The 256005-nt window shown below is 48.0% G+C and overlaps 8 protein-coding genes and 1 long non-coding RNA gene across 9 annotated transcripts; 3 read left to right on the forward strand and 6 right to left on the reverse strand.

The window, feature by feature from the left end:
* The first annotated feature begins 3892 nt into the window (after nucleotides 1-3892).
* Nucleotides 3893-8023, forward strand: LOC147646919 (uncharacterized). The gene is made up of 3 exons (XM_086872796.1): nucleotides 3893-4011; nucleotides 5360-5432; nucleotides 5619-8023. Exons 2-3 carry the CDS (start codon nucleotides 5387-5389, stop codon nucleotides 6623-6625), a joined length of 1053 nt encoding a protein of 350 aa, XP_086728922.1. The 5' UTR covers nucleotides 3893-4011; nucleotides 5360-5386; the 3' UTR covers nucleotides 6626-8023.
* A 13431-nt stretch (nucleotides 8024-21454) lies between these two features.
* On the reverse strand, nucleotides 21455-27587 carry LOC147646920 (uncharacterized). Its single transcript, XM_086872724.1, has 3 exons — nucleotides 27528-27587; nucleotides 25411-25634; nucleotides 21455-25346 (listed from the first exon to the last, which is right to left on the reverse strand). The coding sequence occupies exons 1-3, from the start codon at nucleotides 27585-27587 to the stop codon at nucleotides 23393-23395; spliced, it is 2238 nt and encodes a 745-aa protein (XP_086728850.1). The 3' UTR covers nucleotides 21455-23392.
* LOC147646921 (serine/threonine-protein kinase MARK2-like) lies at nucleotides 25627-72044 on the reverse strand. Its single transcript, XM_086872725.1, has 17 exons — nucleotides 71799-72044; nucleotides 71370-71441; nucleotides 71210-71281; nucleotides 69637-70605; nucleotides 68548-69549; nucleotides 67847-67924; nucleotides 66639-66804; nucleotides 65821-66109; nucleotides 61669-61801; nucleotides 29831-29944; nucleotides 29112-29411; nucleotides 28322-28498; nucleotides 27934-28087; nucleotides 27528-27696; nucleotides 27028-27187; nucleotides 26757-26847; nucleotides 25627-26317 (listed from the first exon to the last, which is right to left on the reverse strand). The coding sequence occupies exons 5-13, from the start codon at nucleotides 68603-68605 to the stop codon at nucleotides 27981-27983; spliced, it is 1422 nt and encodes a 473-aa protein (XP_086728851.1). The 5' UTR covers nucleotides 68606-69549; nucleotides 69637-70605; nucleotides 71210-71281; nucleotides 71370-71441; nucleotides 71799-72044; the 3' UTR covers nucleotides 25627-26317; nucleotides 26757-26847; nucleotides 27028-27187; nucleotides 27528-27696; nucleotides 27934-27980.
* Nucleotides 72045-76330: 4286 nt separating this feature from the next.
* LOC147646922 (uncharacterized) lies at nucleotides 76331-242952 on the forward strand. The gene is given in 6 exon segments (XM_086872734.1): nucleotides 76331-76406; nucleotides 76593-77624; nucleotides 145160-145968; nucleotides 213470-214028; nucleotides 214933-214937; nucleotides 241858-242952. Coding segments are annotated over 6 exon segments (3357 nt in total). The 5' UTR covers nucleotides 76331-76354; the 3' UTR covers nucleotides 242758-242952.
* On the reverse strand, nucleotides 98013-135801 carry LOC147646923 (serine/threonine-protein kinase pim-1-like). The gene is made up of 6 exons (XM_086872705.1): nucleotides 135747-135801; nucleotides 99910-100016; nucleotides 99755-99805; nucleotides 99184-99550; nucleotides 98394-98570; nucleotides 98013-98159 (listed from the first exon to the last, which is right to left on the reverse strand). Exons 1-6 carry the CDS (start codon nucleotides 135799-135801, stop codon nucleotides 98053-98055), a joined length of 864 nt encoding a protein of 287 aa, XP_086728831.1. The 3' UTR covers nucleotides 98013-98052.
* LOC147646924 (serine/threonine-protein kinase pim-1-like) lies at nucleotides 166224-168746 on the reverse strand. The gene is made up of 6 exons (XM_086872706.1): nucleotides 168650-168746; nucleotides 168126-168232; nucleotides 167971-168021; nucleotides 167400-167766; nucleotides 166610-166786; nucleotides 166224-166375 (listed from the first exon to the last, which is right to left on the reverse strand). Exons 1-6 carry the CDS (start codon nucleotides 168744-168746, stop codon nucleotides 166269-166271), a joined length of 906 nt encoding a protein of 301 aa, XP_086728832.1. The 3' UTR covers nucleotides 166224-166268.
* LOC147646925 (uncharacterized) lies at nucleotides 170804-180559 on the reverse strand. Its single transcript, XR_015281767.1, has 2 exons — nucleotides 180478-180559; nucleotides 170804-173863 (listed from the first exon to the last, which is right to left on the reverse strand). It is a non-coding gene; the product is annotated as an uncharacterized LOC147646925 (long non-coding RNA).
* On the reverse strand, nucleotides 202432-237094 carry LOC147646926 (uncharacterized). The gene is made up of 11 exons (XM_086872799.1): nucleotides 236872-237094; nucleotides 207818-208049; nucleotides 207664-207729; nucleotides 207106-207213; nucleotides 206405-206476; nucleotides 206245-206316; nucleotides 206059-206157; nucleotides 205500-205607; nucleotides 204442-204519; nucleotides 203234-203399; nucleotides 202432-202704 (listed from the first exon to the last, which is right to left on the reverse strand). The coding sequence occupies exons 3-11, from the start codon at nucleotides 207689-207691 to the stop codon at nucleotides 202506-202508; spliced, it is 930 nt and encodes a 309-aa protein (XP_086728925.1). The 5' UTR covers nucleotides 207692-207729; nucleotides 207818-208049; nucleotides 236872-237094; the 3' UTR covers nucleotides 202432-202505.
* On the forward strand, nucleotides 219564-226334 carry LOC147646927 (maestro heat-like repeat-containing protein family member 7). Its single transcript, XM_086872815.1, has 15 exons — nucleotides 219564-219913; nucleotides 220162-220226; nucleotides 220336-221151; nucleotides 221336-221484; nucleotides 221742-221889; nucleotides 222096-222286; nucleotides 222369-222506; nucleotides 222778-222892; nucleotides 223065-223202; nucleotides 223418-223594; nucleotides 223722-223877; nucleotides 224037-224138; nucleotides 225155-225257; nucleotides 225539-225595; nucleotides 225897-226334. Exons 1-14 carry the CDS (start codon nucleotides 219796-219798, stop codon nucleotides 225580-225582), a joined length of 2460 nt encoding a protein of 819 aa, XP_086728941.1. The 5' UTR covers nucleotides 219564-219795; the 3' UTR covers nucleotides 225583-225595; nucleotides 225897-226334.
* Nucleotides 242953-256005: the final 13053 nt, after the last annotated feature.

The raw sequence follows: 256005 nt of genomic DNA on the forward strand, positions 1-256005 counted from the left end.
CACTGTGCCAGGCACGGCATGTCCAGATGTGCAGAGAAAGCCCCCGGCTGCCGAGTCTCAGGAGAAGGCTGAAGGACATGGACCCACCATAGCGTCTATCCAGTTCACTCAGCATCTTGTCTTCTGTGGGTTTATTCCTCCCTCTCAGAGAACCTTAACAAAAAGTATTTCCATTTCAGATGAATGGATCCCACAGAACCAGGGCTCAAGCCTGTGGGATCTGCAAGGACACACCACTCACCCCCGTGATGGGAGCTGGGCTTGCGTGCAGCAACCAGAAAAGGAGCTTGAAATGTCCTTGATGCAGACACACCTGTAACTCAACAGCCACAGAAGCTTCTGTCACCTGGTTCGTGACAGGTTGTCAATGATTATTTCTTGTTGGGACAGTGAGAACATACCTGCATGGGGCTCCAGAGGCAGAAAATCTTCATGAAGCCAAGCTGCTGGAGAAGCCTTCCTACCACCCTCATCTGGAAGGGAGCACAGATCAGAACCATTCCATGGTGTGCTGGGACCCCCTTCTGCCTTAGGGAACTGGGCACTGCAAGGGGGTTGGGAAAGGCCGTGGGAGCCAGATGTCAATGGACATGGCCAAAGTTGCAGAGGGGCCTGGAGAGCTCTGGGCTGGCTCTGAACACTCTCCACCCTCTTTGCAGGCCCCATGCAACATCCCTGGTGGGGCAGCGGGACCAGCCCAGGGCCCCTGGGGACTCTCTCCCATCCATAGAGGAAACCCTCCCTGAAGCCCTGGGGAAAACCATCCCCAACGCTTCCCAGGGAGAAGGAAGTGCTGTCTCAGGAAAGGGAAGCCAGGCCCTGGGCTCACCTGCTCGCCTTGCTCGCCACGGAGCAGCCTGGGCAGCCCTGTCAGGCAGGGCCACTGCCAGGAGGAGCAGGAGGAAGAGGTGCAGAGCAAAGGCCATGGTGCCTTGTCCACTGCCAGTCCTGCAGCTCTTGCTGCCACCACTGTCCTGACACTGCTGTCCCAATGTCAGCACCGCTGCTGCCGCCGCCGCTGCTGCCACAACAGTCGTGGTCAAGGACTGACTGCTCGGTCCTTGTGGTGCTGTGCAACCACGGGGCTCTGGGACCTCTGTGACCTCAGAGCCTGCTGTCACCTCAGCCTGCTGTCACCCCAGAGACTGCTGTGACCTCATGGCCTTGGCTGTACCCCCCGAGTGTACTCCCATCTGTACTCCAAACTGTACGGGACTGATTGTAAATATTTGACTTCATCAAAGGGTCATTGCTAAACAAAACCTTGGTTTTGCCTGCTGACATTGCTGGTCATGTTCTGTCCCAGGAGATGCTCTTGATGGTTGCCTCTTTTCCTGGGCATGGCACTGGAGGAGGTCCAGGCCCAGGTGATGCCACTGAAGGAAATGTGCCCTCAGCCCAGGGACACTCAACACAGACTCCCCCAGCCCCTCGGGGCCCTGCCGCTGGTCACAGCAGCCCCTGCCTGGCTCCTGCCTGCCCACACCGTGGTCAGCCCTGCCTGCTCCTGGACATGGAGCTCAGCCAGGGCTGGTGCTGTGTGGGCTTTGCTGGTGGTACCAGCCAGACACTGGGGTGACAGCTCCATCTCTTTATTGGAACAGAAGAGCTGTGTCAGGCCCTGCCCTGGCAGGAGGGACCCACCTACAGTCCAGGCCACAGAGCAGGGCGGGTCCCTTCAGGGACACAGGGCCTTGCTTTGGGTGGTGGCAGCATCTGCACAGCAGCAAGCTGGTAATGCAGCTGTGACAGGGACATCACGTATGGGCATGGAGATGTGAAATGTGTGGTGCAGGTGTCCCTGAGGGAGGTGTTTGGCTTTTCCTGTGAAGCTGCAGAGGGGAACCTGTTGAGAGAGGAGATGGCTGAGGCCCCAGCTGCAGCTGGCACACAGGGACCCTCTTGCACACTGGGAGATTCTCACTGTGCTCAAAGTTTCCCTCTGAAGACTAAGAGGTGAATGTGGATGGGCTTAGCAACTGGTCTGCAGGCCAAACAATTGAGTTAGCAAAAGAAGAAATTGAGAAAATACAGGTTTATCCATAGCAAGGAAGAAAGCAAGGCCGTTAGCATGGAAACCAATAAAAAGGTGCATAAGGCGTATTTGCAGTGGTAATAAATGGAATTGGTTTGTGCTAACTAAATTGTAGCTGTTATTAAAGTTATTATTAGAAACAATCAAGAATCAGTGTTACAAAGCAGATGTGCCCCTTTGCAGATGTTACATGTCAAAATTAAGGTACAGGATGTAGTTTAGAAGATAAATGGTGTCTCAAGACCAAAATGGCCTTGAGATGGACCAAAATTAGAACAAATTTAAGCATTGGACGTAAGGATTAGTAAATATAAGGCTAATTAGTAGATTAATATAACACAAGGCTTAGTACGCACATACAAACCTGTAAGGTTATCCAAAGGACCATGAGGAAGAGGAGAAGCCTTTGCCAAAAGACCACCAAAAGAAGACTGAAGACCTCCTAACAACAAGCGAGGCATGTGCCATGAAGGAAAATGATGTAAAGTCAGAAAAATCAGAAATAGGAGGAAACTTACAGGAAACATTAATGAATATGTATAAGCATACAGTATATGAGTTTAGCTTGAAGTGCTTTGTTTTGAACGTGAAGCAGGGTGGGAAGCCTCCGTACCCTGGACGGTTTTGCTTATGCTTTAATCATACTTAATTGCTAGTAGATTATATATATAAATTTTAATTTTTTATTAAACTGTATAATTTTACTAAACTGTATTCTTTTATACCACATTACTATTCACTTTAGTAAATGGTATTCATTTTTAATTAAACTGCCATTAAGCCAAGGGACCTAGTTGTCAAAATTCTAATTTCATTTATAACAATATTTTAGCAAAGAAAGCTGGTACAACAACATTGGTATTTAACAAACATGACACAATATGAGCTATATTAACAAAGAAGGCACCTTACGGTGACAACATTCTACTGTTCAAACTGTAAAATATCTTTCTGTACTGATCAGGAGGTCATGATTTACTCTTTACAATCCTGATGTTGAATGTCTCCGTAGGCAGTCTGGTCACAGAGAAGAATGAATCCCTTGCAGGCTGCCCCTGTTTGGACAACCTGCTCCTCACCCCAAGCCTCAGCATGTCTGACATGGCCCACCTGGGACTGACATCCCAAAACATTGATAACATTTCTCTTTAGAATTTTTCTTTATAATTAAAATCTAATTAATTAAAAAAATAAAATGTTATTTTTTATAATAATATTGTTCTGTACTTATAGAACCTAATTTTTATATTTATATAAAAGAATTTATACAATTTTAGGAACAAAAAACATTATCGGTCCTTGGTTCAAAGTACCACCATTCCCTTCATTAATTAATTGACCACTATTTCTCCCTCTTTATGCTAATTTGTCCTACTTTTAGTCCTTTGATAATATTTTTTAATAATTTTCTCAGACAGGGTAAAAGGGACCACTTTGGGGTCCATGGAAACTTTTCTGGGGAACATTTGGGGCAGTTTTGTGTCTGGGGAGGGAATTTAGAGAGAACTTGGTGGTCTGGAGGACACTTGGGGGAGCCAGGTGGGCACTTAGGGATTCTGTGGGACAATTCGTGGTCTGGGGAAGCACTTGGGGGTCCAGGGGGGCGCTTGGAAGTCAGGGAGGAGAATCTGGGGGCCCTTCAGGGTCCGGGCGGGCACTTGGGGGGCTGTAACGGGGAATCTATGGGTCGCAGGGGATGATGGGAGTTGTAGGCGCCGATATAATACAGTTTAATGGGGCCGCGGAGCATCACGGGAGTTAAAGGCGCAGCTCCAGTGGATTCCGGTGAGGCGTGGGGCATGACGGGAGATGGAGTCATGGCTGCAATAGCACCATATGGGCGCCGCGGAGCATGATGGGAGATGTAGTTCCATAAGTGGCTCGGAAGGCGCGTTTGGTGTTGCAGGGAAGCACTCAGAGAGAACTTTTCCGTTCGAGCTGTGGTTGCAGGTCCTCGGGGCGAATGTATACAGCTCGTGAGCACTTGGGGGGAACCTGGGGAGCTGTAACTGGGCTCTTTGGGGCGTGGGGCACGGCAGGAGGTTTGGGCGCGGAACTGTGTTCTGGGATGATGGGAGATGAATTCCCAGCTGTGTCTGGAAGGGGCATCTGTGGTGTCGGGAGAACTCAGGGGTCCAGAGATGCTTTGGGGGATCCTGAACGAGCGCTGAGGGGGCACTCGGGGATCCTGAAGGGTTTGGGGGAGACTTACGAGACATATGGGGGGCGATGCCGGGGTTCTAGGGAGTGCAGGGCATATTCCCAGTTCCTCACAACCTGATCTCAATTGCCCCCTGCAGTCTCCTACTCACTGCCAGGACGATCCCAGTATGATATCCCAGTATGATGTCAGTACACAGCCAGTGCAATCTCAGCCACTGCCAGGACGATCCCAGTACAAACCAGTCCCTGCCAGTGCTGCCACTCCTGGGATCCCCCAGCCCTCTCTGTGTTCCCCCCTCCCACATCTCCCCAGAGGAGCCCCAAGGGCTGGCAGTCCCCAGCCAGGGTCCCCAGCCAGCCCCAGGTTGGATCTGCTGCCCCCAATTTTCCCAGTTTCCCTCTCCTTTTCCTCAGGCCGGGTTCCCCCCGTCCCCAGAGGGTGGGAGCAGTGGAGAGCCCCGCGCTGCCCATCCCGACCTGTCCCGGTTCCATCCCCGCTCCTGCTGTGGGCTGTGAGGGGCTCGGGAACAGGGCACTGAGGGTGTCACTGCTCCTGGGGGAGGAGGGGGAGGGATGAAAGAGGAGCAGGAGGAGGAGGAGGAGGGACAAATGAGGATCAGGGAAAGGAGAAGGAACTACAAGGTCGAGCACTCCCTGAATTTATAGTCCCCCACCTGTGCGATCATCACCCACCATCCCACAGGTGACTGGGGAGCGGGAGCTTTGCCCAGATATCCTGGGGGGGTCCCTGGGTTGGGTTTATTTGGGGGGGGATGTTTGGAGAATGTGGAACTCCAAAGCTGAGTGGAAAATCCTACTTGGGGGGATATTGGGGGGTCCCACCATCCTTAAGTGGGGAGATGGAAACAGGGGGAACTTTTCGGATTCCTGGCACTCTCAGCAGCCCGGGGAGGGCAGGGACCGAGCAGACAGGTGATCCCCAGTACAAGCGTGACTCCCAGCAGCTGGGACGGGGGGAACCCTTGAACCCCAAACAGGAGAGACCAGAGATGGGGAACTCCTGGGAGGCATTTTCAGGCTGAATTTTGGTGTTTTCTGAAGGTTTTATGGACCCCAGATGTCCGATGACTTCTAGAGATGAGCTTGGACAGAGGGACCTGCAAACTCAATGTCCTCATCCCTTGTATTTCCCCAAACCAGGATTTCCCATTGCCAAACCTTGGCTGGATGGAGAGGAAGGCTGCGAGGAAGATGCCTCGGGACACCCAGGCAGGTGAGGAGGAAGTCAGTGCCCCTTTCCCTCTCTCTCCTGCTCCATCTCCCAGCCCAGCATGGCCCCCAGCTGCAGGACAACCCTGTTGCCGAGGCCATCCTGCCGGGGACGCACTGGGGGGATCTCCTTCCCCTTCCCTCTGGCACCAAGGTAAATCCCATCCTCTCCTTGTCCTTCCTCCCTCAGACAAGGAGCTGAGGATGGAGACCAGGGAGGACAAATCCCTGCAGCAGAACCTTGTGGAAGAGGCTGATTTGAGCAGTTCCACAGTGCAGGAATCCAACGGGGAGGAAAAGCCCCGGAGATCCCGCAGGAGGAGAAGCTCCAAACCCATCCCAGGGTGCTCTGAGGAGGAAAGACCCACCCTGTGCCGGGAAGGCGGCCGGAGATCCAGCCAGGGCTCTGAGCTGGTGGTCCATGAGCAGCTTCAGGATGGGGAGAAGTGCTACAAGTGCTTGGAATGTGGGAAGAGCTTCAGCCAGAGCAACAGCCTGATCTGCCACCAGATGATCCACACTGGGGAATGGCCCTACAAGTGTGGGAAATGTGGGAAGGGTTTCAGCTTTAACTCCAAACTCATCATCCACCAGCGCAGCCACACTGGGGAGAGGCCCTACGAGTGTCCCGAGTGTGGGAAGAGTTTTCGGATCAGCTCCAGTCTCCTCGTGCACCAGAGGATTCACACAGAGGAGAGGCCCTTCTGCTGCCCTGACTGTGGGGAGGGCTTCAAGCACAGCTCCACCCTCGCCATTCACCGGCGCATCCACACTGGGGAGAGGCCCTTCAAGTGTGGGGAATGTGGGAAGAGCTTCAGCCGGAGGTCCCAACTGACCATCCATCAGATGATCCACACTGGGGAGAGGCCCTATGAGTGTCCAGAATGTGGGAAGAGGTTTCAGACCAGCTTCCAGTTCCTCAGGCACCAGCAGATTCACACGGATGAGAGGCCCTTCCGCTGCCCTGACTGTGGGGAGCGCTTCAAGCAAAACTCCCACCTCATCACCCACCGGCGCATCCACACTGGGGAGAGGCCTTATAAGTGTGGAGAATGTGGGAAGGGGTTCAGCCAGAGCTCCAGCCTCAGTACCCACAAACGCATCCACACTGGGGAGAGGCCCTATGAGTGTCCCCAGTGTGGGAAGAACTTCTCAGACAGCTCTCAACTGACCAGACATAAACGGAGGCACCACTAAGGGAAGCCCTGTGAGTGCTCCAAGTGCAGGAAGAGCTTCGTGCGCTGCTCCAACTCCATCCCCCATCAGTGGGCCCACGTTGGGCAGAGCCCTGATGGCCCATGTTCCCTGTGATCTGTGTTGGGAAGACACTGGGCTGGTGGTCGTTTTGGTTTCGTTCTAATTATCTTTAGATTCATCTTCATCCCTTTGGAACAGACTAAATTGGGGTAAAAATCAACAAATTAATGGCATCTAATTAATCAATGGCACCTAAAACCTCACATTTTACTAGTGCTTCAAGAGCAACTGGGAATCAGGGAGCTACTTGAGAGTATTTAGGGGTTGTGGGGTATTTGGAGTTGTCTCCATTTCTTGGCACTCAAAGAGATGAGGGGCTTCAATCTGTCACCTCAAGACCTCTCAGTGCCTCTGAATGCTAATCAGTCCCACCCCAAAATTATTCAATTCCACCCCCCCCTCCAGCTATGATGCCCTTAGTTTTAGCTTTCATATTTTTCATATTCTGCACTGCCTAGGTTTGTAGTTTTGAAGTTCATATTAATTGTTAGTGTCAGAAAAAATTAATCCACGAACACCAGAGGTTTATATGCAAAAAGGAGATAGAGGAGTGCTTTCAATTTTTTCAAATAAAGGGAGAGGCCATGGGGCATTCCCCTGGGATCTCTCTAATTTTTGGAGGGCGCAGCCTCCCTTTTATCCCAATTCCAGGCCGTACGTCCCTTCTCCCTTTCCCCATAGGCTGAGGGATTTGAGAGGTACAGACTTCCTGGTACTCATGATACCTGAGATACCATCCCCCCTCTCCCCAGTGTATAATCTCCTTCTTAGTTCTCAGCCCTGTTGGAATTTTATGGTGTTTCCCCAGTGTCTCGTTCATCTTTCAGTTGAATCCATCCCATTGTTTCTGTTATCTCTCAGTGATAGTTTCATTTTATCGGCAGACTCACAGCTTGTTTGTAAAGACAAGTGTCACTCTGATAGTATAAGGTTTTAAAATCTTAGAAAATTTGGGGACTTAGAAAGAAAGTTAGGTTTGGTGAGCCCGGGAAGAGTAGGTCCTGGCAAGTGTTAGGCCTTGTACTTGCTAAAGATCATGTCAAACTGCACCTGTGTAATTGGTATATGATGAATGATACAATTGTTAGATGTGATTAGATATAATTATTGTTTAAAGAACATGAGGAACAATATTAGGGGATTGAGGGGGATCACAAGAAATCCATGCTTGGGTAAAAACAATGCATACAATATAACAATGTAAGTTTAATAATTAATATGAAAGTTATATAATGATAGAGTATAAAAGCATGTTCAACTCAAAACGAAGTCAGGTTAGATTTGGGTATGTGTACCCCTGACACCCAGAGCTCTTAATAAAGCACCTTCATTTAATCATTCTGTGATTATGTGTGTTCCTGAACACTAACATTTTGGCGACCCCAGATGGGACCTTGTGAGTGCTGCTGAGCAAACTCACGACCCGATCACGCTCCAGCCAGCACCGAGGAATTCTTGGGGACCCCATCAGCTGCGACCGTCTCTGCTGCTCACAATTTCCCCAGGAGAGAAAGGTAAGGTGCTTTACTGTGGGGGTCAGGAAACCAGCTGATTCAGAGATCCTGGTTCTCCCTTGGAGGCAAGGCACTTTCTCTCAGAGAGAGAAAAGTGTTACTCCCAGAAATCTTTGAGTTAGTTGCGTAGGCGCCGTCTGTCAGACGACTGCAATAGCGTTGCAGATCCAGCATTTGTGGTTTATTATAGTTACAATATGGAGAAACTTAAAGGGATTTTGGGCAGCAATGCTCCCATACCGGATACTTCTCCTTTGGGTGCTTATTAGCACATTGGAAACGAGGTAACATTGGGGAAGAATTACATAAGACTAAGATAATTTTGGCCAAATCTTCCCACAGAAAAAGACCCCAGCAACCCCGTCTCTTCTGTTGGTAGCTATAACCCCCTCTTCTCTCTCTTTACTTTGTTTTCTTTATCTCACCCTCTCTTCCTCTCCTCTCTCGCATAACCCTTGTTGGCACTAAAATAAAGGTACATTATTGTTGTTGTGATTTAAACTGAAATCCCTTGTGTCCGTCTTGCACTCTGAGATCAAACGAACCTCTCACGAGTCCCACTCGCGTTAGCGAATCGTGGCATTTAAACTGGAGTCACGGACAGGATTTCTGACAGACAGAAGGGGCTGCAGGTTTGTTGTGCAGTCTGTATTAGGGGAAGGACGTTTTGCTCCAGTTGCACCCAGCCCGACACTCCCAAAGAGTGAGCGGTGTCTGGAAAGCAAGGGGGGCAACTTGAATTTCCCGCAAATTGCACACGCCGAGGTGAAAAGCACCCCACACTCACTTGAGGGCTCTGTCTGCAGAATTTTGCAAAAGATCTCTTAGTGCAAAAGGGCGGGACTGTTTTTGTTGTTGTGTGTATGAATTTTGACAGCTTGGTGTAGCAAAGAGACAACCAGAATTTTAAACTGAAGGAGTGCCTCCCAAGCAGATTTTTCCTTTTTACCCATACAGGGAAGCAAAAATCTGTGTGTGTGTGTGTATAATTTAAGTTTATACCTTCCTGTAGTGGTTTTTCCCTCTGTAAAAATGACCGAAAATGGCTGCAGAAGTTAAAGCTGCATTTTATGCATGTTATGCTTTGTTAGCAAAACACAGTGCCAGACCTCCAGGAGGGAAAAGTTGGTGCTTAATAATTGGTTTAATTTGGAAAATGTGATTGATAGACTATGTTTTATTTACAACATGAAAAAGAATTTAAACTGGGCAAAAATAAAACTATACTCTGCTCAGTTTTGGGAGCTTGTCTTACAGCAGCTATAGAAACTCGCTTTAAGTGAAGAAGTTAGGAAAGAACTATAATAGACTCCCTCCAAAACCTAGTTAAAATTTTGCAAAAACAATTGGATGAAGAAAGGAGTAATATCAATCTGTTGTGAGTAGCCCTCCATGATAAAAATTAAAAAAATGCTGACTTGCTAAAGGAAACGAGAGGGAAACCTCTCTCATTAATCAAATTTACCCTCAAAAGGAGCTAACTTGGATAAAATTGTGGGGAACACCGGTGTCTTAGTTTGAAACCTCTAATTAAAACAGAATTTAATATAATTATATCAATACTGAAAAGGATCTTGATCCGCATATAACCACTGAAAATAAAGAAAAATAAAAAAAAAATAAAAAAAAAAAAGGGAGTACGGGAGTCTGCCTCACGAGTCAGAGACAGAATATGTATTCTGAGTGTCTCTTACTGGAGGTGATTAAATTCGATTGAGAGAACAGGAAGCCAGTGGGTACTGGGGACATGGAGTCTTCGTAACAACAGGAGACAGACGTAACCCATGGTCCCTAAATCAGCATGCAGCTTATCAGGCAGAGGGGCTAAACCCCTTGGAAAGGGGGGACCCTATAGCTATAGTTGGTACCCCCAACCAACTACTGGAAAACATTCACAAAGCTGCCTGCTTGCAAATGATACACAAAAGAAAATTAATTGCTGGTTCTAAATCACCAGTGTTGTTACCTGTGAAAACTGAAATTATGACCTCTTTAATTCAAGGCCTTCCAGAATCACTTAAACCTACAGCAATTTTTCTCATAAAAAACCCCCAAAACCATAGCAGCTATAACCCCTGTGGATAGACTAGATAGATTTCTTGGGAACCCGACTGATTGACCTGGTTCCACTGATCCTGGGTTTACTCCCTTCACCACCCCCTCTCAGCCGACAGGTTCACAACTGCGTTCTCCTGCTAGGAACCATAAAATTTGGACATGGAGCAAAGTTGCAAAAGAGTTAATTAATTACAGTAGAAATTATGGACCTGTAAAAATCCCAGAAGAAAAATCAGAGAAAGCAAAGGGTGTTAGATACATTGGTTCTCTTAATGAAAACCCAGAAAAGAGAAAACAAATCTCTAACCACCAGTACTGGTGGTCACTAAGGATAAAGAAGAGGGTCCCCAGAAACATAATGGATGACTTATCACTTAAAAGTTGAGTAAAGTAGTTTCTAATTAACACTGTCCCAAGTTCATTGTATCGAATGCCCCATTGTATAACCTAGCACACCTCCACAGGCTCTGGGCTGTGAGCCAAAGCAGTCTCCTTCTCAGCTTCTGGGAGTGGAGTCCAAACAGCCTCAAACCCCAAATCAGGGAAACTGGGAACTCTGCCTCTCATGGGTGAGCAGAGAGGTGGAGGTTGGTTGTATTTAAAATGCTCACTAGGAATAACAAAACTGGAGACATACTGATTTTAGCAATGGTGGGTCCCAAATGTGCGCCTATTACTTCCAGTTAACGCTAGAGCCCAAATTTCTGTGTTAACCAATACAGACTAGTACAGGATTTGAGAGCAATAAATGCAATAACTAAAGATATTTACCCAGTGGTAGCTAATCCTTGCACATTGTTAACATCCATAAAAGAGAAATATAAATGGTTTACTGTAATTGATTTAAAAGATGCCTTTTTCTGCATACCCCTTGATAAATATATATGATAAAAATATATGAGATAAATATATGAGACAAATATATGAGATAACACACTTAATGTATCTCAATTTTTCTGCATACCCTTGACAAAGAAAGTAGGAAACTGTTTGCCTTTGAGTGGGAAAATCCAGAAAATGGAAGGAAAACTCAGCTCACCTGGACACACCTCCCACAAGGATACAAGAACAGTCCAACCCTATTTGGAAGCCAGCTGGCTAAGGAGCTGGAGATTTGGACTGAGAATGAGCAAGTACTGAGAGAACAATACCTGCTGTTCCAATATGTTGATGATACACTGACAATTACAGAAGAGAAAACAACCTGCATAAAGGTAACAATTGAAATTTTAAATCAGCTGGGAATGGGAGGATATAAGGTGTCTAAAGAGAAGGCACAAATTGCCCGGCAAACTGTGATTTACCTGAGATGTGTAATCTCACAAGGGCAACGTAAGCTGGGTACTGATCATATTCAAGCTATTTGTGCTATTCCAGAACCCCAGAACCTGCATGAGCTGCGAGTTTTCCTTGGGATGACAGGGTGGTGCCACCTGTGGATCATGGACTACGGACTAATTGCAAAAGCCCTGTATGAAGCCCAGAAGACGCAGCCGTTTACCTGGGGCAAACCACAGAAGGAGACCTTCCTCAAACTGAAGGAGGCATTGACAACAGCTCTGGCATTAGGATTGCCTGATTTACCCAAAGATATTCACCTGTTTGTGCATGAAAGACTACACCTAGCACTGGGAGTGCTGACCCAACCTTTGGGAGGCTGGAAAAGGCCGGTAGGCTACTTCTCCAAACAACTTGACAATGAGAGTGCCGGATGGCCTTCGTGCCTGTGGGCAGTCGCAGCCACTGTGATGCTGATACAAGAAGCCAGGAAACTCACAATGGGTAGAGACATAGATGTCTATGTGCCACACATGGTGACCACTGTTGTAGAACAAAAGGGGGGCCATTGGCTATCTCCAAGCAGGATGATGAAATTCCAGGTAATCCTGACTGAGCAGGATGATGTCACACTAAAGACAACTAACCTCTTGAATCCAGCTTTGTTCCCACGTACCACAACTGAAGAAGGCCCATTAGAGCACGACTATGTAGAAGTAATAGAGTACACCTATTTGGTAAGAGAAGACCTGAAAGACATCCCACTAGAGCAAGCAGAGTGAGAGCTATTCACAGATGGAAGCAGCTTGGTGGAGAACGGGACCAGATACGCTGGATATGCGGTAACAACAGTCAGTACAATAGTGGAGGCAAAAGCAAATACCAAATACAAATCACCAAATTCATCTGCCCAGAGGGCAGAACTGGTTGCCTTAAGCAGAGCACTAGAATTGAGTAAAGGGAAAAGGGTAAACATATGGACTGACTCAAAGTATGCTTTTGGAGTAGTACATGTACATGGAGCACTGTAGAAAGAAAGAAGACTACTGGCTTCTCAAGGTACACACGTTAAACATCAAGATGCAGTCCTGCAATTGATAAAAGCAATACAAAAACCTGAACAAGTATCAATTATACAGTGTAAAGCACACCAATCAAGAAACTCCAAAATTTGTGAGGAAAATCGAAAAGCAGACTGGACAGCTCGACAGATTGCTGGAGAAGTGCAAACAACAATGGCATGGATACCTTTAAAAGTTAATGTATCTCAATGTAATTTGCCTCCAAAACCAAAATATTCAGTAAAAGATGAGAAATTGGGACATTTGCTAAATGCACAAAATAATTCAGAAGAGTGGTATGTAACTGCACAAATAGTGTTAACCCCCTTGATAATGAGAGAAGTTCTACAAATGAAACATAACAAATGCCATTGGGGTGCAGAAACATTGGTGAAATTGCTAAAACAAAAATTAATCTTGGTATGGATGCTAACAATGGCAAAATCAACTCAGTGGCTAGACACAGGCAGAGCTAGGAAGGATTAAGATAGGAATAGAATCAAGATGACACTTGGTAAGAACCCTTTAGTAGAGCGAAATTTGGGTGGGCCCTAGAGTCTTTGCTCGGTCCTATAGCAAACTATCAGAATAAAGAAATGTTGTACAAACTTACAGGTCAGGTAGATAAATTAGCAAGAGTGACCTGAGAAAGATTTAAAGAACTAAACATACAATTACAATTTACTACTCCTGAAAGAGCATGGAGTGTGTGGGTTTTTTAAAGGGATGGATTGATCATTGCTGCATCCACATCCCAAATGTAACTGCAGATGTAGAATATGACATCAATCAGTTGCAACAAATAGAGCATGGAGCACAGGAAGAGCAAAAGGATTTGACTACAATTGGTTAGGCAGAATCTTCAAAGGGTTAGGGTGGAATGTGAGGTCGTGGAGTAAATCTATCATTGAGAGTGCCATAATCTTACTAATTGTATTCTTAGCAATTTGGTTAGTTTGCAGCATCTTCAAGGTAGAAATACAGAAGAAAATGTCCTGGAACCAGAAAATAATAAAGGCACTGATGTGAGATCCACCATCTTCTGGTTCTCTAGTTCCTGACAGCATCCAGGACAGCTCACCTGGATGAGGTTTACATCAATCAAGGATTCAAAGAACATCAAGTATAAACTCAGAAACAAAGAACTGTATCAAGTGAAAACATTTGCACTTATAGTGAAGTGAAAATGCTTTCATTTAGATATGTAATATCAAATATATAATACAAATATGTAATGATAGTAAAAGGTCTCAAAATCTTAGAAAATCCAGGGACTTAGAAAGTTAGGTTTGCCAAGCCTGGGAAAAGTTGGCCCTGGGAAATGTTAGGCCTTGTACTTGCTAAAAATCAGGTCAAAACTGCACCTGTGTAATCAGTAGATGATCATGATACAATTGTTAGATGTGATTAGCTGTAATTATTGTTTAAAGAACATGAGGAACAATGTTAGGGGGCTGGGGTGGATCAGGAGCAATCCATGCTTGGGTAAAAACAATGCATACAATAGAGCAATGTAAGTTTAATAATTAATATAGAAGTTATATAATAACAGAGTATAAAACATGTTCAACTCAAAACCAAGATGGGTCAGATTTGGGTATGTGAACCCCTGACACCCAGATCTCTTAATAAAGCCCCTGCATATAATCATTTGTGATTATGTGTGTTCCTGAACGCTAACAATTTCATCAGATTTTACTGGAATTTTGTGGGATTTTTCTGGAATTTTGTGGGATTTTCCTTGAGTTTTGTGGGATTTTTCTTGAATTTTGTGGGGTTTTGAGAAGATTTAGGGACTTGTGGGATTTTTCTGGAATTTTGTGGGATTTTTCTTGGATTTTTCTGGCTATTGAAGAGATTTTGTGGGATGCTTCTGGAATTTTGTGGGATTCTCATGGAATTTTGTGGGATATTGAGGAGACTTGAAAACTTTTGAGGGATTTTTTTTAGATTTTGTGGAAATTTGTGGAGATATTGTGGAATATTTCTGGAATTTGGTAGCATTTTGAGAAGATTTAGGGGATTTTGTGGGATTTTTTTTCAATTTTGTGGGATTTTTGTGGAAGTATGTGAGACTTTGAACAAATGAAAATAATTTTGTGGGATGTTTCTTGAATTTTGTGGGATTTTTGTGAATGTTCTAGAATTGCCTAAAATTTTGTAGGATTTTTAAAATTATTTTCGTGGGATTTTTCGGAAATTTTGTGGGACTTTTCTGGAATTTTGAAGGATTGTTCTTGAATTTTATGGGATATTCAGGCAATTTTGTGGGATTTTTCTGGAATTTTGTGGGATGTTTCTGGAATTTGGTAGGGTTTTGAGGAGATTTAGGGAATTTTTTGTGATTTTTCTGCAATTTACCAGGATATTGATGAGATTTTGTGGAATTTCTCTGGAATTACGTGGGATTTTTCAGGAATTTGGAAGTATTTTGAGGAGATTTAAGGAATTTTGTGGGATTTTTTTGAATATTAGTGGGATATTGAGATTTTTTGGGATGTTTCTGGAATTTTATGGGATTTTTCTTGAATTTTGTGAGGTTTTCCAAGGATTTTGTGAGATTTTTCTGGAATATTGTCAAAATTGACGGAGATATTGTGGGATTTTTCTGGATTTTTTTTTTATTTTCCAGGAGTTTTGTTGGAAGTGGAGGAGATTTTGTGGGATGTTTCTGGAATTTGGTGGGATTTTTCTGAAATTTTGTGGGATTTTCCTTGAATGATGTGGGATTTTTTTCTAGATTTTCTTGGAACTTGTGCAGATTTTGTGGGATGTTTTGTTATTTGGTGGGGTTTTGAGAAGATGTAGGGAATTTTGCGGGATTTTTCAGGAATTTGTGGGATTTTTCTTAAATTTTGTGGGATGTTTCTGGAATTTTGTAGGATTTTGAGGAGACTTGAAGAATTTTGAGGGATTTTTCTTAGAATTTGTGGAAATTTGTAAAGATCTTGTGGGATGTTTCTGGAATTTTGTGGATTTTTCTTCAATCTTGTGGGATTTTTCTGTAATCTTGTGAAATTTTTCAGGATTTTTTCAGAAATTTGTGGAGATTTAGTGAAATGTTTCTGGAATTTGGTAGGGTTTTCGGAAGATTTATGGAATTTTGTGGAATTTTTATTGAATTTGGTAGGATTTTTCTGGAATTGTGTGGGATTTTGAGGAAATGTTTTGGAATTTTGTGGGATGTACCTGGATTTTTTGTGGGATGTTTCTGGAATCTTCTCAGCTTTTTCTGGAATTTTGTAGGAAATTGGAGAAAATTTTGTGGGATGTTTCTGGAATTTGGTAGCGTTTTGAGAAGATTTAGGGAATTATGTGGGATTTTTCAGGAATTTAGTGGGATATTTCTGGAATTTTGTGGGAATTTCCCTGAATTTTGTGTGACATTTCCTGAATTTTGTGGAATTTTTTTGGCATGTTGTGGAATGTTTTGGCATTTTGTGGGATTTTAGGGAGACTTGAAGAATTTTGAGAGATTTTTCTTAGATTTTCTGGAAATTGGAGGAGATTTTGTGGAATGTTTCTGGAATTTGGTGGGGTTTTTGTGGCATTTTGAGGAGACTTGAAGAATTTTGAGGGATTTTTCTGAGATTTTGTGGAAATTTGTAAAGAATTTTGTGGGATGCTTCTGGAATTTCATAGCGTTTTGAAAAGATCTAGGGTATTTTGTGGGATTTTTCTTCAATCTTGTGGTATTTTTCTGCAATTTTGTGGAAATTGGAGGAGATTTTGTGGGATGTTTTTGGAATTTGGTAGGGTTTTGAGAAGATTTAAGGAATTTTGTGGCATTTTTGTGGAGTTTTGTTGGCCTTTTGTCCTTCTTTAAGGCAAATTTAGGAGGAAAACTCCAAGTGGGGGTTTCCCCAGGGAAATGACCCCTCCCCCCAAACTGTTCCGGGAAAGGAAAAGAATTTCCTTGGAGAGAAGTGGGAGAAGCTGTTTATTTAACAGAAATTGAATAATATTAAATAAGAAAACCTCTTGCTGTTGAATGGGATGGCAAATCTAGGAAGAAAAGTCCTTTTCATGTGCTGTAGCTCGGCTCGCTCAGGTTCTTATCAGTCCTTTCGGCGCTGGAAAGTGCCGAGGCCCAGGCCCCGGTGGGCCACAGGCGTGAGCTCCCGGGGTTTGGCTGCGTGTTCGGTCCAGAGCAGGCTTGCACAGATGCAGGTAAAAAGGGAAAAAACAAAGGTCCAGGGAACTCCTCTGCCTCAGCTAGCTAAAACTAACTAAAAGCCAGAGAGAAGCTGTGTCCTGCAGTGTGTCCGTGCTGCAGACACCACAGTCCAGGAGCGGGATGTGGGGGAGTGATGTTTTCTTTCAACACAAATTGCGCACTTCTTCTTCCGCCCCCTTCGCTCTCAGAGCCAGGCTTAAAGGTGCACAACTTAATATATAACATAAACCAGACAATTGGGGATACCAGGATCATAAAGTCACCCCAGGACAGCTCTATATATGACCTTTTTATTATTATTTTTTTTCCTACCAACTGGCCTCATTTTCAGACACCTTAAGTCTTTTTTTAGCAAGAAAATTAAGCAGCTTTACAGTAGCCTCTTCAACCACCTTTTGTCCCCCTGACAAAAGCAAATCATCCACATCCTGCAACATCCTAACTCCTGAGGCTGGAGTAAACTCTCTTAATATTTTCTGCAAAGCTTGCCCAAACAAAACCAGTGACGCTGGATATCCCTGTGGGAGGACTGTCCATGTCAAATGTTGTTGTACCATTTTCCTTTCTTTTGTTCCAGTCATTTTCCTTTTAAACATGATCCAGTTCAGTGGCAAGCAATGCCACTGCCTAAAGCCAATCACATTTTTTGTTTTAGTAACCAATTGCTCCCTGTCCCAATTTTTCGCATCAAGTCCATTTTAGGCGTAGGGAGGTGACTAACAAATTAACCAAGGAAAGATAATAAAATACTTTCCCCTAAAGTTTTCCTACAGCCCCCACAGAGGAAGCTGCATGAGAAATACCTGGGCCTGCATAGGGACAGCACCAGCCCCACAAGGCAGCAGCTGCAGAATCGGCCTCAGAACTGAATCCTGCCAATTCTGCCTTTTTACAACAAAACACACAAAAAGCAGAGGGGCATGGTGAGACACAAACTTTGAAGAATTTAAGATTCTAGAGAAGCTGAGGCCTTAATTAAAAAGAAGCCTTGCTAACTCTAATTAAAATCAATAGATGGGCCTCGCTAAAATTAAAGGTAGACAGAGAGGATGTTGCTCTATTAGGAACGGCGAGAAGAACGACACAGACTCTCTTGGGAGTCGATCAGGAGAATTTCTCTCTGGTTTATTACCTCAGGTCTTTTTTATAGACCGATACGTGAAAAGTACAGAAAAGAAACTCTTATTGGTTAGTAAACTAACACATCACTATCATTGGTCAGTGGGGTACACCACCCCTCGACCTTCTCTTGCAAGAAAACAAGGAACAGACAAACAGCACCTGCAAGGCTGTTTTCTGTCTCTGAGGATTGTTTTAATTCCTCCTCATGATTTCCCAGGCCACTTTCTCAGGCAAGACTGAGAAAGCTATGTGGCCTGCAATTTCCACAGGCACCGTGCTCTCTGTTTCACAGTTAGCATCCACAAGAGGCCTTGCTAAAATAGAGGTTAATCATTGGCTAATAACTAATTGTCAACGTTATGCTTGTTCAGTTGGGCTTAGAGTGAGAAATAAAGTATCTGGTAAAGAACTTCAAGAACATAAGACAGTTGCAAATCAGAAACTCATTGAAGAGATGAAACAAGGAGCCCAGCCAAGGGTCCATTTGTCACTTTGCATTGAAAAGGTAGAAAGGTCAGAATGAGGAAGAGCCATATCCCTTCCTCCCTTCTGTGACCCCTCCTCAGAAAAAGACCACCGACCCATTTCAAGGATCAAACTACGCATGCTTAACTGCTTTTTTTCCTAAGTAGCATAGGAAGTGAAAAGTTGGTGGGAACTGGGTCATGAATATGTATTTGTATTCAACACTTCTGTAAATAAAAAGCCTGTATTCACCTGTGCTTGGGGCCGTGTGTATTAAGGGGTGACCTGACATATCGGCCCAATGCTGTGAATAAACATACACTTTTTAATCCTAAAACAGTTAAAGAGTCTTTGTCTGTCTCAGTTGGATATTGATACCAGATCATATCCATGTTTTAGTAAATCAGCCTTAAAATGAATCCAAAAATTGCATGTGGAAAAAGGAAAAGAATTTGGGGGTTTGGGAAGAGTAGGATGGGTTTTGTTAACAGCAAATAGGAAAAAGCACCAACAGAAGGAACAATTGTTTTTGGAACACTCCCATGTGGAGTGACAGAAGAAGGTTATAGTCTTGAGCTCAGATTTGTTTGTGCAAGTGAAACAACAACAACAAGAACAATGATGATAATGATTATAATAATGATGATAATGATGATAATGATGATTATGATGATGATAATGATAATGATAATGATAATGATAATGATAATAATAATATAACACAATAATATATATTTATATACATAATTAAAAATTGATAATGTGAAATAATGTTGACAGTACTGATTTGTGAGCTTTGGCTGCTCACTTTAACACTAAGCACCCTACAAAAAAGGACTGGCTAAGACCCAAATGTCAGTGGTAAACTTTTGTGAATTGTATACATGGAATAAAGGAGGAAGGGGTGAAATTGGCTGTTTCTATAGGGTTTGGTGATGTTGTGATACAGAATGCTTTGTCTGTTCCTGTGAAAAGCACAGTGATTAAGACTGCTGGGTTTTTCATGTACCAGACTATCTACAAGCTGCGGGATTGGTTGAACAGGTGAAGGAGTTGTTAAGAGAGCAGTTGATAAAATGAGGAGATGGGAACCTGTCCTGGTGGAGAACCCATCTCCCAGATGTGTTCCATGCCCTTAACAATGGGCCCACTGGGGAAATGGAAAGCCCTGGGTGTGCAGGGCTGCACCCAATTTGCAAACACAACCATGGACAGTGAGACTTGGACTGCCTGGGAAATTGTTCTGGGTGTGATGGCCCCTGACAGGGCCACCCCAGAGGCTGCAGGGCTGGACCTTCCTGCACTGGAATTAATTAGGAAAAAGCCAAAGCAAATGAAAGTTAACAATACAAGAATAGGAATTCAGATTCCTCCAGGATGCTTTGGTTTGGTAACTGCTCACTTGAGCTTGGCCTTGCAAAGTGTTGATGTCATGGGAGGAGGAATTGATGCAGATTATCAAGGAGAAATTGAAGTAAGTCTGTTAAACAATAATGAACAAGATTTTGTTTTCCAACCCCATGGCAGGGTATTACAGTTATTAATACTGCAGTTTTAAAAACAATTGTGAAAGAAGGACATCCACCTCAAATCACCTCTGTTCATGGAGATCGAGAGTTTGGATGCACCAGTCCTAATAATTGGTCCAGAGGCCGAATGGGCCTCCAGAGGCAGCTGAAGGAACAGCTCTGGGGAAAGACAACACTGGTTGAATCCTGAGACCTGGGCAGGAACAATGGGAATATATCCCTGCAGCCAAGTGTTCTCTGCCACAACAAGCTGATGTTATGGGATATTGTTTTACAGATGCTGCCAGACCAGATCTCCCTGTTTGCCCCAATGACCCCTTTGGAAAATGCTCTGATGCACGGGGCTCCATGTGAAGGCTGATGTGACACTGAGGGACTTCCACACCAATTCCAGCCAGGAGCCTGGGTGCCCATCAGGGACTGGGACCTGGCACTTCTCCAGCCGAAGGGGAGAGGATCCAAATTTCCAGCTCCTGGCTGGAATTGGTGTACAAGTCCCTCAGTGTCACATCAACCTTCACATGGAGCCCCGTGGATCAGAGCATTTTCCAAAGGGGTCGTTGAGCCAAACAGGGAGATTTGCTCTGGCAGCATCTGTAAAACAATATTGACTTTTTCTGGCAGAGAACACTTGGCTGCAGGGATATATTCCCATTCTTCATGCTCAGGTTTCAGGATTCAAACAGTGTTGTCTTTCCCCAGAGCTGTTCCTTCAGCTGCCTCTGGAGGGCCATTTGGCCTCTGGACCCACACTCTGGACCAATTATTAGGACTGCTGCATCCAAACCTTTTATCTCCACAAACAGTGCTGATTGGAGGTGGATCTCCTTCTTTCACAATCGTTTTTAAACTGCAATATCAATATTTGTGATAACCTGTCATGGGGTTGAATCATCCAATCTTGTTCATTCATTTTTAACAGATTTTCTTTAATTTCTCCTTGATAATCTGCATCAATTCCTCCTCCCATGACATCAACACTTTGCAAGGCCAAGCTCAAGTGAGCAGTTACCAAACCAAAGCGTCCTGGAGGAATCTGAATTCCTGTTCTTGTATTGTTAACTTTCATTTGCTTTGGCTTTTTCCTAATTAATTCCAGTGCAGGAAGGTCCAGTCCTGCAGCCTCTGGGGTGGCCCTGTCAGGGGCCATCACACCCAGAACCATTTCCCAGGCAGTCCAAGTCTCACTGTCCATGGTTGTGTTTGCAAATTGGGTGCAGCCCTGCACACCCAGGGCTTTCCATTTCCCCAGTGGGCCCATTGTTAAGGGCATGGAACACATCTGGGAGATGGGTTCTCCACCAGGACAGGTTCCCATTTCCTCATTTTATCAACTGCTCTTTTAACAACTCCTTCACCTGTTCAACCAATCCTGCAGCTTGTAGAGAGTCTGGTACATGAAAAATCCAGCAGTCTTAATCAGTGTGTTTTTCACAGGAACAGACAAAGCATTCTGCATCATAGTATCAACAAACCCTATAAAAATAGCCAGTTTTATCCGTTCCTCCTTTATTCCTTGTATAAAATTCACAAAGTTTACCACTGACATTTGGGTCTTTGCCAGTTCTTTTTTGTAGGGTATTTAGTGTTACAGTGAGCAAATTGGTATTTTCAGCATTATTTCACATTATTGAGTTTTGGTTATATATATAAATATATATTATTGTGTTGTTATTGTTATTATGTTACTTGCACAAACAAACCTGAGCTCAAGACTAAAACCTTTTTCTGTACCTTCATGTGGGAGCATTCCAAAAAACAACTGTTCCTTCTGTTGGTGCTGTTAAGAAAATCCATCCTTGTCTTCCCAAACCCACAAGTTCTTTTCCTTTTTCCATATGCAATGTTTGGATGCATTTTAAGACATCCTGCGGTTCAGCCTCTTTTAACCGACTGCCCCACTGCTCGCACGGTGCTCCCACCTCAGCCCCACTCCAGAGCCAGTGAACTCTGGGGAGGGCTTCCCTTCTGGGAACTTCAGATGGGACTGATTCCTTACATTTACATTTAAAAAGTGATATTTTGTTGTGATCTGGCCAGACTTTGCCAATTTGGTTTCACAGTGGGCAGGGTCAGCACCAAAGGCACCAACACCACCTGAAGGAATCAGTGTCACTTACTGCAGCTCCAAGCAGCAAAGGATCACAAAAGGAGCAGCTCAGCAATGCACCCAATCATCACTGCCAAAGATTGCCCGCAGGCATTAACAAAGATCCAGTTCCCCTCAGACTTTGCCATCCCCAGATCCACCCATCAGCTGGGGAAGCTGTCACAGCCAAGGACTGGAGAGCCACTCCTGGACACTGGGAAATCCTGCAGGTGCCTCCAGCCACAGGTGAGGCTCAACCTCTGCTGTGAGAGAGGGCCCAGCTTTGACAGTGCTGAATAAACAAACTGACAGCACTTCTGCTGTGGGAACATCTGGTTTCATCCTCCTCTTGCGTCCCTACCAAAGCCTGGCCAGGCCTCAAGGAGGAACCAAGGGAATTGACTCTGTCCATACACCCCAAACAAGGCCAGATGTCAGATTGAATGGCCTTGTCTGGCTTCTAAACACAGAAAGGTCAATCCATGTTTCATTGATGAGTGGATCCATCTATCACAGTGCTAATGACCATGCATATTTCAGTAATGAGCAGACAGACAGATAACCTCTGGTTGGAAGGTTCATCCAGAGGTCACCTTTGGCTCAGGGCCTGTTGTTCAGGCCTCACTCAGGGCCTGTTGTTCAGACCTTGGCACTTCAGGGACGAGGTTTAGTGCTGGGCTTGACACTGCTGGGTGACTGGCTGGACTGGATGAGCTCAGAGGCCTTTTCCAGCAAAATGGATTCTATAATTGCAGGATTCTATCTGCTGCATTCAGCTAGGTCCATTACTTAGCAGCATTACTTTGGCCCAAAAGCCCCCCTCTTGCTCAGCTCTTGTGGCCTGAGGCTTCAGCTCCTTCAGCTCCTGGTGCTGAGCTGCTCACACTGAACGAGACGACTCAGAGAGAAGAATACAGTTCATCCAATTCCTTCTGGGACACAGAGAGGGGAGGTGTGAAAACAGGAGCATTGTTTGGTGTGGCCTCTTCTCTGCCCTTCACACCTTTCAGGGCTTTGAACCAGCCAAGAGCTTTCTCCAGGAGTTCAATGAAGCAGCTGTTCCTGCTCCCAGGTCTGGCTCTTCCCAGTCTCTGACCTTGACTGCTTTTGTCCCTCTTGCTGTGCCCTCTGCTCCCCCAGGGCTCTGTGGCTGCTGCCCAGGACTGTGGGACTGGCACAGATCAAGGGGTCGAGCCCCTCCTTTCTGTGCCCTTGGAGCTGCCTGGTCACAGCAGCCTTTTCCATCTGGAAGCTCCACATGGAGAGGAAGTCCCCAGCTCTGTTCCTGGCGTAACATGCAGGAGCCCAGGGCTGCCATCTCTAGTCCCTGCTGGCACTGAGGGCTCCCAGGTGCCTCAGGCTGCTGTGACACCGCTGCACAGGGAGGGAAGCATGGCAGAGGCTGCACTGAAAGTCAGCTCCATGTGCTGCTGTTGGTACTGCTGCGGGTGCTGGCACTGCTGGTGCTGGTGGTGCTGCTGGTGCTGCTGCTGCTGGTGCAGGTGCTGGTGGTGGTGCTGCTGGTCCTGCTGGTGCTGCCACTTATGCTGCTGGTGGTGCTGGTGGTGGTGCTGCTGATGCTATGGCTGGTGCTGCTGGTGCTGATCCTGCCCCTGGTGCTACTGCTGGTGCTGCTGGTGCTGGTGCAGGTACTGGTGATGCTGCTGCTGGCACTGCAGCTCCTGCTGCTGGTGCTGCTGGCACTGCTGGTGCTGCTGTTACTGGTGCTGGTGCTGGTCCTGCTTCTGGTGCTGGTGCTGCTGCTGCTCGTGCTGGTGGTGATGCTGGTGCTGGTGGTGGTGCTGCTGGCACTGCTGGTCCTGCTGCTGGTGCTGCTGATGCTGCTGCTGGCACTACTGGTGCTGCTTGTGCTGGTGTTGGTGCTGGTGACGATGGTGCTACTGGTGCTGCTGCCTCTGCTGCTGCTGGTACTGCTGGTGCTGCCACTGATGCTGCTGATGGTGCTGCTGGTGCTGCTTCTTCTGGTGCTGCTGCTGCTGGTGCTTGTCCAGCCCCTGGTGCTGCTGCTGATGCTATGGCTGGTGCTGCTGCTGGTGCTGCTGGTGCTGATCCTGCCCCTGGTGCTACTGCTGGTGCTGGCGGTGCTGGTGCTGCTGCTGCTCGCACTGGTGGCAGTGCTGCTGCTGGTTCTGCTGGTGCTGCTGGTGGCTGGTGCTGCCACTGATGCTGCAGGTGCTGCAGGTGCTGCTGCTGCTGCTGCTGTGCTGGTGATGCTGGTGCTGCTGGTGCTTCTGCTGGTGCTGCTGCTGGTGCTGCTGGTGCTGGTACTGCTGGTGCTGGTGCTGGTGCTGCTGGCACTGCTGGTTCTGGTGCTGCTGGTGCTGGTGCTGCTGGTTCTGGTGCTGCTGCTGGTGCTGGCACTGCTGGTGCTGCCACTGATGTTGCTGGTGCTGGTGCTGGTGCTGCTGGTGCTAGTGCTGCTGCTGCTGCTGCTGGTGCTGGTGCTGCTGATCCTGCCCCTGGTGCTACTGCTGGTGCTGGCGGTTCTGTTGCTGCTGTTGCTGCTGCTGGTGGTGCTGCTAGCACTGCTGGTGCTGGTGGTGGTGGTGCTGCTGCTGGTGCTGCTGGTACTGGTGCTGCTGGTGCTGCTGGTCCTGCTTCTGGTGCTGCTGCTGGTGCTGCTCTTGGTGGTGGTGGTGCTGTTGGTGGTGCTGCTGCTGGTGCTGCTGCTGCCACTGATGCTGCTTCTTCTGGTGCTGCTGGTGCTGGTCCAGCCCCTGGTGCTGCTGCTGATGCTATGGCTGGTGCTGCTGCTGGTGCTGCTGGTGCTGATCCTGACCCTGGTGCTACTGCTGGCGCTGGTGGTGCTGCTGCTGGCACTGGTGGTAGTGCTGCTGCTGGTTCTGCTGGTACTGCTGGTGCTGCTGGTCCTGGTGCTGCACGTGATGCTGCTGCTGGTGCTGCTGCTGGTGATGCTGGTGCTGCTGGTGCTTCTGCTGGTGCTGCTGCTGGTGCTGGTGGTGCTGCTGCTGGTGCTGGTACTGGTGCAGGTGCTGCTGGTGCTGCTGCTGGCACTGCTGCTGGTGCTGCTGGCACTACTGGTACTGCTGCTGGTGCTGCTGCTGTTGCTGCTGCTGGTGGTGCTGATGGTGCTGCTGGTGCTGATCTTGCCCCTGGTGCTACTGCTGGTGCTGGTGGTGCTGCTGGTGGTGCTGGTTCTGGTGCTGCTGGCACTGGTGGTGGTGGTGGTGCTGGTGCTGCTGGCACTGCTGCTGATGCTGCTGCTGGTGGTCGTGGTGCTGCTGCTGGCACTGCTGGTGAAGCTAGTGCTGGTCCTGTCCCTGGTGCTGCTGGTGCTGCTGGTTCTGCTGGTACTGCTGGTGCTGCTGGCACTGCTGCTGCTGTTGCTGCTGCTGCTGCTGCTGCTGTTGCTGCTGCTGCTACTGGTAGTGCTGCTGATGCTGATGCTACTGCTGCTGGTGCTGCTGCTGGTGATGCTGGTGCTGCTGGTGCTGGTACTGCTGGCACTGCTGGTGCTGTTGGTGCTGGTGCTGGTGCTGCTGGTGCTGCTGGTCCTGCTGCTGCTGCTTCAGCTGCTGGTCGTGCTGCTGCTGGTGCTGCTTTTGGTGCTGGTGCTGCTGCTGCTGCTGCTGCTGTTGGTGCTGCTGGAGCTGGTTCTGCTGGTACTGCTGGTGCTGCTGGTGCTGCTGGTGCTGCTGCTGGTGCTGATCCTGCCCCTGGTGCTGCTGCTCGTGCTGCTGCTGATCGTACTGCTGGTGGTGCTGCTGCTGGCGCTGCTGGTGAAGCTGCTGCTGGTGGTGCTGCTGCTGGTGCTGCTGGTGGTGGTGCTGCTGCTGCGTTCATATTTCCAGCACTGCCCCACACTGAGGGATCAGATCCAGGCACTGCTGCTGCTCCCTCAGGACCAGCCCCAGTTTGGTTGCTGCTGTCAGTGCCAGCACAAGCCGTGGCTGGAGCAGCAGGTGCTGACAGTGACCCAAGGCCAGGGGATGGAGGGGTCCCTGGGCTGGGGCTGGGAGGGAGCTGCCCCTTGTTCTCCCTGTGCCTCACGCAGAGCTGGGCCGGGCACAAGTGGGGCAGCAGAGCCAACAGGGAGCCTGCGAGTCTCTTCCAGCCGTGCCTGCTCAGAGTTTGGCCTTGGAGCTTCAGGTGGGCAAAGGCAGCTGCTCTGCTCCCTCTGCGTGTGCCCGTGTTCAGCAGTGCTGCTCCATCAGTCTGTGCCCAGCAACGGGGAAAAGCCTCAGCCCTGCAGGGCCAGGAGCTGCTGGGCTCTGCCTGAGCAGCTCAGCCAGCGGGAAGGGAGCTGCTCCACACAGGAACCAGGAGCAAAGGACACTTCTTTTTCATAGCATGATTTCTGTTTTAAGGGGAAAAATGCGGAAAAATAAAAGAAAAAAACTTCTATAAAATGTGAAAGATAAAAACAGAACCCAAGTGTGCAGTGAAAAATCTTCTCTAACTTTGAATTAAGGTGTAATTGGTCTTTTGAAACATAAAACTCAGTTATTTACTTTGTAAATGTGCTGATGGCATGATGCATCTTACCGGCCTCAGGAACCTTTTTGAAAAAGTTTGTGGGGTTGGATTCCAATATTGTTATTTTAAATTGTGGTGAAATTGGAGTGAAGCAAGAAGAAAGTGCTTTGCGCCTTGCCAGCTCCAAGCAGCACTGGGAATCTAAACTCTTTCAAACCCCAAATCCTTTAGAAGATGCCCTTCCTTCTCACCCTGTGAATGAGCTACACATTCCTTTTCAAACATTCAGGGGTTTCTTAAAGATGCAAAGTCCCACTTACAGCTTTTTGCTCTGGTTTGGAAGTGCAGAAGGGCGATTCTTCATCCATCAGCTCCAGACTGCACTGCCTCAGGAACACAGCAGTGGCACTTCTAGAGGAGGAAGAAAGTGCAATTGCACAATTGCAGCCAAAAAGAAAGGAAGAGTGGGACACAGAAAACATCCTGTGCAGATGCAGGCATTCAGCTGGGACTGTGGAGAGTTTGGGTCCTTGCCAATTGGATGTGTGTCCCTAACTGCAATCTCTTGGCCTGCAGGAGAGTTTCACTCACCTGCAAAAGCAGAAAGCTCAGGCGCTGTGCTGGGAACGGGCTCGTGTGATGCAAAGCTGTCAGAGCAATGGGAGGGCAGGGTGAGCCCAGCTGTGCCTGGGGCTGAGCCCAGCAGAGCCCTGGCAGAGCCCAGAGCAGCCTCAGCATCTGCAGAGCCCGGCTGCAAGGAGAGAAACCAGAAACTGCCCGTCAGCTGAAGGCTCCTGTCCCCTTGTCCCAGCCACCCGCAGTGCCCAGGCCATGCTGGCCATGCTCAGAGCTGGGCCCAAAGCTGCCCATCACTGCTGCCTTTGGGAGCAGAGCAGGAGGGCAGGCCATGTGCCCAGCCTGCAGCCAGCCACGGCAGACCCAGCCCCTCAGCAGCTGTCCAGAGACAAAAAGCAGCTTGGCAGCCAACTGAAGAATTGCTTGCATCCACCCCAGCCAAGGGGGGAACCTTTGGTGCCTGGCCAGGCTGTGCCATGCCCAGATCTGGGAGCATCCCCTGGCTGTGGACTCACCTGCAAATTGGGCGTGGAGCGAGTCTTTGAAGAAGACATGCCAGAATTGAAATCCATCATCTTCAGCTGGCCAGCTGGAGGAAGAGATTGCCATCCTCGAGGTTGCCCTTGGTGTCTCCAGCAGCAGCCCCAGCGGGTAACAGCTTCTCCAGGGGCTCCTTCTCCTTGCCTAGGGGCCAGACCAGGCTGTCAGTGCTCTGCCCAGGGTCCCAGCCATCAGTGAAGCAGACAAGCAAAAGCAGGGGGAATGGTGGCCACCAGTGCTTGCCACACCAGGTGTCCAGCTCAGCTCCAGCCCAAGAGCTGTGTGTTCCCTTCTGATGACCCCTGCTCAGAGCTACAGGCACGACAAAAACAGCCTGGTTTGCTTTGCCACTGATTGCCAAGAAATGTGTGGAGCTGTTACCTGCCAGGCCCCTGGATCCAACTGTGCATGTGGATCTCTCCCATCTCCTAGGGCAGATGAACAGCCTGCATGCAAGGATCGCGGAAAAGGTCTTCTAAGGATGGCCTGTCCGAGGGTTGCATGGACAAACACCTCTTAATAATATCTTGGCATTCTGAAGAGAGAAACCAGGAATCACCAGTCAGTTGGAGAAGTTGCCACCCCCTTCCAGTGCCCAGGCCATGCTGGGTGTGCCCAGAGCTGGGCCTAAACTTCCCCATGGATTCCCTGTTTGCAGGAGAGCAGGACATGTGCCACCTCCTCAGCAGCTGCCAGAGCAGGATGCCCATGAGCCCACAGCTGTCTCCCAAGCCTGGTGTTCCCCCTGTGTCCAGAGATGAGGATTCACCTTGGGAGAGCCGTCGTGGGAACAAGATCCGCCCCCAGATGATCTGCTGGCCCCTCATGAATGGGTGCTTCCCTATGACCAGCTGGTAGAGCAGGAGGCCCAGGGACCAGATTGTTGCTGCCTGGCCATGGTAGCGTTGCTGGCGGATCCACTCTGGTGGGCTGTAGGACAGGGTTCCTGTGGAACACAGATGGAGCTCATCAGGGGGATGCTGCTGCTCCCAGAGCCTGGCCCCAGCATCCCTGGGCATGTGGGGGCTGCCCCAGCGGCACACGGGGTGACCCACTGCCCTCTTGCCAGCACCTGGCACTTGGCTACAAACCCAGGGTTGGAAAAGAAGCCACTGCTGCTGCAAGAGGGCAGCAGAAGCACTGGGGAGGCCCAACCATGACAAGCAAATAAAAACCCACCCCGTGGTAGAGAAAACACACTCTCCTCCCTGCCTGCATGGCCTCCAAAACATTGTTAATAGGCCAAGGCAAACGTGGGGAGCAGAGGAGTTCAAGCCCTTCCTCGCTGACTCACTAAACTCTCTGGGGCATGGGGTCAGACCCCCGCCCTCTGCTACCCCCATGGGGGTTTTTGTCAGGCTGGCTGTCCCAGCCCCAGCCCAGGGCACAGTGGGTGCTGAAGGCTCTTGGCAGGGCTGGGAGCTGGCCCCCCTCACACCCCCATCCAAATCAATTTGCCTCAAGCATTGATCCCATCCTGGCAGCACCACGGGGAATCCCCGGTGCCACAGCCAGGCTGGGCCATGAGATGGCCAGGAGCATCCCCTGCGAGGGCTCACCTGCAAACTGGGTGTAGGCTGTGTCTTGCAGGAAGGCGCCACAGCCAAAGTCGATCAATTTCAGCTGCCCAGTGGCCAGGTCGAGCAGGATGTTCTCCGGTTTTATGTCCCTGTGCAGGACCCCGCAGCTGCTGCAGTGCTGCACGGCCTCCAGCACCTGGCGAAAGAGCCCCCGCGCCTCCTCCTCTGGCAGGAACCTCCGCTCCGCCAGCAAATGCGAGAGGTCCTGGCACCGCTGTGGACGCTCCAACACTAACACGAAGCTGTCGGGGAGCTCAAGCCACTCCAGCAGCTGAATGACTGCAGCACAGCCAGAGGACACCCTGTCCAGCAGCACAATCTCCAGGGGAGCACGGGTGCCGTCGGGCTGCGGGAGGAGCACGGTGCTGTCAGTGGGGCTGAGGCCGGGCCAGGGCTCTGGGACCCCTCAGCCAGCCCGGGATGCTCTGCACACCTCGCTCACCCCACGCCCGCTCTCCCCGCAGGGCTCTCGGCGGCTCCCACCCCGCCGGGCCCCGGCTCATCCCTGCCCGGCACGCCCCGGCTTCTGCCGCTGGCCCCGCACACTCACCAGCTCGCCCCAGAGCCGGACGCGATCCCGCGGCACACATTTGATGGCCACCTGCGAGCAAGGAGCAGCAGAGGCTTGAGCTCGCTGCCCGCCCCGCCGCGCCCCCGCCATCTCCTCCGCCCCCTCCTCCTCCTCCTCCTCTGCCCACCGCTCACCGGGGCGCCGTCCGAGAGTCGCGTGGCCGCGAAGACGCTGCCGAAGCCGCCGCGCCCCAGCAGCGGGCCCAGCTTGTAGCGCTGCTGCAGGGCCTCCTGCGCCTTCCCTGGGGGCGAGTCGCGGCCATCAGCGCTCGGCCCGGGGACAGGAACGGCCCCCGAGCGCTCCCCGAGCTCCCCGGGCCGGGCATCCGCAGGCGTTCCCTCATTGGAACGCGGCAGCGGCGGCTCGGGGCCAGCGGCCGCGCTGCTGAGCGGCGGAGCTCGGGCCGGGGAAGCCGCAGCGGAGGCGGCGGCAGCGGCCGCGCCGCCTGTGTCCTCCGCGGGCCCCGGGAGGAGCCGGCGCCGGGGTCGGGGCCGGGGCCGGGGCCGGGGTCGGGGCCGGGGCCGGAGCCTGCGTCGGGGCCGGGGCCGGGATCGGGCAAGGCGGAGCCAAAGGGCAGCGATTCCGCCCCAGCCCCAGGCAATGATGCCCGCCCAGCAGCGCCAGCGCCAGCACAGCCAGAGCCCGGCGAAGGCGAGACCACGGCGGGACGGCCGGGGACGGGGCCGGGACCGGGGCCGGGGCAACCCCGCCTGGGCCCGTGGGCGGGTCCGGGGGCGGGCCGGGGGCATGGCCCGGGCGGGTACGGGGAGAGGGAACCTGGAAGAGAGGGGGACACAGGAAAAGGGAGACCCGGAGGGAATGTGGGACAGTGGGAAAGGGAGAGGAGAGACAGAAAAGTGATAAATTTGATGCTTTCGCTGCTTCCACTGCTGCTGCTGCCGCCGCTGCTGCTGCTGCCGCTGCTGCCGCCGCTGCAACTGAAGCACCGGGACCGTTTGTCCCCGTGTCCGTTTGTCCGTTGCCCGCTCGGCCCCGGCCCGAGCCCCGCACTCCCCGGGCAGCCCCTGAGCCTGGCCAAACACGGGAACTTTGCCGTGTTGAGCCAAGAGCCAGAGTCTTGACTCCTGCACAGGGGCACAGGACGGCCCTTGGCTGCTGCTGTACCTTGTCCCTGCTGAGGGTCAGACACCGTCTGAGCACATTCCCTGAATGCAGAATTTGTACCCGACCCAAGCACTGCACTTGTGTCTCCAGCATTGCTTTCCAAGGAAAACAGGGCAAGGCAAACTGGGTATAGCTCATGGTATTTTACAGTGTCTAAAACTTGCCAAGTCTCAGATCTTAGAGGTGAGATCCATTTGGAATGAATGGGATGGAGAAAGTGCAAGATGGAAAAGGGGAACATAAAAATAAATAGAGAAAAATAGAGAAAAACATATTGGTTGTTTCTTTTGATTTGATTTTCATTTCATAAAAAAGTTGTTTCAATTTTCCCAGAATCTTCTCCACAGTCACGTCTGTTCTTTCCAAAAACCTGTCCTGGAGAACAAGGCGCAGCTCCTGTCACAAAATGTGCCCCCAGCTGCAGCTTCTCTTGGTTTCCCACACTGTAAGTGACTGCAGCACAACTCTTGCAGCAAAGCAGGACAAATATTTGAAGCACTTGACAATTTGTTCTTTCTTTTCCTTGTGGACAGGGGAGTTGTGCCATTGGTAAGGTTTTCACTGTTACTCTTCTACCCAAAGAAAACATGATGAGGTACCAGGAATTGTTAGGGAATACAAGCATGGCTGAATGTGGAGAAAGAATCTCCAGGGTGTGCAGCCAGAAGTGGAGAGCTGATAATTCCAAATCCCCCATGGACATCTTGAAAGTGATCTGGAACATGAAAATGGGCTGACAGAGAGAGTTTGTTTCTGTGTTCAGTTTAGATGATTCTCCATCTCTTGCACTGGGAGAAATCAAGAGCACAATCAGTTGATGATAAGCATCAGAACATGATAAGCTGGACCTCTCTGGATGACAGAAAGAATGTGAAAAGGAGAAATGCAGGGAATGACTTGGTGAACTTTGTATATAAGAAGGTACATTTTTTCCTAATAATTTCCAATTCATTCCCTTTGTTTTATCCTTTTAAAAAGGCCAATTGCATCTCAGATTCCCCATGAAATGAGAACCCTGAGCTTGTGGAACTGCCTGAAAGGTGCCCTGTTCCTTTTTCTTCTGCTGCTCGGTAGAAACAGTGAAGCGAGTTGGGGAGTTCTGTTTTTCCTTTCTCCTGGTCGATATTTTCATTTTATTTGCCACTGTAAAGGCAATTTCTGTGATGGCCTCTGTCAGTTGATTCTATTTCAGCAGCAGCAGCAGCAACAGGGCTGTGTTTGAACACTGCAAATGTGACCTGTGTGGCTTTAATTCTCTTTGATTTTGTGCTCAGGGCCTTGGGAGCATTTGGAGATCTACTACTCATGAGGCCTTTTTAACAAGCAGTCCGAGTTCCCTGTCAGAAAAGCACAGTGGGCCGCACTGATTGAAAGAGGAAATTGCAGCTGTACTGCTAAAATTCAAGTGGCAAGCAGAAGAGGGGCAAGATCAGCTGGGATCCACAATTGCCAAGGCCAAGGCACCAACAGCCTCCTGCTGTCTCCTCAGGGTGAGTAAAACAGCGCTGAAAACAGCGCTGGAACCCGATCCTTTCTTCCTCTGAGGGCTGGCTGAGGGCAGCAGAGGCGGGCCTGAGAAATCAGGGCTGTTTGTGGGGGATTGTTGCTGTAGTCCAGAATTGCCCTGGCAAAAGCCCTGGCAAGCCGAGGCAGGAGCAGGTGGGAAGGGCCGGCGCTGCTGCTGCTCGTGGCCGGGAGCCCCGGCCGGGCCGGGCCGGCGCCCGCTGCGCTGCGGCTGCTGCTGCTGCCAGAGCCGGGCGGGACTCGGGGACAGGGAATGGACACGGGGGGACAGCAAAGGCCTTGGGGGCTGCAGGGATGTTGGGCCAGCGCCAGCACAGAGCTTCAGCCTGCAATGAACCCCGAGGGAAACGCTGGGGAAAGGCTCCATTCAGCCTTTCTTTACTCATCGCTATGAAGGGACCGAAATAAAAGGAGAAAGAGCAGGGCCCGACCCCTTCTCCTTTGGGAGGAACCCCGCGCCTGGAGCTGAGAGGGGCCGTGAGGAAAAATGAGGGGCCATGAAGGGCTTTGAGAGGCCATGAGGGACCATGAGAGGCCATGAGAGGTTTTATGGGCCCATGAGAAGTTCTATGGGGCCATGAGGGGCTGTGAGGGGCCATGAGGAGCCTCAGCCCTGGCAGGAGGGGGTCCCACCATGTCCCCAGGGCAGGGCCGCCGTGAGGGGCCGCGAGTGCAGACGTGGCAGCAGTGCGGGCTTGGGGCACCTCTGGGAGGGGATGAGACCCTTCCCCAGCTCCAAACCACACCAAACCCCGCATTAACAGGATTTTCCGTCTTTAGAATCCACTGGCAACTTGGAGTTGAGTGTCCAGTTTAATTCTGGTGGGAAAAACAAGGGAATTTTCCCAGTGTGTGACATCCAGCCATTGTTATTTATGTCTAAGATTTAAAAGTCTTGACAATGAAAAGTAATACTAATAAATAATAATAACAACAACAAGAACAAGAAATAAAGCCCCGAATCCCAACAATTAGCTCAGAAACATATTTTTGTTTGTAGTAATAGAGTAGTACTAAAGAAATAAATGAAAGCGATTTAATTTGTAATTCAGACAAAAGATGTTTCATCTTTTTCCAAGGTTCTGGTCCCCTTCCTCCAGGGTCATTTCCTTTACTCAGCCACTTTCTAATAGGTAGAAGGGAGTTAAGGCCATTGGAAAAGACAACAGCTCCTGTTTCCAAGATTAGCAGCCACCACTCCAGAGACCCTGAATTGCCCCCAGGCGTGTGTGTGCACTTGAAGGGTGAGCGGGTGTTGGGGACAGAGATCTCAAACTCCTTCTAAGGCTGTGAGAAACCCACAAGTGGCAAAGTATCATTGTGGGTCAGCTCCTGCTGAAATTCCATTCCCCCACACCCTCCAAATGGGCAGGCAGGGCTGGGCTCTGGCAGGGCTCAGTTTTGAGTGCCTTGTGCTCCCTGGCAAGGAAGTGATCCTATGAACTCTGGTATTGATGGATTGTGGTATGGCTGCTGAAAGAGGAGGGGGAATCTCAGGAGACAGGAACGTCTCTTGTTCTCCCTTCTCCCTGCAGAACCCCCTCTCCAAAGAGAAATGCCTGTGCCGGGTTTCCATGAGACCCCTTCCCTCAGGCCAGTGTCTGAGCCACTGTCCTGGGTTGCAGTATATTCTATCACCATCCTCATGTACTGTTGAAACCAGGTGAGGCAGTGCTCCCTGCCTCCCCCCCCCCCCCCGGGCTACCTTCTGTTAATGGGCCCATCAATGCCCTGCCCCATGACTCATAGATAACTTCCCCCTGTATTGTCCCCTGTTAATGGGCCCACCACTGCCTTGCTGCATGACTCAGAGATAACTTCCTCCTGGACTGTTCTCTGTTAATGGCTCATCAAGGCCTTATCTCATGACTCACCATCCCATTGTGAGATGCTCCTCCCCGAGGGAGGAGCCAAGCATTCCATACTGGATATAAGCTGAGAATTCGAACACCACAGCAGCCCTTACCTACGGGACTTCCAGAGGACAGGAGCTACTGCTGGACTTTCAGCTGAAGACCAGACCCCCTTTCTTCCAGAGGATCACGCTTCAACAAGACCACCTCATCTGGACGACTACCATCACCCTAACAGGGTTCCAGGCTGTATTCTGACTCTGTCAGTGTTTTTGATATTATTGCATTTATTCTTTTTATCATTTTCCTATTAAATTATAATTCTGACTTGCGATCTCTCACTGGTTTGATTTCAAACTAGTACAGCCACTGTGTGGTCTGCAGGAGCCAAAGCCAGAGAAGTCCCAATATCAGTCACCCCACGGTCCCCACACAGCAGGAGAAAGCACTGCTTGCAGTGGGGCTGCTGATCTGTGACCTGTCCTGGTTCCATCCACCCTACTCCTCTCAGCCACAGGCACCAGAAGGATCCCAGGAAAGCCACAGTGCTGTACCAGATGTCAGGAGCACTCCCTGCTGTGGCCTCAGGGATGCTGGGTGACCTCGTGGATGAGGATCTGTGGCTGGTGATGGAATGTGTGGATGGAGGCCCTTGTCAGGAGGTTGTTGGACGCACGCATGGGGCTGAAGGAGAGATGGCAGTTGTTAGTCGGGAGGGCAGGGACCCCGCTTGTGAGTCCATTGCCTTGGACACCCTCGCCACAAGATGTCCAAGAAGTCACACAAGACTTCTTTTCCCCAAGTTCCAGCTTTAGGTACAGTTACAGCAGAGAATGTTGCTTGTTTCTAGAACAAAGATCCCAGATGGAACAAGCCTTGCTGGTTATAGTCAGAAGCATCAGTGACCAAAAGTTGTATTTCCTTTGGTTTGGTCACTTCTTTGTTCCTTCTCAGTGTTCAGGCTGGGCTGTGGGGTGTCCTCATTTGCTGCATTTTCTGAGCTCCTCTTGGATCCTTTGAGCAATAGGTTGTGCCCTCTGAGGATCCTTTGTGCTCCTTGGTGACCCAGGAGAACCTTGCAAACAATTTTTGGGGGAGCTGCTGCTGTGATGTCACAGGAACGTTGCCGTGTCCTTGTGGTGTTCCCGTTGCTGTGGGGCACAGAGGCCTCAGTGTCAGAGCGGCTCTGGGCACCTGCTCATTGCCTGAGGATCGTCCTGCCCGAGGCATTCTCAGCAGCCAGCCCAGCCCCTGATGGGTGTCCTTCTGTCCTTGCAGGGGGACAGAGAGTCTGCAGACATGTGCAGCACAGCCAAAATGATCCAGCAAGTGGTTGTTGCAGTTTTGCACTCTGCACTCTGTGGCTTCTTATGGGTATTTTTTAACCCACTGGGCCCTGAAGTTGAGGATTTCCCCAGGTGCACCATATGTGCCTTTGGGATTGCTGTGGGCTTTCTGTTCATCCTTTGGAACGGAGGTGATTTTGAATGAAAATTGCCATTAAGATGCCATTTATTTGGGAGAGCTCCTGCCAACAACTTCTTAAAAACGGGGTTGTTTGTAGCCAGCAGGGTGTGCACAGCATTGGAATGGAGCCTTGGGGGGTTCTGTTCCCCAAGAGGAGAGTCTGTGGCAACGGACCCTGGCGCTCCCTCTGTTTGCTCACCCAGCCAAAAACTGGACACAGCCTTATATTTTGTGCTGTTCTCTTGCTTGCTGTGTGATTCAAAAGGACTATGACTCCAGGAGGGAAGTTGTGAAAGTAAAATGCTCTCTCTTGGCATTGACTTGTTGTGTGGGATTTGCCAGCAGAGGCAGCTTTTTCTCCTAACAGCATCTGGTTCAGGTGAAGGTCCCCTCACACATGGACACTGGGAAGCTCCTTCTTCAGTGGGCAGGAAAAAAACCTTTGGTGTTCAGAGATCCCAGCTGTTCCCTTTCAACACCAGTATGAGTCCAGTAAGCTCCAGTATGATCCTTGTCACATGGCAGCACTCCCAGGATGGTCCCATTTGCCTCTGACTAGATCAACCCAGTCAGTCCCAGTATGATGCCTTTGGCTCCCAGCATGCTCCCAGTTGCTCCCAGTCACCCCCAGTATGGGGGATGATGTGCATGGTATGTTCCCAGTCATTCTCAGATACTCCCCGTATGAGTCCAGTCACTCCCAGTATGATCCAAAACTGGATTGCTGGGAGGCTTCATGGAATCTTGGAGACCATTGTGACACTCTAGGGCCCCATGGAACCGTGGTGACACCAGCTTGGCTGGGAGTGTTGATGTGCTGCAGGGTAGAAGGGCTCTGCACAGGCAGCTGGACAGGCTGGATCCAGGGCCCAAACCCAACAAGGTGAGGTTTAACAAGTCCAAGTGTCGGGTCGTGCACTTTGGCCCCAACAACCCCTGCAGTGCTACAGGCTGGGGACAGAGTGTCTGGACAGCAGCCAGGCAGAAAGGGAGCTGGGACACTGATGGACAGCAGGCTGGGCATGAGCCAGCAGTGTGCCCAGGTGGCCAAGAAGGCCAATGGCTCCTGGCCTGGATCAGGAACAGTGTGGCCAGCAGGGGCAGGGCAGGGATTCCTCCCCTCTACTCTGCACTGGTTGGGCAGCACCTCGAGTGCTGTGTCCAGTTCTGGGCCCCCAATTTATTTAGGAAGGTCATGGATGGGCTGGAGCGTGTCCAGAGAAGGGCAACAAGGCTGGTGAGGGCTCTGGAGCACACAAGTCCTGTAAGTGATAGTAAAAGGTCTCAAAATGTTAGAAAATTTGGGGACTTATAAAGTTAGTTAGGTTTGGAAAGGCCTTGGAAAAGTTGGCCCTGGGAAATGTTAGGCCTTGTACTTGCTAAAAATCAGGTCAAAATTGCACCTGTGTAATCAGTAGATGATCATGATACAATTGTTAGATGTGATTAGCTGTAATTATTGTTTAAAGAACGTGAGGAACAATGTTAGGGGGCTGGGGTGGATCAGGAGAAATCCATGCTTGGGTAAAAACAATGCATACAATAGAACAATGTAAGTTTAATAATTAATATGTGAGTTATATAATGCTAGACTATGAAAATATGTTCAACCCAAAACCAAGATGAGAGAGATTTGGGTATGTGTACCCCTGACACCCAGATCTCTTAATAAAGCACCCGCATATAATCATTTGTGGTTATGTGTGTTCCTGAACGCTAACAATTTAATCAGATTTTACTGGAATTTTCGGAGATATTTGTGGAATTTTGTGTAATAATTGTGGAATTCTGTGGGATGTTTCTGGAATTTTGTGGGATTTTTGTGGAATTTTGTGGGATACTGAGGAGACTTGAAAAATTCTGAGGGATTTTTCTTCGATTTTGTGGAAATCCGTAAAGATTTTGTGGGATGGTTTTGGAAAATGGTAGGGTTTTGAGAAGATTTACAGATTTTGTTGGGATGTTTGTGGAATTTTGTGGGATTTTTCTGGAATTTTCTGGGATGTTCCTGGAATTTTGAGGAATTTTGACTAGACTTGAAGCATTTTGAAATATTTTTCTTAGATTGTATGGAAATTTCTGGAGATTTTGTGGGATGTTTCTGGAATTTGGTGGAGTTTTGTGAAAACGTAAAGAATTTTGTAGGAGGTTTCTGGAATGTGCAGTTTTTTTGAAATGTTGTGGAATGTTCTGGAATTTGGTGAGATTTTGAGAAGACTTGAAAAATTTTGAGGGATTTTTCTAGGATGTGTGGAAATTTCTAAAGTTTTTGTGGGAAGTTTCTGGAATTTGATGGGGTTTTGAGAAGATTTAAGGAGTTTGTTGGGATGTTCATGGAATTTTGTGGGATTTTTCTAGAATTTTGAAGGACTTTGAGGAGACATGAAGAATTTTGAGGGATTTTTCTTAGATTGTGTGGTAATTTGTAAAGATTTAGTGGGATATTTCTGGAATTCGGTGGGGTTTTGAGAAGACTTAGGGAGTTTGTTAGGATGTTTGTGGAATTTTGTGGGATTTTTCTGGAATTTGGTGGAGTGTTTGTGGAATTTTGTGGAAATTGGAAAAGTTTTTGTGGGATGTTCCTGGAATTTGGTAGGGTTTTGAGAAGGTTTAGGGAATTGTGTGGGATGTTTGTGGAATTTCGAAGGACTTTGAGGAGACATGAAGAATTTTGAGGGATTTTTCTTAGATTATGTGGAAATTTGTGGAGATTTTGTGGTATGTTTCTGCAATTTGGTGGAGTTTTGTGAAAATGTAAAGAATTTTGTGGGAGGTTTCTGGAATGTTGTGCGATTTTTTTGAAATGTTGTGGAATGTTCTGGAATTTGGTGAGATTTTGAGAAGACTTGAAGAATTTTGAGGGATTTTTCAAGGATGTGTGGAAATTTGTCAAGATTTTGTGGGATGTTTCTGGAATTTGAGAAAGTTTTGCAAAATTGTAAAGGATTTTGTGGAAGGTTTCTGGAATTTGGTAGGGTTTTGAGAAGACATGAAGAATTTTGAGGTATTTTTCTTAGATTGTGTGGTAAATTGTAAAGATTTTGTGGGATATTTCTGGAATTTGGTAGGGTTTTGAGAAGAATTAGGGAGTTTGTTGGGATGTATGTGGAATTTTGTGGGATTTTTCTGGAATTTTGTGGAATGTTTGTGGAATTTTGTGGAAATTGGAAAAGTTTTTGTTGGATGTTTCTGGAATTTGGTAGGGTTTTGAGAAGATTTAGGGAGTGTGTTGGGATGTTTGTGGAATTCCGTGGAATGTTTTTGGGATTTGGTGGGATTTTTGAGGGATTTTGCAAGATGTTTCTGGAATTTGGTAGGGTTGTGAAAAGATTTTTCTGGAATTTTGTGCGATGTTTGTGGAATTTTGTTGAAATTGGAAGAGTTTTTGTTGGATGTTTCTGGAATTTGGAAGGGTTTTGAAAAGATTTATGGAATTGTGTCGGATGTTTGTGGAATTCCGAAAGACTTTGAGGAGACATGAAGAATTTTGAGGTATTTTGCTTATATTGTGTGGAAATTTGTGGAGATTTTGTGGGATGTTTCTGGAATTTGGTGGAGTTTTGTGAAAATGTAAAGAATTTTGTGGGAGGTTTCTGGAATGTTGTGCGATTTCTTTGAAATGTCGTGGAATGTTCTGGAATTTGGTGAGATTTTGAGAAGGCTTGAAGAATTTTGAGGGTTTTTCTAAGATATGTGGAAATTTGTAAAGATTTTGTGGGGAGTTTCTAGAATTTCGTAGGGTTTTGAGAAGACATGAAGAATTTTGAGGTATTTTTCTTAGATTGTATGGTAATTTATAAAGTTTTTGTGGGATATTTCTGGAATTTGGTGGGGTTTTGATAAGACTTAGGGCGTTTGTGGGGATGTTTGTGGAATTTTGTGGGATTTTTCTGGAATTTTGTGGTATGTTTGTGGAATTTTGTGGAAATTGGAAAAGTTTTTGTGGAATGTTTCTGGAATTTGGTAGGGTTTTGAGAAGATTTAGGGTGTTTGTTGGGGTGTTTGTGGAATTTTGTGGGATGTTTGTGGAATTTTGTGGAAATTTTTGTAGATTTGGTGGGATGTTTCTGGAATTTGGAAGGTTTTGAGAAGATTTAGGGAGTTGGTTGGGATGTTTCTGGAATTTTAAAGGACTTTGAGGAGACATGAAGCATTTTGAGGGTTTTTTTTAGATTTTGTGGAAATTTGTCAAGTTTTTGTGGGATATTTCTGGAATTTGGTAGGGTTTTGAGAAGATTTTTCTGGAATTTTGTGCAATTTTCGTAGAATTTTGTGGAAATTTTTGGAGATTTTTGTGGGATGTTTCTGGAATTTTGAAGGACTTTGAGGGGACATGAAGAAGTTTGAGGGTATTTCTTAGTATGTGTGGAAAGTTGTCAAGATTTTGTGGGATATTTCTGGAAATTGGTGGGGATTTGCGAAGATTTTTCTGTAATTTTGTGGGATGTTTGTGGAATTTTGTGGGAAGTGGAAGAGATTTTGTGGGATGTTTCTGGAATTTGGTAGGGTTTTGAGAAGATTTAGGGAGTTTGTTGGGATGTTTGTGGAATTCCGTGGAATGTTTTTGGGATTTGGTGGGATTTTTGAGGGATTTTGCAATATGTTTCTGCAATTTGGTAGGGTGGTGAAAAGATTTTTCTTGAATTTTGTGGGATGTTTGTGGAATTTTGTGGAAATTTTGGAGATTGTTGTGGGATGTTTCTGGAATTTGGTAGGGTTTTGAGAAGATTTATGGAGTTGGTTGGGATGTTTTTGGAATTCCATGGAATGTTCTGGAATTCGGTGGGATTTTTGACGGATTTTGCAGGATATTTCTGGAATTTGGTAGGGTTTTGAGAAGATTTTTCTGGAATTTTGTGGGATGTGTGTGGAATTTTGTGGAAATTGGAAGAGATTTTGTGGGATGTTTCTGGAATTTGGTAGGGTTTTGAGAAGATTTATGGAGTTTGTTGGGATGTTTGTGGAATTTTGTGGGATGTTTGTGGAATTTCGAAAGACTTTGAGTAGACATGAAGAATTTTGAGGTATTTTTCTTAGATTGTGTGGAAATTTGTGGAGATTTTGTGGGATGTTTCTGGAATTTGATGGAGTTTTGCGAAAATGTAAAGAATTTTGTGGGAGGTTTCTGGAATGTTGTGCGATTTTTTTGAAAAGTTGTGGAATGTTCTGGAATTTGGTGAGATTTTGAGAAGGCTTGAAGAATTTTGAGGGATTTTTCTAGGCTGTGTGGAAATTTGTAACGATTTTGTGGGGTGTTTCTGGAATTTGGTAGGATTTTAAGAGGATTTTTCTGGAATTTTGTGGGATGTTTGTGGACCTTTGTGGAAATTTTTGTAGATTTTGTGGGATGTTTCTGGAATTTGGAAGGTTTTGAGAAGATTTAGGGAATGTGTTGAAATGTTTGTGGAATTCCGTGGAATGCTTTTGGAATTTGGTGGGATTTTTGAAGGATTTTACAAGATGTTTCTGGAATTTGGTAGGGTTGTGAAAAGATTTTTCTGGAATTTTGTGGGATGTTTGTAGAATTTTGTGGAAATTTTTGGAGATTTTTGTGGGATGTTTCTGGAATTTGGTAAGGTTTTGATAAGATTTAGTCAGTTTTTTTGGATGTTTGTGGAATTCTGTGGGATGTTTTTGGAATTTGGTAGGGTTTGGAGAAGATTTTTCTGGAATTTTGTGGGATGTTTGTGGAATTCTGTGGGATGTTTTTGGAATTTGGAAGGGTTTTGAGAAGATTTAGTGAATTGTGTGGGATGTTTGTGGAATTTCGAAAGACTTTGAGGAGATATGAGGAATTTTGAGGCATTTTTCTTAGATTGTGTGGAAATTTGTGGAGATTTTGTGGGATGTTTCTGGAATTTGGTAGACTGAAGAGACGTGAAACATTTTGAGGTATTTTTCTTAGCTGGTGTGCAAATTGGAGGCGGTTTTGTGGGAAGTTTCTGGAATTTGGTAGGGTTTTGTGAAAATGTAAAGAATTTTGTGTGAGGTTTGTGGAAGGTTGTGCGATTTTTTTGGAATGTCGTGGAATGTTCTGGAATTTGGTAAGATTTTCAAGAGACTTGAAGAATTTTGAGGGATTTTTCTAGGATGTGTGGAAATTGGAAAAATTTTTGTGGGAAGTTTCTAGAAATTGGTAGGGTTTTGAGAAGGTTTAGGGAGTTTGTTGGGATGTTTGTGGAATTCTGTGGGATGTTTTTGGAATCTGTTGAAATTTTTGTGGAATTTTTTGGGTTGTTTCTGCAATTTTATGGACTCAGTAGACATGAAGCATTTTGAGGTATTTTTTTTAGATTGTGTGGAAATTTTTGAAGATTTTGTGGGATGTTTCTGGAATGTGGTAGGGTTTTGAGAAGATTTAGGGTGTTTGTTGGGATGTTTCTGGAAATTTGAGGGATTATGTCTAGACTTTAAGAATTTTGAAAGAGTTTTCTTAGATTGTGTGGAAGTTTGTCGAGATTTTTTGGGATGTTTCTGGAATTTGATAGGGTTTTGAAAAGATTTTTCTGTAATTTTCTGGGATGTTTGTGGAATTTTGTGGAAATTGAATGAGATTTTGTAGGATGTTTCTGGAATTTGGAAGGGTTTTGAGAAGATTTAGGGAATTGTGTGGGATGTTTGTAGAATTTCGAAAGACTTTGAAGAGACATGAAGAATTTTGAGGTATTTTTCTTAGATTGTGTGGAAATATGTGGAGATTTTGTGGGATGTTTCTGGAATTTGATGGGGTTTTGCGAAAATGTAAAGAATTTTGTGGGAGGTTTCTGGAATGTTGTGCGATTTCTTTGAAATGTTGTGGAATGTTCTGGAATTTGGTGAGATTTTGAGGAGACTTGAAGAATTTGGGGGACTTTTCTAGGATGTGTGGAAATTTGTAAAGATTTTGTGAGATGTTTCTGGAATTTGGTAGGGCTTTGAGAAGGTTTAAGGAGTTTGTTGGGATGTTTGTGGAATTGTGTGGGATGTTTGTGGAATTTCGAAAGACTTTGAGGAGACATGAAGAATTTTGAGGGTTTTTTTTAGATTGTGTGGAAATTTGTCAAGATTTTGTGGGATATTTCTGGAATTTGGTATAGTTTTGAGAAGATTTTTCTGTAATTTTGTGGGATGATTTTGGAATTTTGTGGGATTTTTGTGGGATTTTGCAGGATATTGCTGGAGTTTGGTAGGGTTTTGAAAAGATTTTTCTGGATATTTGTGGGATGTTTGCGGAATTTTTGGAAATTGGAAGAGTTTTTGTGGGATGTTACTGGAATTTGGTAGGGCTTTGAGAAGATTTAGGGAATTGTGTGGGATGTTTGTGGAATTTCGAAAGTCTTTGAGGAGACATGAAGGATTTTGAGGTTTTTTTCTTAGATTGTGTGGTAATTTGTGGAGATTTTTGTGGGATGTTTCTGGAATTTGGTAGGGTTTTGAGAAGATTTAGTGAGTTTGTTGGATGTTTGTGGAATTCTGTGGGGCATTTTTGGAATCTTGAAATTTTTGTGGAATTTTGTGGGATGTTTCTGGAATTTGGTAGTGTTTTGAGAAGATTTAGTCAATTGTGTGGGATGTATGGGGAATTTTAATACTTTGAGGAGACATGAAGTATTTTGAGGTATTTTTCTTAGATTGTGTGGAAATTTGTGGAGATTTTGTGGGATGTTTTTGAAATTTGGTGGAGTTTTGCGAAAATATAAAGAATTTTGTGGGAGGTTTCTGGAATGTTGTGCAATTTTTTTGAAATGTTGTGGAATGTTCTGGAATGTAGTGAGATTTTTGAGGAGACTTGATGAATTTTGAGTGATTTTTCTAGGATGTGAGGAAATTTGTAAGCTTTTTGTGGGAAGTTTCTGGAATTTGGTGGGGTTTTGACAAGATTTTTCTAGAATTTTGTGAGATGTTACTGAAATTTGGTGTTGTTTTGAGAAGGTTTAAGGAGTGTGTTGGGATGTTCGTGGAATTTTGTGGGATATTTCTGTAATTTTGAAGGACTTTGAGGAGACATGAAGGATTTTGAGGTATTTTTCTTAGATTGCGTGCAAATTGGAGGAGATTTTGTTGGAAATTTCTGGAATTTGGTGGAGTTTTGCAAAAATGTAAAGAATTTTCTGGGAGGTTTCTGGAATGTTGTGCGATTTTTTTGGAATGTTGTGGAATGTTCTGGAATTTAGTGAGATTTTGAGAAGACTTGAAGAATTTTGAGGGATTTTTCTAGGATGTGTGGAAATTTGTAAAGTTTTTGTGGGATGTTTCTGGAATGTGGTAGGATTTTGAGAAGATTTAGGGAGTTTGTTGGGATGTTTCTGGAATTTTGTTGGATTTTGACTAGACTTGAATCATTTTGAAAGATTTTTCATAGTTTGTGTACAAATCTGTGGAGATTTTGTGGAATGTTTCTGGAATTTGAAAGACTTTGAAGAGACGTCGTGGTTTTAAACCAATAACTGAGAAAATTACTTATTTCTTGCTGTGAGATATGGATTAGAACAAGAGCAAAACAGGCCTAAAACTTTAAAGGAAAAAGGAAAGTTTATTGACAAACTACAATAATAAGAACACCAGAATAAACTTCCAGAAAACCTTTTCGTCCCCTATCTACTCACTATTTCCTTGTTCACATGACAACAGAGACAAAAACTTTGGAACTTTGATGGTTAAAACAATCCCAATTCTTGCTACAGTCTTTTCACCAGTCTTTGTAGAGAAACAGAAGTTTCTTCCTGTTAATTTATGGAGTTTCTCAGAAGAAAACTATTTTTGTTATAGTTTTCCATTGCCCTAATGTTAGCTGCCCAGAGCTGCTATTATTCGAGCCCACTCCTCCCATTTTCACATCACTCTGAGGTTTGTATGGGCCATGAGTCTAGGGGTAGCATTTTTAAGGATAAGTTATTCAAAGGCAAAAAGTCTTCTTCATCTGTTTCTGTGAGCTTCACTAGAAAACAGTTTTCTCATTGCCTCTCAAGGCTTCAAATCTCCCAGCACTTCACTATACCACAATTACTCTACTTTTTACTCAAATTTACAATTTGAACACTTTATTCCTCTCTAGATTCTGTATCATGAATTAAAGGAGTTCTTTTCAGAACTGTCCATCTCCATAGTTTTAACAGAAAGATATTTCAGCTTAATTAAAGCATCTTCTTAATTCTCTACCTTTTCTGAAGCTTCTTTTCTTTCCTGTCACTGGTAGTTTATAAAGTCTCTCTCTCTCTCTGGATAAAAAGATTAATCCGCAAGTCTCATCTGGGTAATGAAAGAGTTAAAATCTTGCCCAGGCTTTTGTAGGTGGTTCGGAGATCTCTGCCAAACAGGAGCTGGAGCCGTCTGCGACAGAAAGTTCCTCATGGCTGCTCTGGAGAGTGTAGTCGCCGCTCCAGCCCGCTGCAAGTCCAGGGCCTCTCTCTTTCTTCACTCGGCATTTTCCAGTGAATTTAGTTACAGCAAAACCTGCAGCTGAGCCAGAGATCGGCTCGGCCCGGCCCGGGCCCGAGGAAAACCTTCCGCAGGCCCCCCGCCATCTGCCAGCCGGGACACGCGGCTGGCCCCGGCCCCGGCCCCGCCCGGCCGCATGGCCTGGGCAGGGAACGGGAGGCCTGGAGCTCTGCCACCCTTCACAGCCAGGAAACAAAGAGAACCAAGAGAGCTCTGGTTTTACACTTTAAGGTAGGGTTCACAAGTTGATCCCACTTTTCAATGGCGTAAACTGCTGTCAATTCTCAGCAATGACCGATAATTGGTCAGGAGAAAAGACTCCAGGCAGTTCCCAGCAACTCCAACTCCCTTAAAGGTAAAGTTAACTCCATGACAATATGATTATATTGTTTTAATTAAAGGTTTCAAGCTAGGTGTCGTGGTTTTAAACCAGTAACTAAAAAAACTACTTATTTTTTGTTGTGAGATATGGATTAGAACAAGAGCAAAACAGGCTTAAGACTTAAAAGAAATAAAGACAGTTTATTAACAAACTACAAGAATAAGAATACCAGAATAAACTTTCAGAAAACCTCCTTATCTTCTACATCTTAACTATTTCTCTGTACACATGACAACATAGAGACAAATAACTTTAGGATTCTGGTGGTTAAAAACAGTCTTAATTCTTGCTACAGTCTTTCATCAGTCTTTGTAGAGAAACAGAAGTCTCTTTCTGTTAGCTTACGGAGTTTCTCACGAGAAAACTATTTTTCATCATAGTTTTCTATTTCTCTAATTCCAGCTGCCCGGAAATCTGTCATTAGATCTTCTCCTCTCATTTCACATCTCCGAGGTGTGTATGAGTCACAGAGTTTAGGAACCTTATTTTTAAAGATAAGTTATTCAAAGGCAAAAGTCTTTTTCATTTGTCTCTGTGAGCCTTCCTAGAAAACAGTTTTCTCTTTACCCCCCAAAGCTTCAAAATCTTCACTCAACTCAATTCCAGCAACTCACAGTATCACAAGTACTCTCTCTCTCTTCTGCTCAAAAGTTACACTTTGAATATCTCATTCCTCCTAATACTCTTATCATAAATTAAAAGAGTCTTTTAATACTATTATTGTCCATCTCCATAGCTTTAACAGAAAAATATTTCAGCTGTAAAGCATCTCCTTATTCTCTCTTTCTTATTTAAACTTAACTCTTTTCTTCACTGTTTTTAGTAGTTCTATGATGTCTCCTCTATGTTGATTGTCTCTCTCTCTGTCTTTCTGAGAAAAAGAGTAATCTGTATGTTTATCCAGGTAGTAAAAGAATTAAAAGCTTTAAGAAAACTGCAAGAGTTCATGGTGTTAAGTTTCAGTCTGGCAGCAAAAACTGAAAACCAAGCTCGGCTGACCAGCGCTGCTTCTCTTCCCCCTCCCCCCCTCCACCCCGCGGCCTTGTCGGCCTGGAGAGGTGGGGGGAAGGCCAAGACAGAGCCTGCTACCTTGTCCGAAGCCGGAAACCAAAGAGGGCAAGAGAATTCTGTCTGTACTTCTTAAGGGGGTGTTTAGAAGTTGAATTCACTTTTTAATGGTCAGATCTGCTGTCAATTCTTGGAAATGACCGATAATTGGTCAGGAAGAAAAACTCCCATCAGCCACCAGCAGCTTCAACTTCCTCTCCCTCCAAGCTGTCTTAAAGGTAAAGCTACCCCATGACACTAGGACAGCAGTGCTTCCCACAATTTTTCATCATTTAGTTCTTTTTGAGGCTAAATTTGATTAATGAGAGGGGTTTCCCTCTCCATTGTTTCTTTGGTGAGTAAGCATTCTTTGAATTTTTAACCCATTCCTCTCTTCGGGCCACTGGCAAGAGATGGGTCTCATTCCTTTCTTCATCTAATAGTTTCTGCAAAATTTTAACTAGGTTTTGAAAGGAGATGTCATGGTTTTAAACCAGTAACTAAAAAATTACTTATTTCTTGCTGTGAGATATGGATTAGAGCAAGAGCAAAACAGGCTTAAAACTTAAAAAGGGATAAAGAAAGTTTATTAACAAAACTACAAGAATAAGAACACCAGAATAAACTTCCAGAAAACTCTTCTGTCTCTCACTACTTGACCATTTCTTTGTATACATGACAACATAGAGACAAAAAAAATTTTGAACTTTGGTGGTTAAAAACAGTCCCAATTCTTGTTACAGTCTTTTCATCAGTCTTTGTAGAGAAACAGAAGTCTCTTTCTGAGAACCTATGGAGTTTCTCACAAGAAAACTACTTCTGTTACAGTTCTCTGTTGCTCTGATGCCAGCTGCCCGGAAATCTGTCATCAGTTCTTCTCCTCTCATTTCACATCACTCTGAGGTGTGTATGGGCCATGAGTCTAGGGATGTCATTTTAAGGATGAGTCATTCAAAGGCAAAAGTCTTCTTCATCTGTCTCTGTGAGCTTTCCTAGAAAACAGTTTTCTCATTGCCCCCAAGGCTTCAAAATCTTTGCTTTACTCAGTTCCAGCAACTCACTGTATCACAATTACTCTCTCTTTTGCTCAAAAATCCACACTTTGAACACTCCAAGCTTCCCAATACTCTGTCATGAATTAAAGGAGTCTTTTTAAGCTACTATTGCCCATCTCCATAGCTTTAACAGAAAGGTATTTCAGCTTGTAAAGCATCTCCTTATTCTCTCTTCCCCATTTAAAACTTAACTCTTTTCCTCACTGGTTTTAGTGGTTTTATGATGTCTTCTTCATGTTGATTGTCTCTCTCTTTCTCTGTCTTTCTGGGAAAAAGGAGTAATCTGTACGTTTTATTCAGGTAGTAAAAGAATTAAAAGCTTTAGAAAAGCTGCAAGAGTTCATGGTGTTAGGTTTCAGTCCAGCAGCAGAAACTGAAAACTAAACCAGGTTGGCCGGCTCTGCTTTCTTTTCCTCCGCGCTCCCCCCGCCCCCGTCCCCCCCCCTTAGTCCTCTGCGGCCTTGTCCGGCTTGGGGGGGGAGGGGGCAGGGGAGAAGGAGGAGGCCACGACAGAGCCTTGTTACCTTTTCAGAAGCCAGAAACAAAAGAGCGGACCAGAGTGCTCTGACTTTACATATTAGGGTGGTGTTCACAGTTTGAATTCACTTTTTAATGGTCAAAACTGCTGTCAATTGTTCTTAAAAATGACTGATAATTGGTCAGGAGGAAAGTCTCCCATCAGCCACCAGCACCTTCAACTTCCTTAGCTCCTAAAATCACTATAAAGGTAAAGCCACCCCATGACATCAATTAAAGACAGGAATGGGAGCGTGGTGGGGAAAAAGGGTGTCGTGGTTTTAAACCAATAACTAAGAAAATTACTTACTTCTTGCTGTGAGATATGGATTAGAATAAGAGCAAAACAGGCATACAACTTAAAAGGGAAAAAAAAAAAGAAGGTTTATTGACAAACCACAATAATAAGAACACCAGAATAAACTTCCAGAAAAACCCTTCCATCCCCTATCTACCTACTATTCCCTTGTTCACATGACAACAGAGACAAAAACTCTGGAACTCTGATGGTTAAAACAGTCCCAATTCTTGCTAGTCTTTTTACCAATCTTTATAGAGAAACAGAAGTTTCTTCTTGTTAATTTATGGAGTTTCTCACAAGAAAACTATTTTTGTTATAGTTTTCTATTGCCCTAATGTTAGCTGTCCAGAGCTGCTATTATTAGAGTTCACTCCTCCCATTTTCACATCACTCTGAAGTGTGTATGGGCCATGCGTCTAGAGATAGCATTTTTAAGGATAAGTTATTCAAAGGCAAAAAAAAGTCTTCTTCATCTGTTTCTGTGAGCTTCACTAGAAAACAGTTTTCTCATGGCCTCTCAAGGCTTTTAATCTCCCAGTACTTCACTATACTATAATTACTCTTTACTCAAATTTACACTTTGAACACTATTCCTCTCTAGATCTTATATCATGAATTAAAGGAGTTCTTTTCAAGACTTCATTGTCCATCTCCATAGTTTTAACAGGGAGATATTTCAGCTTAATTAAAGCATCTTCTTAATTCTCTACTTTTCTTGAAGCTTCTTTTTTTTCCTGTCACTGGTAGTTTATAAAGTCTCTTTTCATGTTGATCTCTCTCTCTCTCTCTCTCTCTGGATAAAAAGATTAATCCGCAAGTCTCATCTGGGTAATGAAAGAGTTAACATCTTGCCCAGGCTTTTGTAGATGGTTCGAGGATCTCTGCCGAACAGGAGCTGGAGCCGTCTGCGACGGAAAGTTCCTCATGGCTGCTCTGGAGAGTGTAGTCTCTGCTCTAACCCGCTGCAAGTCCAGGGCCTCCCTCTTTCTTCACTGGGCAGTTTCTAGTGAATGTAGTTACAGCAAAACCTGCAGCCGAGCCAGAGATCGGCTCGGCCCGGCCTGGCCCGAGGAAAACCTTCCCCAGGCCCCCCCATCTCCCGGCCGGGAGACCGGGCAGGCTCGGCCCCATCCCCGCCCGGCCGCATGGCCTGGGCAGGGACGGGAGGCCTGGAGCTCCGCCACCCTCCACAGCCAGAAAACAAAGAGAACCCAGAGAGCTCTGCTTTTACATTTTAAGGTAGGGTTCACAAGTTGATCCCACTTTTCAATGGCCTAAACTGCTGTCAATTTCCAGCAATGACCGATAATTAGTCAGGAGAAAAGACTCCAAGCACTTCCCAGCAACTCCAACTCCCTTAAAGGTAAAGTTAACTCCATGACAAAGGGTTTCTGGAAGTTTTATTCTGCATTCTTAACCTTGTAGTTTGGTTAATAAACTTACTCATTCCTTTAAGTTTTAAGCTTCTTTTGCCCTTCTCATCATCCACATCTCACAGCAAGAAATGAGTAAGTTTTACAGTGATTTTCTAACTAATGCTTTAAAACCACGACAGGCGTAACAGAGAGTGGAACACTGGGGCTGTGCCTGCTGTGGTGTCACAGAGAGGAGAACACTGGGGCTGTCCCTGCTGTCGTGTCACAGAGAGGGGGAAATTGGGACAGTCACAGCAGTGGTGTCACAAAGAGGAGGACATGGTAGCTATCACTGCTGTGGTGTCACAGAGAGGAGAACACTGGGGCTGTCCCTGCTGTGGTGTCACAGAGAGGGGAACACTGGGGCTGTCACTTGTGCTAGTGTGTGTTAGATTGACATTTATGAAAAAAAGAGAAACAGCTAAGGAAGTTAAGGTTGCTGGAAACTGATTGGAGATTTTTGTCCTGGCCAATACCTGGCCATTTCTGGAATTGACAGTAGTTTTGCCCATTGAAAAGTGACATGAACCTGTGAACACCACCCTTTCAATTTTAAGCCTGGGAATTTCTCTTTCTCTTTGCTTTCTGGCTTTTGAAGAGGTAACAGGGCTCTGGTTCAGCCTCCGCCGCTCCACGTCAGACAAGGCCGCGGCGGGGAGCGGGGCTGGCTGGAGTTCTGTGGTTCCTGGTGCTGGATGGCGACTGTGAAGTGACAGGAGCCCCTTCCCAGAGGGGCTGAAGCCCTTGCAGGGCTCGCTGCGCCTTGTGCAGCGGGGCTGCCGGGTCAGGCCGCTTCCTGGCTCGGCTGCAGTTTCTGACACTGCTGGCTTTCAGCAGAGACTGCCGAGGAAGGGGAGGGAAAGCTCTTGAGCTGCGGCGTGCTGAGACAGTGGCCACACTCCTCCAGAGCAGCTACCAAAAATCTTCCCTGGCAAACTGCTCCAGCCGCTGCCTCGGCAGAGATCAAGGCCTGGGCAAGAGTTTAACCCTTTCACTAGGCAGATGAGACTTGCAGATTAATCCTTTTTCCAGAGACAGGGGAAGAGAGAGGGATCACCATGGAAAGAGACAGCATCAAGGATCAAAGGCAGCAAGGGAAGGAATTAACCCTCAGATGGAAAGACAATAAGGAGATGCCTGAATAAGCTGAAGTTTTCTTTTGTTCAAGCTATGGAGAGGGACAATAATGTCCTGAAAAAACTCCTTTCATTCCTGAAAGAGTATTTGGGGGGGAATGGAGTATTTCAAAGTGTAGATCTGAGCAAAAGTAATTCATTGATAAAGCTGAGTCAAGGGTGAAGTGGTTGTAATCCTAGGAGATGCTGGAAGAGAAAAGGAGAAGTGAGAGTTGTTGAAGATTTGTGGCTCTTAAGAGACAAAGCAAAAATTTCTGTTTCCAGAGATGGTCACAGAGATAAATGAAGAGAACTTTTGCCTTGGAAGATCTCATCCTTCAAAGGACGCCCCTTGAATCATGGCCCAAGAACACAGCTCAGAGTGGTGTGAAATGGGAGGAAAGGACTGATGGCAGAGTTTTCTGGGCCACTGGCATCAGAGCAATAGGAAGCCACGAGAAAATGGTTTTCTTATGAAAAACTCCATAGATTGACAAAAAAGAACTTCTTTTTCTCCACAGAGACTGCTGAAAAGACTATAGCAAAGTTTGGACTGTTTTAACCACCAGGGTTTTTTTTTTTCCTCTATGTTGTCAATTAAAGACAGGAATGGCAGCGTGGTGGGGAAAAAGGGTTTCTGGAAGTTTTATTCTGCTTTCTTAACCTTGTAGTTTGGTTAATAAACTTACTCATTCCTTTAGGTTTTAAGCTTCTTTTGCCCTTCTCATCATCCACATCTCACAGCAAGAAATGAGTAAGTTTTACAGTGATTTTCTAACTAATGCTTTAAAACCACGACAGGCGTAACAGAGAGTGGAACACTGGGGCTGTCCCTGCTGTCGTGTCACAGAGAGGAGAACACTGGGGCTGTCCCTGCTGTCGTGTCATAGAGAGTGGAACACTGGGGCTGTGCCTGCTGTGGTGTCACAAAGAGGAGGACATGGTAGCTATCACTGCTGTGGTGTCACAGAGAGGAGAACACTGGGGCTGTCCCTGCTGTGGTGTCACAGAGAGGGGAACACTGGGGCTGTCACTTGTGCTAGTGTGTGTTAGATTGACATTTATGAAAAAAAGAGAAACAGCTAAGGAAGTTAAGGTTGCTGGAAACTGATTGGAGATTTTTGTCCTGGCCAATACCTGGCCATTTCTGGAATTGACAGTAGTTTTGCCCATTGAAAAGTGACATGAACCTGTGAACACCACCCTTTCAATTTTAAGCCTGGGAATTTCTCTTTCTCTTTGCTTTCTGGCTTTTGAAGAAGTAACAGGGCTCTGGTTCAGCCTCCGCCGCTCCACGTCAGACAAGGCCGCGGCGGGGAGCGGGGCTGGCTGGAGTTCTGCGGTTCCTGGTGCTGGATGGCGACTGTGAAGTGACAGGAGCCCCTTCCCAGAGGGGCTGAAGCCCTTGCAGGGCTCGCTGCGCCTTGTGCAGCGGGGCTGCCAGGTCAGGCCACTTCCTGGCTCGGCTGCAGTTTCTGACGCTGCTGGCTTTCAGCAGAGACTGCCGAGGAAGGGGAGGGAAAGCTCTTGAGCTGCGGCGTGCTGAGACAGTGGCCACACTCCTCCAGAGCAGCTACCAAAAATCTTCCCTGGCAAACGGCTCCAGCCGCTGCCTCGGCAGAGATCAAGGCCTGGGCAAGAGTTTAACCCTTTCACTAGGCAGATGAGACTTGCAGATTAATCCTTTTTCCAGAGACAGGGGAAGAGAGAGGGATCACCATGGAAAGAGACAGCATCAAGGATCAAAGGCAGCAAGGGAAGGAATTAACCCTCAGATGGAAAGACAAAAAGGAGATGCCTGAATAAGCTGAAGTTTTCTTTTGTTCAAGCTATGGAGAGGGACAATAATGTCCTGAAAAAACTCCTTTCATTCCTGAAAGAGTATTTGGGGGGGAATGGAGTATTTCAAAGTGTAGATCTGAGCAAAAGTAATTCATTGATAAAGCTGAGTCAAGGGTGAAGTGGTTGTAATCCTAGGAGATGCTGGAAGAGAAAAGGAGAAGTGAGAGTTGTTGAAGATTTGTGCCTCTTAAGAGACAAAGCAAAAATTTCTGTTTCCAGAGATGGTCACAGAGATAAATGAAGAGAACTTTTGCCTTGGAAGATCTCATCCTTCAAAGGACGCCCCTTGAATCATGGCCCAAGAACACAGCTCAGAGTGGTGTGAAATGGGAGGAAAGGACTGATGGCAGAGTTTTCTGGGCCACTGGCATCAGAGCAATAGGAAGCCACGAGAAAATGGTTTTCTTATGAAAAACTCCATAGATTGACAAAAAAGAACTTCTTTTTCTCCACAAAGACTGCTGAAAAGACTATAGCAAAGTTTGGACTGTTTTAACCACCAGGGTTTGTTTTTTTTCCTCTATGTTGTCAATTAAAGACGGGAATGGCAGCGTGGTGGGGAAAAAGGGTTTCTGGAAGTTTTATTCTGCTTTCTTAACCTTGTAGTTTGGTTAATAAACTTACTCATTCCTTTAGGTTTTAAGCTTCTTTTGCCCTTCTCATCATCCACATCTCACAGCAAGAAATGAGTAAGTTTTACAGTGATTTTCTAACTAATGCTTTAAAACCACGACAGGCGTAACAGAGAGTGGAACACTGGGGCTGTCCCTGCTGTCGTGTCACAGAGAGGAGAACACTGGGGCTGTCCCTGCTGTCGTGTCACAGAGAGGAGAACACTGGGGCTGTCCCTGCTGTCGTGTCACAGAGAGTGGAACACTGGGGCTGTCCCTGCTGTCGTGTCACAGAGAGTGGAACACTGGGGCTGTGCCTGCTGTGGTGTCACAAAGAGGAGGACATGGTAGCTATCACTGCTGTGGTGTCACAGAGAGGAGAACACTGGGGCTGTCCCTGCTGTGGTGTCACAGAGAGGGGAACACTGAGGCTGTCACTTGTGCTAGTGTGTGTTAGATTGACATTTATGAAAAAAAGAGAAACAGCTAAGGAAGTTAAGGTTGCTGGAAACTGATTGGAGATTTTTGTCCTGGCCAATACCTGGCCATTTCTGGAATTGACAGTAGTTTTGCCCATTGAAAAGTGACATGAACCTGTGAACACCACCCTTTCAATTTTAAGCCTGGGAATTTCTCTTTCTCTTTGCTTTCTGGCTTTTGAAGAGGTAACAGGGCTCTGGTTCAGCCTCCGCCGCTCCACGTCAGACAAGGCCGCGGCGGGGAGCGGGGCTGGCTGGAGTTCTGCGGTTCCTGGTGCTGGATGGCGACTGTGAAGTGACAGGAGCCCCTTCCCAGAGGGGCTGAAGCCCTTGCAGGGCTCGCTGCGCCTTGTGCAGCGGGGCTGCCGGGTCAGGCCACTTCCTGGCTCGGCTGCAGTTTCTGACGCTGCTGGCTTTCAGCAGAGACTGCCGAGGAAGGGGAGGGAAAGCTCTTGAGCTGCGGCGTGCTGAGACAGTGGCCACACTCCTCCAGAGCAGCTACCAAAAATCTTCCCTGGCAAACGGCTCCAGACGCTGCCTCGGCAGAGATCAAGGCCTGGGCAAGAGTTTAACCCTTTCACTAGGCAGATGAGACTAGCAGATTAATCCTTTTTCCAGAGAGAGGGGAAGAGAGAGGGATCGCCATGGAAAGAGACAGCATCAAGGATCAAAGGCAGCAAGGGAAGGAATTAACCCTCAGATGGAAAGACAATAAGGAGATGCCTGAATAAGCTGAAGTTTTCTTTTGTTCTTTTGTTTGTATGGAGAGGGACATTAATGTCCTGAAAAAACTCCTTTCATTCCTGAAAGAGTATTTTGGGGGGAATGGAGTATTTCAAAGTGTAGATCTGAGCAAAAGTAATTCATTGATAAAGCTGAGTCAAGGGTGAAGTGGTTGTAATCCTAGGAGATGCTGGAAGAGAAAAGGAGAAGTGAGAGTTGTTGAAGATTTGTGGCTCTTAAGAGACAAAGCAAAAATTTCTGTTTCCAGAGATGGTCACAGAGACAAATGAAGAGAACTTTTGCCTTGGAAGATCTCATCCTTCAAAGGACACCCCTTGAATCATGGCCCAAGAACACAGCTCAGAGTGGTGTGAAATGGGAGGAAAGGACTGATGGCAGAGTTTCCTGGGCCACTGGCATCAGAGCAATAGGAAGCCACGAGAAAATGGTTTTCTTATGAAAAACTCCATAGACTGACAAAAAAGAACTTCTTTTTCTCGACAAAGACTGCTGAAAAGACTATAGCAAAGTTTGGACTGTTTTAACCACCAGGGTTTGTTTTTTTTCCTCTATGTTGTCAATTAAAGACAGGAATGGCAGCGTGGTGGGGAAAAAGGGTTTCTGGAAGTTTTATTCTGCTTTCTTAACCTTGTAGTTTGGTTAATAAACTTACTCATTCCTTTAGGTTTTAAGCTTCTTTTGCCCTTCTCATCATCCACATCTCACAGCAAGAAATGAGTAAGTTTTACAGTGATTTTCTAACTAATGCTTTAAAACCACGACAGGCGTAACAGAGAGTGGAACACTGGGGCTGTGCCTGCTGTGGTGTCACAGAGAGGAGAACACTGGGGCTGTCCCTGCTGTGGTGTCACAGAGAGGAGAACACTGGGGCTGTGCCTGCTGTGGTGTCACAGAGAGGTGGAAACTGGGACATTCACAGCGGTTGTGTCACAGTGTCATGGGTGGTTTTACCTTTATGGTAGTTTTGAGAGCTAAGGAAGTTGAAGGTGCTGGTGACTGATGGCAGTCTTTCCTCCAGACCAGTTATCAGTCATTTCTAACAATTAGCAGCAGTTTTGACCATTAAAACGTAGAGTCACCCTGTGAACACCTCCTTAAGATGTAAAGTCAGAGCACTCTTGTCCTCTTTTGTTTCTGGCTTCTGAAAAGGTAACAAGGCTCTGTCTTGGCCTCCTCCTCTCCCCCCCCGCCCTCCAGGCCAGACAAGGCCTCGGAGGATGAAGGTGGGGGCGCGGAGGAAAAGAAAGCAGAGCCGGCCAACCTGGTTTAGTTTTCAGTTTCTGCTGTTGGACTGAAACCTGACACCATGAACTCCTGCAGCTTTTCTAAAGCTTTTAATTCTTTTACTACCTGAATAAAACGTACAGATTACTCCTTTTTACCAGAAAGACAGAAAAAGAGAGAGACAATCAACATGAAGAAGACATCATAAAACCACTAAAACCAGTGAGGAAAAGAGTTAAGTTTTAAATGGGGAAGAGAGAATAAGGAGATGCTTTACAAGCTGAAATACCTTTCTGTTAAAGCTATGGAGATGGACAATAGTAGCTTAAAAAGACTCCTTTAATTCATGACTGAGTACTGGATCCCACACTGAGCCTGTACACAGTCAAGTCGCCGGATCTCGTGGCCAGGTTAAATCTTGTGAAACTTGGAATCAAGATTGTTGGCTGAATTTAACAGCTGTACAATTGTCCTCCAAAGTTGTGTGTGGCAAAAACAATACCAAATATTGGGGAGAGCTTAATGTTCCTGTTGTAATACCTACCACACAGCCACCAATTAGACTGACTCCAAAAATTTCTGAAACTGGACCCTATGTAATCAGGAAAACTGGCCAACAACAAATGCTATTTAATCCAGCATGGTCTATCAAACTGTGATGGATTGGCATTTAAGAAAACAAAGAGAAACACCTAAGGAAGTTCACACCGCTGGAGCCTGATGGGAGTTTGTCTCCTAGCCAACAGCTGGTCATTTCTAAGAATTGACAGCAGTTCTTAACCATTGAAAAGTGAGACACCACCTTAAGACCCAAGCCTGGGAATTTCTTGGTCTCTTTGTTTCCTGTCTGTGAAAGGTAACTGAGCTTTAGCTGGCTTCCCGTCCCCGGCCCAGCCCATGCGGCCCGGGCAGGGGCTGGGCTGGGCCTGCCGCGGCTCCCGGCCGGGAGATGGGGCCTGCGGGGCTTGCCCCGGGCTCTGGCCGAGCCAGGCCGGTCCCTGGCTTGGCTGCAGTTTTTGCTGTGACTGAATTCACCAGAGACTGCCAAGTAAGGAAAGAAAAGAAGCTCTTGACCTGCGGCGGGCTGAGACAGTGACCACACTCTCCAGAGCAGCCATGAACAATCTTCCATCGCAGACAACTCCAGCTGCTGCTCCGGCAGAGATCACAGAACCATCTACAAAGCCTGGGCAAGATTTTAAGTCTTTCATCACCCAGATGAGACTTTCAGATTAATCCTTTTTTTCCAGAAAAAGAAAAATATAGTAATCAACATGTAAAGAGACTTTATACAGAGACAGAAAAGAGTTAAGCTTCAGAAGAGGTAGAGAATAAGGAGATGCTTTAATTAAGCTGAAATATTTTTCTGTTAAAGTTATGGAGATGGACAATAGTGTCCTGAAAAAACTCCTTTAATTCATGACAGAGTATATAGGGAGGAATGGAGTGTTCAAAGTGTAGATTTTGAGCAAAAGGTGGAGGAATTGTGATACAGTGAAGTGCTGGAACAGAGTGGGGAGAAGTAATAGTTGAAGATTTGAAGACTTGAGAGGCAAAGAGAAAATTTCTTTTTTCCAGGGAAGCTCACAAAGACAAATGAAGAGAACTTTTGCCTTTGAATAACTCATCCTTAAAAATGACATCCCTAGACTCATGGCCCATAACACACCTCAGAGTGATGTGAAATGGGAGGAGAAAATATGATGACAGATTTCTGGACATCAGAGAAATAGAAAGCTATAACAAAAATAGTTTTCTTGTGAGAAACTCCATAGATTAGCAGAAGAAGACTTCTGTTTCTCTACAAAGCCTGATGAAAAGACTCTATCAGGGATTGGGACTGTTTTAAACACCTGAGTTCCAAACTTTTTTGTCTCTATGTTGTCATTTGAACGAGGGAATGGTTAAGTAGTGGGGGATAAAAAGGTTTTTCTGGAGGTTTATTCTGGTGTTCTTAATCTTGTAGTTTTGTTAATGAATTTACTTTATTCCTTTTAAGTTTTAAGCCTGTTTTGCTCTTGTTCTAATCCACATCTCATAGCAAGAAATAAGTAAATTTTCTAGTAATTTTTTAGTTACTGCTTTAAAACCATGACACTTTTGTAGTCTAAAAAAAATTGCTCCTTTGAAAAAGAAGCCAAATTTTAAATTATAATTTACTTTTTTTCTCTCCTTTTTTAAACTACTCAGGGCTTCATATAATTCTATTTTATAGCAAAAAGAACATTTGCCAAACAAAGCTTTAAAACAAATAGCCAAGCACTGATACATGGTAAAATGCTGATCTTTTTATCTTTTTTTTTACCATTTCTTATCAGTGTTTTTTCTTCTTCTTTTCACTGCAATAGCATCACAAGTAAGGAGAAAGAAAAAAGGCCACAGTCCATCATCATTTTCATCATTTTACAGAAATTTCTAAAAAATTTTGGGAATGAGGATGGGCAAAATCAGAACTACAAGAACAGGAGGCAACTGCAAGTCCCATCAGAAAGAAACCGGGATTTTCCTGGAAAAAACCAAAATTCAATAACATTGATAAACACAAAAGAAATTCCCAAATAAAATGAAAAATTTGGGCCCTCCCAAGCCTTGGTAACCTGTTGTGTTGGAATTTCTCCTATTCCACCTCCAAGTTATTCTTTTCTCTCGCACTGTATTAGGAACGGCGAGGAGTATGACACTGACTCCCTTGGCTGCATTGTCCAAGAGAGCAAAGTTTATTATTCTTAATCTACTTTTATACACATGTTTGAGAAGGTCTGAGAGGTAAAACTCCCATTGCTCATTAAAGGTACACATCACCTTCATTGCTTAAGTGGAACACCAGCCCTTGACTAACACCTGCAAATTGGTGTCCTTTACCAAGAACTGTTGGGATTCCTTCTTATGCTTTCCCAGGCCAGAGAGAGAAGCCTGTGTGACTTAGTTTCACACAGGCTCTGTGCTCCCTGCCTGCTTTCAGCATCCATACACATCCAGTGCATTTGGTTGGAATGTTATCCTTTTTTTCCCTTCTTAAAAATGCTTTTTTTCCCAGTTCCTTTGTGCTTGTTTCTACTGCGATTTCCCCATTCCCTGCACTATCCAGTATTTTTCTGGATCTGGATTCTCTCCTGCCTCACTCCCCGCTGTCTCAGACACCTGAAATCCCGCCCCCAAAAAAATCCCCAAAACTCTCAGAAGACTGAATCAGCACAACTTGTATCAGCACCATCACCAGAGTGTTCCTCGACAAACAGGCAGATTATTTGGGATGAGAACCCATCATCCAGCAGATCCATGAGTTCCTCCAATGTGGAGCTGGAAAAAGCTGCTAAAATCAGGATTTTGCCATTCTGGGAGTGTTTTGGAGCCCAGGTTTAGTCCCATGGGGAATAAAATCCTTCCTGGTTTGAACCAATCCCTCTGGAATGCTGCACATGGCTCACCTGGGCTGGGAAAAAGCAGAAAAAGTCCTGGATCACACACCTGAGGGAGGGGTCTGTTAATCCTGGCTCATCCCACAAACTTCCATTCCTCAATCAGGGAAGGATGGATTAGGGAAATCCCCTGTCCAGGAGCACCTATGGCACCTCCCAAATAAACATTTCCTTCTTTTTCCAGTTCCAGGAACTGAAATCCTGGATTATTTCCCATCAGGAAATGGGGTTCATTAAAGATCAGGTTTTTTCCCAGCATTCCGGTCTTAAGCACTCCAGCGATTCTGCTATTCTCTATCCCAGGTGTGATTCAGAGGGTTGGGATCTCCTGGAAAAGGGGATTGATGGTTTCTTCCTTGGAAACCCGAGGGCTCTGGTCCTGGCACATCCTGCCATTCTCACCCCCCTCAGATAAACCTGCTCCAATCTGGAGCTCCGGGAAAGCTCCAGAGCAGCCGGCTGTCAGGAACAAGGCAAATCAAGCCGGGGGGCTGCTCATGGAGCTGGATCAAGACGCACCTGGGAGCCCTCAGCAATCCAGCCAGCACCACATGGGCAGGAGGACACAGATGGTGCTGTCAGGCTGGGACAGGGCTTGTGCCTTCAGCAGAACCACCAAAGGCCAAGGGGCTTCTGGCCATTTTCCCTGCACCACTGCACACCTGGGCAGCTTGCTGAGCACAAAGACCCTTTTCCCCCTCTTCCCCTATGCCCTGCAGACCCTGGGCAGCAAAAGAACAGTCTTGCAGTCTGTTTATTAGAACACATCTTTTATTTATACACTACAGAAAAATGATAAAAGAACAGTCTTGAAATAAATGGAGAATGCCTGCTGGATCAGGTGGCCACAGCAGAAAGAGCCTCCCAGATCACGTCTCAGTGGAGCTCCAGCAGCACAGCCAGGCACAGCCCCATGGACGAGGCCGTGTTCTTTTCCCAGCTGTGCATCTCTTTAAATACCTTCATGCACTCTTTGTCTATTTCACTAATGGTGTGGGTGGGATTCTTATTTTTCTTTTTGAGAATTTCTTGGAAGGCTTCCTGATACAAAATGAAGGTGCCATCACTGATCTTTGATGGGATATTATCTTCCTAGTGTTTTTTCAACTGCTTTATTGTGGTTTCTTTACGCTTTGATGGCTTTTGAATTTTTTCCTGTGGCTGCTCTTCTGTTTTTCTGTTAGTTTGTAATCCAATTGTGTCTTGTTGTTTTAACATCAGACAGCATCTCTTGTCACTGATTTGTTTTGCAGTTTTGGATGGGATGTGTTCAGCAATCAGTTTATTAATGTTTTTATTACCCTCATATTGTTTTATTAGTTGGATTAGCAGATTTTCCTCCTCTTCACTCCAGCATTTCTTGTGGGCTCCTCTTGCTGATGTTTCTTTTGGTCTCATGGCTTCTAGCCTCTCCTGGTTTCTGACTGCTGGATGTGCAATTCTTTTATGTGGTCCCAGTCCAATTTTAGTTTGAAAACTCATCTGGCATACATTGCAGGGCCATTTTCCTGGGGATGGTTTTTTTATTTTACCTTTGCATTTTGGATAGTGGCAGGCAATGCTGTGAAAATTTGTATTTTCCAAATCACATTTGGTGCATTTAAATTTGCATTCTCTAATTCCATGTGCTCTGAGTAAATGTTCAATTAATCCAGGCATTTTATTCGTTTTAATACCGCAGCACGGCCAGGGTGGATTCTCATCTGGAACTGATATGACAGGGCAGTCTTCTGATTCCCCATTGTTTGGTGGTTGAATAGTGGTTTCCTCTGGCTCTGATAAAACTGCTGCTTCTTCCTGGGTGGGTGGGGGTGTGGCAGTCTTTTCCTGGCTCTTATCAATCCCGTTATCATCTAGAGATAAGCAAGTCATTGTATCATCACAGTACACATCAGGGTATTCCTCCAGCCCCTCCCGCCCCACACAATGGGCATTACATTCTTCGGCACAATGCATCGAGTTGTAGAACTCCAGTTTTAAACTTTTCCAAACCTCCCTTTCCAATTCTGAGGGTTTAAAATTTGGGTTTTGTGGCGATTTTATATGCCAGTCTTTAAAATTAGTTTGAGTCGCCGTGGACACACGGAGTAGCTTTAAAGCCTTTACCGTGGTGCCGTTTCAAAGTAAAACTAAGTCCAGTTGAGGGAATATTGACTAACAGCACCCCCTCAAGCGCTGTCAGCTTTGCCCAACTTGACCGCGGGCTCGGTTTCAGGCAGGGAGCTTTTAAGGAGCTTCTGCCGATAACTTTTCGACGCAAAATCGTGAAACTGCACTTTGGGTGGCGAGTCCAAAGGCAGGGAGGCAGTGAAAAACACAACCTCACTCACACTGGGGCAGAAATCAGCTAGTTACCCTTGCGGGTATCCAGCGGGACCACGAGGAGGTCTGATTTCAGCGGCTAAGCCCAGTTAGGAATGCAAACTTACCTCTGTTAAGAGTCATAGTGACTCGACTCGAGTCGCCGGCAGAGGCGGCGAGCGGGCGGCCGCTTGCACAGGCCGGCAACGGGGCGTCCCCACCCCGCGGGGAGCAGACACGGCACCAGCCAGCAAGCGGCACCTCGGGGCGGACAGCGGGGAAAAGGAAGCAGGCGGAAGCGGGCGGTGGGACGCGGCTGGAAGCCGCCGGCCCCCGGCGTGACTCGACTCGAATCCCCGGCAGAGGCGGCGAGCGGGCGGCCGCTTGCACAGGCCGGCTCTTCGGCGCTCCGCGCAGGTCTTTGGCCCCGGGCCCGCCTCCGGGGGCTCGCCGGGCGGCCCCGCCCTCTGACGTCACCCTGCCTTGGCACCGCCTTCCGGGCTTTCCCCGCCCCCCTGCGGCTTGGGTTCGGGCCGCCGCCGTCGGCCCCTCCCCGCCCACGGCCCAGGCGGCTCCTCAAGCGGCCGGCCGCTCGGCACCGCGACAACGCCTGCGGGGGCTGAGGAGCGGGCCGACGGGGCCGCCGGCGGCTTGAGGCTCGGTCTCCTCCCTTTCCGAGGAAGCTTTCTCGCCGGCGCTCTCTCGGAGGCTTTCGCTCCGACGGCGGCTTCCTTCCCGCTCGCCCCCGGCCGGCCCCACCGAAACCTGCAGGCGGACGGCAGCCCCGCTGACCGAGCCAGCCGGGCAGAAACCGAGGCGGGAGCAGGGCCGCCATCTGCTCGGGCCCAGACGCGGGAGGGAGCGCCGCCGGCTTCTGAGGGTTCCCTCCTTCCCTCTCAGGGAGACGCGAAGGCGGCGAGGCGCTCAGGCCGATAGGGGAGAGCCGCTCGACGCGTCCCACGGCGGCCCGCCGGCCGACAGCAGGTCTACCCAGCCGCCGGCCGACAGCAGGTCTACCCAGCCGCCGGCCGACAGCAGCCACCAAAGGCCGCTCGCGTGCCACTGGGCTCCACCCCAAAGGCCGCCAACTGCCGAGGGCCGCTGTCCTGGTTTAGGGCAAATTTGGGAGAAAACCTCCAATGGGCCTCCCCCCGGGAAGCAAACCCAGGTGGCCCTTTTCTCCCACCCCTCAACCGGTTCGGAAGAGATTTCTCTGAGAGAAGTGGAAAAATCCTGTTTATTTCACAGGCACAGCACTACCCAGCACAAGAATGAATGATATCAAATTACAAAACCTCTCGCCATTCAGAAGAGATGACGAACTTCAGAGGGTCTCTTTCCTGGGGGTGTTCGCTCTGTTATCAGTCCCTCTGGTGCTGGAAAATGCCGCTGCCCAAGCTGGGCTCCCGGTAGTCCACGGGTGCAAGCTCCCGGTGCTCCCCCGAGTCCCCAGTCCAGAGCAGGTTTGATTCGTTTCAGAAAAAGGGAAAGAAAACAGTCCAGGAAGACCTCTCTGCTCCGGCTAGTTGGAAAGCCAAGGCGATCTGTGTCTTGTGTCTGTCTGTGCTGTAGTCAAAACTCCCGATGCGGGGGGAGCAAGTACAGTCTGATAACAGACTTGGTGCTTCTTTTCCACTCACTTTTACTCTTAGATGGAATTTTTAGAATACAAAATCTGTGTCTGGGTTAGGTGGACGAATGGGGATACAATTTAACATCATAATCAACCCAGGACACGGGGGGTCCCTCAATTTTTTTTTTCTGGAGGTTCACCCCCTCCCCCAATATTTCCTCCATCCCCCTCCCCCCAAACTGAGGTGAGAAAATATTTTTTTTAATTTTTTTCTGGCTTTTTTTTTTTTTATTTCCCCCCCCCCCTTTTTTTTTTTCCCTTTTTTCATCTTTTTATTTATTTACACTTAATTTGGGGGGCCAAGGGGCAGGAATTTTGGGGTGGGGTCACCTGGGGGGACAGGAAACAGGGAGACCCCCCTCCCCAAAAAAACGGGAAAAATCCTGAGATTTCTGGTGTTTCTCCCCCCACCCAAGGTATGAAAAAATTTATGTTCTCAGATTTTTGGTGATTTTTGGGGAGAGAGTTGCAATTTTGGTGGAGGTTTTGGGAAGGCTTGCTGGTTTTTGGGGAGTTCTCCCAGGATTTGGGGTGGAATTGGAGAAATTTGGGGGTTCAGGGGGAAATTTGGGGTTTTGGGGTGAAACTCTGAAGGTCCTCGGGGGAATTTTGGGGTTTTAGGGCAAGAATTTAAGGATTTTTTTCTAACATTTGGGTGTTTGGGGAGGAAGTTTGGGGCTTTGGGGAGAACTTTGGGGTTTTTAGGGAGAGGATTTGGGATTTGGGGAAAAAAATTGGGGATTTGGGAGGGAAAATTTGGTGGTTTTGGGGGGAAATTCAGGGGTCCTGGTGGAGTTCTGATTTTGGGAAGGGGATTTGGGGAGGATTTTTTGTCTTTTGGGGGAATTTTCCATTGATGGGGAGAAGTCCTAATCCCAGTGAGGAGGGGCATTTTGGGGAGGCCTGAATTTGGGGAGGGGTCTCAGGGAGGATTCCCAATTTTGGAGTGAGATTTGGGGGATTTTCCAGCGATGGGGAGGTGTCTTGGGGGTGGGATTTGGGGAGGGGTCTCATTGGGGCACCATCCTGAGCTGGAAGCGGGGGAGATGTTGGGAGTGGAATTTGGGGAGCGTAATAAATGGAAATGATTTGTGCTAACTAAATTGTAACTATTTGGAAAGTTATTATTAGAAGCAATCAAGGGAATTGGTGATACAAGGCAGATGTACCCCTTTGCAGATGTTACGTGTTGAAATTAAGGTACAGGATGTAGTTTTGAGGTAAGTGGTGTCCCAAGAAGAAATCAACCTTGAGATGGATAAAGTTGGAACAACTTTAGGCATAGGCCTGAAGATTATGAAGTGTAAGACTAATTAGTGGAACACAATGCTTATTTACATAACACTTAGTACCCATGCAAAACCTGTAAGGTTATCCAGAGGACAATGAGGATGAGTGTAAGCCTTCATCCAAAATACCATCGAAAGGAGACTGAAGACCCCCTAGCAACAAGTGAGGCTTGCGCCATGAAGAATAGTGATGTAAAATTAAAGAATCAAAAACAGGAGGAGACTTAGGGGAAACATGAATGAATATGTATAAGCATACAGTATATAAGTTTAGTTTGAATTGCTTTGTTTTGGTACGTGAGGCAGGGTGAGAAGCCCTGCCCATACCCCAGACAGTTTTGCTCATGCTTTAATCATACTCAATTACTAGCAAATTATATTCACATATATATATATATATATATATATATGAAGATATTCACTACATTGTACTCTTTTACTGAATTGTTTTCCTTTTATACCAAATATCTATTCAATCCACTAAATAGTATTATTTTATTATATTGCATCCTTGTATTCAATTCACTAAGTTGTATAATTTTTTCCCTTGTTATTTAATTGCTGCTAATTCAATAGATCTAGTTGTCTGATTTTAATTTCATTTACAACAGCACCAAGAAGAAAAGGGGCTTACTGAGAGCAAGCAAACTTAATCCTCTGCCAGGACACAAATTTAGAGGGCAAAAAATTAAAAAACCCCACAGCATCAGCCCAGCTTCCCAGTGAGAAGGGTTGGAACTCTCTGCCCTCAACACTTCCCCAGTAGGTTTACAAAGGGAACTGGGATCTAAGCTGTGCCCTCTGAACCAACAGAGCCAGCCTCCCTTCAAGCTGAAAAGCCACGGCCCCAGTTATAGCCCTGGGTGCCTCCTGTGCCCCAGAGAATGGCCCGGCTCACCCGGCCCAGCCTGGCCCGAGCAGCCCGGACTGGCCTCAAGGGATGGGCTCCACCTGCCCGCTGTGCCCACAGGCCGGGCCCAAGGGCTCACAAGAGGCTTCCTCCCAGCTCTGCAAAACCTCGGCCAAGACTGTCCCCTTTGCTGTGCTGAGAAGAGTAAAAACCCCTCTCAGTTTAACCCCACTGCACTCCTCCTGGGGAATCCCTGCACACCTCAGGAGAGAGCCCAAATTTGCCCAGTGTGCCTCATGAGGTGCAGGCCCAAGTGATGCCACTGAAGGAAATGTGCCCTCACAGCCCAGGGACGCTCAGCACGGGTTCCCCCAGCCCCTCAGGGCCCCACCGCTGGTCACGGCAGCCCCTGCCTGGCTCCTGCCTGCCCACACCGTGGGCACCCCCGGCTGCTCCTGGACATGGAGCTCAGCCAAGGCTGGTGCCGTGTGGGCTTTGCTGGTGGTACCAGCCAGACACTGGGGTGAGAGCTCCATCTCTTTATTTGAACAAAAAACATGGGCCAACCCTTGCTCTGGTGGACAGGGGCTGCCCAGTTTCTGTCCTGGCCAGGGAACAGGGCCAGGGGACTCAGGGGCAGAGGGTCTCGCTTGGGAGGTGTGCGTCTTGGGATGCCCTGAAGACGGGGTTGCAGCCGCAGCACAGCAGATGGGGAGAGATGTGAAGAGCGAGGATAACAGGTCAGCTTCTCAGAGACTAAAATCTTTGGCTGCTCTTCTGAAGCTGCAGAGGTGCTCCTGTGGAGAGGGGAGGTGGCTGAGGCCCCCAGCTACCGCTGGCACTCAGGGACCCTCCTGCACAGCAGGGCCCAGAGCGGCCAAGGCTCCCCAGCAGGGCTGGAGCTGCTGGCACAGCTTGGCCCAGCTGGACAGCTGCCCCTCAAGGCCCCAGCGAGCAGGGGATGGCTCTGGGCAGGGTCCCTGGCCAGGAGTGGGCCCCAGAGCACCTCTGCCTTTCAGGGGCAATCTCGTCCCCGCTCTTTCTCCTGCCCACCTTGCTTTGCCTCTGCCTGCTGCTCCTGGGGCTGCTCTTGGCCAGGCAGCCTCAGTGGGAGCCAGCACTGGCTGCAGCCCCAGCGGGCTCCCCAGGACATGGCCCAGCAATTAAGAGGCCAATGAAAGGCCTGGGCAGCAACATAACTCTCAGCAGAGTTATTTGGGCAACCACTGATTACCCACAAGTGCACAGCAGCCTCACTGGGAATGTTTCCTGACCATGAGCAGCCTTTCAAGAAGCTGTTTGAGGCCGAGATTGCAAAACACTCACCGTTTTCCCTTCCGGCAATACCAGATTCCGGCACAGCACATCATCAGGAAAACTGCTCCGCCAGCCACAATGGCCATTAACTTAATCAAACCATCTGTTCCCTGGTAGAAAACTCTTCTCATGCTTTCCCAGATCTTCTGAGCATGTGCTGTGGTGCCAGCTGCATCTGTGGGAGCAATGGGCAGCGTGAGCCTGTGCTTTGCTCCACTGCTGAGCTGGCAGCACGCTGGATACAGCCAGGACGTTCTCTGTTTCCCCCAGAGCTGGGGCCTGCAGGCACCTTGCCGCCCCTTGGCACAAGACTGCTCAACCCCCTGAGCTCGAATGACCCGATTTCTCTGTGCTGTGCTGGTCTTCTCCAGGCAATTCTTGTCAAAGACATGGATAAGGATCAGGAAAATGCCCACGGTTTTGGAAATGCTCCAGGGCCACCCCTCTTCCAAACAGACCCTAAACCTGAACTAGCCTGAGACTGGAAATTTTCAGGGGATCTCAAGGTGTGCGTGGCCCATGGTGCAGTTTGGGCTCCCTGTCAGCTGATGCCAAATGCCTTCCTGCAGGGACTGGGGAGAAGCTGCAGCCAGGCCAGGCTGGGAAACAGCCCTGCAGGCCATGAAAGCAGCAGTGGGGCAGTGAGGCTACCATGGATTCCTTCCTGCTGTGCCGGGCACACGGCGTGTCCAGATGTGCAGAGAAAGCCCCTGGCTGCTGAGTCACAGGAGAAGGCTGAGGGACATGAACCCACCATGGCATCCCTCCAGATCATTCAGGATTATGTCCAGGTATTTGAGTTCCCCCATTGCTACATTACTATCTCCTATAGGTTTGTTCTTCTTTCTCAGGGGACCATTATATAAAGTATTTGCATTTCCCAGGAATGGATCCCACAGAATCAGTGCTCAGCCTGTGGGATCAGCAGGGATGCACCACACACCCCAGTGATGGGAGCTGGGCTTGCTTGCAGAATTTAGCTCAGGAGCTGGGAAAGTCCTTGCTGCAGACAAACCTGTAACTCAACAGCCACAGAAGCTTCAGTCATGTCTGCTGATCTGCACAGGCAGCACTGAGCCACAGGAGCAGTGAGAGGATCACGTAGGACAAGGGCACACACGTGCACGGCTCTGTCCTGGCACCTGCAGCAATGCCACCCTGGCCGACCCTTGGGCTCTGAGCTGGCGGCTCTCCCAGGGGGAAAGGCCTTGACCTACCCTCAGAATCTTCCTCATCATCAGGCTCAGTAACTGATACGGACAGGGAATCCAGATCATCTTCATCATCAGGTTCATCTGCAAAGAAAGTCAGGACAGAACAACTCCCGTGACACTGCTGAAGATTCTTCTTCAGGCTGGAGTGGCAGTGAGTGCACCCAGGTGACTGCTGCCCTCCAAGACACTCCCTCCTCTCTGCCTTCCACTCAGGAGCAAGGACAGGGGGACCACGTGCCTGCAGTGGGCCCACAGTGGGATGGAAGGAGCCCCTTGCACGGCAGTCAGGGGAGAAAGGACTCCCTGGAGCTGCCAGCAGCTCTGAACTGAGCCTCAAGCAGGGCCAGGGCTTGGCAGCTGGAGCAGGAGCATCTCAGGTTCCCTGGGGCCAGAAAGGAGCCACACAAGGCAGAGCCCCAGGGCACAGCCCTGAGCCCAGCCCTTCCCTCTCTGCTCTTCTCTGTGGCTGCACAGAGCACACGGAAGGAGACACTGGCATTACACACAGGAAGAGGATCGACAGCTAAATGCTCCTTCCTCCCACTGACATCAATGCTGTGGGATCACTCAGGGCTCCAGAAGGGAGCAGGGCAAGGTTTCCAGAATCCGTCAACCTTCAGATTCTTGAGGGAAATGGCACATGAGTGAGCTTTTGCCACCTTGACACGGATTGTTCTGTGCGGAAAGGGACATTGAGAACTTGCCTCCAGCATCTGGCAAGGTCTTCAAACCGCCATTTACCAGCACTTCCAGATGCTCCATGTCACCATCCCAATCTAGAAGGGAGCACAGATCAGAACCATTCCATGGTGTGCTGGGATCCCCTTCTGCCTTAGGGAACTGGGCACTGCAAGGAGGTCACGTAAGGCCATGGGAGCCAGATGTCAATGGACATGGCCAAAGCTGCAGAGGGGCCTGAGGAAAGCTCTGGACTGGCTCTGTACATTCTCAACACCTTTTCCATGCTCTGTGCAAAATCCCTGAAAGGCAGGCACTGCCAAGGAGCAGAGATTTACAGCTCAAGCCTCAGCAGGGCTCAGGCCCAGAGGCACAGCAATTACCTCCTGGGACTGTGCCTGGCATGGCCTCCCTTCCTGCAGCAGAGGCTGCCCATGAGCCACTGCTTCCTCCGGGAAATGGCACCTTCAGCACAGCCTTTGGGTTCATCTCTGGAGGAAGTAAGAGCCACAGCTGGATCAGATAGAACCATTCCCCATTGAGGAGGTGGCATGTTCAAGTGGCAATATTTGTTAAAGTCATGGTTAAGGATCAGGAGAAAGGCCAGGTTATTTGGGCTGGCCAGGGCCCTCCCTCCTCCAAACAGCCCCTACACCTGATCTAGCCCAAGACCGGGAAATTGCAAGGGATCTCTGGCTGTGCATGGCCTGTGCTGCAGTTTGGGCTCCCTGTCAGCTGATGCCAAATGCCTTCCTGCAGGGACTGGGGAGAAGCTGCAGCCAGGCCAGGCTGGGAAACAGCCCTGTTGGCCATGAAAGCAGCAGTGGGACAGCGAGGCTGACATGGATCCCTTCCTGCTGTGCCAGCCATAGCATGTCCAGATGTGAAGAGAAAGCCCCCAGCTGCTGAGTCACAGGAGAAGGCTGAGGGACATGGACTCTCCAGTTCACTCAACATCTTATCCATGTGTTTGGATGTCTCCAGCGACTTACTATCCTCTGTAGGTTTGTTCCTCCCTCTCGGAGAACCTTAACAGAAAGTATTTCCATTTCAGATGAATGGATCCCATAGAACCAGGGCTCAGCCTGGGGGATCAGCAGGGACAAACCACTCACCCCTGTGATGGGAGCTGGGCTTGCGTGCAGCAACCAGAAAAGGAGCTTGAAATGTCTTTGATGCAGACACACCTGTAACTCAACAGCCACAGAAGCTTCTGTCACCTGGTTTGTGACAGGTTGTCAATGATTATTTCTTGTTGGGACAGTGAGAACATACCTGCATGGGGCTCCAGAGGCTTAAAATCTTCATGCAGCCAAGCTGCTGGAGGAGCCTTCCTATCACCCTTGTCTAGAAAGGAGCACAGATCAGAACCATTCCATGGTGTGCTGGGACCCCCTTCTGCCTTAGGAAACTGGGCACTGCAAGGGGGTCGGGGGATGGCCAAGGGAGCCAGATGTCAGTGGACATGGCCAAAGCTGCAGAGGGGCCTGGGGAGCTCTGGACTGGCTCTGGACACTCTCCACCTTCTTTGCAGGCCCTGTGCAATATCCCTGGTGGGGTAGCGGCACCAGCCCAGGGCCCAGGGGCTCTCCCTGCCACAGAGGAAACCATTAAGCCCTGGGCCAAACTGCAGCATTCAGTGCCACAGACATCCCTACCTCCGTCCTGCCCTCTCTCCTGCCCTCCGTCCTTCAGCTGGGACAGCTCCCCCAGCCCAAGGGGACAGAGCCAGGCCCTCTCAGGGCACACTGGAGCTTTACCCTCCCCTCAGCCCTTTCCCCACCATGGGCATTCCTTGAAGCCGCTGCCAGGTTTTGGGATGTGTCTCCCATGGAGGGACCTCAGCAGAACTGCTCAGTAGCCGAGTGCCCTGAGCCTGCTCAGGATAATTCCTCTGCACTGTGCTCACACAGCCAAGCAACAGAGATGGCAGCTCAAGCCTCAGCAGGGCTCAGGCCCAGGGGCACAGCAATTACCTCCTGGGACTGTGCCTGGCATGGCCTCCCTTCCTGCAGCAGAGGCTGCCCATGAGCCACTGCTTCCTCCGGGAAACGCTGCCTTCAGCACAGCCTTTGGGTTCATCTCTGGAGAAAAGAAGAGCCACAGCTGGATCAGGTGGGGCTGTTCCCCAACAGGAAGGTGGCATCTTCAAAAGGCAATACTTGTCCAAGTCATGAATAAGGTTCAGGAAGCCATCAAAACTTCGGAGCCAGGACAGGGCCCTCCCTCCTCCAAAGAGCTGCCATTCCACATCTACCCCAAGACTGGGAAATTGCAAGGGATCTCTGGCTGTGTATGGCCTGTGCTGCAGTTTGGGCTCCCTGTCAGCTGATGCCAAATGCCTTCCTGCAGAGGCTGGGGAGAAGCTGTAGCCAGGCCAGGCTGGGAAACAGCCCTGCAGGCCATGAAAGCAGCAGGGGGCAGTGAAGCTGCCATGGATCCCTTCCTGCTGGGCCAGGAATGACGTGTCCAGATGTGCAGAGAAAGCCCCTGGCTGCTGAGTCTCAGGAGAAGGCTGAGGGACTTGGACCCACCATAGTGTCTATCCAGTTCACTAAGCATCTTGTCTTCTGTGGGTTTATTCCTCCCTCTCGGAGAACCTTAACAGAAAGTATTTCCATTTCAGATGAATGGATCCCACAGAACCAGGGCTCAAGCCTGTGGGATCAGCAAGGACACACCACTCACCCCTGTGATGGGAGCTGGGCTTGCGTGCAGCAACCAGAAAAGGAGCTTGAAATGTCCTTGATGCAGACACACCTGTAACTCAACAGCCACAGAAGCTTCTGTCACCTGGTTCATGACAGGTGGTCAATGATTATTTCTTGCTGGGACAGTGAGAATATACCTGCATGGGGCTCCAGAGGCAGAAAATCTTCATGAAGCCAAGCTGCTGGAGGAGCCTTCCTACCACCCTCATCTGGAAGGAAGCACAGATCAGAACCATTCCATGGTGTGCTGGGACCCCCTTCTGCATTAGGGAACTGGGCACTGCAAGGGGGTTGGGAAAGGCCGTGGCAGCCAGATGTCAGTGGACATGGCCAAAGCTGCAGAGGGGCCTGGAGAGCTCTGGGCTGGCTCTGGTCACTCTCCACCTTCTTTGCAGGCCCCATGCAACATCCCTGGTGGGGCAGCGGGACCAGCCCAGGGGCTCTGGGGACTCTCTCCCACGCACAGAGGAAGCCCTCCCTTAAGCCCTGGGGGAAAACCATCCCCAATGCTTCCCAGGGAGAAGGAAGTGCTGTCTCAGGAAAGGGAAGCCAGGCCCTGGGCTCACCTGCTCCCTGTGCTTGCCACGGAGCAGCCTGGGCAGCCCTGTCAGGCAGGGCCACTGCCAGGAGGAGCAGGAGGAGGAGGCGCAGAGCAAAGGCCATGGTGCCTTGCCCACTGCCAGTCCTGCAGCTCTTGCTGCCACCACTGTCCTGACACCGCTGTCCCAATGTCAGCACCACTGCTGCCGCCGCCGCTGCTGCCACAACAGTCGTGGTCAGGGACTGACTGCTTGGTCCTTGTGGTGCTGTGCAACCACGGGGCTCTGGGACCTCTGTGACCTCAGAGCCTGCTGTCACCTCAGCCTGCTGTCACCCCAGAGACTGCTGTGACCTCATGGCCTTGGCTGTACCCCCTGAGTGTTCTCCCATCTGTACTCCAATCTGTACTGGACTGATTGTAAATCTTTGACTTCATCAAAGGGTCATTGCTAAACAAAACCTTGGTTTTGCCTGCTGACATTGCTGGTCATGTTCTGTCCCATGAGATGCTCTTGATGGTTGCCTCTTTTCCTGGGCATGGCACTGGAGGAGGTGCAGGCCCAGGTGATGCCACTGAAGGAAATGTGCCCTCAGCCCAGGGACACTCAACACAGACTCCCCCAGCCCCTCGGGGCCCCGCTGCTGGTCACAGCAGCCCCTGCCTGGCTCCTGCCTGCCCACACCGTGGTCAGCCCTGCCTGCTCCTGGACATGGAGCTCAGCCAGGGCTGGTGCTGTGTGGGCTTTGCTGGTGGTACCAGCCAGACACTGGGGTGACAGCTCCATCTCTTTATTGGAACAGAAGAGCTGTGTCAGGCCCTGCCCTGGCAGGAGGGACCCACCTTCAGTCCAGGCCACAGAGCAGGGCGGGTTCCCTCAGGGACACAGGGCCTTGCTTTGGGTGGTGGCAGCATCTGCACAGCAGCAAGCTGGTAATGCAGCTGTGACAGGGACATCACGTATGGGCATGGAGATGTGAAATGTGTGGTGCAGGTGTCCCTGAGGGAGGTGTTTGGCCTTTCCTGTGAAGCTGCAGAGGGGAACCTGTTGAGAGAGGAGATGGCTGAGGCCCCAGCTGCAGCTGGCACACAGGGACCCTCTTGCACACTGGGAGATTCTCACTGTGCTCAAAGTTTCCCTCTGAAGACTAAGAGCTGAATGTGGATGGGCTTAGCAACTGGTCTGCAGGCCAAACAATTGAGGTAGCAAAAGAAGAAATAGAGAAAATACAAGTTTATCCATAGCAAGGAAGAAAGCAAGGCCGTTAGCATGGAAACCAATAAAAAGGTGCATAAGGCATATTTACAGTTGTAATAAATGGAATTGGTTCGTGCTAACTAAATTGTAACTGTTATTAAAGTTATTATTAGAAACAATCAAGAATCAGTGTTACAAAGCAGATGTACCCCTTTGCAGATGTTACATGTCAAAATTAAGGTACAGGATGTAGTTTAGAAGATAAATGGTGTCTCAAGACCAAAATGGCCTTGAGATGGACCAAAATTAGAAGAAATTTAGGCATTGGGCGTAAGGATTAGTAAATATAAGGCTAATTAGTAGACTAACATAACACAAGGCTTAGTACGCACATGCAAACCTGTAAGGTTATCCAAAGGACAATGAGGAAGAAGAGAAGCCTTCACCAAAAGACCACCAAATAAAGACTGAAGACCTCCTAACAACAAGTGAGGCATGTGCCGTGAAGAAAAGTGATGTTAAGTCAGAAAAATTTGCAATAGGAGGAAACTTACAGGAAACATTAATGAATATGTATAAGCATACAGTATATGAGTTTAGCTTGAAGTGCTTTGTTTTGAAGGTGAGGCAGGGTAGCCTCCATACCCTGGTGGGTTTTGCTTATGCTTTAATCATACTTAATTACTAGTAGATTATATATATAAATTTTATTTTTTTATTAAACTGTATTATTTTACTAAACTGCATTCTTTTACACCACACTATTATTCAGTTTAGTAAATTGTATTCATTTTTAATTAAACTGCCATTAAGCCAAGGGACCTAGTTGTCAAAATTCTAATTTCATTTATAACAATATTTTAGCAAAGAAAGCTTGTACAACAACATTGGTATTTAAAAAACATGACACAATATGAGCTATATTAACAAAGAAGGCACCTTACAGTGACAACATTCTACTGTTCAAACTGTAAAACATCTTTGTGTACTGATCAGAAGGTCGTGATTTACTCTTTATCATCCTGATGCTGAATGTCTCTGTAGGCAGTCTGGTCACAGGGAAGAATGAATCCCTTGCAGGCTGCCCCTGTTTGGACAACCTGCTCCTCACCCCGAGCCTCAGCATGTCTGACATGGCCCACCTGGGACTGACATCCCAAAACATTGATAACATTTCTCTTTAGAATTTTTCTTTATCATTAAAATCTAATTACTTAATAAAAATAAAATTTTATTTTTTTATAATAATATTGTTCTGTACTTTTAGAACCTAATTTTTATATTTACATAAAAGAATTGATACATTTTTAGCAACTAAAAACCTTATCATTCCTTGGTCAAAGTACCACAATTCCCTTCATTAATTAATTGATCACTATTTCTCCCTCTTTATGCTAATTACAACTACTTTTAGTCCTTTGATCATATTTTTTAATCATTTTCTCAGACAGGGTAAAAGAGACCACTTTGGGGTCCATAGAAACTTTTCTGGGGAACATTTGGGGCAGTTTTGTGTCTGGGGAGGGAATTTAGAGAGAACTTGGTGGTCTGGAGGACACCTGGGGGAGCCAGGTGGGCACTTAGGGATTCTGTGGGACAATTCATGGTTTGGGGGAGCACTTGAGCGTCCAGGGGGGCGCTTGGAAGTCAGGGAGGGGAATCTGGGGATACTTCGGGGACCGGGCGGGCACTTGCGAGACTGTAACGGGGAATCTATGGGGCGCGGGGGATGATGGGAGTTGTAGGCGCCGATATAATACAGTTTAACGGGGCCGCGGAGCATCACGGGAGTTATAGGCGCATCTCCAGTGGGTTCCGGTGGGGCGTGGGGCATGACGGGAGATGGAGTCATGACTGGAATGGCACTCTATGGGCGCCGCGGAGCATGACGGGAGCTGTAGTCCCGAAAGTGGCTCGGAAGGCGCGTTTGGCGGTGCAGGGAAGCACTCCGAGAGAACTTTTCCGTCCGAGTTGTGATTGCAGGTCCTCGGGGCGAATGTATACGGCTCGGGAGCACTTGGGGGGAACCTGGGGAGCTGTAACCGGGCTCTTTGGGGCGTGGGGCACGGCAGGAGGTTTGGGCGCGGAACTGTGTTCTGGGATGATGGGAGATGAATTCCCAGCCGTGTCTGGAAGGGGCATCTGTGGTGTCGGGAGAACTCAGGGGTCCAGAGATGCTTTGGGGGGTCCTGAACGGGCGCTGAGGGGGCACTCGGGGATCCTGGAGGGTTTGGGGCACACTTATGGGACATATGGGGGGCGATGCCGGGGTTCTGGGGAGTGCAGGGCATGTTCCCAGTTCCTCACAACCTGGTCTCAATTGCCCCCTGCAGGCTCCTACTCACTGCCAGGACGATCCCAGTATGATATCCCAGTGTGATGTCACTACACAGCCAGTGCAATCTCAGCCACTGCCAGGATGATCCCAGTACAAACCAGTCCCTGCCATTGCTGCCACTCCTGGGATCCCCCAGCCCTCTCTGTGTTCCCCCCTCCTGCATCTCCCCAGAGGAGCCCCAAGGGCTGGCAGTCCCCAGCCAGGGTCTCCAGCCAGCCCCAGGTTGGATCTGCAGCCCCCAGTTTTCCCAGTTTCCCTCTCCTTTTCCTCAGGCCAGGTTCCCCCTGTCCCCAGAGGGTGGGAGCAGCGGAGAGCCCCGCGCTGCCCATCCCGACCTGTCCCGGCTCCATCCCCGCTCCTGCTGTGGGCTGTGAGGGGCTCGGGAACAGGGCACTGAGGGTGTCACTGCTCCTGGGGGAGGAGGAGGAGGAGGGATGAAAGAGGAGCAGGAGGAGGAGGAGGGACAAATGAGGATCAGGGAAAGGAGAAGGAACTACAAGGTCCAGCACTCCCTGAATTTATAGTCCCCCACCTGTGCGATCATCACCCACCATCCCACAGGTGACTGGGGAGCGGGAGCTTTGCCCAGATATCCTGGGCGGGTCCCTGGGTTGGGTTCATTTGGGGGGGGGATGTTTGGAGAATGTGGAACTTCAAAGCTGAGTGGAAAATCCTACTTGGGGGGATATTGGGGGGTCCCACCGTCCTTAAGTGGGGAGATGGAAACAGGGGGAACTTTTCAGATTCCTGGCACTCTCAGCAGCCCGGGGAGGGCAGGGATCGAGCAGACAGGTGATCCCCAGTACAAGCGTGACTCCCAGCAGCTGGGACAGGGGGGAACCCTTGAACCCCAAACAGGAGAGACCAGAGATGGGGAACTCCTGGGAGGCATTTTCAGGCTGAATTTTGGTGTTTTCTGGAGGTTTTATGGACCCCAGATGTCCGATGACTTCTAGAGATGAACGCGGGCAGAGGGACCTGCAAACTCAATGTCCTCATCCCTTGTATTTCCCCAAACCAGGATTTCCCATTGCCAAACCTTGGCTGGATGGAGAGGAAGGCTGCGAGGAAGAGGAAGATGCCTCGGGACACCCAGGCAGGTGAGGAGGAAGTCAGTGCCCCTTTCCCTCTCTCTCCTGCTCCATCTCCCAGCCCAGCATGGCCCCCAGCTGCAGGACAACCCTGTTGCCGAGGCTGTCCTGCCGGGGATGCACTGGGGGGATCTCCTTCCCCTTCCCTCTGTCACAGAGGCAAATCCCATCCTCTCCTTGTCCTTCCTCCCTCAGACAAGGAGCTGAGGATGGAGACCAGGGAGGAAAAATCCCTGCAGCAGAACCTTGTGGAAGAGGCTGATTTGAGCAGTTCCACAGTGCAGGAATCCAATGGGGAGGAAAAGCCCCGGAGATCCCGCAGGAGGAGAAGCTCCAAACCCATCCCAGGGTGCTCTGAGGAGGAAAGACCCACCCTGTGCCGGGAAGGCGGCCGGAGATCCAGCCGGGGCTCTGAGCTGGTAGTCCATGAGCAGCTTCACAAAGGGCAGAAGCGCTACAAGTGCTTGGAGTGTGGGAAGAGCTTCAGCCAGAGCAACAGCCTGATCTGCCACCAGATGATCCACACTGGGGAATGGCCCTACAAGTGTGGGAAATGTGGGAAGGGCTTCAGCTTTAACTCCAAACTCATCATCCACCAGCGCAGCCACACTGGGGAGAGGCCCTATGAGTGTCCCAAGTGTGGGAAGAGTTTTCGGATCAGCTCCAGTCTCCTCGTGCACCAGAGGATTCACACAGAGGAGAGGCCCTTTCGCTGCCCCGACTGTGGGGAGGGCTTCAAGCACAGCTCCACCCTCACCATTCACCGGCGCATCCACACTGGGGAGAGGCCCTTCAAGTGTGGGGAATGTGGGAAGAGCTTCAGCCGGAGGTCCCACCTGATCCGCCACCAGAGGACCCACTCCGGGGAATGTCCCTATGAATGTGAGGAATGTGGGAAGAGCTTCAGCCGGAGGTCCCAACTGACCATCCATCAGATGATCCACACTGGGGAGAGGCCCTACGAGTGTCCAGAATGTGGGAAGAGGTTTCAGACCAGCTTCCAGTTCCTCAGGCACCAGCAGATTCACACGGATGAGAGGCCCTTCCGCTGCCGTGACTGTGGGGAGTGCTTCAAGCAAAACTCCCACCTCATCACCCACCCGCGCATCCACACTGGGGAGAGGCCTTATAAGTGTGACGAATGTGGGAAGGGGTTCAGCCAGAGCTCCAGCCTCAGTACCCACAAACGCATCCACACCGGGGAGAGGCCCTATGAGTGTCCCCACTGTGGGAAGAACTTCTCAGACAGCTCTCAATTGACCAGACACAAACGGAGGCACCACTAAGGGAAGCCCTGCGAGTGCTCCAAGTGCAGGAAGAGCTTCGTGCGCTGCTCCAACTCCATCCCCCATCAGTGGACCCACGTTGGGCAGAGCCCTGATGGCCCATGTTCCCTGTGATCTGTGTTGGGAAGACACTGGGCTGGTGGTCGTTTTGGTTTTGTTCGAATTATCTTTAGATTCATCTTCATCCCTTTGGAACAGACTAAATTGGGGTAAAAATCAACAAATTAATGGCATCTAATTAATCAATGGCACCTAAAACCTCACATTTTACTAGTGCTTCAAGAGCAACTGGGAATCAGGGAGCTACTTGAGAGTATTTAGGGGTTGTGGGGTATTTGGAGTTGTCTCCATTTCTTGGCACTCAAAGAGATGAGGGGCTTCAATCTGTCACCTCAAGACCTCTCAGTGCCTCTGAATGCTAATCAGTCCCACCCCAAAATTATTCAATTCCACCCCCCCCCCAGCTATGATGCCCTTAGTTTTAGCTTTCATATTTTTCATATTCTGCACTGCCTAGGTTTGTAGTTTTGAACTTCGTATTAATTGTTAGTGTCAGAAAAAATTAATCCACAAACACCAGAGGTTTATATCCAAAAAGGAGACAGAGGAGTGCTTTCAATTTATTCAAATAAAGGGAGAGACCATGGGGCATTCCCCTGGGATCTCTCTAATTTTTGGAGGGCGCAGCCTCCCTTTTATCCCAATTCCAGGCCATACGTCCCTTCTCCCTTTCCCCATAGGCTGAGGGATTTGAGAGGTACAGACTTCCTGGTACTCATGATACCTGAGATACCATCCCCCCTCCCCCCAGTGCATAATCTCCTTCTTAGTTCTTAGCCCTTGTGGAATTTTGTGGTGCTTCCCCAGTGTCTCTTTCATCTTTCAGTTGAATCCATCCCATTGTTTCTGTTATCTCTCAGTGATAGTTTCATTTTATCGGCAGACTCACAGCTTGTTTGTAAAGACAAGTGTCACTCTGATAGTATAAGGTTTTAAAATCTTAGAAAATTTGGGGACTTAGAAAGAAAGTTAGGTTTGGTGAGCCCGGGAAGAGTAGGTCCTGGGAAGTGTTAGGCCTTGTACTTGCTAAAGATCATGTCAAACTGCACCTGTGTAATTGGTATATGATGAATGATACAATTGTTAGATGTGATTAGCTATAATTATTGTTTAAAGAACATGAGGAACAATGTTAGGGGGTTGAGGGGGATCAGGAGAAATCCATGCTTGGGTAAAAACAATGCATACAATAGAACAATGTAAGTTTAATAATTAATATGAAAGTTATATAATGATAGAGTATAAAAGTATGTTCAACTCAAAACGAAGTCAGGTTAGATTTGGGTATGTGTAACCCTGACACCCAGAGCTCTTAATAAAGCACCTTAATTTAATCATTCTGTGATTATGTGTGTTCCTGAACACTAACATTTTGGCGACCCCAGATGGGACCTTGTGAGTGCTGCTGAGCAAACTCACGACCCGATCACGCTCCAGCCGGCACCGAGGGATTCTTGGGGACCCTATCAGGTGCGACCGTCTCTGCTGCTCACAATTTCCCCAGGAGAGAAAGGTAAGATGCTTTACTGTGGGGGTCAGGAAACCAGCTGATTCAGAGATCCTGGCTCTCCCTTGGAGGCAAGGCACTTTCTCTCAGAGATAGAAAAGTATTACTCCCAGAAATCTTTGAGTTAGTTGCCTAGGCGCCGTCTGTCAGACGACTGCAATAGCGTTGCAGATCCAGCATTTGTGGTATATTGTAGTTATAATATGGAGAAACTTAAAGGGATTTTGGGCAGCAATGCTCCCATACCGGATACTTCTCCTTTGGGTGCTTATTAGCACATTGGAAACAAGGTAACATTGGGGAAGAATTACATAAGACTAAGATAATTTTGGCCAAATCTTCCCACAGAAAAAGACCCCAGCAACCCCGTCTCTTCTGTTGGTAGCTATAACCCCCTCTTCTCTCTCTTTACTTTGTTTTCTTTATCTCACCCTCTCTTCCTCTCCTCTCTCGCATAACCCTTGTTGTTGGTACTAAAATAAAGGTACATTATTGTTGTTGTAATTTAAACTGAAATCCCTTGTGTCCGTCTTGCACTCTGAGATCAAACGAACCTCTCACGAGTCCCACTCGCGTTAGCGAATCGTGGCATTTAAACTGGAGTCACGGACAGGATTTCTGACAGACAGAAGGGGCTGCAGGTTTGTTGTGCAGTCTGTATTAGGGGAAGGACGTTTTGCTCCAGTTGCACCCAGCCCGACACTCCCAAAGAGTGAGTGGTGTCTAGAAAGCAAGGGGGGCAACTTGAATTTCCCGCAAACTGCACACGCCGAGGTGAAAAGCACCCCACACTCACTTGAGGGCTCTGTCTGCAGAATTTCACAAAAGATCTCTTAGTGCAAAAGGGCGGGACTGTTTTTGTTGTTGTGTGTATGAATTTTGACAGCTTGGTGTAGCAAAGAGACAACCAGAATTTTAAACTGAAGGAGTGCCTCCCAAGCAGATTTTTCCTTTTTACCCATACAGGGAAGCAAAAATCTGTGTGTGTGTGTGTATAATTTAAGTTTATACCTTCCTGTAGTGGTTTTTCCCTCTGTAAAAATGACCGAAAATGTCTGCAGAAGTTAAAGCTGCATTTTATGCATGTTATGCTTTGTTAGCAAAACACAGTGCCAGACCTCCAGGAGGGAAAAGTTGGTGCTTAATAATTGGTTTAATTTGGAAAATGTGATTGATAGACTATGTTTTATTTACAACATGAAAAAGAATTTAAACTGGGCAAAAATAAAACTATACTCTGCTCAGTTTTGGGAGCTTGTCTTACAGCAGCTATAGAAACTCGCTTTAAGTGAAGAAGTTAGGAAAGAACTATAATAGACTCCCTCCAAAACCTTGTTAAAATTTTGCAAAAACAATTGGATGAAGAAAGGAGTAAGATCAATCTGTTGTGAGTAGCCCTCCATGATAAAAATTCAAAAAATGCTGACTTGCTAAAGGAAACGAGAGGGAAACCTCTCTCATTAATCAAATTTACCCTCAAAAGGAGCTAACTTGGATAAAATTGTGGGGAACACCGGTGTCTTAGTTTGAAACCTCTAATTAAAAGACAATATAATATAATTATATCAATAATGAAAAGGATCCGCATATAATGACTGAAAATAAAGAAAAAGAAAAAAAAAAAAAAAAAAGGGAGTACGGGAGTCTGCCTCATGAATCAGAGACAGAATATGTATTCTGAGTGTCTCTTACTGGAGGTGATTAAATTCGATTGAGAGAACAGGAAGCCAGTGGGTACTGGGGACATGGAGTCTTCGTAACAACAGGAGACAGACATAACCCATGGGCTCTAAATCAGCATGCAGCTTATCAGGCAGAAGGGCTTAACCCCTTGGAGAGGGGGGACCCTATAGCTATAGTTGGTACCCCCAACCAACTACTGGAAAACATTCACAAAGCTGCCTGCTTGCAAATGATACACAAAAGAAAATTAATTGCTGGTTCTAAATCACCAGTGTTGTTACCTGTGAAAACTGAAATTATGATCTCTTTAATTCAAGGCCTTCCAGAATCACTTAAACCTACAGCAATTTTTCTCATAAAAAACCCCCAAAACCATAGCAGCTATAACCCCTGTGGATAGACTAGATAGATTTCTTGGGAACCCGACTGATTGACCTGGTTCCGCTGATCCTGGGTTTACTCCCTTCACCACCCCCTCTCAGCCGACAGGTTCACAACTGCGTTCTCCTGCTAGGAACCATAAAATTTGGACATGGAGCAAAGTTGCAAAAGAGTTAATTAATTACAGTAGAAATTATGGACCTGTAAAAATCCCAGAAGAAAAATCAGAGAAAGCAAAGGGTGTTAGATACATTGGTTCTCTTAATGAAAACCCAGAAAAGAGAAAACAAATCTCTAACCACCAGTACTGGTGGTCACTAAGGATAAAGAAGAGGGTCCCCAGAAACATAATGGATGACTTATCACTTAAAAGTTGAGTAAAGTAGTTTCTAATTAACACTGTCCCAGGTTCATTGTATCGAATGCCCCACTGTATAACCCAGCACGCCTCCACAGGCTCTGGGCTGTGAGCCAAAGCAGTCTCCTTCTCAGCTTCTGGGAGTGGAGTCCAAACAGCCTCAGAATCAGGGAAACTGGTAACTCTGCCTCTCATGGGTGAGCAGAGAGGTGGAGGTTGGTTGTATTTAAAATGCTCACTAGAAATAACAAAACTGGAGACATACTGATTTTAGCAATGGTGGGTCCCAAATGTGCGCCTATTACTTCTGTAGTTAATGCTAGAGCCCAAATTTCTGTGTTGACCAATACAGACTAGTACAGGATTTGAGAGCAATAAATGCAATAACTAAAGATATTTACCCAGTGGTAGCTAATCCTTGCACATTGTTAACATCCATAAAAGAGAAATATAAATGGTTTACTGTAATTGATTTAAAAGATGCCTTTTTCTGCATACCCCTTGACAAATATATATGATAAAAATATATGAGATAAATATATGAGACAAATATATGAGATAACACACTTAATGTATCTCAATTTTTCTGCATACCCTTGACAAAGAAAGTAGGAAACTACTTGCCTTTGAGTGGGAAAATCCAGAAAATGGAAGGAAAACTCAGCTCACCTGGACACACCTCCCACAAGGATACAAGAACAGTCCAACCCTATTTGGAAGCCAGGTATTTAAGGAGCTGGAGATTTGGACTGAGAATGAGCAAGTACTGAGAGAACAATACCTGCTGTTACAGTATGTTGATGATACACTGACAATTACAGAAGAGAAAACAACCTGCATAAAGGTAACAATTGAAATTTTAAATCAGCTGGGAATGGAAGGATATAAGGTGTCTAAAGAGAAGGCACAAATTGCCTGGCAAACTGTGATTTACATGGGATGTGAAATCTCACAAGGGCAACATAAGCTGGGTACTGATCATATTCAAGCTATTTGTGCTATTCCAGAACCCCAGAACCTGCATGAGCTGCGAGTTTTCCTTGGGATGACAGGGTGGTGCCACCTGTGGATCATGGATTATGGACTAATTGCAAAACCCCTGTATGAAGCCCAGAAGACACAACCATTTACCTGGGGCAAACCACAGAAGGAGACCTTCCTCAAACTGAAGGAGGCATTGACAATGGCTCCGGCATTAGGATTGCCTGATTTACCCAAAGATATTCACCTGTTTGTGCATGAAAGACTACACCTAACACTGGGAGTGCTGACCCAACCTTTGGGAGGCTGGAAAAGGCCGGTAGGCTACTTCTCCAAACAACTTGACAACGAGAGTGCCAGATGGCCTTCATGCCTGTGGGCAGTCGCAGCCACTGTGATGCTGATACAAGAAGCCAGGAAACTCACAATGGGTAGAGACATAGATGTCTACGTGCCACACATGGTGACCACTGTTTTAGAACAAAAGGGGGGCCATTGGCTATCTCCAAGCAGGATGATGCCAGGTAATCCTGACTGAGCAGGATGATGTCACACAAAAGACAACTAACCTCTTGAATCCAGCTTTGTTCCTGGCTACCACAACTGAAGAAGGCCCATTAGAGCACAACTGTGTAGAAGTAATAGAGTACACCTATTTGGCAAGAGAAGACCTGAAAGACATCCCACTAGAGCAAGCAGAGTGAGAGCTATTCACAGATGGAAGCAGCTTGGTGGAGAACGGGAGCAGATACGCTGGATATGCGGTAACAACAGTCAGTACAATAGTGGAGGCAAAAGCATTATCACCAAATCCATCTGCCCAGAGGGCAGAACTGGCTGCCTTAAGCAGAGCACTAGAATTGAGTAAAGGGAAAAGGGTAAACATATGGACTGACTCAAAGTATGCTTTTGGAGTAGTACATGTACATGGAGCACTGTAGAAAGAAAGAAGACTACTGGCTTCTCAAGGTACACACGTTAAACATCAAGATACAGTCCTGCAATTGATAAAAGCAATACAAAAACCTGAACAAGTATCAATTATACAGTGTAAAGCACACCAATCAAGAAACTCCAAAATTTGTGAGGAAAATCGAAAAGCAGACTGGACAGCTCGACAGATTGCTTTAGAAGTGCAAACAACAATGGCATTGATACCTTTAAATGTTAATGTATCTCAATGTAATTTGCCTCCAAAACCAAAATATTCAGTAGAAGATGAGAAATTGGGACATTAGCTAAATGCACAAAATAATTCAGAAGAGTGGTATGTTACTGCACAAAGACAAATAGTGTTAACCCCCTTGATAATGAGAGAAGTTCTACAAATTAAACATAACAAATGCCATTGGGGTGCAGAAACATTGGTAAAATTGCTAAAACAAAAATTAATCTTGGTATGGATGCTAACAATGGCAAAATCAACTCAGTGGCTAGACACAGGCAGAGCTAGGAAGGATTAAGATAGGAATAGAATCAAGATGACACTTGGCAAGAACCCTTTAGTAGAGTGAAATTTGGGTGGGCCCTAGAGTCTTTGCTCGGTCCTATAGCAAGCTATCAGAATAAAGAAATGTTGTACAAACTTACAGGTCAGGTAGATAAATTAGCAAGAGTGACCTGAGAAAGATTTAAAGAACTAAACGTACAATTACAATTTACTACTCCTGAAAGAGCATGGAGTGTGTGGGTTTTTTAAAGGGATGGATTGATCATTGCTGCATCCACATCCCAAATGTAACTGCAGATGTAGAATATGACATCAATCAGTTGCAACAAATAGAGCATGGAGCACAGGAAGAACAAAAGGATTTGACTACAATTGGTTAGGCAGAATCTTCAAAGGGTTAGGGTGGAATGTGAGGTCATGGAGTAAATCTATCATTGAGAGTGCCATAATCTTACTAATTGTATTCTTAGCAATTTGGTTAGTTTGCAGCATCTTCAAGGTAGAAATACAGAAGAAAATGTCCTGGAACCAGAAAATAATAAAGGCACTGATGTGAGATCCACCATCTTCTGGTTCTCCAGTTCCTGACAGCATCCAGGACAGCTCACCTGGATGAGGTTTACATCAATCAAGGATTCAAAGAACATCAAGTATAAACTCAGAAACAAAGAACTGTATCAAGTGAAAACATTTGCACTTATAGTGAAGTGAAAATGCTTTCATTTAGATATGTAATATCAAATATATAATACAAATATGTAATGATAGTAAAAGGTCTCAAAATGTTAGAAAATCCAGGGACTTAGAAAGTTAGGTTTGCCAAGCCTGGGAAAAGTTGGCCCTGGGAAATGTTAGGCCTTGTACTTGCTAAAAATCAGGTCAAAACTGCACCTGTGTAATCAGTAGATGATCATGATACAATTGTTAGATGTGATTAGCTATAATTATTGTTTAAAGAACATGAGGAACAATGTTAGGGGGCTGGGGGGGATCAGGAGAAATCCATGCTTGGGTAAAAACAATGCATACAATAGAACAATGTAAGTTTAATAATTAATATATAAGTTATATAATAACAGAGTATAAAACATGTTCAACTCAAAACCAAGATGGGTCAGATTTGGGTATGTGAACCCCTGACACCCAGATCTCTTAATAAAGCCCCCGCATACAATCATTTGTGATTATGTGTGTTCCTGAACGCTAACAATTTCATCAGATTTTACTGGAATTTTGTGGGATTTTTCTGGAATTTTGTGGGATTTTTCTGGAATTTTGTGGGATTTTTCTGGAATTTTGTGGGATTCTCATGGAATTTTGTGGGATTTTGAGGAGACTTGAAGAATTCTAAGGGATTTTCCTTAGATTTTGTGGAAATTTGTGGAGATATTGTGGAATATTTCTGGAATGTGGTAGCATTTTGAGAAGATTTAGGGAATTTTGTGGGATTTTTTTTCAATTTTGTGGGATTTTTGTGGAAGTATGTGAGACTTTGAACAAATGAAAATAATTTTGTGGGATGTTTCTTGAATTTTGTGGGATTTTTGTGAATGTTCTAGAATTGCCTAAAATTTTGTAGGATTTTTTAAAATTATTTTTGTGGGATTTTTCGGAAATTTTGTGGGACTTTTCTGGAATTTTGAAGGATTGTTCTTGAATTTTATGGGATATTCAGGCAATTTTGTGGGATTTTTCTGGAATTTTGTGGGATGTTTCTGGAATTTGGTAGGGTTTTGAGGAGATTTAGGAAATTTTTTGTGATTTTTCTGCAATTTACCAGGATATTGATGAGATTTTGTGGGATTTCTCTGGAATTAAGTGGGATTTTTCTGGAATTTGGAAATATTTTGAGGAGATTTAGGGAATTTTGTGGGATTTTTTTGAATATTAGTGGGATATTGAGATTTTTTGGGATGTTTCTGGAATTTTATGGGATTTTTCTTGAATTTTGTGAGGTTTTCCAAGGATTTTGTGAGGTTTTTCTGGAATATTGTCAAAATTGGCAGAGATATTGTGGGATTTTTCTGGAATTTTGTAGGAAATTGGAGAAAATTTTGTGGGATGTTTCTGGAATTTGGTAGCGTTTTGAGAAGATTTAGGGAATTATGTTGGATTTTTCAGGAATTTAGTGGGATATTTCTGGAATTTTGTGGGATTTTTCTTGAATTTTGTGTGACATTTCTTGAATTTTGTGGAATTTTTTTGGCATGTTGTGGAATGTTTTGGCATTCTGTGGGATTTTGGGGAGACTTGAAGAATTTTGAGAGATTTTTCTTAGATTTTCTGGAAATTGGAGGAGATTTTGTGGAATGTTTCTGGAATTTGGTGGGGTTTTTGTGGCATTTTGTGGCATTTTGAGGAGACTTGAAGAATTTTGAGGGATTTTTCTGAGATTTTGTGGAAATTTGTAAAGAATTTTTTGGGATGTTTCTGGAATTTCATAGCGTTTTGGAAAGATTTAGGGTATTTTGTGGGATTTTTCTTCAATCTTGTGGTATTTTTCTGCAATTGTGTGGAAATTGGAGGAGATTTTGTGGGATTTTTTGGAATTTGGTAGGGTTTTGAGAAGATTTAAGGAATTTTGTGGCATTTTTGTGGAGTTTTGTTGGCCTTTTGTCCTTCTTTAAGGCCAATTTAGGAGGAAATCTCCAAGTGGGGGTTTCCCCAGGGAAATGACCCCTCCCCCCCCAACTGTTCCGGGAAAGGAAAAAAAATTTCCTTGGAGAGAAGTGGAAAAAGCTGTTTATTTAACAGAAATTGAATAATATTAAATAAGAAAACCTCTCGCTGTTGAATGGGATGGCAAATCTAGGAAGAAAAGTCCTTTTCATGTGCTGTAGCTCGGCTCGCTCAGGTTCTTATCAGTCGTTTCGGCGCTGGAAAGTGCCGAGGCCCAGGCCCCGGTGGGCCACAGGCGTGAGCTCCCGGGGTTTGGCTGCGTGTTCGGTCCAGAGCAGGCTTGCACAGATGCAGGTAAAAAGGGAAAAAACAAAGGTCCAGGGAACTCCTCTGCCTCAGCTAGCTAAAACTAACTAAAAGCCAGAGAGAAGCTGTGTCCTGCAGTGTGTCCGTGCTGCAGACACCACAGTCCAGGAGCGGGATGTGGGGGAGTGATGTTTTCTTTCAACACAAATTGCGCACTTCTTCTTCCGCCCCCTTCGCTCTCAGAGCCAGGCTTAAAGGTGCACAACTTAATATATAACATAAACCAGACGATTGGGGATACCAGGATCATAAAGTCACCCCAGGACAGCTCTATATATGACCTTTTTATTATTATTTTTTTTCCTACCAACTGGCCTCCTTTTCAGACACCTTAAGTCTTTTTAGCAAGAAAATTAAGCAGCTTTACAGTAGCCTCTTCAACCACCTTTTGTCCCCCTGACAAAAGCAAATCATCCACATCCTGCAACATCCTAACTCCTGAGGCTGGAGTAAACTCTCTTAATATTTTCTGCAAAGCTTGCCCAAACAAAACCAGTGACGCTGGATATCCCTGTGGGAGGACTGTCCATGCCAAATGTTGTTGTACCATTTTCCTTCCTTTTGTTCCAGTCATTTTCCTTTTAAACATGATCCAGTTCAGTGGCAAGCAATGCCACTGCCTAAAGCCAATCACATTTTTTGTTTTAGTAACCAATTGCTCCCTGTCCCAATTTTTCGCATCAAGTCCATCTTAGGCGTAGGGAGGTGACTAAAAAATTAACCAAGGAAAGATAATAAAATACTTTCCCCTAAAGTTTTCCTACAGCCCCCACAGAGGAAGCTGCATGAGAAATACCTGGGCCTGCATAGGGACAGCACCAGCCCCACAAGGCAGCAGCTGCAGAATCGGCCTCAGAACTGAATCCTGCCAATTCTGCCTTTTTACAACAAAACACACAAAAAGCAGAGGGGCATGGTGAGACACAAACTTTGAAGAATTTAAGATTCTAGAGAAGGTGAGGCCTTAATTAAAAAGAAGCCTTGCTAACTCTAATTAAAATCAATAGATGGGCCTTGCTAAAATTAAAGGTAGATAGAGAGGATGTTGCTCTATCAGGAACAGCGAGAAGAACGACACAGACTCTCTTGGGAGTCGATCAGGAGAATTTCTCTCTGGTTTATTACCTCAGGTCTTTTTTATAGACCGATACGTGAAAAGTACAGAAAAGAAACTCTTATTGGTTAGTAAACTAACACATCACTATCATTGGTCAGTGGGGTACACCACCCCTCGACCTTCTCTTGCAAGAAAACAAGGAACAGACAAACAGCACCTGCAAGGCTGTTTTCTGTCTCTGAGGATTGTTTTAATTCCTCCTCATGATTTCCTAGGCCACTTTCTCAGGCAAGACTGAGAAAGCTATGTGGCCTGCAATTTCCACAGGCACCGTGCTCTCTGTTTCAGTTAGCATCCACAAGAGGCCTTGCTAAAATAGAGGTTAAGCATTGGCTAATAACTAATTATCAACTTTATGCTTGTTCAGTTGGGCTTATAGTGAGAAATAAAGTATCTGGTAAAGAACTTCAAGAACATAAGACAGTTGCAAATCAGAAACTCATTGAAGATATGAAACAAGGAGCCCAGCCAAGGGTCCATTTGTCACTTTGCATTGAAAAGGTAGAAAGGGCAGAACGAGGAAGAGCCATATCCCTTCCTCCCTTCTGTGACCCCTCCTCAGAAAAAGACCACCGACCCATTTCAAGGATCATGCTTAACTGCTTTTTTTCCTAAGTAGCATAGGAAGTGAAAAGTTGGTGGGAACTGGGTCATGAATATGTATTTGTATTCAATACTTCTGTAAATAAAAAGCCTGTATTCACCTGTGCTTGGGGCCGTGTGTATTAAGGGGTGACCTGACACATCAGCCCAGTGCTGTGAATAAACATACACTTTTTAATCCTAAAACAGTTAAGGAGTCTTTGTCTTTCTCAGTTGGATATTGATACCAGATCATATCCATGTTTTAGTAAATCAGCCTTAAAATGAATCCAAAAATTGCATGTGGAAAAAGGAAAAGAATTTGGGGGTTTGGGAAGAGTAGGATGGGTTTTGTTAACAGCAAATAGGAAAAAGCACCAACAGAAGGAACAATTGTTTTTGGAACACTCCCATGTGGAGTGACAGAAGAAGGTTATAGTCTTGAGCTCAGATTTGTTTGTGCAAGTGAAACAACAACAACAAGAACAATGATGATAATGATTATAATAATGATGATAATGATAATGATAATGATAATGATGATAATGATGATAATAATATAACACAAAAATATATATTTATATACATAAATAAAAATTGATAATTTGAAATAATGTTGACAGTACTGATTTGTGAGCTTTGGCTGCTCACTGTAACACTAAGCACCCTACAAAAAAGGACTGGCAAAGACCCAAATGTCAGTGGTAAACTTTTGTGAATTGTATACATGGAATAAAGGAGGAAGGGGTGAAATTGGCTGTTTCTATAGGGTTTGGTGATACTATGATGCAGAATGCTTTGTCTGTTCCTGTGAAAAACACACTGATTAAGACTGCTGGGTTTTTCATGTACCAGACTCTCTACAAGCTGCAGGATTGGTTGAACAGGTGAAGGAGTTGTTAAAAGAGCAGTTGATAAAATGAGGAGATGGGAACCTGTCCTGGTGGAGAACCCATCTCCCAGATGTGTTCCATGCCCTTAACAATGGGCCCACTGGGGAAATGGAAACCCGTGGGTGTGCAGGGCTGCACCCAATTTGCAAACACAACCATGGACAGTGAGACTTGGACTGCCTGGGAAATTGTTCTGGGTGTGATGGCCCCTGACAGGGCCACCCCAGAGGCTGCAGGGCTGGACCTTCATGCACTGGAATTAATTAGGAAAAAGCCAAAGCAAATGAAAGTTAACAATATAAGAATAGGAATTCAGATTCCTCCAGGATGCTTTGGTTTGGTAACTGCTCACTTGAGCTTGGCCTTGCAAAGTGTTGATGTCATGGGAGGAGGAATTGATGCAGATTATCAAGGAAAAATTGATGTAAGTCTGTTAAACAATAATGAACAAGATTTTGTTTTCCAACCCCATGGCAGGGTATTACAGTTATTAATACTGCAGTTTTAAAAACAATTGTGAAAGAAGGACATCTACCTCAAATCACCTCTGTTCATGGAGATCAAGAGTTTGGATGCACCAGTCCTAATAATTGGTCCAGAGGCCAAATGGCCCTCCAGAGGCAGCTGAAGGAACAGCTCTGGGGAAAGACAACAGTGTTTGAATCCTGAGACCTGGGCAGGAACAATGGGAATATGTCCCTGCAGCCAAGTGTTCTCTGCCACAACAAGCTGATGTTATGGGATATTGTTTTAGAGATGCTGCCAGAGTAAATCTCCCTGTTTGGCCCAACGACCCCTTTGGAAAATGCTCTGATCCACGGGGCTCCATGTGAAGGCTGATGTGACACTGAGGGACTTGCACACCAATTCCAGCCAGGAGCCTGGGTGCCCGTCAGGGACTGGGACCTGGCACTTCTCCAGCCGAAGGGGAGAGGATCCCAGTTTCCAGCTCCTGGCTGGAATTGGTGTGCAAGTCCCTCAGTGTCACATCAGCCTTCACATGGAGCCCCGTGGATCAGAGCATTTTCCAAAGGGGTCGTTGGGCCAAACAGGGAGATTTGCTCTGGCAGCATCTGTAAAACAATATTGACTTTTTCTGGCAGAGAACACTTGGCTGCAGGGACATATTCCCATTCTTCATGCTCAGGTTTCAGGATTCAAACAGTGTTGTCTTTCCCCAGAGCTGTTCCTTCAGCTGCCTCTGGAGGGCCATTTGGCCTCTGGACCCACACTCTGGACCAATTATTAGGACTGCTGCATCCAAACCTTTTATCTCCACAAACAGTGCTGATTGGAGGTGGATCTCCTTCTTTCACAATCCTTTTTAAACTGCAATATCAATATTTGTGATAACCTGTCATGGGGTTGAATAATCCAATCTTGTTCATTCATTTTTAACAGAATTTCTTTAATTTCTCCTTCATAATCTGCATCAATTCCTCCTCCCATGACATCAACACTTTGCAAGGCCAAACTCAAGTGAGCAGTTACCAAACCAAAACGTCCTGGAGGAATCTGAATTCCTATTCTTGTATTGTTAACTTTCATTTGCTTTGGCTTTTTCCTAATTAATTCCAGTGCAGGAAGGTCCAGCCCTGCAGCCTCTGGGGTGGCCCTGTCAGGGGCCATCACACCCAGAACCATTTCCCAGGCAGTCCAAGTCTCACTGTCCATGGTTGTGTTTGCAAATTGGGTGCAGCCCTGCACACCCACGGGTTTCCATTTCCCCAGTGGGCCCATTGTTAAGGGCATGGAACACATCTGGGAGATGGGTTCTCCACCAGGACAGGTTCCCATCTCCTCATTTTATCAACTGCTCTTTTAACAACTCCTTCACCTGTTCAACCAATCCTGCAGCTTGTAGAGAGTCTGGTACATGAAAAACCCAGCAGTCTTAATCAGTGTGTTTTTCACAGGAACAGACAAAGCATTCTGCATCATAGTATCAACAAACCCTATAAAAACAGCCAGTTTTATCCGTTCCTCCTTTATTCCTTGTATAAAATTCACAAAGTTTACCATTGACATTTGGGTCTTTGCCAGTTCTTTTTTGTAGGCTATTTAGTGTTACAGTGAGCAGCCAAAGCTCACAAATTGGTATTTTCAGCATTATTTCACATTATTGAGTTTTGGTTATATATATAAATATATATTATTGTGTTGTTATTGTTATTGTTATTATGTTACTTGCACAAACAAACCTGAGCTCAAGACTAAAACCTTTTTCTGTACCTTCATGTGGGAGCATTCCAAAAAACAACTGTTCCTTCTGTTGGTGCTGTTAAGAAAATCCATCCTTGTCTTTCCAAACCCACAAGTTCTTTTCCTTTTTCCATATGCAATGTTTGGATGCATTTTAAGACATCCTGCGGTTCAGCCTCTTTTAACCGACTGCCCCACTGCTCGCACAGTGCTCCCACCTCAGCCCCACTCCAGAGCCAGTGAACTCTGGGGAGGGCTTCCCTTCTGGGAATTTCAGATGGGACTGATTCCTTACATTTACATTTAAAAAGTGATATTTTGTTGTGATCTGGCCAGACTTTGCCAATTTTGTTTCACCAGTGGGCAGGGTCAGCACCAAAGGCACCAACACCACCTAAAGGAATCAGTGTCACTTACTGCAGCTCCAAGCAGCAAAGGATCACAAAAGGAGCAGCTCAGCAATGCACCCAATCATCACTGCCAAAGATTGCCTGCAGGCATTAACAAAGATCCAGTTCCCCTCAGACTTTGCCATCCTCAGATCCACCCATCAGCTGGGGAAGCTGTCACAGCCAAGGACTGGAGAGCCACTCCCAGACACTGGGAAATCCTGCAGGTGCCTCCAGCCACAGGTGAGGCTCAACCCCGGCTGTGAGAGAGGGCCCAGGTTTGATAGTGCTGAATGAACAAACTGACAGCACTTCTGCTGTGGGAACATCTGGTTTCATCCTCCTCTTGCGTCCCTACCAAAGCCTGGCCAGGCCTCAAGGAGGAACCAAGGGAGTTGACTCTGTCCATACACCCCAAACAAGGCCAGATGTCCGATTGAATGGCCTTGTCTGGCTTCTAAACACAGAAAGGTCAATCCATGTTTCATTGATGAGTGGATCCATCTATCACAGTGCTAATGACCATGCATATTTCAGTAATGAGCAGACAGACAGATAACCTCTGGTTGGAAGGTTCATCCAGAGGTCACCTTTGGCTCAGGGCCTGTTGTTCAGGCCTCACTCAGGGCCTGTTGTTCAGACCTTGGCACTTCAGGGACGAGGTTTAGTGCTGGGCTTGACACTGCTGGGTGACTGGCTGGACTGGATGAGCTCAGAGGCCTTTTCCAGCAAAATGGATTCTATAATTGCAGGATTCTATCTGCTGCATTCAGCTAGGTCCATTACTTAGCAGCATTACTTTGGCCCAAAAGCCCCCTCTTACTCAGCTCTTGTGGCCTGAGGCTTCAGCTCCTTCAGCTCCTGGTGCTGAGCTGCTCACACTGAACGAGACAACTCAGAGAGAAGAATACAGTTCATCCAATTCCTTCTGGGACACAGAGAGGGGAGGTGTGAAAACAGGAGCATTGTTTGGTGTGGCCTCTTCTCTGCCCTTCACACCTTTCAGGGCTTTGAACCAGCCAAGAGCTTCCTCCAGGAGTTCAATGAAGCAGCTGTTCCTGCTCCCAGGTCTGGCTCTTCCCAGTCTCTGACCTTGACTGCTTTTGTCCCTCTTGCTGTGCCCTCTGCTCCCCCAGGGCTCGGTGGCTGCTGCCCAGGACTGTGGGACTGGCACAGATCAAGGGGTTGAGCCCCTCCTTTCTGTGCCCTTGGAGCTGCCTGGTCACAGCAGCCTTTTCCATCTGGAAGCTCCACATGGGGAGGGAGTCCCCAGCTCTGTTCCTGGCGTAACATGCAGGAGCCCAGGGCTGCCATCTCAAGTACCTGCTGGCACTGAGGGCTCCCAGGTGCCTCAGGCTGCTGTGACACCGCTGCACAGGGAGGGAAGCATGGCAGAGGCTGCACTGAAAGTCAGCTCCATGTGCTGGTGTTGGTACTGCTGCGGGTGCTGGCACTGCTGGTGCTGGTGCTGCTGGTGCTGGTGGTGCTGGTGCTGGTGGTGCTGGTGCTGCTGCTGGTGCTGGTGCTGCTGCTGCTGCTGGTGGTGCAGGTGCTGGTGGTGGTGCTGCTGGTCCTGCTGGTTCTGGTGCTGCCACTGATGCTGCTGGTGGTGATGCTGGTGCTGCAGGTGCTGCTGCTGCTGTGCTGGTGATGCTGGTGCTGGTGCTGCTGGTGCTGGTGCTAGTGCTGGTGCTGGTGCTGGTGCTGCTGCTGCTGGTGCTGCTGCTGCTGATCCTGCCCCTGGTGATACTGCTGGTGCTGCTGGTGCTGGTGATGCTGCTGCTGGTACTGGTGCAGGTGCTGGTGCTGGTGCTGCTGCTGCTTGCACTGGTGGCAGTGCTGCTGCTGGTTCTGCTGGTGCTGCTGGTGCTGCTGGTGCTGCCACTGATGCTGCTGGTGGTGATGCTGGTGCTGCAAATGCTGCTGCTGCTGCTGCTGCTCCTTCTGTGCTGGTGATGCTGCTGCTGCTGGTGCTTCTGCTGGTGCTGCTGCTGGTGCTGCTGGTGCTGGTCCAGCCCCTGGTGCTGCTGCTGGTGCTGCTGGTGCTGGCAGTGCTCGTGCTGCTGTTGCTGGTGCTGCTGGTGCTGGTGCTGCTGCTGCTGCTGGTGCTGGCACTGCTGGTGCTGCCACTGATGTTGCTGCTGGTGCTGCTGGTGCTGGTCCAGCCCCTGGTGCTGCTGCTGGTGCTGCTGGTGCTGGCAGTGCTCGTGCTGCTGTTGCTGGTGCTGGTGCTGGTGCTGCTGGTGCTGCTGCTGGTGCTGCTGGTGCTGATCCTGCCCCTGGTGCTACTGCTGGCGCTGGCGGTTCTGTTGCTGCTGTTGCTGCTGCTGGTGCTGCTGCTAGCACTGCTGGTGCTGGTGCTGCTGCTGGTGCTGCTGGTACTGGTGCTGCTGGTGCTGCTCTTGGTGGTGGTGGTGCTGTTGGTGGTGCTGCTGCAGGTGCTGCTGGTGCTGCTGCTGTTGCTGCTATTGTTGCTGCTGTTGTTGCTGCTGGCACTGATGCTGCTGCTGATGCTGCTTCTTCTGGTGCTGCTGCTGCTGCTGGTGCTGGTCCAGCCCCTGGTGCTGCTGCTGATGCTATGGCTGGTGCTGCTGCTGGTGCTGCTGGTGCTGATCCTGCCCCTGGTGCTACTGCTGGTGCTGGTGGTGCTGCTGCTGGCACTGGTGGTAGTGCTGCTGCTGGTTCTGCTGGTACTGCTGGTGCTGCTGGTCCTGGTGCTGCAGGTGATGCTGCTGCTGCTGCTGGTGATGCTGGTGCTGCTGGTGCTTCTGCTGGTGCTGCTGCTGGTGCTGGTGGTGCTGCTGCTGCTGCTGGTACTGGTGCAGGTGCTGCTGGTGCTGCTGCTGGCACTGCCGCTGGTGCTGCTGGCACTACTGGTACTGCTGCTGTTGCTGCTGCTGTTGCTGCTGCTGGTGGTGCTGCTGGTGCTGATCTTGCCCCTGGTACTACTGCTGGTGCTGGTGGTGCTGCTGGTGGTGGTGCTTCTGGTGCTGCTGGCACTGGTGGTGCTGCTGGTGCTGGTGCTGCTGGTGCTGGTGCTGCTCGTGCTGGTGGTGGTGCTGCTGCTGGCACTGCTGGTGAAGCTAGTGCTGGTCCTGTCCCTGGTGCTGCTACCGCTGCTGGTTCTGCTGGTACTGCTGGTGCTGCTGGTGCTGCTGCTGCTGGTGCTGCTGCTAGTGCTGCTGGTGCTGGTACTGCTGGCACTGCTGGTGCTGTTGGTGTTGGTGCTGCTGGTGCTGCTGGTCCTGCTGCTGCTGCTTCGGCTGCTGGTCGTGCTGCTGCTGGTGCTGCTTTTGGTGCTGCTGCTGCTGTTGGTGCTTCTGGAGCTGGTTCTGCTGGTGCTGCTGCTGGTGCTGATCCTGCCCCTGGTGCTGCTGCTCGTGCTGCTGCTGATCGTGCTGCTGGTGGTGCTGCTGCTGGCGCTGCTGGTGAAGCTGGTGCTGGTGGTGGTGCTGGTACTGCTGCTGCTGCTGCTGCTGCTGCTGCTGCTGCTGCTGCTGGTGCTGCTGCTGATGCTACTGCTGGTGCTGCTGGCGCTGGTGCTGCTGGTGCTGCTGGTGCTGCTGGTGCTGCTGGTGCTGCTGGTGCTGCTGCTGCAATCATATTTCCAGCACTGCCCCACACTGAGGGATCAGATCCAGGCACTGCTGCTGCTCCCTCGGGACCAGCCCCACTTTGGTTGTTGCTGTCAGTGCCAGCACAAGCCGTGGCTGGAGCAGCAGGTGCTGACAGTGCCCCAAGGCCCAGGGCTGGAGGGGTCCCTGGGCTGGGGCTGGGAGGGAGCTGCCCCTTCTTCTCCCTGTGCCTCACACAGAGCTGGGCCGGGCACAAGTGGGGCAGCAGAGCCAACAGGGAGCCTGCGAGTCTCTTCCAGCCGTGCCTGCTCAGAGTTTGGCCTTGGAGCTTCAGGTGGGCAAAGGCAGCTGCTCTGCTCCCTCTGCGTGTCCCTGTGTTCAGCAGTGCTGCTCCATCAGTCTGTGCCCAGCAATGGGGAAAAGCCTCAGCCCTGCAGGGCCAGGAGCTGCCGGGCTCTGCCTGAGCAGCTCAGCCAGCAGGAAGGGAGCTGCTCCACACAGGAACCAGGAGCAAAGGACACTTCTTTTTCATAGCATGATTTCTGTTTTAAGGGGAAAAATGCGGAAAAATAAAAGAAAAAAAACTTCTATAAAATGTGAAAGATAAAAACAGAACCCAAGCGTACAGTGAAAAATCTTCTCTAACTTTGAATTAAGGTGTAATTGGTCTTTTGAAACATAAAACACAGTTATTTACTTTGCAGATGTGCTGATGGCATGATGCATCTTACCGGCCTCAGAAACCTTTCTGAAAAAGTTTTTGGGGTTTGATTCCAATATTGTTATTTGAAATTGTGGTGAAATTGGAGTGAAGCAAGAAGAAAGTGCTTTGCGCCTTGCCAGCTCCAAGCAGCACTGGGAATCTAAACTCTGTCAAACCCCAAATCCTTTAGAAGGTGCCCTTCCTTCTCACCCTGTGAATGAGCTGCACATTCCCTTTCAAACATTCAGGGGTTTCTTAAAGATGCAAAGTCCCACTTACAGCTTTTTGCTCTGGTTTGGAAGTGCAGAGGGGCGATTCTTCATCCATCAGCTCCAGACTGCACTGCCTCAGGAACACAGCAGTGGCACTTCTAGAGGAGGAAGAAAGTGCAATTGCACAATTGCAGCCAAAAAGAAAGGAAGAGTGGGACACAGAAAACATCCTGTGCAGATGCAGGCATTCAGCTGGGACTGTGGAGAGTTTGGGTCCTTGCCAATTATATGTGTGTCCCTAAGTGCAATCTCTTGGCCTGCAGGAGAGTCTCACTCACCTGCAAAAGTAGAAAGCTCAGGCGGTGTGCTGGGAACGGGCTCGTGTGATGCAAAGCTGTCAGAGCAATGGGAGGGCAGGGTGAGCCCAGCTGTGCTTGGGGCTGAGCCCAGCAGAGCCCTGGCAGAGCCCAGAGCAGCCTCAGCATCCGCAGAGCCCGGCTGCAAGGAGAGAAACCAGAAACCGCCCATCAGCTGAAGGCTCCTGTCCCCTTGTCCCAGCCACCCGCGGTGCCCAGGCCATGCTGGCTGTGCTCAGAGCTGGGCCCAAAGCTGCCCATCACTGCTGCCTTTGGGAGCAGAGCAGGAGGGCAGGCCATGTGCCCAGCCTGCAGCCAGCCACGGCAGACCCAGCCCCTCAGCAGCTGTCCAGAGACAAAAAGCAGCTTGGCAGCCAACTGAAGAATTGCTTGCATCCACCCCAGCCAAGGGGGGAACCTTTGGTGCCTGGCCAGGCTGTGCCATGCCCAGATCTGGGAGCATCCCCTGGCTGTGGACTCACCTGCAAATTGGGCGTGGAGCGAGTCTTTGAAGAAGACATGCCAGAATTGAAATCCATCATCTTCAGCTGGCCAGCTGGAGGAAGAGATTGCCATCCTTGAGGTTGTCCTTGGTGTCTCCAGCAGCAGCCCCAGCTGGTAACAGCTTCTCCAGGGGCTCCTTCTCCTTGCCTAGGGGCCAGACCAGGCTGTCAGTGCTCTGCCCAGGGTCCCAGCCATCAGTGAAGCAGACAAGCAAAAGCAGGGGGAATGGTGGCCACCAGTGCTTGCCACACCAGGTGTCCAGCTCAGCTCCAGCCCAAGAGCTGTGTGTTCCCTTCTGATGACCCCTGCTCAGAGCTACAGGCACGACAAAAACAGCCTGGTTTGCTTTGCCACCGATTGCCAAGAAATGTGTGGAGCTGTTACCTGCCAGGCCCCTGGATCCAACTGTGCATGTGGATCTCTCCCATCTCCTAGGGCAGATGAACAGCCTGCATCCAAGGATCGCGCAAAAGGTCTTCTAAGGATGGCCTGTCCGAGGGTTGCATGGACAAACACCTCTTAATAATATCTTGGCATTCTGAAGAGAGAAACCAGGAATCACCAGTCAGTTGGAGAAGTTGCCGCCCCCTTCCAGTGCCCAGGCCATGCTGGGTGTGCCCAGAGCTGGGCCTCAACTTCCCCATGGATTCCCTGTTTGCAGGAGAGCAGGACATGTGCCACCTCCTCAGCAGCTGCCAGAGCAGGATGCTCATGAGCCCACAGCTGTCTCCCAAGCCCAGTGTTCCCCCTGTGCCCAGAGATGAGGACTCACCTTGGGAGAGCCGTCGTGGGAACAAGATCCGCCCCCAGATGATCTGCTGGCCCCTCATGAATGGGTGCTTCCCTATGACCAGCTGGTAGAGCAGGAGGCCCAGGGACCAGATTGTTGCTGCCTGGCCATGGTAGCGTTGCTGGTGGATCCACTCTGGTGGGCTGTAGGACAGGGTTCCTGTGGAACACAGATAGAGATCATCAGGGGAATGCTGCTGCTCCCAGAGCCTGGCCCCAGCATCCCTGGGCATGTGGGGGCTGCCCCAGAGACACACGGGGTGACCCACTGCCCTCTTGCCAGCACCTGGCACTTGGCTACAAACCCAGGGTTGGAAAAGAAGCCACTGCTGCTGCAAGAGGGCAGCAGAAGCACTGGGGAGGCCCAACCATGACAAGCAAATAAAAACCCACCCCGTGGTAGAGAAAACACACTCTCCTCCCTGCCTGCATGGCCTCCAACACATTGTTAATAGGCCAAGGCAAACGTGGGGAGCAGAGGAGTTCAAGCCCTTCCTCGCTGACTCACTAAACTCTCTGGGGCATGGGGTCAGACCCCTGCCCTCTGCTACCCCCATGGGGGTTTTTGTCAGGCTGGCTGTCCCAGCCCCAGCCCAGGGCACAGTGGGTGCTGAAGGCTCTTGGCAGGGCTGGGAGCTGGCCCCACTCACACCCCCATCCAAATCAATTTGCCTCAAGCATTGATCCCATCCTGGCAGCACCATGGGGAATCCCCGGTGCCACAGCCAGGCTGGGCCATGAGATGGCCAGGAGCATCCCCTGTGAGGGCTCACCTGCAAACTGGGTGTAGGCTGTGTCTTGCAGGAAGGCGCCACAGCCAAAGTCGATCAATTTCAGCTGCCCAGTGGCCAGGTCGAGCAGGATGTTCTCCGGTTTTATGTCCCTGTGCAGGACCCCGCAGCTGCTGCAGTGCTGCACGGCCTCCAGCACCTGGCGAAAGAGCCCCCGCGCCTCCTCCTCTGGCAGGAACCTCCGCTCCGCCAGCAAATGCGAGAGGTCCTGGCACCGCTGTGGACGCTCCAACACTAACACGAAGCTGTCGGGGAGCTCAAGCCACTCCAGCAGCTGAATGACTGCAGCACAGCCAGAGGACACCCTGTCCAGCAGCACAATCTCCATGGGAGCACGGGTGCCGTCGGGCTGCGGGAGGAGCACGGTGCTGTCAGTGGGGCTGAGGCCGGGCCAGGGCACTGGGACCCCTCAGCCAGCCCGGGATGCTCTGCACACCTCGCTCACCCCACGCCCGCTCTCCCCGCAGGGCTCTCGGCGGCTCCCACCCCGCCGGGCCCCGGCTCATCCCTGCCCGGCACGCCCCGGCTTCTGCCGCTGGCCCCGCACACTCACCAGCTCGCCCCAGAGCCGGACGCGATCCCGCGGCACACATTTGATGGCCACCTGCGAGCAAGGAGCAGCAGAGGCTTGAGCTCGCTGCCCGCCCCGCCGCGCCCCCGCCATCTCCTCCGCCCCCTCCTCCTCCTCCTCCTCTGCCCACCGCTCACCGGGGCGCCGTCCGAGAGTCGCGTGGCCGCGAAGACGCTGCCGAAGCCGCCGCGCCCCAGCAGCGGGCCCAGCTGGTAGCGCTGCTGCAGGGCCTCCTGCGCCTTCCCTGGGGGCGAGTCGCGGCCATCAGCGCTTGGCCCGGGGACAGGAACGTCCCCCGAGCGCTCCCCGAGCTCCCCGGGCCTGGCATCCGCAGGCGTTCCCTCATTGGAACGCGGCAGCGGCGGCTCGGGGCCAGCGGCCGCGCTGCTGAGCGGCGGAGCTCGGGCCGGGGAAGCCGCAGCGGAGGCGGCGGCAGCGACCGCGCCGCCTGTGTCCTCCGCGGGCCCCGGGAGGAGCCGGGGTCGGGGCCGGGGTCGGGGCCGGGGCCGAGGCCGGGACCGGAGCCTGCGTCGGGGCCGGGGCCGGGATCGGGCAAGGCGGAGCCAAAGGGCAGCGATTCCGCCCCAGCCCCAGGCAATGATGCCCGCCCAGCAGCGCCAGCGCCAGCACAGCCAGAGCCCGGCGGAGGCGAGACCACGGCGGGACGGCCGGGGCCGGGGCCGGGGCAACCCCGCCTGGGCCCGTGGGCGGGTCCGGGGGCGGGCCGGGGGCATGGCCCGGGCGGGTACGGGGAGAGGGAACCTGGAAGAGAGGGGGACGCAGGAAAAGGGAGACCCGGAGGGAATGTGGGACAGTGGGAAAGGGAGAGGAGAGACAGAAAAGTGATAAATTGGCTGCTTTCGCTGCTTTCACTGCTGCTGCTGCCGCCGCTGCTGCTGCTGCCGCTGCTGCTGTCGCTGCAACTGAAGCACCGGGACCGTTTGTCCCCGTGTCCGTTTGTCCGTTGCCCGCTCGGCCCCGGCCCGAGCCCCGCACTCCCCGGGCAGCCCCTGAGCCTGGCCAAACACGGGAACTTTGCCGTGTTGAGCCAAGAGCCAGAGTCTTGACTCCTGCACAGGGGCACAGGAAATGCCCTTGGCTGCTGCTGTACCATGTCCCTGCTGAGGGTCAGACACCATCTGAGCACATTCCCTGAATGCAGAATTTGTACCCGACCCAAGCACTGCACTTGTGTCTCCAGCATTGCTTTCCAAGGAAAACAGGGCAAGGCAAACTGGGTATAGCTCATGGTATTTTACAGTGTCTAAAACTTGCCAAGTCTCAGATCTTAGAGGTGAGATCCATTTGGAATGAATGGGATGGAGAAAGTGCAAGATGGAAAAGGGGAACATAATAAATAGAGAAAAATAGAGAAAAACATATTGGTTGTTTCTTTTGATTTGATTTTCATTTCATAAGAAAGTTGTTTCAATTTTCCCAGAATCTTCTCCACAGTCCCGTCTGTTCTTTCCAAAAACCTGTCCTGGAGAACAAGGCACAGCTCCTGTCACAAGATGTGCCCCCAGCTGCAGCTTCTCTTGGCTTCCCACACTGTGACTGCAGCACAACTCTTGCAGCAAAGCAGGACAAATATTTGAAGAACTTGACAACTTTTTCTTTCTTTTCCTTGTGGACAGGGGAGTTGTGCCATTGGTAAGGTTTTCACTGTTACTCTTCTAGCCAAAGAAAACATGATGAGGTACCGGGAATTGTTAGGGAATACAAGCCTGGCTGAATGTGGAGAAAGAATCTCCAGGGTGTGCAGCCAGAAGTGGAGAGCTGATCATTCCAAATCCCCCATGGACACCTTGAAAGTGATCTGGAACATGAAGATGGGCTGACAGAGAGAGTTTGTTTCTGTGTTCAGTTTAGATGATTCTACATCTCTTGCACTGGGAGAAATCAAGAGCACAATCAGTTGATGATAAGCATCAGAACATGATAAGCTGGACCTCTCTGGATGACAGAAAGAATGTGAAAAGGAGAAATGCAGGGAATGACTTGGTGAACTTTGTATATAAGAAGGTACATTTTTTCCTAATAATTTCCAATTCATTCCCTTTGTTTTATCCTTTTAAAAAGGCCAATTGCATCTCAGATTCCCCATGAAATGGGAACCCTGAGCTTGTGGAACTGCCTGAAAGGTGCCCTGTTCCTTTTTCTTCTGCTGCTCGATAGAGACAGTGAAGCGAGTTGGGGAGTTCTGGTTTTTTTTTCTCCTAGTCGATTTTTTCATTTTATTTGCCACTGTAAAGGCAATTTCTGTGATGGCCTCTGTCAGTTGATTCTATTTCAGCAGCAGCAGCAACAGGGCTGTGTTTGAGCACTGCAAATGTGACCTGTGTGGCTTTAATTCTCTTTGATTTTGTGCTCAGGGCCTTGGGAGCATTTGGAGATCTACTACTCATGAGGCCTTTTTAACAAGCAGTCCAAGTTCCCTGTCAGAAAAGCACAGTGGGTAGCACTGATTGAAAGAGGCAATTGCAGCTGTACTGCTAAAATTCAAGTGGCAAGCAGAAGAGGGGCAAGATCAGCTGGGATCCACAATTGCCAAGGCCAAGGCACCAACAGCCTCCTGCTGTCACCTCAGGGTGAGTAAAACAGCGCTGAAAACAGCGCTGGAACCCGATCCTTTCTTCCTCTGAGGGCTGGCTGAGGGCAGCAGAGGCGGGCCTGAGGAATCAGGGCTGTTTGTGGGGGATTGTTGCTGTAGTCCAGAATTGCCCTGGCAAAAGCCCTGGGAAGCCGAGGCAGGAGCAGGTGGGAAGGGCCGGCGCTGCTGCTGCTCGTGGCCGGGAGCCCCGGCCGGGCCGGGCCGGCGCCCGCTGCGCTGCGGCTGCTGCTGCTGCTGCCAGAGCCGGGCGGGACTCGGGGACAGGGAATGGACACGGGGGGACAGCAAAGGCCTTGGGGGCTGCAGGGATGTTGGCACTGGGGCCAGCGCCAGCACAGAGCTTCAGCCCGCAATGAACCCCGAGGGAAACGCTGGGGAAAGGCTCCATTCAGCCTTTGTTTACTCGTCGCTATGAAGGGACCGAAATAAAAGGAGAAAGAGCAGGGCCCGACCCCTTCTCCTTTGGGAGGAGCCCCGCGCCTGGAGCTGAGAGGGGCCATGAGGAAAAATGAGGGGCCATGAAGGGCTTTGAGAGGCCATGAGGGACCATGAGAGGCCATGAGAGGTTTTATGAGGCCATGAGAAGTTCTATGGGGCCATGAGGGGCTGTGAGGGGCCATGAGGAGCCTCAGCCCTGGCAGGAGGGGGTCCCACCATGTCCCCAGGGCAGGGCCGCCGTGAGGGGCCGCGAGTGCAGACGTGGCAGCAGAGCGGGCTTGGGGCACCTCTGGGAGGGGATGAGACCCTTCCCCCGCTCCAAACCACACCAAACCCGGCATTAACAGGATTTTCCGTCTTTAGAATCCACTGGCAACTTGGAGTTGAGTGTCCAGTTTAATTCTGGTGGGAAAAACAAGGGAATTTTCCCAGTGTGTGACATCCAGCATTTGTTATTTATGTCTAAGATTTAAAAGTCTTGACAATGAAAAGTAATACTAAAAAATAATAATAACAACAAGACCAAGAAATAAAGCCCCGAATCCCAACAATCAGCTCAGAAACATGTTTTTGTTTGTAGTAATAGAGTAGTACTAAAGAAATAAATGAAAGTGATTTAATTTGTAATTCAGACAAAAGATGTTTCATCTTTTTCCAAGGTTCTGGTCCCCTTCCTCCAGGGTCATTTCCTTTACTCACCCACTTTCTAATAGGTAGAAGGGAGTTAAGGCCATTGGAAAAGACAACAGCTCCTGTTTCCAAGATTAGCAGCCACCACTCCAGGGACCCTGAATTGCCCCCAGGCACGTGTGTGCACTTGAAGGGTGAGCGGGTGTTGGGGACAGAGATCTCAAACTCCTTCTAAAGCTGTGAGAAACCCACAAGTGGCAAAGTATCATTGTGGGTCAGCTCCTGCTGAAATTCCATTCCCCCACACCCTCCAAATGGGCAGGCAGGGCTGGGCTCTGGCAGGGTTCAGTTTTGAGTGCCTTGTGCTCCCTGGCATGGAAGTGATCCTATGAACTCTGGCATTGATGGATTGTGGTATGGCTGCTGAAAGAGGAGGGGGAATCTCAGGAGACAGGAACGTCTCTCGTTCTCCCTTCTCCCTGCAGAACCCCCTCTCCAAAGAGAAATGCCTGTGCCGGGTTTCCATGAGACCCCTTCCCTCAGGCCAGTGTCTGAGCCACTGTGTGGTCTGCAGGAGCCAAAGCCAGAGGAGTCCCAATATCAGTCACCCCACAGTCCCAACACAGCAGGAGAAAGCACTGCTTGCAGTGGGGCTGCTGATCTGTGACCTGTCCTGGTTCCATCCACCCCACTCCTCTCAGCCACAGGCACCAGAAGGATCCCAGGAAAGCCACAGTGCTGTACCAGATGCCAGGAGCACTCCCTGCTGTGGCCTCAGGGATGCTGGGTGACCTCGTCGATGAGGATCTCTGACTGGTGATGGAATGTACAGTTACAGCAGAGAACGTTGCTTGTTTCTAGAACTAGAACAAAGATCCCAGATGGAACAAGCCTTGCTGGTTATAGTCAGAAGCATCAGTGACCAAAAGTTGTATTTCCTTTGGTTTGGTCACTTCTTTGTTCGTTCTCAGTGTTCAGGCTGGGCTGTGGGGTGTCCTCATTTGCTGCATTTTCTGAGCTCCTCTTGGATCCTTTGAGCAATAGGTTGTGTCCTCTGAGGATCCTTTGTGCTCCTTGGTGACCCAGGAGAACCTTGCAAACAATTTTTGGGGGAGCTGCTGCTGTGATGTCACAGGAACATTGCCGTGTCCTTGTGGTGTTCCCGTTGCTGTGGGGCACAGAGGCCTCAGTGTCAGAGCGGCTCTGGGCACCTGCTCATTGCCTGAGGATCGTCCTGCCCGAGGCATTCTCAGCAGCCAGCCCAGCCCCTGATGGGTGTCCTTCTGTCCTTGCAGGGGGACAGAGAGTCTGCAGACATGTGCAGCACAGCCAAAATGATCCAGCAAGTGGTTGTTGCAGTTTTGCACTCTGGACTCTGTGGCTTCTTATGGGTATTTTTTAACCCACTGGGCCCTGAAGTTGAGGATTTCCCCAGGTGCACCATATGTGCCTTTGGGATTGCTCTGGGCTTTCTGTTCATCCTTTGGAACGGAGGTGATTTTGAATGAAAATTGCCATTAAGATGCCATTTATTTGGGACAGCTCCTGCCAACAACTTCTTAAAAAAGGGGTTGTTTGTAGCCAGCAGGGTGTGCACAGCATTGGAATGGAGCCTTGGGGGGTTCTGTTCCCCAAGAGGAGAGTCTGTGGCAGCAGATCCTGGAACTCCCTGTTTGCTCACCCAGCCAAAAACTGGACACAGCCTTATATTTTGTGCTGTTCTCTTGCTTGCTGTGTGATTCAAAAGGACTATGACTCCAGGAGGGAAGTTGTGAAAGTAAAATGCTCTCTCTTGGCATTGACTTGTTGTGTGGGATTTGCCAGCAGAGGCAGCTTTTTCTCCTAACAGCATCTGGTTCAGGTGAAGATCCCCTCACACATGGACACTGGGAAGCTCCTTCTTCAGTGGGCAGGAAAAAAACCTTTGGTGTTCAGAGATCCCAGCTGTTCCCTTTCAACACCAGTATGAGTCCAGTAAGCTCCAGTATGATCCTTGTCACATGGCAGCACTCCCAGGATGGTCCCATTTGCCTCGGACTAGATCAATCCAGTCAGTCCCAGTATGATGCCTTTGGCTCCCAGCATGCTCCCAGTTGCTCCCAGTCACCCCCAGTATGGGGGATGATGTGCATGGTATGTTCCCAGTCATTCTCAGATACTCCCAGTATGAGTCCAGTCACTCTCAGTATGATCCAAAACTGGATTGGTGGGAGGCTTCATGGAATCCTGGAGACCATTGTGACACTCTAGGGCCCCATGGAACCGTGGTGACAGCAGGTTGGCTGGGAGTGTTGATGTGCTGCAGGGTAGGAGGGCTCTGCACAGGCAGCTGGACAGGCTGGATCCAGGCCAAACAAACCCAACAAGGTGAGGTTTAACAAGCCCAAGTGTCGGGTCGTGCACTTTGGCCCCAACAACCCCTGCAGTGCTACAGGCTGGGGACAGAGTGGCTGGACAGCAGCCAGGCAGAAAGGGAGCTGGGGCACTGATGGACAGCAGGCTGGGCATGAGCCAGCAGTGTGCCCAGGTGGCCAAGAAGGCCAATGGTTCCTGGCCTGGATCAGGAACAGTGTGGCCAGCAGGAGCAGGGCAGGGATTCCTCCCCTCTACTCTGCACTGGTTGGGCAGCACCTCGAGTGCTGTGTCCAGTTCTGGGCCCCCAATTTATTTAGGAAGGTCATGGATGGGCTGGAGCGTGTCCAGAGAAGGGCAACAAGGCTGGTGAGGGGTCTGGAGCACACAAGTCCTGTAAGTGATAGTAAAAGGTCTCAAAATGTTAGAAAATTTGGGGACTTATAAAGTTAGTTAGGTTTGGAAAGGCCTTGGAAAAGTTGGCCCTGGGAAATGTTAGGCCTTGTACTTGCTAAAAATCAGGTCAAAATTGCACCTGTGTAATCAGTCGATGATCATGATACAATTGTTAGATGTGATTAGCTGTAATTATTGTTTAAAGAATGTGAGGAACAATGTTAGGGGGCTGGGGGGGATCAGGAGAAATCCATGCTTGGGTAAAAACAATGCATACAATAGAACAATGTAAGTTTAATAATTAATATGTGAGTTATATAATGCTAGACTATGAAAATATGTTCAACCCAAAACCAAGATGAGAGAGATTTGGGTATGTGTACCCCTGACACCCAGATCTCTTAATAAAGCACCCGCATATAATCATTTGTGGTTATGTGTGTTCCTGAACGCTAACAATTTAATCAGATTTTACTGGAATTTTTGGAGATATTTGTGGAATTTTGTGTAATAATTGTGGAATTCTGTGGGATGTTTCTGGAATTTTGGGGGATTTTTGTGGAATTTTGTGGGATACTGAGGAGACTTGAAAAATTCTGAGGGATTTCTCTTCGATTTTGTGGAAATCCGTAAAGATTTTGTGGGATGGTTCTGGAATATGGTAGGGTTTTGAGAAGGTTTAGAGATTTTGTTGGGATGTTTGTGGAATTTTGTGGGATTTTTCTGGAATTTTCTGGGATGTTCCTGGAATTTTGAGGAATTTTGACTAGACTTGAAGAATTTTGAAATATTTTTCTTATATTGTATGGAAATTTGTGGAGATTTTCTGGGATGTTTCTGGAATTTGGTGGAGTTTTGTGAAAATGTAAAGAATTTTGTAGGAGGTTTCTGGAATGTGCAGTTTTTTTGAAATGTTGTGGAATGTTCTGGAATTTGGTGAGATTTTGAGAAGACTTGAAGAATTTTGAGGGATTTTTCTAGGATGTGTGGAAATTTCTAAAGTTTTTGTGGGAAGTTTATGGAATTTGATGGGGTTTTGAGAAGATTTAAGGAGTTAGTTGGGATGTTCATGGAATTTTGCGGGATTTTTCTGTAATTTCGTAGGGTTTTGAGAAGACATGAAGAATTTTGAGGTATTTTTCTTAGATTGTGTGGTAATTTGTAAAGATTTAGTGGGATATTTCTGGAATTCGGTGGGGTTTTGAGAAAACTTAGGGAGTTTGTTAGGATGTTTGTGGAATTTTGTGGGATTTTTCTGGAATTTGGTGGAGTGTTTGTGGAATTTTGTGGAAATTGGAAAAGTTTTTGTGGGATGTTTCTGGAATTTGGTAGGGTTTTGAGAAGGTTTAGGGAATTGTGTGGGATGTTTGTGGAATTTCGAAAGACTTTGAGGAGATATGAAGAATTTAGAGGTATTTTTCTTAAATTGTGTGAAAATTTGTGGAGATTTTGTGGGATGTTTCTGGAATTCGGTGGAGTTTTGCGAAAATGTAAAGAATTTTGTGGGAGGTTTCTGGAATGTTGTGCGATTTCTTTGAAATGTTGTGGAATGTTCTGGAATTAGGTGAGATGTTGAGGAGATTTGAAGAATGTTGAGGGATTTTTCTAGGATGTATGGAAATTTGTAAAGTTTTTGTGGGAAGTTTCTGGAATTTGGTGGGGTTTTGAGAAGATTTTTCTAGAATTTTGTGTGATGTTTCTGGAATTTGGTAGGGTTTTGATAAGACTTAGGGAGTTTGTTGGAATGTTTGTGGAATTTTGTGGGATGTTTCTGGAATTTTGAAGGACTTTGAGGACACATGAAGAATTTTGAGGGTATTTCTTAGTATGTGTGGAAATTTGTCAAGATTTTGTGGGATATTTCTGGAATTTGGTGGGGTTTTGAGAAGATTTTTCTGGAATTTTGTGCGATGTTTGTGGAATTTTCTGGGAAGTGGAAGAGATTTTGTGGGATGTTTCTGGAATTTGGAAGGGTTTTGAGAAGATTTAGGGAATTGTGTGGGATGTTTGTGGAATTTCGGAAGACTTTGAGGAGACATGAAGAATTTTGAGGTATTTTTCTTAGATTGTGTGGAAATTTGTGGAGATTTTGTGGGATGTTTCTGGAATATGGTAAAGTTTTGAGAAGATTTAGGGAGTTTGTTGGGATGTTTGTGGAATTTTGTGGGATGTTTCTGGAATTTTGAAGGAATTTGTGAAGATTTAGAGAGTTTCTTGGGATGTTTGTGGAATTTTGTGGGATGTTTCTGGAATTTGGTGGGATTTTTGTGGAATTGTGTGGGATGTTTCTGGAAATTGAAGGACTTTGAGGAGACATGAAGCATTTTGAGGTATTTTTCTTAGATTGTGTGGAAATTTTTGGAGATTTTGTGGGATGTTTCTGGAATTTGAAAGACTTTAAGGAGTCATGAAGAATTTTGAGGGTTTTTTTAGATTTTGTGGAAATTTGTCAAGATTTTGTGGGATATTTCTGGAATTTGATAGGGTTGTGAAAAGATTTTTCTGGAATTTTGTGGGATGTTTGTGGAATTTTGTGGAAATTTTTGTAGATTTTGTGGGAAGTTTCTGGAATTTGGTAGGGTTTTGAGAAGATTTAGGGAGTGTGTTGGGATGTTTGTGGAATTCCGTGGAATGTTTTTGGAATTTCGTGGGATTTTTGAGGGATTTTGCAAGATGTTTCTGGAATTTGGTAGGGTTTTGAAAAGATTTTTCTGGACTTTTGCGGGATGTTTGTAGAATTTTGTGGAAATTTTTGGAGATTTTTGTGGGATGTTTCTGGAATTTGAGAGAGTTTTGCAAAAATGTAAATAATTTTGTGTGAGGTTTCTGGAATTTGCTAGGGTTTTGATAAGACTTAGGGAGTTTGTTGGGATGTTTGTGGAATTTTGTGGGATTTTTCTGGAATTTGTGGAATGTTTGTGGAATTTTGTGGAAATTGGAAAAGTTTTTGTGGGATGTTTCTGGAATTTGGTAGGGTTTTGAGAAGATTTAGGGAGTTTGTTGGGATGTTTGAGGAATTTTGTGGGATTTTTCTGGAATTTGGTGGGATATTTCTGGAATTTGTTGGGATGTTTCTGGAATTTTGAAGGACTTTGAGGAGACATGAAGCATTTTGAGGGTTTTTTTTAGATTTTGTGGAAATTTGTCAAGATTTTGTGGGATATTTCTGGAATTTGTTTGAGTTTTGAGAAGATTTTTCTGGAATTTTGTGCAATTTTCATAGAATTTTGTGGAAATTTTTGGAGATTTTTGTGGGATGTTTCTGGAATTTTGAAGGACTTTGAGGAAACATGAAGAATTTTGAGGGTATTTCTTAGTATGTGTGGAAATTTGTCAAGATTTTGTGGGATATTTCTGGAATTTGTTGGGGATTTGCGAAGATTTTTCTGTAATTTTGTGGGCTGTTTGTGGAGATTTTGTGGGAAGTGGAAGAGATTTTGTGGGATGTTTCTGGATTTTGGAAGGGTTTTGAGAAGATTTAGGGAGTTGGTTGGGATGTTTGTGGAATTTTGTGGGATGTTTGTGGAATTTTGTGGAAATTTTTGTAGATGTTGTGGGATGTTTCTGGAATTTGGAAGTGTTTTGAGAAGATTTAGGGAGTGTGTTGGGATGTTTGTGGAATTCCGTGGAATGTTTTTGGAATTTGGTGGGATTTTTGAGGGATTTTGCAAGATGTTTCTGAAATTTGGTAGGGTTGTGAAAAGATTTTTCTGGAATTTTGTGCGATGTTTTTGGAATTTTGTGGGATGTTTCTAGAATTTTGTGGGATTTTTGTGGAATTTGGTGGGATGTTTCTGGAATTTTGAAGAACTTTGAGGAGACATGAAGCATTTTGAGGTATTTTTATTAGATTGTGTGGAAATTTTTGGAGATTTTGTGGGATGTTTCTGGAATTTGAAAGACTTTGAGGAGTCATGAAGAATTTTGAGGGTTTTTTTAGATTTTGTGGAAATTTCTCAAGTTTTTGTGGGATATTTCTGGAATTTGGTAGCGTTTTAAGAGGATTTTTGTGGGATGTTTGTGGACCTTTGTGGAAATTTTTGTAGATTTTGTGGGATGTTTCTGGAATTTGGAAGGTTTTGAGAAGATATAGGAAGTGTGTTGAAATGTTTGTGGAATTCCGTGGAATGTTTTTGGAATTTGGTGGGATTTTTGAGGGATTTTGCAAGATGTTTCTGGAATTTGGTAGGGTTGTGAAAAGATTTTTCTGGAATTTTGTGCGATGTTTGTAGAATTTTGTGGAAATTTTTGGAGATTTTTGTGGGATGTTTCTGGAATTTGGTACGGTTTTGAGAAGATTTAGTGAGTTTTTTTGGATGTTTGTGGAATTTCGTGGGATGTTTTTGGAAATTGGTAGGGTTTTGAGAAGATTTTTCTGGAATTTTTTGGGATGTTTCTGGAATTTGATGGAGTTTCGCGAAAATGTAAAGAATTTTGTGGGAGGTTTCTGGAATGTTGTGCAATTTTTTTGAAATGTTGTGGAATGTTCTGGAATTTGGTGAGATTTTGAGGAGACTTGAAGAATTTTGAGGGATTTTTCTAGGATGTGTGGAAATTGGAAGAGATTTTGTGGGATGTTTGTGGAATTTGGTGGGGTTTTGAGGAGATTTTTCTAGAATTTTGTGAGATATTTCTGGAATTTGGTAGGGTTTTGAGAAGACTTAGGGAGTTTTTTGGGATGTTTATGGAATTTTTTGGGATGTTTCTGGAATTTTGTGGGATTTTGACTAGACTTGAAGAATTTGGAAAGATTTTTTTAGATCGCTTGCAAATTGGAGGAAATTTTGTGGGATGTTTCTGGAATTTGGTAGACTGAAGAGACGTGAAGCATTTTGAGGTATTTTTCTTAGCTGGTGTGCAAATTGGAGGAGGTTTTGTGGGAAGTATCTGGAATTTGGTAGGGTTTTGTGAAAACGTAAAGAATTTTGTGTGAGGTTTGTGGAAGGTTGTGCGATTTTTTTGTAGATTTTGTGGAATGTTCTAGAATTTGGTAAGATTTTAAAGAGACTTGAAGAATTTTGAGGGATTTTTCTAGGATGTGTGGAAATTTCTAAAGTTTTTGTGGGAAGTTTCTGGGAATTGGTAGGGTTTTGAGAAGATTTAGGGAGTTTGTTGGGATGTTTCTGGAAATTTGAGGGATTTTGACTAGAATTGAAGAATTTTGAATGAGTTTTCATAGATTGTGTGTAAATTTTGTAAGGATTTTGTGGGATGTTTGTGGAATTTGAAAGACTTTGAGGAGACATGAAGAATTTTGAGGGTTTTTTTTAGATTGTGTGGAAATTTGTCAAGATTTTGTGGAATGTTTCTAAAATTTGGAAGGGTTTTGAGAAGATTTAGGGAATTGTGTGGGATGTTTGTGGAATTTCGAAAGACTTTGCGGAGACATGAAGAATTTTGAGGTATTTTGCTTATATTGTGTGGAAATTTGTGGAGATTTTGTGGGATGTTTCTGGAATTTGGTGGAGTTCTGCGAAAATGTAAAGAATTTTGTGGGAGGTTTCTGGAATGTTGTGCGATTTCTTTGAAATGTTGTGGAATGTTCTGGAATTTAGTGAGATTTTGGGAAGACTTGAAGAATGTTGAGTGATTTTTCTAGGATGTGTGGAAATTTGTAAAGATTTTGTGGGAAGTTTCTGGAATTTGGTGGGGTTTTGAGAAGATTTTTCTAGAATTTTGTGAGATGTTTTTGGAATTTGGTAGGGCTTTGAGAAGGTTTAAGGAGTTTGTTGGGATGTTTGTGGAATTTTGTGGGATGTTTGTGGAATTTGTAAGACTTTGAGGAGACATGAAGAATTTTGAGGTATTTTTCTTAGATTGTGTGGAAATTGGAAAAGTTTTTGTGGGATGCTTCTGGAATTTGGTAGGGTTTTGAGAAGATTTTTCTGGAATTTTGTAGGATATTTGTGGAATTTGTGGAAATAGGAAGAGTTTTTGTGGGATGTTTCTGGAATTTGGAAGGGTTTTGAGAATATTTAGGGAATTGTGTGGGATGTTTGTGGAATTTCGAAAAACTTTGAGGAGATATGAAGAATTTTGAGGTATTTTTCTTAGATTGTGTGGAAATTTGTCAAGATTTCATGGAATGTTTCTAAAATTTGGAAGGGTTTTGAGAAGATTTAGGGAATTGTGTGGGATGTTTGTGGAATTTCGAAAGACTTTGAGGGGACATGAAGAATTTTGAGGTATTTTGCTTATATTGTGTGGAAATTTGTGGAGATTTTGTGGGATGTTTCTGGAATTTGGTGGAGTTTTGCGAAAATGTAAAGAATTTTGTGGGAGGTTTCTGGAATGTTGTGCGATTTCTTTGAAATGTTGTGGAATGCTCTGGAATTTAGTGAGATTTTGAGAAGACTTGAAGAATGTTGAGGGATTTTTCTAGGATGTGTGGAAATTTGTAAAGATTTTGTGGGAAGTTTCTGGAATTTGGTGGGGTTTTGAGAAGATTTTTCTAGAATTTTGTGAGATGTTTCTGGAATTTGGTAGGGCTTTGAGAAGGTTTAAGGAGTTTGTTGGGATGTTTGTGGAATTTTGTGGGATGTTTGTGGAATTTGTAAGACTTTGAGGCGACATGAAGAATTTTGAGGTATTTTTCTTAGATTGTGTGGAAATTGGAAAAGTTTTTGTGGGATGCTTCTGGAATTTGAAAGACTTTGAGGAGACATGAAGAATTTTGAGGGTTTTTTTTAGATTGTGTGGAAATTTGTCAAGATTTTGTGGGATATTTCTGGAATTTGGTAGGGTTTTGAGAAGATTTTTCTGGAATTTTGTAGGATGTTTGTGGAATTTTTGGAAATAGGAAGAGTTTTTGTGGGATGTTTCTGGAATTTGGAAGGGTTTTGAGAAGATTTAGGGAATTGTGTGGGTTGTTTGTGGAATTTCGAAAAACTTTGAGGAGACATGAAGAATTTTGAGGTATTTTGCTTATATTGTGTGGAAATTTGTGGAGATTTTGTGGGATGTTTCTGGAATTTGGTGGAGTTTTGCGAAAATGTAAAGAATTTTGTGGGAGGTTTCTGGAATGTTGTGCGATTTCTTTGAAATGTTGTGGAATGCTCTGGAATTTAGTGAGATTTTGAGAAGACTTGAAGAATGTTGAGGGATTTTTCTAGGATGTGTGGAAATTTGTAAAGATTTTGTGGGAAGTTTCTGGCATTTGGTGGGGTTTTGAGAAGATTTTTCTAGAATTTTGTGAGATGTTTCTGGAATTTGGTAGGGCTTTGAGAAGGTTTAAGGAGTTTGTTGGGATGTTTGTGGAATTGTGTGGGATGTTTGTGGAATTTCGAAAAACTTTGAGGAGACATGAAGAATTTTTAGGTATTTTTCTTATATTGTGTGGAAATTTGTGGAGATTTTGTGGGATGTTTCTGGAATTTGGTAGGGTTTTGAGAAGAATTAGTGAGTTTGTTGGGATGTTTGTGGAATTCTGTGGGGTGTTTTTGGAATCTTGAAATTTTTGTGGAATTTTGTGGGATGTTTCTGGAATTTGGTAGTGTTTTGAGAAGATTTAGTCAATTGTGTGGGATTTTTGTTGAATTTTAAAACTTTGAGGAGACATGAAGAATTTTGCGGTATTTTTCCTAGATTGTGTGTAAATTTGTAAAGATTTTGTGGGATGTTTCTGGAATTTGGTGGAGTTTTGCGAAAATATAAAGAATTTTGTGGGAGGTTCCTGGAATGTTGTGCGATTTTTTTGAAATGTTGTGGAATGTTCTGGAATTTGGTGAGATTTTGAGGAGACTTGATGAATTTTGAGTGATTTTTCTAGGATGTGAGGAAATTTGTAAGCTTTTTGTGGGAAGTTTCTGGAATTTGGTGGGGTTTTGAGAAGATTTTTCTAGAATTTTGTGAGATGTTACTAAAATTTGGTGTTGTTTTGAGAAGGTTTAAGGAGTGTGTTGGGATGTTTGTGGAATTTTGTGGGATATTTCTGTAATTTTGAAGGACTTTGAGGAGACATGAAGAATTTTTAATAATTTTTCTTAGATTGCGTGCAAATTGGAGGAGATTTTGTGGGAAATTTCTGGAATTTGGTAGACTTTGAAGAGACATGAAGGATTTTGAGGTATTTTTCTTAGATTGTGTGGAAATTTGTGGAGTTTTTGTGGGATGTTTCTGGAATTTGGTGGAGTTTTGCGAAAATGTAAAGAATTTTGTGGGAGGTTTCTGCTGGAATGTTGTGCGATTTTTTTGGAATGTTGTGGAATGTTCTGGAATTTAGTGAGATTTTGAGGAGACTTGAAGTATTTTGAGGGATTTTTCTAGGATGTGTGGAAATTTGTAAAGTTTTTGTGGGATGTTTCTGGAATTTAGTGGGGTTTTGAGAAGATTTAGGGAATTTGTTGGGATGTTTCTGGAATTTTGTGGGATTTTGACTAGACTTGAATAATTTTGAAAGATTTTTCATAGTTTGTGTGCAAATTTGTGGAGATTTTGTGGAATGTTTCTGGAATTTGAAAGACTTTGAAGAGATGTCGTGGTTTTAAATGAATAACTGAGAAAATTACTTATTTCTTGCTGTGAGATATGGATTAGAACAAGAGCAAAACAGGCCTAAAACTTAAAAGGAAAAAGGAAAGTTTATTGACAAACTACAATAATAAGAACACCAGAATAAACTTCCAGAAAACCTTTTCATCCCCTATCTACCCACTATTTCCTTGTTCACATGACATCAGAGACAAAAACTTTGGAACTTTGATGGTTAAAACAGTCCCAATTCTTGCTACAGTCTTTTCACCAGTCTTTGTAGAGAAACAGAAGTTTCTTCCTGTTAATTTATGGAGTTTCTTAGAAGAAAACTATTTTTGTTATAGTTTTCCATTGCCCTAATGTTAGCTGCCCAGAGCTGCTATTATTAGAGCCCACTCCTCCCATTTTCACATCACTCTGAGGTTTGTATGGGCCATGAGTCTAGGGATAGCATTTTTAAGGATAAGTTATTCAAAGGCAATAAGTCTTCATCTGTTCTGTGAGCTTCACTAGAAAACAGTTTTTTCATTGCCTCTCAAGGCTTCAAATCTCCCAGCACTTCACTATACCATAATTACTCTACTTTTTACTCAAATTTACACTTTGAACACTTTATTCCTCTCTAGATTCTGTATCATGAATTAAAGGAGTTCTTTTCAGAACTGTCCATCTCCATAGTTTTAACAGAAAGATATTTCAGCCTAATTAAAGCATCTTCTTAATTCTCTACCTTTCCTGAAGCTTCTTTTCTTTCCTGTCACTGGTAGTTTATAAAGTCTCTTTTCATGTTGATCCCTCTCTCTCTCTCTCTGGATAAAAAGATTAATCCGCAAGTCTCATCTGGGTAATGAAAGAGTTAAAATCTTGCCCAGGCTTTTGTAGGTGGTTCGGTGATCTCTGCCGAACAGGAGCTGGAGCCGTCTGCGATGGAAGGTTCTTCATGGCTGCTCTGGAGAGTGTAGTCGCCGCTCCAGCCCGCTGCAAGTCCAGGGCCTCTCTCTTTCTTCACTCGGCATTTTCCAGTGAATTTAGTTACAGCAAAACCTGCAGCTGAGCCAGAGATCGGTTCGGCTCGGCCCGGCCCGAGGAAAACCTTCCGCAGGCCCCCCGCCATCTGCCGGCCGGGACACGCGGCTGGCCCCGGCCCCGGCCCCGCCCGGCCGCATGGCCTGGGCAGGGAACGGGAGGCCTGGAGCTCTGCCACCCTTCACAGCCAGGAAACAAAGAGAACCAAGAGAGCCCTGGTTTTACACTTTAAGGTAGGGTTCACAAGTTGATCCCACTTTTCAATGGCGTAAACTGCTGTCAATTCTCAGCAATGACCAATAATTGGTCAGGAGAAAAGACTCCAGGCAGTTCCCAGCAACTCCAACTCCCTTAAAGGTAAAGTTAACTCCATGACAATATGATTATATTGTTTTAATTAAAGGTTTCAAGCTAGGACAGCAGTGCTGCCCACAATTTTTCATCAGTTAGTTCTTTTTGAGGCTAAATTTGATTAATGAGAGGGGTTTCCCTCTCCACTGTTTCTTTGGTGAGTAAGCATTCTTTGAATTTTTAACCCATTCCTCTCTTCGGGCCACTGGCAAGAGATGGGTCTCATTCCTTTCTTCATCTAATTGTTTCTGCAAAATTTCAACTAGGTTTTGAAAGGAGATGTCATGGTTTTAAACCAGTAACTAAAAAATTACTTATTTCTTGCTGTGAGATATGGATTAGAACAAGGGCAAAACAGGCTTAAAACTTAAAAAGGGATAAAGAAAGTTTATTAACAAAACTACAAGAATAAGAACACCAGAATAAACTTCCAGAAAACTCTTCTATCTCTCACTACTTGACCATTTCTTTGTATACATGACAACATAGAGACAAAAAAAATTTTGAACTTTGGTGGTTAAAAACAGTCCCAATTCTTGCTACAGTCTTTTCATCAGTCTCTGTAGAGAAACAGAAGTCTCTTTCTGATAACCTATGGAGTTTCTCACAAGAAAACTATTTCTGTTACAGTTCTCTGTTGCTCTGATGCCAGCTGCCCGGAAATCTGTCATCAGTTCTTCTCCTCTCATTTCACATCACTCTGAGGTGTGTATGGCCCATGAGTCTAGGGATGTCATTTTAAGGATGAGTCATTCAAAGGCAAAAGTCTTCTTCATCTGTCTCTGTGAGCTTTCCTAGAAAACAGTTTTCTCATTGCCCTCAAGGCCTCAAATCTTCGCTTCACCCTGTTCCAGCAACTCACTGTATCATAATTACTCTCTCTTTTGCTCAAAAATCCACACTTTGAACACTCCATTCCTCCCAATATACTCTGTCATGAATTAAAGGAGTCTTTTTAAGCTACTATTGTCCATCTCCATAGCTTTAACAGAAAGGTATTTCAGCTTGTAAAGCATCTCCTTATTCTCTCTTCCCCATTTAAAACTTAACTCTTTTCCTCACTGGTTTTAGTGGTTTTATGATGTCTTCTTCATGTTGATTGTCTCTCTCTTTCTCTGTCTTTCTGGGAAAAAGGAGTAATCTGTACGTTTTATTCAGGTAGTAAAAGAATTAAAAGCTTTAGAAAAGCTGCAAGAGTTCATGGTGTCAGGTTTCAGTCCAGCAGCAGAAACTGAAAACTAAACCAGGTTGGCCGGCTCTGCTTTCTTTTCCTCCGTGCCCGCCCCGCCCCCATCCCCCCCCCCCTTTGTCCTCTGCGGCCTTGTCCGGCTTGGCGGGGGAGGGGGCAGAGGAGAAGGAGGAGGCCACGACAGAGCCTTGTTACCTTTTCAGAAGCCAGAAACAAAAGAGCGGACCAGAGTGCTCTGACTTTACATATTAGGGCGGTGTTCACAGTTTGAATTCACTTTTTAATGGTCAAAACTGCTGTCAATTGTTCTTAAAAATGACTGATAACTGGTCAGGAGGAAAGTCTCCCATCAGCCACCAGCACCTTCAACTTCCTTAGCTCCTAAAATCACTATAAAGGTAAAGCCACCCCATGACATCAATTAAAGACAGGAATGGCAGCGTGGTGGGGAAAAAGGGTTTCTAGAAGTTCTATTCTGCATTCTTAACCTTGTAGTTTGGTTAATAAACTTACTCATTCCTTTAAGTTTTAAGCTTCTTTTGCCCTTCTCATCATCCACATCTCACAGCAAGAAATGAGTAAGTTTTACAGTGATTTTCTAACTAATGCTTTAAAACCACGACAGGCGTAACAGAGAGTGGAACACTGGGGCTGTGCCTGCTGTGGTGTCACAGAGAGGAGAACACTGGGGCTGTCCCTGCTGTCGTGTCACAGAGAGGGGGAAATTGGGACAGTCACAGCAGTGGTGTCACAAAGAGGAGGACATGGTAGCTATCACTGCTGTGGTGTCACAGAGAGGAGAACACTGGGGCTGTCCCTGCTGTGGTGTCACAGAGAGGGGAACACTGGGGCTGTCACTTGTGCTAGTGTGTGTTAGATTGACATTTATGAAAAAAAGAGAAACAGCTAAGGAAGTTAAGGTTGCTGGAAACTGATTGGAGATTTTTGTCCTGGCCAATACCTGGCCATTTCTGGAATTGACAGTAGTTTTGCCCATTGAAAAGTGACATCAACCTGTGAACACCACCCTTTCAATTTTAAGCCTGGGAATTTCTCTTTCTCTTTGCTTTCTGGCTTTTGAAGAGGTAACAGGGCTCTGGTTCAGCCTCCGCCGCTCCACGTCAGACAAGGCCGCGGCGGAGAGTGGGGCTGGCTGGAGTTCTGTGGTTCCTGGTGCTGGATGGCGACTGTGAAGTGACAGGAGCCCCTTCCCAGAGGGGCTGAAGCCCTCTCAGGGCTCACTGCGCCTTGTGCAGCGGGGCTGCCGGGTCAGGCCACTTCCTGGCTCGGCTGCAGTTTCTGACGCTGCTGGCTTTCAGCAGAGACTGCCAAGGAAGGGGAGGGAAAGCTCTTGAGCTGCGGCGTGCTGAGACAGTGGCCACACTCCTCCAGAGCAGCTACCAAAAATCTTCCCTGGCAAACTGCTCCAGCCGCTGCCTCGGCAGAGATCAAGGCCTGGGCAAGAGTTTAACCCTTTCACTAGGCAGATGAGACTTGCAGATTAATCCTTTTTCCAGAGAGAGGGGAAGAGAGAGGGATCACCATGGAAAGAGACAGCATCAAGGATCAAAGGCAGCAAGGGAAGGAATTAACCCTCAGATGGGAAGACAAAAAGGAGATGCCTGAATAAGCTGAAGTTTTCTTTTGTTCAAGCTATGGAGAGGGACAATAATGTCCTGAAAAAACTCCTTTCATTCCTGAAAGAGTATTTTGGGGGGAATGGAGTATTTCAAAGTGTAGATCTGAGCAAAAGTAATTCATTGATAAAGCTGAGTCAAGGGTGAAGTGGTTGTAATCCTAGGAGATGCTGGAAGAGAAAAGAAGTGAGAGTTGTTGAAGATTTGTGGCTCTTAAGAGACAAAGCAAAAATTTCTGTTTCCAGAGATGGTCACAGAGACAAATGAAGAGAACTTTTGCCTTGGAAGATCTTATCCTTCAAAGGACACCCCTTGAATCATGGCCCAAGAACACAGCTCAGAGTGGTGTGAAATGGGAGGAAAGGACTGATGGCAGAGTTTTCTGGGCCACTGGCATCAGAGCAATAGGAAGCCACGAGAAAATGGTTTTCTTATGAAAAACTCCATAGACTGACAAAAAAGAACTTCTTTTTCTCGACAAAGACTGCTGAAAAGACTATAGAAAAGTTTGGACTGTTTTAACCACCAGGGTTTGGTTTTTTTCCTCTATGTTGTCAATTAAAGACAGGAATGGGAGCATGGTGGGGAAAAAGGGTTTCTGGAAGTACTATTCTGCATTCTTAACCTTGTAGTTTGGTTAATAAACTTACTCATTCCTTTAAGTTTTAAGCTTCTTTTGCCCTTCTCATCATCCACATCTCACAGCAAGAAATGAGTAAGTTTTACAGTGATTTTCTAACTAATGCTTTAAAACCACGGCAGGCGTAACAGAGAGTGGAACACTGGGGCTGTGCCTGCTGTGGTGTCACAGAGAGGAGAACACTGGGGCTGTCCCTGCTGTGCTGTCACAGAGAGGAGAACACTGGGGCTGTCCCTGCTGTGCTGTCACAGAGAGGTGGAAACTGGGACATTCACAGCAGTTGTGTCACAGTGTCATGGGGTGGTTTTACCTTTATGGTAGTTTTGAGAGCTAAGGAAGTTGAAGGTGCTGGTGGCTGATGGCAGTCTTTCCTCCAGACCAATTATCAGTCATTTCTAACAATTGACAGCAGTTTTGACCATTAAAACGTAGAGTCACCCTGTGAACACCTCCTAATATGTAAAGTCAGAGCACTCTTGTCCTCTTTTGTTTCTGGCTTCTGAAAAGGTAACAAGGCTCTGTCGTGGCCTCCTCCTCTCCACCCCCGCCCTCCAGGCCGGACAAGGCCGCAGAGGACGAAGGCGGGGGCGGAGGAAAACAAAGCAGAGCCGGCCAACCTGGTTTAGTTTTCAGCTTCTGCTGCTGGACTGAAACCTGACACCATGAACTCTTGCAGCTTTTCTAAAGCTTTTAATTCTTTTATTACCTGAATAAAACGTACAGATTACTCCTTTTTCCCAGAAAGACAGAGAAAGAGAGAGACAATCAACATGAAGAAGACATCATAAAACCACTAAAACCAGTGAGGAAAAGAGTTAAGTTTTAAATGGGGAAGAGAGAATAAGGAGATGCTTTACAAGCTGAAATACCTTTCTGTTAAAGCTATGGAGATGGACAATAGTAGCTTAAAAAGACTCCTTTAATTCATGACAGAGTATATTGGGAGGAATGGAGTGTTCAAAGTGTGGATTTTTGAGCAAAAGAGAGAGTAATTGTGATCCAGTGAGTTGCTGGAACAGGGTGAAGCGAAGATTTGAGGCCTTGAGGGCAATGAGAAAACTGTTTTCTAGGAAAGCTCACAGAGACAGATGAAGAAGACTTTTGCCTTTGAATAACTCATCCTTAAAATGACATCCCTAGACTCATGGCCCATACACACCTCAGAGTGATGTGAAATGGGAAGAGGAAATCTGATGACAGATTTCTGGGCAGCTGGCATCAGGGAAATGTAAAACTATAACAAAAGAGGTTTTCTTGTGAGAAACTCCATAGGTTAGCAGAAGGAGACTTCTGTTTCTCTACAAAGACTGATGAAAACACTCTATCAGGAATCGAGACTGTTTTAACCACCAAAGTTCTAAAGTTTTTTGTCTCTATGTTGTCACATGTACAAGAGAATGGTCAAGTAGTGGGGGATAAAAGAGTGGTCTGGAAGTTTATTCTGGTGGTTTTATTCTTGTAGTTTTGTTAATAAACGGTCTTTATTCCTTTTAAGTTTTAAGCCTGTTTTGCCCTTGTTCTAATCCATATCTCACAGCAAGAAATAAGTAATTTTTTTAGTTACTGCTTTAAAACCATGACAAGGCCATCGCCTGCCCTTTTGGAACGACGCTCGCCTGTTGCTTAGGACCAACTGACCCATGTTCAACTGCTGTTCACATGGAACCCTGCTCCACTTCAGCCTTTGTAAGAGATGGTCCGAAGATTCTCCCATCTGTCTTACAACTGCTGCAAGGAAGGACCCTGAATATCACAAGGGACTCAGTACAGGGGCTCTGACTTGGTTGAGGTGGATGCTTGCCAAGTGATTGTTTGCCAGTGTGCTTGCTGTGCTGCCATGGTACACTGCCCTCATTCCTGCTGGTGAGAAGAGATTTGTACCACACATCTGCCCCCCCCGAGCAATGGGTTTCATCACAATGGTCATCAATCTCTTCTGTTTTTGGCCTTGTGCCCCTCGCTTTGTAAAAAACTATAAAATACACCCAAATATAAAATAAAATATAATTTAATAATAATAATAATAATAATAATATAAAAGAAATAATTCTATAATAAATATAAAATTTATTTCTATAATAAAATATAAACATAATAATAAAAATTATAAATATTATAAAATAAAATAAAAATTGTAAAATAAACCCAAAACTTACTTTCCTTTGAGATCTCACCAACAGACAGAAGACTCTGCATCGTTGGATGGCGGAGTGGACTTCGACATTGGTAGCTATAATCCCCTTACTCTCTTTCTTTGTGCTTTGCTTTCTCCTCTTTTCCCTCTATCGCATATTAGTGCTGATGAGCACTCAGTAAAGTGTGTTCTGCTGTTTGAGTCCCTGGTTTGCTGATAATCTTTTGTACACTACGATCAAATAAAAGAGCCACATCACGAATCCCACCTTGCGGATCGTGACATAAATTGGCATCATGGACAGGATTCTGAGAGACAGAAGTGGTTGCAGGTTGTTGTGCAGTCTGTATCAGGGGAAGGACGTTTCGCTTCAGCCGCCCCTAGCCTGCCACGCTGCTGAGCAGTGTTTAGAAAGCAAGGGAGGCGACTCGAATTTCTCACAAACTGCACATGCCCAGGTGAAAAGCACCCCTACACTCATTTGAGGGCTCTGTCTTCAGAATTTCACAAGGGATCTTCGAGTGCAAAAGGTGGGACTGATATTTTTTTCTATTTTGACTGCTTGGTGTAGCAGAGAGACCAGCAGATATTTTAAACTGAAAGAGTCACAAGCAGATTTGGTCTCTTCACCCATTCAGGGAAGCAAAGGGAAACATAGCATGGGCTGCGTAGTGTAACTAAGTTTTACTTTACTCCCTGTAGTGGTATTGGTCCCTTCACAAACAAAGATGAATGAAAACTCTGAAAACTCTAGTGCAAAAGATAAAGCTGCATTTTGTTTCGTTAGCAAAACATAATGCTAGGCCCTCTCCAGCTGGGGAAGAATGGGCTCAAAATAATTGGTTCAAGCTGGAAAATGTAACTGACAGAATTTGCTCCCTGCAACATGAGGCAAAGTTCAAATTTGGCCATAATAAAGCCATAATTTGTTCTGTATTGGGAGCTTGCCTTACGTCAGCTGTAGAGGCTTGCATGAGACAAAGGTAGGAAGAAAATGCAATTGGTCAATCCCTACAAAATTTAGTTGAAAGTTTGCAAAATGAAGAAAATAATTTCTTACAAACTGCCCTGAGTGAGGAGTGTGCCAAAAATTCACAGTGTGCTGACTCCTTTAAGGAGTTGCTGGAAAAAGAAACTCCTCAGACAAATCACATATATCCTCAAGCAGAATTACATTTGGTAAAAAATTGTGGTGAAAACTGTTGCTCCCAAGTAAGACCTTTGATTAAAACAGAATATAACTACATCAATGATGAAGATCTTGATCTGCATATAACCACTAAAGAAATCCCGTACACTGCTACTGCATTGGCTAAGTTAAAAAAGGAGTACGGGCGTCTCCCTCATGACTCAGAGACAGAGTACGTATTCCGAGTGTCTCTCACAGAGGGAGATCAAATTCGATGAACAGAACAAGAAGCAAGTGGTTATTTGGGACATGGTGTTTTCTTAACAACAGGAGATAACCGCAACCCATGGTCCCTAACCCAACGAGCTGCATATTGGCCAGGGGGACTTAACCCCCGTGGAAAGGGGAGATCCTGTAGCTTTGGCTGGTTCCCCAGACCAAATTCTAGAAAATATTCATAAGGCAGCTTGTTTGCAAGTGATTCATGAAAGAAAATTAAATGCTGGTTATGAATCACCAATGTTGCTACCTGTGAATGCTAAAATTATGACCCCTTTAATTTGTGGTCTTCCAGAATCACTGAAACCTACAGCAATTCTCCTCGAAACAACCATAGATGATATCCTCGTGGGAGGAGATGAAAAAGAAGTAATAAAAAATAAAGATGCTGAAAAGAGTTACACTACCTGGGAAAAAGGATTGTTTGTAGTTATTCCAGCTCTCATAGAAGTAGGAAAAACTGCACAACAACAACCAATTGCATTAAAAGGCCCTTTTGAAGTTATGAAGACAGTCAGTACTGGGATTCCCCCCTCCAATGGGGTGGTCCAGAGGGCCTCAGTGAGAAAGTGGTATGCCCAGATTGAACATTACTCTAACATCTTCTCAATAACAGAAGGAGCTGTAAAAAATCAGGTGATACAAAAAACTGAGAGCTTAAGTAGCAGCCATGACAAACCTGACTTGATAATTAAAGAAACCCCTCCTAATATAAAAACAGAAAACGGTAGGCAAATTTCTAGTCTACAGTATTGGTGGAACTTGGGGGTGAAGAAAGGGGTAGTGAAGGGTTTAATGGTTAACCTGCCGCTTGAAAAATTAAGTAAATTGGTCTCTCAGTGGCAGGATTCCAGCCCCATTGTACCAAGCACTCCACCTTGCCCTCAACTGATTCTGGGCAGTGGGCTGAAGCAACACCACTCACAGGTTCTGGACAGTGAGCAAAAACAATCAGCAAACTCTTGGTTCACTGATACCTCTGCCAAACGAGAGGGAGAGGTGTGGAGGTGCAGGGCAGTAGCCCTCCACCTTTCCTCTGCTGAACAAATTGTTACTGAGGAAGAAAGCAGCACTCAGGATGCAGTGCTGATAGCTGTTTGGAGTGTTTTCCAGCGTGAGGCACAGAATACCTCTCTTGTCTGTATCTACACTAACTCCTATGCTATGTTCAAGGGATATACTGAGTGGCTTCCTTTATGGCAACAAAAGGACTGGGAAGTAAACAGAATTCAGGTATGGCAAAAGGAAAAGTGGCAAGAAATTCTACGCTTTGTGCTGGTAAGAGTGGGGATTATATCTTGGTTAGTCCAAGCTGAAGCTTTTAAAAGAACTACAGGAGAATATGCATGGGTATCCTTCGATGCCTTGGGGAAAGAGCATCGGATAAACACGTGCTGGATAATTCCATTGTTTTAATCTCCTGCCCCTATGTGGCAGACTCTGTTTTGTTTATTCTCTACAGAAGAATACCGAGGGACATGAAGATCAGATAAACCATGAACTTCCAGATTTAAAACAAATGCTGTAGCAAGGCCTGTATTTAGTGTAATAATCACATACCATGATGTGAACACTCCTTTTTGTGCTAAATTACAAAACTAATGTTTTCCCTTCTTTCCTGTTAACTCAAGGTGATGATGTTTCAATACGCTGCAGACTGAGTACTGGATCCCACACTGAGCCTGTACACAGTCAAGTCGCCGGATCTCATGGCCAGGTTAAATCTTGTGAAACTTGGAATCAAGATTGTTGGCTGAATTTAACAGCTGTACAATTGTCCTCCAAAATTGTGTGTGGTAAAAACAATACCAAATATTGGGGAGAGCTTAATGTTCATGTTGTAATACCTACCACACAGCCACCAATTAGATTGACTCCAAAAATTTCTGAAACTGGACCCTACGTAATCAGGAAAACTGGCCAACAACAAATGCTATTTAATCCAGCATGGTCTATCAAACTGTGATGGATTGGCATTTAAGAAAACAAAGAGAAACACCTAAGGAAGTTCAAACCGCTGGAGCCTGATGGGAGTTTGTCTCCTAGCCAACAGCTGGTCATTTCTAAGAATTGACAGCAGTTCTTAACCATTGAAAAGTGAGACACCACCTTAAGACCCAAGCCTGGGAATTTCTTGGTCTCTTTGTTTCCTGTCTGTGAAAGGTAACTGAGCTTTAGCTGGCTTCCCGTCCCCGGCCCAGCCCATGCGGCCCGGGCAGGGGCTGGGCTGGGCCTGCCGCGGCTCCCGGCCGGGAGATGGGGCCTGCGGGGCTTGCCCCGGGCTCTGGCCGAGCCAGGCCGGTCCCTGGCTTGGCTGCAGTTTTTGCTGTGACTGAATTCACCAGAGACTGCCAAGTAAGGAAAGAAAAGAAGCTCTTGACCTGCGGCGGGCTGAGACAGTGACCACACTCTCCAGAGCAGCCATGAACAATCTTCCATCGCAGACAACTCCAGCTGCTGCTCCGGCAGAGATCACAGAACCATCTACAAAGCCTGGGCAAGATTTTAACTCTTTCATCACCCAGATGAGACTTTCAGATTAATCCCTTTTTTCCAGAAAAAGAAAAATATAGTAATCAACATGTAAAGAGACTTTATAAACTATCAGAGACAGTAAAAAAAAGAGTTAAGCTTCAGAAGAGGTAGAGAATAAGGAGATGCTTTAATTAAGCTGAAATATTTTTCTGTTAAAGTTATGGAGATGGACAATAGTGTCCTGAAAAAACTCCTTTAATTCATGACAGAGTATATAGGGAGGAATGGAGTGTTCAAAGTATAGATTTTGAGCAAAAGGTGGAGGAATTGTGATACAGTGAAGTGCTGGAACAGAGAGGGGAGAAGTAAAAGTTGAAGATTTGAAGCCTTGAGAGGCAAAGAGAAAATTTCTTTTTTCCAGGGAAGCTCACAAAGACAAATGAAGAGAACTTTTGCCTTTGAATAACTCATCCTTAAAAATGACATCCCTAGACTCATGGCCCATAACACACCTCAGAGTGATGTGAAATGGGAGGAGAAAATAGGATGACAGATTTCTGGACATCAGAAAAATAGAAAGCTATAACAAAAATAGTTTTCTTGTGAGAAACTCCATAGATTAGCAGAAGAAGACTTCTGTTTCTCTACAAAGGCTGATGAAAAGACTCTATCAGGAATTGGGACTGTTTTAAACACCTGAGTTCCAAACATTTTTATCTCTATGTTGTCATTTGAACGAGGGAATGGTTAAGTAGTGGGGGATAAAAAGGTTTTTCTGGAGGTTTATTCTGGTGTTCTTATTCTTGTAGTTTTGTTAATGAACTTACTTTATTCCTTTTAAGTTTTAAGCCTGTTTTGCTCTTGTTCTAATCCACATCTCATAGCAAGAAATAAGTAAATTTTCTAGTAATTTTTTAGTTACTGCTTTAAAACCACAACACTTTTGTAGTCTAAAAGGATTGCTCCTTTGAAAAAGAAGCCAAATTTTAAATTATAATTTACTTTTTCTCTCTTATTTTTTAAACCTCTTCAGGGCTTCATATAATTCTATTTTATAGCAAAAAGAACATTTGCCAAAAAAGCTTTAAAACAAATAGCCAAGCACTGATACATGGTAAAATGCTGATCTTTTTATCTTTTTTTTTTTACCATTTCTTATCAGTTTTTTTTCTTCTTCTTTTCACTGCAATAGCATCACAAGTAAGGAGAAAGAAAAAAGGCCACAGTCCATCATCATTTTCATCATTTTACAGAAATTTCTAAAAACTTTTGGGAATGAGGATGGGCAAAATCAGAACTACAAGAACAGGAGGCAACTGCAAGTCCCATCAGAAAGAAACCGGGATTTTCCTGGAAAAAACCAAAATGCAATAACATTGATAAACACAAAAAAAATTCCCAAATAAAATGAAAAATTTGGGCCCTCCCAGGCCTTGGTAAGCTGTTGTGTTGGAATTTCTCCTATTCCACCTCCAGGTTATTCTTTTCTCTCGCACTGTATTAGGAACGGCGAGGAATACGACACTGACTCCCTTGGCTGCATTGTCCAAGAGAGCAAAGTTTATTATTCTTAATCTTCTTTTATACACATGTTCGAGAAGGTCTGAGAGGTAAAACTCCCATTGCTCATTAAAGGTACACATCACCTTCATTGCTTAAGTGGAACACCAGCCCTTGACTAACACCTGCAAATTGGTGTCCTTTACCAAGAACTGTTGGGATTCCTTCTTATGCTTTCCCAGGCCAGAGAGAGAAGCCTGTGTGACTCAGTTTCACACAGGCTCTGTGCCCCCTGCCTGCTTTCAGCATCCATACTCATCCAGTGCATTTGGTTGGAATGTTATCCTTTTTTTCCCTTCTTAAAAATGCTTTTTTTCCCAGTTCCTTTGTGCTTGTTTCTACTGCGATTTCCCCATTCCCAGCACTATCCGGTATTTTTCTGGATCTGGATTCTCTCCTGCCTCACTCCCCGCTGTCTCAGACACCTGAAATCCCGCCCCCAAAAAAATCCCCAAAACTCTCAGAAGACTGAATCAGCACAACTTGTATCAGCACCATCACCGGAGTGTTCCTAGACAAACAGGCAGATTATTTGGGATGAGAACCCATTATCCAGCAGATCCATGAATTCCTCCAATGTGGAGCTGGAAAAAGCTGCTAAAATTGTGATTTTGCCATTCTGGGACTGTTTTGGAGCCCAGGTTTATTCCCATGGGAGATAAAATCCTTCCTGGTTTGAACCAATCCATTTGGAAGGCTGCACATGGCTCATCTGGACTGGGAACAACTGGGGAAAAAATGGGAAAATCATGGATTACAAACATGATAGCTCCATCCCTCTGGAATGCTGCACATGGCTCACCTGGGCTGGGAAAAAGCAGAAAAATCCTGGATCACACACCTGAGGGAGGGGTCTGTTAATCCTGGCTCATCCCACAAACTTCCATTCCTCAATCAGGGAAGGATGGATTAGGGAAATCCCCCATCCAGGAGCACCTATGGCACCTCCCAGATAAACATTTCCTTCTTTTTCCAGTTCCAGGGACTGAAATCCTGGATTATTTCCCATCAGGAAATGGGGTTCATTAAAGATCAGGTTTTTTCCCAGCATTCCGGTCTTAAGCACTCCAGCGATTCTGCTATTCTCTATCCCTGGTGTGATTCAGAGGGTTGGGATCTCCTGGAAAAGGGGATTGATGGTTTCTTCCTTGGAAACCCCAGGGCTCTGGTCCTGGCACATCCTGGCATTCTCACCCCCCTCAGATAAACCTGCTCCAATTTGGAGCTCCAGGGAAGCTCCAGAGCAGCCGGCTGTCAGGAACAAGGCAAATCAAGCCTGGGGGCTGCTCATGGAGCTGGATCAAGACACACCTGGGAGCCCTCAGCAATCCAGCCAGCACCACACGGGCAGGAGGACACAGACGGTGCTGTCAGGCTGGGACAGGGCTTGTGCCTTCAGCAGAACCACCAAAGGCCAAGGGGCTTCTGGCCATTTTCCCTGCACCACTGCACACCTGGGCAGCTTGCTGAGCACAAAGACCCTTTTCCCCCTCTTCCCCTATGCCCTGCAGACCCTGGGCAGCAAAAGAACAGTCTTGCAGTCTATTTATTAGAACACATCTTTTATTTATACACTACAGAAAAATGATAAAAGAACAGTCTTGAAATAAATGGAGAATGCCTGCTGGATCAGGTGGCCACAGCAGACAGAGCCTTGCAGATCAGGTCCCTGTGGAGCTCCAGCAGCACAGCCAGGCACAGCCCCACGGACGAGGCCGTGTTCTTTTCCCAGCTGTGCATCTCTTTAAATACCTTCATGCAGTCTTTGGTTATTTCACTAATGGTGTGGGTGGGATTCTTATTTTTCTTTTTGAGAATTTCTTGGAAGGCTTCCTGATACAAAATGAAGGTGCCATCACTAATCTTTGATGGGATAATATCTTCCTAGCGTTTTTTCAACTGCTTTATTTTGGTTTCTTTACGCTTTGATGGCTTTTGAATTTTTTCCTGTGGCTGCTCTTCTGTTTTTCTGTTAGTTTGTAAACCAATTGAGGCTTGTTGTTTTAACATCAGACAGCATCTCTTGTCACTGATTTGTTTTGCAGTTTTGGATGGGATGTGTTCAGCAATCAGTTTATTAATGTTTTTATTACCCTCATATTGTTTTATTAGTTGGATTAGCAGATTTTCCTCCTCTTCACTCCAGCATTTCTTGTGGGCTCCTCTTGCTGATGTTTCTTTTGGTCTCATGGCTTCTAGCCTCTCCTGGTTTCTGACTGCTGGATGTGCAATTCTTTTATGTTGTCCCATTTCAGCGGCTAAGCCCAGTTAGGAATGCAAACTTACCTCTGTTAAGAGTCATAGTGACTCGACTCGAGTCGCCGGCAGAGGCGGCGAGCGGGCGGCCGCTTGCACAGGCCGGCAACGGGGCGTCCCCACCCCGCGGGGAGCAGACACGGCACCAGCCAGCAAGCGGCACCTCGGGGCGGACAGCGGGGAAAAGGAAGCAGGCGGAAGCGGGCGGTGGGACGCGGCTGGAAGCCGCCGGCCCCCGGCGTGACTCGACTCGAATCCCCGGCAGAGGCGGCGAGCGGGCGGCCGCTTGCACAGGCCGGCTCTTCGGCGCTCCGCGCAGGTCTTTGGCCCCGGGCCCGCCTCCGGGGGCTCGCCGGGCGGCCCCGCCCTCTGACGTCACCCTGCCTTGGCACCGCCTTCCGGGCTTTCCCCGCCCCCCTGCGGCTTGGGTTCGGGCCGCCGCCGTCGGCCCCTCCCCGCCCACGGCCCAGGCGGCTCCTCAAGCGGCCGGCCGCTCGGCACCGCGACAACGCCTGCGGGGGCTGAGGAGCGGGCCGACGGGGCCGCCGGCGGCTTGAGGCTCGGTCTCCTCCCTTTCCGAGGAAGCTTTCTCGCCGGCGCTCTCTCGGAGGCTTTCGCTCCGACGGCGGCTTCCTTCCCGCTCGCCCCCGGCCGGCCCCACCGAAACCTGCAGGCGGACGGCAGCCCCGCTGACCGAGCCAGCCGGGCAGAAACCGAGGCGGGAGCAGGGCCGCCATCTGCTCGGGCCCAGACGCGGGAGGGAGCGCCGCCGGCTTCTGAGGGTTCCCTCCTTCCCTCTCAGGGAGACGCGAAGGCGGTGAGGCGCTCAGGCCGATAGGGGAGAGCCGCTCGACGCGTCACACGGCGGCCCGCCGGCCGACAGCAGGTCTACCCAGCCGCCGGCCGACAGCAGCCACCAAAGGCCGCTCGCGTGCCACTGGGCTCCACCCCAAAGGCCGCCAACTGCCGAGGGACGCTGTCCTGGTTTAGGGCAAATTTGGGAGAAAACCTCCAATGGGGCTCCCCCCGGGAAGCAAACCCATGTGGCCCTTTTCTCCCACCCCTCAGCCGGTTCGGAAGAGATTTCTCTGAGAGAAGTGGAAAAATCCTGTTTATTTCACAGGCACAGCTCTACCCAGCACAAAAATTAATGATATCAAATTACAAAACCTCTCGCCATTCAGAAGAGATGACAAACTTCAGAGGGTCTCTTTCTGTGGGTGTTCGCTCTGTTATCAGTCCCTCTGGTGCTGGAAAATGCCGCTGCCCAAGCTGGGCTCTCGGTAGTCCACGGGTGCAAGCTCCCGGTGCTCCCCCGACTCCCCAGTCCAGAGCAGGTTCGATTCGTTTCAGAAAAAGGGAAAGAAAACAGTCCAGGAAGACCTCTCTGCTCCGGCTAGTTGGAAAGCCAAGGCGATCTGTGTCTTGTTGTCTGTCTGTGCTGTAGTCAAAACTCCCGATGTGGGGGGAGCAAGTACAGTCTGATAACAGGCTCAGTGCTTCTTTTCCACTCACTTTTAGATGGAATATTAAGAATACAAAATCTGTGTCTGGGTTAGGTGGACGAATGGGGATACAATTTAACATCATAATCAACCCAGGACACGGGGGGTCCCTCAATTTTTTTTTTCTGGAGGTTCACCCCCTCCCCCAATATTTCCTCCATCCCCTTCCCCCCAAACTGAGGTGAGAAAATATTTTTTTAATTTTTTCTCTGGCTTTTTTTTTTTTTACCTTTCCCCCCCCCTCTTTTTTTTTTTCCTTTTTTCATCTTTTTATTTATTTACACTTAATTTGGGGGGCCGAGGGGCAGGAATTTTGGGGTGGGGTCACCTGGGGGGACAGGAAACAGGGAGACCCCACTCCCCAAAAAAACGGGAAAAATCCTGAGATTTCTGGTGTTTCTCCCCCCACCCGCGGCGTGAAAAAATTTATGTTCTCAGATTTTTGGCGATTTTTAGGGAGAGAGTTGCAATTTTGGTGGAGGTTTTGGGAAGGCTTGCTGTTTTTTGGGGAGTTCTCCCAGGATTTGAGGTGGAATTGGAGAAATTTGGGGGTTCAGAGGGAAATTTGGGGTTTTGGGGCAAAACTCTGAAGGTCCTGGGGGGAATTTTGGGGTTTTAGGGCAAGAATTTAAGGATTTTTTTTCTAACATTTGGGTGTTTGGGGAGGAAGTTTGGGACTTTGGGGAGAACTTTGGGGTTTTTAGGGAGAGGATTTGGGATTTGGGGAAAAAAATTGGGGATTTGGGGGGGAAAATTTGGTGGTTTTGGGGGGAAATTCAGGGGTCCTGGTGGAGTTCTGGTTTTGGGAAGGGGATTTGGGGAGGATTTTTTGTGTTTTGGGGGAATTTCCATTGATGGGGAGAGGTCCTAATCCCAGTGAGGAGGGGCATTTTGGGGAGGCCTGAATTTGGGGAGGGGTCTCAGGGAGGATTCCCAATTTTGGAGTGAGATTTGGGGGATTTTCCAGCGATGGGGAGGTGTCTTGGGGGTGGGATTTGGGGAGGGGTCTCATCAGGGCACCATCCTGAGCTGGAAGCGGGGGAGATGTTGGGAGTGGAATTTGGGGAGCGTAATAAATGGAAATGATTTGTGCTAACTAAATTGTAACTATTTGGAAAGTTATTCTTAGAAGCAATCAAGGGAATTGGTGATACAAGGCAGATGTACCCCTTTGCAGATGTTACGTGTTGAAATTAAGGTACAGGATGTAGTTTTGAGGTAAGTGGTGTCCCAAGAAGAAATCAACCTTGAGATGGATAAAGTTGGAACAACTTTAGGCATAGGCCTGAAGATTATGAAGTGTAAGACTAATTAGTGGAACACAATGCTTATTTACATAACACTTAGTACCCATGCAAAACCTGTAAGGTTATCCAGAGGACAATGAGGATGAGTGTAAGCCTTCATCCAAAATACCATCGAAAGGAGACTGAAGACCCCCTAGCAACAAGTGAGGCTTGCACCATGAAGAATAGTGATGTAAAATTAAAGAATCAAAAATAGGAAGAGACTTAGGGGAAACATTAATGAATATGTATAAGCATACAGTATATAAGTTTAGTTTGAATTGCTTTGTTTTGGTACGTGAGGCAGGGTGAGAAGCCCTGCCCATACCCCAGTCAGTTTTGCTCATGCTTTAATCATACTCAATTACTAGCAAATTATATTCACATATATATATATATATATGAAGATATTCACTAAATTGTACTCTTTTACTGAATTGTTTTCCTTTTATACCAAATTTCTATTCAATCCACTAAATAGTATTATTTTATTATATTGCATCCTTGTATTCAATTCACTAAGTTGTATAATTTTTTCCCTTGTTATTTAATTGCTGTTAACTCAATAGATCTTGTTGTCTGATTTTAATTTCATTTACAACAGCACCAAGAAGAAAAGGGGCTTACTGAGAGCAAGCAAACTTAATCCTCTGCCAGGACACAAATTTAGAGGGCAAAAAATTAAAAAACCCCACAGCATCAGCCCAGCTTCCCAGTGAGAAGGGTTGGAACTCTCTGCCCTCAACACTTCCCCAGCAGGTTTACAAAGGTAACTGGGATCTAAGCTGTGCCCTCTGAACCAACAGAGCCAGCCTCCCTTCAAGCTGAAAAGCCACGGCCCCAGTTATAGCCCTGGGTGCCTCCTGTGCCCCAGAGAATGGCCCGGCTCACCCGGCCCAGCCTGGCCCGAGCAGCCCGGACTGGCCTCAAGGGATGGGCTCCACCTGCCCGCTGTGCCCACAGGCCGGGCCCAAGGGCTCACAAGAGGCTTCCTCCCAGCTCTGCAAAACCTTGGCCAAGACTGTCCCCTTTGCTGTGCTGAGAAGAGTAAAAAACCCTCTCAATTTAACCCCACTGCACTCCTCATGGGGAATCCCTGCACACCTTAGGAGAGAGCCCAAATTTTCCCTGTGTGCCTCATGAGGTGCAGGCCCAGGTGATGCCACTGAAGGAAATGTGCCCTCACAGCCCAGGGATGCTCAGCACGGGTTCCCCCAGCGCCTCGGGGCCCCACCGCTGGTCACGGCAGCCCCTGCCTGGCTCCTGCCTGCCCACACCATGGTCAGCCCTGCCTGCTCCTGGACATGGAGCTCAGCCGAGGCTGGTGCCATGTGGGCTTTGCTGGTGGTACCAGCCAGACACTGGGGTGACAGCTCCATCTCTTTATTTGAACAAAAAACATGGGCCAACCCCTGCTCTGGTGTCGCTGCCTGCTCGGCCCTTCACGCCCCGGCTAGCTTGTGCCAAGCGTCGGCGGCAGGAGTGGGGAACCAGGTGAGCACTATGTGGCTCGACCTGGAACCTCTAGAGCTCCTTTGGGCTTGGGCTCTATAGTATGCAGGGCGACACGAGGTGAAGTAAAGGGAGAGAGAGTGCTCGGAGTCCTCCAATTTCCCAGGAACAAGTTTATTCCAGCAGGTGCAGGGAGAAGGCGATGAGGGACAGAGCTGGGATCTCCAGGAGAAAGTCCGAGCTGAGCCCCTGGGCACCTCTGTGCACCAGGTTTTAAAGCCCGTGGGCGGCTCATACAACAACCAATAATATTGCAGCAGGGGAGGTGTTGTGGGAAGGGGTTACAATACACAAATCCAATGGTAGGGACTTGGGGGAGGTAGGATAGCTATACAACCAATAGGGCATCGAGTAAGGGATGATGAGCAGGGAAGGAACCAGAACAAAAGGTGTGGTGTACATAGATTGATAGGGCTTGGGGGTAGGACCAAAGTGATGGATGGGGAACAATCTGGAAAGAGGGGAGAGGTTTACAATGACAGGCAACTGGGAACAAACTATATCGGGATAGTGGGGAGTAACTGGGGCAAACCAACTCTAAACTCAATGAAGGTGAACAAACATACTTAATGAAGGTAAACTAACAGGCGGCAACACTCTGGTGGACAGGGGCTGCCCAATTTCAGTCCTGGCCAGGGAACAGGGCCAGGGGGCTCAGGGGCAGAGGGTCTCGCTTGGGAGGTGTGGGTCTTGGGATGCCCTGAAGACGGGGTTGCAGCTGCAGCACAGCAGATAGGGAGAGATGTGGAGAGCGAGGATAACAGGTCAGCTTCTCAGACACTGGAATCTTTGGCTGCTCTTCTGAAGCTGCAGAGGTGCTCCTGTGGAGAGAGGAGGTGGCTGAGGCCCCCAGCTACTGCTGGCACTCAGGGACCCTCCTGAACAGCAGGGCCCAGAGCGGCCAAGGCTCCCCAGCACCGCTGGAGCTGCTGGCACAGCTTGGCCCAGCTGGACAGCTGCCCCTCAAGGCCCCAGCGAGCAGGGGATGGCTCTGGGCAGGGTCCCTGGCCGGGAGCGGGCCCCAGAGCACCTCTGCCTTTCAAGGGCAATCTCGTCCCCGCTCTTTCTCCTGCCCACCTTGCTTTGCCTCTGCCCACTGCTCCTGGGGCTGCTCTTGGCCAGGCAGCCTCAGTGGGAGCCAGCACTGGCTGCAGCCCCAGCGGGCTCCCCAGGACAAGGCCCAGCAATTAAGAGGCCAATGAAAGGCCTGGGCAGCAGCAGAACTCTCAGCAGAGTTATTTGGGCAACCAAGGCCTACCCACAAGTGCACAGCAGCCTCACTGGGAATGTTTCCTGACTATGAGCAGCCTTTCAAGAAGCTGTTTGAGGCTGAGATCGCAAAACACTCACCGTTTTCCCTTCCAGCAATACCAGATTCCGGCACAGCACATCATCAGGAAAACTGCTCCACCAGCCACAATGGCCATTAACTTAATCAAACCATCTGTTCCCTGGTAGAAAACTCTTCTCATGCTCTCCCAGATCTTCTGAGCATGTGCTGTGGTGCCAGCTGCATCTGTGGGAGCAATGGGCAGCGTGAGCCTTTGCTGTGCTCCACTGCTGAGCTGGCAGCACGCTGGATACAGCCAGGACGTTCTCTGTTTCCCCCAGAGCTGGGGCCTGCAGGCACCTTGCCACCCCTTGGCACAAGACTGCTCAACCCCCTGAGCTCGAATGGCACAATTTCTCTGTGCTGTGCTGGTCTTCTCCAGGCAATACTTGTCAAAGACATGGATAAGGATCAGGAAAATGCCCACGGTTTTGGAAATGCTCCAGGGCCACCCCTCTTCCAAACAGACCCTAAACCTGAACTAGCCTGAGACTGGAAATTTTCAGGGGATCTCAAGGTGTGCGTGCCCCATGGTGCAGTTTGGGTTCCCTGTCACCTGATGCCAAATGCTTTCCTGCAGAGGCTGGGGAGAAGCTGCAGCCAGGCCAGGCTGGGAAACAGCCCTGTAGGCCATGAAAGCAGCAGTGGGGCAGCAAGGCTGCCATGGATCCCTTCCTGCTGTACCGGGCACGGCGTGTCCAGGTGTGCAGAGAAAGCCCCTGGCTGCTGAGTGTCAGGAGGAGGCTGAGGGACATGGACCCACCATGGCGTCCCTCCAGATCATTCAGGACTATGTCCAGGTATTTGAGTTCCCCCATTGCTACATTACTATCTCCTATAGGTTTGTCCTTCTTTCTCAGGGGACCATTATATAAAGTATTTGCATTTCTCAGGAATGGATCCCACAGAACCAGTGCTCAGCCTGTGGGATCAGCAGGGAGGCACCACACACCCCAGCGATGGGAGCTGGGCTTGCTGGCAGAATTTAGCTCAGGAGCTGGGAAAGTCCTCCCTGCAGACACACCTATAACTCAACAGCCACAGAAGCTTCAGTCATGTCTGCTGATCTGCACAGGCAGCACTGAGCCACAGGAGCAGTGAGAGGATCACGCAGGGTGAGGGCACAACCATGCACGGCTCTGTCCTGGCACCTGCAGAGATGCCACCGTGGCCAAGCCTTGGGCTCTGAGCTGGCGGCTCTCCCAGGGGGAAAGGCCTTGACCTACCCTCATAATCTTCCTCATCATCAGGCTCAGTAACTGATATGGATTGGGAATCCGGATCATCTTCATCATCAGGTTCATCTGCAAAGAAAGTCAGGACAGAACAACTCCCGTGACACTGCTGAAGATTCTTCTTCAGGCTGGAGTGGCAGTGAGTACACCCAGGTGACTGCTGCCCTCCAAGGCACTTCCTCATCTCTGCTTTCAACTCAGTAGCAAGGGCAGGGGGACCACGTGCCTGCAGTGGGCCCACAGTGGGATGGAAGGAGCCCCTTGCACGGCAGTCAGGGGAGAAAGGACTCCCTGGAGCTGCCAGCAGCTCTGAACTGAGCCTCAAGCAGGGCCAGGGCTTGGCAGCTGGAGCAGGAGCATCTCAGGTTCCCTGGGGCCAGAAAGGAGCCACACAAGGCAGAGCCCCAGGGCACAGCCCTGAGCCCAGCCCTTCCCTCTCTGCTCTTCTCCGTGGCTGTACAGAGCACACGGAAGGAGACACTGGCATTACACACAGGAAGAGGATTGACAGCTAAATGCTCCTTCCTCCCACTGACAGCAATGCTGTGGGATCACTCAGGGCTCCAGAAGGGAGCAGGGCAAGGTTTCCAGAATCCGTCAACCTTCAGACTCTTGAGGGAAATGGCACATGAGTGAGCTTTTGCCACCTTGACACGGATTGTTCTGTGCGGAAAGGGACATTGAGAACTTGCCTCCAGCATCTGGCAAGGTCTTCAAACCGCCATTTACCAGCACTTCCAGATGCTCCATGTCACCATCCCAATCTAGAAGGGAGAACAGATCAGAACCATTCCATGGTGTGCTGGGATCCCTTTCTGCCTTAGGGAACTGGGCACTGCAAGGAGGTCACGTAAGGCCGTGGGAGCCAGATGTCAATGGACATGGCCAAAGCTGCAGAGAGGCCTGAGGAAAGCTCTGGACTGGCTCTGGACATTCTCAACACCTTTTCCATGCTCTGTGCAAAATCCCTGAAAGGCAGGCACTGCCAAGGAGCAGAGATTTACATCTGAAGCCTCAGCAGGGCTCAGGCCCAGAGGCACAGCAATTACCTCCTGGGACTGTGCCTGGCATGGCCTCCCTTCCTGCAGCAGAGGCTGCCCATGAGCCACTTCTTCCTCCGGGAAATGGCACCTTCAGCACAGCCTTTGGGTTCATCTCTGGAGGAAGGAAGAGCCACAGCTGGATCAGATAGAACCATTCCCCATTGAGGAGGTGGCATGTTCAAGTGGCAATATTTGTTAAAGTCATGGTTAAGGATCAGGAGAAAGGCCAGGTTATTTGGGCTGGCCAGGGCCCTCCCTCCTCCAAACAGCCCCTACACCTGATCTAGCCCAAGACCAGGAAATTGCAAGGGATCTCAGGGTGTGCATGGCCCATGCTGCAGTTTGGGCTCCCTGTCAGCTGATGCCAAATGCCTTCCTGCAGGGACTGGGGAGAAGCTGCAGCCAGGCCAGGCTGGGAAACAGCCCTGTAGGCCGTGAAAGCAGCAGTGGGACAGCGAGGCTGACATGGATGCCTTCCTGCTGTGCCAGCCATAGCATGTCCAGATGTGCAGAGAAAGCCCCCAGCTGCTGAGTCACAGGAGAAGGCTGAGGGACATGGACTCACTATGGCGTCTCTCCAGTTCACTCAACATCTTATCCATGTGTTTGGATGTCTCCAGCGACTTACTATCCTCTGTAGGTTTGTTCCTCCCTCTCGGAGAACCTTAACAGAAAGTATTTCCATTTCAGATGTATGGATCCCATAGAACCAGGGCTCAGCCTGTGGGATCAGCAGGGACACACCACTCACCCCTGTGATGGGAGCTGGGCTTGCGGGCAGCAACCAGAAAAGGAGCTTGAAATGTCCTTGATGCAGACACACCTGTAACTCAACAGCCACAGAAGCTTCTGTCACCTGGTTTGTGACAGGTTGTCAATGATTATTTCTTGTTGGGACAGTGAGAACATACCTGCATGGGGCTCCAGAGGCTTAAAATCTTCATGCAGCCAAGCTGCTGGAGGAGCCTTCCTACCACCCTCATCTGGAAGGGAGCACAGATCAGAACCATTCCATGGTGTGCTGGGACCCCCTTCTGCATTAGGAAACTGGGCACTGCAATGGGGTCGGGGGATGGCCAAGGGAGCCAGATGTCAGTGGACATGGCCAAAGCTGCAGAGGGGCCTGGGGAGCTCTGGGCTGGCTCTGGACACTCTCCACCTTCTTTGCAGGCCCTGTGCAATATCCCTGGTGGGGCAGCGGCACCAGCCCAGGGCCCAGGGGCTCTCCCTGCCACAGAGGAAACCATTAAGCCCTGGGCCAAACTGCAGCATTCAGTGCCACAGACATCCCTACCTCCGTCCTGCCCTCTCTCCTGCCCTCCGTCCTTCAGCTGGGACAGCTCCCCCAGCCCAAGGGGACAGAGCCAGGCCCTCTCAGGGCACACTGGAGCTTTACCCTCCCCTCAGCCCTTTCCCCACCATGGGCATTCCTTGCAGCCGCTGCCAGGTTTTGGGATGTGTCTCCCATGGAGGGACTTCAGCAGAACTGCTCAGTAGCCGAGTGCCCTGAGCCTGCTCAGGATAATTCCTCTGCACTGTGCTCACACAGCCAAGCAACAGAGATGGCAGCTCAAGCCTCAGCAGGGCTCAGGCCCAGAGGCACAGCAATTACCTCCTGGGACTGTGCCTGGCATGGCCTCCCTTCCTGCAGCAGAGGCTGCCCATGAGCCACTGCTTCCTCCGGGAAACGCTGCCTTCAGCACAGCCTTAGGGTTCATCTCTGGAGAAAAGAAGAGCCACAGCTGGATCAGGTGGGGCTGTTCCCCAACAGGAAGGTGGCATCTTCAAAAGGCAATACTTGTCCAAGTCATGAATAAGGTTCAGGAAGCCATCAAAACTTCGGAGCCAGGCCAGGGCCTTCCCTCCTCCAAAGAGCTGCCATTCCACATCTACCCCAAGACTGGGAAATTGCAAGGGATCTCTGGCTCTGCATGGCCTGTGCTGCAGTTTGGGCTCCCTGTCAGCTGATGCCAAATGCCTTCCTGCAGAGGCTGGGGAGAAGCTGTAGCCAGGCCAGGCTGGGAAACAGCCCTGCAGGCCAAGAAAGCAGCAGCGGGGCAGCAAGGCTGCCATGGATCCCTTCCCACTGTGCCAGGCACGGCATGTCCAGATGTGCAGAGAAAGCCCCCGGCTGCTGAGTCTCAGGAGAAGGCTGAAGGACATGGACCCACCATAGCGTCTATCCAGTTCACTCAGCATCTTGTCTTCTGTGGGTTTATTCCTCCCTCTCAGAGAACCTTAACAGAAAGTATTTCCATTTCAGATGAATGGATCCCACAGAACCAGGGCTCAAGCCTGTGGGATCAGCAAGGACACACCACTCACCCCCGTGATGGGAGCTGGGCTTGCGGGCAGCAACCAGAAAAGGAGCTTGAAATGTCCTTGATGCAGACACACCTGTAACTCAACAGCCACAGAAGCTTCTGTCACCTGGTTCGTGACAGGTTGTCAATGATTATTTCTTGTTGGGACAGTTAGAACATACCTGCATGGGGCTCCAGAGGCAGAAAATCTTCATGAAGCCAAGCTGCTGGAGAAGCCTTCCTACCACCCTCATCTAGAAGGGAGCACAGATCAGAACCATTCCATGGTGTGCTGGGACCCCCTTCTGCCTTAGGGAACTGGGCACTGCAAGGGGGTTGGGAAAGGCCGTGGGAGCCAGATGTCAATGGACATGGCCAAAGTTGCAGAGGGGCCTGGAGAGCTCTGGGCTGGCTCTGAACACTCTCCACCCTCTTTGCAGGCCCCATGCAACATCCCTGGTGGGGCAGCGGGACCAGCCCAGGGCCCCTGGGGACTCTCTCCCATCCATAGAGGAAACCCTCCCTGAAGCCCTGGGGAAAACCATCCCCAACGCTTCCCAGGGAGAAGGAAGTGCTGTCTCAGGAAAGGGAAGCCAGGCCCTGGGCTCACCTGCTCGCCTTGCTCGCCACGGAGCAGCCTGGGCAGCCCTGTCAGGCAGGGCCACTGCCAGGAGGAGCAGGAGGAAGAGGCGCAGAGCAAAGGCCATGGTGCCTTGTCCACTGCCAGTCCTGCAGCTCTTGCTGCCACCACTGTCCTGACACTGCTGTCCCAATGTCAGCACCGCTGCTGCCGCCGCCGCTGCTGCCACAACAGTCGTGGTCAAGGACTGACTGCTCGGTCCTTGTGGTGCTGTGCAACCACGGGGCTCTGGGACCTCTGTGACCTCAGAGCCTGCTGTCACCTCAGCCTGCTGTCACCCCAGAGACTGCTGTGACCTCATGGCCTTGGCTGTACCCCCCGAGTGTACTCCCATCTGTACTCCAAACTGTACGGGACTGATTGTAAATATTTGACTTCATCAAAGGGTCATTGCTAAACAAAACCTTGGTTTTGCCTGCTGACATTGCTGGTCATGTTCTGTCCCAGGAGATGCTCTTGATGGTTGCCTCTTTTCCTGGGCATGGCACTGGAGGAGGTCCAGGCCCAGGTGATGCCACTGAAGGAAATGTGCCCTCAGCCCAGGGACACTCAACACAGACTCCCCCAGCCCCTCGGGGCCCCGCTGCTGGTCACAGCAGCCCCTGCCTGGCTCCTGCCTGCCCACACCGTGGTCAGCCCCGCCTGCTCCTGGACATGGAGCTCAGCCAGGGCTGGTGCTGTGTGGGCTTTGCTGGTGGTACCAGCCAGACACTGGGGTGACAGCTCCATCTCTTTATTGGAACAGAAGAGCTGTGTCAGGCCCTGCCCTGGCAGGAGGGACCCACCTTCAGTCCAGGCCACAGAGCAGGGCAGGTCCCTTCAGGGACACAGGGCCTTGCTTTGGGTGGTGGCAGCATCTGCACAGCAGCAAGCTGGTAATGCAGCTGTGACAGGGACATCACGTATGGGCATGGAGATGTGAAATGTGTGGTGCAGGTGTCCCTGAGGGAGGTGTTTGGCTTTTCCTGTGAAGCTGCAGAGGGGAACCTGTTGAGAGAGGAGTTGGCTGAGGCCCCAGCTGCAGCTGGCACACAGGGACCCTCTTGCACACTGGGAGATTCTCACTGTGCTCAAAGTTTCCCTCTGAAGACTAAGAGGTGAATGTGGATGGGCTTAGCAACTGGTCTGCAGGCCAAACAATTGAGGTAGCAAAAGAAGAAATTGAGAAAATACAGGTTTATCCATAGCAAGGAAGAAAGCAAGGCCGTTAGCATGGAAACCAATAAAAAGGTGCATAAGGCGTATTTGCAGTGGTAATAAATGGAATTGGTTTGTGCTAACTAAATTGTAGCTGTTATTAAAGTTATTATTAGAAACAATCAAGAATCAGTGTTACAAAGCAGATGTGCCCCTTTGCAGATGTTACATGTCAAAATTAAGGTACAGGATGTAGTTTAGAAGATAAATGGTGTCTCAAGACCAAAATGGCCTTGAGATGGACCAAAATTAGAACAAATTTAAGCATTGGACGTAAGGACTAGTAAATATAAGGCTAATTAGTAGATTAATATAACACAAGGCTTAGTACGCACATACAAACCTGTAAGGTTATCCAAAGGACCATGAGGATGAGGAGAAGCCTTTGCCAAAAGACCACCAAAAGAAGACTGAAGACCTCCTAACAACAAGTGAGGCATGTGCCGTGAAGGAAAATGATGTAAAGTCAGAAAAATCAGAAATAGGAGGAAACTTACAGGAAACATTAATGAATATGTATAAGCATACAGTATATGAGTTTAGCTTGAAGTGCTTTGTTTTGAACGTGAAGCAGGGTGGGAAGCCTCCGTACCCTGGACGGTTTTGCTTATGCTTTAATCATACTTAATTGCTAGTAGATTATATATATAAATTTTAATTTTTTATTAAACTGTATTATTTTACTAAACTGTATTCTTTTATACCACATTACTATTCACTTTAGTAAATGGTATTCATTTTTAATTAAACTGCCATTAAGCCAAGGGACCTAGTTGTCAAAATTCTAATTTCATTTATAACAATATTTTAGCAAAGAAAGCTGGTACAACAACATTGGTATTTAACAAACATGACACAATATGAGCTATATTAACAAAGAAGGCACCTTACGGTGACAACATTCTACTGTTCAAACTGTAAAATATCTTTCTGTACTGATCAGGAGGTCATGATTTACTCTTTACAATCCTGATGCTGAATGTCTCCTTAGGCAGTCTGGTCACAGGGAAGAATGAGGACCCTGTGGGCTGCCCCTGTTTGGACAACCTGCTCCTCAGCCCGAGCCTCAGCATGTCTGACATGGCCCACCTGGGACTGACATCCCAAAACATTGATAACATTTCTCTTTAGAATTTTTCTTTATAATTAAAATCTAATTAATTAAAAAAATAAAATGTTATTTTTTATAATAATATTGTTCTGTACTTATAGAACCTAATTTTTATATTTATATAAAAGAATTTATACAATTTTAGGAACAAAAAACATTATCGGTCCTTGGTTCAAAGTACCACCATTCCCTTCATTAATTAATTGACCACTATTTCTCCCTCTTTATGCTAATTTGTCCTACTTTTAGTCCTTTGATAATATTTTTTAATAATTTTCTCAGACAGGGTAAAAGGGACCACTTTGGGGTCCATGGAAACTTTTCTGGGGAACATTTGGGGCAGTTTTGTGTCTGGGGAGGGAATTTAGGGAGAACTTGGTGGTCTGGAGGACACTTGGGGGAGCCAGGTGGGCACTTAGGGATTCTGTGGGACAATTCGTGGTCTGGGGAAGCACTTGGGCGTCCAGGGGGGCGCTTGGAAGTCAGGGAGGAGAATCTGGGGGCCCTTCGGGGTCCGGGCGGGCACTTGGGGGGCTGTAACGGGGAATCTATGGGTCGCAGGGGATGATGGGAGTTGTAGGCGCCGATATAATACAGTTTAATGGGGCCGCGGAGCATCACGGGAGTTAAAGGCGCAGCTCCAGTGGATTCCGGTGAGGCGTGGGGCATGACGGAAGATGGAGTCATGGCTGGAATAGCACCATATGGGCGCCGCGGAGCATGATGGGAGATGTAGTTCCATAAGTGGCTCGGAAGGCGCGTTTGGTGTTGCAGGGAAGCACTCAGAGAGAACTTTTCCGTTCGAGCTGTGGTTGCAGGTCCTCGGGGCGAATGTATACAGCTCGTGAGCACTTGGGGGGAACCTGGGGAGCTCTAACTGGGCTCTTTGGGGCGTGGGGCACGGCAGGAGGTTTGGGCGCGGAACCGTGTTCTGGGATGATGGGAGATGAATTCCCAGCTGTGTCTGGAAGGGGCATCTGTGGTGTCGGGAGCATTCAGGGATCCAGAGATGCTTTGGGGGGTCCTGAACGAGCGCTGAGGGGGCACTCGGGGATCCTGGAGGGTTTGGGGGAGACTTATGGGACATATGGGGGGCGATGCCGGGGTTCTAGGGAGTGCAGGGCATATTCCCAGTTCCTCACAACCTGATCTCAATTGCCCCCTGCAGTCTCCTACTCACTGCCAGGACGATCCCAGTATGATATCCCAGGATGATGTCAGTACACAGCCAGTGCAATCTCTGCCAGTGCCAGGACGATCCCAGTACAAACCAGTCCCTGCCAGTGCTGCCACTCCTGGGATCCCCCAGCCCTCTCTGTGTTCCCCCCTCCCACATCTCCCCAGAGGAGCCCCAAGGGCTGGCAGTCCCCAGCCAGGGTCCCCAGCCAGCCCCAGGTTGGATCTGCTGCCCCCAATTTTCCCAGTTTCCCTCTCCTTTTCCTCAGGCCGGGTTTCCCCCGTCCCCAGTGTGTGGGAGCAGCGGAGAGCCCCGCGCTGCCCATCCCGACCTGTCCCGGCTCCATCCCCGCTCCTCCCATGGGCTGTGAGGGGTTCGGGAACGGGGCACTGAGGGTGTCACTGCTCCTGGGAGAGGAGGGGGAGGGATGAAAGAGGAGCAGGAGGAGGAGGAGGGACAAATGAGGATCAGGGAAAGGAGAAGGAACTACAAGGTCGAGCACTCCCTGAATTTATAGTCCCCCACCTGTGCGATCATCACCCACCATCCCACAGGTGACTGGGGAGCGGGAGCTTTGCCCAGATATCCTGGGGGGGTCCCTGGGTTGGGTTTATTTGGGGGGGGATGTTTGGAGAATGTGGAACTCCAAAGCTGAGTGGAAAATCCTACTTGGGGGGATATTGGGGGGTCCCACCATCCTTAAGTGGGGAGATGGAAACAGGGGGAACTTTTCGGATTCCTGGCACTCTCAGCAGCCCGGGGAGGGCAGGGACCGAGCAGACAGGTGATCCCCAGTACAAACGTGACTCCCAGCAGCTGGGACAGGGGGGAACCCTTGAACCCCAAACAGGAGAGACCAGAGATGGGGAACTCCTGGGAGGCATTTTCAGGCTGAATTTTGGTGTTTTCTGAAGGTTTTATGGACCCCAGATGTCCGATGACTTCTAGAGATGAGCTTGGACAGAGGGACCTGCAAACTCAATGTCCTCATCCCTTGTATTTCCCCAAACCAGGATTTCCCATTGCCAAACCTTGGCTGGATGGAGAGGAAGGCTGCAAGGAAGAGGAAGATGCCTCGGGACACCCAGGCAGGTGAGGAGGAAGTCAGTGCCCCTTTCCCTCTCTCTCCTGCTCCATCTCCCAGCCCAGCATGGCCCCCAGCTGCAGGACAACCCTGTTGCCGAGGCCGTCCTGCCGGGGACGCACTGGGAGGATCTCCTTCCCCTTCCCTCTGGCACCAAGGTAAATCCCATCCTCTCCTTGTCCTTCCTCCCTCAGACAAGGAGCTGAGGATGGAGACCAGGGAGGACAAATCCCTGCAGCAGAACCTTGTGGAAGAGGCTGATTTGAGCAGTTCCACAGTGCAGGAATCCAACGGGGAGGAAAAGCCCCGGAGATCCCGCAGGAGGAGAAGCTCCAAACCCATCCCAGGGTGCTCTGAGGAGGAAAGACCCACCCTGTGCCGGGAAGGCGGCCGGAGATCCAGCCGGGGCTCTGAGCTGGTGGTCCATGAGCAGCTTCAGGATGGGGAGAAGTGCTACAAGTGCTTGGAATGTGGGAAGAGCTTCAGCCAGAGCAACAGCCTGATCTGCCACCAGATGATCCACACTGGGGAATGGCCCTACAAGTGTGGGAAATGTGGGAAGGGTTTCAGCTTTAACTCCAAACTCATCATCCACCAGCGCAGCCACACTGGGGAGAGGCCCTACGAGTGTCCCGAGTGTGGGAAGAGGTTTCGGATCAGCTCCAGTCTCCTCGTGCACCAGAGGATTCACACAGAGGAGAGGCCCTTCTGCTGCCCTGACTGTGGGGAGGGCTTCAAGCACAGCTCCACCCTCACCATTCACCGGCGCATCCACACTGGGGAGAGGCCCTTCAAGTGTGGGGAATGTGGGAAGAGCTTCAGCCGGAGGTCCCACCTGATCCGCCACCAGAGGACCCACTCCGGGGAATGTCCCTATGAATGTGAGGAATGTGGGAAGAGGTTTCAGACCAGCTTCCAGTTCCTCAGGCACCAGCAGATTCACACGGATGAGAGGCCCTTCCGCTGCCATGACTGTGGGGAGCGCTTCAAGCAAAACTCCCACCTCATCACCCACCGGCGCATCCACACTGGGGAGAGGCCTTATAAGTGTGGAGAATGTGGGAAGGGGTTCAGCCAGAGCTCCAGCCTCAGTACCCACAAACGCATCCACACCGGGGAGAGGCCCTATGAGTGTCCCCAGTGTGGGAAGAACTTCTCAGACAGCTCTCAACTGACCAGACATAAACGGAGGCACCACTAAGGGAAGCCCTGCGAGTGCTCCAAGTGCAGGAAGAGCTTCGTGCGCTGCTCCAACTCCATCCCCCATCAGTGGGCCCACGTTGGGCAGAGCCCTGATGGCCCATGTTCCCTGTGATCTGTGTTGGGAAGACACTGGGCTGGTGGTCGTTTTGGTTTCGTTCTAATTATCTTTAGATTCATCTTCATCCCTTTGGAACAGACTAAATTGGGGTAAAAATCAACAAATTAATGGCATCTAATTAATCAATGGCACCTAAAACCTCACATTTTACTAGTGCTTCAAGAGCAACTGGGAATCAGGGAGCTACTTGAGAGTATTTAGGGGTTGTGGGGTATTTGGAGTTGTCTCCATTTCTTGGCACTCAAAGAGATGAGGGGCTTCAATCTGTCACCTCAAGACCTCTCAGTGCCTCTGAATGCTACTCAGTCCCACCCCAAAATTATTCAATTCCACCCCCCCCTCCAGCTATGATGCCCTTAGTTTTAGCTTTCATATTTTTCATATTCTGCACTGCCTAGGTTTGTAGTTTTGAAGTTCATATTAATTGTTAGTGTCAGAAAAAATTAATCCACGAACACCAGAGGTTTATATGCAAAAAGGAGATAGAGGAGTGCTTTCAATTTTTTCAAATAAAGGGAGAGGCCATGGGGCATTCCCCTGGGATCTCTCTAATTTTTGGAGGGCGCAGCCTCCCTTTTATCCCAATTCCAGGCCGTACGTCCCTTCTCCCTTTCCCCATAGGCTGAGGGATTTGAGAGGTACAGACTTCCTGGTACTCATGATACCTGAGATACCATCCCCCCTCTCCCCAGTGCATAATCTCCTTCTTAGTTCTCAGCCCTGTTGGAATTTTATGGTGTTTCCCCAGTGTCTCGTTCATCTTTCAGTTGAATCCATCCCATTGTTTCTGTTATCTCTCAGTGATAGTTTCATTTTATCGGCAGACTCACAGCTTGTTTGTAAAGACAAGTGTCACTCTGACAGTATAAGGTTTTAAAATCTTAGAAAATTTGGGGACTTAGAAAGAAAGTTAGGTTTGGTGAGCCCGGGAAGAGTAGGTCCTGGCAAGTGTTAGGCCTTGTACTTGCTAAAGATCATGTCAAACTGCACCTGTGTAATTGGTATATGATGAATGATACAATTGTTAGATGTGATTAGATATAATTATTGTTTAAAGAACATGAGGAACAATATTAGGGGATTGAGGGGGATCACAAGAAATCCATGCTTGGGTAAAAACAATGCATACAATGGAACAATGTAAGTTTAATAATTAATATGAAAGTTATATAATGATAGAGTATAAAAGCATGTTCAACTCAAAACGAAGTCAGGTTAGATTTGGGTATGTGTACCCCTGACACCCAGAGCTCTTAATAAAGCACCTTCATTTAATCATTCTGTGATTATGTGTGTTCCTGAACACTAACATTTTGGCGACCCCAGATGGGACCTTGTGAGTGCTGCTGAGCGAACTCACGACCCGATCACGCTCCAGCCAGCACCGAGGAATTCTTGGGGACCCCATCAGCTGCGACCGTCTCTGCTGCTCACAATTTCCCCAGGAGAGAAAGGTAAGGTGCTTTACTGTGGGGGTCAGGAAACCAGCTGATTCAGAGATCCTGGCTCTCCCTTGGAGGCAAGGCACTTTCTCTCAGAGAGAGAAAAGTGTTACTCCCAGAAATCTTTGAGTTAGTTGCGTAGGCGCCGTCTGTCAGACGACTGCAATAGCGTTGCAGATCCAGCATTTGTGGTATATTATAGTTACAATATGGAGAAACTTAAAGGGATTTTGGACAGCAATGCTCCCATACCGGATACTTCTCCTTTGGGTGCTTATTAGCACATTGGAAACAAGGTAACATTGGGGAAGAATTACATAAGACTAAGATAATTTCGGCCAGATCATCCCACAGAAAAAGACCCCAGCAACCCCGTCTCTTCTGTTGGTAGCTATAACCCCCTCTTCTCTCTCTTTACTTTGTTTTCTTTATCTCACCCTCTCTTCCTCTCCTCTCTCGCATAACCCTTGTTGGCACTAAAATAAAGGTACATTATTGTTGTTGTGATTTAAACTGAAATCCCTTGTGTCCGTCTTGCACTCTGAGATCAAACGAACCTCTCACGAGTCCCACTCGCGTTAGCGAATCGTGGCATTTAAACTGGAGTCACGGACAGGATTTCTGACAGACAGAAGGGGCTGCAGGTTTGTTGTGCAGTCTGTATTAGGGGAAGGACGTTTTGCTCCAGTTGCACCCAGCCCGACACTCCCAAAAGAGACAGCGGTGTCTAGAAAGCAAGGGGGGCAACTTGAATTTCCCGCAAACTGCACACGCCGAGGTGAAAAGCACCCCACACTCACTTGAGGGCTCTGTCTGCAGAATTTCACAAAAGATCTCTTAGTGCAAAAGGGCGGGACTGTTTTTGTTGTTGTGTGTATGAATTTTGACAGCTTGGTGTAGCAAAGAGACAACCAGAATTTTAAACTGAAGGAGTGCCTCCCAAGCAGATTTTTCCTTTTTACCCATACAGGGAAGCAAAAATCTGTGTGTGTGTGTATAATTTAAGTTTATACCTTCCTGTAGTGGTTTTTCCCTCTGTAAAAATGACCGAAAATGTCTGCAGAAGTTAAAGCTGCATTTTATGCATGTTATGCTTTGTTAGCAAAACACAGTGCCAGACCTCCAGGAGGGAAAAGTTGGTGCTTAATAATTGGTTTAATTTGGAAAATGTGATTGATAGACTATGTTTTATTTACAACATGAAAAAGAATTTAAACTGGGCAAAAATAAAACTATACTCTGCTCAGTTTTGGGAGCTTGTCTTACAGCAGCTATAGAAACTCGCTTTAAGTGAAGAAGTTAGGAAAGAACTATAATAGACTCCCTCCAAAACCTAGTTAAAATTTTGCAAAAACAATTGGATGAAGAAAGGAGTAAGATCAATCTGTTGTGAGTAGCCCTCCATGATAAAAATTCAAAAAATGCTGACTTGCTAAAGGAAACGAGAGGGAAACCCCTCTCATTAATCAAATTTACCCTCAAAAGGAGCTAACTTGGATAAAATTGTGGGGAACACCGGTGTCTTAGTTTGAAACCTCTAATTAAAACAGAATTTAATATAATTATATCAATACTGAAAAGGATCTTGATCCGCATATAACCACTGAAAATAAAGAAAAATAAAAAAAAAAAAAATAAAAAAAAAAAGGGAGTACGGGAGTCTGCCTCACGAGTCAGAGACAGAATATGTATTCTGAGTGTCTCTTACTGGAGGTGATTAAATTCGATTGAGAGAACAGGAAGCCAGTGGGTACTGGGGACATGGAGTCTTCGTAACAACAGGAGACAGATATAACCCATGGTCCCTAAATCAGCATGCAGCTTATCAGGCAGAGGGGCTAAACCCCTTGGAAAGGGGGGACCCTATAGCTATAGTTGGTACCCCCAACCAACTACTGGAAAACATTCACAAAGCTGCCTGCTTGCAAATGATACACAAAAGAAAATTAATTGCTGGTTCTAAATCACCGGTGTTGTTATCTGTGAAAACTGAAATTATGACCTCTTTAATTCAAGGCCTTCCAGAATCACTTAAACCTACAGCAATTTTTCTCATAAAAAACCCCCAAAACCATAGCAGCTATAACCCCTGTGGATAGACTAGATAGATTTCTTGGGAACCCGACTGATTGACCTGGTTCAACTGATCCTGGGTTTACTCCCTTCACCACCCCCTCTCAGCAGACAGGTTCACAACTGCGTTCTCCTGCTAGGAACCATAAAATTTGGACATGGAGCAAAGTTGCAAAAGAGTTAACTAATTACAGTAGAAATTATGGACCTGTAAAAATCCCAGAAGAAAAATCAGAGAAAGCAAAGGGTGTTAGATACATTGGTTCTCTTAATGAAAACCCAGAAAAGAGAAAACAAATCTCTAACCACCAGTACTGGTGGTCACTAAGGATAAAGAAGAGGGTCCCCAGAAACATAATGGATGACTTATCACTTAAAAGTTGAGTAAAGTAGTTTCTAATTAACACTGTCCCAAGTTCATTGTATCGAATGCCCCATTGTATAACCCAGCACACCTCCACAGGCTCTGGGCTGTGAGCCAAAGCAGTCTCCTTCTCAGCTTCTGGGAGTGGAGCCCAAACAGCCTCAAACCCCAAATCAGGGAAACTGGGAACTCTGCCTCTCATGGGTGAGCAGAGAGGTGGAGGTTGGTTGTATTTAAAATGCTCACTAGGAATAACAAAACTGGAGACATACTGATTTTAGCAATGGTGGGTCCCAAATGTGCGCCTATTACTTCCAGTTAACGCTAGAGCCCAAATTTCTGTGTTAACCAATACAGACTAGTACAGGATTTGAGAGCAATAAATGCAATAACTAAAGATATTTACCCAGTGGTAGCTAATCCTTGCACATTGTTAACATCCATAAAAGAGAAATATAAATGGTTTACTGTAATTGATTTAAAAGATGCCTTTTTCTGCATACCCCTTGATAAATATATATGATAAAAATATATGAGATAAATATATGAGACAAATATATGAGATAACACACTTAATGTATCTCAATTTTTCTGCATACCCTTGACAAAGAAAGTAGGAAACTGTTTGCCTTTGAGTGGGAAAATCCAGAAAATGGAAGGAAAACTCAGCTCACCTGGACACACCTCCCACAAGGATACAAGAACAGTCCAACCCTATTTGGAAGCCAGCTGGCTAAGGAGCTGGAGATTTGGACTGAGAATGAGCAAGTACTGAGAGAACAATACCTGCTGTTCCAATATGTTGATGATACACTGACAATTACAGAAGAGAAAACAACCTGCATAAAGGTAACAATTGAAATTTTAAATCAGCTGGGAATGGTAGGATATAAGGTGTCTAAAGAGAAGGCACAAATTGCCCGGCAAACTGTGATTTACCTGAGATGTGTAATCTCACAAGGGCAACGTAAGCTGGGTACTGATCATATTCAAGCTATTTGTGCTATTCCAGAACCCCAGAACCTGCATGAGCTGCGAGTTTTCCTTGGGATGACAGGGTAGTGCCACCTGTGGATCATGGACTACGGACTAATTGCAAAACCCCTGTATGAAGCCCAGAAGACGCAGCCGTTTACCTGGGGCAAACCACAGAAGGAGACCTTCCTCAAACTGAAGAAAGCATTGACAACAGCTCTGGCATTAGGATTGCCTGATTTGTCCAAAGATTTTCACCTGTTTGTGCATGAAAGACTACACCTAGCACTGGGAGTGCTGACCCAACCTTTGGGAGGCTGGAAAAGGCCGGTAGGCTGCTTCTCCAAACAACTTGACAATGAGAGTGCCAGATGGCCTTCGTGCCTGTGGGCAGTCGCAGCCACTGTGATGCTGATACAAGAAGCCAGGAAACTCACAATGGGTAGAGACATAGATGTCTATGTGCCACACATGGTGACCACTGTTGTAGAACAAAAGGGGGGCCATTGGCTATCTCCAAGCAGGATGATGAAATTCCAGGTAATCCTGACTGAGCAGGATGATGTCACACTAAAGACAACTAACCTCTTGAATCCAGCTTTGTTCCCACGTACCACAACTGAAGAAGGCCCATTAGAGCACGACTGTGTAGAAGTAATAGAGTACACCTATTTGGCAAGAGAAGACCTGAAAGACATCCCACTAGAGCAAGCAGAGTGAGAGCTATTCACAGATGGAAGCAGCTTGGTGGAGAACGGGACCAGATACGCTGGATATGCGGTAACAACAGTCAGTACAATAGTGGAGGCAAAAGCAAATACCAAATACAAATCACCAAATTCATCTGCCCAGAGGGCAGAACTGGTTGCCTTAAGCAGAGCACTAGAATTGAGTAAAGGGAAAAGGGTAAACATATGGACTGACTCAAAGTATGCTTTTGGAGTAGTACATGTACATGGAGCACTGTAGAAAGAAAGAAGACTACTGGCTTCTCAAGGTACACACGTTAAACATCAAGATGCAGTCCTGCAATTGATAAAAGCAATACAAAAACCTGAACAAGTATCAATTATACAGTGTAAAGCACACCAATCAAGAAACTCCAAAATTTGTGAGGAAAATCGAAAAGCAGACTGGACAGCTCGACAGATTCCTGGAGAAGTGCAAACAACAATGGCATTGATACCTTTAAAAGTTAATGTATCTCAATGTAATTTGCCTCCAAAACCAAAATATTCAGTAGAAGATGAGAAATTGGGACATTTGCTAAATGCACAAAATAATTCAGAAGAGTGGTATGTAACTGCACAAATAGTGTTAACCCCCTTGATAATGAGAGAAGTTCTACAAATTAAACATAACAAATGCCATTGGGGTGCAGAAACATTGGTGAAATTGCTAAAACAAAAATTATTCTTGGTATGGATGCTAACAATGGCAAAATCAACTCAGTGGCTAGACACAGGCAGAGCTAGGAAGGATTAAGATAGGAATAGAATCAAGATGACATTTGGTAAGAACCCCTTAGTAGAGCGAAATTTGGGTGGGCCCTAGAGTCTTTGCTCGGTCCTATAGCAAACTATCAGAATAAAGAAATGTTGTACAAACTTACAGGTCAGGTAGATAAATTAGCAAGAGTGACCTGAGAAAGATTTAAAGAACTAAACATACAATTACAATTTACTACTCCTGAAAGAGCATGGAGTGTGTGGGTTTTTTAAAGGGATGGATTGATCATTGCTGCATCCACATCCCAAATGTAACTGCAGATGTAGAATATGACATCAATCAGTTGCAACAAATAGAGCATGGAGCACAGGAAGGGCAAAAGGATTTGTCTACAATTGGTTAGGCAGAATCTTCAAAGGGTTAGGGTGGAATGTGAGGTCGTGGAGTAAATCTATCATTGAGAGTGCCATAATCTTACTAATTGTATTCTTAGCAATTTGGTTAGTTTGCAGCATCTTCAAGGTAGAAATACAGAAGAAAATGTCCTGGAACCAGAAAATAATAAAGGCACTGATGTGAGATCCACCATCTTCTGGTTCTCCAGTTCCTGACAGCATCCAGGACAGCTCACCTGGATGAGGTTTACATCAATCAAGGATTCAAAGAACATCAAGTATAAACTCAGAAACAAAGAACTGTATCAAGTGAAAACATTTGCACTTATAGTGAAGTGAAAATGCTTTCATTTAGATATGTAATATCAAATATATAATACAAATATGTAATGATAGTAAAAGGTCTCAAAATCTTAGAAAATCCAGGGACTTAGAAAGTTAGGTTTGCCAAGCCTGGGAAAAGTTGGCCCTGGGAAATGTTAGGCCTTGTACTTGCTAAAAATCAGGTCAAAACTGCACCTGTGTAATCAGTAGATGATCATGATACAATTGTTAGATGTGATTAGCTATAATTATTGTTTAAAGAACATGAGGAACAATGTTAGGGGTCTGGGGGGGATCAGGAGAAATCCATGCTTGGGTAAAAACAATGCATACAATAGAACAATGTAAGTTTAATAATTAATATATAAGTTATATAATAACAGAGTATAAAACATGTTCAACTCAAAACCAAGATGGGTCAGATTTGGGTATGTGAACCCCTGACACCCAGATCTCTTAATAAAGCCCCCACATACAATCATTTGTGATTATGTGTGTTCCTGAACGCTAACAATTTCATCAGATTTTACTGGAATTTTGTGGGATTTTTCTGGAATTTTGTGGGATTTTTCTGGAATTTTGTGGGATTCTCATGGAATTTTGTGGGATTTTGAGGAGACTTGAAGAATTCTAAGGGATTTTCCTTAGATTTTGTGGAAATTTGTGGAGATATTGTGGAATATTTCTGGAATTTGGTAGCATTTTGAGAAGATTTAGGGAATTTTGTGGGATTTTTTTTCAATTTTGTGGGATTTTTGTGGAAGTATGTGAGACTTTGAACAAATGAAAATAATTTTGTGGGATGTTTCTTGAATTTTGTGGGATTTTTGTGAATGTTCTAGAATTGCCTAAAATTTTGTAGGATTTTTTTAAATTATTTTTGTGGGATTTTTCGGAAATTTTGTGGGACTTTTCTGGAATTTTGAAGGATTGTTCTTGAATTTTATGGGATATTCAGGCAATTTTGTGGGATTTTTCTGGAATTTTGTGGGATGTTTCTGGAATTTGGTAGGGTTTTGAGGAGATTTAGGAAATTTTTTGTGATTTTTCTGCAATTTACCAGGATATTGATGAGATTTTGTGGGATTTCTCTGGAATTAAGTGGGATTTTTCTGGAATTTGGAAATATTTTGAGGAGATTTAGGGAATTTTGTGGGATTTTTTTGAATATTAGTGGGATATTGAGATTTTTTGGGATGTTTCTGGAATTTTATGGGATTTTTCTTGAATTTTGTGAGGTTTTCCAAGGATTTTGTGAGGTTTTTCTGGAATATTGTCAAAATTGGCAGAGATATTGTGGGATTTTTCTGGAATTTTGTAGGAAATTGGAGAAAATTTTGTGGGATGTTTCTGGAATTTGGTAGCGTTTTGAGAAGATTTAGGGAATTATGTTGGATTTTTCAGGAATTTAGTGGGATATTTCTGGAATTTTGTGGGATTTTTCTTGAATTTTGTGTGACATTTCTTGAATTTTGTGGAATTTTTTTGGCATGTTGTGGAATGTTTTGGCATTCTGTGGGATTTTGGGGAGACTTGAAGAATTTTGAGAGATTTTTCTTAGATTTTCTGGAAATTGGAGGAGATTTTGTGGGATGTTTCTGGAATTTCGTAGCGTTTTGAAAAGATTTAGGGTATTTTGTGGGATTTTTCTTCAATCTTGTGGTATTTTTCTGCAATTGTGTGGAAATTGGAGGAGATTTTATGGGATGTTTTTGGAATTTGGTAGGGTTTTGAGAAGATTTAAGGAATCTTGTGGCATTTTTGTGGAGTTTTGTTGGCTTTTTGTCCTTCTTTAAGGCCAATTTAGGAGGAAAACTCCAAGTGGGGGTTTCCCCAGGGAAATGACCCCTCCCCCTCAACTGTTCCGGGAAAGGAAAAAAATTTCCTTGGAGAGAAGTGGGAGAAGCTGTTTATTTAACAGAAATTGAATAATATTAAATAAGAAAACCTCTCGCTGTTGAATGGGATGGCAAATCTAGGAAGAAAAGTCCTTTTCATGTGCTGTAGCTCAGCTCGCTCAGGTTCTTATCAGTCCTTTCGGCGCTGGAAAGTGCCGAGGCCCAGGCCCCGGTGGGCCACAGGCGTGAGCTCCCGGGGTTTGGCTGCGTGTTCGGTCCAGAGCAGGCTTGCACAGATGCAGGTAAAAAGGGAAAAAACAAAGGTCCAGGGAACTCCTCTGCCTCAGCTAGCTAAAACTAACTAAAAGCCAGAGAGAAGCTGTGTCCTGCAGTGTGTCCGTGCTGCAGACACCACAGTCCAGGAGCGGGATGTGGGGGAGTGATGTTTTCTTTCAACACAAATTGCGCACTTCTTCTTCCGCCCCCTTCGCTCTCAGAGCCAGGCTTAAAGGTGCACAACTTAATATATAACATAAACCAGACGACTGGGGATACCAGGATCATAAAGTCACCCCAGGACAGCTCTATATATGACCTTTTTATTATTATTTTTTTTCCTACCAACTGGCCTCCTTTTCAGACACCTTAAGTCTTTTTAGCAAGAAAATTAAGCAGCTTTACAGTAGCCTCTTCAACCACTTTTTGTCCCCCTGACAAAAGCAAATCATCCACATCCTGCAACATCCTAACTCCTGAGGCTGGAGTAAACTCTCTTAATATTTTCTGCAAAGCTTGCCCAAACAAAACCAGTGACGCTGGATATCCCTGTGGGAGGACTGTCCATGTCAAATGTTGTTGTACCATTTTCCTTCCTTTTGTTCCAGTCATTTTCCTTTTAAACATGTTCCAGTTCAGTGGCAAGCAATGCCACTGCCTAAAGCCAATCACATTTTTTGTTTTAGTAACCAATTGCTCCCTGTCCCAATTTTTCGCATCAAGTCCATCTTAGGCGTAGGGAGGTGACTAAAAAATTAACCAAGGAAAGATAATAAAATACTTTCCCCTCAAGTTTTCCTACAGCCCCCACAGAGGAAGCTGCATGAGAAATACCTGGGCCTGCATAGGGACAGCACCAGCCCCGCAAGGCAGCAGCTGCAGAATCGGCCTCAGAACTGAATCCTGCCAATTCTGCCTTTTTACAACAAAACACACAAAAAGCAGAAGGGGCACGGTGAGACACAAACTTTGAAGAATTTAAGATTCTAGAGAAGCTGAGGCCTTAATTAAAAAGAAGCCTTGCTAACTCTAATTAAAATCAATAGATGGGCCTTGCTAAAATTAAAGGTAGATAGAGAGGATGTCGCTCTATTAGGAACGGCGAGAAGAACGACACAGACTCTCTTGGGAGTCGATCAGGAGAATTTCTCTCTGGTTTATTACCTCAGGTCTTTTTTATAGACCGATACGTGAAAAGTACAGAAAAGAAACTCTTATTGGTTAGTAAACTAACACATCACTATCATTGGTCAGTGGGGTACACCACCCCTCGACCTTCTCTTGCAAGAAAACAAGGAACAGACAAACAGCACCTGCAAGGCTGTTTTCTGTCTCTGAGGATTGTTTTAATTCCTCCTCATGATTTCCCAGGCCACTTTCTCAGGCAAGACTGAGAAAGCTATGTGGCCTGCAATTTCCACAGGCACCGTGCTCTCTGTTTCACAGTTAGCATCCACAAGAGGCCTTGCTAAAATAGAGGTTAAACATTGGCTAATAACTAATTGTCAACTTTATGCTTGTTCAGTTGGGCTTATAGTGAGAAATAAAGTATCTGGTAAAGAACTTCAAGAACATAAGACAGTTGCAAATCAGAAACTCATTGAAGATATGAAACAAGGAGCCCAGCCAAGGGTCCATTTGTCACTTTGCATTGAAAAGGTTGAAAGGGCAGAACGAGGAAGAGCCATATCCCTTCCTCCCTTCTGTGACCCCTCCTCAGAAAAAGACCACCGACCCATTTCAAGGATCATGCTTAACTGCTTTTTTTCCTAAGTAGCATAGGAAGTGAAAAGTTGGTGGGAACTGGGTCATGAATATGTATTTGTATTCAATACTTCTGTAAATAAAAAGCCTGTATTCACCTGTGCTTGGGGCCGTGTGTATTAAGGGGTGACCTGACACATCAGCCCAGTGCTGTGAATAAACATACACTTTTTAATCCTAAAACAGTTAAGGAGTCTTTGTCTTTCTCAGTTGGATATTGATACCAGATCATATCCATGTTTTAATAAATCAGCCTTAAAATGAATCCAAAAATTGCATGTGGAAAAAGGAAAAGAATTTGGGGGTTTGGGAAGAGTAGGATGGGTTTTGTTAACAGCAAATAGGAAAAAGCACCAACAGAAGGAACAATTGTTTTTGGAACACTCCCATGTGGAGTGACAGAAGAAGGTTATAGTCTTGAGCTCAGATTTGTTTGTACAAGTGAAAAAACAACAACAAGAACAATGATGATAATGATGATGATAATGATGATAATGATAATGATAATGATAATGATAATGATAATGATAATATAACACAATAATATATATTTATATACATAATTAAAAATTGATAATTTGAAATAATGTTGACAGTACTGATTTGTGAGCTTTGGCTGCTCACTGTAACACTAAGCACCCTACAAAAAAGGACTGGCAAAGACCCAAATGTCACTGGTAAACTTTTGTGAATTGTATACATGGAATAAAGGAGGAACGGATAAAACTGGCTGTTTTTATAGGGTTTGTTGATACTATGATGCAGAATGCTCTGTCTGTTCCTGTGAAAAACACACTGATTAAGACTGCTGGGTTTTTCATGTACCAGACTCTCTACAAGCTGCAGGATTGGTTGAACAGGTGAAGGAGTTGTTAAGAGAGCAGTTGATAAAATGAGGAAATGGGAACCTGTCCTGGTGGAGAACCCATCTCCCAGATGTGTTCCATGCCCTTAACAATGGGCCCACTGGGGAAATGGAAACCCCTGGGTGTGCAGGGCTGCACCCAATTTGCAAACACAACCATGGACAGTGAGACTTGGACTGCCTGGGAAATTGTTCTGGGTGTGATGGCCCCTGACAGGGCCACCCCAGAGGCTGCAGGGCTGGACCTTCATGCACTGGAATTAATTAGGAAAAAGCCAAAGCAAATGAAAGTTAACAATACAAGAATAGGAATTCAGATTCCTCCAGGATGCTTTGGTTTGGTAACTGCTCACTTGAGCTTGGCCTTGCAAAGTGTTGATGTCATGGGAGGAGGAATTGATGCAGATTATCAAGGAGAAATTAAAGTAAGTCTGTTAAACAATAATGAACAAGATTTTGTTTTCCAACCCCATGGCAGGGTATTACAGTTATTAATACTGCAGTTTTAAAAACAATTGTGAAAGAAGGACATCTACCTCAAATCACCTCTGTTCATGGAGATCAAGAGTTTGGATGCACCAGTCCTAATAATTGGTCCAGAGGCCAAATGGCCCTCCAGAGGCAGCTGAAGGAACAGCTCTGGGGAAAGACAACAGTGTTTGAATCCTGAGACCTGGGCAGGAACAATGGGAATATGTCCCTGCAGCCAAGTGTTCTCTGCCACAACAAGCTGATGTTATGGGATATTGTTTTACAGATGCTGCCAGAGCAAATTACCCTGTTTGGCCCAACGACCCCTTTGGAAAATGCTCTGATGCACGGGGCTCCATGTGAAGGCTGATGTGACACTGAGGGACTTGCACACCAATTCCAGCCAGGAGCCTGGGTGCCCGTCAGGGACTGGGACCTGGCACTTCTCCAGCCGAAGGGGAGAGGATCCCAGTTTCCAGCTCCTGGCTGGAATTGGTGTGCAAGTCCCTCAGTGTCACATCAGCCTTCACATGGAGCCCCGTGGATCAGAGCATTTTCCAAAGGGGTCGTTGGGCCAAACAGGGAGATTTGCTCTGGCAGCATCTGTAAAACAATATTGACTTGTTGTGGCAGAGAACACTTGGCTGCAGGGATATATTCCCATTCTTCATGCTCAGGTTTCAGGATTCAACCAGTGTTGTCTTTCCCCAGAGCTGTTCCTTCAGCTGCCTCTGGAGGGCCATTTGGCCTCTGGACCCACACTCTGGACCAATTATTAGGACTGCTGCATCCAAACCTTTTATCTCCACAAACAGTGCTGATTGGAGGTGGATCTCCTTCTTTCACAATCGTTTTTAAACTGCAATATCAATATTTGTGATAACCTGTCATGGGGTTGAATAATCCAATCTTGTTCATTCATTTTTAACAGAATTTCTTTAATTTCTCCTTCATAATCTGCATCAATTCCTCCTCCCATGACATCAACATTTTGCAAGGCCAAGCTCAAGTGAGCAGTTACCAAACCAAAGCGTCCTGGAGGAATCTGAATTCCTATTCTTGTATTGTTAACTTTCATTTGCTTTGGCTTTTTCCTAATTAATTCCAGTTCATGAAGGTCCAGCCCTGCAGCCTCTGGGGTGGCCCTGTCAGGGGCCATCACACCCAGAACAATTTCCCAGGCAGTCCAAGTCTCACTGTCCATGGTTGTGTTTGCAAATTGGGTGCAGCCCTGCACACCCAGGGGTTTCCATTTCCCCAGTGGGCCCATTGTTAAGGGCATGGAACACATCTGGGAGATGGGTTCTCCACCAGGACAGGTTCCCATTTCCTCATTTTATCAACTGCTCTCTTAACAACTCCTTCACCTGTTCAACCAATCCTGCAGCTTGTAGAGAGTCTGGTACATGAAAAACCCAGCAGTCTTAATCAGTGTGTTTTTCACAGGAACAGACAAAGCATTCTGCATCATAGTATCAACAAACCCTATAAAAACAGCCAGTTTTATCTGTTCCTCCTTTATTCCTTGTATAAAATTCACAAAGTTTACCACTGACATTTGGGTCTTTGCCAGTTCTTTTTTGTAGGGTATTTAGTGTTACAGTGAGCAGCCAAAGCTCACAAATTGGTATTTTCAGCATTATTTCACATTATTGAGTTTTGGTTATATATATAAATATATATTATTGTGTTGTTATTGTTATTGTTATTATGTTACTTGCACAAACAAACCTGAGCTCAAGACTAAAACCTTTTTCTGTACCTTCATGTGGGAGCATTCCAAAAAACAACTGTTCCTTCTGTTGGTGCTGTTAAGAAAATCCATCCTTGTCTTCCCAAACCCACAAGTTCTTTTCCTTTTTCCATATGCAATGTTTGGATGCATTTTAAGACATCCTGCGGTTCAGCCTCTTTTAACCGACTGCCCCACTGCTCGCACGGTGCTCCCACCTCAGCCCCACTCCAGAGCCAGTGAACTCTGGGGAGGGCTTCCCTTCTGGGAATTTCAGATGGGACTGATTCCTTACATTTACATTTAAAAAGTGATATTTTGTTATGATCTGGCCAGACTTTGCCAATTTTGTTTCACCAGTGGGCAGAGTCAGCACCAAAGGCACCAACACCACCTGAAGGAATCAGTGTCACTTACTGCAGCTCCAAGCAGCAAAGGATCACAAAAGGAGCAGCTCAGCAATGCACCCAATCATCACTGCCAAAGATTGCCTGCAGGCATTAACAAAGATCCAGTTCCCCTCAGACTTTGCCATCCCCAGATCCACCCATCAGCTGGGGATGCTGTCACAGCCAAGGACTGGAGAGCCACTCCTGGACACTGGGAAATCCTGCAGGTGCCTCCAGCCACAGGTGAGGCTCAACCCTGGCTGTGAGAGAGGGCCCAGGTTTGATAGTGCTGAATGAACAAACTGACAGCACTTCTGCTGTGGGAACATCTGGTTTCATCCTCCTCTTGGGTCCCTACCAAAGCCTGGCCAGGCCTCAGGGAGGAACCAAGGGAGTTGACTCTGTCCATACACCCCAAACAAGGCCAGATGTCGGATTGAATGGCCTTGTCTGGCTTCTAAACACAGAAAGGTCAATCCATGTTTCATTGATGAGTGGATCCATCTATCACAGTGCTAATGACCATGCATATTTCAGTAATGAGCAGACAGACAGATAACCTCTGGTTGGAAGGTTCATCCAGAGGTCACCTTTGGCACAGGGCCTGTTGTTCAGGCCTCACTCAGGGCCTGTTGTTCAGACCTTGGCACTTCAGGGACGAGGTTTAGTGCTGGGCTTGACACTGCTGCATGACTGGCTGGACTGGATGAGCTCAGAGGCCTTTTCCAGCAAAATGGATTCTATAATTGCAGGATTCTATCTGCTGCATTCAGCTAGGTCCATTACTTAGCAGCATTACTTTGGCCCAAAAGCCCCCTCTTACTCAGCTCTTGTGGCCTGAGGCTTCAGCTCCTTCAGCTCCTGGTGCTGAGCTGCTCACACTGAACGAGACGACTCAGAGAGAAGAATACAGTTCATCCAATTCCTTCTGGGACACAGAGAGGGGAGGTGTGAAAACAGGAGCATTGTTTGGTGTGGCCTCTTCTCTGCCCTTCACACCTTTCAGGGCTTTGAACCAGCCAAGAGCTTTCTCCAGGAGTTCAATGAAGCAGCTGTTCCTGCTCCCAGGTCTGGCTCTTCCCAGTCTCTGACCTTGACTGCTTTTGTCTCTCTTGCTGTGCCCTCTGCTCCCCCAGGGCTCGGTGGCTGCTGCCCAGGACTGTGGGACTGGCACAGATCAAGGGGTTGAGCCCCTCCTTTCTGTGCCCTTGGAGCTGCCTGGTCACAGCAGCCTTTTCCATCTGGAAGCTCCACATGGGGAGGGAGTCCCCAGCTCTGTTCCTGGCGTAACATGCAGGAGCCCAGGGCTGCCATCTCAAGTACCTGCTGGCACTGAGGGCTCCCAGGTGCCTCAGGCTGCTGTGACACCGCTGCACAGGGAGGGAAGCATGGCAGAGGCTGCACTGAAAGTCAGCTCCATGTGCTGGTGTTGGTACTGCTGCGGGTGCTGGCACTGCTGGTGCTGGTGCTGCTGGTGCTGGTGGTGCTGGTGCTGGTGGTGCTGGTGCTGCTGCTGGTGCTGGTGCTGCTGCTGCTGCTGGTGGTGCAGGTGCTGGTGGTGGTGCTGCTGGTCCTGCTGGTTCTGGTGCTGCCACTGATGCTGCTGGTGGTGATGCTGCTGCTGCAGGTGCTGCTGCTGCTGCTGCTGCTGCTGTGCTGGTGATGCTGGTGCTGCTGGTGCTGGTGCTAGTGCTGGTGCTGCTGCTGCTGCTGCTGCTGCTGCTGCTGCTGCTGCTGCTGATCCTGCCCCTGGTGATACTGCTGGTGCTGCTGGTGCTGGTGATGCTGCTGCTGGTACTGGTGCAGGTGCTGGTGCTGGTGCTGCTGCTGCTCGCACTGGTGGCAGTGCTGCTGGTGCTGCTGGTGCTGCTGGTGCTGGTGCTGCCACTGATGCTGCTGGTGGTGATGCTGGTGCTGCAAATGCTGCTGCTGCTGCTGCTGCTGCTTCTGTGCTGGTGATGCTGGTGCTGCTGGTGCTTCTGCTGGTGCTGCTGCTGGTGCTGCTGGTGCTGGTCCAGCCCCTGGTGCTGCTGCTGGTGCTGCTGGTGCTGGCAGTGCTCGTGCTGCTGTTGCTGGTGCTGCTGGTGCTGGTGCTACTGCTGCTGCTGGTGCTGGCACTGCTGGTGCTGGCACTGATGTTGCTGCTGGTGCTTCTGGTGCTGGTCCAGCCCCTGGTGCTGCTGCTGGTGCTGCTGGTGCTGGCAGTGCTCGTGCTGCTGTTGCTGGTGCTGGTGCTGCTGCTGCTGGTGCTGCTGCTGGTGCTGCTGGTGCTGATCCTGCCCCTGGTGCTACTGCTGGCGCTGGCGGTTCTGTTGCTGCTGTTGCTGCTGCTGGTGCTGCTGCTAGCACTGCTGGTACTGGTGCTGCTGGTGCTGCTCTTGGTGGTGGTGGTGCTGTTGGTGGTGCTGCTGCAGGTGCTGCTGGTGCTGCTGCTGTTGCTGCTATTGTTGCTGCTGTTGTTGCTGCTGCCACTGATGCTGCTGCTGATGCTGCTTCTTCTGGTGCTGCTGCTGCTGCTGGTGCTGGTCCAGCCCCTGGTGCTGCTGCTGATGCTATGGCTGGTGCTGCTGCTGGTGCTGCTGGTGCTGATCCTGCCCCTGGTGCTACTGCTGGTGCTGGTGGTGCTGCTGCTGGCACTGGTGGTAGTGCTGCTGCTGGTTCTGCTGGTACTGCTGGTGCTGCTGGTCCTGGTGCTGCAGGTGATGCTGCTGCTGGTGCTTCTGCTTCTGCTGCTGCTGCTGGTGCTGGTGGTGCTGCTGCTGCTGCTGGTACTGGTGCAGGTGCTGCTGGTGCTGCTGCTGGCACTGCCGCTGGTGCTGCTGGCACTACTGGTACTGCTGCTGTTGCTGCTGCTGGTGGTGCTGCTGGTGGTGCTGCTGGTGGTGCTGCTGGTGGTGCTGCTGGTGGTGCTGGTGCTGATCTTGCCCCTGGTACTACTGCTGGTGCTGGTGGTGCTGCTGGTGGTGGTGCTTCTGGTGCTGCTGGCACTGGTGGTGGTGGTGGTGCTGCTGCTGCTGCTGCTGGTGCTGCTCGTGCTGGTGGTGGTGCTGCTGCTGGCACTGCTGGTGAAGCTAGTGCTGGTCCTGTCCCTGGTGCTGCTACCGCTGCTGGTTCTGCTGGTACTGCTGGTGCTGCTGGTGCTGCTGGTGCTGGTGCTGCTGCTAGTGCTGCTGGTGCTGGTACTGCTGGCACTGCTGGTGCTGTTGGTGTTGGTGCTGGTGCTGCTGGTGCTGCTGGTCCTGCTGCTGCTGCTTCGGCTGCTGGTCGTGCTGCTGCTGGTGCTGCTTTTGGTGCTGCTGCTGCTGTTGGTGCTTCTGGAGCTGGTTCTGCTGGTGCTGCTGCTGCTGCTGCTGCTGCTGCTGCTGATCCTGCCCCTGGTGCTGGTGCTGCTGCTGCTGCTGGAGCTGCTGGAGCGGGTTCTGCTGGAGCTGGTTCTGCTGCTACTGCTGGTACTGCTGGTGCTGCTGGTGCTGCTGCTGGTGCTGATCCTGCCCCTGGTGCTGCTGCTCGTGCTGCTGCTGATCGTGCTGCTGGTGGTGCTGCTGCTGGCGCTGCTGGTGAAGCTGGTGCTGGTGGTGGTGCTGGTGCTGCTGGTACTGCTGGTGCTGCTGCTGGTGGTGGTGCTGCTGCTGCGATCATATTTCCAGCACTGCCCCACACTGAGGGATCAGATCCAGGCACTGCTGCTGCTCCCTCAGGACCAGCCCCAGTTTGGTTGTTGCTGTCAGTGCCAGCAGAAGCCGTGGCTGGAGGAGCGGGTGCTGACAGTGCCCCAAGGCCCAGGGCTGGAGGGGTCCCTGGGCTGGGGCTGGGAGGGAGCTGCCCCTTCTTCTCCCTGTGCCTCACGCAGAGATGGGCCGGGCACAAGTGGGGCAGCAGAGCCAACAGGGAACCTGCGAGTCTCTTCCAGCCGTGTCTGCTCAGAGTTTGGCCTTGGAGCTTCAGTTGGGCAAAGGCAGCTGCTCTGCTCCCTCTGCATGTCCCTGTGTTCAGCAGTGCTGCTCCATCAGTCTGTACCCAGCAACGGGGAAAAGCCTCAGCCCTGCAGGGCCAGGAGCTGCTGGGCTCTGCCTGAGCAGCTCAGCCAGCGGGAAGGGAGCTGCTCCACACAGGAACCAGGAGCAAAGGACACTTCTTTTTCATAGCATGATTTCTGTTTTAAGGGGAAAAATGTGGAAAAATAAAAGAAAAAAAACTTCTATAAAATGTGAAAGATAAAAACAGAACCCAAGCGTACAGTGAAAAATCTTCTCTAACTTTGAATTAAGGTGTAATTGGTCTTTTGAAACATAAAACACAGTTATTTACTTTGTAAATGTGCTGATGGCATGATGCATCTTACCGGCCTCAGAAACCTTTCTGAAAAAGTTTTTGGGGTTTGATTCCAATATTGTTATTTTAAATTGTGGTGAAATTGGAGTGAAGCAAGAAGAAAGTGCTTTGCGCCTTGCCAGCTCCAAGCAGCGCTGGGAATCTAAACTCTGTCAAACCCCAAATCCTTTAGAAGGTGCCCTTCCTTCTCACCCTGTGAATGAGCTGCACATTCCCTTTCAAACATTCAGGGGTTTCTTAAAGATGCAAAGTCCCACTTACAGCTTTTTGCTCTGGTTTGGAAGTGCAGAGGGGCGATTCTTCATCCATCAGCTCCAGACTGAACTGCCTCAGGAACACAGCAGTGGCACTTCTAGAGGAGGAAGAAAGTGCAATTGCACAATTGCAGCCAAAAAGAAAGGAAGAGTGGGACACAGAAAACATCCTGTGCAGATGCAGGCATTCAGCTGGGACTGTGGAGAGTTTGGGTCCTTGCCAATTATATGTGTGTCCCTAACTGCAATCTCTTGGCCTGCAGGAGAGTCTCACTCACCTGCAAAAGCAGAAAGCTCAGGCGGTGTGCTGGGAACGGGCTCGTGTGATGCAAAGCTGTCAGAGCAATGGGAGGGCAGGGTGAGCCCAGCTGTGCCTGGGGCTGAGCCCAGCAGAGCCCTGGCAGAGCCCAGAGCAGCCTCAGCATCCGCAGAGCCCGGCTGCAAGGAGAGAAACCAGAAACTGCCCGTCAGCTGAAGGCTCCTGTCCCCTTGTCCCAGCCACCCGCGGTGCCCAGGCCATGCTGGCCGTGCTCAGAGCTGGGCCCAAAGCTGCCCATCACTGCTGCCTTTGGGAGCAGAGCAGGAGGGCAGGCCATGTGCCCAGCCTGCAGCCAGCCACGGCAGACCCAGCCCCTCAGCAGCTGTCCAGAGACAAAAAGCAGCTTGGCAGCCAACTGAAGAATTGCTTGCATCCACCCCAGCCAAGGGGGGAACCTTTGGTGCCTGGCCAGGCTGTGCCATGCCCAGATCAGGGAGCATCCCCTGGCTGTGGACTCACCTGCAAATTGGGCGTGGAGCGAGTCTTTGAAGAAGACATGCCAGAATTGAAATCCATCATCTTCAGCTGGCCAGCTGGAGGAAGAGACTGCCATCCTTGAGGTTGCCCTTGGTGTCTCCAGCAGCAGCCCCAGCTGGTAACAGCTTCTCCAGGGGCTCCTTCTCCTTGCCTAGGGGCCAGACCAGGCTGTCAGTGCTCTGCCCAGGGTCCCAGCCATCAGTGAAGCAGACAAGCAAAAGCAGGGGGAATGGTGGCCACCAGTGCTTGCCACACCAGGTGTCCAGCTCAGCTCCAGCCCAAGAGCTGTGTGTTCCCTTCTGATGACCCCTGCTCAGAGCTACAGGCACGACAAAAACAGCCTGGTTTGCTTTGCCACCGATTGCCAAGAAATGTGTGGAGCTGTTACCTGCCAGGCCCCTGGATCCAACTGTGCATGTGGATCTCTCCCATCTCCTAGGGCAGATGAACAGCCTGCATCCAAGGATCTTGGAAAAGGTCTTCTAAGGATGGCCTGTCCGAGGGTTGCATGGACAAACACCTCTTAATAATATCTTGGCATTCTGAAGAGAGAAACCAGGAATCACCAGTCAGTTGGAGAAGTTGCCGCCCCCTTCCAGTGCCCAGGCCATGCTGGGTGTGCCCAGAGCTGGGCCTCAACTTCCCCATGGATTCCCTGTCTGCAGGAGAGCAGGACATGTGCCACCTCCTCAGCAGCTGCCAGAGCAGGATGCTCATAAGCCCACAGCTGTCTCCCAAGCCTGGTGTTCCCCCTGTGCCCAGAGATGAGGATTCACCTTGGGAGAGCCGTCGTGGGAACAAGATCCGCCCCCAGATGATCTGCTGGCCCCTCATGAATGGGTGCTTCCCTATGACCAGCTGGTAGAGCAGGAGGCCCAGGGACCAGATTGTTGCTGCCTGGCCATGGTAGCGTTGCTGGTGGATCCACTCTGGTGGGCTGTAGGACAGGGTTCCTGTGGAACACAGATGGAGCTCATCAGGGGGATGCTGCTGCTCCCAGAGCCTGGCCCCAGCATCCCTGGGCATGTGGGGGCTGCCCCAGCGGCACACGGGGTGACCCACTGCCCTCTTGCCAGCACCTGGCACTTGGCTACAAACCCAGGGTTGGAAAAGAAGCCACTGCTGCTGGAAGAGGGCAGCAGAAGCACTGGGGAGGCCCAACCATGGCAACCAAATAAAAACACACCCCGTGGTAGAGAAAACACACTCTCCTCGCTGCCTGCATGGCCTCCAAAACATTGTTAATAGGCCAAGGCAAACGTGGGGAGCAGAGGAGTTCAAGCCCTTCCTCGCTGACTCACTAAACTCTCTGGGGCATGGGGTCCGATCCCCGCCCTCTGCTACCCCCATGGGGGTTTTTGTCAGGCTGGCTGTCCCAGCCCCAGCCCAGGGCACAGTGGGTGCTGAAGGCTCTTGGCAGGGCTGGGAGCTGGTCCCCCTCACACCCCCATCCAAATCAATTTGCCTCAAGCATTGATCCCATCCTGGCAGCACCACGGGGAATCCCCGGTGCCACAGCCAGGCTGGGCCATGAGATGGCCAGGAGCATCCCCTGCGAGGGCTCACCTGCAAACTGGGTGTAGGCTGTGTCTTGCAGGAAGGCGCCACAGCCAAAGTCGATCAATTTCAGCTGCCCAGTGGCCAGGTCGAGCAGGATGTTCTCCGGTTTTATGTCCCTGTGCAGGACCCCGCAGCTGCTGCAGTGCTGCACGGCCTCCAGCACCTGGCGAAAGAGCCCCCGCGCCTCCTCCTCTGGCAGGAACCTCCGCTCCGCCAGCAAATGCGAGAGGTCCTGGCACCGCTGTGGACGCTCCAACACTAACACGAAGCTGTCGGGGAGCTCAAGCCACTCCAGCAGCTGAATGACTGCAGCACAGCCAGAGGACACCCTGTCCAGCACCACAATCTCCAGGGGAGCACGGGTGCCGTCGGGCTGCGGGAGGAGCACGGTGCTGTCAGTGGGGCTGAGGCCGGGCCAGGGCTCTGGGACCCCTCAGCCAGCCCGGGATGCTCTGCACACCTCGCTCACCCCGCGCCCGCTCTCCCCGCAGGGCTCTCGGCGGCTCCCACCCCGCCGGGCCCCGGCTCATCCCTGCCCGGCACGCCCCGGTTTCTGCCGCTGGCCCCGCACACTCACCAGCTCGCCCCAGAGCCGGACGCGATCCCGCGGCACACATTTGATGGCCACCTGCGAGCAAGGAGCAGCAGAGGCTTGAGCTCGCTGCCCGCCCCGCCGCGCCCCCGCCATCTCCTCCGCCCCCTCCTCCTCCTCCTCCTCTGCCCACCGCTCACCGGGGCGCCGTCCGAGAGTCGCGTGGCCGCGAAGACGCTGCCGAAGCCGCCGCGCCCCAGCAGCGGGCCCAGCTCGTAGCGCTGCTGCAGGGCCTCCTGCGCCTTCCCTGGGGGCGAGTCGCGGCCATCAGCGCTCGGCCCGGGGACAGGAACGGCCCCCGAGCGCTCCCCGAGCTCCCCGGGCCGGGCATCCGCAGGCGTTCCCTCATTGGAACGCGGCAGCGGCGGCTCGGGGCCAGCGGCCGCGCTGCTGAGCGGCGGAGCTCGGGCCGGGGAAGCCGCAGCGGAGGCGGCGGCAGCGGCCGCGCCGCCTGTGTCCTCCGCGGGCCCCGGGAGGAGCCGGGGCCGGGGGCAGGGCTGGGGTCGGGACCGGAGCTGGGGTCGGGACCGGAGCCTGCGTCGGGGCCGGGGCCGGGATCGGGCAAGGCGGAGCCAAAGGGCAGCGATTCCGCCCCAGCCCCAGGCAATGATGCCCGCCCAGCAGCGCCAGCGCCAGCACAGCCAGAGCCCGGCGGAGGCGAGACCACGGCGGGACGGCCGGGGACGGGGACGGGGCCGGGACCGGGGCCGGGGCAACCCCGCCTGGGCCCGGGGGCGGGTCCGGGGGCGGGCCGGGGGCATGGCCCGGGCGGGTACGGGGAGAGGGAACCTGGAAGAGAGGGGGACGCAGGAAAAGGGAGACCCGGAGGGAATGTGGGTCCGTGGGAAAGGGAGAGGAGAGACAGAAAAGTGATAAATTTGATGCTTTCGCTGCTTCCACTGCTGCTGCTGCCGCCGCTGCTGCTGCTGCTGCCGCTGCCGCCGCTGCAACTGAAGCACCGGGACCGTTTGTCCCCGTGTCCGTTTGTCCGTTGCCCGCTCGGCCCCGGCCCGAGCCCCGCACTCCCCGGGCAGCCCCTGAGCCTGGCCAAACACGGGAACTTTGCCGTGTTGAGCCAAGAGCCAGAGTCTTGACTCCTGCACAGGGGCACAGCAATGCCCTTGGCTGCTGCTGTGCCTTGTCCCTGCTGAGGGTCAGGCACCATCTGAGCACATTCCCTGAATGCAGAATTTGTACCCGACCCAAGCGCTGCACTTGTGTCTCCAGCATTGCTTTCCAAGGAAAACAGGGCAAGGCAAACTGGGTATAGCTCATTGTATTTTACAGTGTCTAAAACTTGCCAAGTCTCAGATCTTAGAGGTGAGATCCATTTGGAATGAATGGGATGGAGAAAGTGCAAGATGGAAAAGGGGAACATAAAAATAAATAGAGAAAAATAGAGAAAAACATATTGGTTGTTTCTTTTGATTTGATTTTCATTTCATAAGAAAGTTGTTTCAATTTTCCCAGAATCTTCTCCACAGTCCCGTCTGTTCTTTCCAAAAACCTGTCCTGGAGAACAAGGCGCAGCTCCTGTCACAAGATGTGCCCCCAGCTGCAGCTTCTCTTGGCTTCCCACACTGTAAGTGACTGCAGCACAACTCTTGCAGCAAAGCAGAACAAATATTTGAAGCACTTGAAACTTGTTCTTTCTTTTCCTTGTGCACTGGGGAGTTGTGCCATTGGTAAGGTTTCCACTGTTACTCTTCTACCCAAAGAAAACATGATGAGGTACCGGGAATTGTTAGGGAATACAAGCCTGGCTGAATGTGGAGAAAGAATCTCCAGGGTGTGCAGCCAGAAGTGGAGAGCTGATCATTCCAAATGCCCCATGGACATCTTGAAAGTGATCTGGAACATGAAGATGGGCTGACAGAGAGACTTTGTTTCTGTGTTCAGTTTAGATGATTCTACATCTCTTGCACTGGGAGAAATCAAGAGCACAATCAGTTGATGATAAGCATCAGAACATGATAAGCTGGACCTCTCTGGATGACAGAAAGAATGTGAAAAGGAGAAATGCAGGGAATGACTTGGTGAACTTTGTATATAAGAAGGTACATTTTTTCCTAATAATTTCCAATTCATTCCCTTTGTTTTATCCTTTTAAAAAGGCCAATTGCATCTCAGATTCCCCATGAAATGAGAACCCTGAGCTTGTGGAACTGCCTGAAAGGTGCCCTGTTCCTTTTTCTTCTGCTGCTCGGTAGAAACAGTGAAGTGAGTTGGGGAGTTCTGGGTTTTTTTTCTCCTAGTCGTTTTTTTCATTTTATTTGCCACTGTAAAGGCAATTTCTGTGATGGCCTCTGTCAGTTGATTCTATTTCAGCAGCAGCAGCAGCAACAGGGCTGTGTTTGAGCACTGCAAATGTGACCTGTGTGGCTTTAATTCTCTTTGATTTTGTGCTCAGGGAGTTGGGAGCATTTGGAGATCTACTACTCATGAGGCCTTTTTAACAAGCAGTCCGAGTTCCCTGTCAGAAAAGCACAGTGGGTCGCACTGATTGAAAGAGGCAATTGCAGCTGTACTGCTAAAATTCAAGTGGCAAGCAGAAGAGGGGCAAGATCAGCTGGGATCCACAATTGCCAAGGCCAAGGCACCAACAGCCTCCTGCTGTCACCTCAGGGTGAGTAAAACAGTGCTGAAAACAGCGCTGGAACCCGATCCTTTCTTCCTCTGAGGGCTGGCTGAGGGCAGCAGAGGCGGGCCTGAGGAATCAGGGCTGTTTGTGGGGGATTGTTGCTGTAGTCCAGAATTGCCCTGGCAAAAAGCCTGGGAAGCCGAGGCAGGAGTGTGATAAACTGGCCAGGAGACCAGCTCCTTTTAAAAAGGCCTTTATTAAGCAGCACAGCTCTGGGGTGGGGGCCCGAGGGGTTGCGCACACCGCCACTGCTCCCACTGGACACCGCAGAAGAGGAGGATCAGTGCAGCTCTGTCACTAGGACAGAGCTGGGCCTTCCTTCCTCACGGGAGTCCCCAGGAAGACTCGTTCTTTCAGGCTCGTAGTCTAGGCTGTCATCCCAGTCGAGTCTCCTCTAGGTTACGTCGGCCTCTGGAAAGAAGCCAGGGGACTCCTCTGGGTCTTCCTTGTTAGATGGTGCTGGTTCTATTCCTTCCCTTTTGCGTGGCTCGTTGTTTTGGGGTCTTTTCCAGTCTGGGTGCATCCCATAAGTCTCTGGTCTCTCTCGTTTGCATAAAAGTCAGTATGTCATCTTCCTCCTCAGAGCGGTACAGCAACTTGGGAAAGGGATACAATGTTGCCATGTGGGAGTCTAGGAGCAGTGGGGGCAGTGCCTGGCTGAACACAGAACAAGAAACACAGGGTACAGCAACTTGGGAGAGGGGGCAGGGCCTGGCTGAACAAGGAACAAAAATATGGGGTACAGCAATTTGCAACAGGGGTACAAGGGTAAGTAAACCTGGGACAGGGGTTTACAAAGTAAGTAAGGGGTTTACAAACAGCAACTGGAACGTATTATTCTTAACAATATCCTGGGACCGGGGTACAAGGTAAGTAAGGAGTTTACAAACAGCAACTGTAACATATTATTCTTAACAATATCCCCCCTCTTATATTTTGATCGGGCTCTAGCCCGCATCAACCATTAACTTCTGGCTCTTGGGAATATTTATCTCTTAATTCTCGATATTGCTCATATATTTCCCTGGCAGTTTTGTGCTCTCGATCCTGACTTTGAGTCTCCATTAACATGATCCTGGCCTGCTTCTTATCTTTTATTTCAGGGATCTGGATGCTTGCTTGTACTGTGGTAGTCACTGTCTTGATTAGGCAGGGGAGTAAACAGGGCAGGATCAAGAAACTTGCAAATGCACAGACAGCAATAAAGACTATTTTTTTCCACCACCCTTTTTTGAAGGACCAAAGGTCATTCCACCAGTCTGAGTTCACCAGAGGAGTCCATTCCTGGGTGCCCACATAAGCTATCTTTCGTATTTCTTTTGAGATGTTTTTGATTACCTCACTCTTGTCATCTCTCTCCAGGCAACATTCAGAGGAATTAAACTTTCCACAAATGCCTCCTTCATCTGCCAATAGGTAGTCCACCGCCAGCCGAATCTGATAGACTACAGCCCTGGTTTGTGCCAATTGTGTGCTGATGTGGTCTAAAGCAAGGGCAGTTCTGTTTGACACCACTTCTAATACTGCCTGGAGACGGATGATTCGGTTTAACATATAGACTGGGGTACGATACCCCCAGGATCCATCCTGGGCCCACGTGGCCGGTCCATATGTCTTAATTATTTCCTCAGGGGTCCAGATCTTCCCCTTCCATTTCTGATTGCTTCCTAGGTCCATTACATGCCTCCTCTTTCGACTGCCTTTTTTTAAGTTATCATACAAGGGGACTCCCAAGTATGACCCTGATTTCTTAGGTAGGAGGAAAAAAGCAGGCTTTATTATCCCAATTGTGCAGCTTCCTGCCCAATCCCCTGGGAGGTGGGTATATGCAGTGCTCCCACAAATCCAAAATAAATACGCAGGGGCCTTCCAGAAAGTGTCCTGTGTGTCTGTAGGATGTTCCCAGTATTTTGAGAGTTCTCTTAACCCCCAAAAAGGGTTTATTCCTTTTTCTGCGCACTCATACAGTTTGTACCCCTCATGATAAATACACCCCCTTTCCTTTCTCCCAGTGGCCCAGTACCTGTTTGGTTCTTGGGGAATCCACCTGCTGCCTGAGTGTTTCACCGTCAGGTATCTTTTGCAGGCCATTTTTCCCACAGGGGTTTTGTATCTTCTTCCTGTCCTTTTAATGCATTCTTCCCCAATCACTCTTGCTTTCAGATCCCATTGTTCCCGTCCCCTGTTCCCTGTCTGGGGTTTTTGCTCAGTTAATTTCCACCTTAGAATGTCTAAAGGTGCCAGGCTGATCCCTTCCCAGGGCCAAATATCTGACATCTGGGTGTTCCCACATACCCAACAATTGGTTAAGTTTAACTCTCTGCTGATTCTCTCCATCAGGTCAATGAATAGGTTCTTACCTCGTGTTTCATCCAGATCACCTTTCCTTATCTTCAATTGTTTTTCTTTTATTACATCATTCAGTCCCTCCTGTTCAAAGCAGAGCCAGGATTCTCCTACAGGGCATTCTCCAAGAAGACGTTGCCTAAATGAGGCAGTATTTCTAGTAATCCAATATGTCTTTCCTTCCTCCTGACAGGTTTCCAATTTGGTGTGATCAAAACAGGTGGGATTGATGTTTGTGTGGACCCTCATCAGTGATCCTAGATCCTCTCCATCATATAGGGGATAGTAGCACTTTGTACATGCTTCTCCACTGTCCCCTATCCCAAGGCTCACCAGCTGGACCAACATCAGTCCACCTAAGAGTCCGGTATGAGCTAGTTTTGTTTTAGGGAGCTTCATGGCTCACCTTCCCTGTTAGCCTCACCCGGTCTTGCCTCTTAGGTCTTTTGGGGGATCAGGAGAGATGGTATGGTCCTTCTCCTCCCACCTTCTTCTTTAATTTAGTTGCCTTTTTGGAGAATGTCCTGTGGGAGAAGTCAATGGGTGGGGTTTTCATTCAACCAACTTTGCTAACATCAAAATTATTTTACAGCAACAACCACAAGAACTTTAAGAACACTCCCACTTAAACCAACTCACTCAGCAGAGTTCTGCAGTCTTTGTTTATATTCTTTCTCTCTCAGTCTGTTTCTGGCTGCCTCTTAAGAGTCACTCTTAGACTGGTAGGATCTGTAATGGCAGTCCACTTGGGAGAATTCATGGGGGGTTTTTCTGTGCCTTGTCCACAGTCAGGAGGAGGCGATACCGGTCCTTTTACACGTGAGACGTGAGTCCACCCCTTTTCTTGGGTCCGAATAGCAGCGTGGGTCACCAGCAGAACCTGGAAGGGACCTTCAAATTTTGGGGTTAAGGGGGTGTCTTTCCAGGATTTAATCAATACCCAATCCCCCGGATTGATCTGATGGATGTTTGTGTCAAGTGGGAAGGTTTGGGGGAGATATCCTCTCTTTCTTAGGTTATTTAGGGTCCTCCCAATTGTCTCTAGGTACTTTTTAGCTATTTCTTCCCCTTCTATGTAATCTCCAGTGCTGTAAGGGGTCATTAGAAAGGGGAGCCCAAACATCATTTCGTATGGGGAGGCACCAAGGTCAGATCGTGGCCTGGTTCTGATTCTCAGGAGGGCGAGAGGCAAACACTTTAACCAGTTCATCTGGGTCTCAGCTATTAGTTTTGTTAACACATTTTTCAATGTCTTGTTCATACGTTCCACCCGACCCGAACTCTGGGGGTGCCATGGAGTGTGCAGTCTCCACTTTATTCCTAGAGCCTTTACAATGGCCTGTAAGGCTTGGGAGGTGAAATGGGATCCCCTGTCTGAGTCAATGGTATTCACTAGCCCATATCTGGGGATAATACTTTCCAATATTACCCGGGCGACTTCTTCTGCTGTCTCTTTTTTTGTGGGGAATGCCTCTACCCAATGGGTTAGATGGTCAACTATCACCAATAGGTGTTTATATCCTTGTATAGGAGGCATTTCTGTGAAGTCTACTTGCACACTCTGGAATGGTCTCATGGCTAACTCTCTTCCCCCAGGTTCAGCCTTTCTCATTACTTTCTGGTTTACCTTCTGGCATATTACACACCCCTTTGTTATGGCCTTTGCTAGATCATAAACTCCCAAGCATAAGTTTTCCCTCAGAAAATGATCACACAACCCTTGGGTTCCCCAATGAGTCAGTTCATGTATCTCATTTAATATTTTCCGGGCTAAGGCCTTGTTCAGAAACTTTCGCCCATCTGAGGTTAACCATTCTCCTTGTTCCCCTTGAGACAATTCTAATTTTTTTATTACTTCCCACTCTTTCTTGGTAAATATTGGTTCCTTCTTTCCGTCCTCTTCAGTTACTACCTCATCCAGTTTAAAAATTTTCACCGATTCCTTTGGATCTAAGGCCACTTCTTTAGCTGCTTGGTCAGCAAGTCGGTTCCCTCTGCTTTCTAAGGAGTCTCCCTTCTGATGCCCCTTCATGTGGACCACTGCGATCTCTGCGGGTTTGGTCAAGGACTCTAATACTGATTTAATCAGCCCTTCATGTGCCAGGTTCTTCCCTTTGGAGTTCAGGTAGCCTCTCTCCTCCCAGATCTTACCAAAGGTATGGACTATCCCAAAGGCATACTTTGAATCTGTATAGATGGTTCCTTTTTCTCTCTCTAGCAAGTCCAGACCCCTCTTTAGAGTATGAACCTCACAGCACTGAGCTGACCAACTGGGGGGTAGTCTCCCTTTTTCTAGGACCTCTAGTTTTCCTTCCCCTACCTCTGCGACCACTGCATACCCTGAATATCTTTTCCCCTCCACCACCCTGGAGGAACCATCAGTAAATAGTACCTTCCCATAGGGCAGGGGTACATCTCCCAGATCCTCCCTCACTTTGGTTTGGAGATTTACCAATTCTAAGCAGTCATGTTCTAATTCAGGCAGAGGCTCCCCTAACAAAAATTGTGCCGGGTTCAGGCCCTTGGAGGTTACTAGCTCCAAATTGCTAGTATCCATTAGGATGACTTCATATTTTAATATCCTGGCATCTGTCAGCCACTGATGAGCCTTTCGGCTCAAGATTGTTTTTAAATCATGTGGTGTGTGGACTCTGATCTTACCCTGTAGGGTTAGCTTTTGGGCCTCTTCTATTAAAATGGCAGCAGCAGCTATTGATTGCACGCAGGTGGGCCACCCACGAGCTACTGGGTCCAGCAGTTTGGATTGACAGGCTATGGGCTTACGACATCCTCCCCATTCCTGGGTCAGAACCCCATATGCAGTCCCTTCTTCAGAGTTGACAAACAAATCAAATTCTTTTTTTTTTTTAAGTCAGGCAGGCTTAAAACTGGTGCTGAGGACAGCTTAACCTTCAGCCGATTTAATTACGCTTCATCTTCAGCTGTCTACCTTATGGGTTCACAATCAACTAGCTTTTCATAAAGAAACTTGATGCTCTGGGTATATTGTTCCATCCATAGTTTGCAATATCTAAAAAGGCTTAAGAGTTTTCTTATGTCTCTCTTTGTTTTTGGTGCAGGTATGGCTAGAATGCCTGATACTCTCTCTGGGCTCAGTTCCTTACTGCCCTGTCTTATTATGTGTCCCAAGTAAATGACTTTGGGCTCTACAAACTGTAATTTATTCCGGGACACCCTTAACCCTTTGGTCCCCAAGAAGTTTAACAGCCGCACACTGGTTTTTCTTACCCTGTCTTGATCTTCCCCTGATATCAAGAGATCATCAACATATTGTAAAATTTGGATGTCACCTTCGGGATCAAATTGGCTCAGTAATTCTTCTAACGCTTGCCCAAAAAGGTTCGGAGACTCTGTAAAGCCTTGAGGCAACCGAGTCCACCTTAGCTGTTGTTTTCTTTTCTTTTCAGGATATTCCCATTCAAAGGCAAACCAATCACGGCATTCTTCTGCTAGGGGACATGCCCAGAATGCATCCTTTAGATCGATAACTGTGAACCAAACATGTTCATTGGGTACTTGACTCAGGAGGGTGTATGGATTTGACACCACTGGGTGCCTGGTAACAGTCCTCTTATTCACTTCCCTCAGGTCTTGGACTAACCGGTACTTCCCTTCTGCTTTTCTAACAGCCAAAATCGGGGTGTTATGGGGGGACATGCATGGCTCTAAAATGCCTTCTGCCAGCAGGTGATCAATAACTGGGGCCAATCCTTTTCTGCTCTCTAGGGACATTGGGTACTGCCTGATCCTGATAGGAGAGGTTTTCTTCTGGATTTCAATCTTTATTGGGGAAATATCTAAATATCCAAACTTCCCTTCTTCCGCCCAAACCTCAGAGTTAATCTCTTCTATATCTTTGGTTGTTAGCTTCATCATATGGACCACCATTTTTCTGTTCACTGGTATTACTCCCACTCCCAGTTGTACCTGCAAGTCTCTTCCCAGCAAGTTAGTCTCTAAGTCTGGTAGGTACACAAAGTCTGCATAGCACTGCCGAGAATTTCCTTTCACTTCAACATTTTTTATCACAGGAGCCATGAAGGGTTTTCCCTCAGCTCCTGACACTTCACAAACTTTGTTGCTTAAAAACATTCCAGTTGGGAGCTTGTTCAAACTTGAACGGTCTGCTCCCGTGTCTGCTAAAAATTCTACTTCCTCACTCTGGGGACCTACCTCAAGGTTTACCAGGGGCTCTTCTCGGTGTTTCATCGGGTCCCCTATTACATATAGCCCCTGACACCCCTAATCACGACTTTCCTCTCCCCTTAAGATTTTCTCCATGACATCCTGCTCTCTAGCTATTTCCTCATCCAGGGATAATTTCTTGCAGTCTCTTTTGAGATGTCCAGTCTCTCCACAGTAGTAACACCTCCCACTCACTCGAGAGTTCCTAGGGTTGGTCCATGGAGACATAACCGATTTCTTCCTATCTCCCTCAGACTGGGACTTTGGCTTTCCATCACTTTGTTGATTCCTATCTGTCTGATCCTTGTCTGCCCTAACAATCTCCCGGGCCACCGCCACCATGAGCTTTGTCCTTGTCTTCGTCTTCTCCTCTTCTCTCCTCAAGTAGACTTTTAGAGCTTCTTTTAATAGCTCATTGATCCCCTTTTCTTGCCAGTCCTCTAGTTTTTCAAGCTTCCTCCTGATATCAGGCCAGGACTTAGTCACAAACTGCACTTTTAATAACACCTGGCCCTCAGGGCTGTCAGGGTCTATGTTTGAATACAGCTGAAAATTTCTCCTCAACCTATTCAACCAGGTGGCTGGAGTCTCGTCCTTCTCCTGGGTCCCATCAAAGGCTAGTTTTGTGTTATTACCCCGGGGAACTGATTCCTTAATACCCTTCACTATTAGGGACCTGTAGTCCCTCATGTTCCGCCTTCCCTCCTCCCTGTTAGGATCCCACCCTGGATCTACTTGTGGGAGTTTATACTCTCCTGGGAGTCCTGATCTATTCTCCCTTTCCCAGATTCGTATCCCCGCAGTACGGATCATGGCTACCTCTTCAGGGTTAAATAAGATGTTTAAAATAGAGTTTAACTCCCCCCAGGTGTAAGTATTTGGACCCAGGAACTGGTCTACCTGGTTGGCTATCCCTACTGGGTCTTCAACTAAGTTCCCTAGCTCTTTCTTGAATCCCCGGACTTCTGAAGCTGTCAATGGGGCATTGACAAACCCTACCCCTCCAGCTACTCCTCCCATAGGGACTTCTCTCAAGGGAAGGAGCTTAGTTGTCTTAGATCGTGTGTGACAGTAGGGTCCATCTCCAAAATCTTGTTCTTGACTAGGGGTGGGAGTCTTAGGGAGCTGCTGGTTGTTAGGAGGAGGAGGATTGGTATTAAATTTGGGGGTACTCAGCTCCCAGTTGGGAGGGGGCAAAGGGACAGTACTAGGCGAGGGAGAAGAAACTTGGTCTGATGTAGGGGTTTCTGGAGGTAAGGGGGAGGTAGGAAGTAGATTAGAAAGGACTGGGGCCACCAACGGTGGTGGGATTGAGGAAAAGGGTATCGGGATAGTAGAGGAAGCTGAAGATGTGGAGGGGGATTGGTTTGGGCAGAAAGGGTTTGAATCGGGTGTACAAGGGTTTTGTGGGGGTGATGCAGAAGGGGAAAAGGTCGGGGAATTGGGTGAAGAAGTCTGGGGTGCTGTTGGGTATGTAGGAGGAGGGGGTAGATGATCTAGGGGGTCCCATTTACTACCTGTTTCGCTAGCTTCTTTTTCTTGCTTCTTACTTTCTTTCCCTTCCCCCTTCTCTTCCTTCAACTTACATACTTTCACCATCTCTGTGTCTGCTCTTTGTTTCAGCCACAAGGCTGCATAACTGATCTCTTCTGGACTTGAGCCTCTTCTGGTTTTCAGATACTGGTACAGTTGGGAGCACATCCAAGGATCTTTAGTACCATACCAAGGCCACTGTCCTTGTATCTCTAGTTTGGGCCAGACCTCTATAGAGTAATGGATCATCTTGATCCGGTCCAGGCCCTTGGTGGCCTCTTGTGCATCCCAGCAATTTAACATTTGCCCTAGTGGGCTATCGGGGGGAATGGTTCTGGTGGCCTCTTCATTCCCCTTGGGACTTACTCTCTTACTTAAACACTGTCCCATTGCTCCTCCTACCTCTGGACCTTCACTTAAAACTTACGGTGCCTTTTCCTGAATAAAACTGGAACTGACAGACAACACAACTTCCAACCAGCTTAAAACTGGCTCTTACTTAAATTAAACTTTATAAAGGTGCTCCTACTCAAACTGAAAATTTCTAATGACGGACAACTAACCTTTCAAACCTCAACAAAAACTCACACTCTAGGAACTCACTCTCTCCTCCTTTCACACTAGGGAATGCACTCAATCTTCTCACACAAGAATCCACACCCTTTCTTACACTCGGCCGGCCTTCCACTCACACTTTGAATTTTCTGGGGCTTGCAGTCTCCGCTTGCCCCGGGGGTTAGGTCCCAGCGGGGCTTGCAGGTTCCGCTTGCCCCTCCCTACACCCCAATCCCGTTCCCCTCGCGCCTCGCCTCCCTGACCCTCTTGCCAGCGAAGACTATGAGCACTCCTGGGTCGACGTCGAGGGGACCCTAGCACTAGACGCTCCTGGGACCTTCCCCCGTCCCTGTCTCAGTGCCGTCCACAAGATTTGGTCAGCAGGGCTCACCCCGGAACCCCCTGCCCCTCCGCTCCCTGACTATCCCCCTTCCCCAGTGAGAATAGCTTCTGCGCGAGGGCTGACTGTAAGTGAGTGGTGGGAGAATTCCCCCTTGCCTCCTAGCCGCTCCGCCCACCAGGGAATGGCTTCAGCTAAGGGATGCGTGAGTGTATTACTCTAGCTGCCTCGCCCGCCCGCGCAGACTACCTGCCCCTGTGCTCTCCGGCAGCAGGTTAACGACCTCCCTTCTCAGGAACCCCCTGAGCCGAGACTGAGCCGCGACAACTAGAGCCTTTCAGCACGTCCTGTGTCACAGACCCTGGGAAGCGAGGGCCCTTCGCTGACCGCCTGGTGCCGGTAGGGCCTGGGGACCCCCAATTCCAATTCCCCGGTCAGGTCGTCTGAGTACCCAAGCGGGGGGGGTGTGTTCACTCACACCGAACCTAGGCACCCCCACACACCACCCCGGGAGTTACCTAGATTGCCTGCGTGTGACTCTCACTCACCTAGGCCTTCCACACGCCCGGAGCAGCCTAGGCCGTTTAGCCCTTTTCAGTAGAGGGGCCTACCCCTATGTGCGCCACTCACTCTCTTAGGTACCCTCTGCGCACTCAGAGGGGGGGCTTTTATCCCCAGGAGACGCCTCACTCGTTTCTCTAGGCCCAAGTGAGCCTCTTTCGCTTCCTGCCGTTCCCGGCCGGCCCCCTCGCGGGAGTCCGGAACCGCGGTACTGGGCAGTCCACACTCGCCCCGGGGGTCTGAGCTGCCAGCCCCCGTCTCACTCACACATCCACTCACTCGCCTCCTACTCCCGCCACCGGTAGCTTACCCAATCCGGCGCTCTTCTGCGATGTCGATCCCAGGCTGTTCTTCTGGGTCCGGTATAGCCAGCTGTCCTCTGGAGGCCCAATAGGGTGGGTGGCCGTCCCGTCCCTGGTCCTCTTCAGGGTGTGGCTATCCCGGACGAGCCCCCAAGCTGTGATAAACTGGCCAGGAGACCAGCTCCTTTTAAAAAGGCCTTTATTAAGCAGCACAGCTCTGGGGTGGGGGCCCGAGGGGTTGTGCACACCGCCACTGCTCCCACTGGACACCGCAGAAGAGGAGGATCAGTGCAGCTCTGTCACTAGGACAGAGCTGGGCCTTCCTTCCTCACGGGAGTCCCCAGGAAGACTCGTTCTTTCAGGCTCGTAGTCTAGGCTGTCATCCCAGTCGAGTCTCCTCTAGGTTACGTCGGCCCCTGGAAAGAAGCCAGGGGACTCCTCTGGGTCTTCCTTGTTAGATGGTGCTGGTTCTATTCCTTCCCTTTTGCGTGGCTCGTTGTTTTGGGGTCTTTTCCAGTCTGGGTGCATCCCATAAGTCTCTGGTCTCTCTCGTTTGCATAAAAGTCAGTATGTCATCTTCCTCCTCAGAGCGGTACAGCAACTTGGGAAAGGGATACAATGTTGCCATGTGGGAGTCTAGGAGCAGTGGGGGCAGTGCCTGGCTGAACACAGAACAAGAAACACAGGGTACAGCAACTTGGGAGAGGGGGCAGGGTCTGGCTGAACAAGGAACAAAAATATGGGGTACAGCAATTTGCAACAGGGGTACAAGGGTAAGTAAACCTGGGACAGGGGTTTACAAAGTAAGTAAGGGGTTTACAAACAGCAACTGGAACGTATTATTCTTAACAATATCCTGGGACCGGGGTACAAGGTAAGTAAGGAGTTTACAAACAGCAACTGTAACATATTATTCTTAACAAGGAGCAGGTGGGAAGGGCCGGCGCTGCTGCTGCTCGTGGCCGGGAGTCCCGGCCGGGCCGGGCCGGCGCCCGCTGCACTGCGGCTGCTGCTGCTGCCAGAACCGGGCGGGACTCGGGGACAGGGAATGGACACGGGGGGACAGCAAAGGCCTTGGGGGCTGCAGGGATGTTGGTGCTCGGGCCAGCGCCAGCACAGAGCTTCAGCCTGCAATGAACCCCGAGGGAAACGCTGGGGAAAGGCTCCATTCAGCCTTTGTTTACTCGTCGCTATGAAGGGACCGAAATAAAAGGAGAAAGAGCAGGGCCCGACCCCTTCTCCTTTGGGAGGAGCCCCGCGCCTGGAGCTGAGAGGGGCCGTGAGGAAAAATGAGGGGCCATGACGGGCTTTGAGAGTCCATGAGGGACCATGAGAGGCCATGAGAGGTTTTATGGGGCCATGAGAGGTTCTGTAGGGCCATGAGGGGCTGTGAGGGGCCATGAGGAGCCTCAGCCCTGGCAGGAGGGGGTCCCACCATGTCCCCAGGGCAGGGCCGCCGTGAGGGGCCGCGAGTGCAGACGTGGCAGCAGAGCGGGCTTGGGGCGCCTCTGGGAGGGGATGAGACCCTTCCCCCGCTCCAAACCACACCAAACCCGGCATTAACAGGATTTTCCGTCTTTAGAATCCACTGGCAACTTGGAGTTGAGTGTCCAGTTTAATTCTGGTGGGAAAAACAAGGGAATTTTCCCAGTGTGTGACATCCAGCATTTGTTATTTATGTCTAAGATTTAAAAGTCTTGACAATGAAAAGTAACACTAAAACATAATAATAACAACAACAAGACCAAGAAATAAAGCCCCGAATCCCAACAGTCAGCTCAGAAACATGTTTTTGTTTGTAGTAATAGAGTAGTACTAAAGAAATAAATGAAAGAGATTTAATTTGTAATTCAGACAAAAGATGTTTCATCTTTTTCCAAGGTTCTGGTCCCCTTCCTCCAGGGTCATTTCCTTTACTCAGCCACTTTCTAATAGCTAGAAGGGAGTTAAGCACACAGGAAAAGACAACAGCTCCTGTTTCCAAGATTAGCAGCCACCACTCCAGGGACCCTGAATTGCCCCCAGGCACGTGTGTGCACTTGAAGGGTGAGCGGGTGTTGGGGACAGAGATCTCAAACTCCTTCTAAGGCTGTGAGAAACCCACAAGTGGCAAAATATCATTGTGGGTCAGCTCCTGCTGAAATTCCATTCCCCCACACCCTCCAAATGGGCAGGCAGGGCTGGGCTCTGGCAGGGTTCAGTTTTGAGTGCCTTGTGCTCCCTGGCATGGAAGTGATCCTATGAACTCTGGTATTGATGGATTGTGGTATGGCTGCTGAAAGAGGAGGGGGAATCTCAGGAGACAGGAACGTCTCTCGTTCTCCCTTCTCCCTGCAGAACCCCCTCTCCAAAGAGAAATGCCTGTGCCGGGTTTCCATGAGACCCCTTCCCTCAGGCCAGTGTCTGAGCCACTGTGTGGTCTGCAGGAGCCAAAGCCAGAGGAGTCCCAATATCAGTCACCCCACGGTCCCAACACAGCAGGAGAAAGCACTGCTTGCAGTGGGGCTGCTGATCTGTGACCTGTCCTGGTTCCATCCACCCCACTCCTCTCAGCCACAGGCACCAGAAGGATCCCAGGAAAGCCACAGTGCTGTACCAGATGCCCTCCCTGCTGTGGCCTCAGGGATGCTGGGTGACCTCGTCAATGAGGATCTCTAGCTGGTGATGGAATGTACAGTTACAGCAGAGAACATTGCTTGTTTCTAGAACTAGAACAAAGATCCCAGATGGAACAAGCCTTGCTGGTTATAGTCAGAAGCATCAGTGACCAAAAGTTGTATTTCCTTTGGTTTGGTCACTTCTTTGTTCCTTCTCAGTGTTCAGGCTGGGCTGTGGGGTGTCCTCATTTGCTGCATTTTCTGAGTTCCTCTTGGATCCTTTGAGCAATAGGTTGTGCCCTCTGAGGATCCTTTGTGCTCCTTGGTGACCCAGGAGAACCTTGCAGGCAATTTTTGGGGGAGCTGCTGCTGTGATGTCACAGGAACGTTGCCGTGTCCTTGTGGTGTTCCCGTTGCTGTGGGGCACAGAGGCCTCAGTGTCAGAGCGGCTCTGGGCACCTGCTCATTGCCTGAGGATCGTCCTGCCCGAGGCATTCTCAGCAGCCAGCCCAGCCCCTGATGGGTGTCCTTCTGTCCTTGCAGGGGGACAGAGAGTCTGCAGACATGTGCAGCACAGCCAAAATGATCCAGCAAGTGGTTGTTGCAGTTTTGCACTCTGGACTCTGTGGCTTCTTATGGGTATTTTTTAACCCACTGGGCCCTGAAGTTGAGGATTTCCCCAGGTGCACCATATGTGCCTTTGGGATTGCTGTGGGCTTTCTGTTCATCCTTTGGAACAGAGGTGATTTTGAATGAAAATTGCCATTAAGATGCCATTTATTTGGGAGAGCTCCTGCCAACAACTTCTTAAAAAAGGGGTTGTTTGTAGCCAGCAGGGTGTGCACAGCATTTGGAATGGAGCCTGGGGGGGTTCTGTTCCCCAAGAGGAGAGTCTGTGGCAGCGGACCCTGGCACTCCCTCTGTTTGCTCACCCAGCCAAAAACTGGACACAGCCTTATATTTTGTGCTGTTCTCTTGCTTGCTGTGTGATTCAAAAGGACTATGACTCCAGGAGGGAAGTTGTGAAAGTGAAATGCTCTCTCTTGGCATTGACTTGTTGTGTGGGATTTTCCAGCAGAGGCAGCTTTTTCTCCTAACAGCATCTGGTTCAGGTGAAGGTCCCCTCACACATGGACACTGGGAAGCTCCTTCTTCAGTGGGCAGGAAAGGAACCTTTGGTGTTCAGAGATCCCAGCTGTTCCCTTTCAACACCAGTATGAGTCCAGTAAGCTCCAGTATGATCCTTGTCACATGGCAGCACTCCCAGGATGGTCCCATTTGCCTCTGACTAGATCAACCCAGTCAGTCCCAGTATGATGCCTTTGGCTCCCAGCATGCTCCCAGTTGCTCCCAGTCACCCCCAGTATGGGGGATGATGTGCATGGTATGTTCCCAGTCATTCTCAGATACTCCCCGTATGAGTCCAGTCACTCCCAGTATGATCCAAAACTGGATTGCTGGGAGGCTTCATGGAATCCTGGAGACCATTGTGACACTCTAGGGCCCCATGGAACCGTGGTGACAGCAGGTTGGCTGGGAGTGTTGATGTGCTGCAGCGTAGGAGGGCTCTGCACAGGCAGCTGGACAGGCTGGATCCAGGGCCCAAACCCAACAAGGTGAGGTTTAACAAGTCCAAGTGTCGGGTCGTGCACTTTGGCCCCAACAACCCCTGCAGTGCTACAGGCTGGGGACAGAGTGTCTGGACAGCAGCCAGGCAGAAAGGGAGCTGGGACACTGATGGACAGCAGGCTGGGCATGAGCCAGCAGTGTGCCCAGGTGGCCAAGAAGGCCAATGGCTCCTGGCCTGGATCAGGAACAGTGTAGCCAGCAGGAGCAGGGCAGGGATTCCTCCCCTCTACTCTGCACTGGTTGGGCAGCACCTCGAGTGCTGTGTCCAGTTCTGGGCCCCCAATTTATTTAGGAATGCCATGGATGGGCTGGAGCGTGTCCAGAGAAGGGCAACAAGGCTGGTGAGGGGTCTGGAGCACACAAGTCCTGTAAGTGATAGTAAAAGGTCTCAAAATCTTAGTAAATTCGGGGACTTAGAAAGAAAGTTAGGTTTGGAAAGGCCTTGGAAAAGTTGGCCCTGGGAAATGTTAGGCCTTGTACTTGCTAAAAATCAGGTCAAAATTGCACCTGTGTAATCAGTAGATGATCATGATACAATTGTTAGATGTGATTAGCTGTAATTATTGTTTAAAGAACGTGAGGAACAATGTTAGGGGGCTGGGGTGGATCAGGAGAAATCCATGCTTGGGTAAAAACAATGCATACAATAGAACAATGTAAGTTTAATAATTAATATGTGAGTTATATAATGCTAGACTATGAAAATATGTTCAACCCAAAACCAAGATGAGAGAGATTTGGGTATGTGTACCCCTGACACCCAGATCTCTTAATAAAGCACCCGCATATAATCATTTGTGGTTATGTGTGTTCCTGAACGCTAACAATTTAATCAGATTTTACTGGAATTTTCGGAGATATTTGTGGAATTTTGTGTAATAATTGTGGAATTCTGTGGGATGTTTCTGGAATTTTGTGGGATTTTTGTGGAATTTTGTGGGATACTGAGGAGACTTGAAAAATTCTGAGGGATTTTTCTTCGATTTTGTGGAAATCCGTAAAGATTTTGTGGGATGGTTTTGGAAAATGGTAGGGTTTTGAGAAGATTTACAGATTTTGTTGGGATGTTTGTGGAATTTTGTGGGATTTTTCTGGAATTTTCTGGGATGTTCCTGGAATTTTGAGGAATTTTGACTAGACTTGAAGAATTTTGAAATATTTTTCTTAGATTGTATGGAAATTTGTGGAGATTTTGTGGGATGTTTCTGCAATTTGGTGGAGTTTTGTGAAAACGTAAAGAATTTTGTAGGAGGTTTCTGGAATGTGCAGTTTTTTTGAAATGTTGTGGAATGTTCTGGAATTTGGTGAGATTTTGAGAAGGCTTGAAAAATTTTGAGGGATTTTTCTAGGATGTGTGGAAATTTCTAAAGTTTTTGTGGGAAGTTTCTGGAATTTGATGGGGTTTTGAGAAGATTTAAGGAGTTTGTTGGGATGTTCATGGAATTTGGCGGGATTTTTCTAGAATTTTGAAGGACTTTGAGAAGACATGAAGAATTTTGAGGTATTTATCTTAGATTGTGTGGTAATTTGTAAAGATTTAGTGGGATATTTCTGGAATTCGGTGGGGTTTTGAGAAGACTTAGGGAGTTTGTTGGGATGTTTGTGGAATTTTGTGGGATCTTTCTGGAATTTGGTGGAGTGTTTGTGGAATTTTGTGGAAATTGGAAAAGTTTTTGTGGGATGTTCCTGGAATTTGGTAGGGTTTTGAGAAGGTTTAGGGAATTGTGTGGGATGTTTGTGGAATTTCGAAGGACTTTGAGGAGACATGAAGAATTTTGAGGGATTTTTCTTAGATTATGTGGAAATTTGTGGAGATTTTGTGGGATGTTTCTGGAATTTGGTGGAGTTTTGTGAAAATGTAAAGAATTTTGTGGGAGGTTTCTGGAATGTGCGATTTTTTTGAAATGTTGTGGAATGTTCTGGAATTTGGTGAGATTTTGAGAAGACTTGAAGAATTTTGAGGGATTTTTCAAGGATGTGTGGAAATTTGTCAAGATTTTGTGGGATGTTTCTGGAATTTGAGAAAGTTTTGCAAAATTGTAAAGGATTTTGTGGGAGGTTTCTGGAATTTGGTAGGGTTTTGAGAAGACATGAAGAATTTTGAGGTATTTTTCTTAGATTGTGTGGTAAATTGTAAAGATTTTGTGGGATATTTCTGGAATTTGGTAGGGTTTTGATAAGAATTAGGGAGTTTGTTGGGATGTATGTGGAATTTTGTGGGATTTTTCTGGAATTTTGTGGGATGTTTGTGGGATTTTGCAAGATGTTTCTGCAATTTGGTAGGGTTGTGAAAAGATTTTTCTGGAATTTTGTGCGATGTTTGTGTAATTTTGTTGAAATTGGAAGAGTTTTTGTTGGATGTTTCTGGAATTTGGAAGCGTTTTGAAAAGATTTATGGAATTGTGTCGGATGTTTGTGGAATTTCGAAAGACTTTGAGGAGACATGAAGAATTTTGAGGTATTTTGCTTATATTGTGTGGAAATTTGTGGAGATTTTGTGGGATGTTTCTGGAATTTGGTGGAGTTTTGTGAAAATGTAAAGAATTTTGTGGGAGGTCTCTGGAATGTTGTGCTATTTCTTTGAAATGTCGTGGAATATTCTGGAATTTGGTGAGATTTTGAGAAGGCTTGAAGAATTTTGAGGGTTTTTCTAGGATATGTGGAAATTTGTAAAGATTTTGTGGGGAGTTTCTAGAATTTCGTAGGGTTTTGAGAAGACATGAAGAATTTTGAGGTATTTTTCTTAGATTGTGTGGTAATTTGTAAAGATTTTGTGGGATATTTCTGGAATTTGGTGGGGTTTTGATAAGACTTAGGGCGTTTGTGGGGATGTTTGTGGAATTTTGTGGGATTTTTCTGGAATTTTGTGGTATGTTTGTGGAATTTTGTGGAAATTGGAAAAGTTTTTGAGGGATGTTTCTGGAATTTGGTAGGGTTTTGAGAAGATTTAGGGTGTTTGTTGGGATGTTTGTGGAATTTTGTGGGATGTTTGTGGAATTTTGTGGAAATTTTTGTAGATTTGGTGGGATGTTTCTGGAATTTGGAAGGTTTTGAGAAGATTTAGGGAGTTGGTTGGGATGTTTCTGGAATTTTAAAGGACTTTGAGGAGACATGAAGCATTTTGAGGGTTTTTTTAGATTTTGTGGAAATTTGTCAAGTTTTTGTGGGATATTTCTGGAATTTGGTAGGGTTTTGAGAAGATTTTTCTGGAATTTTGTGCAATTTTCGTAGAATTTTGTGGAAATTTTTGGAGATTTTTGTGGGATGTTTCTGGAATTTTGAAGGACTTTGAGGGGACATGAAGAATTTTGAGGGTATTTCTTAGTATGTGTGGAAATTTGTCAAGATTTTGAGGGATATTTCTGGAAATTGGTGGGGATTTGCGAAGATTTTTCTGTAATTTTGTGGGATGTTTGTGGAATTTTGTGGGAAGTGGAAGAGATTTTGTGGGATGTTTCTGGAATTTGGTAGGGTTTTGAGAAGATTTAGGGAGTTTGTTGGGATGTTTGTGGAATTCCGTGGAATGTTTTTGGGATTTGGTGGGATTTTTGAGGGATTTTGCAATATGTTTCTGCAATTTGGTAGGGTTGTGAAAAGATTTTTCTGGAATTTTGTGGGATGTTTGTGGAATTTTGTGGAAATTTTTGGAGATTGTTGTGGGATGTTTCTGGAATTTGGTAGGGTTTTGAGAAGATTTATGGAGTTGGTTGGGATGTTTTTGGAATTCCATGGAATGTTTTTGGAATTCGGTGGGATTTTTGACGGATTTTGCAGGATATTTCTGGAATTAGGTAGGGTTTTGAGAAGATTTTTCTGGAATTTTGTGGGATGTGTGTGGAATTTTGTGGAAATTGGAAGAGATTTTGTGGGATGTTTCTGGAATTTGGTAGGGTTTTTAGAAGATTTATGGAGTTTGTTGGGATGTTTGTGGAATTTTTTGGGATGTTTGTGGAATTTCGAAAGACTTTGAGTAGACATGAAGAATTTTGAGGTATTTTTCTTAGATTGTGTGGAAATTTGTGGAGATTTTGTGGGATGTTTCTGGAATTTGAGAAAGTTTTGCAAAATTGTAAAGGATTTTGTGGGAGGTTTCTGGAATTGGGTAGGGTTTTGAGAAGATTTAGGGAATTGTGTGGGATGTTTGTGGAATTTCGAAAGACTTTGAAGAGACATGAAGAATTTTGAGGTATTTTTCTTAGATTGTGTGGAAATATGTGGAGATTTTGTGGGATGTTTCTGGAATTTGATGGGGTTTTGCGAAAATGTAAAGAATTTTGTGGGAGGTTTCTGGAATGTTGTGCGATTTCTTTGAAATGTTGTGGAATATTCTGGAATTTGGTGAGATTTTGAGGAGACTTGAAGAATTTGAGGGACTTTTCTAGGATGTGTGGAAATTTGTAAAGATTTTGTGAGATGTTTCTGGAATTTGGTAGGACTTTGAGAAGGTTTAAGGAGTTTGTTGGGATGTTTGTGGAATTGTGTGGGATGTTTGTTGAATTTCAAAAGACTTTGAGGAGACAAGAAGAATTTTGAGGTATTTTTCTTAGATTGTGTGGAAATTGGAAAAGTTTTTGTGGGATGTTTGTGGAATTTGGTAGCGTTTTGAGAAGACTTAGGGAGTTTGTTGGGATGTCTGTGGAATTTTTTGGGATGTTTGTGGAATTTTGTGGGATTTTGACTAGACTTGAAAAATTTTGAAAGATTTTGTTTAGATCGCTTGCAAATTGGAGGAGATTTTGTGGGATGTTTCTGGAATTTGGCAGACTGAAGAGACGTGAAGCATTTTGAGGTATTTTTCTTAGCTTGTGTGCAAAATGGAGGAGTTTTTGTGCGAAGTTTCTGGAATTTGGTAGGGTTTTGTGAAAATGTAAAGAATTTTGTGTGAGGTTTCTGGAAGGTTGTGCGATTTTTTTGGAATGCTGTGGAATGTTCTGGAATTTGGTAAGATTTTAAAGAGACTTGAAGAATTTTGAGGGATTTTTCGATGATGTGTGGAAATTTTTAAGGTTTTTGACTTTGAGGAGACATGAAGCATTTAGAGGTATTTTTCTTAAATTGTGTGGAAATTTGTGGAGATTTTTGCGGGATGTTTCTGGAATTTGAAAGACTGAGGAGACATGAAGAATTTTGAGGTATTTTTCTTAGATTGTGTGGAAATTGGAAAAGTTTTTGTGGGATGTTTCTGGAATTTGGTAGGGTTTTGAGAAGATTTAGGGAGTTTGATGGGATGTATGTGGAATTTTGTGTGATTTTTCTGGAATTTTGTGGGATGTTTCTGGAATTTTGTGGGATTTTGACTAGACTTGAAGAATTCTGGAAGATTTTTCTTAGATTGTGTGCAAATTGGTGGAGGTTTAGTGGGAAGTTTCTGGAATTTGGTAGGGTTTTGTGAAATTGTAAAGAATTTTGTATGAGGTTTCTGGAAGGTTGTGCGATTTTTTTGGAATGTTGTGGAATGTTCTGGAATTTGGTAAGATTTTAAAGAGACTTGAAGAATTTTGAGGGATTTTTCGATGATGTGTGGAAATTTTTAAGGTTTTTGACTTTGAGGAGACATGAAGCATTTAGAGGTATTTTTCTTAAATTGTGTGGAAATTTGTGGAGATTTTTGCGGGATGTTTCTGGAATTTGAAAGACTGAGGAGACATGAAGAATTTTGAGGTATTTTTCTTAGATTGTGTGGAAATTGGAAAAGTTTTTGTGGGATGTTTCTGGAATTTGGTAGGGTTTTGAGAAGATTTAGGGAGTTTGATGGGATGTATGTGGAATTTTGTGTGATTTTTCTGGAATTTTGTGGGATGTTTCTGGATTTTTGTGGGATTTTGACTAGACTTGAAGAATTTTGGAAGATTTTTCTTAGATTGTGTGCAAATTGGTGGAGGTTTAGTGGGAAGTTTCTGGAATTTGGTAGGGTTTTGTGAAATTGTAAAGAATTTTGTATGAGGTTTCTGGAAGGTTGTGCGATTTTTTTGGAATGTTGTGGAATGTTCTGGAATTTGGTAAGATTTTAAAGAGACTTGAAGAATGTTGAGGGATTTTTCTAGGATGAGTGGAAATTGGAAAAGTTTTTGTGGGATTTTTCTGGAATGTGGTAGGGTTTGGGGGGAGATTTTTCTGGAATTTTGCAGGATGTTTGTAGAATTTTGTGGAAATTTTTGGTGATTTTTGTGGCATGTTTCTGGAATTTGGTGGGGTTTTGAGAAGATTTTTCTAGAATTTTGTGAGATATTTCTGGAATTTGGTAGGGCTTTGAGAAGGTTTAAGGAGTTTGTTGGGATGTTTGTGGAATTGTGTGTGATGTTTGTGGAATTTCGAAAGACTTTGTGGAGACATGAAGAATTTTGAGGGTTTTTTTTAGATTGTGTGGAAATTTGTCAAGATTTTGTGGGATATTTCTGGAATTTGGTATAGTTTTGAGAAGATTTTTCTGTAATTTTGTGGGATGTTTTTGGAATTTTGTGGGATTTTTGTGGGATTTTGCAGGATATTGCTGGAGTTTGGTAGGGTTTTGGTAAGATTTTTCTGGATATTTGTGGGATGTTTGCGGAATTTTTGGAAATTGGAAGAGTTTTTGTGGGATGTTACTGGAATTTGGTAGGGCTTTGAGAAGATTTAGGGAATTGTGTGGGATGTTTGTGGAATTTCGAAAGTCTTTGAGGAGACATGAAGGATTTTGAGGTTTTTTTCTTAGATTGTGTGGTAATTTGTGGAGATTTTTGTGGGATGTTTCTGGAATTTGGTAGGGTTTTGAGAAGATTTAGTGAGTTTGTTGGATGTTTGTGGAATTCTGTGGGGCGTTTTTGGAATCTTGAAATTTTTGTGGAATTTTGTGGGATGTTTCTGGAATTTGGTAGTGTTTTGAGAAGATTTAGTCAATTGTGTGGGATGTATGTGGAATTTTAATACTTTGAGGAGACATGAAGAATTTTGAGGTATTTTTCTTAGATTGTGTGGAAATTTGTGGAGATTTTGTGGGATGTTTTTGAAATTTGGTGGAGTTTTGCGAAAATATAAAGAATTTTGTGGAGGTTTCTGGAATGTTGTGCAATTTTTTTGAAATGTTGTGGAATGTTCTGGAATTTAGTGAGATTTTGAGGAGACTTGATGAATTTCGAGTGATTTTTCTAGGATGTGAGGAAATTTGTAAGCTTTTTGTGGGAAGTTTCTGGAATTTGGTGGGGTTTTGACAAGATTTTTCTAGAATTTTGTGAGATGTTACTGAAATTTGGTTTTGTTTTGAGAAGGTTTAAGGAGTGTGTTGGGATGTTCGTGGAATTTTGTGGGATATTTCTGTAATTTTGAAGGACATTGAATAGACATGAAGAATTTTGAATAATTTTTCTTAGATTGCGTGCAAATTGGAGGAGATTTTGTGGGAAATTTCTGGAATTTGGTAGACTTTGAAGAGACATGAAGCATTTTGAGGTATTTTTCTTAGATTGCGTGCTAATTGGAGGAGATTTTGTGGGATGTTTCTGGAATTTGGTGGAGTTTTGCGAAAATGTAAAGAATTTTGTGTGAGGTTTCTGGAATGTTGTGCGATTTTTTTGGAATGTTGTGGAATGTTCTGGAATTTAGTGAGATTTTGAGAAGACTTGAAGAATTTTGAGGGATTTTTCTAGGATGTGTGGAAATTTTTAAGGTTTTTGTGGGATGTTTCTGGAATTTAGTGGGGTTTTGAGAAGATTTAGGGAGTTTGTTGGGATGTTTCTGGAATTTTGTTGGATTTTGACTAGACTTGAATCATTTTGAAAGATTTTTCATAGTTTGTGTACAAATTTGTGGAGATTTTGTGGAATGTTTCTGGAATTTGAAAGACTTTGAAGAGATGTCGTGGTTTTAAACCAATAACTGAGAAAATTACTTATTTCTTGCTGTGAGATATGGATTAGAACAAGAGCAAAACAGGCCTAAAACTTTAAAGGAAAAAGGAAAGTTTATTGACAAACTACAATAATAAGAACACCAGAATAAACTTCCAGAAAACCTTTTCATCCCCTATCTACTCACTATTTCCTTGTTCACATGACAACAGAGACAAAAACTTTGGAACTTTGATGGTTAAAACAGTCCCAATTCTTGCTACAGTCTTTTCACCAGTCTTTGTAGAGAAACAGAAGTTTCTTCCTGTTAATTTATGGAGATTCTCAGAAGAAAACTATTTTTGTTATAGTTTTCCATTGCCCTAATGTTAGCTGCCCAGAGCTGCTATTATTCGAGCCCACTCCTCCCATTTTCACATCACTCTGAGGTTTGTATGGGCCATGAGTCTAGGGGTAGCATTTTTAAGGATAAGTTATTCAAAGGCAAAAAGTCTTCTTCATCTGTTTCTGTGAGCTTCACTAGAAAACAGTTTTCTCATTGCCTCTCAAGGCTTCAAATCTCCCAGCACTTCACTATACCACAATTACTCTACTTTTTACTCAAATTTACAATTTGAACACTTTATTCCTCTCTAGATTCTGTATCATGAATTAAAGGAGTTCTTTTCAGAACTGTCCATCTCCATAGTTTTAACAGAAAGATATTTCAGCTTAATTAAAGCATCTTCTTAATTCTCTACCTTTTCTGAAGCTTCTTTTCTTTCCTGTCAGTGGTAGTTTATAAAGTCTCTTTTCATGTTGATCACTCTCTCTCTCTCTCTCTCTGGATAAAAAGATTAATCCGCAAGTCTCATCTGGGTAATGAAAGAGTTAAAATCTTGCCCAGGCTTTTGTAGGTGGTTCGGTGATCTCTGCCAAACAGGAGCTGGAGCCGTCTGCGATGGAAAGTTCCTCATGGCTGCTCTGGAGAGTGTAGTCGCCGCTCCAGCCCGCTGCAAGTCCAGGGCCTCTCTCTTTCTTCTCTCGGCATTTTCCAGTGAATTTAGTTACAGCAAAACCTGCAGCTGAGCCAGAGATCGGTTCGGCCCGGCCCGGGCCCGAGGAAAACCTTCCGCAGGCCCCCCGCCATCTGCCGGCCGGGACACGCGGCTGGCCCCGGCCCCGGCCCCGCCCGGCCGCATGGCCTGGGCAGGGAACGGGAGGCCTGGAGCTCTGCCACCCTTCACAGCCAGGAAACAAAGAGAACCAAGAGAGCTCTGGTTTTACACTTTAAGGTAGGGTTCACAAGTTGATCCCACTTTTCAATGGCGTAAACTGCTGTCAATTCTCAGCAATGACCGATAATTGGTCAGGAGAAAAGACTCCAGGCAGTTCCCAGCAACTCCAACTCCCTTAAAGGTAAAGTTAACTCCATGACAATATGATGATATTGTTTTAATTAAAGGTTTCAAGCTAGGACAGCAGTGCTGCCCACAATTTTTCATCAGTTAGTTCTTTTTGAGGCTAAATTTGATTAATGAGAGGGGTTTCCCTCTCCACTGTTTTTTTTGGTGAGTAAGCATTCTTTGAATTTTTAACCCATTCCTCTCTTCGGGCCACTGGCAAGAGATGGATCTCATTCCTTTCTTCATCTAATTGTTTCTGCAAAATTTCAACTAGGTTTTGAAAGGAGATGTCATAGCTTTAAACCAGTAACTAAAAAATTACTTATTTCTTGCTGTGAGATATGGATTAGAGCAAGAGCAAAACAGGCTTAAAACTTAAAAAGGGATAAAGAAAGTTTATTAACAAACTACAAGAATAAGAGCACCAGAATAAACTTCCAGGAAACTCTTCTATCTCTCACTACTTGACCATTTCTTTGTATACATGACCACATAGAGACAAAAAAAATTTTGAACTTTGGTGGTTAAAAACAGTCCCAATTCTTGCTACAGTCTTTGTAGAGAAACAGAAGTCTCTTTCTGATAACCTATGGAGTTTCTCACAAGAAAACTATTTCTGTTACAGTTCTCTGTTGCTCTGATGCCAGCTGCCCGGAAATCTGTCATCAGTTCTTCTCCTCTCATTTCACATCACTCTGAGGTGTGTATGGGCCATGAGTCTAGGGATGTCATTTTAAGGATGAGTCATTCAAAGGCAAAAGTCTTCTTCATCTGTCTCTGTGAGCTTTCCTAGAAAACAGTTTTCTCATTGCCCCCAAGGCTTCAAAATCTTCGCTTTACTCAGTTCCAGCAACTCACTGTATCACAATTACTCTCTCTTTTGCTCAAAAATCCACACTTTGAACACTCCAAGCTTCCCAATACTCTGTCATGAATTAAAGGAGTCTTTTTAAGCTATTATTGTCCATCTCCATAGCTTTAACAGAAAGGTATTTCAGCTTGTAAAGCATCTCCTTATTCTCTCTTCCCCATTTAAAACTTAACTCTTTTCCTCACTGGTTTTAGTGGTTTTATGATGTCTTCTTCATGTTGATTGTCTCTCTCTTTCTCTGTCTTTCTGGGAAAAAGGAGTAATCTGTACGTTTTATTCAGGTAGTAAAAGAATTAAAAGCTTTAGAAAAGCTGCAAGAGTTCATGGTGTCAGGTTTCAGTCCAGCAGCAGAAACTGAAAACTAAACCAGGTTGGCCGGCTCTGCTTTCTTTTCCTCCGCGCTCCCCCCGCCCCCGTCCCCCCCCCTTTGTCCTCTGCGGCCTTGTCCGGCTTGGGGGGGGAGGGGGCAGGGGAGAAGGAGGAGGCCACGACAGAGCCTTGTTACCTTTTCAGAAGCCAGAAACAAAAGAGCGGACCAGAGTGCTCTGACTTTACATATTAGGGCGGTGTTCACAGTTTGAATTCACTTTTTAAAGGTCAAAACTGCTGTCAGTTCTTAAAAATGACTGATAATTGGTCAGGAGGAAAGTCTCCCATCAGCCACCAGCACCTTCAACTTCCTTAGCTCCTAAAATCACTATAAAGGTAAAGCCACCCCATGACATCAATTAAAGACAGGAATGGGAGCGTGGTGGGGAAAAAGGGTTTCTGGAAGTTCTATTCTGCATTCTTAACCTTGTAGTTTGGTTAATAAACTTACTCGTTCCTTTAGGTTTTAAGCTTCTTTTGCCCTTCTCATCATCCACATCTCACAGCAAGAAATGAGTAAGTTTTACAGTGATTTTCTAACTAATGCTTTAAAACCACGACAGGCATAACAGAGAGTGGAACACTGGGGCTGTGCCTGCTGTGGTGTCACAGAGAGGAGAACACTGGGGCTGTCCCTGCTGTCGTGTCACAGAGAGGGGGAAATTGGGACAGTCACAGCAGTGGTGTCACAAAGAGGAGGACATGGTAGCTATCACTGCTGTGGTGTCACAGAGAGGAGAACACTGGGGCTGTCCCTGCTGTGGTGTCACAGAGAGGGGAACACTGGGGCTGTCACTTGTGCTAGTGTGTGTTAGATTGACATTTATGAAAAAAAGAGAAACAGCTAAGGAAGTTAAGGTTGCTGGAAACTGATTGGAGATTTTTGTCCTGGCCAATACCTGGCCATTTCTGGAATTGACAGTAGTTTTGCCCATTGAAAAGTGACATCAACCTGTGAACACCACCCTTTCAATTTTAAGCCTGGGAATTTCTCTTTCTCTTTGCTTTCTGGCTTTTGAAGAGGTAACAGGGCTCTGGTTCAGCCTCCGCTGCTCCACGTCAGACAAGGCCGCGGCGGGGAGCGGGGCTGGCTGGAGTTCTGCGGTTCCTGGTGCTGGATGGCGACTGTGAAGTGACAGGAGCCCCTTCCCAGAGGGGCTGAAGCCCTCTCAGGGCTCGCTGCGCCTTGTGCAGCGGGGCTGCCGGGTCAGGCCACTTCCTGGCTCGGCTGCAGTTTCTGACGCTGCTGGCTTTCAGCAGAGACTGCCGAGGAAGGGGAGGGAAAGCTCTTGAGCTGCGGCGTGCTGAGACAGTGGCCACACTCCTCCAGAGCAGCTACCAAAAATCTTCCCTGGCAAACGGCTCCAGCCGCTGCCTCGGCAGAGATCAAGGCCTGGGCAAGAGTTTAACCCTTTCACTAGGCAGATGAGACTTGCAGATTAATCCTTTTTCCAGAGAGAGGGGAAGAGAGAGGGATCACCATGGAAAGAGACAGCATCAAGGATCAAAGGCAGCAAGGGAAGGAATTAACCCTCAGATGGAAAGACAATAAGGAGATGCCTGAATAAGCTGAAGTTTTTTTTTGTTCAAGCTATGGAGAGGGACAATAATGTCCTGAAAAAACTCCTTTCATTCCTGAAAGAGTATTTTGGGGGGAATGGAGTATTTCAAAGTGTAGATCTGAGCAAAAGTAATTCATTGATAAAGCTGAGTCAAGGGTGAAGTGGTTGTAATCCTAGGAGATGCTGGAAGAGAAAAGGAGAAGTGAGAGTTGTTGAAGATTTGTGGCTCTTAAGAGACAAAGCAAAAATTTCTGTTTCCAGAGATGGTCACAGAGACAAACGAAGAGAACTTTTGCCTTGGAAGATCTCATCCTTCAAAGGACACCCCTTGAATCACGGCCCAAGAACACAGCTCAGAGTGGTGTGAAATGGGAGGAAAGGACTGATGGCAGAGTTTCCTGGGCCACTGGCATCAGAGCAATAGGAAGCCACGAGAAAATAGTTTTCTTATGAAAAACTCCATAGATTGACAAAAAAGAACTTCTTTTTCTCGACAAAGACTGCTGAAAAGACTATAGCAAAGTTTGGACTGTTTTAACCACCAGGGTTTGTTTTTTTTCCTCTATGTTGTCAATTAAAGACAGGAATGCCAGCGTGGTGGGGAAAAAGGGTTTCTGGAAGTTTTATTCTGCTTTCTTAACCTTGTAGTTTGGTTAATAAACTTACTCATTCCTTTAGGTTTTAAGCTTCTTTTGCCCTTCTCATCATCCACATCTCACAGCAAGAAATGAGTAAGTTTTACAGTGATTTTCTAACTAATGCTTTAAAACCACGACAGGCGTAACAGAGAGTGAAACACTGGGGCTGTGCCTGCTGTGGTGTCACAGAGAGGAGAACACTGGGGCTGTGCCTGCTGTGGTGTCACAGAGAGGAGAACACTGGGGCTGTCCCTGCTGTGGTGTCACAGAGAGGAGAACACTGGGGCTGTCCCTGCTGTACTGTCACAGAGAGGTGGAAACTGGGACATTCACAGCGGTTGTGTCACAGTGTCATGGGGTGGTTTTACCTTTATGGTAGTTTTGAGAGCTAAGGAAGTTGAAGGTACTGGTGGCTGATGGCAGTCTTTCCTCCAGACCAATTATCAGTCGTTTCTAACAATTGACAGCAGTTTTGACCATTAAAACGTAGAGTCACCCTGTGAACACCTCCTTAAGATGTAAAGTCAGAGCACTCTTGTCCTCTTTTGTTTCTGGCTTCTGAAAAGGTAACAAGGCTCTGTCTTGGCCTCCTCCTCTCCCCCCCCGCCCTCCAGGCCAGACAAGGCCACAGAGGATGAAGGTGGGGGCGGAGGAAAAGAAAGCAGAGCCGGCCAACCTGGTTTAGTTTTCAGTTTCTGCTGCTGGACTGAAACCTGACACCATGAACTCTTGCAGCTTTTCTAAAGCTTTTAATTCTTTTACTACCTGAATAAAATGTACAGATTACTCCTTTTTCCCAGAAAGACAGAGAAAGAGAGAGACAATCAACATGAAGAAGACATCATAAAACTACTAAAAACAGTGAGGAAAAGAGTTAAGTTTTAAATGGGAAAGAGAGAATAAGGAGATGCTTTACAAGCTGAAATACCTTTCTGTTAAAGCTATGGAGATGGACAATAATAGCTTAAAAAGATTCCTTTAATTCATGACAGAGTATATTGGGAGGAATGGAGTGTTCAAAGTGTGGATTTTTGAGCAAAAGAGAGAGTAATTGTGATACAGTGAGTTGCTGGAACTGGAATAAAAACTGTAAAATAAACCCAAAACTTACTTTCCTTTGAGATCTCACCAACAGACAGAAGACTCTGCATCGTTGGATGGCGGAGTGGACTTCGACATTGGTAGCTATAATCCCCTTACTCTCTTTCTTTGTGCTTTGCTTATTCCTCTTTTCCCTCTATCGCATATTAGTGCTGATGAGCACTCAGTAAAGTGTGTTCTGCTGTTTGAGTCCCTGGTTTGCTGATAATCTTTTGTACTCTGCGATCAAATAAAAGAGTCACATCACGAATCCCACCTTGCGGATCGTGACATAAATTGGCATCATGGACCAGGCCGCTCCTCAAGCGGCCGGCCGCTCGGCACGGCGGCAGCGCCTGCGGGGGCTGAGGAGCAGGCCGACGGGGCCACCGGCGGCTTGAGGCTCGGTCTCCTCCCTTTCCGAGGAAGCTTTCTCGCCGGCGCTCTCTCGGAGGCTTTCGCTCCGACGGCGGCTTCCTTCCCGCTCGCCCCCAGCCGGCCCCACCGAAACCTGCAGGCGGACGGCAGCCCCGCTGACCGAGCCAGCCGGGCAGAAACCGAGGCGGGAGCAGGGCCGCCATCTGCTCGGGCCCAGACGCGGGAGGGAGCGCCGCCGGCTTCTGAGGGCTCCCTCCTTCCCTCTCAGGGAGACGCGAAGGCGGCGAGGCGCTCAGGCCGATAGGGGAGAGCCGCTCGACGCGTCACACGGCGGCCCGCCGGCCGACAGCAGGTCTACCCAGCGGGCGGCCGACAGCAGCCACCAAAGGCCGCTCGCGTGCCACTGGGCTCCACCCCAAAGGCCGCCAACTGCCGAGGGACGCTGTCCTGGTTTAGGACAAATTTGGGAGAAAACCTCCAATGGGGCTTCCCCCGGGAAGCAAACCCAGGTGGCCCTTTTCTCCCACCCCTCAACCGGTTCGGAAGAGATTTCTCTGAGAGAAGTGGAAAAATCCTGTTTATTTCACAGGCACAGCTCTACCTAGCACAAGAATGAACGATATCAAATTACAAAACCTCTCGCCATTCAGAAGAGATGACGAACTTCAGAGGGTCTCTTTCCTGTGGGTGTTCGCTCTGTTATCAGTCCCTCTGGTGCTGGAAAATGCCGCTGCCCAGGCTGGGCTCCCGGTAGTCCACGGGTGCAAGCTCCCGGTGCTCCCCCGAGTCCCCAGTCCAGAGCAGGTTCGATTCGTTTCAGAAAAAGGGAAAGAAAACAGTCCAGGAAGACCTCTCTGCTCCGGCTAGTTGGAAAGCCAAGGCGATCTGTGTCTTGTTGTCTGTCTGTGCTGTAGTCAAAACTCCCGATGTGGGGGGAGCAATTACAGTCTGATAACAGACCCGGTGCTTCTTTTCCACTCACTTTTACTCTTAGATGGAATTTTAAGAATACAAAATCTGTGTCTGGGTTAGGTGGACGAATGGGGATACAATTTAACATCATAATCAACCCAGGACACGGGGGGTTCCTCAATTCCTCAATTTTTTTTTTCTGGAGGTTCACCCCCTCCCCCAATATTTCCTCCATCCCCCTCCCCCCAAACTGAGGTGAGAAAATGTTTTTTTTAAATTTTTTCTGGCTTTTTTTTTTTTTTTTACCTTCCCCCCCCTTTTTTTTTCCTTTTTTCATCTTTTTATTTATTTACACTTAATTTGGGGGGCCAAGGGGCAGGAATTTTGGGGTGGGGTCACCTGGGGGGACAGGAAACAGGGAGACCCCCCTCCCCAAAAAAACGGAAAAAAATCCTGAGATTTCTGGTGTTTCTCCCCCCACCCAAGGTGTGAAAAAATTTATGTTCTCAGATTTTTGGTGATTTTTGGGGAGAGAGTTGCAATTTTGGTGGAGGTTTTGGGAAGGCTTGCTGGTTTTTGGGGAGTTCTCCCAGGATTTGGGGTGGAATTGGAGAAATTTGGGGGTTCGGGGGGAAATTTGGGGTTTTGGGGCAAAACTCTGAAGGTCCTGGGGGGAATTTTGGGGTTTTAGGGCAAGAATTTAAGGATTTTTTTCTAACATTTGGGTGTTTGGGGAGGAAGTTTGGGACTTTGGGGAGAACTTTGGGGTTTTTAGGGAGAGGATTTGGGGAAAAAAATTGGGGATTTGGGGGGGGAAATTTGGTGGTTTTGGGGGGAAATTCAGGGGTCCTGGTGGAGTTCTGATTTTGGGAAGGGGATTTGGGGAGGATTTTTTGTGTTTTGGGGGAATTTCCATTGATGGGGAGAGGTCCTAATCCCAGTGAGGAGGGGCATTTTGGGGAGGCCTGAATTTGGGGAGGGGTCTCAGGGAGGATTCCCAATTTTCGAGTGAGATTTGGGGGATTTTCCAGCAATGGGGAGGTGTCTTGGGGGTGGGATTTGGGGAGGGGTCTCATCGGGGCACTATCCTAAGCTGGAAGCGGGGGAGATGTTGGGAGTGGAATTTGGGGAGCGTAATAAATGGAAATGATTTGTGCTAACTAAATTGTAACTATTTGGAAAATTATTATTAGAAGCAATCAAGGGAATTGGTGATACAAGGCAGATGTACCCCTTTGCAGATGTTACATGTTGAAATTAAGGTACAGGATGTAGTTTTGAGGTAAGTGGTGTCCCAAGAAGAAATCAACCTTGAGATGGATAAAGTTGGAACAACTTTAGGCATAGGCCTGAAGATTATGAAGTGTAAGACTAATTAGTGGAACACAATGCTTATTTACATAACACTTAGTACACATGCAAAACCTGTAAGGTTATCCAGAGGACAATGAGGATGAGCGTAAGCCTTCATCCAAAATACCATCGAAAGGAGACTGAAGACCCCCTAGCAACAAGTGAGGCTTGCGCCATGAAGAATAGTGATGTAAAATTAAAGAATCAAAAACAGGAGGAGACTTAGGGGAAACATTAATGAATATGTATAAGCATACAGTATATAAGTTTAGTTTGAATTGCTTTGTTTTGGTACGTGAGGCAGGGTGAGAAGCCCTGCCCATACCCCAGTCAGTTTTGCTCATGCTTTAATCATACTCAATTACTAGCAAATTATATTCACATATATATATATATATATGAAGATATTCACTACATTGTACTCTTTTACTGAATTGTTTTCCTTTTATACCAAATATCTATTCAATCCACTAAATAGTATTATTTTATTATATTGCATGCTTGTATTCAATTCACTAAGTTGTATAATTTTTTCCCTTGTTATTTAATTGCTGTTAATTCAATAGATCTAGTTGTCTGATTTTAATTTCATTTACAACAGTACCAAGAAGAAAAGGGGCTTTCTGAGAGCAAGCAAACTTAATCCTCTGCCAGGACACAAATTTAGAGGGCAAAAAAATTAAAAAACCCAACAGCATCAGCCCAGCTTCCCAGTGAGAAGGGTTGGAACTCTCTGCCCTCAACACTTCCCCAGCAGGTTTACAAAGGTAGCTGGGATCTAAGCTGTGCCCTCTGAATCAACAGAGCCAGCCTCCCTTCAAGCTGAAAAACCACGGCCCCAGTTATAGCCCTGGGTGCCTCCTGTGCCCCAGAGAATGGCCCGGCTCACCCGGCCCAGCCTGGCCCGAGCAGCCCGGACTGGCCTCAAGGGATGGGCTCCACCTGCCCGCTGTGCCCACAGGCCGGGCCCAAGGGCTCACAAGAGGCTTCCTCCCAGCTCTGCAAAACCTTGGCCAAGACTGTCCCCTTTGCTGTGCTGAGAAGAGTAAAAACCCCTCTCAATTTAACCCCACTGCACTCCTCATGGGGAATCCCTGCACACCTTAGGAGAGAGCCCAAATTTGCCCTGTGTGCCTCATGAGGTGCAGGCCCAGGTGATGCCACTGAAGGAAATGTGCCCTCACAGCCCAGGGACGCTCAGCACGGGCTCCCCCAGCCCCTCGGGGCCCCACCGCTGGTCACGGCAGCCCCTGCCTGGCTCCTGCCTGCCCACACCGTGGGCACCCCCGGCTGCTCCTGGACATGGAGCTCAGCCAGGGCTGGTGCTGTGTGGGCTTTGCTGGTGGTACCAGCCAGACACTGGGGTGAGAGCTCCATCTCTTTATTTGAACAAAAAACATGGGCCAACCCCTGCTCTGGTGGACAGGGGCTGCCCAATTTCAGTCCTGGCCAGGGAACAGGGCCAGGGGGCTCAGGGGCAGAGGGTCTCGCTTGGGAGGTGTGCGTCTTGGGATGCCCTCAAGACGGGGATGCAGCCGCAGCACAGCAGATGGGGAGAGATGTGAAGAGCGAGGATAACAGGTCAGCTTCTCAGAGACTAAAATCTTTGGCTGCTCTTCTGAAGCTGCAGAGGTGCTCCTGTGGAGAGAGGAGGTGGCTGAGGCCCCCAGCTACCGCTGGCACTCAGGGACCCTCCTGAACAGCAGGGCCCAGAGCGGCCAAGGCTCCCCAGCATGGCTGGAGCTGCTGGCACAGCTTGGCCCAGCTGGACAGCTGCCCCTCAAGGCCGCAGCGAGCAGGGGATGGCTCTGGGCAGGGTCCCTGGCCAGGAGCGGGCCCCAGAGCACCTCTGCCTTTCAAGGGCAATCTCATCCCCGCTCTTTCTCCTGCCCACCTTGCTTTGCCTCTGCCTGCTGCTCCTGGGGCTGCTCTTGGCCAGGCAGCCTCAGTGGGAGCCAGCACTGGCTGCAGCCCCAGCGGGCTCCCCAGGACAAGGCCCAGCAATTAAGAGGCCAATGAAAGGCCTGGGCAGCAGCAGAACTCTCAGCAGAGTTATTTGGGCAACCACTGATTACCCACAAGTGCACAGCAGTCTCACTGGGAATGTTTCCTGACTATGAGCAGCCTTTCAAGAAGCTGTTTGAGGCCGAGATCGCAAAACACTCACCGTTTTCCCTTCTGGCAATACCAGATTCCGGCACAGCACATCATCAGGAAAACTGCTCCACCAGCCACAATGGCCATTAACTTAATCAAACCATCTGTTCCCTGGTAGAAAACTCTTCTCATGCTCTCCCAGATCTTCTGAGCATGTGCTGTGGTGCCAGCTGCATCTGTGGGAGCAATGGGCAGCATGAGCCTGTGCTGTGCTCCACTGCTGAGCTGGCAGCACGCTGGATACAGCCAGGACGTTCTCTGTTTCCCCCAGAGCTGGGGCCTGCAGGCACCTTGCCACCCCTTGGCACAAGACTGCTCAACCCCCTGAGCTCGAATGGCACAATTTCTCTGTGCTGTGCTGGTCTTCTCCAGGCAATACTTGTCAAAGACATGGATAAGGATCAGGAAAATGCCTAAGGTTTTGGAAATGCTCCAGGGCCACCCCTCTTCCAAACAGACCCTAAACCTGAACTAGCCTGAGACTGGAAATTTTCAGGGGATCTCAAGGTGTGCGTGGCTCATGCTGCGGTTTGGGTTCCCTGTCAGCTGATGCCAAATGCTTTCCTGCAGAGGCTGGGGAGAAGCTGCAGCCAGGCCAGGCTGGGAAACAGCCCTGCAGGCCATGAAAGCAGCAGTGGGGCAGCAAGGCTGCCATGGATTCCTTCCTGCTGTGCCGGGCACACGGTGTGTCCTGATGTGCAGAGAAAGCCCCCGGCTGCTGAGTGTCAGGAGGAGGCTGAGGGACATGGACCCACCATGGCATCCCTCCAGATCATTCAGGATTACGTCCAGGTGTTTGAGTTCCCCCATTGCTACATTACTATCTCCTATAGGTTTGTTCTTCTTTCTCAGGGGACCATTATATAAAGTATTTGCATTTCCCAGGAATGGATCCCACAGAACCAGTGGTCAGCCTGTGGGATCAGCAGGGAGGCACCACACACCCCAGTGATGGGAGCTGGGCTTGCTGGCAGAATTTAGCTCAGGAGCTGGGAAAGTCCTCCCTGCAGACACACCTATAACTCAACAGCCACAGAAGCTTCAGTCATGTCTGCTGATCTGCACAGGCAGCACTGAGCCACAGGAGCAGTGAGAGGATCACGCAGGGTGAGGGCACAACCATGCACGGCTCTGTCCTGGCACCTGCAGCAATGCCACCGTGGCCGAGCCTTGGGCTCTGAGCTGGAGGCTCTCCCAGGGGGAAAGGCCTTGACCTACCCTCAGAATCTTCCTCATCGTCAGGCTCAGTAACTGATATGGATGGGGAGTCCGGATCATCTTCATCATCAGGTTCATCTGCAAAGAAAGTCAGGACAGAACAACTCCCGTGACACTGCTGAAGATTCTTCTTCAGGCTGGAGTGGCAGTGAGTACACCCAGGTGACTGCTGCCCTCCAAGGCACTTCCTCATCTCTGCCTTCAACTCAGTAGCAAGGACAGGGGGACCACGTCCCTGCAGTGGGCCCACAATGGGATGGAAGGAGCCCCTTGCACGGCAGTCAGGGGAGAAAGGACTCCCTGGAGCTGCCAGCAGCTCTGAACTCAGCCTCAAGCAGGGCCAGGGCTTGGCAGCTGGAGCAGGAGCATCTCAGGTTCCCTGGGGCCAGAAAGGAGCCACACAAGGCAGAGCCCCAGGGCACAGCCCTGAGCCCAGCCCTTCCCTCTCTGCTCTTCTCTGTGGCTGTACAGAGCACACGGAAGGAGACACTGGCATTACACACAGGAAGAAGATTGACAGCTAAATGCTCCTTCCTCCCACTGACAGCAATGCTGTGGGATCACTCAGGGCTCCAGAAGGGAGCAGGGTAAGGTTTCCAGAATCCGTCAACCTTCAGACTCTTGAGGGAAATGGCACATGAGTGAGCTTTTGCCACCTTGACACGGATTGTTCTGTGTGGAAAGGGACATTGAGAACTTGCCTCCAGCATCTGGCAAGGTCTTCAAATCGCCATTTACCAGCACTTCCAGATGCTCCGTGTCACCATGCCAATCTAGAAGGGAGCACAGATCAGAACCATTCCATGGTGTGCTGGCATCCCCTTCTGCCTTAGGGAACTGGGCACTGCAAGGAGGTCACGTAAGGCCGTGGGAGCCACATGTCAATGGACATGGCCAAAGCTGCAGAGGGGCCTGAGGAAAGCTCTGGACTGGCTCTGGACATTCTCAACACCTTTTCCATGCTCTGTGCAAAATCCCTGAAAGGCAGGCACTGCCAAGGAGCAGAGATTTACAGCTCAAGCCTCAGCAGGGCTCAGGCCCAGAGGCACAGCAATTACCTCCTGGGACTGTGCCTGGCATGGCCTCCCTTCCTGCAGCAGAGGCTGCCCATGAGCCACTGCTTCCTCTGGGAAACGCTGCCTTCAGCACAGCCTTTGGGTTCATCTCTGGAGGAAGGAAGAGCCACAGCTCGATCAGATAGAACCATTCCCCATTGAGGAGGTGGCATGTTCAAGTGGCAATATTTGTTAAAGTCATGGTTAAGGATCAGGAGAAAGGCCAGGTTATTGGGGCTGGCCAGGGCCCTCCCTCCTCCAAACAGCCCCTACACCTGATCTAGCCCAAGACCGGGAAATTGCAAGGGATCTCTGGCTGTGCATGGCCTGTGCTGCAGTTTGGGCTCCCTGTCAGCTGATGCCAAATGCCTTCCTGCAGGGACTGGGGAGAAGCTGCAGCCAGGCCAGGCTGGGAAACAGCCCTGTAGGCCGTGAAAGCAGCAGTGGGACAGCGAGGCTGACATGGATCCCTTTCTGCTGTGCCAGCCATAGCATGTCCAGATGTGAAGAGAAAGCCCCCAGCTGCTGAGTCACAGGAGAAGGCTGAGGGACATGGACTCACTATGGCGTCTCTCCAGTTCACTCAACATCTTATCCATGTGTTTGGATGTCTCCAGCGACTTACTATCCTCTGTAGGTTTGTTCCTCCCTCTCGGAGAACCTTAACAGAAAGTATTTCCATTTCAGATGAATGGATCCCACAGAACCAGGGCTCAGCCTGTGGGATCAGCAGGGACACACCACTCACCCCTGTGATGGGAGCTGGGCTTGCGTGCAGCAACCAGAAAAGGAGCTTGAAATGTCCTTGATGCAGACACACCTGTAACTCAACAGCCACAGAAGCTTCTGTCACCTGGTTTGTGACAGGTTGTCAATGATTATTTCTTGTTGGGACAGTGAGAACATACCTGCATGGGGCTCCAGAGGCTTAAAATCTTCATGCAGCCAAGCTGCTGGAGGAGCCTTCCTACCACCCTTGTCTAGAAAGGAGCACAGATCAGAACCATTCCATGATGTGCTGGGACCCCCTTCTGCATTAGGAAACTGGGCACTGCAAGGGGGTCGGGGGATGGCCAAGGGAGCCAGATGTCAGTGGACATGGCCAAAGCTGCAGAGGGGCCTGGGGAGCTCTGGGCTGGCTCTGGACACTCTCCACCTTCTTTGCAGGCCCTGTGCAATATCCCTGGTGGGGTAGCGGCACCAGCCCAGGGCCCAGGGGCTCTCCCTGCCACAGAGGAAACCATTAAGCCCTGGGCCAAACTGCAGCATTCAGTGCCACAGACATCCCTACCTCCGTCCTGCCCTCTCTCCTGCCCTCCGTCCTTCAGCTGGGACAGCTCCCCCAGCCCAAGGGGACAGAGCCAGGCCCTCTCAGGGCACACTGGAGCTTTACCCTCCCCTCAGCCCTTTCCCCACCATGGGCATTCCTTGAAGCCGCTGCCAGGTTTTGGGATGTGTCTCCCATGGAGGGACCTCAGCAGAACTGCTCAGTAGCCGAGTGCCCTGAGCCTGCTCAGGATAATTCCTCTGCACTGTGCTCACACAGCCAAGCAACAGAGATGGCAGCTCAAGCCTCAGCAGGGCTCAGGCCCAGGGGCACAGCAATTACCTCCTGGGACTGTGCCTGGCATGGCCTCCCTTCCTGCAGCAGAGGCTGCCCATGAGCCACTGCTTCCTCCGGGAAACGCTGCCTTCAGCACAGCCTTTGGGTTCATCTCTGGAGAAAAGAAGAGCCACAGCTGGATCAGGTGGGGCTGTTCCCCAACAGGAAGGTGGCATCTTCGAAAGGCAATACTTGTCCAAGTCATGAATAAGGTTCAGGAAGCCATCAAAACTTCGGAGCCAGGACAGGGCCCTCCCTCCTCCAAAGAGCTGCCATTCCACATCTACCCCAAGACTGGGAAATTGCAAGGGATCTCTGGCTGTGCATGGCCTGTGCTGCAGTTTGGGCTCTCTGTCAGCTGATGCCAAATGCCTTCCTGCAGAGGCTGGGGAGAAGCTGTAGCCAGGCCAGGCTGGGAAACAGCCCTGCAGGACATGAAAGCAGCAGGGGGCAGTGAAGCTGCCATGGATCCCTTCCCACTGTGCCAGGCACGGCATGTCCAGATGTGCAGAGAAAGCCCCTGGCTGATGAGTCTCAGGAGAAGGCTGAGGGACTTGGACCCACCATAGCGTCTATCCAGTTCACTAAGCATCTTGTCTTCTGTGGGTTTATTCCTCCCTCTAGGAGAACCTTAACAGAAAGTATTTCCTTTTCAGATGAATGGATCCCACAGAACCAGGGCTCAAGCCTGTGGGATCAGCAAGGACACACCACTCACCCCTGTGATGGGAGCTGGGCTTGCGTGCAGCAACCAGAAAAGGAGCTTGAAATGTCCTTGATGCAGACACACCTGTAACTCAACAGCCACAGAAGCTTCTGTCACCTGGTTCGTGACAGGTGGTCAATGATTATTTCTTGCTGGGACAGTGAGAATATACCTGCATGGGGCTCCAGAGGCAGAAAATCTTCATGAAGCCAAGCTGCTGGAGGAGCCTTCCTACCACCCTCATCTGGAAGGAAGCACAGATCAGAACCATTCCATGGTGTGCTGGGACGCCCTTCTGCATTAGGGAACTGGGCACTGCAAGGGGGTTGGGAAAGGCCGTGGCAGCCAGATGTCAGTGGACATGGCCAAAGCTGCAGGGGGGCCTGGAGAGCTCTGGGCTGGCTCTGGACACTCTCCACCTTCTTTGCAGGCCCCATGCAACATCCCTGGTGGGGCAGCGGGACCAGCCCAGGGGCTCTGGGGACTCTCTCCCACGCACAGAGGAAGCCCTCCCTTAAGCCCTGGGGGAAAACCATCCGCAATGCTTCCCAGGGATTAGGAAGTGCTGTCTCAGGAAAGGGAAGCCAGGCCCTGGGCTCACCTGCTCCCTGTGCTTGCCACGGAGCAGCCTGGGCAGCCCTGTCAGGCAGGGCCACTGCCAGGAGGAGCAGGAGGATGAGGTGCAGAGCAAAGGCCATGGTGCCTTGTCCACTGCCAGTCCTGCAGCTCTTGCTGCCACCACTGTCCTGACACCGCTGTCCCAATGTCAGCACCGCTGCTGCCGCCGCCGCTGCTGCCACAACAGTCGTGGTCAAGGACTGACTGCTCGGTCCTTGTGGTGCTGTGCAACCACGGGGCTCTGGGACCTCTGTGACCTCAGAGCCTGCTGTCACCTCAGCCTGCTGTCACCCCAGAGACTGCTGTGACCTCATGGCCTTGGCTGTACCCCCTGAGTGTTCTCCCATCTGTACTCCAATCTGTACTGGACTGATTGTAAATCTTTGACTTCATCAAAGTGTCATTGCTAAACAAAACCTTGGTTTTGCCTGCTGACATTGCTGGTCATGTTCTGTCCCATGAGATGCTCTTGATGGTTGCCTCTTTTCCTGGGCATGGCACTGGAGGAGGTCCAGGCCCAGGTGATGCCACTGAAGGAAATGTGCCCTCAGCCCAGGGACACTCAACACAGACTCCCCCAGCCCCTCGGGGCCCCGCTGCTGGTCACAGCAGCCCCTGCCTGGCTCCTGCCTGCCCAGACCGTGGTCAGCCCCGCCTACTCCTGGACATGGAGCTCAGCCGGGGCTGGTGCTGTGTGGGCTTTGCTGGTGGTACCAGCCAGACACTGGGGTGACAGCTCCATCTCTTTATTGGAACAGAAGAGCTGTGTCAGGCCCTGCCCTGGCAGGAGGGACCCACCTTCAGTCCAGGCCACAGAGCAGGGCGGGTCCCTTCAGGGACACAGGGCCTTGCTTTGGGTGGTGGCAGCATCTGCACAGCAGCAAGCTGGTAATGCAGCTGTGACAGGGACATCATGTATGGGCATGGAGATGTGAAATGTGAGGTGCAGGTGTCCCTGAGGGAGGTGTTGGCCTTTCCTGTGAAGCTGCAGAGGGGAACCTGTTGAGAGAGGAGATGGCTGAGGCCCCAGCTGCAGCTGGCACACAGGGACCCTCTTGCACACTGGGAGATTCTCACTGTGCTCAAAGTTTCCCTCTGAAGACTAAGAGCTGAATGTGGATGGGCTTAGCAACTGGTCTGCAGCCAAACAATTGAGTTCGCAAAAGAAGAAATTGAGAAAATACAAGTTTATCCATAGCAAGGAAGAAAGCAAGGCCGTTAGCATGGAAACCAATAAAAAGGTGCATAAGGGGTATTTACAGTTGTAATAAATGGAATTGGTTCGTGCTAACTAAATTGTAACTGTTATTAAAGTTATTATTAGAAACAATCAAGAATCAGTGTTACGAAGCAGATGTACCCCTTTGCAGATGTTACATGTCAAAATTAAGGTACAGGATGTAGTTTAGAAGATAAATGGTGTCTCAAGACCAAAATGGCCTTGAGATGGACCAAAATTAGAAGAAATTTAGGCATTGGGTGTAAAGATTAGTAAATATAAGGCTAATTAGTAGACTAACATAACACAAGGCTTAGTACGCACATGCAAACCTGTAAGGTTATCCAAAGGACAATGAGGAAGAAGAGAAGCCTTCACCAAAAGACCACCAAAAGAAGACTGAAGACCTCCTAACAACAAGTGAGGCATGTGCCGTGAAGAAAAGTGACGTATAATCAGAAAAATCGGAAATAGGAGGAAACTTACAGGAAACATTAATGAATATGTATAAGCATACAGTATATGAGTTCAGCTTGAAGTGCTTTGTTTTGAAGGTGAGGCAGGGTGGGAAGCCTCCGTACCCTGGTGGGTTTTGCTTATGCTTTAATCACACTTAATTACTAGTAGATTATATATATAAATTTTATTTTTTTATTAAACTGTATTATTTTACTAAACTGTATTCTTTTATACCACACTATTATTCAGTTTAGTAAATTGTATTCATTTTTAATTAAACTGCCATTAAGCCAAGGGACCTAGTTGTCAAAATTCTAATTTCATTTATAACAATATTTTAGCAAAGAAAGCTGGTACAACAACATTGGTATTTAAAAAACATGACACAATATGAGCTATATTAACAAAGAAGGCACCTTACAGTGACAACATTCTACTGTTCAAACTGTAAAACATCTTTGTGTACTGATCAGGAGGTCAGGATTTGCTCTTTACAATCCTGATGCTGAATGTCTGCTTAGGCTGTCTGGCCACAGAGAAGAATGAATCCCTTGCAGGCTGCCCCTGTTTGGACAACCTGCTCCTCACCCCGAGCCTCAGCATGTCTGACATGGCCCACCTGGGACAGACATCCCAAAACATTGATAACATTTCTCTTTAGAATTTTTCTTTATCATTAAAATCTAATTAATTAAAAAAATAAAATTTTATTATTTTATAATAATATTGTTCTGTATTTTTAGAACCTAATTTTTATATTTATATGAAAGAATTGATACATTTTTAGCAACTAAAAACATTATCATTCCTTGGTCAAAGTACCACGATTCCCTTCATTAATTAATTGATCACTATTTCTCCCTCTTTATGCTAATTTGTCCTACTTTTAGTCCTTTGATCATATTTTTTAATCATTTTCTCAGACAGGGTAAAAGGGACCACTTTGGGGTCCATGGAAACTTTTCTGGGGAACATTTGGGGCAGTTTTGGGTCTGGAGACGGAATTTAGAGAGAACTTGGTGGTCTGGAGGACACTTGGGGGAGCCAGGTGGGCACTTAGGGATTCTGTGGGACAATTCGTGGTCTGGGGGAGCACTTGGGCATCCAGGGGGGCGCTTGGAAGTCAGGGAGGGGAATCTGGGGATACTTCGGGGTCTGGGCGAGCACTTGGGGGGCTGTAACAGGGAATCTATGGGTCGCGGGGGATGATGGGAGTTGTAGGCACCGGTATAATACGGTTTAATGGTGCCGCGGAGCATCACGGGAGTTATAGGCGCAGCTCCAGTGGATTCCGGTGGGGCGTGGGGCATGACGGGAGATGGAGTCATGGCAGAAATAGTGTTCCATGGGCGCCGCTGAGCATGATGGGAGCTGTAGTCCAGGAAGTGGCTCGGAAGGCGCGTTTGGCGGTGTGGGGAAGCACTTGGAGAGCACTTCTGCGTCCGAGCCGTGGCTGCAGGTCCTCGGGGCGAATGTATACGGCTCGTGAGCACTTGGGGGGAACCTGGGGAGCTCTAACTGGGCCCTTTTGGGCGCGGGGCACGGCAGGAGGTTTGGGCGCGGAACTGTGTTCTGGGATGATGGGAGATGAATTCCCAGCCATGTCTGGAAGGGGCATCTGTTGGGTCGGGAGCATTCAGGGATCCAGGGACGCTTTGGAGGGTCCTGAACGGGTGCTGAGTGAACACTCGGGGATCTTGGAGGGTTTGGGGCACACTTATGGGACATATGGGGGGCGATACTGGGGTTCTGGGGAGCGCAGGGCATATTCCCAGTTTCTCCCAGTTCCTTCCAGCATGATCCCATTTGATCTCAACTCTCCCAGTCAGCCTCAGCACGATCCCATTCACTCCCAGTATATCACATTTGCCCCCAACCTGGTCTCAATTGCCCCCTGCAGCCTCCTACTCACTGCCAGTATCATCCCAGTATGATCCCAGTAAGATCTGTCTCCCTCAGTGTGATCACAGTCTCTCCTGACATGGTCCCAGCTGCTCCCAGTATCATCCCAGTATGATGTCAGTACACAGCCAGTGCAATCTCAGCCACTGCCAGGACGATCCCAGGATGATCCCAGTACAAATCAGTCCCTGCCAGTGCTGCCGCTCCTGGGATCCCCCAGCCCTCTCTGTGTTCCCCCCTCCTGCATCTTCCCAGAGGAGCCTCAAGGGTTGGCAGTCCCCAGCCAGGGTCCCCAGCCAGCCCCAGGTTGGATCTGCTGCCCCCAATTTTCCCAATCTCCCAGCGGGTGGGAGCAGCGGAGAGCCCCGCGCTGCCCATCCCGACCTGTCCCGGCTCCATCCCCGCTCCTGCCGTGGGCTGTGAGGGGTTTGGGAATGGGTCACTGAGGTTGTCACTGCTCCTGGGGGAGGAGGGGGAGGGATGGAAGAGGAGGGACAAAGGAAGATCATAGAAAGGAGAAGGAACCACAAATTCACGGGACCCTCAACAGCCTGGAGAGGAGCGGGGGGGAATCCTTGGACCCCCTGCACTCCAAAGCAGAGCATCAGGGGAGAAGGGGCCATGGGAATCCAAAAAGCCCCATCATCCTTAAATGAGGAGATGGAAACAGGGGAAACTTTTTGGATTCCTGGCACTCCCAGTAGCCTGAAAAGGGTAGGGACTGAGCAGACAGGGGAACCTGAGTGCAAGTGTAACCCCCAGCAGCTGAGACAGGGAGGAACCCCTGAACACCAAAGGCGAGAGACCAGAGATGGAGAGCTCCTGGGAGGCAATTTCAGGGCTGAATTTTGGTGTTTGGGAGGTTTTTATGGGCCCCAGATGACCAGTGACTTCTAGAGATGGACTTGGACCGAGAGACATTCAAAGTCAATGTACTCTTCCCCTATTTTACCCATACCAGGATTTCCCAATCCTAAACCTTGTCTGGATGGAGAAGGAGGCTGTGAGAAAGAGGAAGATGCCCCAGGAAACCCAAGTAGGTGAGGAGGAAGTCAGTGCCCCTTTCCCCCTCTCTTCTGCTCCATCTCCCAGCCCAGCCTGGCCCCCGGCTGCAGGACAACCCCGCTGCCGACACCGTCCTGCTGGGGACGCACTGGGAGGATCTCCTTCCCCTTCCCTCTGGCACGGAGGCAAATCCCATCCTCTCCTTGTCCTTCCTCCCTCAGACAAGGAGCTGAGGATGGAGACCAGAGAGGACAAATCCCCACAGCAGAACCTCGTGGAAGAGGCCATTTTGAGCAGCTCCACAGTGCAGGAATCCAATGGGGAGGAAAAGCCCTGGAGATCCCGCAGGAGGAGGGGCTCCAAACCCCTTTTCCTCTGAGGAGGAAAGACCCACCCTGTGCTGGGAAGGTGACCAGAGATCAAGCCAGGGCTCTGAGCTGGTGGTCCATGAGCAGCTTCAGGATGGGGAGAAGCCCTATGAGTGCTTGGAGTGTGGGAAGAGCTTCAGCCACAGCAACAGCCTGATCTGCCACCAAATGATCCACACCAGGGAATGGCCCTACAAGTGTGGGAAATGTGGGAAGGGCTTCAGCTGCAACTCCCAGCTCATCATCCATCAGCACATCCACACTGGGGAGAGGCCCTACGAGTGTGGGGAATGTGGGAAGAGCTTCTGCCAGAGCTCCAGCCTCATTACCCACATACGCATCTACACAGAGGAACGGCCCTATGAGTGTGGGGAATGTGGGATAACCTTCAGGTGTAGGTCCCAACTGATCATCCACCAGATGATCCACACTGGGGAGAGGCCCTACGAGTGTCCCGAGTGTGGGAAGAGGTTTCAGACCAGCTCCAGTCTCCTCTAGCACCAGCGGATTCACACAGAGGAGAGGCCCTTCCGCTGCCCAGAGTGCGGGAAGGGCTTCAAGCAAAGCTCCCACCTCTTCAGGCACTGGCGCATCCACAATGGGGAGAGGCCCTATGAGTGTCCCCAGTGTGGGAAGAGCTTCTCCAAGAGCTGTAGCTGGGCCAGACACCAACAGAGGCACCACTAAGGGAAGCCCTGTGAGTGCCCCGAGTGAAGGAAGAGCTTCATGTGCTGCTCCAGCTCCATCCCCTATGGGAGGCCCCACGCTGGGCAGAGCCCTGATGACCCACGTTTCCCGTGATCTGCATTGGGAAGACAGTGTGTTGGTGGTGATTTTGTTTTGGCTCTAATATTCCTTTGATTCATCTTCATCCCTTTAAAATTTACAAAATTGGAGTAACAACCAACAGATTCATCAAAGGCATCTAAAACCTCACTTTTTACTAGTGCTTCAAGGGAATCTGGGATTCAGGGAGGTACATGGGAGGGTTTTGGGGGTTATTTGGTGTATTTGTCTCCATCTTTTGCCACTCAAGGAGATGAGAGAGTTTGATCTGTCACCTCAAAACCACTCAATGCCCCCCAAAAAATATTCATTCCCACCCACAATTACTGGATTCCACAGGTCCTCAGGGTGTAATGCCTTAAGTATTAGCTTTCATATTTTTCATATTCTGCGCTGCCTAGGTTTGTAGTTTTGAACTTCATATTAAGTGTTGGTGAGCTCTCTTCACAGAGGAGGTAGACAAAACAATTCCTTTTCTAGCTTGATACTAAGGGCAGTTGTTACAAGTTTCAGGCCCAAAAGCATAAACCAGGGTGGACTGAAGAGAGAAAACAAGAAGGACAGGGCTTCGTCATCTGAAGCTGTAATTGGACCATGAACCCAAGTATGGTGATGGACCTCAACTTCTAAAAATGTGAGACCTTGTGATCAGTTGTCCATTTTTGTGACCATTTTTGCTCCATCTTGGGTGTACTTTTGGCCAGGCTCTTGTACTGCCCAAGGTGTATCCTTTAAGGCCTTTAATAAACTTTATTCTTAACTTTGTCTAGCCTCTGTTCTAGGTCAGCCTTCTGAAGGCATCAGGTGGAATGGAGTTGGAAGGGGATTGGGCCAAGTGGGATGCAAATCAGGAGGGGTGAGATGGGCATTGGGTGGGGCAGGATGGATGTGATGTAGTTTGGGAGGTGTGAAATGGGGGAAATAGGGCTTGGGAAAGGGGGTCTTGATGTCAAGCAGGGATGGGATGGGTTGGGATTGGGACTGGGGAGGTGGGGTGGGGTCTGCAATGAGACAGTCAAAGTTTGGGGATAATGAACAAAGGGGGAGCCCATTACTGAGTGAGTTTTTGGATATTCCACGTTCCTGCAGAGATTTGGGGGTATCTTATGTTTCTGAGGTGGTTTTGGGGCACTCCCCAAGTCTTACGGGGCTCCTGAGAGCAGCTCCATGGAGCCCCATTGCCAGGAGTGGTTGCCATGGGCATGAGCTCAGAGCTGTAGCCAGAGTGCGTTGCCTCAGTGCTGGAGAGCAGAGAAATGATGAATGGCCCCAGACATCTCCAGTGTGCGTTTGGTGTCAAGATGAAAAATGAGGGATGAGACCACTATGCTTTGAGATGATTTATTGCTCAAGTAGCTCGTTAAGATACCAGTCTCAAGGCATGAGATTAGTAGAGGAGCAACAAGTCAGCCATAGCTTGTGGAAGTCAGAGTTTCTTCTCTGCACAGAAATATATAACATTTTGGTCCAATAGGCCAATGGAAAACTGTTCAGACTATTCACTGAGTCCTCATAGAGGTGTAGTGAACGTTGTTTATTTCTATCTTTAGCACACTTTTGTAGGGTCTGACAGGGTTTGCGGGGCTTAACAAGGTACTATTGGTTAACACATATTGTTTACATTCTTTTGCATGTACACCATGCCATTGTTTTTCTTTATTCTCGCTGTTCCAGGAGAGTTTCAAGGACACTGCCTTTAATATTGTCACCTGAATTAAAAGCTGGGTTGTGCAGACAGGCTTTTACTAAAATATCATGCTTTTACTCTATTAAAGTATTTCCTTACATAGGGAATATACATACAGTAAATACAGGATATGTTATAATACACAGAGTCCTAAGACCTTTCTTTTGTTGCCCAGGGTGTGCAGGGCATACGGGAAGAGACGGAAATGGGTGCTTGTGCTCAGCAACCTGTCAGGGCATGCCGTGGTGCAGGGAAAATGGCCAGAAGCCCCTTGGCTTTTGGTGGTTCTGCTGAAGGCACAAGCCCTGTCCCATCCAGGAAGCGCCATCTGTGTCCTGCTGCCTGTGTGGTGCTGGCTGGGTTGCTGAGGGCTCCCAGGTGCCTCTTGATCCAGCTCCTCTGGAGCTCCTGTGGGGCTGCAGCGCTGCTGCTGGGCCAGGCTGGGGGAGACGCTGAGGGAACAGGGCACTGGGAGGCTGTAAATGGATGAGGGGCTGTGGAGGCCCAGACGGGACAAAACCATGGGAAGGCGTGAGGGGGATGTGTGGAGGCTGGAGGCTCCAAGGGGACAGGAGGCCCCTGAGGGGCTGGGGTGGTGCGAAGACCTGAGGAATTGGGTGTCAGAGGCCATAAGCAGCCCCCGTGCAGCCGCCTTGTTCCTGACACCCAGCTGCTCCAGTGCTTCCACAAAATGTCTCCCAGGCCTGCAGCAGAAGCCCTCAGGGCTGGGACACCACCCCTCCAGGAGGGTGGGGACAGCCTAAGGTGCCCAGGCTGGGCTGGCTGGGGACATGGAGGGCAGGGGGGTGCTGCCAGGCCACGGCCACTGGGTGCCTCCAGGAAGGGGCAGTGGGCAGAGGCAGGGCTGGCCACCAGCCCAGGCCCTCACGGCTGCCCAGTCCACGGTGCTGTGACCGAGGCCCCCCTGACACAGAGCTCGGGGCCCACAGAGCTGCTGCCACCATGGGGAGGGTGGCGATGTCTCCTCGAGCAGGGCTGCAGAGTCGCTGCTGCTGAAGAGGCTCTGGAGCCACAGAAACAGCAGCAGAGTGGGCACAGGAACAGCAGCACCCCGAACGTCGGCACCTGCACAGTGAGGTGTCCGCAGCAGCCGGGTGCCAAACGGGGAGGCTGTGGGCACAGCTGCCTTTGGTTTGGCAAAAGCCTTCAGCAGAGTTGGCCACAATGGCTTTCTCTTCACTTGCAGCCTCACAGCAACACTTGGCAGCTTCAGCTGCAGCCTGTGCCCGTGACTGACTTGGATGGCCGTGCTTGAGGGTGGGCTCGCCTTCCACACTCAGGTGTCCCAAGGCAGCGGCATTGGTGCCATCGTGAGAGAGAGACACTGATGGGGTTCAAGCCTTGTGCCACACCTGTCCTCCCTCTCCTCTGTGAAGGCATCTTAATGACAGAGGCGTCAGCTCTGAAACTAAACCCTGGACTTGCTTAGAACAATGGAAGAAGCAGCAGGCACTGAAAAAAAGCAGGGACTTACACAGCTCAGTTTTGCTCTCCACTTGGGGAACCACAGAATTCCAGAGCACTTTGTGTTGCAAAGAATCATAAACATCATCCAGTTCCAACCACCCTGCCATGGGCACAGGTGGTGTGCAGACACAACTGTCACTAGAACTGGAAGAACACTTCTCCATGTTGACCTTTTCTTCTCCTGGATTTCAAGCAAAGATGAAAAAATAATCTGGTGAATCACAAATGAATATTGTAGCTCACAGAATTAGGAGCAGGAGTCTCCAGTGGCCCATGGTGTGTCCATTCAACCATTGTTAGATCGTCCAGTTGGACTCAGCCTGGTGCAGCCTGGGCACAGGCACCAGGCTGGTCCATTTCAGCATCCCCAAGTCTTTGTGGTTCCCTGTGCACCCATTGCCTCCTGAATCCATTCTTGAATTCCCAGTTACTGCTGTGCAGGACATGAGAACACAGGAATAGCTTGTTTGGCTCATTCTTGTGTTCGCTGCTCCTGCCTAAAGGAATCATCAGGACTACATGCTGATGTAAAGATATAGCCAAACAGCAAAGATTTTTTCTGTAATGTCTAATACTAAAACCTTGTGTGACTGTTCAGACACTCTAAAATCCAGGGTGAAAATGACAGCTTTGGTATGGAAGAATCCTAGAAATTTTGACATGTGATTTTTCTAGTCAAGGATTTTAATGCCAATGCGGAAACTACAAAAATATTAAAACTTCTCATTTGCAACCCCTTTGAAATGGCATCAGCACACTTACAGGAGACAGGGTGTGACAGCAGGGACAGTACTTGGCAGTTCATGGCTTCAGATGTGGGAGATAAATATTTTGCCTGGGTTCAACCTGAAGTTCATGTTTTCCCAGGGTTTTGATTGACTGGTCATTGCAGGTAAATTTAATAAATGCAAAAGGATGTAAAAGCACAATTTCTGGAGAATGTGCACCTGGGAGAAAACTGGGAGAAAACCTTGAACACAGCCAGCAGGCTCTGGAAAAATTTTAAAAAGTTAAAATTAAAAAAAGATGTAGCTCTGTGATTGTCCAGGCAGGACTTTTTGTGTCTGGGGAAAATGTCTGCCTTGTACCAGCTGCACACAGACAGACAGGCAGCAACTGAAGCCTTGAACATCAGAGAGTGGGCTAATGTTTCTCCCAGAAAAACAGACCGAAGATCAGACTGAAATGTGACAGTGCCTCCGTACAATCAAACCATCCTAGGAAACTCAGCAGCTGATGGTGTTTTTGTGCTACTGCAAACCCCTTCCATGGAAAACCTCATTCCAGGAAGGAGCAACATCATCTGACAGATAGCAAGTGGGCAGCAGTAGCTCCAGGAGCTTCCTGCAGGAAGGAGCCCAGCCCCCAATGCACATGGGCTTTGGCTGCCCTCTGGCACAGAAGCCCCTCAGGGGCACAGGTCTCTGGGGCAGGAGATGGGCACCAGCACTGCCAGGGCTCGGGTGGGGTGGCAGGTCTGCCTCGGTGGGGACTCTGCCACACCTGCTGATTTCAGTGCTGGCTGGGCCCCAGGGCTCAGAGCAGCATTCGTGCCCTGGCCCACACGTTCCTTGTCTGTGTCACACCTGCAAGTTTAGAATGGTCACCAGCCAGGACGTGTCCAAAAGAGGCCGTATCAGCTTCTGTGCAAGGCCCCGTGCCCTTCCATCTGTGGCTGCATCGGCAGCCCTGGGGCTCCTTCTGCTGCCCTGAGCCTGCAGAGCAGGGCAGCGTTTGCTGATGGTTTGAGGTGTTCCAAAAATCCTGTTGGGCTGTCTTAGACACTTTGGGCAAGGGATTCCTTCCAACCTGGGCCACTTATGGGGGGAGGGGGGCGGCCCCAGGGTAGAGGGCAGTGTGTGTAAGGGCCTTTTGTGACACGGCGCAGCACGGTCACCATAGGATGGAAATGGACAGGGTGTCAGAGGGCCCTTTGTGACACATGGTGACATAGGAGCTGGCGGTGACAGGGCCACACCACAGTGCTCGGTGCATGCGACAGGACAGGACGCGCCAGAGTGGTGCTGTGAGGAGCCCCCACACAGCGCACTCATTTGTGTCTGACCTGGAGCTTTTCCGAAGCTTTACTCCCACAGGTGACCTTGTGGAAAGACTGCGGGACTCGGTGGCCGTGGCCTTCCCGAGGCTTTTCTTTTGCAGGTGTCTGCAAGGCCGGACTGTGGGACTTGGTAACCCAGAGCTTTCCTGAGGCATCTACCATCCTTCTGGCCTGTGCCCTCAAGGTGAGACTGTGGGACTCGGTGACCAGAATCATTTAAGAGGAGTCTCCTGTCATTGTGGCAGGAGCCCTCAAGACCAGACTGCAGGACTTGCTGTCCTGTAGTCTTCCTGCAGCATCTCTACCGCAGGTGTCTTCAAGGCACAACTGCGGGCTTTGTTGACTCAGAGTTTTCCCAAGGCATCTCTCTTTAAGGTGCCCTCAAGGCCAGACTCTAGCATGGCAGGCAGATTCCTCAGCCTCTTCAAAGTGGTCAGGGGGAAAAGGAAGAAGGACACTGGAGCTGCTCCAGCACAACAGCCTGAAGAGCCGGAGCAGTTCCAGCCACTGCAGGATGGTGAGTGGCAGAGCTGGGCCACAGGGCTGATGGCTGCAGCCAGCTTGGCCCCATCCCATCCCACCTGCTTTGGACATGCCCACAGACAGAATGGAAGAGGGGCCAGGGCTGCCCCACCCCCCACAGCAGCCCTGCTCCATCCCCTGGCGCATCCCAGGGCTGTCCCTGCCTGGGGAGTGCACGGCTGGGCTGTGTTCTCCAGCCTCTCCCACAGCCCCTCAGCTCTGGCTGCACTCGCTCTTTGCCAGATGCAGCCATGGACCGGACCCAAGAGCAGGACCCCTCCCTTGGCCGCTTCCGCAGAACGCTGAAGGTACCTGCAGCCATCCCCACCTGGGCTGGGCCTGCTGTCACTGCTCAGCTGAGAACTGCACTTTTAGCACTCCATGGAACATGCCTAGCTTCTCTTTGTTCTCCTGCAGATGTTCCGGAAGTTTGTGCCCATTCAGCGCAGAAAGAGCAGTACCACAGCAACTGAGAGCACAGCCAAGCCTGACTCTGGGCTGACCGAGCTCCAGGCAGAGCCTGATGTCAGCCCAGATTCATCTGAGCTCTCAGAAAAGTTTGACACCGCAGTGACTGAAAACTGGGAAGAGGCTTTTCTCATGTCAATGACTGAGGATGTGGCCACCACAGACACTATCAGTGGAGAGACTCAGGGCCTGACAAAGACTGAAACCAGCCCTGATTTGGCTGAGCACTCAGAAGACTCTGACAGTGCAATGAATGATCACAGGGCAAGGGCTGACGTGGAAGTGACTGAGGACATGGCCATCACCAACTCCAGCACTGGTGTGGCCATCACAGACACTGTCAATGAAGAGACTCAGGGCATGACAAAGACTGAAACCAGCCCTGACTTGGCTGAGCACTCAGAAGACTCTGACAGTGCAATGAATGATCACAGGCCAAGGGCTGACGTGGAAGTGACTGAGGACATGGCCATCACCAACTCCAGCACTGGTGTGGCCATCACAGACACTGTCAATGAAGAGACTCAGGGCATGACAAAGACTGAAACCAGCCCAGATTTGGCTGAGTGCTCAGAAGACTTTGACAGTGAAATGAATGATCACAGGGCAAAGGCTGACATGGAAGTGATTGAGGACGTGGCCACCACAAACGCCGACACTGGAGTGGCTCAGGACATCGCAAATACTGACACCATGCCCACTCCCACAATTATTCATGCTCCCTCTACAGATTTCTTTGAGGAGAGAGGATTTTCTTCTCAGCAGGTACCCAGCCTGGGGCTAGGGTTGGAGGCCTCCCAGGGTCGTGTGCCCCCTCAAGCCATAGCCACTGGGCCCCCTCAGCCTTTCAGGCCAGCACAGTGTGGTGGGAAGGGAAGCACTTCTTGGGGGAAGCTCGGGAAGCTGATCCCTTTTACAGTGCTCCAAGTCTTTCCCATGCCTCCTCCAGGTGCCAGTCATGGTGAAAAACATTCACCAGAGTCTCATGTCCCATGTCACTGTGGGTGCCAGGCTGGCCACGAACATTCTGAAGCTGGCTGAAAAACACCCTGTTGATGTGGTGCTGACCCTCCTGCGCTGTGCCCCATCATGTGACAGGTATGGGGCCCACGTGCCTTGAGAGCTCAGGGCTCACCAGCCTTTAGGGCCCATTGCCCTGCACAGCCTGTCCAATGGGCTCTGCCCAACAGGCAGAGAGGTCCAGGAGCCTTGGGCCCCTCTGTTTCTCCAGGCTGCTGCCAATGTTCCCTCCCTGCCCCTCAGGGCACTGGGGCTTTGTCACTTGGGCTCCCACAGCTGCATAGGTCATGGTGCTATGACTGAGACACCCCTGACACAGAGCTCTGATCCCACAGAGCTGCTGCAATGATGTGGAGAACTATCGCCTCGTCAGGACCAACAATGGAGAAAGTGCTGGCAACACTGCTCTGTGTGATGGAGGATTGGCCTCTGCACAGCATGTGCACCTCCGATGGGGACAACAAGACTGTTTTTTCCCTGGCTGTGAGTTTATGGGCCCTTGCTCAGTCCCAGATCACCTCTCCAGCAGCTCTCCACCCTCTCCCTGCCTCTGCGAGTGCTGGGCTGAAACCTGGGCTAGGGGCAGGCTCAGGGGACACCGGGCCCGCTGCTCCCCCTGCGTCTCCCCTTGGACCCTGCCCCATGGACACCTCGGCACTGAGCACTGTCTTTGGGTGCTTCTTTTGCAGGCAACTCTGGTGCTCTGGGTGATTATCCAAGTGCCTGAGTGCCACGAGGCCATGATCCTTTATTCCGCCCGCCTGTTTGTGGCTCTGCTGTTCCATGTTGTCATCACCACCCAGCAGATGCCACCAGTGGAAGTTGACATCTTCTGGAGAGCATGCCAGGAGGAACACCGCCTTCCCAGCAACCCCAACAGGTGCCAGTCCTCCTGTCCTTCCCATGCCTTTGTAGACACTGCCAGTTTTCCCAGTGTGACCTGGGCTTTGCTCTGCACACAGGTTTGCAGTGCAGGCCATGAAGGCTCTGCTCTGCTGTTTGCACTATGATAGTGAGTTGATGGCTATGGAGCGCAAGCGTGGCTGGGACACGCTGCTCTGTGCTGACACCCAGCACTATGCCGTGGGTCTGTTGGCCAGGTGAGACCCCCTTCTCCCCACTACCTCCAGCTTTTGTGCCCGGTGCCTGAGGTGTCCCCCACAGTCCCTGTGGTCCTGGGCCAGAGGGTCACTGAGAGACGGCTGAGCAGACTGGAAAAGGCCAGGAGAGGATGCCCAGAAGGAGCCACCTCCCAAAGTACCCACAGTCCCTCCAGGGATGCTGAGGAAAGACCAGACCTCAGTGAGTCATTCCTAGGAGAGGTTTGCCCTCCCCACCTCAGGGTCTTTGTGCCTTTTTCCCCGCTTCCAGGGAGATGCACGGTGCCTCCCTATCCTTATGTTCTGGGATTGCACTCCGCCTGCTCCGGCTGCTCAGCAGGGAGGAGCCATGCTGGGATCTGCCCTTCCTGCCATTCCTTGTGGAGGTGAGCTTGATGGCCAGCACTACCTCACTGACCTGCCTCTCAGCTCTCTGCCCTTGCATAGCCACAGCTGCCTGGGACGGTGCCTGCTCCCTGTGCCGCTGCCTGGACCCAGCCCTGTGTGGTTCCAGGCTCCTGCCAGCTGGGTCCCCTGTCACTGCCCTGTGCCTTTCAGGTCCTGGATTGCCTGGACTTGCGTGAACGTGGTGACAGCATCCTGGAGATCATGTCAATGCACCTGCAGAATGAGTGCAGGCAGAGGCGTCGCCTGGCGCTCAGAGGCCTCATGGTGCTCAGCAAGGATCCCTCGATGGTGAGGACAGGGCAGCGGCTGAAGCTGTGCTGGGGAAAGCAGCTCCTTGTGCTGGCTGGGCTTCAGGAGCTGAGGCAGCTGCTCCCAGCTCTCCTGCCTCACCTGCCTGAGTGCTTTGGGACAGCCCTTTGGCCTCTGGGCCCAGCGGCAGCAGAGTGGGGTTGCAGTGCCAGGGCCGTTCATGGTTTCCCAGCACAGCCTTGTTTTCCACACAGGCCATAAGAATGTGCAGCCTGTCTCAAAGCCTTCTGGAGCTGCTGGGTGATGCAGACAGAGATGTGGTTGGCATGACCCTCCATGTGTTCACTAATATGCTCAAGAACAAAGACATTCTGATATCCAGTACCACTGCCCCAAAGCTGGCTGAGGCACTCCTGCTGCTCTTTGACCATGTAAGGCTCTGTGCCCCCAGCCACGAGCACTGGCTGCTGTACAAAACTTTGTGCTTGACAGATATTTGGGCCTTCACCCAGGTGAGCCTGGAGTAATTGGTATTAAGTTCTTTTTCTCTTCCTTCAGGACCACAGCCATGTGCAGCTGCTCTCCCTTGACCTCTTCTTCAACATGATGGACTTGGTAATGGATGAGGGAAAAAAGCCCATGGAGAAGATTTTAAGCCAGAGCCTGATTCCCCTCTTCATCCACTGCTATGATGAGAACCAGCATGTGGCGAAGGTCAGGTTTTGTGTGATGCTGGTGCATCCCTGGGAGGGGCATTGGCTTCCTCATGCCCTAGAACCTCCCAGGCTGCAGCCTCCTCTGGGCCCTGTCACCGAGACAAGAGTCCTGTGCCCTTGGCTGCATTGCCATCTCTGCATCTCTGCTGCTCTCCAGGCCTCTCGGAAAACGCTGATTCGTGTGGCCGAGTTCCTAAAGAGGAGGAATCTCAAGCAGCTGATGAAGAAGGAGCAGCTGTCGAACTTTGCAGAGTGTCTGGTAAGGACAGCCTAGAAGCCCCAGCCTCAGCCTGGAGAAGACCCTTGGCCCCAGCACTCAGTGTGTGGTGCTGGCATCTGTGCCCCTGCCCAGTGCCGCACCCAGGGGCGCCAGCCTGCGCCGCACACACCGCTCCCTTCCCTGGGCTGCACACGTTCTTCTCCAGGCTCCCGTGGCCCCGAGCCGGGTGCCAATGGAGCCCTTGGTATGCGGATAGAAAAACTCTATAACTCACAGAGTAGTTATGAGAGTAGGTATGAATTTATTCAGTGCTGAGGTGCATGGGGGATATCTCCTCCAAAAGCATGCACACCTTGGAGACTTGTTTCTCCCTTTTTATTCTCTACAAACCAGGGTTACACAGTATGCCTAATACATATTCATTTGCTAACCCTGCCTATCCCTGCTTCATACTAAAATTAGTTCCACGCCTATTTGCAGCTGCGCACTGCTCCTTGTTGGTCACTCTGGTGGTCGTCTGGGGGTCTTTAGGGCTGAAGTCAGCAATTTTCCTGCAGCTGAACTTTTCACCTTGTCTTTTTGTGCATGCTCCTTTCAGTTCTTTTGAACCCTCTCTTTCCATTTCTTGTGGCTTAGGGGTCCAAAAGAATCCAAGGAACCCCCCTCATCCTATGGTGCATTTATGCTTGCATCCTGTTTACGTATTCTAGCTCTTTATCTCATCCTGCAGTCTTAATTCTCTTCCTGCTCTTATGGGAGCAGTCAGCATTTCACACGGGTTTTGTAGCCCCTTCTTTTACTCAAGGCAATTTTTATAAATGATTCCTAATTCCTAATTTCTCTGTTTCACCCTGGCCCACTGGGGCTGTGGGCCGGGTCGGCACCGCAGCTCCCCAGGCAGCACCCGGCCCTCTGCCCCCTCCAGAGCCCGGCGCCAGCGGCTGCTGGCCGGGCCTCAGGGCTGGGCGGGCACGGGAGGCCGGGGCTGGCCGCAGGCAGTGCCCGACCGAGGGGCACAGCCCGCACCAACCCTTCCCTCCTGCCGCTCTCTGCAGCTGGCACAGGACGAGAGGCGAGCAGCTGAGCACCTGCGCCGGGCCCTGCCGTACCTGCAGAGCCCACAGGAGTCCCTGCGAGCGGCGGCCATCAGGTTCATCGGTGAGCCACGAACCTGGCTGGGCTCCCTCCCCGCCCCGCCGCAGCTCGGCCCCAGCCCCGGCTGCTGCCCCGGCAGCGGCATCCGGGCCCGGCGCCCTGGAGCCCCGGCTGCCCTGGGGCTGCTGCCGGCCTCTGGCAGCCGTGCCCTTGGGCTGAGTCAGGATGCGGCAAGGGGCCGGGCTGAGCCCTGCCGGGGGCGGGAGGGCGTGTGGCCCCAGGGCTGGCAGCGCCGCTGGCAGGGAGCTGTGCCGCTGGGGCCCTGACAGGCTCTGTGTTCCCAGAGATGGTCGAGGTGCCAATGAGGGGGCAGCAGGAAGAGCTCTAGGCCTTCAGTAAGGGTGAGTGAGTGCTGTCCGTGGGGGCTGGCGGGGGGAGCTGCAGTCTCTGCCCTGGCCACTGAGGGCTTTGCTCCCTGTGTGGACAAGGGGCGGTGTGGGCAGAGCACAGAGAGATTTCAGGGACGCGGGGCGGGGGATTTGGGGGGTGTGCATTCGTGACCAGGACCTTGCAGCTGATCCCGTTGTCCACTCCCCTCTTGTAACTCTGGCAAGAGCAGGCTGGGATGGCCTTGGCAGGACATTCTCCTAGGATTCCCACAGATGCGGGCTCTGATTGTAGCTCTGTTCCTCTCTCTTCCAGCCTTTTAAGCCCTGAGGAGGAATGACAGCCCTTCCCAGACAAACATAGTAGTTCAACTGATATTCTGTGAAAGAGCTGCAGCAGTACACTCATCTGCTGGCTCAGAAGAAACAGTGTTCATTGAAGACCTCCAGATGCCGTGGAAGATGAGAACACCTTGACACCAGAAGAGACCAGCTGGAGCTCCAGGCACAGCTAATGATTGGCACAGCTGAGCCTGTGGGAAGCTCATGTGGCTTCAGGCCTCTCCCTGCCTGTAGATAGTTCCCTCCCTGCAGCCCTTAGACACTGCCCACTCCTTCTTTTTCCCTTCCACTCTTCCTCCCTTTTGACAGCTCCATCCCCCCAGCCCTCAGACTGTGCCACCCCCTTTTTTGCCTCTCAGCTCATCCCTTTGCTTTGCCTTCCAGCAATAAACAGTTTGGCTTTTTCACTTAACCTGCATCTATGTGGAGCTGAAGGGTCACAATTCTGGAGTTCTGTGACACAAATCCTGAGCCCTGAGACACACGGGCCCCTCCTGCTGTTCTCTTCTGCACTGTGTTTTGTTCAGAGATGCAGAGGAACGAGCGCAGATCAGGCTGGATAGGTCCCTGTGCTGAAGGTCCAGTTCCACAACATTGTGGAGTTAAAGGTCTTGCTGAGCACCCTGAGCCTTGGATTTTGGAAGAGCCAAGCTGAGTATGTCCTGAACCCCACTGTGTGGGGTTCTGTGTCAAGCATCCACAGATGGCAAAGGAGCTTAGAATGCGTGAGGCTTTCAAGAATAGCTTCCTGAAAGCACAGTAATGCTCCATCCCTGCTCAGGATCAGGAAGAGGGCAGAACCAGAGAGCATCTGGGCTTAACAGGGAGCTGTGGGTGTGTCTAAGAGCAAATGAAGCAGCAGCACAGTGGCTGAGACTAGGACGCACAACCGTGCCGGCGTCCGGAGCGCTGTCAGGCAGTGCCGGGATCCCGGCCTTGGTTCTGGGCCCCACAACTGAGGAACTGCAGCCCCTGCCTCAGAGCCTGTCAGAAAGCCAAGCAAGTGAGACCAGAGGGAGGGCATCCTTCCAGTCTCTCTTGGGCATGGCCACAAAACAGCTCCTGCTCCTTCTTCCTCCGCCTCTGTTTGGGCTCTGCTGTTACAAATGGAGACAAGTTTAGACAAGTTCTGCCTTTGTCTCAGCTTTGTGGCAGCAGCTCATTTTGAGGCAGCCTGCACCCCAAATGTCACTCATTCACAAGTTCTTAAGAATGGCTGATTGTGTTTATTATAAAATGAATTCTTTATTGAATTGACAAAGGATTAACAGACATCAGACTTTAAACAGACCACTTAGTACATAGGACAAAACAAAAAGAGCCACTACTAGATCAAAAATACAGTGGACAATAAAGGGTACCTTGTTATAAATCCATGTTGTGATACTGGCTTTTGCAAGTATTAAGATGAATGCTGTATGTTCTATGCTTTTGCAATGTCTTTTTCTCCTGCTAGCAAGTTTTAGGCATAGGTCAAGAAGAATTTTGGACGTTAGGGTAATGTCCTGTCTGTGCAAAGCAAGATAAGCTCCAGGAAACAAATGATGGGGCCCAGGCTGCTATCAACACTGACCGCCTGCAGAAGAAGGAAGCCAAGCCCAAATAAAAATGTGCTAAAGGGAAATAAAATCTGTAAGACACATGCTCTAAAAAGGCAGATTCAGGGCGTAGACATGAAAAATACTTTTTGGAAAAATATGAATATGCATTAAAACCCCACAGCAGAATGGGAGTGTTCCAAAGATATCAGGTGTGTTCCTGGCAACGCACCAGGATACCCTGGCTGTTTTAACCCTTTGCTTTATTGTCTTTGTCTCCTAATTGTCTTTTTGTTTATATTAAACCTTTTATAATTTATTAAGTGAGTGAACCTCGTTTTTCACAATAGGAAGGAGTTCTTCACAGAAAGGCTGATTGGGAATTGGAATGGGCTGGCCAGAGGGGAGGTGGTGGAGTCACTGTGTCTCTCCAGTGGTGTGGGGGAGTAACATCAATCTCTGTGCAATAACTGATTTTGCTTTAAAACAATTGCTTCAAAATTGCTTCCTGTTCCACCGTGAGTGTCTGTGCTGGTTTGTATTAGTTGATAGTTGGTGAGGAGGGAAGAAGCCACCCATGCAAATGCTTTTTCTAGGAGGGGGCTGCTAAGAGCTTCCTCTGTGCTTAGCAAAATCAATAGCTGGCTGGCTCTGAGAATTGACAACCTATGAAACCATTTAGAAGCTGGATTCTCCTCTGTGAAATCCACATTTTAAAGACAGTCAAGCCGAGGAAAGCTCTCTGTTGTTTCCAGCTGTGAAGAGTTAACTGGGTGCTGGTCAGGCTGGCCCTGCTCCACCCTGGCCTGCACCGAGCCGGGCTCCGCCAGGCCCCCTTCACCACGGCCCGCGCAGCCCCAGCGGCTGCCGGGCACAGGGAGGGGAAGCCATCGGCCCGCAGCTGAAATTGAAGGAAGCAGGGGCCTGGGACCAGCCATGTGGGCAGAATAGCCACGACTGTTCTGGCCGGGCCCCCTGAGATCTCTGCACAGCTCCAGGGCAGCCTGAAATTCATCATAGAACTGGGCTTTTGGACCAGGCAAAAACCATCATGATCATCTGCAGGCCTGGTTGAGATATTAACTATTTCAGTGCACAGATGAGACCTGCAGACCTCGATCCTCCCCTTGGGTGAGAAAAAAGGACAGAGTGAGGACATGTAGAAGACAACATGAAGACGCCAAAGTCAGTAAAGAAGGAGTCAAGTCCCAGATGAAAGGAGAATGAGGAGATGCCTTAGTATTGGGGCTGAAAGTTCTTTTGGTAAGGCCATGGACATGGACTATGATACACTAAAATATCCCCTTTAATTCATTAGAAAATATGGAGAGATGGAGTGTTCAAACTCTAAACATGGGCTGAGGCCTGTAAGAAATGGTCCAGAGTTTCCCTCATCTGCCTCATAATCATTGCAAGAACAGAGACTGAGACCCTGAAGACACCAAGGGACTTTGTGCAGGGGTTCTGGCCTGGTTGAGGTGGAAGCTTGCCAGGCGATTGTTTGCAGGCGTGCTTGCTGTGCTGTCAAGGTACACTGCCTTCATTCCTGCTGGTGAGCAGGGACTTGTAAGGAGCGGCCTGTTCTGTACCTTACACCTGCTTCCCAGAGCAAGGGGTCTCATCAAAATAGCCGAGGAATTTCCCCACCTCTTGGCCAGCTGCCCCTTGCTTTGAAACAGACTGTAAAAATGACTTTTCCAAGTTACTTTCTTTGAGAGAGATGTCTCCATGGAAGAAGACATCGGCGACCCTGTCTTGTCCGTTGGTAGCTATAACCCCACCCCCCCCCTTTTTTCTCCTTGCATTTTGCCTCTTTATCCCTCTCTCCCTCTCTCTCTCCCTGTCCTCTATCGCATCACCCTTGTTGCTGGCATTAAAATAAAGACGCATTACTGCTGTTGTGATTTAAACTGAAATTCTTTGGTGTCCTTTTTGCAATCTGAGATCAAACGAACCTCTCATGACTCCCACTTGTGTTAGCGGATCGTGACACTCGGGAGCGGGGTGACCCAAGGTGCGGCTTAGAGCAAATGCTCCACGGCACAAGGATATTGGTAGGCGCACGGTGGAGACCAGGATGAGGAGGAGATCTCCAGTATGGGTTCCAAAGGCTTTTACTCCACTGGAGCATCCAGGGACTGAAGACCAAGAACACAACTGAGTGTGGGTTTTTATATGGGGGAGGCCAGAGGGAGGGCACAAAATTTTAACCAATCGGAAGAAACTATGGGAGGAGTGGAAGGTTCCATTCAACAATACAATAGGGGAAACAAGGGGAGCAGAGTGGGTCACATGGGCCAATGGGGAATTGGAGATTAGGGGATTTCCAGAGGGGTGGTTCAGGTAGGAGGCTGGCCTAAGGGAAGACTGACAAATGGGTGTAATGACAGATGGGGAACATGAGAAAACAAGGGCTGGGCTTGAGGCAGGTTGGATTGATAGGTGGGTAGGAGGATACAAACTAGGAGCAAACCAATGACTTAGGGGAATAACTGGAGAAACCATTCAAACAAAGCAGACATCACAACAATAGAACTGTTAACCATTACAGGAGGTGGCATCTTCAAGAGGCGATGGCATGTGAGTGAGCTCTTGCCACACTGACACTCATTGTTCTACATGGAAAGGGACATTGAGAACTTGCCTCCAGCATTCTCCATGGATCTCAAACTGTCATGTGCCAGGGCTTCCAGATAATCCATGTTCTGATATCAATCTAGACGGGAGCACAGATCAGAAGCCTTTCCATGGTGCCCCCAGTGGAGCCGCGTCCGCCTTTGTCTGTCAGGAAAAGGGATGCGGGAAAAGTGGGCAGGTGCCACCCTGCTCTATTTGTGTGCCAGGCCTGAGCCTCAAGTGTTTCTGGTTTCTTAGCTAATTTCTCCCTGGCTCCTCTTTAATACGAGCAAGAGAATAGCATTGCACAGTCCAGTTTGACAAATAAGGCTTGTGCACAACTGAGTGCTTCCACTAAATTAAAAACCCAATGTGCTTGAAAGCTGACCTTCTGTTTGCTCAGGCCTCCTCACCTCTGTAGATGAGGTGACTTTATGCTGCTGGTATGTGGGTTTTAGGAGTATGTGGGTTTTTATCTGTGATAGAGGTGAGGAAGTGTTGAACTCATTCCAATGAGCTAGCCAAAGCAGTGACTTTAGTGTCTCTTTGGCTGGGAAGTAGCACCGGCCTTGTTGAATGCAGCAGCACGAGCAGGGCTCCTCCAGCAGCAGGGACACACCATGAACCAGGAGGGGACCGTGGTACCAGAGGGGACTGTGGCACCAGAGGGGACTATGGCACCAGAGGGGACCGTGGCACCAGCCGTGCCCAAGGCCTGAAAAGGGTGGCAAAGTCAGGTGGTGCTGCCTGGCTGCATGAACAGCTCGGGCAGGGCGTGGTGAGGAGCCAGGTCTGGGGGCCATCCAAGGAGTCCTATCAAGAGCAAATGGTTCTAATATTCTCTCTGGGAAAAAAAAGGAGCAATCTTTAGAGTGAACTGAAGTGCTAATAAATATTTGCTCATGTATGGTGGGGTTTCTCTGCAAATGGGCTTTGATGGGAAATTTCTGACCACATTTAGTTTTGCTTTGTAAGTTGAGCACCTGAGTAGCTTTGTTGAGGAATGGAGAATTGTTTGTAGCTCAGTATTTTCTCAGGAGGAGCCTTACATTTTAGCACAGGAGGAAGGTAAGGCAAAGGTTTAAAAGCTTTCCCCTCCTGAAGTGACACACTTTCTGAGGAGTCTGAGGAGAATTCCCCTCAGCCTCTGCCAGGGCTGTTCGCCTCTTCTGCAGGCTCAGGATTCTGGGAGTTCCAGGAGCCTCAGCTGCCACGGTATTTTCCTCTGAATATTTCTTGTTGTGCAGTATACAGGGAGAATATTTTGTGTGAGATTCTCCTCTGGGCTTTGAGGTGAATCTCAGTAATTCTGTTGATTTTCATGTCCAGATGAACTTTTTGTAGATAGGAAGGAAAAGGGAAGAGGCACCATGGAAAATTAATTGCTCAAAATTTGAGTGGCCCAACCACATTAAAAATGAAGTCTAAACTGAAGAAATCTTTTCTTTTTATTTTTTTTTCCTTGCTAGGTGGGGTAAAACATGAAGTGTAAATAAATAAAGTTCTTTGAAAAGGTTCAGCCAGCACCCAGCTGTATGAAAATCAAAAGGGATAAGACAGGGCATGGGAAGAATCTTCACCCCTTCCCACTGAAGGTAAAAGAGTAGGAAAAGTGCCTCTGGCTGTTACCCACAGGTAATGTGTTATTTGAAGCCAAGAGCAGATGCCCCAAGCTGCTGGTGGCCCAAGCCCTGCCATGGCTGGCCCACTTTCAGTCTTAGCTGGACCAGGGTGGCTGGCTCGGGAGGGGAGGAGGTGGGGGAATCTCAGGGGGCTTCCTCTTCACAGCTGGGCTGGGGGGCCGTGGGGGAGGCACGGAGTGCTGGTGCTCTGCTTTCCAGGTCGACTCCTGCTTCTGAGGCCACATTTGAGAGCTGTCGAACGAGGCAGTCTCTGGGCTCCCTGGGGGCAAGGGAGAATCACACCTTCTTGGCTGGTATGCTGGAGCTGCAGCAGGGTGACTGTGGAGAGAGGAGGTGGCTGAGGCCCCCAGCTGCCATGGGCTCACAAGGACCCTCCTGCACAGCAGGGCCCAGAGCGGCCAAGGCTCCCCAGCACGGCTGGAGCTGCTGGCACAGCTTGGCCCAGCTGGACAGCTGCCCCTCAAGGCCCCAAGCAAGCAGGGGATGGCTCTGGGCAGGGTCCCTGGCCAGAAGCGGGCCCCAGAGCACCTCTGCCTTTCAAGGGCAATCTCGTCCCCGCTCTTTCTCCTGCCCACCTTGCTTTGCCTCTGCCCGCTGCTCCGGGGGCTGCTCTTAGCCAGGCAGCCTCAGTGGGAGCCAGCACTGGCTGCAGCCCCAGCGGGCTCCCCAGGACAAGGCCCAGCAATTAAGAGGCCAATGAAAGGCCTGGGCAGCAGCAGAACTCTCAGCAGAGTTATTTGGGCAACCACTGATTACCCACAAGTGCACAGCAGCCTCACTGGGAATGTTTCCTGACTATGAGCAGCCTTTCAAGAAGCTGGAGGGTGGAGATGAACAACAACTTACCGTTTCTTGTCCTTCCACCACTGGAATCCAACATAGCACAGGACCATGGAAAGTGGCACTGTGAACAGTGTCACTGCTGTGCCTATCATGCAGGACTTGCGCACATCCTGCGGGCAGAACACTCTTGGGGCGCTCGGTGGCTTCTCAGCATTTATATTGGACTTGCCAAGCGCATCTGTGGGAGCAATGGGCAGCGTGAGCCTGTGCTGTGCTCCATTGCTGAGCTGGCAGCACGCTGGATACGGCCAGGACATTCTCTGTTTCCCCCAGAGCTGGGGCCTGCAGGCACCTTGCCACCCCTTGGCACAGGCTGTGCCACCCAACAAAGCCCAGAAGGCCGAGAGCAGAGCCCGGGACAGCACAGCTGCTTGGGCAGTGGCTCCTAACAGGGACACGGGTCAACCCATCCCTGAGCAGCCACTGCCACCCCTGACCCTCCCTGCTCTGTGACAGCTCCCCCAGCCCAAGGGGACAGAGCCAGGCCCTGTAAGGGGCCAGTGCATCCCCTGCCCAGTTGGGAGCCAGGGCTGGCTGTGGCCCTGGGCTCACGGCAGGGCTCCCACTCGGGGCTGCTCCTGTGTCTTGGGCCTCTGGATGCTTAGGGCCAGCTCCAGGAGCAGCTGCAGGGGGAGAGATGTTGGTGCACAAGTCCCGATTCCCAGGGGCTGGGAATGAGCTCCAGAGGCCTAGAAGCCGCGGCACCTCCAGCATTGGCTGCTGCCGGGCCATGCAGGCCCTGAGGGAAGAGCTGCTGGCACACAGCCCTGCTGAGGGAGAGCCCAGCACAGCAATTACCTCCTGTGCCTGGGCCTGGCATCTCCTCCTTTCCTGCAACAGGAGCTGGCACAGGGCCATTCCTTCCTCTAGCATATGCCATCATCTGCACAAACATCTGCTCCAGCACTTGAGAAAGGAAAAAGGACAGCTGGATAAGATAGAACTGTTCACCATTAGGGGAAGTGGTATCTGCAGGAGGCAATACTTGTTAAAGTCATGGATAAAGGTCAGGAAAATATCCAGGTTATTGGGGCTGGGCCAGGGCTCTCCCTCCTCCAAACAGCCGCTACACCTGATCTAGCCCAAGACCAGGAAATTTCAGAGGATCTCAGGGTGTGCATGGCCCATGCTGCAGTTTGGGCTCCCTGTCATCTGATGCCAAATGCCTTCCTACAGGGACTGGGGAGAAGCTGCAGCCAGGCCAGGCTGGGAAACAGCCCTGCAGGCCATGAAAGCAGCAGCGGGGCAGCAAGGCTGCCATGGATCCCTTCCTGCTGTGCCAGGCACAGCGTGTCCTGATGTGCCCCTGGCCGCTGAGTGTCAGGAGAAGGCTGAGGGACATGAACCCACCACGGCGGCTCTCCAGATCACTCAGCATCCTGTCCAGAAGTTGGGATGCCTCCAGGGAATTCTTGTCTTCTATCTCTTTGTTCTTCCATCTTGGAGGACCTTAATGGAAAGTAGTTCCATTTCTCCATCAGTCCAGAGTAGCAGTGAGTGCACCTGGGTGACTGGTGCCCTCCAAGGCACTCCCTCCTCTCTGCCTTCCACTCAGGAGCAGGAGCAGGGGGACAAGGTGCCTGCAGTGGGCCCACACTGGGATAGAAGAAGCCCCTTGCATTGCAGTCAGGGGAGAAAGGCCTCCCTGGAGCTGCCAGCAGCTCTGAACTGAGCCCTAGGCAGGGCCAGGGCTTGGCAGCAGCAACAGGAGCAGCTCAGTCTCCCTGGGGCTGGCAAAGGAGCCACACGAGGCACAGCCCTGGGGCACAGCCCTGGGCCCGGCCCCTTCCTCTCTGATCTTCCTTGTAGCTGCACAGAGCACACGGAAAGTGACACTGGCATTGCACAGTGGAAGAAGATTGACAGCTAAATCCTCCTTCCTCCCACTGACAGCAATGCTGTGGGATCACTCAGGGCTCCAGATGGGAGCAGAGCGAAGTTCCCAGAATACATCAACCTTCAGATTCTTAAGGGAAATGGCATGAGAGTGAGCTCTTGCCACACTCACACTGATAATTCTGTGCAGAAATGGACATAGAGAACTTGCCTCCAGCATTCTCCATGGATCTCAAACCATTATGTGCCAGGGCTTTCAGATGCTCCATGTCACGATCCCAATCTAGAAGGGAGCACAGATCAGAACCATTCCATGGTGAGCTGGGACCCCCTTCTGCCTTAGGGAACTGGGCACTGCAAGGGGGTCAGGTAAGGCCATGGGAGCCAGATGTCAATGGACATGGCCAAAGCTGCAGAGGGGCCTGGGGAGCTCTGGGCTGGCCGTGGACGCTCTCAACACCTTTTCCATGCTCTGTGCAACATCCCTGAAAGGCAGGCACTGCCAAGCAGCAGATATTTACAGCTCAAGCCTCAGCAGGGTTCAGGCCCAGAGGCACAGCAATTACCTCCTGGGGCTGTGCCTGGCATGGCCTCCCTTCCTGCAGCAGAGGCTGCCCATGAGCCACTGCTTCCTCCGGGAAACGCTGCCTTCAGCACAGCCTTTGGGTTCATCTCTGGAGAAAGGAAAAGCCACAGCTGGATCAGATGGAACCATTCTCTTTTCAGGGAAGTGGTGTCATCATGATGCAATACTAGTCGAGGTCATGCATAAGGATTAGGAAATCATATAAACTTATGGGATTGGCCAGAGCCCTCCCTCCTCCAAACAGCCCCTACACCTGATCTAGCCCAAGACCAGGAAATTTCAGGGGATCTCAGGATGTGCATGGCCCATGCTGCAGTTTGGGCTCCCTGTCAGCTGATGCCAAATGCCTTCCTGCAGAGGCTGGGGAGAAGCTGCAGCCAGGCCAGGCTGGGAAACAGCCCTGCAGGGCATGAAAGCAGCAGTGGGGCAGCAAGGCTGCCTTGGATCCCTTCCTGCTGTGCTGGGCACGGTGTGACCAGATGTGCAGAGAAAGCCCCCGGCTGCTGAGTGTCAGGAGAAGGCTGAGGGACATGGACCCACCTTGTCCTCCCTGCAGCATTTCCTTCAGCATTTGCTGCATGGTATTGGATGGCTCATGGGGTTTCCGGTGTCCTGCAGCTTTGTTCTTTCCTCTTGGAGGACCTTATAAAAAAATATATATCCATGTCCCAGGAATGGATCCTACAAAATCAGGGTTCAGCTTGTGGGATCAGCAAGGACACAATACTCACCCCTGCGATGGGAGCTGGGCTTGCGTGCAGCATCCAGCCCAGGAGCCTGGAAAGTCCTCCCTGCAGACACACCTGTAACTCAACAGCCACAGAAGCTTCTGTCATGTCTGCTGATCTGCAAAGGCAGCACTGAGCTGCAGGAGCGGTGAGGGGATCACGCAGGGCGAGGGCACACATGTGCACAGCTCTGTCCTGGCACCTTCAGCGATGCTGCCCTGGCTGAGCTTTGGGCTCTGAGCTGGTAGCTCTCCCAGGGGGAAAGGCCTTGACCTACCCTCACCATCTCCAAGAGCCTCAGTCCTGGATGTGGGTTGAGAAGCCAGATCACCTTCACCAAGAGGCTTGGCTGCAAAGAAAGGCAGGACAGAAGAGTTCCCATGGCACTGTAGAAGATCCTCAGGCTCCCTGGGGCTGGCAAAGGAGCCACACGAGGCCCAGCCCTGGGGCACAGCCCTGGGCCCGGCCCCTTCCTCTCTGATCTTCCTTGTAGCTGCACAGAGCACACGGAAAGTGACACTGGCATTGCACAGTGGAAGAAGATTGATAGTTAAATGCTCCTTCCTCCCACTGACAGCAATGCTGTGGGATCACTCAGGGCTCCAGAATGGAGCAGAGCGAGGGTTCCAGAATCCATCAGCCTTCAGATTCTTAAGTGAAGTGGCACATGAGTAAGTTCTTGCCACATTGACACTGATTATACTGAGCAGAAAGGGACATTGAGAACTTGCCTCCAGCATTCTCCATGGGTCTCAAACCGTCATGTCCCGGGCCTTCCAGATGCCCCATGTCACGATCCCAATCTAGAAGGGAGCACAGATCAGAATCATTCCATGGTGAGCTGGGACCCCCTTCTGCCTTAAGGAACTGGGCACTGCAAGGGGGTCAGGTAAGGCCGTGGGAGCCAGATGTCAATGGACATGGCCAAAGCTGCAGAGGGGCCTGGGGAGCTCTAGGCTGGCTCTGGTCACTCTCCACCCTCTTTGCAGGCCCTGTGCAAAATTCCTGGAGAGGCAGCAGGACCAGCCCAGGGGCTCTGGGGACTCTCACCCTCCCACAGAGGAAACCCTCCCTGAAGCCCTGCGGAAAACCATCCCCAATGCTTCCCAGGGAGAAGGAAGTGCTGTCCCAGGAAAGGGAAGCCAGGCCCTGGGCTCACCTGCTCCCTGTGCTCGCCACGGAGCAGCCTGGGCAGCCCTGTCAGGCAGGGCCACTGCCAGGAGGAGCAGGAGGATGAGGTGCAGAGCAAAGGCCATGGTGCCTTGCCCACTGCCAGTCCTGCAGCTCTTGCTGCCACCACTGTCCTGACACCGCTGTCCCAATGTCAGCACCGCTGCTGCCGCCGCCGCTGCTGCCACAACAGTCGTGGTCAAGGACTGACTGCTTGGTCCTTGTGGTGCTGTGCAACCACGGGGCTCTGGGACCTCTGTGACCTCAGAGCCTGCTGTCACCTCAGCCTGCTATCACCCCAGAGACTGCTGTGACCTCATGGCCTTGGCTGTACCCCCTGAGTGTTCTCCCCTCTGTACTCCAATCTGTACTGGACTGATTGTAAATCTTTGACTTCATCAAAGGGTCATTGCCAAACAAAACCTTGGTTTTGCCTGCTGACATTGCTGGTCATGTTCTGTCCCATGAGATGCTCTTGATGGTTGCCTCTTTTCCTGGGCATGGCACTGGAGGAGGTGCAGGCCCAGGTGATGCCACTGAAGGAAATGTGCCCTCAGACCAGGGACGCTCAACACAGACTCCCCCAGCCCCTCGGGGCCCCGCTGCTGGTCACAGCAGCCCCTGCCTGGCTCCTGCCTGCCCACACCGTGGTCAGCCCTGCCTGTTCCTGGACATGGAGCTCAGCCAGGGCTGGTGCTGTGTGGGCTTTGCTGGTGGTACCAGCCAGACACTGGGGTGACAGCTCCATCTCTTTATTGGAACAGAAGAGCTGTGTCAGGCCCTGCCCTGGCAGGAGGGACCCACCTTCAGTCCAGGCCACAGAGCAGGGTGGGTCCCTTCAGGGACACAGGGCCTTGCTTTGGGTGGTGGCAGCATCTGCACAGCAGCAAGCTGGTAACGCAGCTGTGACAGGGACATCACGTATGGGCATGGAGATGTGAAATGTGTGGTGCAGGTGTCCCTGACTGAGGTGTTTGGCCTTTCCTGTGAAGCTGCAGAGGGGAACCTGTTGAGAGAGGAGATGGCTGAGGCCCCAGCTGCAGCTGGCACACAGGGACCCTCTTGCACACTGGGAGATTCTCACTGTGCTCACAGTTTCCCTCTGAAGACTAAGAGGTGAATGTGGATGGGCTTAGCAACTGGTCTGCAGGCCAAACAATTGAGGTAGTAAAAAAAAAAATAGAGAAAATACAAGTTTATCCATAGCAAGGAAGAAAGCAAGGCCGTTAGCATGGAAACCAATAAAAAGGTGCATAAGGGGTATTTGTAATAAATGTTGTGATAAATGGAATTGGTTCGTGCTAACTAAATTGTAACTGTTATTAAAGTTATTATTAGAAACAATCAAGAATCAGTGTTACAAAGCAGATGTACCCCTTTGCAGATGTTACATGTCAAAATTGAGGTACAGGATGTAGTTTAGAAGATAAATGGTGTCTCAAGACCAAAATGGCCTTGAGATGGACCAAAATTAGAAGAAATTTAGGCATTGGGCGTAAGGATTAGTAAACATAAGGCTAATTAGTAGACTAACATAACACAAGGCTTAGTAGGCACGCGCAAACCTGTAAGGTTATCCAAAGGACAATGAGGAAGAAGAGAAGCCTTCACCAAAAGACCACCAAAAGAAGACTGAAGACACCATTGCAACAAGTGAGGCATGTGCCATGAAGAAAAGTGATGTTAAGTCAGAAAAATTTAAAATAGGAGGAAACTTGCAGTAAGTGTAGCTTGAAGTGCTTTGTTTTGAACGTGAGGCAGGGTGGGAAGCCTCCGTACCCTGGTGGGTTTTGCTTATGCTTTAATCATACTTAATTACTAGTAGATTATATATATAAATTTTAATTTTTTATTAAACTGTATTATTTTACAAAACTGTATTCTTTTATACCACATTGCTATTCAGATTAGTAAATTGTATTCATTTTTAATTAAACTTCCATTAAGGCAAGGGACCTAGTTGTCAAAATTCTAATTTCATTTATAATAATATTTTAACAAAGAAGGTTGGTACAACAATATTGGTATTTAACAAACGTGACACAATATGAGCTATATTAACAAAGAAGGCACCTTACGGTGACAACATTCTACTCTTCAGACTGTAAACATCTTTGTGTACTGATCAGGAGGTCAGGATTTGCTCTTTACCATCCTGATGCTGAATGTCTCCGTAGGCAGTCTGGTCACAGAGAAGAATGAATCCCTTGCAGGCTGCCCCTGTTTGGACAACCTGCTCCTCACCCCAAGCCTCAGCATATCTGACATGGCCCACCTGGGACTGACATCCCAAAACATTGATAACATTTCTCTTTAGAATTTTCCTTTATCATTAAAATCTAATTAATTAATAAAAATAAATTTTGATTTTTATTATAATATTGTTCTATATTTTTAGAACCTAATTTTTATATTTATATAAAATAATTGATACATTTTTAGCAACTAAAAACATTATCGGTCCTTGGTTCAAAGTAACACAATTCCACTTTCATTAATTAATTGACCACTATTTCTCCCTCTTTATGCTAATTACACCTATTTTTAGTCCTTTGATCATATTTTTTAATCATTTTCTCAGACAGGGTAAAAGAGACCACTTTGGGGTCCATAGAAACTTTTCTGGGGAACATTTGGGGCAGTTTTGTGTCTGGGGAGGGAATTTAGAGAGAACTTGGTGGTCTGGAGGACACTTGGGGGAGCCAGGTGGGCACTTAGGGATTCTGTGGGACAATTCATGGTTTGGGGGAGCACTTGAGCGTCCAGGGGGGCGCTTGGAAGTCAGGGAGGGGAATCTGGGGGCCCTTCGGGGTCCGGGCGGGCACTTGCGAGACTGTAACGGGGAATCTATGGGTCGCGGGGGATGATGGGAGTTGTAGGTGCCGATATAATACGGTTTAACGGGGCCGCGGAGCATCACGGGAGTTATAGGCGCATCTCCAGTGGATTCCGGTGGGGCGTGGGGCATGACGGGAGATGGAGTCATGACTGGAATGGCACTCTATGGGCGCCGCGGAGCATGACGGGAGCTGTAGTCCCGAAAGTGGCTCGGAAGGCGCGTTTGGCGGTGCAGGGAAGCACTCCGAGAGAACTTTTCCGTCCGAGTTGTGATTGCAGGTCCTCGGGGCGAATGTATACGGCTCGGGAGCACTTGGGGGGAACCTGGGGAGCTGTAACCGGGCTCTTTTGGGCGTGGGGCACGGCAGGAGGTTTGGGCGCGGAACTGTGTTCTGGGATGATGGGAGATGAATTCCCAGCCGTGTCTGGAAGGGGCATCTGTGGTGTCGGGAGCATTCAGGGGTCCAGAGATGCTTTGGGGGGTCCTGAACGAGCGCTGAGGGGGCACTCGGGGATCCTGGAGGGTTTGGGGCACACTTATGGGACATATGGGGGGCGATGCCGGGGTTCTAGGGAGTGCAGGGCATGTTCCCAGTTCCTCACAACCTGATCTCAATTGCCCCCTGCAGCCTGCTACTCACTGCCAGGACGATCCCAGTATGATATCCCAGTGTGATGTCACTACACAGCCAGTGCAATCTCAGCCACTGCCAGGATGATCCCAGTACAAACCAGTCCCTCCCAGTGCTGCCACTCCTGGGATCCCCCAGCCCTCTCTGTGTTCCCCCCTCCTGCATCTCCCCAGAGGAGCCCCAAGGGCTGGCAGTCCCCAGCCAGGGTCTCCAGCCAGCCCCAGGTTGGATCTGCAGCCCCCAGTTTTCCCAGTTTCCCTCTCCTTTTCCTCAGGCCAGGTTCCCCCCATCCCCAGAGGGTGGGAGCAGCGGAGAGCCCCGCGCTGCCCATCCCGACCTGTCCCGGCTCCATCCCCGCTCCTGCTGTGGGCTGTGAGGGGTTCGGGAATGGGGCACTGAGGGTGTCACTGCTCCTGGGGGAGGAGGAGGAGGGATGAAAGAGGAGCAGGAGGAGGAGGAGGGACAAATGAGGATCAGGGAAAGGAGAAGGAACTACAAGGTCCAGCACTCCCTGAATTTATAGTCCCCCACCTGTGCGATCATCACCCACCATCCCACAGGTGACTGGGGAGCGGGAGCTTTGCCCAGATATCCTGGGGGGGTCCCTGGGTTGGGTTCATTTGGGGGGGGGATGTTTGGAGAATGTGGAACTCCAAAGCTGAGTGGAAAATCCTACTTGGGGGGATATTGGGGGTCCCACCGTCCTTAAGTGGGGAGATGGAAACAGGGGGAACTTTTCAGATTCCTGGCACTCTCAGCAGCCCGGGGAGGGCAGGGACCGAGCAGACAGGTGATCGCCAGTACAAGCGTGACTCCCAGCAGCTGGGACAGGGGGGAACCCTTGAACCCCAAACAGGAGAGACCAGAGATGGGGAACTCCTGGGAGGCATTTTCAGGCTGAATTTTGGTGTTTTCTGGAGGTTTTATGGACCCCAGATGTCCGATGACTTCTAGAGATGAACGCGGGCAGAGGGACCTGCAAACTCAATGTCCTCATCCCTTGTATTTCCCCAAACCAAGATTTCCCATTGCCAAACCTTGGCTGGATGGAGAGGAAGGCTGCGAGGAAGAGGAAGATGCCTCGGGACACCCAGGCAGGTGAGGAGGAAGTCAGTGCCCCTTTCCCTCTCTCTCCTGCTCCATCTCCCAGCCCAGCATGGCCCCCAGCTGCAGGACAACCCTGTTGCCGAGGCTGTCCTGCCGGGGACGCACTGGGGGGATCTCCTTCCCCTTCCCTCTGGCACCAAGGTAAATCCCATCCTCTCCTTGTCCTTCCTCCCTCAGACAAGGAGCTGAGGATGGAGACCAGGGAGGACAAATCCCTGCAGCAGAACCTCGTGGAAGAGGCTGATTTGAGCAGTTCCACAGTGCAGGAATCCAACGGGGAGGAAAAGCCCCGGAGATCCCGCAGGAGGAGGGGCTCCAAACCCATCCCAGGGTGCTCTGAGGAGGAAAGACCCACCCTGTGCCGGGAAGGTGACCAGAGATCCAGCCGGGGCTCTGAGCTGGTGGTCCATGAGCAGCTTCAGGATGGGGAGAAGTGCTACAAGTGCTTGGAATGTGGGAAGAGCTTCAGCCAGAGCAACAGCCTGATCTGCCACCAGATGATCCACACTGGGGAATGGCCCTACAAGTGTGGGAAATGTGGGAAGGGTTTCAGCTTTAACTCCAAACTCATCATCCACCAGCGCAGCCACACTGGGGAGAGGCCCTACGAGTGTCCCGAGTGTGGGAAGAGTTTTCGGATCAGCTCCAGTCTCCTCGTGCACCAGAGGATTCACACAGAGGAGAGGCCCTTCCGCTGCCCTGACTGTGGGGAGGGCTTCAAGCACAACTCCACCCTCACCATTCACCGGCGCATCCACACTGGGGAGAGGCCCTTCAAGTGTGGGGAATGTGGGAAGAGCTTCAGCCGGAGGTCCCAACTGACCATCCATCAGATGATCCACACTGGGGAGAGGCCCTATGAGTGTCCAGAATGTGGGAAGAGGTTTCAGACCAGCTTCCAGTTCCTCAGGCACCAGCAGATTCACACGGATGAGAGGCCCTTCCGCTGCCGTGACTGTGGGGAGCGCTTCAAGCAAAACTCCCACCTCATCACCCACCGGCGCATCCACACTGGGGAGAGGCCTTATAAGTGTGACGAATGTGGGAAGGGGTTCAGCCAGAGCTCCAGCCTCAGTACCCACAAACGCATCCACACCGGGGAGAGGCCCTATGAGTGTCCCCAGTGTGGGAAGAACTTCTCAGACAGCTCTCAACTGACCAGACATAAACGGAGGCACCACTAAGGGAAGCCCTGTGAGTGCTCCAAGTGCAGGAAGAGCTTCGTGCGCTGCTCCAACTCCATCCCCCATCAGTGGGCCCACGTTGGGCAGAGCCCTGATGGCCCATGTTCCCTGTGATCTGTGTTGGGAAGACACTGGGCTGGTGGTCGTTTTGGTTTCGTTCTAATTATCTTTAGATTCATCTTCATCCCTTTGGAACAGACTAAATTGGGGTAAAAATCAACAAATTAATGGCATCTAATTAATCAATGGCACCTAAAACCTCACATTTTACTAGTGCTTCAAGAGCAACTGGGAATCAGGGAGCTACTTGAGAGTATTTAGGGGTTGTGGGGTATTTGGAGTTGTCTCCATTTCTTGGCACTCAAAGAGATGAGGGGCTTCAATCTGTCACCTCAAGACCTCTCAGTGCCTCTGAATGCTACTCAGTCCCACCCCAAAATTATTCAATTCCACCCCCCCCTCCAGCTATGATGCCCTTAGTTTTAGCTTTCATATTTTTCATATTCTGCACTGCCTAGGTTTGTAGTTTTGAAGTTCATATTAATTGTTAGTGTCAGAAAAAATTAATCCACGAACACCAGAGGTTTATATGCAAAAAGGAGATAGAGGAGTGCTTTCAATTTTTTCAAATAAAGGGAGAGGCCATGGGGCATTCCCCTGGGATCTCTCTAATTTTTGGAGGGCGCAGCCTCCCTTTTATCCCAATTCCAGGCCGTACGTCCCTTCTCCCTTTCCCCATAGGCTGAGGGATTTGAGAGGTACAGACTTCCTGGTACTCATGATACCTGAGATACCATCCCCCCTCTCCCCAGTGCATAATCTCCTTCTTAGTTCTCAGCCCTGTTGGAATTTTATGGTGTTTCCCCAGTGTCTCTTTCATCTTTCAGTTGAATCCATCCCATTGTTTCTGTTATCTCTCAGTGATAGTTTCATTTTATCGGCAGACTCACAGCTTGTTTGTAAAGACAAGTGTCACTCTGATAGTATAAGGTTTTAAAATCTTAGAAAATTTGGGGACTTAGAAAGAAAGTTAGGTTTGGTGAGCCCGGGAAGAGTAGGTCCTGGCAAGTGTTAGGCCTTGTACTTGCTAAAGATCATGTCAAACTGCACCTGTGTAATTGGTATATGATGAATGATACAATTGTTAGATGTGATTAGATATAATTATTGTTTAAAGAACATGAGGAACAATATTAGGGGATTGAGGGGGATCACAAGAAATCCATGCTTGGGTAAAAACAATGCATACAATAGAACAATGTAAGTTTAATAATTAATATGAAAGTTATATAATGATAGAGTATAAAGGCATGTTCAACTCAAAACGAAGTCAGGTTAGATTTGGGTATGTGTACCCCTGACACCCAGAGCTCTTAATAAAGCACCTTCATTTAATCATTCTGTGATTATGTGTGTTCCTGAACACTAACATTTTGGCGACCCCAGATGGGACCTTGTGAGTGCTGCTGAGCAAACTCACGACCCGATCACGCTCCAGCCAGCACCGAGGAATTCTTGGGGACCCCATCAGCTGCGACCGTCTCTGCTGCTCACAATTTCCCCAGGAGAGAAAGGTAAGGTGCTTTACTGTGGGGGACAGGAAACCAGCTGATTCAGAGATCCTGGCTCTCCCTTGGAGGCAAGGCACTTTCTCTCAGAGAGAGAAAAGTGTTACTCCCAGAAATCTTTGAGTTAGTTGCGTAGGCACCGTCTGTCAGACGACTGCAATAGCGTTGCAGATCCAGCATTTGTGGTTTATTATAGTTACAATATGGAGAAACTTAAAGGGATTTTGGACAGCAATGCTCCCATACCGGATACTTCTCCTTTGGGTGCTTATTAGCACATTGGAAACAAGGTAACATTGGGGAAGAATTACATAAGACTAAGATAATTTCGGCCAGATCATCCCACAGAAAAAGACCCCAGCAACCCCATCTCTTCTGTTGGTAGCTATAACCCCCTCTTCTCTCTCTTTACTTTGTTTTCTTTATCTCTCCCTCTCTTCCTCTCCTCTCTCGCATAACCCTTGTTGTCACTAAAATAAAGGTACATTATTGTTGTTGTGATTTAAACTGAAATCCCTTGTGTCCGTCTTGCACTCTGAGATCAAACGAACCTCTCACGAGTCCCACTCGCGTTAGCGAATCGTGGCATTTAAACTGGAGTCACGGACAGGATTTCTGACAGACAGAAGGGGCTGCAGGTTTGTTGTGCAGTCTGTATTAGGGGAAGGACGTTTTGCTCCAGTTGCACCCAGCCCGACACTCCCAAAAGAGTCAGCGGTGTCTAGAAAGCAAGGGGGGCAACTTGAATTTCCCGCAAACTGCACACGCCGAGGTGAAAAGCACCCCACACTCACTTGAGGGCTCTGTCTGCAGAATTTCTCAAAAGATCTCTTAGTGCAAAAGGGCGGGACTGTTTTTGTTGTTGTGTGTATGAATTTTGACTCCTTGGTGTAGCAAAGAGACAACCAGAATTTTAAACTGAAGGAGTGCCTCCCAAGCAGATTTTTCCTTTTTACCCATACAGGGAAGCAAAAATCTGTGTGTGTGTGTGTATAATTTAAGTTTATACCTTCCTGTAGTGGTTTTTCCCTCTGTAAAAATGACCGAAAATGTCTGCAGAAGTTAAAGCTGCATTTTATGCATGTTATGCTTTGTTAGCAAAACACAGTGCCAGACCTCCAGGAGGGAAAAGTTGGTGCTTAATAATTGGTTTAATTTGGAAAATGTGATTGATAGACTATGTTTTATTTACAACATGAAAAAGAATTTAAACTGGGCAAAAATAAAACTATACTCTGCTCAGTTTTGGGAGCTTGTCTTACAGCAGCTATAGAAACTCGCTTTAAGTGAAGAAGTTAGGAAAGAACTATAATAGACTCCCTCCAAAACCTAGTTAAAATTTTGCAAAAACAATTGGATGAAGAAAGGAGTAAGATCAATCTGTTGTGAGTAGCCCTCCATGATAAAAATTCAAAAAATGCTGACTTGCTAAAGGAAACGAGAGGGAAACCTCTGTCATTAATCAAATTTACCCTCAAAAGGAGCTAACTTGGATAAAATTGTGGGGAACACCGGTGTCTTAGTTTGAAACCTCTAATTAAAACAGAATTTAATATAATTATATCAATACTGAAAAGGATCTTGATCCGCATATAACCACTGAAAATAAAGAAAAATAAAAAAAAAAATAAAAAAAAAAGGGAGTACGGGAGTCTGCCTCACGAGTCAGAGACAGAATATGTATTCTGAGTGTCTCTTACTGGAGGTGATTAAATTCGATTGAGAGAATGGGAAGCCAGTGGGTACTGGGGACATGGAGTCTTCGTAACAACAGGAGACAGACGTAACCCATTGTCCCTAAATCAGCATGCAGCTTATCAGGCAGAGGGGCTAAACCCCTTGGAAAGGGGGGACCCTATAGCTATAGTTGGTACCCCCAACCAACTACTGGAAAACATTCACAAAGCTGCCTGCTTGCAAATGATACACAAAAGAAAATTAATTGCTGGTTCTAAATCACCAGTGTTGTTATCTGTGAAAACTGAAATTATGACCTCTTTAATTCAAGGCCTTCCAGAATCACTTAAACCTACAGCAATTTTTCTCATAAAAAACCCCCAAAACCATAGCAGCTATAACCCCTGTGGATAGACTAGATAGATTTCTTGGGAACCCGACTGATTGACCTGGTTCCACTGATCCTGGGTTTACTCCCTTCACCACCCCCTCTCAGCCAACAGGTTCACAACTGCGTTCTCCTGCTAGGAACCATAAAATTTGGACATGGAGCAAAGTTGCAAAAGAGTTAACTAATTACAGTAGAAATTATGGACCTGTAAAAATCCCAGAAGAAAAATCAGAGAAAGCAAAGGGTGTTAGATACATTGGTTCTCTTAATGAAAACCCAGAAAAGAGAAAACAAATCTCTAACCACCAGTACTGGTGGTCACTAAGGATAAAGAAGAGGGTCCCCAGAAACATAATGGATGACTTATCACTTAAAAGTTGAGTAAAGTAGTTTCTAATTAACACTGTCCCAAGTTCATTGTATCGAATGCCCCATTGTATAACCCAGCACACCTCCACAGGCTCTGGGCTGTGAGCCAAAGCAGTCTCCTTCTCAGCTTCTGGGAGTGGAGTCCAAACAGCCTCAAACCCCAAATCAGGGAAACTGGGAACTCTGCCTCTCATGGGTGAGCAGAGAGGTGGAGGTTGGTTGTATTTAAAATGCTCACTAGGAATAACAAAACTGGAGACATACTGATTTTAGCAATGGTGGGTCCCAAATGTGCGCCTATTACTTCCAGTTAACGCTAGAGCCCAAATTTCTGTGTTAACCAATACAGACTAGTACAGGATTTGAGAGCAATAAATGCAATAACTAAAGATATTTACCCAGTGGTAGCTAATCCTTGCACATTGTTAACATCCATAAAAGAGAAATATAAATGGTTTACTGTAATTGATTTAAAAGATGCCTTTTTCTGCATACCCCTTGACAAATATATATGATAAAAATATATCAGATAAATATATGAGACAAATATATGAGATAACACACCTAATGTATCTCAATTTTTCTGCATACCCTTGACAAAGAAAGTAGGAAACTACTTGCCTTTGAGTGGGAAAATCCAGAAAATGGAAGGAAAACTCAGCTCACCTGGACACACCTCCCACAAGGATACAAGAACAGTCCAACCCTATTTGGAAGCCAGCTATCTAAGGAGCTGGAGATTTGGACTGAGAATGAGCAAGTACTGAGAGAACAATACCTGCTGTTACAGTATGTTGATGATACACTGACAATTACAGAAGAGAAAACAACCTGCATAAAGGTAACAATTGAAATTTTAAATCAGCTGGGAATGGGAGGATATAAGGTGTCTAAGGAAAAGGCACAAATTGCCCGGCAAACTGTGATTTACATGGGATGTGAAATCTCACAAGGGCAACGTAAGCTGGGTACTGATCATATTCAAGCTATTTGTGCTATTCCAGAACCCCAGAACCTGCATGAGCTGCAAGTTTTCCTTGGGATGACAGGGTGGTGCCATCTATGGATCATGGACTACGGACTAATTGCAAAACCCCTGTATGAAGCCCAGAAGACGCAGCCATTTACCCGGGGCAAACCACAGAAGGAGACCTTCCTCAAACTGAAGAAAGCATTGACAACAGCTCTGGCATTAGGATTGCCTGATTTACCCAAAGATATTCACCTGTTTGTGCATGAAAGATCACACCTAGCACTGGGAGTGCTGACCCAACCTTTGGGAGGCTGGAAAAGGCCGGTAGGCTACTTCTCCAAACAACTTGACAACGAGAGTGCCTGATGGCCTTCATGCCTGTGGGCAGTCGCAGCCACTGTGATGCTGATACAAGAAGCCAGGAAACTCATGATGGGTAGAGACATAGATGTCTACGTGCCACACATGGTGACCACTGTTGTAGAACAAAAGGGGGGCCATTGGCTATCTCCAAGCAGGATGATGAAATTCCAGGTAATCCTGACTGAGCAGGATGATGTCACACTAAAGACAACTAACCTCTTGAATCCAGCTTTGTTCCCACGTACCACAACTGAAGAAGGCCCATTAGAGCACAACTGTGTAGAAGTAATAGAGTACACCTATTCGGCAAGAGAAGACGTGAAAGACATCCCACTAGAGCAAGCAGAGTGAGAGCTATTCACAGATGGAAGCAGCTTGGTGGAGAACGGGACCAGATACGCTGGATATGCGGTAACAACAGTCAGTACAATAGTGGAGGCAAAAGCATTATCAGCAAATCCATCTGCCCAGAGGGCAGAACTGGTTGCCTTAAGCAGAGCACTAGAATTGAGTAAAGGGAAAAGGGTAAACATATGGACTGACTCAAAGTATGCTTTTGGAGTAGTACATGTACATGGAGCACTGTAGAAAGAAAGAAGACTACTGGCTTCTCAAGGTACACACGTTAAACATCAAGATGCAGTCCTGCAATTGATAAAAGCAATACAAAAACCTGAACAAGTATCAATTATACAGTGTAAAGCACACCAATCAAGAAACTCCAAAATTTGTGAGGAAAATCGAAAAGCAGACTGGACAGCTCGACAGATTGCTTGAGAAGTGCAAACAACAATGGCATGGATACCTTTAAAAGTTAATGTATCTCAATGTAATTTGCCTCCAAAACCAAAATATTCAGTAGAAGATGAGAAATTGGGACATTTGCTAAATGCACAAAATAATTCAGAAGAGTGGTATGTAACTGCACAAAGACAAATAGTGTTAACCCCCTTGATAATGAGAGAAGTTCTACAAATTAAATATAACAAATGCCATTGGGGTGCAGAAACGTTGGTAAAATTGCTAAAACAAAAATTAATCTTGGTATGGATGCTAACAATGGCAAAATCAACTCAGTGGCTAGACACAGGCAGAGCTAGGAAGGATTAAGATAGGAATAGAATCAAGATGACACTTGGTAAGAACCCTTTAGTAGAGCGAAATTTGGGTGGGCCCTAGAGTCTTTGCTTGGTCCTATAGCAAACTATCAGAATAAAGAAATGTTGTACAAACTTACAGGTCAGGTAGATAAATTAGCAAGAGTGACCTGAGAAAGATTTAAAGAACTAAACATACAATTACAATTTACTACTCCTGAAAGAGCATGGAGTGTGTGGGTTTTTTAAAGGGATGGATTGATCATTGCTGCATCCACATCCCAAATGTAACTGCAGATGTAGAATATGACATCAATCAGTTGCAACAAATAGAGCATGGAGCACAGGAAGAGCAAAAGGATTTGACTACAATTGGTTAGGGAGAATCTTCAAAGGGTTAGGGTGGAATGTGAGGTCGTGGAGTAAATCTATCATTGAGAGTGCCATAATCTTACTAATTGTATTCTTAGCAATTTGGTTAGTTTACAGCATCTTCAAGGTAGAAATACAGAAGAAAATGTCCTGGAACCAGAAAATAATAAAGGCACTGATGTGAGATCCACCATCTTCTGGTTCTCCAGTTCCTGACAGTATCCAGGACAGCTCACCTGGATGAGGTTTACATCAATCAAGGATTCAAAGAACATCAAGTATAAACTCAGAAACAAAGAACTGTATCAAGTGAAAACATTTGCACTTCTAGTGAAGTGAAAATGCTTTCATTTAGATATGTAATATCAAATATATAATACAAATATGTAATGATAGTAAAAGGTCTCAAAATCTTAGAAAATCCAGGGACTTAGAAAGTTAGGTTTGCCAAGCCTGGGAAAAGTTGGCCCTGGGAAATGTTAGGCCTTGTACTTGCTAAAAATCAGGTCAAAACTGCACCTGTGTAATCAGTAGATGATCATGATACAATTGTTAGATGTGATTAGCTGTAATTATTGTTTAAAGAACATGAGGAACAATGTTAGGGGGCTGGGGTAGATCAGGAGCAATCCATGCTTGGGTAAAAACAATGCATACAATAGAGCAATGTAAGTTTAATAACTAATATATAAGTTATATAATAACAGAGTATAAAACATGTTCAACTCAAAACCAAGATGGGTCAGATTTGGGTATGTGAACCCCTGACACCCAGATCTCTTAATAAAGCCCCTGCATATAATCATTTGTGATTATGTGTGTTCCTGAACGCTAACAATTTCATCAGATTTTACTGGAATTTTGTGGGATTTTTCTGGAATTTTGTGGGATTTTCCTTGAGTTTTGTGGGATTTTTCTTGAATTTTGTGGGGTTTTGAGAAGATTTAGGGACTTGTGGGATTTTTCTGGAATTTTGTGGGATTTTTCTTGGATTTTTCTGGCTATTGAAGAGATTTTGTGGGATGCTTCTGGAATTTTGTGGGATTCTCATGGAATTTTGTGGGATATTGAGGAGACTTGAAAACTTTTGAGGGATTTTTTTTAGATTTTGTGGAAATTTGTGGAGATATTGTGGAATATTTCTGGAATTTGGTAGCATTTTGAGAAGATTTAGGGAATTTTGTGGGATTTTTTTTCAATTTTGTGGGATTTTTGTGGAAGTATGTGAGACTTTGAACAAATGAAAATAATTTTGTAGGATGTTTCTTGAATTTTGTGGGATTTTTGTGAATGTTCTAGAATCGCCTAAAATTTTGTAGGATTTTTTAAAATTATTTTCGTGGGATTTTTCGGAAATTTTGTGGGACTTTTCTGGAATTTTGAAGGATTGTTCTTGAATTTTATGGGATATTCAGGCAATTTTGTGGGATTTTTCTGGAATTTTGTGGGATGTTTCTGGAATTTGGTAGGGTTTTGAGGAGATTTAGGGAATTTTTTGTGATTTTTCTGCAATTTACCAGGATATTGATGAGATTTTGTGGGATTTCTCTGGAATTACGTGGGATTTTTCAGGAATTTGGAAGTATTTTGAGGAGATTTAAGGAATTTCGTGGGATTTTTTTGAATATTAGTGGGATATTGAGATTTTTTGGGATGTTTCTGGAATTTTATGGGATTTTTCTTGAATTTTGTGAGGTTTTCCAAGGATTTTGTGAGATTTTTCTGGAATATTGTCAAAATTGGGGGAGATATTGTGGGATTTTTCTGGATTTTTTTTTTATTTTCCAGGAGTTTTGTTGGAAGTGGAGGAGATTTTGTGGGATGTTTCTGGAATTTGGTGGGATTTTTCTGAAATTTTGTGGGATTTTCCTTAAATGATGTGGGATTTTTTTCTAGATTTTCTTGGAACTGGTGCAGATTTTGTGGGATGTTTTGTTATTTGGTGGGGTTTTGAGAAGATGTAGGGAATTTTGCAGGATTTTTCAGGAATTTGTGGGATTTTTCTTAAATTTTGTGGGATGTTTCTAGAATTTTGTAGGATTTTGAGGAGACTTGAAGAATTTTGAGGGATTTTTCTTAGAATTTGTGGAAATTTGTAAAGATCTTGTGGGATGTTTCTGGAATTTTGTGGATTTTTCTTCAATCTTGTGGGATTTTTCTGTAATCTTGTGAAATTTTTCAGGATTTTTTCGGAAATTTGTGGAGATTAAGTGAAATGTTTCTGGAATTTGGTAGGGTTTTCAGAAGATTTATGGAATTTTGTGGAATTTTTATTGAATTTGGTAGGATTTTTCTGGAATTGTGTGGGATTTTGAGGAAATGTTTTGGAATTTTGTGGGATGTACCTGGATTTTTTGTGGGATGTTTGTGGAATCTTCTCAGCTTTTTCTGGAATTTTGTAGGAAATTGGAGAAAATTTTGTGGGATGTTTCTGGAATTTGGTAGAGTTTTGAGAAGATTTAGGGAGTTATGTGGGATTTTTCAGGAATTTAGTGGGATATTTCTGGAATTTTGTGGGATTTTCCTTGAATTTTGTGTGACATTTCGTGAATTTTGTGGAATTTTTTTGGCATGTTGTGCAATGTTTTGGCATTCTGTGGGATTTTAGGGAGACTTGAAGAATTTTGAGAGATTTTTCTTAGATTTTCTGGAAATTGGAGGAGATTTTGTGGGATGTTTCTGTTATTTGGTGGGGTTTTTGTTGGAATGTCTAGGAAATTGTAGGAGATTTTGTGGGATGTTTCTGGAATTTGGTGGGGTTTTTGTGGCATTTTGTGGCATTTTGAGGAGACTTGAATTTTGAGGGATTTTTCTGAGATTTTGTGGAAATTTGTAAAGAATTTTGTGGGATGTTTCTGGAATTTCGTAGCGTTTTGAAAAGATTTAGGGTATTTTGTGGGATTTTTCTTCAATCTTGTGGTATTTTTCTGCAATTTTGTGGAGATTGGAGGAGATTTTGTGGGATGTTTTTGGAATTTGGTAGGGTTTTGAGAAGATTTAAGGAATCTTGTGGCATTTTTGTGGAGTTTTGTTGGCTTTTTGTCCTTCTTTAAGGCCAATTTAGGAGGAAAACTCCAAGTGGGGGTTTCCCCAGGGAAATGACCTCTCCCCCCCCAACTGTTCCGGGAAAGGAAAAAAAATTTCCTTGGAGAGAAGTGGAAAAAGCTGTTTATTTAACAGAAATTGGATAATATTAAATAAGAAAACCTCTTGCTGTTGAATGGGATGGCAAATCTAGGAAGAAAAGTCCTTTTCATGTGCTGTAGCTCGGCTCGCTCAGGTTCTTATCAGTCCTTTCGGCGCTGGAAAGTGCCGAGGCCCAGGCCCCGGTGGGCCACAGGCGTGAGCTCCCGGGGTTTGGCTGCGTGTTCGGTCCAGAGCAGGCTTGCACAGATGCAGGTAAAAAGGGAAAAAACAAAGGTCCAGGGAACTCCTCTGCCTCAGCTAGCTAAAACTAACTAAAAGCCAGAGAGAAGCTGTGTCCTGCAGTGTGTCCGTGCTGCAGACACCACAGTCCAGGAGCGGGATGTGGGGGAGTGATGTTTTCTTTCAACACAAATTGCGCACTTCTTCTTCCGCCCCCTTCGCTCTCAGAGCCAGGCTTAAAGGTGCACAACTTAATATATAACATAAACCAGACGACTGGGGATACCAGGATCATAAAGTCACCCCAGGACAGCTCTATATATGACCTTTTTATTATTATTTTTTTTCCTACCAACTGGCCTCCTTTTCAGACACCTTAAGTCTTTTTAGCAAGAAAATTAAGCAGCTTTACAGTAGCCTCTTCAACCACTTTTTGTCCCCCTGACAAAAGCAAATCATCCACATCCTGCAACATCCTAACTCCTGAGGCTGGAGTAAACTCTCTTAATATTTTCTGCAAAGCTTGCCCAAACAAAACCAGTGACGCTGGATATCTCTGTGGGAGGACTGTCCATGTCAAATGTTGTTGTACCATTTTCCTTCCTTTTGTTCCAGTCATTTTCCTTTTAAACATGATCCAGTTCAGTGGCAAGCAATGCCACTGCCTAAAGCCACATTTTTTGTTTTAGTAACCAATTGCTCCCTGTCCCAATTTTTCGCATCAAGTCCATCTTAGGCGTAGGGAGGTGACTAAAAAATTAACCAAGGAAAGATAATAAAATACTTTCCCCTCAAGTTTTCCTACAGCCCCCACAGAGGAAGCTGCATGAGAAATACCTGGGCCTGCATAGGGACAGCACCAGCCCCACAAGGCAGCAGCTGCAGAATCGGCCTCAGAACTGAATCCTGCCAATTCTGCCTTTTTACAACAAAACACACAAAAAGCAGAGGGGCATGGTGAGACACAAACTTTGAAGAATTTAAGATTCTAGAGAAGCTGAGGCCTTAATTAAAAAGAAGCCTTGCTAACTCTAATTAAAATCAATAGATGGGCCTTGCTAAAATTAAAGGTAGATAGAGAGGATGTTGCTCTATTAGGAACGGCGAGAAGAACGACACAGACTCTCTTGGGAGTCGATCAGGAGAATTTCTCTCTGGTTTATTACCTCAGGTCTTTTTTATAGACCGATACGTGAAAAGTACAGAAAAGAAACTCTTATTGGTTAGTAAACTAACACATCACTATCATTGGTCAGTGGCGTACACCACCCCTCGACCTTCTCTTGCAAGAAAACAAGGAACAGACAAACAGCACCTGCAAGGCTGTTTTCTGTCTCTGAGGATTGTTTTAATTCCTCCTCATGATTTCCCAGGCCACTTTCTCAGGCAAGACTGAGAAACCTATGTGGCCTGCAATTCCCACAGGCACCGTGCTCTCTGTTTCAGTTAGCATCCACAAGAGGCCTTGCTAAAATAGAGGTTAATCATTGGCTAATAACTAATTGTCAACTTTATGCTTGTTCAGTTGGGCTTAGAGTGAGAAATAAAGTATCTGGTAAAGAACTTCAAGAACATAAGACAGTTGCAAATCAGAAACTCATTGAAGATATGAAACAAGGAGCCCAGCCAAGGGTCCATTTGTCACTTTGCATTGAAAAGGTAGAAAGGGCAGAACGAGAAAGAGCCATATCCCTTCCTCCCTTCTGTGACCCCTCCTCAGAAAAAGACCACCGACCCATTTCAAGGATCATGCTTAACTGCTTTTTTTCCTAAGTAGCATAGGAAGTGAAAAGTTGGTGGGAACTGGGTCATGAATATGTATTTGTATTCAATACTTCTGTAAATAAAAAGCCTGTATTCACCTGTGCTTGGGGCCGTGTGTATTAAGGGGTGACCTGACACATCAGCCCAGTGCTGTGAATAAACATACACTTTTTAATCCTAAAACAGTTAAAGAGTCTTTGTCTGTCTCAGTTGGATATTGATACCAGATCATATCCATATTTTAGTAAATCAGCCTTAAAATGAATCCAAAAATTGCATGTGGAAAAAGGAAAAGAATTTGGGGGTTCGGGAAGAGTAGGATGGGTTTTGTTAACAGCAAATAGGAAAAAGCACCAACAGAAGGAACAATTGTTTTTGGAACACTCCCATGTGGAGTGACAGAAGAAGGTTATAGTCTTGAGCTCAGATTTGTTTGTGCAAGTGAAACAACAACAACAAGAACAATGACGATAATGATTATAATAATGATGATAATGATAATGATAATGATAATGATAATGATAATGATAATGATGATAATGATGATAAAAATATAACACAATAATATATATTTATATACATAATTAAAAATTAATAATTTGAAATAATGTTGACAGTACTGATTTGTGAGCTTTGGCTGCTCACTGTAACACTAAGCACCCTACAAAAAAGGACTGGCAAAGACCCAAATGTCAGTGGTAAACTTTTGTGAATTGTATACATGAAATAAAGGAGGAAGGGGTGAAATTGTCTGTTTTTATAGGGTTTGGTGATACTATGATGCAGAATGCTTTGTCTGTTCCTGTGAAAAACACACTGATTAAGACTGCTGGGTTTTTCATGTACCAGACTATCTACAAGCTGCAGGACTGGTTGAACAGGTGAAGGAGTTGTTAAAAGAGCAGTTGATAAAATGAGGAAATGGGAACCTGTCCTGGTGGAGAACCCATCTCCCAGATGTGTTCCATGCCCTTAACAATGGGCCCACTGGGGAAATGGAAACCCCTGGGTGTGCAGGGCTGCACCCAATTTGCAAACACAACCATGGACAGTGAGACTTGGACTGCCTGGGAAATGGTTCTGGGTGTGATGGCCCCTGACAGGGCCACCCCAGAGGCTGCAGGGCTGGACCTTCCTGCACTGGAATTAATTAGGAAAATGCAGAAGCAAATGAAAGTTAACAATACCAGAATAGGAATTCAGATTCCTCCAGGATGCTTTGGTTTGGTAACTGCTCACTTGAGCTTGGCCTTGCAAAGTGTTGATGTCATGGGAGGAGGAACTGATGCAGATTATCAAGGAGAAATTGAAGTAAGTCTGTTAAACAATAATGAACAAGATTTTGTTTTCCAACCTCATGGCAGGGTAGTACAGTTATTCATATTGCAGTTTTAAAAACAATTGTGAAAGAAGGACATCTAC

This window comes from Cyanistes caeruleus, unplaced genomic scaffold (assembly GCF_971803275.1).
Source record: "Cyanistes caeruleus unplaced genomic scaffold, bCyaCae1.hap1.1 HAP1_SCAFFOLD_76, whole genome shotgun sequence".
Lineage (NCBI taxonomy): Eukaryota > Metazoa > Chordata > Aves > Passeriformes > Paridae > Cyanistes > Cyanistes caeruleus.

Coding starts and splice junctions, on each gene's coding strand:
- LOC147646926 (XM_086872799.1), bottom strand. CDS start 207,691: ATGCTTAGTGAACTGGATAGACGCTATG. Junction 207,214..207,663: donor TGAACTGGATAGACGCTATG/GTGGGTCCAAGT, acceptor TCTTTTCTCCAG/AGATGAACCCAAAGGCTGTG. Junction 206,158..206,244: donor GCCCAGCTCCCATCACAGGG/GTGAGTGGTGTG, acceptor CTTTCTGTTAAG/GTTCTCCGAGAGGGAGGAAC.
- LOC147646920 (XM_086872724.1), bottom strand. CDS start 27,587: ATGATGGATTTCAATTCTGGCATGTCTTCTTCAAAGACTCGCTCCACG. Junction 25,635..27,527: donor GCTCCACGCCCAATTTGCAG/GTGAGTCCACAG, acceptor CAGCACCAGCAG/CACCAGCAGTACCAGCAGAA. Junction 25,347..25,410: donor CAGCAGCAGCACCAGCAGCA/GTAGCATCAGCA, acceptor CAGCAGCAGCAG/CAACAGCAGCAGCAGTGCCA.
- LOC147646924 (XM_086872706.1), bottom strand. CDS start 168,746: ATGCCCCCGGCCCGCCCCCGGACCCGCCCCCGGGCCCAGGCGGGGTTG. Junction 168,022..168,125: donor GACTCTCGGACGGCGCCCCG/GTGAGCGGTGGG, acceptor CCTTGCTCGCAG/GTGGCCATCAAATGTGTGCC. Junction 166,376..166,609: donor CCCACGACGGCTCTCCCAAG/GTGAATCCTCAT, acceptor TTCTCTCTTCAG/AATGCCAAGATATTATTAAG.
- LOC147646919 (XM_086872796.1), top strand. CDS start 5,387: ATGGAGAGGAAGGCTGCGAGGAAGATGCCTCGGGACACCCAGGCAG. Junction 5,433..5,618: donor GCCTCGGGACACCCAGGCAG/GTGAGGAGGAAG, acceptor TTCCTCCCTCAG/ACAAGGAGCTGAGGATGGAG.
- LOC147646921 (XM_086872725.1), bottom strand. CDS start 68,605: ATGGAGCATCTGGAAGTGCTGGTAAATGGCGGTTTGAAGACCTTGCCA. Junction 66,110..66,638: donor TATTGCCGGAAGGGAAAACG/GTGAGTGTTTTG, acceptor CCCTCTCCACAG/GAGCACCTCTGCAGCTTCAG. Junction 28,088..28,321: donor CCCACGACGGCTCTCCCAAG/GTGAATCCTCAT, acceptor TTCTCTCTTCAG/AATGCCAAGATATTATTAAG.
- LOC147646923 (XM_086872705.1), bottom strand. CDS start 135,801: ATGGGGGAACTCAAATACCTGGACATAGTCCTGAATGATCTGGAGGGA. Junction 100,017..135,746: donor TGATCTGGAGGGACGCCATG/GTGGGTCCATGT, acceptor ACTCGCCCCCAG/GGAAGGCGCAGGAGGCCCTG. Junction 98,160..98,393: donor CCCACGACGGCTCTCCCAAG/GTGAGTCCTCAT, acceptor TTCTCTCTTCAG/AATGCCAAGATATTATTAAG.
- LOC147646927 (XM_086872815.1), top strand. CDS start 219,796: ATGGCAGGCAGATTCCTCAGCCTCTTCAAAGTGGTCAGGGGGAAAAGG. Junction 221,152..221,335: donor GAGGATTTTCTTCTCAGCAG/GTACCCAGCCTG, acceptor TGCCTCCTCCAG/GTGCCAGTCATGGTGAAAAA. Junction 223,595..223,721: donor TCCTGCTGCTCTTTGACCAT/GTAAGGCTCTGT, acceptor CTCTTCCTTCAG/GACCACAGCCATGTGCAGCT.